This window comes from Desmodus rotundus, chromosome 10 (assembly GCF_022682495.2).
Source record: "Desmodus rotundus isolate HL8 chromosome 10, HLdesRot8A.1, whole genome shotgun sequence".
NCBI lineage: Eukaryota > Metazoa > Chordata > Mammalia > Chiroptera > Phyllostomidae > Desmodus > Desmodus rotundus.
The window spans coordinates 85,749,174-86,037,531 of NC_071396.1; the positions used below are offsets into that span (position 1 = coordinate 85,749,174).

At 42.2% G+C, this 288,358-nt stretch overlaps 2 protein-coding genes, 1 non-coding gene and 3 pseudogenes across 6 annotated transcripts; 4 read left to right on the plus strand and 2 right to left on the minus strand.

Moving 5' to 3' along the window:
• Positions 1-9,157: 9,157 nt before the first annotated feature.
• INO80C (INO80 complex subunit C) lies at positions 9,158-26,693 on the minus strand. Its single transcript, XM_053913279.2, has 5 exons — positions 26,384-26,693; positions 16,783-16,893; positions 15,797-15,908; positions 14,549-14,616; positions 9,158-9,609 (listed from the first exon to the last, which is right to left on the minus strand). The coding sequence occupies exons 1-5, from the start codon at positions 26,537-26,539 to the stop codon at positions 9,478-9,480; spliced, it is 579 nt and encodes a 192-aa protein (XP_053769254.1). The 5' UTR covers positions 26,540-26,693; the 3' UTR covers positions 9,158-9,477.
• Positions 26,694-60,986: 34,293 nt separating this feature from the next.
• On the minus strand, positions 60,987-61,300 carry LOC128779451 (large ribosomal subunit protein eL42-like; annotated as a pseudogene).
• Positions 61,301-85,869: 24,569 nt separating this feature from the next.
• Positions 85,870-208,707, plus strand: GALNT1 (polypeptide N-acetylgalactosaminyltransferase 1). Of its 4 annotated transcripts, XM_071219541.1 has the most exons (13): positions 86,486-86,595; positions 129,293-129,347; positions 142,609-142,852; positions 151,899-152,073; positions 175,937-176,103; positions 181,712-181,919; positions 185,791-185,961; positions 187,338-187,455; positions 188,702-188,882; positions 189,770-189,909; positions 200,632-200,730; positions 201,189-201,323; positions 207,336-208,707. In XM_071219541.1, the coding sequence occupies exons 3-13, from the start codon at positions 142,714-142,716 to the stop codon at positions 207,480-207,482; spliced, it is 1,680 nt and encodes a 559-aa protein (XP_071075642.1). In that variant the 5' UTR covers positions 86,486-86,595; positions 129,293-129,347; positions 142,609-142,713; the 3' UTR covers positions 207,483-208,707. The 4 variants fall into 4 exon arrangements, with proteins under 4 accessions (XP_053769430.1, XP_053769428.1, XP_071075642.1 ...); XM_053913455.2 differs by lacking the exons at positions 86,486-86,595; positions 129,293-129,347 and adding an exon at positions 85,870-85,888; XM_053913453.1 differs by lacking the exon at positions 129,293-129,347 and having other exon boundaries at positions 86,462-86,595.
• Positions 158,521-158,627, plus strand: LOC112323072 (U6 spliceosomal RNA). The gene has a single exon (XR_002976700.2). It is a non-coding gene; the product is annotated as a U6 spliceosomal RNA (small nuclear RNA).
• Positions 208,708-242,466: 33,759 nt separating the features above from the next.
• LOC112322936 (large ribosomal subunit protein eL42-like) lies at positions 242,467-242,786 on the plus strand (annotated as a pseudogene).
• Positions 242,787-257,961: 15,175 nt separating this feature from the next.
• Positions 257,962-259,289, plus strand: LOC112322566 (nucleosome assembly protein 1-like 4; annotated as a pseudogene).
• The last annotated feature ends 29,069 nt before the right edge of the window (positions 259,290-288,358 follow it).

Here is a 288,358-nt window from a genome sequence, read left to right on the forward strand (position 1 = left end):
GCTATTGATTTTCACTCAAATATTTATGAAGCGTGTAAGCTGTGCAAGCCTCACTGCTAGGCGTAGAAATGTCAGGAAAGGTAGTTCAAAGTAACTGTGTTCACCCAACCTTCTCCTTTAGAGAAAGTGTATTCATCAGGGTTCTCCAGAGACATAGAGCCAATCAAATGCATTGATAGGTGGGTAGGTGTGTAGGTGGGTAGATAGATAGGTAGACAGATAGATTTATCATAAGGGATTGGCTCACATGATTGTGGGGCTGGCAAGTCTGAAAGCTGAAAGGCCAGCCAACAGGCTGGAAATTCAGGGAAGAGATAATGTTGCAACTTGAGTCCAACAGCAAACTAGAAGCAGAGTTCCCTCCTCTTTGCACACCTCAGTCATTTTCTCTAAGGCCTTCAACTGATTAGGTGAGGCCCACCCGTGCCGTGCTAATCTGCTTTATCCAAAGTTTACTGGTGTTGGGATTTCTGGTCAAGATGGCAGTGTAGGCGGACATGGCTTGCCTCCTTACACAACCACATCAAAATTACAACTAAAATATAGAACAACCATCGCTCAGAACCGTCAGAAATCAAGCTGAAGGGAAGTCTGACAACTATGGAATTAAAGAAACCACATCCATCCAGACTGGCAGGAGGGGCACAGACACAGAATGGGCTGGTCCCACATCCATGTGAATAAAAATTTGGGAGGGATATCTCAGGAGCGAGGAGTCCCTGAGACCCATGCCAGGCCCTCCCCCAGCGCAGGATTCCAGGAGGATAAGTCCCCACAACTTCTGGCTGCAAAAACCAGCAGGTATTGAGTTGGTGGAAGAAACTTCTGGAGCCCCAAGCAGTTTCTCTTAAAGAACTCACACACAGACTCACCTACTTAGACTCGTTCCCTCCAGCACCTGGGTAGCAGCTTAGAGGGCACCAGAGGTATACAGGGAGAAACTGATGTGTGTGGAATGTGTGTGGCCAGCAGAGGCCATTACTCCTTTGCCAAACCCTCCCCCGCACAGAGCTGATAAGCTGGTGCCATATCTGAGACTTCATCCACCTGACTAACACTGTTTAACCTGCCTTGGAGATTCGCAGAGGCTCTGCCCCACCCAATTTATAGGCCCACTCAAGCTGCTTTTCCATAGGAATGGCTGGTCTTGGCTCCTAAATCCTATGGAATAAGCAATAGCTGGCTTCAGTGAGCCCTAGTGGCAGGCAGATTAGATTCACAGCTTGGCTTCACCTGGGAATCTCCAAGCCCAGCATGAGTAGTAGCCATCTCAGACTGCTTTAGGGCTAAGGCAGGGTGGCCCTGGGCAAAACACAGGTCAGGGCTGACCTTGGCCTGCACCATCTGGAAAACCCCAGGACCAGTTCACCCAGTGGACAGCTACAGACATTCAGAGCACCACCACCCTGCCCCTGCACAGCTGGTCCTCCACAGAGGGTGGATGTTGGTGGTCAGTGGTCACAGCCAGTCCTTGCAGCTGGCTGGCCTGGGTAAGTCACTCCCACTGATCTGCCAAGAGCAACCAAGGCTCAACTACAAAAGGAGGGTGTACTCAGCCCACACGAAATACCCAGCTTGGGTGGTAGGGGAGACTGTGCCCCTGGACTCTACAGGACACCTACTACATTAGGGCACATTACCAAACATGGAGTCAAAGCAGCTCTACCTAATACATAGAAACCAAGAGGGAGGCTGCCAAGTTGCAGAGACAAAGAAACATGGCCCAAATGAAAGAACAGATCAAAACTCCACAAAAAGAGCTCAACGGAAAGGAGATAAGCAATGTATCAGATGCAGAGTTCAAAGTTTACTGGTATAAATATTAATCTCATCTCAGCAACATCCAGACTGGTATTTGACCAAAAATCTGGGTACTGTGACCTAGCCAGCTGCACATAGAGTTAACTACTGCAGATGGCTCCTTGGGACTATACAATTGCAGGGTAATTTCGGTGTTCTCACATTACCTCCAGGCAGGGTCCCTGTGCTCCTTCTCACCCTCCTCAGGTAGCTCCAAGCCAACCTTCTCCTGCCAAAGGAAGCAAGGGCTGAAAGGAACCCTGTGTGTGGATGCAGGGGGCCTGGCTCATTGCCCTTCCTGTCTCCTAGAAGCCATGCAGTTTCAATCCCTGAGCTTCAGGTCCCCCAGGTGTGAAGTGGACAGGCTGCTCTACCTACCTCACAGGGCTGTAGTGAGCATTCAATGGAAAGAATGTGGGGGGTGGGGCGCAGTGCTTTACACGCCATGGGGTGCAGGCACTGCACTGTCAGGGGGCACTAGCAGACCTGACACCTAGTGGGGCAAAGGGGCCCCACATCCTGAGGGATGGGGCAGGGCAGTGGGGCTTTCCTTATGGACTGGGTAGGAATGAGGCTCGAGCCTCAAGAACAAGCCTGAGTTCTAGAGGAGAGTAAAGACTCCCAAGCCAGAGCTCCTAAATTGAGATTTTTGCTCTTTTAAAATTTCATGTGTTCTTTCCAAAAATCCCAGATTTCAGAATAAATAGTGTAAGTTCTCTTCTTCATCATTCCTACCCCAAATCTACTACCTTCTCCAAAGGAGACAACTATTAACTCCTTGGCATGAACCATTCACGTCTTTCTTACTGATTCTTTGTCGTTGCTGTTAATATAAAAAAAGTGGTGTTCACCTATGGCTTTGTGGGAGTTTTTCAGTTGGCAATATACCATCCATATTTTTTCATGTGTAAATCTGACTTTTTCTCTAGTGTTTTTTTTCTTACTTAAATTAGAGAAAGAAGAGAAACAAGGAAAACAAATGAAAGGCTTCTTACAAATGAAAGATGAACCTCATGGTTAGGCCTAGGAAATCAGCTTTCTGAGACAGCCTTCACAGGGGTCAGCCCCCTTTCCCCTGGGAGGTGCCCAGACCCATTCAGTGCTTCCACGGGGCGCGTGCCTTTGCTCTCCCTGACCCAGCGTGCACCTAGAAGTCCCCACCGACACATTCCATTCCTAGAATGTTCGGCCTGGCCTTTCTCCTTCGCTCCTGTAGCCATGTTTGCCTCTGAAGCTGAGACAAAAGCGACTGGCCCTCTGCCACTTCATAAGCAAAGAAAGAGCAGCTTCGAATTTCAGAGAAAATGGTAATGAGTGGGTACAAATACTTAGGATATTGTTTCTTTACAAAACCTTCCAGATAGGCAAGCAAGAAGTTTGGGGGAATTGCACTAATGTGTACTTTTGAAACACCTCATTTTCAAGGTCTGATATTGTCTCTGAAGGGACTTTTTCTTTGAAAAGACCAGAAACTCTCATCTTTATCTCTGGGTAGCAGTTTCCTCTCCAGTTGCTATGAGGGGAGAGATCAGTCACCAAGGCCTCAGATCCCTGAAAAAAGCCCTGCGTTATTCCACATTGCACAACCCCAGGCCATGCCCTTTTGCATTCCCGCTGGAAAGATTCAAGGAGGATCCGAGTCACCCGGCCTGGTGGAGGTGACTCATCTTCCTGACCCTGAGTAGAGGAGAGTGGCGTGGTAGGTGCGTACCGCACACTTGTGAGCAGTCAGCATCCTGTTGGCCAGGAACACAGGGCCTCTTCCCAGGGAAGGCTTTGTCTGCAGCTGGGGCAGAAGCACCGTGCACAGAGGCCACTGAGCCATGGAAGAAAACCAGGGCGAACCCAGCGGTTCCGTGTTTGCAGAGGGAAGAAAGTGCCCCATTTCCACACCCAACCCTGTCACCAAAACAAATAGATGACTTGCCCCCTTTCTGTTTTTAATGGTTTTGTGGCCCATTTTTACAGGAAAACAACAGCAGCAGACATGATGAATACTAAGGAAGGCATAAAGCAATAATGATTTTGAAGAGGACCCATGGGTGGTTTCTATCAGCCCCTTCTCTCCCTCTTATTCTGAACTTTATTCATTCATCAGAGTCCTCTGTTCTCCGCCCCCTGACTCCTTTCTTCCCTTGGCCTTAGTCACAGATCACTTATTTATTTAGCTGGTTATTTACTCCTCCCCTTGCTCCATTAAAAACACTGAGCCAGCTTATAAAAATACACAGAATAATAGATGGAGCAAATGACCAAGAAAGGCAACGGAGATGACACAGCCAGCCATGAGAGGCACACACAGAAATGTCGATTACATGTTGTTCAGTTTCTACAAGTGGGCTGCACATTTGGGTCCAAGAGCCCTAGGAGCCATAAGAGAAAAACTAATCAGGCAGAAGGTGCACATCTACTGGTGAGTCAGGAGAAGAGATCAGAGGAAGGTGAGTGATCACAGTTCTCACTTGCTGGGCACGTGGGCCAGGGACTGAGTTAAATTAAGGAATCTGAGAATTTTAGAGCAAGTTAGTAATTTTCCCAAAACCAAACAGGTGTAGAAAGGAGATTCAAACCCAGGCTATCAGGCTCCATGTCTTGGTGCCAAACCAGGAAATTCATCCTGGTGGGCGGTGGGGAGACCCTATGGGGGAATCTCTGCCACAGATGCAATCGGAATTGTGGTAGGGCTGTGCCGCCTCCCCTCTTTCAATGCAATCCCTTAACATAGGCACAAAAGCATAAACACGGTTGAAATCCAATGAAAGCAATTGCTTGAACTTGAAGTTTGTCCATGTGCTAAGTTCTCTGATGATCTAAGTTCTTTCTCTGTGTAGATGTATAAATAGTGCAAATTCTACCAGGAAGTAGATCAACAGGTATTTTCTCAAACCATAGTGAGTCATTCTAATGGATCCCAAGCTCTCTGTAATACGATTTATTTATGCCCCGGGAGAAATGCAAAGCTGATGTCTTTCTTCTCTCCACTCCCATGCCAAGGTCTACACGGGAAATACAGCCAACAGAAGGTGCAATGAAAACCTCTGCGAAAAACATCTAGAGGACAGTTTCACCTGCTTTGCGGTTCTTTTCCTCCAACCTAGTGTTCGTGAAATGCTCTAGGAACTAGGCATCCCCTCTATTTAAGGCCTCATTCCACTCAGGCAACATTTCTCAAACCTTCAGCATCCACAAGCCACTGCAAGCTAATGCAGGCCACCAATTTTAGGTAAAAATTCCCCATAATTTTTAGTAACAAAAACATCATATGCTTTTAAAAACTTTTTGTTATGGAGAAATTCAAACATATGAAAGAAAGTATAATGAACCTCTATGTACCCATCACTCCGTTTCAGTAATTATTGACTCACAGCCAATGTGTTTCAACACTACGCCCATCCACTTCCACTCTCTCACATTATCCTGAAGCAAATCCCAGATAGCATATCATTCCATCCATAAATATTTCAGCATGTGCCTCTAAAAGATAGGGATCTCTTTTCTCTTAACAGTATAAGACCATTATCACAACTAAAAGTATTCATAGAAGTTCCTAGGTATCATCCAATATCAAATTTCCAATTGTTTCAAAAATGTTTTTTAAGGTTTTTTTAAAAATCAGAATCGAAAAGATTTATCACATTCCTATCAGAGAGAACATTATTTTAAATAACAATAATCACTTCATGCATTTGTAAGAGGACATCATTTTCAGTCTCGTCCCAAGGTATCGGTCCTATTTGTTCTGTCCTGTCTGGCCAGGTTTCTCTACTTCATGCCCCATTAGTTTCTTTCCTTACCCTTTATTTCTACTAAGTTAGGCATTCCGGACTCACTGTTCTAGGTCACTGGAAACAGCATCAAGTGTCTGATGTCTCCTTCCAGTGGCTGGGGATTCGGAACTGAGAGATTTCTCACTGAAAACGCTTTTGGCCCAGTTACAAAATATATTTAAAATCCAGGTGGAAACAAGCTTTAACTTGGGAGATGGGGGCCAAATGGGTCCCCCTCACCCACACAGCCTGCTCCCAGCTCGGGAAAGCACTTGGCCAGGCTTACGGGTGTTTCTAAACTATGCCCAATAATACACTGCTCTCCTCCTCTTGAAGCGAGGACAAGTATCAGATATTGGGAAAGAATCCAGCTCCATTCCGAGGAGATAGGACCTCAGTTTGGTGTTAACAAAGAAACAATTTGATTTCTTAGCTAATTGTTTTCTCTTTTAAGAGGCTGAGTTTGTCCTTTGTATCCTATAGGCCAATGCTAGAATTAACAAGGTCTCTGAGACAAATCACTAGTGGACATGCCATGATGGCAAAGTCAAGTTCTCATCCAAAACTGGGGAAAGGCCCCCTGATGGCAGAGGGGAGTGTGGGGGGTGGGGCTCAGAATGTCAGAGAGCACAGTTAGGACACTGAAATGCCCAGGCAGGAAGTGATGTGCTGCTGACATGGAATAGGAAGAGGGCAGACAGAAGAGGGACATGAGAAAAGCGGAAACCGGGAGACTGATTGAGTGTGTGCATGCCGGGGGTGGTGAGGATGGAAGGGGGAGGAGTCTTCAGAGACATTCATGTTTCCAACTCCAGGTCTGGGAGGCTGTGTGAAAAGGGGTCCTAAATACACACACACGCACGTGGGCAGACACAGAGCCGTTTTCCAAATTGCCCACGGCCCTGGGATGGCAACAGCCAGCTGATCTGTGGAGAAAACACGCCCCGTGTGCAATACGGTCTTTGTAGTTACAGCAAGGGTTCTCCACACTGGCTGCACGTGAGAATCACCTGGGGAGTTCAAAAAACACTATGCCCAGGCCCCAGCTCAGGCGAGCTGAATCAGAATCCCTGGGTATTTTTGTATCTCCTCTGCCTGCCCCCCAACACAGGTGACACTAATGTGCAGCCAGGGCTGAGAGCCACTTGCATGGACAGCAAGGCCTATTGGCACAAAACTACCCGCCCATTCCAAAACCCGTAGGAGGGTGCGTTGTTGGAACTGTTCACAGCCTGAAGCTTAGTTTGGCTCCGCTTGGCCCCCTGTTGCTTGGGGTGAGAGAAATGAACTGACCTTTGGAACTCAGCTCTCTGGCAAAAAGAGGCTGGCAAGGACACCCTGGCAGGGGAACAGGAAAGGAGGGAGCCAGGTGTCCGGCACACGTGTTTCCCCTCTGCCTGCGGAAGACAGCAGTTCTCACACTTCTGTGCGTCACATTCAAGCTGGAATATTTGTTAAATGCAGAGGCCTGGGCCTCCCTGCTCAGGCCTCTGCATTTGGGGCAGGTCCAGAGAATGTGGCCTAGGAATCTGCATTTCCATGGGTCTCAGGTGACTCTGTCAGAGGGTTCGTGGCACAACCCCCCCCCGGAAGCCCTGCGAGGCCTGCAGGGGCAACCATCTGTGGGCCCTCACGGTGGACACCTGCAGGGCAGGTTCTCTCCTTCATCCTGGACCCTGACCCAGCAGACTCTGAATAGGCAGGTCTGAGGTAGCAGCCAGTGGTCAGTGTTAGAATAGTGTTAGTGGGGTGCTATCTGATCGTGGGGGGGCTTTGTGGGAAAAAAAGTGCACCTGCCCAAGTTTTCATTGTATAATAGAAGGTGGAAGTGAAGCAGGAAGAGCCCTTGGCTCCCTTACTCCCGGTTTCACCATAAGGGAAATGGGGGCTGGGGTGGGGGGATTCCCAGCCTGATTGGGGGCTAGAAATGCAGAAGCCAGAGGAACCCAAGAAGCAGCCTCTGGCCTTTCAGAGATCTTCAGTTTCTGCAGTGGGTTTCAATGTGAGGAGGTCCCTGGACCAGCAACATCAGCATCAGTTGTTAGAAATGCAAATTCCTGGCCCCATGCCATACCTGCTGGATCAGGTTCTCTGTAGGGGTTGGGGGAGCTCAATCTGTGTTAAGACAAGGCCTCGGGTGATTCTGCTGTTCAGGTTTGAGAACCCTGCACCAGAGGCTCAGATGCTTCAGTGCTCATGGACTTAGGGAAGGTTCCCCATCTCTCATTTCCTTTTCATAGGGGAAGGGAGTAGTCACCCTGCACCCCTCCCACTCTCAAAGTGCTGAATGACAGGCTGCTTGTGCCGAAGGAAAAAGGAAGCCAGGTTTCGGCAGCTGCCACCTGTCCGGCTGGCTGCTCTCCCAGCTGACTATCAGCTTTGTTTTTCTTTTCTCTAAGCCTGAGAGGGGTGCGGGTGGAGGGGGGGGCTCTTCCTCAGAAATAAACGGCACTGGGTGCCTAAGCCCGCCAAAATTGAGGCAACTCTGACCCAGAAGCCCCGAGGTCTGGTTCCACGTCCTCCCTAGAGGCTCAGGGCACACCTCACTCCCCTTCTGGCCCAGGAGTGCTTCCTTTTCTCTCAGGACCTGGAAGCAAACAATGCTGCTCTGAGCAGGCTTCAGCCGAAGGGGCTGCACCCCGGGCCAGGACAAAAAAGCCCTTTCTTAGAAGGGGAGTTAGTGTTCGGAACCACACTTCCAGAAATGGGTTTCAGTCAGCTTTGGGCTGCCACAACGAAATGCCACAAACTAGTGGCCTGAACAAAGATACAAGGGGGGCGGGGGCAAAACCCCCAGATTTATAAAAAATTATGTATTAATTCTTATGTGTTGACACTTCAGTCACCTTCAAAGTACTCTCCATTTGATGCAATACACCTAATGAGACTTTTCCCCACTGCTCAAAACTGTTTTTGAACTCATTGATTTTGATGCCTTTTAGTGCCTCTGCCGTTTTGTTTCACCTTTTCCACATGGACAAAATGTTTCCCTTTGAGGACTTTCTTCATGGGAAAATGAAGTCGTTTGGGGTGAGATCAGGTAAACAGGGAGGGTGGGGCATGGGGGGCTTGTTTCTGGTCAAAAACTGCTGAACCCTCAGTGCAGTGTGGGCAGGTGTGCTTGTAAATCACCCATCACAAAATGAGCAAACGTGCTGACAGTCTTCAAAAAAAAAGCCACTGAAGCCAAACGCAGCCTCTCACAACAATACCAGCTGGTACACTGGTACAGATGGGTTCCTAGAACACTCACCTAGCAAAGGAAGCCTGTACTTACTACGAGGGGCCCTCCCTCCAGAAGATAACTCTGGTTTGGTTTTTTTGTTTGGGTTTTTTTTGAGTACCCCCTTGTATGTCTCTCTCGGTTGTGTTGGCTGGAAAAGAGGCTGATTCAGAGGCTGAGGCACAGGGCGAGGACTGGCCCAGTGTGACAGGGAGAGCTACTCAGCCCCTTCTTCTCCAGTTCCAATTCTGGACCTCCTCCAAATATCCCGATCAAAGAGAAAGACTAATGTACTCTAAAGAGGGAGTCACTGGGATCAGGAATAATCCAGTTCTGTAGTCAAGATTTATTATAGAGTCTTTAAATGTGTTATAAGAGAATTTAGAACTTTGAAGCAAAAATTTGGGGATGCACTTGGATTAAATTAAAAGCACAATTTCATATTTTCTTGTAAAATGACTTTACTTGAAGCAACAAATGAAATATAATTTAACTCAACAGGAAATATCACACTTGGAGGAAAAACATAGAAGAAAAACCCTTAAATGAAAGCCAAACATTCTTTCCAAAGCGCAGCACTGACATTTCCAGATTGACAGCAGAATGAGTATGTTTCCATGAAACAAAATTAGGAGTCCAAAGTCTGCCTCTGAAATCGTTTTCTACTTCATCTTCACTTCTCAAGCCTCAGGGAACGATGCTTGTGGCCTTTCTCAGGGCCAGGTAGCCAGTGACAACATCGGATGGCAGCCTCCGAATGTAGGCGAACTCTTCAATGCTGCTGAACCGTAACTTGCTTTGTGGATCGGTATAGTTGGCCTGGGTGGGAAACAGGCACAGAGGGCAGAGTTGGTGGTGGTGGTAGTGAGTATTTTAAGTTCAAGTTTAATTTTTTTTCTATTTTACTGAAAGTGAAATGTATCTTCATCACGTCTTACTCTGTCACCAAGAGCACTAAATTGCTCACTTGGGTGAAGAGGCGTTAATCCCCCCAGACTTGAGCAATACTTCAGGGGGAGGAAAAGGAATAACCACATCAGACACTAGGACTCTGCTGGTTCGTGCCTTAAGGGCTACAAGCAACAGGTCCAACACTGCATTCATGATTATCATCCCTGCCTCCAAACTCCCACCCACTTCAGACGAATGTTCCAGATCTGTCCCCAAAACAGGGCACACCACCTCCATGCGTGCTGGCACACCCACCCTTCCCTGCTACCCTCCACCTACTCCCAGTGCACTCCTCTCCCAATCTGCCACCCCCTCCCTGCGCTACTTCCACAGCCCCCTGGGCTCCACTGCAATGCTGGATGGGCCACCCACACCCACTCTTCTGCTGGAAGGGACAGCATCCTACTGCTGCAGCCGGATTCGTCTTTGCAACTTGCAATTCTGCTCATGTCCTTCTTCATGCAACCTCTCAATGGCTCTTTTCTGTTCTCAGGACAAAGTCCCAAGTCCTCAGCGTGGCTCCTCAGTCCCTGCCAGCTCTTCCTCAGCCACATGTCCTCATTCGCTCATTCCAACTTCCAAGGTTCTAAGTCCCTCCCTCCTGTCATGCCCCACTTGCCCTTTCCTTGGAAGGGGCCCCCACCCTGGCCCACTATGCTCAGTAATTACCTGTTCATCCTACAGCACTCTGCCCCAAAGGCTGGTCATCAAGGAAGCCTTATCTGCCCCCCTGACAGGACCAGGACGTCAGGGCCCCACTTTCACCTCACCACATATGTCTCGGGTGGCATGCTTATCTCTGTTGCTTTTAAGTTTATTATCTCCATGACTCTTTGACTAGATCTAGGCTCGGAGGCTCCCTGAGGTAGGAACCCTGGGGTGTGCTTATTACTGAATTCCGGCTCCTAGTGCAACGCAGAGCACACAGTAGGCCTTTAGCCGGTGTTTGTACAGCAAATGATACATGAATGAACCAACAAATGGATGACTAGACCATCCGAGAAGAGAGAACTTGTCTCTCACTGACACACCAAAGCTCTCTTTTGGTCTGTTTCCCCCACGTGTAGAGTGGAGGGTCCGTCTGCGGAGGATCCAACTCCACCAGAGCGGAGTCACTCACCGTACATCTCAAAGCATGCGCGTGGCTTCTACAGATTTTGAAACAGAGACATGTGGGTGAGTCATTTGGAGCTTCTTTAAAAAAGTTATAAGAGATGCCATTAAAGTCTAGACAGATAACATCCAATTACTCAAGTGGGGCTTGTTTGCTCCAGCGGTGCTCCTCTCTGTGGACCTAGCCACTGCAACGCGGTGATTTAACCAGGGAGGGGCTGAAGGAGCTGCAGGCTGAAGGGAACTGAGTCATAGGTTTCTCATAAGCTACAACGGTCTTCAGTTCTGCCACTGGGGATCTCCTTAGGTATTTAATGGCTTCCTGTCAGGAAAATGAGACTATTTCTAAAAAATTAAGATTAATTAAAGCTCTATAAGAAATAAAACTTTGATCCTTTGGCTTGATTTAGATAGATATTGCCTTTCTGTAACCTGTGACAGTAATATGAGGCAGGCGTAAGTAGAAAAACAGGAGAAGTGCCTCCTGAGGCTCCTGGCCATGAGGCAGTCAGATGAACGGACTGGCAGGGGAGGCTGCCCTGCAGTTCCGAGCAGGGGCGCAGGCATGCGCATCTGGCTTTGATCATCCGGCCTCCCTCTATGAACCAGCCGGGCCTGGCTCCATTCCCGTGGCTGCCTCACTCCTACCGCCAAACTGAGCTGAGCCAGCCAGCCCGCCCAAGTTCAGACCTCACTGCCGAGAAGGCTGCTGAATAAATAATGTGGAATACACAGATACTGTGGCACTAACAAAGAGGTCACCAAGAAGAACTTGCACAGGCCAGACCTGACCCAGTATTCTGAAGACAGGGGAGGATGCCAAGTGACACCGCAGGGCTGAACCAGTGAAGAACTGCACTCCTACAGTCCGACCCTCCTCCGGATTCCATCCCCGGAGCCCGAAGGAAACAAAGGCCACCTCCCCAGAGGGCAGGCAGCAAACCGCTCTCAGGCCCTCCTCGCTGGCAGGTGAGAGGCACTGTTCCCTGCTCCGCGTCTCTCCCACAGCCACAGTACCTTCCCTAGCTTTGACACAGGGCTAACCACAGATGTGACCCTCATGCCTCCCCGCCGTACCCCTGCACAGGACATACAATCCGTCACTTGGCTGGCGGGGGAAAGGTGGGTCAGTGTAAACATGAGCTGGGCTTTACTTTTTAATTATGTGACTTTAATTTATACAAGTAACAGATGAACATATTTTCCTCTAAAAAAGAAAAGAAAAGGAAAACATTACGAATGTGGCTAAAGTTCCTTTCTATCGCCACCTACCATCCAACATCCTTTGCCTTCCCCCGAGGAAACCACCGCTAGGTGGGCACCCTCCCAGGCCTTGTATGTGTGTGTGTCCTTACACACACATATAAACACACCAGAGAAATTAACCTATATTTTTTCGTAAGTACGTGCTGATTTTTACTTAGGTGGTACCATGCTACCTGCACTCCTTTGTACCTTTCAGTAAACAACATACCTTGGAGGTTAATCCAGGTTGTTACGTAAACATCGAGCTCACAGACTAGTATGAAAACACCTGCTGCCCCAGGGACTGACCTTTACGTTGTCCCCAGTATTTTGCTAATACATTTTCCCATAAGCATTTCTGCACGAAGCTCCTTGGGTACACTGTTCCCCAGGGAGCTGTCTGGAAGACAAATGCTGGCTCAAAACAGCAACGTACAGGGATATCCAATTCTCTGTGTTGGCGACAATGTATATAATCAAACGTCTTCATTTCTTCCCCACCTGCTGAGTCTTTTTCCTAATTATCAGTGACCTTGAACATCTACTTATTGATCATGTGTACCTCCTCCTTGTAATTGTCTATTTACATCCTTTCAGCCAATTCTTCTATGGGTTTGTCTTTAAATGATTTGGAGTTCTTTGTATATTCAGAATTTTTAAAATCTTGCATGCAGTGGGGCAAGAGTTTTAGGTTTTATACAACATGACAAGTCCCTTGCCAATGGCATAAAGGGGCCTGGAATAGTGCTTCTCACAATGCTTCTCATGCCTCCTAATGTGCGGAAACCACTGCACTAGCAGATGAGCTGCCTGACAACGGGGAGGATAAAGCCACATCCTAAGCGACCACCCTCTAAGTCTGGCCATAAACCATGGCTTCTGCAAGCTTGGCAGAAAATGGTACAGGGAGAAATTTCCACTTGGGGCCAAAAAAGAATAGCTGGTGCCAAGCCAGCTCTTCTGCCACAAACAACTATTAAAAAGGGTCAAATGTATGAGGCAACTATTTTCAGGCAGTAGACATGAGACAGCAGGAGGCTACAATGTTTCTCTCAAGGTGAAGTCCCATCAGGGGATCCTTAGGAGGGGATACGTGCTGTGAACGGATGCATAAAGGACCCACCACACGCACACACTTACACATGTGCCATTTTATAGTGCTTCTACTCTATCATTTTTTAGGGTCATTGTACTTAAGGATCTATGTTTAAAAGTTTGTAGCACACTAAGGAGTGTGTGGTTCTCTGGAAGAAAAGCTAAAACATGTGACTAATTCAGAGTATAACTAAGGTTATTTTCAAAATTATAATAAAAACTCAAATCCTTCCCAAAGTAAAATGTGTGTCCTTTACTCAGTTTGTTACAAAAGTTCCAGTCATACATTTTCATAAAAATGTAAAGCATTTAAATGAGGTGGATGAATTTTTAAAAGTGAAGTGACTCATTTCTACAGTTATGAAAAAAAGCGCGCCTCTTCCAAATTGAATAGTGATGAAAAGGATGAAGAGGTGAGCCGAAAGTTCCACCTTTCATCTACATTCTGAAAAGAAGGAAATGAGGCTCCCTGAGGTTCCTGAGGTTCAGCGACTTGCCTGAGTCCCACTCATCCAACTACGCTGCTGGTTTTCAACCTGGGTTCCCCAGAAGCACTTTAGAGGTCACTGCGGTAGGGACCGCAGTGGGGAGAAGGGCAGAGGACCAGATCCACACAGGACCACAGTGAGGGGTGGGCTCCAGGGGATTCTGTAAAAGACTTCATTTGGAAAAGGGGTTCTGGTGTTTAAAAACATGTTTGAAAATCACTATGTTGACTATAGTGCCTCTTTAGAGAAGTGTAAGGGCTTTTTAAAAATTTTTTAACGATTTTATTTATTTTATTTTTAGACAGAGGGGAGGGGAGGGAGAAAGAGGGAGAGAAACATCAATGCGCGGTTGCCTCTCGCACACCCCCTACTGGAGACCTGGCCTGCAACCCAGGCATGTGCCCTGACTGGGAATCAAACAGGTGACCCTTCGGTTCCCAGATTGGCACTCAATCTACTGAGCCACATCAGCCAGGGCAAGTTTAATTGTTTTTTAAAGAGTACAATCATCTCTAAAATGCAGAAGTTTGTTAAAACTTGAGCAGTAAAAAAATAATACTTTTTTTTCATGTAGTTAACATGATATATATGAAACATCTTTCATATAAGCACAGGAAGGGGAAGTGAAACTTGGGTCTCCTCCTTTCTGCTACAATGTTCTCTCCAGGCTGCCCACACCATGCCCCAGGGCACAGCCACTCTAAAATAAATATGGGACACTTAAGCACAAACCCATGACCTCTGCAAAGTATACCGGCTCCAGGCAGGGCAGGTGGCAGTCAATACTCAACACTGTCTAGGTAGACAGTATTGTGAAATCTTCCTTCCAATTCCGTGTGAAAAGACAGAGATATAATTATACTCACAAGAAGACCTGAAACATCAGAATACTTCTTAGCTGGTTTGAAGGATGGAGGAGCATCAATACTGAAGTCTGAAAAAAAAAAAGAAGATAACTAAACTGGCTTTAAAACATTAAGATCCCTTCCCTTCCCTTTTTTAAAAAAAGATTTTATTTATTTATTTATTTTTAGAGAGGGGAAGGGAGGGAGAAAGAGAAGGAGAGAAACATCAATGTGTGTGTTGGCTCTTGCACGCCCCACCTGGGGTCCTTGACAGCAACACAGATAGTGCCCTGATTGGGAATCAAACTGGTGACCCTTTGGTTTGGAGGCTGGTGCTCAATCTACTGAGCCACACCAGCCAGGCCCTTCCCTTTTTATCTAAAATACTGTTTGAACAATAAAAATATATTAAAAATATGAAAAAACACTGTTTGATAACATTTCTGAAATTTTTACTCTGTGATGAAGTACTCACAGAACTCTCCGGGGGGAATAATGCAGTGTGCCACAGGCCAAGGGCAGGCTCTGACTATCTCTGCCCTGTCCCCAGGGACCCTCTACTCCGGCAGAACCCCGGAAAGCTCCTCTGCCCACAGGCCGTTTTCACCGTCTCGGGCGACGTGGGCTGATGTGATGAGATGCCAGACAACCCACCGCTTGGATCTCAGCATCCGGACACTGGAATGTCCACACCCGGACAACTGACTAGCTCACTTGTCATCCATCTGAGTCACTGCCATCAAAGATGTGCAGAGGGACATGCGCTGAAGGAAACTTACCTGTACTTTCCAATGAGGCTCAACAGAACACATAACAGAGCTTTACAGAGATTTGGAAACACTGCAGCATAAAGCATTTATTCTGAAAAACACCGGCTCAGAGAGTAAAACAGAGCTGGCCTTTAAGCTGGTTGTCAGAAAACCTCCTAAATCTGGGGCAACCTCGTTCTTGCAAACAAGGTTTAAGAGTAGACTTCTGAATAAGAAGTATGTCAAACAGAAACACCAGTATTACTATATCAGGACTTATTTCTCCTGATTGACATTAACAGTGACACTAAAAAACACACATCCATGAGAACACAAACAGATTCAATACCGATACAGTTAAGAGGAAATATACACTTAATCTCCCTGTATTGATGCCACTGTAAAATTCCTAAGCTAAAAATTCTTTCCTACTTTAATGCAGACGTAATAATCTAGGTTTGTTGTAAGAAACTTCCCAGTCTAAACATTATAAACCCATAGAAGACACTAAGCAGCTCACAGTTAGGATCGTTCAGTTGCCACGGCAATGCCCTTTCGGAAGCGAGAATTTGTTTCAGGTTCTTCCAGGTTCTATTCTTCTTGCCAGCTACTGCACCACCATGGCCAGAGTGCTTGAATTAGAAGCGTGGATAGGAAGAAACAAAAATCAATGGAAAGTACCATTTCAGAATCTGACATTTATGCTTGTTAATAACTGTAACATATCCTCCATTCTGTCAGCAATCATTTGTACCCCTAAGCCTTTAAAAAAAAAGTGTTATACTGTACACTTTCATTTTACTTATAAAAAAACCAATGCTTTTGAGTTGTCAAAATCCATGAGTTGGTTGGTGATGGAGTAGAAATAAAAGGTCATTTTTTTTTTTACATGTACACAGAAAATCACATCCTTTATTGGGACTAACTTTATGGAATTCACTCATGAATTTCCCATTACTTTAAAATAAACTTACTACAAAGTGAGATTTAAACTCATTTAGACCACATCTCAGCTCTCTTCTGAGGGCAAGTCTCTGCCTTGTAAATTACTGGTGACCCTGGAAAACCCAAGTATGCTTCCACCATGGCATGGCGAGCCTTCTGGAATTTTTTTTTTCTTTTTGTCCTATGAGGATGACAAAGTAAAATGGAAAAGAATAGCAAAATCTGTTGCAGGCACAGGCAATACTGTATTTTCAAGACTAATTAATTAAAAAGTAAACTTTTAATGGTGTAATCTGAATCACTGTAATTTATCATGTCCCTCGAGAACGAAAGGACAAGTCGCCTGTTTCTACTCTACAGTGCAAGAGCCTACATTTACTTAAAGGAAGGGCTCTTCGCCGGCCCCCACTCCTCCCACAAAGCCCATGACAGAGAACATGGCAACCTGGATTGATGGATGGAGAAGCGGCACCAGTGCCACCTGGGCTGCAGGCCCAGCATGATCAGAAGCCAAGGTTTGGTTATTTGTCTTTCAATTAATCAAATACCTTAGATGCTTACCACAAAGTTGGGATCCTTGAATGGCAATGGTTTGGAAGTTTTTTCCATAGGTCCTGTGCTAAAATCAGAGGGTACCATTTTATTCTCACTCATGGCTTCCACGTTGATACCCTGAAAACACAGTAATAATGATAGGAGGTCAGTACCTTTTAGCTGAGTTCCCTAACTCAGCTCTCAACAAGACATAAGACGGTACCACAGGACATGCAAGGGAAGAGTGTGCCAGAGCCTGGCAGGTGGCCCTCACCAGAGGAAGGCATGTTAGACTGGCCTCGGCCCTGGCTGTGCAGAAGCCATGGGAGAGACAACCAGGACCCCAGCTGCCGTGCTTTCCGGCCCCCGTATGTGCCGAGCACAGAGATGGGTGTCCTACCCAAGCTGGCTCATTTACCTCTGATGACCACTACAAAGTTATCCCCCCTACACACAAGAAACTGAGGCTCTCAATGCACCACACGGTGCCTACTGCTGCTGCTGCTGATCTTGTCAAACTATGTCTTGAAACATTAAGACAAAAAAGGTGCAGCCCCTTTAAGGGTCTCGTCAGCCAGAGCCCAGGCTAGAGCTGGTATGCTTAGGGGCCAACAGGATGTGGGCATTCTAAGGGAGGAGGATAGAGGGAGAGGAGGCTAGACAGTCAGCTGGCTGTGCCAGAGTGCCCTGACACCCAAGCTAATGTGCTTTAAAACAACAACAAAAAAAACATTTAAGCTAAGATTCATAAAGAAAAAGCAAGACAAAGCAAGAAATCACTTCTGATTTGTAATGTAATTTCCAATCTTCCCAGATTGAAGTAAACTGTTTTTTGGTACATAACTTACATACAGCGAGGTGCATAGATCTTAAGCATAGGTGGCGTGAGTTTTGCCAACGGTTCACACTGCTGTAACCTATGCCCTCATGGACATATCGAACATTTCATCACCCCAGAAAGTTCCCGCATGTCCCTTCCTAGTCAATACCTTCCACCCTCAGGAGCAACCACTGATCTGATTCCTACCACAGGACTTTTGCCCGTTCTAGAGCTTCATGGGAGGAGTCTGACGGCACGTACTGTGGCTGTGCCTGGCTTCTTCAGCTCAGCATGATGTTTCTGAGACCTATCCGTGCTCCTGTATGGGTCAGCAGCTTGTTCCACCGAGTCTGTACGCCACTCAGCAGAGCAGTATTCTACCATGTGGAAGTACCACAATTAGTTTCCTGCTGATAAAACTAGGTCACTCTCTGCCTTCAGCTACTATAAATAAAGCTGCTGTGAAATATCTGCATAAGCCTTTGTGTGGACACGTGTTTTCACTTCCCCTGGTTAAATAACTAGGAGTGGAGTGGTTGGGCTATAGGGTAAGTACATGTGTTGAGCTTTGTAAGACACTGCCAAATCATTTTCCTGAATGGCTGCACGCTTACATCCCCAGCAGCAATGTAAAAGAGTTCTAATTGTATAAATACATACTTCCCCTCACCGCCCCCTCCTCCCCCACCTCCCTGCAGTGGCATCCACGCGGGAGGAAGGGGAGTCGGGGAGACTAGGACCACTCACTCTGCTGCCATGGTTCTCTAACAGTGTCTTCTCAAACACCTGCCCACGCTCCTCTCCAGCGTCTCCTCATGGGGCTGAGCTCCAGCCCAGCAGTTTGGGCCTGTGCTCCTTCTCTGTTCACACCGCCCCTTCTGTCTGGACCGCCCCTCACTCATCCTACCCCCATTCATGGTCCTTCTTAACTTTTCTCCCCTCTAGGGCCCAGCTCAAATGTCACCTCACTAAGAACTAAGAGGCCTCCAATTTCTTATCCTTTTCCTACCACCTGTAGCCACAATGATGTCTCACTCCCATTCCTACCCTCCACCCCGCCTCTCTCCCCATCCCTTCCTTCCACAGTTCTTTGACCTCATCGGACCCTTCCTCAGCTGTATGCTTCAGAGGAGTGACTGTGTAGTGCACCTCTTGCCCACTCTATTCTCTAGGGCACAGTCAGTGACACACCTCAAATGCAAGCTTGGCGTCACTCCCCTACTGACAAGTGCTCAGGGGTTCCCACTGCGCTAGGGACTGGGAACAAATTCTGGCCTCCTCTCCGGCCTTGCTTCTTGCTCTCCCTCCTTCCTGTATTTTGTGTTTTCTGGTACAAAATCCATTGTCATTTTCTATACAGCACAGTTTCCAACTTTTCTATGTTTATCTATGCTTCACCAAAATTATTTTCTTAAGGATTAGTCAGATTTCATTTTATACAAAGATTAGATTTAGCATTTTGTACATAAGTTACTTTTATGGCACTTAGGCTTTCGCCTCACACGCAGAGCATTTCTGCTGGGAGCATGTGTCCTGGGAAACACAACTTAATGAGGAAGGTTTAATTTTCTCATTACATTTAATCATTAACCGACGTTACCTGTGTAGCCAGTTGGCAATGTTATTAAGCTAGATATATGATTGATAGTCTGTATGTATGTCTTAGTCAGCGAAAACACAGCAGCTTTTGAAACAGGTGGGGAACAACAGAGCAGAAGCAGGGGCGAAGGAGAGAGAGGAGCAGACGAGGGAAGGGGTGGAGTCAGAGGAGTCAAAGCACTGTGCTTCCTCTGTGGCTCGCTCTTCTGTCCCCTGCGCCTCACCCGGCGCCATACCAAACCATCGCTGCCTGGATGACTGACCGGAGCTCTGGACAGCATCTGTATTTAAGATGTATATGCTCGGGAGTTTATTGTAAGGAATCGTCTCTGGGCGGGATGCAGTGGCCAAGCACAAAGAAACATGGAAGGGTACTTCAGAAACGAGTGGACTGGGTCACCTACAGGGCTCAGGGAACAGCATGGAAAGGACAGGAAGATGGGAAGGGAAGAGAGAGGAGTAACATCTCTGAGTATAGCTTTTTGTAGAGTTTTGGCCTTTTGAGTCATATTAAAGTTTCATATACTAAAAAATAATAATAATAAAATGAACAAGGATGGGGCAGCAGATAGAGAAAATAGAATACAAACAAAACCAAATTAACCTAATTATATTTGGAATGAACAACCACCACACTGAAAGGAAGGGAGAAATAGCTTTAGTGACTTTGAACACAGTATTCTGACAATATAACCTCAGGTGCAGGCAAAAAGAACCATAAATGATCGCTAGGTTTGTTTCTCACAGGAGTATACTACTTTATATGCATTCTCAGATGATGCAGTAAGGAATGAGGGAAGGCTAGCGGATCGCACTAGTGGATTAAAATCAGAGGTTATCAATATGCACTCACAGTTTTTGACTTAGATCTGAGAGAGCTGGAAACAATGAACAATAGGCACACCATTGTTCATATCCTGGGTTCTCCATATTATTTTTCAAGAACTAATGACCCTTGAAGAAATGGCTGATTCCGGGGACAGCTCAGGAAAGGACAAGATGAGCCTGGAGGTGCCAGAATGTTTAAGAAAGCTATTACACCAGTTTGCCAGGGCCACCGTAACAAAACATCGCAGAATAGGTGGTTTGAACAACAGAAATGTATCTTCTCTCCATTCCGGAGACTAGAAGTCCAAGATCAAGGTGCCAGCAGGGTTGATTTCTCCTCAGGCCTCTCTCCTTAACTTGTGGATGGCCATCCTCGCACTGTCCTGCATGACTCTTCCTCTGCACACGTGCCTCCCCGGTGTCTCTCCCTGTTCTTCTAAGGATATTGGTCATATTGGATTTGGGACCCACCCTTATAACTTCATTGAGCCTTAATTACTCTTCAATGGTCCCATCTTTAACACAGTAACGTTCTGAGGTATACTGAGCGTCAGGACTACCACATATGAATCTTGGGGGACAAAATTCAGTGCATGACAGCACTCAAAACATGATGGAAGTATTTTAAAGGATACAGGAGCCAGTTTGAAGAGTGGCTACTAGCCAAATCTAGACATTTGAGCAACAAATTAAATAATGATAATCCAGAATTTATAAAGACCTCTTATGACTCAATGAAAAAAGACAAATAATTCCATTTTAGAAAGGGCAAAGATTTCAATAAACCCTTCCTCAAAGAAGATATACAAATGACCAGTAACCGCATAAACAGATGCTCAACATCCTCTGAGCAAAATGTAACCAGGGAAATGTAAATCAAAACAGTAAGAGAGTCCTGGCCAGTGGGGCTCAGTTGGTTGGAGTGTTGTCCCATAAACTGAAAGATTGCGGGTTCAATCCCCAGTCAGGACACATGCCTAGGCTGCAGGTTCGATCCCTGGTCAGGGTACACACGGGAGGCAACCAGTCAATGTTTCTATCTCACATCAATGTCTCTCTTTCTGTCTATCTCTCTCTCTTCCCCATCTTCCCTTCCCTCCCCCAGTCTTCTCTTTCTCTAAAAGCAATGAAAAAGGGTCCTTGGGTGAGGATAAAAAAAAATTAAAACCATGAGAGATATTATTTCACACCCACTATGTTGGTTATAATAAAAAACAATGACATGTTAGAGAGGATGTGGAGAAACTAGAACCTTCATACATTACTTGTGAAAATGTAAAAGGGCACAGTCACTTCGAAAAACAATTTGATTACCTGTTTTCAAAGGCTAACCTAACAGTGAATGAGCCAGGGAGTCCACAGAACCTGAGGAGGAAGCCATAACTGGCATGCAGGTCCAAAAGAGTGACAGTCAAGTCACCTGCTCTTTCCAGAGGTGGCAGTCCAGGGGAGAAGGAGGAAGCTTGGCCCGCTGGCTGAAAGGTGCATGAGGTGAGCAGGTCACTGCTGGCGTTATAGGAAGGCAAAGGGCCAGTCCCCTGAGGAATCTCACAATGTATTAATGGTGCACCACGAGATTATCATCGAGGAAGGGCTGATGGACATGGGCTGCCAGCAGACTGTGCCTATAGGGCAGCCTCGATTAAGCAAGAGAGAGAAAAACAACTCTAAGAACTATGCAGTGAGCATCCCATCAGGGCAGAAAAACCATGACAACTAGGGACAACTCAGGAAAACAGGCAGAATGTAAAAGAGGCTTCCTGGGGCCAGATACACTTTAAGTTTCAACTTAATATATTGAGTTTTTCATAACTTATATAATGTTGTTTCTTTCTGGGAGAAAATAAGGAAATGGAACCACTACAAAAGCAAAAAGGAGATACCAAAGGGAATTGAAGAACCAGCCCCAAGGCCTCCCGTAGTGATTACAGAACCATCCATAGAACACGCCCCGCTCACAGCGCGGCCATCTTCAAGCAGTGGTGTTAGCTCTCTCTCTCCTTCCCCAGAATTGCTGAAAGGTGACATTACCCCCTGTCTGTTCAGGCCTCTTCCCTGAATCCTACTGGGTAAGATCAAAGCCAACGCAAAATCCTGGGAAGGAATACAGGGCATTTTTTTTTTGACATAGGCTGTTCCCAGGCCTGGGGAGACCTAGGAGAACACCAACAGGCAAAAATGTCTCATGGAGACCCAGGCAGGTAGTGCTGCCCCAGAGGCCACTAAGAAAATTAGGGACCGCAGCAAGTCCACATGGGTTAGAAGGTCTGGGAGCTCTGCCAGGAGAGAAATGCATCTGCTGAGAGGAAGGGGAAGGTGGTGGGAAAAGAGGGCTAGAAGTTAGCATCACCATTCCGAGTAGCACGCCTGAGAAGAGTCAGAAAGGGAATGAAGGGGATGCGCTCATGCACTGATTTTCAAAACCAACCACACCACGCACTCCACACCCCCCACCCCCGGCCCCGCCCTGCCTCATTTGACCACTCCATCCTCTTCTTGTCCCTTGTCAGCTGAGAAGGGGAAGAGAAAGGAAACCATCCTGAGGCGAACTAGCTGCATTATTCCAGGGCTGCATCCTGCCTCTGAAACAGTGAGGGCCTCTCTGAACAGGTTCCAAAAGAAGACCCCATGCGGGCCCAGAACTGGGCTTCCCTCTTTTCTTTCCTCTTTGACTCCGCCCTCATGCTGCTGCGCCCTGATTCTTCCCTCCCCCTGGGCTTTCCTCCAGCGCGCTGAGACTCCTGTGTCTATTAGAGATGGGAGGAGAGGGACAGACCTGCAGTCAGAGGGAGGATCAAGTCTGTGAGGCGAGGATGCAATAAAATAAAATTTAATATGATGTACAGTTTCCCACTACTAAACCACTATAACGCTGAGAGACTTTATGAGATGAGCTGTCCTGCCCCGAGACATGAACACCCCACAAAGAGGAAAGAGGGAACACCTAGCACCAAAGGAGCTGATGTAAGTCCTCGGGAAGAGAAGCCTGGCCTGCTGTCAAAGAAGGAGGTGCAGGTCTGCCCTGAACTGAGACAAGCCAGTGAGACCTCAGCTGCACCCAACTGTGGGGCCCAAACAAATGGCGTCATCTCTCCAGGCCGCATGACTACATGACTGACTCGGACTTAAGGATAACTTGGGCATTCTGTCTGTGGTTGTCAAGAAAAGAAACAAATGTCATTTCTCTCATCACTGAAAAAAATAAATGTCCACTTATATCTATCTAATAGCATGCTAGATTCAAATAGTTGACCCTAGTCTAAAACTACAAGGTTAGTGTAGGGTCACTTAAAACAGCAAAACTGTGAGATGCAACCTAAATATTTAATAACATCAATTAAATAAGTGCAGTCCATCAGCAGAGACAGGTTCACGAAATAATGCTAAGTGAAAAGCAGGATACACGCCAAATACAGTGATGAAAGACTACATTTATACATAGAAAACACAAATTATTATAGTTGCTGGGGAAGAAAATTGGGTGACTTTTTATGACCATTTTAAAAATAGAAAAAAAGCCCCAGCCGGTGTGGCTCACTTGGTTGGGCATCATCCCAAGAACTGAAAGGTTGCCAGCCAGATTCCTGGTCAGGGCACATGCCTGGGTTGCAGGGTCAGTCCCCTGGGGCGCTTATGGAAGGCGACCAATCAGATGTTTCTCTCTCACATTGGCGTTTCTTGCCCTCCTCCCACCCTTCCCCTCTCTCTAAAATCAAAAATAAAAATTTTTTTAAATAAAAGTAGAAAAAAAGGAACTTCTAAAATTTGACATTATCATGATTTTTCTTAAAAGTTGGGATAGAATGATTTTTTTTATGAATAAATCAAAACAGTCCAGCATTCTCTCGCTGCCTCCAATTACAGAGGAGTCCGCCATCATCGGCACTCTACGTTAACGTTCTAAAGCACGGCCGCCTCTCATCTCATTTAGATGCTTTGTTAGCTGCTTAACCACCACAAACCAGTCTATTACGTGACATTCAGTATGTAGGTCAATTAGATGTCTCTGTAGATTTTATCAACTTGAATAGGCATTTGGAAAGTCTAGAATGCCCTGTGCTGATCTCACAAAATTCCCCCCAAAAGGATTTCCCTGCACACAGACTTGGTTATACCAGAGCTCTAATTATATCTTCTAAGGTAGAGAGTGATGAATGATATCAAGAGAGGCGGCAAGAAAAAAGTATGTGGACTCTGGACAGTCTGCCTGGGTTCCAATTCTGACTCTACCACTTGGTAGCTGTGTGAGCTTTGGAAAGTTACTTAACCTATCTATGCTCTAGTTTTTTACCTGTAGAGTAACAATCCACAGAGGGTTGTGCTGAGGATTAAATGAGGTGGTAGTTACAAAGAGCTTGGAACAGTGCCTGGCATGTAGTAAATGCCCAATAAGTATTAATTTTTATTATTTATCATGACTTCTTTCACCTTAGTGCATCATGTACATACTGGGAGAAAATACTTGCAATGCATGTATACGGCAAAGGACTCCAATCAAGAGTATATAAAGAACTGAATACTTTTTAAAGATTTTATTTAGAGGGGAAGAGAGGGTGAGAATGGGGGAGAGAAACATCGATGTGAGAGAGAAACATCAATAGGTTGCCCCCCCGCCCCATATGCGCCCTGACTGGGGACTGAACCCACAACCCAGGTGTGTGGCCCGACTGGGAACTGAACCAGTGACCTTTTGCTTTGCAGGCTGATGCCCAACCAACTGAGCCACACTGGTCAGGATGAACAGTTGAATCAAGTTTGTATCAATAATTTTTTTAAAAACAACCCAATTAGAAAAAATCAGGCACTTCATAAAAGATATTGGAATGGTCAATAAGCATATGAAAAGGCGACTGATATCATTTAGTAATCAGTAATCAGAGAAACAAAAAATAAAACCAAAATGAGATAGCAATCAAAATGGCTAAAATGAGAGGGGGACTATGCCAAGTGTTGTGGAGGATGTAGAGCAACTGGAACTCTCAAACTTTGCTGGAGGGAATGCACAATAGCCCAACTACTTTGGGAAATAATGTTTAAAAATGTCTAACTGTGTTAAGGACAGGTCTACTGTATGATCTGGCGATTCCACTTCTACCCATCTACCCAAGAGAAGTGAAAGCCTGTACCTACACAGACTTGTAAAGGAATGTTCCGAGGAGGTTACAAACGGTCAGCAACTCAAATGTCCATAGTCGTGGTATATTTACACCATGTACCAGATATACTGACACAGGTGGTAACATGAATGAATGAATGAATCTCAAAAACATTGTTTCACAGAGAAACCCAAACACACACGAATGAATATGTTCTGTATGATTCCATTTACATTCTGTTCAAAAACGCTGTCTCTGGTGAGAAATGTTAGAATAGGGAGACAGTAATGCCTGGAAAGAGTCACCAGATTATTTTCTGAGGCTCTTTATAATGCCATCTTGACCTGGGTGGTGGCCAAATGTAAAAAGTCATTGCTCTGTAGTCGTTGGTGAACTTCACTGTATGAAAAATCATACCTTAATAAAGTGTTTTTAAAAAGGGGGAGCACTGATAATTACCAATGGAAGAAACAGGCAGTGAACATCGCTAGAACATCATTCTGGGTGAACGATGCCACACCACGTGCTGCAATGGACAAAGTAACACGCTCCATCTCTGCCCTCTTATTGCTTTAAATAAAATGAAGAAGTCAAGACAGACAGCTAACCAAGTCGCTCCTCTGCTGAAAGCCCTTTGCGGGAATTTTGTCCAGAGGCGCTGTGCTTGGCGCTTTGTGATCGTGAGCTCATTGAATCCTTGAAACAGCCCCGCAGGTAACTCCAAACACCTTTGGGATGGGAAAACTGAGGATGAAAAAGGCACTTTTCTGAGGATGAGGGAAACCACCCGTATCAATACATCTTAGTATTCCTCCTTGTAGGACTTCGGGGCGCTCCGCACCTCACAGACACTCGGTAAATGTCGAATGGACGAAGGTGAGCCTTCATAACGTCTACTTGACTGAAGCTCACAGAAAGGAAAGTCCTGATAAACGCCACCTTGAAGGAGAGTCGGGCCTCACACTAACATAGCAACAACCTCCCCCGTCTCCGGCTCTTCTCAAGGGCAGTGCAAGGCGACAGGTTCTTTACGGAACTCCCACGTGTCCAAACTAATGGAAATAATGTTTCATTTGCACCAGGGACTAAACTACGAAAAAGGTAAGCCACAAAGACCGGCGCATGCGCCCTGACTCGCTCTGCCCAGCTAACGCACCCACACTCCGCTCCGCACGGACGACGCTGCGCTCACGTCCCGCCCCGCCCCGCCCCTCCCCGGCACGCCCCGCCCACCCCTCCCCAAGCGGCCTACGGGCGCGCGCGGGCTAGCCAAACTACAGCGTACCTGTGCGAAGCTAGAGGCGGAGGCTTTTTTCTTCTTGCCAGCGCCGTATCCCCCAGTGCTGCTGCCGTTGTGGGAAGGACTGGCTGGCCTCTTCTTGCTGTTCCGGGCTACCCCCGGACTGGCAGTGGTGGCCACAATTGGAATTTGAGCCGCCATTCCTACCCTGAGCCTTCCTCCTCCCCCTCACCCCCCGCTGCTTTCCCAGTGAAGGCCCTGGGACTTCCGGCTCGCGGTTACTTCCGTCTTAATGCCTGAAAACCCGGCCAGGACTCGCAAAGCATTTGCTGCCTGCTCTAGGCTGAATCTAAAAGTCGGAACTCGCTTCAGCCAATTCCCTCCGGGCAGGAAGGTGCCCGCGGGGCTGCGTGCGTCCTCTCGCACGCCCAACCTGGGCACGTGCTTGGCAGTCCCTAGCGATCGAGGAATAAAACCTCCACCTTTTTTTTTTTTTTAAATACCTTTCCGGGTTTTAGAAAATAACCATGTTATCTTTTCTCACATTAAGTCAGAAGATGAATCACTTTTGATCCGTAAGCATAAAGGTGGGGTCTTTCTCAGTGGATTAGACCACTGATAGCTTTACCCATGGTTGCTGCCTTCTCACAGGGAAGTTTGTATGTCAGTAGAACCCAAATGGACTTGAAGGTTGGGGTGGTTCTTGAACTTTTAGGTCACAGACCTGTTTGAGCCTGTAAGCTTCCTTTCCCACCCCCACCAAATGTATGCAAGTATAGACAAAATATTACAAATATCTTCGGGGAATTTAGGAACTACGGTGGAAGACAGCAGCCTCCTCCTTGTTATTTACCACGTACTACTCTATATTCCTTAAGAACCTTTATGACAGACTGTGTGGTTTATAATTGGTTGGTTAATACCTTTGGCTTCCTCTAGAATATGAGGTCTATAAGGGAGCGACATGATTAAGCTCCAAGTCAGTTATGTGTTATTTATCTTTCCCAGGTCACAGTACCTTGCAAATCATTGGTACATCATAAACGTTTCTACTGAAATAATAAACAAATGAACCCCATGCAGTAATTAGTTGAAGCTACTGTGTTCTATCTAATACAGGAAAGTGGCATTATATGAATCTGGATATTTGAAAGAAGTAGGCTACAGAATAACTTAGAGGTGAGAGCGAGAGATTAGTGAGGGAAACTAGCAATAATGTTACTGACATCTTTCTCCTTTGTAGAAAAGAATAACCTGTCAATGTTAAAATGGTCTCTACCATGCCCAGTCTCCACCCCCATCCACCTAAATCTTGGCTTTCTTATTCCTTGTCCCAGTGGGTGCACCGACCAGCCAGTCAGTCACTTCAGCCAGAATCTAGGTGTTGACGCTGGCTTCCTGGGCCCACCCTTTCTAGTAACCTACGATTCCCCCACTCCGGTCAGCCACCTTCTCAGCTCACTCCTCTCCTTCACCACTCCTCCCCTGGGAAATCCATCTCCTCTCTGGATCCTTGCAGGAGCCTTCCGATGGAAGTCTGGACCCCCATCTTTTCCTAATCCTCCTGGATCCTGGGCCATTCACGCTGTCTGCCAAAATGGGCTATCTAAATCACAAGCCTAATCACGCCACTTACATCCTTCAGGGCTTTTTACCTTGGCACATAAGGTCCTTAATTACTGGACTCTGCCCCCTTCTCTTGCTTCATTCTCAAAACTTAACATCCTCTGCTCCAGCCAGGGACTATTTCTGAGAGTATGCATTACTCTCTCAGCTCAACATATTTCTGTTTCTATTATTTCCTCTCCTAGGATTGCTTATCTCTTTTGCCTCAGTTTAGATGTTGCTTCTGCCATCTGATGTACCCTCCTTCCCCTCCTTCTTCCTTATTCCCACCATGTGTGTGCCTGGGAGGGCATTGAGTAACACAGGGTGCTCTGCTGGGCACCTTCCTGTAATCCCCTAGTAAATGTTTATTGAGTTCAAACACCAGTTCCCTACTTTTAAGGAATAAAACATCATCCGGCTTCCTGTTGCTAAATTCAATCCTGATCCTGTCTGATCCCTTTCTTCCTGAAATCCTTCTGTTAGGATCTGGAACACCACTCTCCTTTTATTTTTATTTTTCCTCACCATTCATCCCCTCTGTGACAGTCTTTTTCTACCAAATGGCTTCTAATCCTACTACAGGTTTTTAAAAATATAGATTATGTAGTCACATTCCCCAGCAGATAACACAGTCTTAAAGTTTCCCGGGGATTCTAATGATCAGCCCGATTTGGAACGAGGCTCTTTCTGCTCAGTCCTTATACACTGAGAGTTCTTCGGTGCTTGGTAAAAGACCTCTGCCCTTTCCAGTCCATACTCTTTCAATCATTTCACCAGTTCTGGGCCTTGAAGACCATTTAAATGCAGACCACCTTCAGATTGCTTCTCTTCACTGGGTCTTTCTCAAAAGATGTAAAAGTTCCCCACCCAGATACAAGCTCAGATGTTTACAGGCATTTCACACAGCATGGCAAAAACAGAATTCTCCATCTTCCCTGCTCTTCTAAAACACGGTTCCTCCTCCAGTGTTTCCTGTCTGAGTAGATGCCACTATCAGTTTATTACCAGTATATTACCAGTTTATTACCAGTACCAAATTATCTACCAGTTTATTCAAACTAAAAACCAGGGAGTCATCCTTGACTCCTCCCCTTCATTCACCTCCATGCTGTAACCCTATTGCAGCCACTACCATCTCTCTCTCTTGGACTCTCACATCACCTATTTGTCTCCATGTTGCTCCCTTTGGTCCCTCCAAACCAGTCACCATGTGCAATCTCAGATGAACTCTTTAACGACACAAATATGCAGATGCAGATTATGCCTTCCTCCTGAAACCCTTCAGTGGCTTCCCGTGGCCCCTAGAATGAAGGCCAATGTCCATAACATGCTTTCAAAGGCTTTCGGGGCCTGTCTCTCTGAACTGGCCTCGCGTCCAGCTCTCGGCACTCCAGTTGAGTTTTCACTTTCGTCAGCCAGCTGTGATCCCTCTCTCCTCAGGGCCTTGATACATACTGCTTCTCCTGAAAGGTGCTTTTCTCCCAACACCGCCCACGTCTGGTCTCATTTACTTCCATTCAGCCTTCCCCTCTTGGCTGACATGCTATGTTTTTAGCCTTCTTATCCCTCTGGTTTTGTTAAAGCCCTTGTTCCCAGTTCCCCTCAGTCTCAGTCATCCAGTACCTACTGATGGCCTGTTACATGGCAAGCCCTGAGGATGGGGACGAGGACAAACAAAACAGATTAGTTCCTGCTCTCAGGGAGCCCCCAGTGTAGCAGCAGGGGAAGAAAGACATTAGATTTGTCTTCTCAGCTGAACACGAACTCTTTGTGGGCAGTTGCCAAAGTCATCGAGGACTGGGTGGCAGAGCACCAACAGGTGACAGTAACAGGAGAGTGGAAGAAATGCAGGACATCGACTCCAGGGAGCAGAAGCTTTGGGCTTGGACGAAACCCGTTCCACGTCCACCTTGGCAGCACCAGTCACTGCACAGTGTGGGCACATGTGGGGCTGCATGTGTAACTCACATGTTTCCATATCTCTTGGTGACGGTAAATTAGCACCGATGACCCATACTGTGCTAGCTCATGTGTTGAGGCGGGGCCTGGGCCTTCTCTAAGTCCCCTCCCAGTTATTCTCGAGAACTTAGACATGTCTCTGCAGTAGTGCGTTACTTCTTCTCTGGCCTCCTTGCTGGTACCTCCTGCTCTTGTGTCCCTCACCAGGGCCACGCTTCCTTTGGCAAAAGCTGCTGATGCCCTCACTGGGGTCTGCCAATTAAGCAGCCTCAGCCAGTCTTGACCCCAGTTTAGATTTAATGATTAAGAATGAGTAATATGGTCGGTAAGCTACCCCATATCATTTGAGAGGTAAAGTACCTGTTTTATTGTCTCTCAGAAATCTCAGGAAACAGTGCATAACTGGGATTGTGCCACTACTGGATGGAAGACACGCTGCCCATCTTCTCTTGATAACTCCTCTAACGTATGATAGTAATTGCTCCTGTGTAAACAGTGGCTGCTCCAGTTGGTATAGGACTTGTAAATGATAGGAAAAACCTGGAAGCTACGGTCAAGACCCTCAAAATCGTCCAATCACAGCCACTGCAAGAGGCAGCGGGGGGTGCACATTTTGAACTATGGAGATGTGCGGCCTAAAACAAACACACCGCAATGACAAACCCACTGTTTCTTCCCCCACAGACCCTCCTATATCACGTGGTAAGTACCTGTGGGTAGTAGGCTCATTTGGATAGAGACAGGCTCTGTGTCACTGTTTTGGGGGCATTTCAGGCACTCATTGATGATGGCTGAGTGCCTCATTATTTAAACGATCCTTGTCTGGAAGGAGAGAGCTTAGGCCAGTGGGGTCTGGACAGGCCTTTGTTCACATAGTTGTTTGCATGTTTTTGACCTGACAGATGCGTGCAAATAGTCAGGAAAGAGTGAGTGATTAAAATAGGCCTGACCCTAACATTTGCAGGGGCCAGGCCAAGAATGCTAACGGAGCCCTATGTACCCTATGGCTTCATATTTAAATGTACAAATCAAGCTAATAAACTGTAAAATAAAATACCTCCTGCCTTTCTATCTTGGCAAACATACCTTTATCATGCAGAACTCCGGAGCTGGATTAAGAATTCTCCGAATCCCTGGAGTTCTGCAGCAGTTGCGGCAGCAGGGGAGAGTCGCTCCTGTGCCTGGCCCCTTCCCTTTCACCGCTTGTTCCACTAGACATTATAAAGTGATGTGTTTGTGCCTGTGTGGAAACCCCAACTCAAACATCCAACCATCCATCTTCTCCCCAGCCTGCTTTAGCACGCATTGGGCCTTGGAGCATACACAGCACGCCCGGAGACAGGGCCCAGGGGAGCTTTGGAGGCAGGCCCAGAGCCTTTTGTGCAGGGGATTCTGAAGTCCCTGGAACCCAGAGCACGTTCTAGAAGGAGGAAGTTGGGACCCAGGTGGGCGTGTGTCCTGGTATCCACAGACCCCTTGCTTGGAGCAGAAAGGCATGACCAGAAGAGGGCCCTTTTGTGCAGGCTGGGGACCTACTTGTCACTGGGGTCGAGTCCTGAGAAGGCATCGGAGGAAGAGTGTGAGTGATTCTTTATGCTCCTCATGAAGGTGGGGACAGGGAGGTTCTGCTTCCCATGAAGCTGGGGAGGGGCAAGGAAAGGTGGATCCACATGGAGACCCATTTTTGGATGAGGTGGCAGGAAGTTTATGTGAGCCCAGGTTTTCTCAGTAAAGGTAGGTGGAGAAAGTGGGGCACTGGCTTGGGAATGGCCATAGGTAAGTTTGGAAAAGCCAATGTTTAATGGCTTAAATGTTTACTGGCCATAATGGCCAGTATTATGACAGAGGCCGAGAAGGAACTTAGGGAAAACTTACTGGCAGTGCTGAGGGTCTGCCATGGCTGCCCATGCACACTTGGGTGGGTTGGGCCCAGCTCAATCCCAGAAGCAGTGTTTACATCAACCACGGTGTGACAGCAGCCCCTTGTTGAGTTGGGCAGTGAGCCTCTTGCGCAGCCACACCTGGTGGCCCCAGGTTCGTGCAATCTACTCTCTGAATTTTGACCTCCACAGTTAATATTGCTTTGCAAAGTGTGAACACGAGAAACTAGTTTTAAGGACCCTCTCACTCACCAGAATTCCTTCTTAAACCCATGCCTGTTATGTAAACACCAAGTTAACATTACAAATATGGCCCCAAAATGCTGACAAAGGTCTTCCCAAATAATGGGGTACTTACCTTTCATTCTGAGAGCCAGTATCTTGCTTCCAGGATGGTATTTTCCTCGTCCTTGTAACCCCCTTGGTGAGTCCCCTCCTAGCACAGTCCTTCCCTCCTCCCTCACCAGAGGCCTCACCCATTACTTAAAATGAATTATTATTTTACCACTTACTCATTGTGCATACCATAGAGAAAAGAAAATGATTGTAATTACTATAATTCTCCCTTCTCTGAGATTCCCTCCCTATTTTGCTCTTCCCAAACCTCAAATTTGCTAATCCCCAGACTGTGAAAACATTTGCCTTCTTAAAGTATCAGCCTGCTTCAGTTTTTCCTCCCCAGTGTCGTGGTTCCTAACTTGGCTGCCATGTGGTCGATTAGTGTTTGTTTCTTTTCAGTTGTGACATTTGGTTGCCATCAGCTCTACTTGTCCTTTGAGATAGTACTGGAGAAAGTCAGTCTAAAAGCCTTGGGGTCAGTTGGTTGTGGCATAAAACAGTGGTGACATGGAGGCTTCATTTTGTAAGCTCACAGAGAAATCCTTAAGAGTCTCTGAGAAGCTGAGGCCTTTTCCAGGGTGCCCTTCACTCCAGGTCCTCACAAGACATTGCAGCTACTGACCAGAGACAGGTGAACCAGCCAGTCCAGTTCCCAGAGTGTGTCCCAGCCCTGGGGACAGGAGCAGGGCCAGAAGAAGGCATGGTGGACAGAGGGAGAGTGACCCATTTTGAGCCTGGGATAGTGTCAGCTGTGGGGGGGGGGGGCTCCACTCACAGAACACCCCCCCCCCACCTCCACCATCCACCATGGGTGAGAATAAGTCTACCAAGACATGATCTACTTGGAGAGGAAAGGTGGCTGACCTCTCAAAGGAAAAGGGCCAGGAGCCTGTTCCTCCATGGGCTTTTACTGGGTTCAATTTGCACAGGAATATAGGTAAAGCTCATCAGTCATTGTCAGGCAGTAAGGATCAAACAATAGATAACAAACAAAAAACTATGAGGGTGTATTCTGAGTCAGGGTCAGTTAGCTAAAGGGCCATAAAACTTTGGGAGACAAACTCATTTCATGCTTGGATCCTTATCAGAAAATTGACGGTATTAGCAAAGCAGGTTTCACAGGATTTTATTCATTCTTTCTTGCCTGATTGCCCCCGGGAACCGCCCACTCCTGTTCTGGGCTGTACGACCTCCGGCATTGTTTCAGGCTTAAGTCAGGCAGGGGAATTAAGGCAGCCAAGAGATTAGGAGACTTCACGCAGACAGAATGAGGACTCAGGCTATGGGCGAGGGCCCATCACCCCCTTTTTCTATAGCCCCCCAGGTCCTTCCCTGAAGGCCCCTTCATGACCATGCCTGTCTTAGGTCGTCCTTCCCTTGAGGAATCTTACCCATCATTGGCTAACCAGTCATACACCCGGGGCCAAGCAGGATAAAGTAAAGGGGGCAGAGGTGGTGCCCCTGCCAGGAAGATAAGCTTTGTCTCCTTAGCAGCTTATGGTCCCAAGGTCTCTTTACTCAGCCTTAGCCAGGGGGAGTTACAGCTTCTGAAACAAGGCAGGGCGGTTCCCAATAGTCAGCCACCTTCTTTCCACCGTAGGACATGGGAGAGGCCCCCAAACACTGCTCTAAGGAAGCTCAGCTTAGTGATGAGGCTTCTGCCTTCCATTATTTGAAAAGGCAAAAAACGGAATGTGTGATTGTGCTCATGAAATTTTTAGAAAGTTATTTATTACATAAAGTCTTAAACTACTTATGATGCCCTATGACTGATCTCTTTCTCTTTCCTGTTTAACTCTCACTGAGGCACGGGAATGTTGAATGGGTGCTGGCCAAGGCTTCCATCCCACTTCTCTTAGGGCTCCTGGAGGGCTGGGCCTCACCCCAACCTGGCTTAGCTCCTGCTGGAGGTCCTTTGAGCCCAGTCCTCGGGTCTGTGTGCAGTGTGGCTGCTGGCCTCTTGCCTTAGCTTGTGTTTACTTTTGCCACTCGGACCCTGTTGTGGAACTCTCTCTGAAATGACCTATTTGGTACTCCGCCTACCTACAGCACAGAGCTGAACTTTCTGTAAGCGCTGGGAATCGTCAGTGTGAATTGAACATCTGAACGTTTGTACTCTGCTCTAATACAGGGAGTTTCTCATGAGTGACAGCTGCTGTCCAAGGCATTTTTCCTATACTAAATGAGTTCTTGCCTTCTGATTTTTATTTTTGTCATTAAAGAGTTAGCTTTAGATATCCCAGCATATCCACATATGTGCTTAGCAGATTTTCTGTTTTTCATATGTTGTAGACAAAGGTGACAGATCCCCAAAGGTATGAGAACTATGTCTAAAATCATCACAGATGCCTGTGAGTGAGGCCCTGGTGGGGACAGGGTGGGCATCGAGGGACCAAGGCATGTGTTTGGACTTTGGGAGATTTAGTTGGATGATTAAGGACTTTTTTTTGTCTTGTAATTTTTTGGCTTTTGTTTGTTTTCTTTTTTTAAAAAAGGTTTTAGTTATTTATTTTTAGAGAGAGGGGAAGGAGAGAGGGACAGAAACATCATTGTGTGGTTGCCTCTCATGTGCCCCTTACTGGAGACCAGCAACCCAGGCATGGGAATTGAACCAGGGACCCCTTGGTCCGCAGGCCTGTGCTCAATCCACTGAGCTATACCAGCCAGGGTGGCTTTTGTTTCTTTACCTTTAAAATGAGTTAACCAAACAGACTGACAGCTGTTAGAGAGAAGGGGGTTGGAGGGACTGGGTGAAAAAGGTGAAGGGACTGAGCAGAAAAAAAGAAAACCAACTTCATAGGTACAGACAGCAGCATGGTGATTACTAGAGGGAAAGGGGTTTGGGGAGGTAAGAGGGTAACGTGGGCATAAATGGTGATGGGAGACTTGCCTTTGAGTGGTGAACACACAATACAACATGCAGATGGTATATTATATAGAATTGTACACCTGAAACCTATATAAATTTATTACCAATGTCACCTCAATAAATTCATAAAAAAAAATTTTTAAACCTTCTGTGGCTTCCCATCTGACTCAGAGTGGAAATAAAAGCCCTTACAAAGCCTCATCAGGGGCAAGTTTCTTTTCTGATCTTTACCTTCAGTTCACAGACCTTGGACTGTATGCAGTCTTCCGTGCATGTGTGAGTCCGCGCACTCTTCCGGGAGAGTCCGTGCGGCGCTCACCAGGTTCTGGAAGGACTCACAATCTCCCAAAAGCTTCAGAATCACTGCTTGGAGGAAGCTTCAAACTTGAAAAGCAATTTTAAGAAGGGACTTTTTCAAATTATAAAATGATATGGAAAGGATTCTGATCAATATTTATCGCATCAGTGTCTCCTTCCCTTTCTCCCTCCCTTCCCCTCTCTCTAAAAATAAACAAAATCCTTTTTTAAAAAAAGAAACAGAACATTATCTGTACCTTAAAAGCCCATTTTAAACCCATTGCCAAACCCTTCTACTCGCCAAAGTTTACCACACTCTTGGCTTCTAACACTAGAGATTCATCCCGAGGTTTTTAAAATGCAATCACACACACTGTTTTTTTGTGTGTTTCTCTTCTCCGGTGAGATTCGGCTTTGTGTCATGTACTATTGCTTCCTTCTTACTGCTGCGTAGTTTTTCATTGTGACAGTGTGCCATAGGGTATCCATGCTTTTGCTGGATGTCTAGGTTGTTTCCATGGTTTTTTTGGCTCTGTTGAATTAAGCTTCATTGAAAGTTTGACATATCTTTTGGTGCAGATAGGCACACATTTGTTGGGTAATACCAAAAATGGATTTGCTGGATCATATGGCTTACTTGATATTGCCAAAGTTTTTTGTAAGTGATTGTGTCAATTTATCTTCCCACCAGCTGCAAATGAAACTTCCAGATATTCTAAAAGATCAAGGAAATTTTTATTGAACTCCATAATGAATAACTGTGTGTGCCAAATAAATGCCCCTAGAAGTGGAGAGGCAGTGGAATATGGAAGAAATTACCCCCAAGCGAAACCATTAGTGAAGCATGCAGAATTATCCTGGACCATGAAGTCCTCGCTACAGAAGCAGTGCTCACCTCTTAGACCACTTTCATCTATAAAAGTCTTGGCTCATTTTGTGATTTTCGTGAGAAGTGCTCCATTCGTCACATGCTTTCTGGCATCTCCCTGTGCCAGGCAGAGCTGTGGGTGGACGCTCAACACCAGATGTGTGCATGTGTGCGGTAGACACACTGCTTCAAGTGCAGAGCTTGACTGGAGCAAGGACTCTGACCAGCGAAAGACTTAGGACGAGGGCGTGGGAAATGAGTGAGAGAAATTTGCGAGAAGTGTTCTTGGCCCCAGAGTGGTGTTATTTTGTTCCAGGCAACAAGGCTGAGCTGGCGGAACAGTCCTGATCCAAAAGGACCCAAGGGCAAGGGCAAGCCATCTCGCTGCTTGGCAACACACACCTACCTCCTCTGCCAGCCTCCTGCCTGCAGCACTCCACTGCATCAAAGCCTGGGCTGGGCCTTGGGTGGATGGAGCCTGTGGCCTATGCTCAGGCCGAGGCTGCAAAAGAGTCACGGAGGGTGCAGATCTGGCATTTTCAGCTTCTGTAGAGGGAAGGGGACCCAAAACCCAGGAAGGAGTTTACATATTAGACCACTAGGGCTGTGGTTACTGATAACAACAAGAGCTATGGCAATTAACACTTGTTTATCTGTCTTGGACTTTCTTTTATAAAGCACAACTAAAAAGCATCAAAAAACTGTTTTATTCCTCATTGCTTTCTATAGTTAACGCTTCCAGGATTCACACCTTAGATCCACCCCATCCCCCAAGGGCACAACAGTCACAAGTTCAGAAGAGACTCGCCCTCTCAAAACCATGCAAGGTATGCAGGACAACTGGCCGGAGTGGCGAAACCAGCCACTGCAGGTCTCCATTATCTGAAGCAGCTAACAGGGCAAGAGTTTGTCTCAGACCTGGAATATAATGGCTCGTGATTTCTCAACTAAAGATTTGTCTCTTTCAAACAAAAACCTGATTAGGTACTCATTCTGAGAACAATGGAAATCTCTTACTCCCACCTGCCAGGTGCACAGCTGCACACTAGCAAATGAATGCATGCCAAAAACAAACCCAGTGCCGTCATCCTTAGCCCTCAGCCCTCCTGACCACTCCCCTGTGGCTGGCCAGACCAGCTGGCTTTTTCATTGCTGAGTCCTCCTCACCAGCCAGTTCTGGGCAGACTGTGAAACAGCTGTATCTGCCTTTCCTCTCCCCCTCCTCACCTTTCCTCCTTGTCGTGCTTCCTCTGGCAAAGTTGCTTCATTTTTCATGAGGTTTCTTTCCCCACCCCCACTAGAGGACACACAATCAATCAGTCCAGCCTGAGAGGAGGGGACGTGGTGCAGAAGAATATGACCTAAGATAGGCAGGAGCCCCAGTGCCCCCCTAAACTCCTAGAGAGCCACTGTAGGCACTGCATTCTTCCGGAGCCTCTATTTGTTTTCATGCTCATCTGAGGGTATGCTTTTAGAGAGAGGGGAAGGGAGAGGGAGGCAGAGAAAGGAGGAAGAGAGAGAGAAACACCGATTGGTCACTTCCTGTACACACCCCAAGCAGGGATCAAACTCACAGCCTAGTATGTGCCCTGACAGAGAATCGAACCTGCAACCTGTTGGTGTATGGGGGTGATGCTCTGGCCAACTGAGCCACCCAGCTAGGGCATCCCTGAGCCTCTTTTAAAAGGCAGATATTTCCAGAAGAGGTCAAGTGTTGAGTCACCCACCCATGTGTTTCAGTGTGGGTTATTTCTGTCAGAACATTTTCCTCCAAATAAGGAGGAATCTTTAGAGATGAGGAGAATTTCTAAAGGTCAAAGGAAGCAGAAAGGAGGAGGCATAATAACAGATCTGATCCAAGGCTCTTGGGACCTTTGTCTAGCCACCATGCCCCTCCCTTGTCCACCACCACCCCCCACCCCCAGGAGAAGAAGAGACACAGCCCAAGCTGGCTGCCCACAAAGCATGCCCCAGCCTGGGCTCTGTCCCATTACACCGTAGCAGGTGCTAGTGCACATGCCTAGTCTGTCCGTAGCTTCCCCCACTCTGCACCTTGCTCCTCAAATCCCAAACCCTTATGCCTTCTGGCTGCCTCTGAGCAGATCATACTGCAAAACCAGATGCTGGAATGACCCTTGACAGTTTACACATATACTTATTCCATTTAGTCTTCACCATAAACCCGCGGTCAGCCGCCTTGAGTAAGCTATGTCTTTCAACTGAAGGATCCGGTTCCTCACAAGGGAGCCTTCTCTATCAGGCTTTCTCCTTCCAGTTCCCACAACAGCTCCAGGAAGCTGCCCTCTCCCTGTGGTTTCCTGTCACCCAGCCACACCTCTCTAAACTGTTTCTTCATTAAGCCCTCCGTGAATTTTCTTAACTCACGTGTGCCATTGATTTCCTGGTAGACTGAAAAATGTTTGAAGTCCTCATTCAGAAGTAATGGCAGGTGGACAGTGTCACACTACGTTTAAGTATAGACACCTTGTCGTAATCTCGTAAAAAAGGAGAGCAACCAACTGGAATGGAGGCGCAGGTGAGAAACCTTTTGATTTCACTTAAGGCAGTTGCATCTCAAAGATGTTGCTCCTCTAAGGCGACGGTCTCATAATGATCTTAACTCAATGTCTCATATCTGCAAATCTCATGTCAGTCTTAGGGTTGTTAAATTACTAGGAAAGGAGTCAATACCGTCAAAGTTGTTTTAAAACATGTTTTAAATCACACCTGAAATTTAGAATTGAAGAATTTAAACTTTTTCCCTCCTCCATGGAGGATAGGGGGAAGTCATGTTGTGTGATTTCATGCCATCAATATAAACAACATCTTTCCACTCTGCTCAGCCAGTTGGTAAATTTGATGAGGCCAAGGTTCAGCCTGAGGATCGAGCCTGCAAAAGTCCCCAGACATTCTGTGTCCTGAGTACATCCTGCATGCTGGGCCCAGTGCACAACATATGTGCCTGGTCCCATCTATCCTCAGCTCAGTCCCGTGGTGGGGCCTCACAGTCCCATGGAACCACAGGGTCGCTCCCCTCTCCTGCCCCAGCCCTGCTATGCTTCGGCTCCCCAGTTCCATGCTGTCCCTGCAGGCTGTGAAGTTAAGCAGACAGCGCTCATGTTGAAGGAGACCTGGAGGACTTACATGGCCGTCCCACAAGTCACCTCATCTGACCAAAGTCACCAGGTTAGGACCAGGACTGCCCCATGATACTGGGATGACACACTTTCTGCCTGTATTGTAATCCACCTTTCAGAGAACAGAATGTGCCATCTGTTGAATCACATGGAGGGTAAATGGTCTCTGTAAAGATATGCGTTCCTTTTTCTCACTTCTCACAGGATGTTTTGATAGCTCAGGGAGCAAACAGGAAGTAGCATCTTATTGTCTCTCACACACAGAGGCTTTGGGGTGGCCCTGGGGCTCCCACTGTCATAGGTGATCCCACAGAAACTCCCATGAGGAGCTGGACTCTCTGTCGCTCCTGGGCCACCCGCCCACCCTGCCCACCCAAGGCCCGGGCCGCCCAGAGTGTTGGAAACGTTAATCCCCCTCCCAACCCAGGAACATGCCCTGAGTGAATCTGAGCCAGCTTCAACATGGCTATCTGTTTGATAGGGGACTTAAGAGTTGGAAAATTTTAGTTTAAGGTAAATAGTTAAAAGCCTAGCAAGTAAAGTATATGTTAAAGCTTTTGTTTCAGAAACTACAGATAAGGCCCATCCTGGGAAAATAGCCGACCTCCTGGGGCACTGCTAAAGATTACCCCCTGGGGACTAGTGGAGGCATCCAGGCCATTGTGTTTCAGGGAGGGGCAATTGACCACCTGCCCCTGGAAACAGCTAACTGCCCAGGACAGGAACGTTGCAGTTTCTTCTACCTGACCCTCCCTGAATTTCAAAACCCCTCACCACACCTTGTTTATTCCCTGCTGTAAAAACTGTGGCCTGGAAAGAACAAGGAAGATGGTCTGTTAGGGCATAAACCCTCCATCTTCTCAGATGGCCGGCCATCTGAATAAAACGCTCATAAAGATAAACAACCAGTGTCATTGCTTATTGGGTTTGGTAGTGACAGGCAGCCCGAACTCTGGTGTCTTTTCCGGTTTCATGTTGGCTGCATGGTCCACCCTGACTACTCAGTTTCTTCCTCATAACTTGACCTTGTATTTACACTGCTGAATTCTGGAGAATGCCTCCTCCCACCCAGCATTACGACAGGTGTTATCACGTGAGCGTTATTTACTCTGATTCGGGTAGTTACAGACTGTCTCAATGTAGGAGGAGCAAAGCTGGAGGGTCCAGCAGCCTCAACTTTCCTTTGCCAGTTGGGTGGCAGCCTTTCAAGGCCTGCAATGCTTTCTGACCCCTCTCTTCCTGCCCTTGGTTCACAGCTCCACACAGGAGTTCCTCTGCCAATGTTCTTGAACAGGCAACCTCCTTAGCCAGGACTTCCTACCCACGTTCCCCGCTGTGCTATGCAGAATGGAGAGCCCTCTGGCTTAGCAAGGCCCAGATCCCCGGGGGAGCTCTGAGCTGGAGTTTGGCCCATCAGGGACACTCACTGCGGAGAGAAGGAATCATATTCTCAGAGGCCATTGGGTCTAATTGAGGCAGGAGACAGCATAGGAAGAACTCTGAGACTACAATACTGTTGCTGGTCAGTGTCTAGCATCCTGATTGCCAGGAAGCACCTTTTACCAATTAGGTAGAATAAATAGTAAACCGAGGCAGGGAGGAGGAAGGAGACAGGTCTCACATGCTAACACAGCAGTCCTGAGCCTGGTCTGTTAATATTGCCCAGTGTTCCAACATCACAAGAAACACTAAGTTAGCAAGAAAGAAGGGAAGGCCTTGAAATTCTATGTAGCATCCCCACTGTTTGAGAAAGAAAGCCTTGAAACTGTGCTTTCACCCCAAGGCCTGAATATGGGAGGGGATCCACGGTGCCCGAAGAAGAAGCCCATAAAATTGCTTTGGCTAATTGTCTACCTCTGGTCACTACCTGTTTTACGAGGGAGTCCCTGATGCTTACAGAAAGAGCCCATAAATAACTTTGGAAAGTGCCCCGATTTTATGTGCCTCCTGTCACATATTTGTTTTACAGCAAGATGAACAAATGGAGTCTGGAGCAAGATAAGGATTTGGGCTAACAGACTCCCACACATACCTGAGTTTGGGTAGTCACATTCCCCCAGGAGAGCTGGCACCACATTTACTTGTTAATCAATATGTAACTTTTTTTTCTCCTATCCTGCCAACTATGTAAGTCCTCAGAACAAAGGACTTGCTCTCTTTCCTGGCTCCCGGGCTACTGGGCCTCTGGCCACCTGTCCTCAGGCTGCCCAGGGGCTCTCCACCCTGGTCTTCAGCCACTCTTACTTTTGTCGCCCTGCTTTGCCCTGAAACTTTGCCTTTCACCCCCACTCTACCCAGTCCTGTTCTCTTCCATGGGAACAGGCCAATAATAAACTGGTTACATGCTACTAGATTTGCTGATCTATAATTCTCTACATGCGTCAGCAAGAAGAACCAGGTCTCACAGAAAAAGAGAAAACGTTGCTTCTATTGGCATGGCTGCAGTGCTCACTACCGACTATAATGTAACCCCCACCCTGCGCCACTTCGGGCTGTATTTTTTGCTGTGGGACTGAGAAGTATTTAGTTCTCCACAACCCACCTTGTCTTAAGGCTTCGTGTCATATCTTACACATGCATATGCACACATATACATGCATGTGCACAGTAACACAAAAACAGACTATCACACCTGCATGCACAACACACATGCATACACACACTCACACATGCATGCACACATACACACAATCAACCATTAGCAGTGGTGCTTTTTTTTTTTTTAAGAGAGAGGAGCAAAGGGAGGGAAAAAGAGAGGAAGAAAAACATCGACGCAAGAGAAAGCTGGTTGTCTCTTGTACATGCCCTGCCCTGGGACCAAACCTGCCACCCAGGCATGTGCCCTGACTGGGGGTTGATCCAACGACCTTTCGCTTTGCGACCAAGTAGGGTTGCAGGCTCCAGACTTCCAGGATCCAGAGCCCTTTGGGCCAGGTCTTAAGGAGCACTGGATCTTGATGACAAATGGGAATGACATTCAAACTATAGCACCATGCTGAACGAAACATCTGTCTTTGTTAGCAAGTCTGGCTTGTGTCCTCTGGGTGCCAGCCTTTCCTCTGAGGGACAGGTTCAAGCCCTATGGACATTGGTTACCTCTGTAATTCTCCTAAGGATGTAGTAGAGGCATAGCCTCATCTCCAGAGGATGCTAAGCAGCTTGGCACAGGACTCTCTGCTTTCAGGACCCCACAGAGTTCTCTCCCCCTCAATGTGTGCATGTGCATGTGTGTATCTCCATCTCTCCTGCCTTCCCTTCCACACACACTCATCCTCAAGGGCATCCTCACCGAACTGACTGAGAGAAGGCTAAACCGACCCTACGCCTTCATGCCCAGATGAAAGAGGAGGACAGACATTTAAATGGGAGGGTTCATTGGAAGAGAAGAATAGTCAGTAACCAGAGAAGGGGGTAGCCTGGAGCAGACTGATAGAGGGAAGAGGAGGGAGAGCGAGGGAACTGCCTCACCCCCTTCTCCCAGGGATGCTGAGATGCTGCCCAGAGCACAGAGAAGGGGAGAGATTTAGAATTAGATTGGGAGGAGGGTGATAGTTTACATTAAATGGTACTGGATGTTTACAACAAAAAGTAAGGCTGAGATATCAAAGAATCAGGAATGGACAATTCAACTACAGTAAAATAAAGCCATTTCCTGTTTGCACCCCAGCAGGCCAGTCTACTCAGTTGACCTACTCAAATTTCTTCAACCCCAGGAGACTCTGTCTACCCCGGGGAAAATTCCTCCTGCTTCGTGTTTACTCCAGACTATTTGTATCTGACCTACAAGCATGGACTTTTGGGAGATAGAGTAGTTACTCCACTCAACTGCTTGCTACACCATCCTCCAGGAAAATGAAGACAGGACCAACCCAAGCTCAGACAAGAAGCCGAAAAAAGGGAAAATACAGGAAGGAAAAAATGTGTAGAGATTATTCTTGCAAAACCTTAGCCCAGATACATAAGTCAAAAGCAAAAAAGTCAGAGATCAGAATGGTAAAGAGAAGGGCTGATTGCGCAAAGAAGCATCCTTAGCTCCCTCAAATCCGCAGATGAACAGGGGTCAGACAACACCTTCTGCTCACAAATGCTCTCAGCCTGTAGCCCAGTCAGGAAATCTCTTTCCGAGGCTTCAGTTTTCCTGACTGTCAAAATAGACACTACTGATAGCTGGTTCCAGCAACCTCACGCAAGTGGCAAGGAGTGAAATATGATTGCATGGCCTGAAATGAAGTGGAAACTCTGAAAACTCTGCATAAAGCCACTCTACCCAAATTTCCCCAGTCATCATCATTGCTAATTACTGAGGCCCTTTTGGAGACCGGTTACCTCTGTAATTCTCCTAAGGATATATTTAGGCCATTCTTGTTTTGTAACTCTCTTTGGGACTTTGCAAAAAACAGTATTCTGCTAATTTTAAACATGCAGACTTTACCAACAAGTTGTGTTCCAAAAGTAGATTTGCATGTTGGTCAGTTGGCTCTTAGAATTCAGTTTCACATAAAAACCATGCTAAAATGAATCCGTTATGCATGTGCAAACCAGTAGAAAACAATACTGTTACAAAGTATGAGGCCAAAGCAAGCGGGGGGAATGTACATTAAGAGTGACCAAGTAATAGTGCATTCACTATCTTTAATCCAGGTACTTTTAAATTCTCTATTAATGCTGGAATGCTGTTATTTCCTGTGTATTGAAGATTGATGCTGGACATAAAGCAAGTATAACAAGGGGAGATGTGGAAAATTGTGATGGAATTCCTGGCAAGTAAGAGCAACCCACACGTTTCTCCTCTAGGACTTCCCGGAGCCAGATTCCTGCACCGCCTCTGTCCAATGACCACTTTCAGGCTCCACACCACCCTTTCTTCACACATACCCCTAATTTTCTCCCCCAACACTAGCATGGATGAGAACCACACACAAGGTACTAACATTTAGGGGAAGGAGGGGCTGGCATTTCTATTGGGTTGGTCAAAAAGTACATTTAGTTTTTTTCCATACGATGGTTCTAGCGGTGCTTAGTTGTCTTTAACTTCATTTGAAACAATTGTGTTAGATTGCATGGTGACAGCTGTCATATCGGCACTCATTTAAAAAAAGCTTATCAAAGTTGGTGAATTTTTGTCAGCCATTTTTATATTGAAGATGGAAGAAAATACACATTTTCAGCATATTCTGCTTTTTTATTTTAAGAAAAGTAAAAATGCAACTAAAATGCAAGAAAAGATGTGTGCACTGTGAGGAGAAGGTGCTATGACTGATTGAATGTGTCAGAAGTGGTTTGTGAAGTTTCTTGGTACTATAGACATTTTGGCCAAATAATTCTTTGCTGTGGGGCTGTCTTACGCATTGGAAGACGTTTAGCAGCAGCCCTGGCCTCTGCCCACTAGAAGCCAATAGTGGGAGATAGCCAACATACTCAAAATATCCAAATCAATAAAGTTATTGGTGAAAATGAAAAATGTGTCTTATTTTATGGAAAAAACTAAATGGACTTTGTGGCCAATCCAATATTTTTAAATTTACTAGTATAATTTAAGTGTAAAAAAGAAAATTGCAGGTCTTCAATTATCAGGTTCTAAGCCAGCCTGATAAAGTGGCCAGGTGTGCTGTGCTGGCACCACGTCTGGACCGAGGGGACTCAGGGGTCCATTCTAAATCAGTCTGCTTCTCTAAGTCTAGCATGAGTTTCCCCATCTAGGCTGCAGATCACACAGCCAAGACAGGCAACACAATTTGTGGGGCCCAGTACAAAATAAAAATGCAAAACCCCTTCTTCAAAACTACTAAGAATTTCAAGACAGTGACAGCAGAGTATTAAATCCAGTATGGGGAGCTTATACATGGACCCTGTGTTACTACACAGGTCACAGACCACGGAAGCCAGCCTGAATATTGACACCAACCTGCTTGGACGACCTTGAGCCTCCTGGGTCACATTCCAATTCCTGTGCAGATTTCCCAAGTGACTTCCTTTAAAGCCTCCTTCCATTGTGTGGACTGGGCCAAGGGCCCTTAAGAAAAGTGCCTCTGGTTCTTGGCCTCAAAGACTCCGTTTTCTTCCAAGGCTCCACATCTATCTGGCCAAATGGAGAGTGCTTTAAACTAGCTCTGACATTCCACCTCTCACTGTGGTCCTGTATAAAACTTCCCCTATTAAGAACTTTCAAAAATAGGAACACAGTGCTCCAGGGCAAAGGCAATAGTCATGGGGGAGGGGGGGTGGTCAGTGATCATGCTGGGTCCTTCCTACTTCCACTACTGCTTTTTCCCTGGTCCATACCTGCAGCATGCTGGCTGCGTCAGGGCCTTTCTTTAGGTCTTTAGCCAACATTCAGCCCCAGTGTGATGATTAATTTTTTGTGTCAGTTTGACTGGGCCAGCCATGTGATGCCCAGATATGTGATCAAACATTATTCTGGGTGTGTCTGTGAGGTATTTCTGAATGAGAGTAATGTTTAAGTCAGCAGACTGAGTAAAGCAGATTGCTCCTCTTCTCCCCACTTCCTGGTCCTCTGCAATGGGGTAGGCATCAGCCAACCAGTTGAGGGCCTGAATAGAACAAAAAGTGTGATCCTCAATGACGAAGGGGAAAAAAGACACCTGGGACATTGGTCTTCCCCTGCCTGTGGACTCCAGCAGAAACACTGGCTCTTCTTGGGCCTCAGCCTGTTTAGCTTTCAGACCGGAGCTTGCACCATCAGCTCTTCTGAGTCTCCAGCTTGCTGACTGTAGCCCTTGAGACTTAGCTCTGTCATCGCAGGAGCCAGTTCCTTATAATAATCTCTATCTATATAAAATAAATGTTTGCTTCTACATGTCAATAATGTCACCTGGTGGTTGTTGGCACCAATTCAATGCCAACAGTAATCTCCAATTTGGGGTGCAGTGAAGAAAGATTTTTATTTAGCACCAACAGCTCAACGATCACACAGCATAGCTGCAAAAACAACGCTGCTGCTGTGGAAGTGCTACAGCACGGCTGTGAAACCACACGGCTGCGAGGCTGCCACGGGGCCAGGCGGCCCTGGGGCCAGGCCCCTCTTCAGCTAGGCAGCTCAGCTCCACCATGATCTGTTCCTGCTCAGCACCCATCTGCACTGCTCTGCTCCCAGGAGACATCTTTGGTCTTCCAGCTCCAGCCAGGGGCCATACAGTCTTCTGTCTTCCTTGGAAAGCGCACTCCACAAGCCAGAGGGAAGCTTGTTTATACAGAGAGAAGTTCCCACCTCTGGTCTCTGAGTGGTCTGAATAGAGCTGCTCTGAACGCTGCAGTCCTATTGGTTGAAATAGGACTCCAGGCAGTCCTTCAGAAGGCCTGGCCCAGGTGGCAGAAACACTGTGCAGGAAGGCCATTTAGCAGCACAGAGGCTTCACCCCAAAGTGTAGTTTGTGTGAGAGATCCCTGTGCAGAAATGGCTGCTAAGTTTTGTTTGTTTGTTTGTTTGTTTAATTTGAGCCCAGTTAGCCACCAGGAGCCATTCTTAGTAGGTACCCCCTGCCAGGTTCACAATAGGATATATGTATGTATCTTGTTCTGTTTCTCTGGACTTTCTACCATGAAATTCCCTTCTGCTAAGAACAACTTAGCTCTGCACCAACTTAACTAACATATGCTAGATTCAGCTGAAGGAGTGGCAGAAAAGGGTTACCCTTGGGAAGAAATGAGACAGTATAGGGACTTGGCCCAGGAATAGAAAATATTAGGTGGCCAGGAAGCCAAGCTAAGACCAGGTGTCCAGAAGATGTCGAAACCACTGTTCTGTATGTGCAGTCGATCAAGGTTTGGCTGCTCTAAGACCTTCCTGGGGTGGCAGTACTGAACTACACCACCGTCCTGTCTGCAGGTGTGCAGATAGTTGCTAAGCAACCTGACAGGAGGAAGTAACCCCACCCTGACCGTGGGAAATTCCACTCCAGGAACCCTTCACTAGTCCATCTTTTCAAAAAGCCAACCTTTTCTCACAAGCCTGCTTTGTTCCCACCTTATAAAAGAAGCTGCGGAGAGCCAGTGCCACAGCCAGTTCAGAGGACCTTCCTTTCCGCTGTGCTGCCTCCCTTGTGCTTGAGCACAAGCTTAATATAATCGGAGTGGAAATTTCTCTGAAGTTGCCTCTTGTTTATCGAACACCTACCGCATGCATGGTGGTGGTGTACTGAGAGCTAGGAGAAAGGGGATGTGCAAGCCCTGATCCTGGCCCTCAAAGGGCTCTCTCTAGATCTGGGGTGGCGACAAGCATCGGAACACGTCTGACTATCTCCTGGCTTAAGTTCAAACAGAAGAGAGGTTAGTTAGAGGGCTTCTTGTGCTGAGACACATGTCCTAGGGCTCATTTTCCTCAACGAATTTACTGAGTTGCTCTTTGATCTCTTTCACTTGCAGGAATTTATAGATAATGTTCCAGGGCTATACATCCATATGTTCTTAACCAGATTGAACTTTTGTTAAGAAAACAAGTAAAGCCCTGGCTGGTGTAGCTCAGTGGATTGAGTGTAGTCTGTGAATCAAAGGGTCACCGGTTCAATTCCCAGTCAAGGCACATGCCTGGGTTGAAGGTCAGGTCCCCAGTGGGGGCCACGTGAGAGACAACCACACACTGATGTTTCTCTCCCTCTCTTTCTCCCTCCCTTCCCCTCTCTCTAAAAATAAGTAAATAATATTAAAAAGGAAAAGAAAACAAGTAAAAACAAATAGTCCTTGCCCTGACTGGTATGGCTCAGTATATTGGGTGTCGCCCCGCAAACTCACCAGTTCGATTCCTGGTCAGGGCACATGCCTGTGTTGCAGGCCAGATCCCCTGCTAGGGGTGAGTGAGAGGCAAATGATCAATGTTTCTCTTGCTCATGGATGTTTCTCTCCCTCTCTTCCTCATTCCCTCCCCCTCTAAATACATACATACATGCATACATACATACATACATACATACAATCTTGTGTGGTTGAAGAGCGAAAGGCAGTGATGCCTGGCGTCCTCTATAGGCCCAGGGACATCCTGTCTGACAGCCAAGGGCCTATTTGTGACTCCCAAGATGGGTTATGGCATTAACATGCCTAATTATGGATCTTTGGGTATTGAGTGCATATGTGCTAATATGTTCTAAACACTTCGTACTTTTGAATCCTCTCAACAACTCTGTAAGATAGGAACAACTACTATTTCTTTTTTACAGATGAGAAAACTGAAGCACTAAGCAGTTAAGTAACTTGCCCAAGGTCCCACACTGCTAGGAAGTAGCACATCTGGGGCTTGAACTCCAGTAATTTGGTTCTTGTCTTTCACTTTAGACCTGGCCTGTCAATAGCATTCTCAAGAGACTGTTTCATTGCCTTTCCTTTTCTCCTACTCCAGAACTTCAGTGTCCCCACAGCACAGCAGTTATTTGGATGGTATCTGGCCCAATGCTAGTTTTGCTCTTAGAAGATTGGAAATAGTTTTTATACATCTCTTTACTTTCTCTTTGGTTTATCTTTTCTAAAGCTCAAACCAAAAACAGAGAGCCTGACCCGCTCCCTCAGGGCAGCTTATGAGTGAGAGTCTTCCAGAACTGCGGGCCAACACTTAGCTGACACCAGCCCAGCTCCCAGCTCAAGTGCCTTGGGGGAGAATCTGAGAGGCTGACTGGCACTCAAGGCAGCAGCCCCCGACATGCCGCAGCAGTCACTGCTGGCTGCGTGAGTGACTGAATCCAAGACACAGGGAACAACCTCACCGCCAGTTCAGTACCAGTCTCTTCTACTTTTACTTATGGAATTAAAAAAGAAGAAGAGAAAAACCTGGAAAGAGCTCTCCCTGCCTAGATATGATCCTGAACCCCTCCTCCCCCTTCCTTCCCTCCTCCATTTCAAAAGGAACCCCTTCCCTCCTCCTCCCAACTCTACACTTCCCTCCCTCCTCCTCTCCCCCTTTCCCTTCACATACACATCTCCGTTCCCTCTGGTAAGTTCCAACCTATATGACTTCCTCCTAATTCAGATCAGTGTTCCTGTGTTACCATGGCAACCCACTGCTACTAAGGCTTTTCAGCAAAGTCACTTCTCCCCTGAATGTTTAATAGGAAAGCTGCATTCTACATCTTGTCCTTCCCAATTGTCATTGCCAGTTTGAGCCAAACTCCAGCTCCAGATTCTCTAACATCCTTAAGTGTTTTTAAAAAGCCATATGTCTTTGAAACTGTTTTGCTATATTTTGAATAATTTTAGATATAATGTCATTAATTTACTTAATTCCGAATAATCAGTAGTACAGTTGCCTCCATGGAGTGCACTGGCCTACTTAGTGATGGGTGGGCAAGCTGAATTTATACTTATGCAGCGATGCACTGACAGCTGCTGAACTGTGAATACTGAGCAGGAAGATGGTTCGGGTGGGACCATTAGTGCCTCAGAGGGAAGGCAGCAGCAAAACAGAAAGCTGCCCCAAGGAAACTGTCCAGCCCACATGGGGCAAGCATGAGCTTGCGAAAACTCCAGCCATTACGACCCCCAGAACTCAGTGTCCCTTCCAGGCCCTGAGCAGAAAGTCACAAATCATATGCGTCCTCTTGGGGTTGGTATCTGTTGATACTTGTGCGTTGTCGAGATTTTTCTCATTCTTCATTTGGGACATTTAAAATATTGTTTGGGGACTCTGGGTCTTATTTGATTGCTAGGGAGAGGATTGATTTTTTTTTTTTTTCAGCAGGCAATGGACTTGGTTAGGCCACAAGTACTGACCTTCCTTCAGTGAGTTGTGCTTTTAATGTCAGGTTTTCAAGTGTTTGCAGTGCTATTCAGATATATATTATTTATCTGCCTTCCAGGGGCCAGCCTGGAATTTGGGATATAGTTTGGTTGTCAAAGCTTTTGCTATGCTGTCTGGGGTCAGGTCTATGAATTTGTAGCTCAGGAACGAACCAAAGTGTTCATAGACAACTCTGTTGTATTGCTCTCTGGGTTTCCTTTTCACCGTGATCACTGTGACATTTTCTGGGCCCTAGGAACCTCTTCTGGTCTTCTGGCCAGAAAGCCAAAGTTGCAGTTTCCCTACTCTGTGGCATATTGCTATGTCTGTCTCCAAAGCCAAGCAGTGAGAGGGTAGACAGAGATATCCTACTTAGTGAGGGGTGATATCCTACCTAGTGAGGGATGGCAAAGCAAATTCTCCCTAGGCTCTAGGGACCACAGTCCTCCAGGTTGGAGAGAAGGGTTCCCTTCCGTTAGAGTGTTAGGTGCCTGCTCAGCTTCTGCTGACATTGCTGTCACTATCACCACCATAGGGTTGCCTGGAAGGTTAGGTAGAGCTAATGGAAATAACTAAAAATAGTGGGACTTCCCACATTCTCTCTGATGCTTATGGTTCCCCTTTCCAATCTCAGGACAGAAAGAGAGAGCTTCTCTTGGAATTCCTTCTCTCCACCCCTGGTGCACAATTCTGGGTTTCAGTCTGCTTTTAATTATAGACCAGGGGACATTGGAGGAGGGAAAAAAATACAGGTAACTTGCCCATGAATAGATTTTATTTGGACTTTTGCTTTTCCTCTCCAATCTTCGTGCTACATTTTTTCCCCTCCAAAGTCCTCTATGGTGCCTTCATATATTTTGGCTGTCATTTCTAGTTGCAATCAATGGGAGTAACAGGGTAGAGGGTACTTACTCCATTTAAACTGAAACTAGAATGGATATTGGCTTCTGATATATAGTAATTTACTTGCAAAGGTATTATACTAACTGAAAAAACCAATCTCAAAAGTTTATACACTGCCCTGACTGGTGTGGCTCAGAGGGTTGGGCATCGTGCTGCAAACTCACCGGTCTGATTCCCGGTCAGGGCACATCCCTGGGTTGTGGGCCAGGTCCTGGATTGGGAGAGTGTGAGAGGAACTGATCGATGTTTCTCTCGTGTATCAATGCTTCTCTCCCACTCTTTCTCGTTCAGGTTGTTGGCAGAAATCATTTGTAGCTCTCACTGAGTGCCCTGGCTTCTTGCTGGCTTTTGGCTGGAGGCCAGCCTCAGGCTCTAGGGACAGCCCACAGTTTCCCACCACATGGCCTTTTCTTAGGCAGTTACACACAATTGTTTGCTTCTTCAGGGCCAGTAGAGTATCTCTTGCTCCAGTCGGCTAGGACAGTCTTATATAATATAGTGTAATCAGGGGAGTGACCTTTGCCATGTAACACAATCTAACCAAGAAAGTGACACCTTATAACCTTGGCCATATTCTATTGGCTAGAAGTAATGCTCACACCCAAGACAGGGCACATTATGTAGTGTGTAACACTAGGGGATGAGGGTCATGGGGACCGTGTTAAAATTATACCTATCAGGAAAAGAGAGAAATGGTTGCAAAAAGGTAGGAGTAAGGAAAGATTGACAACGAAGGAGTAGCAGAGCAAGTCTTCAGGGTTGATGGAATTGTTGGTATTGTGATCGTTTCGGTGGTTACATGAATCTGTACATGCATTAAAACTCATAGAACTGTTCACACGTGCACATAACAATGTTACTGGATACAAATTTAGGAAATAAAGAAGAATGAGCGTTTATTTTCTCACAGTTCTGGAGTCTGAAAATCCAAGGTCAAGGTGTCAGCGGGATTGGTTCCTTCTAAGGACCATTAAGAAGGATCTGTTCCAGGCTGCTCCCTGGCTGGTGCACATGGTTGTTTTCTTCCGGTGTTTTCACATCACTTTCCCTCTGTTGGTGTTTCTATCCACATCTGCCTGTTCTTGTAAGGACGCCAGTTATATGGGATTAGGGCTCATCCTAAGACCTCTTTTAACTTAGTGCCTCCATAAAGCAATTTTTACCCTAAACACAGTCCCATTCTGAGGTCCTGGGAGTTAGGACTTCAGTACATGAATTTTGGGAGGATGTGATTCAGTCCATGACACTGATATGATCCAGTACAGCACCTGGATACAGGGGCTCAATAACTGTTTGTTGAATGTATCAGAGACTATTAGAAGACAGCAGCTAGACAGCAAGACTGCTGTCTGAACCATCCACTCTCCTTAATAGCTTCTTCCTGTAGTTTTAATGATGGGGTTCCTTTTTTTCTAGCCTGTGAGGCCTGAGTTTGTGGCTGTGGGGAGATAGCAGGAACACAATGCAAGGCAGACCAGCATAAGGTCAGGTTTTATGGCCACCACCGATCTGGCAGTCCCCATCATATAAAACATGATTTTAATAGGAAGAAAGACAATCCATTAAGATTGAGGCTATCGCCCCAGGAAGGGTCCCCTGGGACCTGACAGGCTCCTTCATTCCCCAGACAGGGTGCTTTTTCCAACCACCACCTCCCACTTAGCCTCAACTTAATGAGCGATCCGAACTGGCCCCTCAAAAGTGAGGGGGAGACAGAAGTGTTCATTAACAAATGGAGTTCCATTGGAATGTTTAAAAGCCAAGAAGGCCTCTTTAATTCAGCTTTACACATTAATAACCAAAATGAAACAAGAGCATATCTATAATTTAAAAAATGCAAAATAAAATCCTTTCAGTCTTAAATACATTTAACTACTTAACTATAGGTCCATTTATTCCTATGATTTTTCCCTATGATGTAAAAGAATAAGAGAAAATTAACCAATTCAAAGCTACTGAATTTATGACCTATTTTAAAATTGCATTTAGAACCTCAAAATGAGGCAATTAACAGAAAAAGTAAACATTTAGGATAAATGCTGTTTTGCCAGGCTGTTTCTTTTCTTTCCTTTTAATTTCTGGCTTGCAAATTTTAAAAAGGCATTTTGATATGTTGAGGTAATTTTTCCTAATTATAAAGGTAATAGATGTTCATTGAAGAAAGTTTTGAAGACACAGAAAAGCATAAAGAAAACATATAATCCCACCCTCAGGGAGACCCACTGTTAACCTTTCAGCGTGTTTTCTTCCGGTCTTCCATTTACATGTTTAAGGTAATGTTGTGATTATTTATTCTCTACATAGTATTTTGATTCTGACTTGGCATCATACCAATCTTTTCCTAGTGGCATTAGAATTCCTTGTAAACATCATTTTTTCCCTTTCTATTTACTTCTCTTTTAAAAATTTACTTCTTTATTGGGGTATTTCTTATATTCAGTGAGTACACAAATTTTAAGTGTACAGATTGATGAACTTGGTATATGTATACACCCATGTAACCACCATCCAGATGCATATATAAAATAGTTCCAGAACTTCAGAAGGTTTCCTTTTGCCCCCTCCAATTTTACCTTTTCTTGAGCTTGATTTAAGTGGGTCCATATCTCAAGTGCTTTTTTAAAAAATTATTTTATTTTTTTTATTTTTTAGAGAGAGGGGAAGGAAGAGAGAAAGAGAAGGAGAGAAACATCATTGTATAGTTGCCTCTCACATGCCCTGTACTGGAGATGTAGCCTGCAACCCAGGCACGTGCCCTGACTGGGAATCGAACCTGTGACCGTTTGGTTGGGAGGCCAGCACTCAACCCACTGAGCCACACCAGCCAGGGCTCAAGTGCTTCTTAATAGCTGACTACTTTCACTAAATATTGGCTCTCTGCAATTTACCCACATTTTTTAGTGGTCCACTATCTCATTGTATCAACATTTATTTTTATATTTTATTATGTGTAGACATACGTGTTTTTTTTTTAATTTGAGGCTATTATGAGTAAAGCTACTATGAACTTTTTCGTACCTGTCTCTTTTCTGACATAAACATGCATATCTCTTGGGTATGTGTCCAGGAGAATTCCTATATTATATGATAAATGTATGCTTATCTTTGGTAAGTATTGCTGAGTCATTACGCAAGGTGGTACACCAATTCACCCTCTCACCAGCATCATAGGAGAGTTCCGATTATTCCCTTTCTCACCTGTATTTGGCATCTCGGTCATTCTCATTTGAATCATTCTCCAGACAATGTAGTGGTTTCTCATTGTAGTTTTAATTTACATTTTCCTGGTGACCAAAGATGCTGAGCACCTTTTCAACTTGGATATCCTTTTTGTGAAGTACCTGTATGAATCTTTTGACTATTTTTCTATGGGTTGTCTGCCTTCTTATTTATTGTAGTTCTTGGTGTTATGTCCTGGACACAAGTCTCCCACTCTGTAGTTCCCTTTTAACTCTCTTAAAGGTGTCTTCTTCACGACGAATGAATTCTTCATTTTAATGAAATTCAGTATGCTCATCTTTCCTTTTCTGGTTTGAGCTTTTTGTGTCCATTTTAAAAAAATCTTTGTCTAAAACAGGTCATGAAGATAGTCTCCTAAACATTCATTTTTAATGACTGCACACTATTTCATTTAATAAATTTCCCATTTTTCTAGTTTTAGATAGTTAGGTTGTACCCTGTTTTCCACTACTGCACATAAAAGTACTAATCTTATTGCTATGTACTCATGTGGGTCAGTGTTAAGTTTTTACATATGTTTTAATAAGAACTATCCAGCAGGTGCTATTTTCATGCCTGTTTCATAGAAGGATAAAGGGAGGCTGAGAGAGATTGGGTTACTTTCCAAAGTCATATGGATATTTTGTGACAGAGCTGGAATTTCAGTCTAGATCTCACTGCCTGCAGAACCAAGGTTAGAAACCACCTCATTATCTACTTTTCAAATGATTATTTCCTTAAGACAAATTCGTAGAAGTGAAACCCACTGGGTTGAAAGGTAAGACCAAGTAAATACTCCTAATAAACGCTCCAAGTACCTCTCTCATTTTAACCTCACCATTCATTCCCACTATAGAGCACTCATTTCTCTGTTGTCTCCGCAGGGAGAGATTGATATTTTCATGCACTAACAGCTATCCTTAGAGTCATGATCACTGCAATTTGTTTTAAAGTTATTGGAGGCTAAGTGTGGGGCAGCACTTTACACACATATTTCATCTCATTGAAAACCCGCAACCACCCTACGAGAAGGGCAATGCTCTTAGCATGTATACAGGTTCAAATAGGATCGGAAAGAAGAAGGAGTCTGCCCAAAGGCACATGGTTAATAAGAAGCAGACTCGAGCCCTGGCCAGGTGGCTCCATTGGTTGGAGCGTTGTCCTCAACAAGCCAAGGTTGCCAATTCCATCCCCAGCAAGGGCTCATGCAAGAATCAACCGGTCAATGCATAAATAAGTGCAACAAATCGATGTTTCTCTTCCTCTCTCCCTTTCTCTCCTTCTCTCTCTCTCTCTCACTGTCTCTCAAAAAATCAATTTAAAAAAAATTTTAAAGAAAGAAACAGACTCAAAACATCACCTAATTCCAGTGCTTTTCAGCTGTTCCCCACCTGCCAGCGAGGTAGGTGCCACAAGTAGCTTCCCCAGCCTACCCCACCCCACCCCCATGCTGTGTTCCCTAGGAGACACCCTAAGTCCACTGGCTTTCTGGCTGAGTTCAGCCAATGCGGAGGGACCAGCAGGAGATTAGAGGGGGGAAGGAAGAGAGTGAACTCCAGGTATTTTTCCCGTCCCTGTGGGGTCATCTCAGCTGGCTGTATCTCCAGAAAGTCTCGATTCCTGTCAGGAGCTCTCCCCTCACAGCCAGGTTCTGATGACAGAGCCCTCCTATTGTCCCTTCAGCAGAGTTGTAACCAAATGCAGGCCCAGCTGCCTGCTGCTTCAAAAGCCAATACTTGAGAGGCAGATGCTGATGTGAAGGAAAGTGGTTTCTTTTCAGGTGCCCGCCACCTGGAAGATGGGGAGTCGTGTCTAAAAGTCCATTTCCTCATCTCAGTGGAAGCAGAGGTTTTTATAAGGAGGGAGAAGAGAACAGGACAAAGAGATCAAGGAAGGAGGTTGAAAGTTCTCTCCGTGCAGAGGAGCACAGTCCATTCTGATAACACAAGTGATGGTCCTGTGTGCAACATCCTGGTTTAGTCATCCCAGCTTCCCGTCATCCTTGTGTCATGGTTGAGGGTCAGCAAGCCTCCCAGAGCTGGGATGCCTGAAGGTCAGTCTCTATTTTTGAAGTTAGTTCCTAGGATTCTTATGCAAACATGCTGTTTACTTGATGTAGCTACAAGCTACATATTAGTCAGAGTCAGCACTGTAGTGTCAAAAGAATCATGGAATGGGTTACAATATCCCACCTCTACAATTTTCCGCTGTGAGAGAGTGTCTGTACCTGCTATTGCTAGCCTGAGTTCTAGACCATTCGTTGCAGTTTCATGGGACCTTGACTGAAAGAACCACCTGAATGACAGAAAGTTTCAACACTGTCTCATCAACTCACACTTGGTCCTTCGCCAATACATCAACTACTCCAGCTGAACTCTTCTTACAGGTGTCTAGTAGTTACAACCGCCCCAGGTAGGGGAGTGGCCGGGTCTCCCCTCTCCCTGCAGGTGTTTGTCTCTCTCATTTGGTTATTGTGCAATTTAGGCTCTCCAACTGGCTTCCAAAAAGCTTTGAATTTGAAGTTAGTCTGCCTCTTCTGTTTTTAATTCTCATGGTACATTGAAGGTAACTACAGCCACAGTTCATCTCAAACCCAGGCCAACGCCTTTGTATATTATTACTTCAACCCCCACACTAAAGACATAGAAAAAGGAAAGACATGCCAATTGGCAGGCATAAAGTGATGACCTCAGTCTTTTTGTCCTACACAAGATGTCCAGCTTCCAAGAAAAATTTTAAGGCATACAAAAAGGTATGAAAAACACACTCCTAAGAGAGCAATGAACAGAACCAGACTCAGATAGGACACAGAGGTTGGAACTGACGGAACGTTTAGAATAACTCAGATTAATATATGATTAATGGAAAAGATTTACAGTCTACAAGGTTAGATAAGTAATAATTTCAGCAGAGATATAAACTATAGGAGTCAGATGGAAGTGCTAGAAAGGAAAAGCACAGTGCCAACTGGCTCGTCAGGAGACTCCACACCACTGAGAGCACACTTGAAGATATAGGTTAATAGAAATTCCCCAAATTGCAATACGATGAGCAAAAAAGAGTGTGTGCACCTGTGAGGAGGACCAGAACATTCCAGGAGCTGCGAGACAATATCAAACACTCCACCACGTGCATAAACGGATTCCTGAATGAAAAGAGAGAAAGAGTGGGGCAGAAGAAATATATGAAGAACTATTAGCTGAGAATTTTCCAAAATTAATGACTAACTCTAGATCACAGATCTGAAGACCTCAGAGAACACCAGACTAGAGAAATACCAAAACAAGCAAACAACACACACACACACACACACACGCACACAGCCATATCATATTCAAATTATTTTTTTCTAAAGAAAAAAGATCTTAAAGTCAGCCAGCGAGAAAAGCAACATTACATACAGAGGAACAACAAGAAAATTTAAAGCAGATTTCTCACAAGAAAAGAAAATAATGTGGTGATATCTTTAAAGTGCAGAAAGAAAAAGCTTTCAACCCAGAATCCTGTACTCGGCAAGAATATCTTTTTTAGAAGAAAAGAAAAAAAAGAAGAAGAAATAAATACTTTCTCAGACGACACACATTGCAAAAACTCTTTGCCAGCAGGTCCGCTTTACAAGAAACATTAAAGAAAATTCTTCAAGTCAGAAAAATACCTCTGACTGAAACCTGGATCTGCACAAATAAGAACTAGAAATGGAATCAGTTAAAGTAAAATAAAAATATTTTTCCCTTGTTTTTAATCACTCTAAGACAAAACTTACTGCTAAAGCAACATTGTAGTAATGTATTACATGTGTAAAGTGTATGTAAAACGGAAAGCTGTGACAACTGTAACAAAGGATGGGAGGAAAAGCTGAGAATATATGGTTGTAAAATCATCACACTAAACGTGAGCGCTAGATTATTATTTCAAGATAGGTTGTGATTTATATTATGTATTATATATAACATATTCTTAGGGCAATCACTAAAACTTTTAAAGGAGATGTACATAATAATTCTATAGAGGAGATAAAACGACATCACAAAAAATGTTCAAATTACCCAAGAGATGGAAGGGGGGAAAAAAGGAAACAAAGAACAAGTATAAAAGTACAATTTAACCTAATCATAGTGTATCAATAATCACATTACATGTGCTTGAATGAAGAAAGATATAACATGTAAACACTAACCAAAAGGAAATTGGAGTGGCTGTATTAGTATTTGTTAAACTACACTTTAGAACAGGTAATATTATTAAGAATAAAGAGAGGTGTTACAGAATGATAAGGTAAATTCTCTGAGAATATGTAACATCCTAATTTTTTTCTTTTTAACTTACCTTCTTGGAGATTCTTAAAATTTCATCTTCTATGTACTCTATTAAATTTTTACACTTGTACCATACTTTAAATTTCCAAATGTTCTTTTTTGTTCCCTGATTATTTCTTTTTTATATACTCTTGTTTTTATTTCAGAGTAAAACGTCTTCTTCTAAGGTTTTGAGGATGTCATTTTCGTGGAAGCTTTCTACTGCTCTCTTTATCGGCCCTGTTTTCTCCAGATTCTCTCCCTCCTGCCCCACCCATTGTTTTGCAGCCTGACTTCCCTGTTGAGCCTTCCTTAAATGTGTGATGATCTTGACTGGAAAAGACTGCATTTAGGAGCCAACTAAAACTCCAGAGTGCATGAAAAGATAGGCTTTATTGTAGAGTGATGGGGGCCTGTCTACAGGCTACTTTCAAAGGTTTCTAGAAATTTCAAGAAGCTTGTTCTTTGAACCATTCAGTCTGTCCAAAAGTGACTCCATCAAAAGCATGAAGGAGGAGCTGTGACAAACCCAGCCAAAAATATATGAAAATAATGGGGTCGGGGGGGGGGACAAGCAATACTGGGATTATTAGAATCAAAGAACATGGTGGAGTAAATGGTAGAGGGTTGTCAATTCCTTCAACCTGATTAAAGTAATAAAGGTTGGAAAAAGTTAGTATAAAAACTGGGCTGTGGAGAGGTATTAAATGCATGGTTACCTGTGGAGACAGGGCAGGGGAGCAGGGAACGGGTCTATCGTTCAGCCTTTGACATTCACTTAACTTTCCCTGCTTCCAGGTCTGCACTTCACCTCCAGCCACCACTGCACCCCAAATTGCTTCATCTGAGCCTTCACAAGACCAATTATGTCATTTGTGCGGCCCCATATAAAATGAATATGCTGAGCCCCTTGTTCAAGAATTTCTGAGAATTTCACGGAGCAAATGGAAAGATGTTGGTCAAAGGCGCAAACTTTCAGTTACAAGATGAACACATATTTTTATTGTGTCTGGCACCACAGCTCCTCCTTCATGTAGGGATCTGCTTAAAGCTTGTGCACTGTTCTCATTTTGCCTTTTGCAGCTGCTGACTGCTTCGTTTACCAGGTTGACCTTGACCAGAGGCTGGAGAAACAAGCCACTACTTATATGTTTGAACTGTTCAGTGAGCTGCCTCCTTTTCTCTCCTCCCTTCTGTTTGGGCTCCCAAGTTCAGGCCTGCATGTTTGGAGTACCCAGATCTGACCCCACCTTCCCAGAAGTCCAGCTACTAACAACGGCTGCTGGTTGGTGACTGGGATCCTACTGGTAGGAGGGGCACACATGCCACCCAGGGCTTTTTTGGATACTCGTGACTGAAACTCAGATAACGTAAGGTTAAGCAAGAAAGTTTTGGCTGAAGTAAATAATCCATGACAAGGCCAGGAGAGCAGGTCTCAGAGACAATAACAGCGCATTCTGTTCATTCATACCTGGATTTCTGCCTGCACGCAGCTCTCATTCTCTCACACTACTGCATACGCCAGAGGTCATGGCCACCAGAGCCTCAGGATTCAAGCAGGGCATACATTCCACTGTCTTCCGCACTAGCATGCTCATGGCTTTGTGAGGGTATCTAAGATATTGTTCACAGACCTAGAGGTATGTACCTGTGTGAGGGTTGGTGTTTCACTTTAAAAGGTGAAGGCCAGCTTGGGAACATTTCCGAGAGGGTTCTTATCTACTTGAACCTTGAGTAACAATAAGCAAAAAGTGAATGACATCAGGAAGGAAACCCAAAGTACAGCAGAACTCTGTCAGCACGGACCTTCGATCTTAGTCCACTTGGACTAGCTTTGAAATGAGCCATGTAACTCACAAGCGCTGGAAATATTCTGGAGCAGAGGCAGTGTACTCTACTGCACCTGAATAAACACAGACTCGAGATTGCTTCGTCATTTCCCCTTCATCAGAAGCCGATCGCCTTCTCAATAGGGATACTCATGTTTCTGAATTCATATTTCCTTGCCCAAAGAATGATTTAATATTATTCTGATGCCACTTGACAGAAAAGGTAAAATTCCTAGATCCAGTGGAAGAAATAATAGACACTTCAGAAAGAAAAGAAACTAGGAAATGAAAGATTCTGAGGAGGTGAGTAGAAAAACTTGAATCAAAATATGGTTGACTACAACAAAAAAGGAGCAGAGAAGAAAAACTGAAGAACCAGTGTATTACTGGAAAAACACAACTTAATGAGTCTATAAAAAACCTTCTAGAAAAGAAACGGATGGATGGATGGATGGATGGATGGATGGATAGATGGTAGAGAGAGAGAGACAGACTGACAGACAGACAGATAAATATTAGATAGAATGGATTAGTGGATCTAGGCATGGCCAAAGGACTGCGCTGCCTCAGATGGCATAGACTTGAGCGAACATTATCTCAAACCCACTCACAGATGTCCACAGGTTGCGACTTACAGGAAGAGGAGGCATTGCTTAAAAGAGACCAAAAAGAATATTTTTTTTCCTCAAGATTTCATTGTCACATAATAAAACAAAATATGAAGCTTAGAACTGGATCACTTGGCCCTTTCTCATCTCCACCCAGTTCAAAATGGTTCCATTTCTTAATAGCCAGCATTCTCTTAGAACTGCAGTTAGGCTCAACCTCATTCCAGCCTCAGCACAATCTTCTCTGTAGCTTTAGCCTTTTTGTGGAAAATTGGCTCAGTCTGATCACCATAGCCACTCTGCTTCCCGTCATAAAGCCACTTACCCCTTACATACAGAGAGTCCTTACCCTCCTCGTACCATGTGACTATCTGGGGCTGATGTTTGCCACACTTACAGGAAGTCCAGTGGGTTTTGGGAACCTTCCCCATGTTTGCAAGAGTGCTACTGGGACGGAAAAGCAAACGAATTTTTAATCTTTGTAAATTATCAGGTAGGTGATGGAAGGCCTAAGGAATATACATGGCATTGTAGCTGCTTCTTGCAAGTTGTCTATGGGACTTTGGGAGAGAAATAAAGAAGGGGAATAGTTTTGTAGCAGACGGCATGGGGGCATTGTTCATTCTGGACATTCACATAAAGGGCTGGAATGAGAAGTTCCTGACTAGAAAGGAAGTGGATCCCACAAAAACAGGGAAGAACAGGCTTGCTCAGAGATTAGTTGAGCTGCTCAGGAGAACTTTTAAAATAAAATGTATTTGTTTTTAGATAAAGAGATGTACTAAGATGAAATAAAAAAGTGATTTAAAAATCTTCCATGTAGAATAAATCTTAATGTTAAACAAGAAATAGGTAAAGTAACCTAGACATTTGCTTAAACAGTAATTTAAAGATTTTTATACAAAATATGGATGAGGATGGAGGGGAACAAAACCAAATATGGCATAGAAAAAAGAGGGCATGAGGTTCCCAATGATTCTTACAAGGAAAGTAGTTGAGAAATAAAATACTTACAACCTCAGTTTCCCCAATTGCAGGGAAAAGCCAATAAGGTAAAATTACAGTTTTAATTAACTAAGACTGATATGATAAAATTTAAAAGTAGGATATGATGGAAGAGCTTACTTTATTCAAAAGAAACATCTATTAGGCAGCATATCAAAAAAGTTTGCAGTGACCTTCAAGAAGTAAACACATTTAGCAAGCACATACAATGAGCCAGGAACAGGTCTAGAGGTTGGCATCCAACCATGCTCTCTAGGAGCTTGCAGTCTACAATCTCAAATTGCTTTTCAGATTCAACCATGTATAAATAACCTCAAACTGTTCTAGTGAATGAACAAGGACATACCTGACAGAAAGTTATTAGTCTCTGAAAGCTCCCTGTTTTTGAGAACACACAGAAGATGGAAAGAAGGGAGCAGAACCAAGGATGACTTTGCACAGTTAGACAGGTGTGTGAAAACAGTATCAGTAAAGAAACAAGCGCAAAAGGAGATGGGGCTTGATTTTTTCCCCTTGATAAACATTATTCAACTACAGCACACATACCCCAAAGCACAGCAATCACAATTGTATTGCTCAATTCATTTTCACAAACTGAACACACCCATATACTAAGCACCCACTTCAAATAACAGAGCACAGCCCGCAACTCCAGAAACACACTCATGACGCCTTCTAATCATTGCATACCTCAAACCCCAACCCTGGCCAAAGCTAACCACCCTCTTGATTTCTAACACTATATTTTAGTCTTGCCAAAAAAGCAGTTCACTGTCTTAAGACTACTTTGCTTAGGTGTAACCTGGACATATTTAAAGCATAAAATTAAGCACCTCCAAGTCAAGGTACTGAACATTTATTTCCAACACCCTTAAAAATTTCCTGTGTCCTTTTGTAATTCAGCTTTCCTTCTATCCCGGTCCCTGGGTGATCTCTGATCTGTTTCTGTCAGTATATGTTAGTTTGCATTTTCCAGAATATATGCATCATACACGAAATAGGATCATATATCCTTTTGTTGAGGGGGGGGTCTGGCTTTTTTCCTCAAAGTAATGATTTTGAGATTCATCTAAGCTGTTTTGTAAATCAATGGTTTGTTCATTTGTATTGATGAGGAGCGTCCTATTGCATGGACATACCACAATTTGTTTATCCATTCACATGTTGATGAATATTTGGGTTATTTATAGGCTTATGCATATTACAAATAAAGTTGCTGTGAATTTTCATGTTCAAGTCTTTTTAGAAATATAAGCTTTCACTTTTCTTAGGCAAATACCTAAGAGTGGAATGGCTGGGTCATATTGTAGGTGTGTGTGTAACATTTTATGATACTGCCCAACTGTCTTCCAAAGTGGCGTGCCACTTTATATTCTCAACAGCAGCGTGTGCGAGGGGCAACAGAGCCATGTTCTCACACGCACTTGCCAGTATCAGTCTTTTACTAGTTCAGTTATCCTAATGGATGTATAGGAACCTTGTCGTGGGTTTCATTTGCATTTTTCTGATTACTAGTGATGTTAAGCACTTATTCATGTGCTTCATGGCCATTTTCATATATTTGTTTGTAAACTGTCTGACTTTTTCTTTAAAATGCCAAGATCAGCAAAAGGGACTTAAATGAATGTTCAGAGGCAAGAGAAGGGAGAGTGGATAATAGATGCAGTGTTGACTGATAATAAGGACAATGAAGACTTATTAAATCTACTTTGCTTTAGTCCTCTATTTCTTTCTCCTTTTTTTTTTTTTTAGTCCTGTATTTCAAGGGGACAAATCTTCAAGCTAAAAGGAAGAAAGGCATCCTCACATACAGGAAGAATTAGTAGATCCATTAGACAGATTGGAGAGTGAGGAAGAGACCTAGTGGTCCACCATCTCCCTCTTCTTTCTTTAGAACCTCCACGTTTTAGTGAGACACAGGGTGACCAACTCCCTGTTTGCCCTTGACTGAGGCGGTCTGCAGGACACAGGACTTTCAGTGCTAGTACTAGAAAAGATGTGGGTAAACCGGAAGGAGTTGGTCACCCTGGGCAGGTCCTTGGTTATCCAAAATGAAGATGATTATTTCCCAGCCTCCCTTTCAGCTAGATGTGGCAATGTGATTAAGTTATGACCAATGAAATAAGAGCAAAAGTGATGTCTGAACTTTCTGGGTTGTTCACATTAAAAGAAAGAACATGCTCTCCCCTTTCTTCCTTTCTGTCTCCTCACTGGCTTAAATGACGAAGTGAGAGAGGAACAGGCATAGCCATCTTAAACTGTAAGATAGAAGCGGCTTGTTAAGAGTAACAGGAGGGAAGGACACTGAGTCCCTGATTATTATAAAGCTGCCATAACTACCAGAGGTGCTCACCCAGCTTTTATTTGAGAGAGAAGTAGATTTTTATTTCACTTAAGCCCCTATATTTTAGGCCTCCTTTTACAGCTGCCTACCTCATATATTATTTAAAAGCTCAACCAGGTAGACTACATGATTTCAATAGATTCCACTCTGTTTGATCTTCAAAAGAAGAAAAGAATGCCCTTTTATAAATGCATGGTCCATAAATCCCAAACTGGTAATTTTCATGACACACTTGGGTCATTTTCTGGAGTTGTTTAATAAATAGTAGCTGGTGAGTCACTTTAAAAAGGCAACAGAACCCTGGCCAGTGAGGCTCAGCTGGTCGGAGCATCATCCTATAGCTGAAGGGTCAAGGGTCGTGGGTTCCCTTCCTCGTCAGGGCAAAGGTTGCAGCTTTGGTCCCTGGTCTGGGCACATATGATATCCTGTCCAGGTGCATACAGCAACCAATCAATGGTTCTCTCTTCTGCATCAATGTTTGTCTCTCCCTTCCTCTCTCTCTCTCTTAAAAAAAGCAATGAAAAAATGTCCTCAGGTGAGAATAAAAACATAGGCAGCAGAGATTGCTAGGCTCTCACATAGTTGTACCAGGAACAAGTCTTGTTGAACTGGTCCTGGATTCACTCTTTTGAGACGGCTGCTGTAAAGGTGGGTCGACAAAACAGGCACTGGTAACAACGCTGCTGACAAGAACATACATGATATCCAGGCAGACTCATCCTTGGTACAAGTACAACGAGGCCGATCAATAACTGGTTGAACAATCATACCCAAAGCGTATCGGGTAAGGCATCAACATCAATGTGGAAGGAAATTTCAAGAGATAAGTCCAATCTAGCTACATAGTTTATCAGTGATTCGGACGAATAGATAGTGGAGTACTCATCAGGTTGGCAGATGACAAGAAAAAACAGTTATCAGCAGGCAGAATCAGGACTAAAAAGTTATTGCAGGCTGGAAGGACAGGAGGAAACTAACAAAGTAAAGTGATAAATGTGTGTTCATGCACTCAGACTTTTTTAAAACCCACTCAGTTGGATAAGGAATAAGGGAGATACGAATTAGTATTAGGTATAGAAAAGACTTGGGGTGTTTTATAGGATGGCTAAAATGAAGCAGTAAGGCAAAGCTGAAGCAGTGCTGACTGACTGCATTAATGGAGTGACAGTGTCTGCCTTGGGAGGTACAGCTCTGCCAGCAACATTCAAAGTGACAGCTCTCAGGCTGCAATACAAAAAGACATAGAGGCGCAGCTTGAAGAAGGGGAGGAGAAAGGAAACCGACCTCAAATGCTCTGGTATTCACATTTCATTCCTCCGTCCTATCTGATGACCTTCCTGCTCCTGACTTTCAGCATGGCACTGTTTCTGTCACTTATGCTCATGTACTGGTTCCTCCTGCTGTTTTCTGCTGTGGGCACTCTGCCTTTCTGACCTGAGACCTTGATGTCAGGGAGATTGGGTGGACAAAAGAGTGGAGGAGCTAAGGGTGAGCAGTGGGAATCATCATTCCACAAGCACTTTCTCCTAAAGAGATGCTTGTTCCAATTGTGAGATGCATCAAGAAAGTAGTCAAAAGGAATGGCTTTTTAATATGTTCTTTTCTCTGAATTATAGAACTTGCTGTGCTTCTGAGGACAAATGGGTGACATGGGCAGTATGACTTACTACATATCTTAAAAATCCCTCCTTTAAAAAACAGTTAAAACTTCTGAATAAAAATTTAAAATACAGCCTGGGCTGGTGTGGCTCAGTGGATTGAGTGCCAGACTGCAAAGCAAAGGGTCACCAGTTCAATTCTCAGTCAGGGCGCATGCCTGGGTAGGGGGCCAGGTCCCAAGTAGGGGGTGTGTGAGAGGCAACCACACGTCGATACATCTCTCCATCTCCTTCTCCCTCCCTTCCTCTCTCTCTAAAAATAAATCAATAAAATCTTTTTTAAAATATTTAAAATACAGCCCTGACCAGTGTGGCTCAGTTAGTTGGAAGTTGTCCCACAAAGCAAAAGATCATCTGTTCGATTCCTGGTCCGGGTACATGCATGAGGTGCCAGTTTAGTCCCTGGTAGGGATACATACAAGAGGCAACCAATTGATGTTTCTCTCTCACATCAATGTTTCTCTCCCTCTCTTTCTCCCTCTCTCTAAAAATAAATAAATAAAATCTTTAAAAAATGTCTTTAAACACATGTATTTTTATACATCACTTGCAGTAAAAACTCTCACACGCCAAAAATAAAATGAAAGTTGAAGTCCAAATAGGAAAAATAGCCCTGAGGTTGGTTTTCACCTTGAGGGCATCTGCTTAATCTTGGTAACCTTGAGCATTCATTGGGTAGCACTTCAGGACACAATGAATAGAAGTTAAAATTCTATACTTTGGCCCAAAGTATAGAATCTGAAAGAATATCCTGCATAAAGCTGGGAACCCCAAGGGGTATAGCATCACTATAATGATAAATAACAAACAAATTTACCCTGATGAAAAAGACAACAAGGAAACTTGCTATCTTGACTTTGCTATTAGGTGAAGGGAGAAAAAATCTCCCCTGGTAATGTGTTAATCTCATCAGGTCTCATATGAGTCTTATCCTGAATTCAAACTACCTACCAGGTTTAAAACCTCAGTCTAAAAAGTTAAAGTAACCTCAGGTACCCAGAGAAGCAAGCCAAATATTTTATGAAAGAATATACCTTAAAGTCAGGTCTCAGACAATTTCCATAGGTAATGGTCCAAAGAACAGGAGCACGCTGTCAAGTATTACAGAATATACAAAAAACAAGGCTCCATAAGTGAGAAGAAGCAGACAGCAGACTCAATCTATAAACACATGCATTAATTGGAATTATCACATACTGAATATAAAATAGGTTTGCCTAATTGGCATATAATAATTTAAAAGGGAGGTAAAATATGATTAAAAAGAAAGAGCTGGTTAAAAATAACCAAGAATAATTTTAAGGACCAAAAAGTAGTTCTGGAAATGAAAAATATAATATTACAAGAACTAGGCAAAAGGTCAATAAAAAAATAGATGATTTAAACACTTAATCAACTAGACCTGATAGACATATGTAAAACATTCTCTCCAATAACAGCAGGATATACATTCTTCTCATGTGCACATGGGACATTCTAGGCCACAAAACAGTTCTCAGTAAATTTAGAAATCAATATTGAAATCACACAAAATATATTCTCTGATCATAAAGAAATGAAATTAGAAATCAATAAGAAGAAATTTAGGATATTCCCAAATATATGGAAGTTAAGCATAGTACTCCTAAATAACCAGAGTCAAAGAAGAAATCACAAAGGAAATTAGAAAATACTTTGGGATGAATCAAAGTGAAACACAGCATCCCAAAACTTATGGGATGAAGCAAAAGCAGGGTTTAGAAAGAAATTCATTGTGTCCTGAAGTGCTACCCAATGCTAGCTCACGGTTACCTTTAGATGCCTACATTTAAAAAAGAAGAAGAATCCCAAATCAAAAAACCTAATCTTCTGCTTAAGAAACCAGAAAAAAAAAAAAAAGAACAAACTAAACCAAAAACAAGCAGAAGGGACAAAATTATAAAAACTAGATAGAGAATAAATAAGATGGAGAATAGAAAAACAATGGAGAAAAATCAACAAAACCAAAAGTTTTATTGATTTTAAAAGATCAACAAATGTGACAAGGGGAGGGAGGTGGGTTTGGCTGGGGTGGGGTGGAGCGATGGGGCGAAAATGCAGACAACTGTAATTGAATAACAATAAAAATTTAAAAAAAATAAATGTGACAAAACTTTAGCCTTGTCACATTTTCTTTTTAACAAAGAGAAAAAAGGAGAAGATTCAAATTGCTAAAACCAAGAATGAAAGAAGGGCTATTACTTCCGACCTTTCAGAATAAAAAGAATTACAAGGGAATACTATGAACAATTGTATGCCAACAAATTAGATAAACTAATAAGTAAACAAATTACAAGAAAGACGCGACTACCAGAACTGACTCAAAAAAAGAGAGAAAATCTGAATGGAGCTATAAGAAGTAAAGAGATTAAATTAGCGATTGAAAAAAATAAAACACCCAGGCCCACATGGCTTCACTAGTGACTTCCACCAAACTTTTAAAGAAGAATTACTACCAATCCTTCACAAACTCTTGCAGAAATTGGAACAGATGGTACACATTCCAACCCATTCTATGAGGCCAGTATTACCCTGATACCAAAACTATACAAAGATGTTACAAGAAAACTAGACTAATATCCCTTGTGAATAAAGACTTAAATATCCTCATGAAAACACTAGCAAACTGAATTCAGTAGCATATAAAAAGAATTACATAGCATGACCAAGAGGGATTTATCACAGGAATGCAAGGTTGGTTTAAAATATGAAAGTCAATCAGTGTAATATGCTATATTAATAGAATAAGGGACAAGAATCATCTCAATAGATGTAGAAAAACATTTGACAAAATCTGACACCATTTCATGAAGAAACACTCAGCAAATTAGAAATAGAAGAGAAATTCTGAATCTGATAAAGGCCATTAATGAAAAACACATAGCTCACAACACACAATGGTGAAAAACTGGATGTTTTCCCTCTAAGATCAGGAACGAGACAAAGATATCTGCTCTTGCCACTTTTATCCAACATTGTACTGAAGGTTTTAACCAGGGCAATTAAGCAAGACAAAGAAATAAAAGGCATCCAGATTGGAAAGGAAGAAGTAAAACTATCTCCATTCACAAATACCATAATCTTATATACAGAAAATGCTAAAACAGTCACATACACACCCACACCCCCACACACAAATGTTAAAACTAATAAACGTGTTCATCAAAGTTATAGGATAAATTAAAAATCAATTAAAAATCAATTATATTTCTATACATAAATTAATAACAAAATAAAATTAAGAAAAAAATAATATATTTAAAATAGCACCAAACACTAAAATCCTTAAAAAAAAATTTAACAAAAGAAGTTCAGGATTTGTACACTGCAAACTACAAAACATTACTGAAAGAAATTAGAGAAGAACTAGCTAAATGGAAAGATATTCCTTGTTCATGGAACACTTAATATTGTTAAAGTAGTGATAATTTCCAAGTTGGTATACAGATTCCACACAATTCCTATCGAAATATTAGCTATTTCCCTGGGAGGAATTAACACACTAATCCAAAATTCATATAGAAATGCAAGGGATCCAGAATAGGAAAAACTATCTTGAAAAGAAGGACAAAGGTGGGCATACTTCCCAATGTTTAATTTTACTACAAAGCTACAGTTATCAAGATGGTGTGGTATAAGTATAGACATACAGATCAATGGAATAAAATTGAGAGTCCAGAAATTATTCCTTATATGTATTGATTTTTGACAAAGGTCCTTTTTTTATCAGTCTGGGCTTTTATAACGAAAATATCATAGACTGGGTGGCTCAAACAACATTTATTTCTCACAGTTCTGGAGGTTGGAAGTCCAAGATCAAGGCACGGTAGATGCAGCATCTGCCGAAGTCTCACTTTCTGGTTCCCAGACAGCTGTCCTCTGGGTGTATCCTCGAGTGGCGCAAGGGGTGACAGAGTTCTCTGGAGTCTTTTTTTGTTTGTTTGTTTTGTTTTATTTGGGGGGGGGTCTCTTTTATAAGTGCTTCCTGATCTAATCACTTTCCAAAGGCCCAACCTCCAACACATTGGAGGTTAGAATTCCAGCATATGAATTTTTGTGTGGGGGGCGGGGAGGACACAAGCATTCAGTTTATAAGACGCACCAAGACAGTTCAATGGAAGAAAGAATAATCTTTTCAGAAAAACAGTTCTGGGCCAGCTGGATATTCATTGAAGCTGGACTCCTATTTTAAACCATATACATGAATTAACTCAGAATGGATCTAAGACCTAAATGTAAGAGGTAAAAGTATAAAACTCTTAGAGTAAAACACAGGAGCAAGTCTTTGTGACCTTGGGTTAGGCAATAGTTTCTTAGATATGACATGAAAAGCATAAGCAACAATTGAAAAGTAGGTAAATGGACTTCATCAAAACTAAAAAATTTGTTCTTTGATGGACACCATCAAGAAAGTGAGAAGAGAACCTACAGAATGGGAAAAATATTTGTTATAAGGGACTTGTATTCAGAAAATATAAAAACCTCTTACGAAGCAACAATAAAAAAGATAAATAAGCCATTTTTTAAATGGGCAAAGCATTTGACTAGAGATTTGTCCAAAGAAGATATGTGCCAATTAGCACATGTACAGATGTTCAACATCATTAGTCACTAGGAATTGTTCATTAAAACCACAATGAAATACCACACTGTGTACCCACTAAGATGGCCATAATGAAAAAGATGGAAATAAAAGGTGTTGGCAAGGATGTAGGAAAGTTGGAACTCTCATACATTGCTGGTGGGAATGTAAAACTATGTAGCCACTTTGGAGAATAGTCTAGTAGTTCCTTAGATTATTAAATAAGAGTTACCACATAACCCAATAATTCTGTTCCTAGGTGTATAACCAAGAGAATTGAAAACATATGTCCACACAAGAACTTATACATGAATTTTCATAGCAGCATTATTCATAACAGCCAAAAAGTGGAAACAGCTCCTAAGTCTGTCAACTGATGAATGGTTAACGGAAGGTGGTGCAGAATACGGTACATACAAGGGAATATGATTTTGCAATAAAATGGAATGAAGTACCATTAGACAACATGAATGAACCTTGAAAAAATTATGCTATGTGGAAAAAAGTCAGACACAAAAGGCCACATATTGAAGGATTCCATTCATATGAAATATCCATACCAGGAAAACCCATAGAGACACAGCGTAGATTAGTAGTTTCCAGGGAATGGGAGGAGACGGGAAATGGAGTGACTGCTGATGGGTATGGGGTTTCTTTCTAGGGCGATGACAACGTTCTGGACATTGGTAACGCAGGTATATGTGCAACTCTGTAACTGTACTAAAAATCACTAAATTCGTGCACTTTATAAATCCTGCAAGTTTTCATCACAGGGAGAAAATAGTTTTCCTTTTTTCTTTTCTTCCTATTGTAGCTATATGAAGATGGATGTTAGTTGAATCTGTTGTGGTAATCATTTTACAATATATGTAAATCAAACCATTATGCCATATGCCTTAAACTTATTCTATATATCAATTATTTGTATAAAGTAAATTATTTGACATACAGTATTGTATGTCAATTATTTTTTAAAAAACAAAAACAAGAAAAAGCCCTGGCTGGTGTGGCTCAGTGGATTGAGAGCCGGACTGTGAAGCAAAGGGTTGCTGGTTCGATTCCCAGTCAGGGCACATGCCTGGGTTGTGGGCCAGGTCCCCAGTATGGAGAGAGTGAGAGGCAACCACACATTGCTGTTTCTCTCCCACTCTTTCTCCCTCCCTTCCTCTCTTTCTAAAAATAAGTAAATACTTTCTTTAAATAACAAGAAAAAACAAAAAAATGAATTTGTGCACTTTAAAAGGGTGAACTTTTTGGTTTGTGAATTTATGTCATAATAAAGTTGCTGTAAGAGAAATAATTGGTATTAAAACTCAATAGTTGGATTAAACTACTGAAGAGAATAACTGATCTGTAATATAAATCTGAAGATATGACCCAGAATAAAACAAAAAGATACAGAGAGGTGGAAAATGTACAAGAAAAGTTGAGTCATGGAGGATAGAATGAGAACATGAAATATGCCCAATTAGAGTTCTAGAAGGAAAGAAAAGAGAGAATGTGGAGAGGCCATATTAAAAGAGATAATGTCTAAGTATTTCCCAGAATTGATTAATGACATCAATTCTCAGATTCAGGAAGCAGAACAAATTCCAAGATAATTAGGGAAAAAAAGAAATTAACACCTAGACATACCATAATCTGCAGGACACCGAAGACAAATCAAAGCTCTTAAAAGCAGCCAGGTAGAAGCCTTCTCGGAATATAATGGAACAAACTATTCTATACCCAACAACTTGGTCGAATTTCAAGAGTGTTATGCCGTGTGGAAAAAATAAAAATATCCAAAGGTCACGTATAGTACACTAGACCTTTAGAGCTGCCATAAGACAACGTCATAGACTGGGTGGCTTAAACAACAGAAATGTATTTCCCCACAGTTTTGGAGGCCAGGAGTCTTAGATTAAAGTCCAGCAGGGTTAGTTGCTGATGAGGCCTCTTGACTTGCTGCTGGCTGACTTCTCACCGAGTTCTCACATAGGGGTGGCGGGCAGAGCAGATGAGCAAGAGACAGATCCCTAGTGTCTCCTTTTGTGAGCACATTAATTCCATTAGATTCGGGCCCCATCCTCATGACCTCGTTTAACCTTCATTACCTCTTAAGAACCCTATCTCCAAATACAGTCCTATTGATGGTTAGGGCTTCAGCACACAAGGAGTGTGTTGAAGCAATTTAGTTCATAGCATACAATGTGATTCCATTTACATAACACTTTCAAAAATTAAAAAAAAAATTATAGCCCTGGCCAGGTAGATCAGTTGGTTAGAGCATTATCCTGATATGCCAAGGTTGTGGGTTTGATCCCAGGTCAGGGCACATACCAGAATCAACCAATGAAAACATAAACAAGTGGAACAACAAATCAATGTTTCTCTCTGTCTAAAAAAATTTTTATAGAGATGGAGAGCAAATTATTGGTTGCCAGAGGCTAAGGGTACAGGGGGTTTGGGTGTGACTATAAAGGGAAGCATGAGGAAGACCTGTCTCATGATGGAATAACTCCGTATCTTGAAACATGGGGTGCTTACAAGAATCTACACATATGATAAAATGGCATAGAACCACGCATACACATTGGGCCAATATCAGTTTCCTCATTTTGATATTTTACTGTGTTACGTGAGCTGTAACTGTTGGGGAAAATTGGAGGAAGGTACAAAAGGCCTCTCTGTACTATTTTTGCATCTTCCTGTGAATCTGTAATTCTTTCAGAACCAAAAGTGTTTTAAACAGCAGCTAGGAACAAAAGACAGACTACTTATTAATAAATAGAAATTTGGCCTAAAGCTAATTTCTCAACAGTGGCAATAGAAGCCAGGAACAGTGATATGTTTAATGTGGTAAAACAACTATTAATCTAGGACTGTATTCCCACTGAAACTCTGTCAAGAGTCAAGATGAAATAAAGATGTGATCTGACAAACAGGAACAGTTTCTTATCAGCCAATCCTCTTCAATGCTAATAGTGAAAGTTGCATTTCAGGCATTAGTCCAAGATCTCAGAGAGAAGGGCTCATATATAAGAAGAAAGGGTTAGAAAAGAAATCAATAAAACTGTCAGTAAATCTAAATGCTCTTAAATTTTCTAGAATTAATAGAAATAGTGACTATAATCTACAAACTCCTAGAGAGTAAAAATAAAATGAAGAAGCAGAATAAATTTTTAAAAGACAAGAAAGGATAAAAGAACCAAAAACAGAAAGATAGGACAAATAGAAAGCATTAAGTAAGTAGTAGAAATAAATTAAAATATAATGCTAAGTAGAATAAACTCGATTTCAAAGATAAACTTTGTGGCACAGATTTTTAAAAATCTAGTTATATGCCATTTTCAAGAGACCAACATAAGGCACAGAGAGTTGAAAACAAAAGGACAGGGGAAAAAAAACCCAACAGACAAATTGGTGGTGTAGCTCTATTAATATCACATAAACAGATGTTAAGGTTAAACTAAAGGATACAGATTTCCTGTCAATGTAAGGAAGAAATTTCTCAGGAAACGATAGCCAAAGTGCAATGAGTGACCTTTGGAGTCACTGAATTTCCCATCCCTTGAGAAACTCAAATCTGAGGTCATGACCAAATGGGCCTTTATGTCAGGGAGGACATTAAAACACCACAAAAAGGACAGGACTTAATGAACATACAGTGTCTCCCTATCCTCAAATCCTAATATTTTGTATTATTTTCATTCAAATTATTCATTCTCTATGGCTAGATTTCCTGATTCGGCCTGTACCAGAAGGAAAGCTCTGACATTCCCACCTCATTAAGACTTTTCATCTCTAAAGTAAAAAGTCTGGTACACATGTGTATATATATAAAGGAATCCATGCACGGCTTAGCGTGCATATGTACAAAATCGCAACCATTGTTAGGACTTTAATTTCCTCTCTTGTAAGATTTGTCTTTAACCCCTTTCTGGAGAAGGTATGTTGAGAAACTCCCAAAGGGAAATTGTCATGTCTTATCTCATCCAACTCAGTCCATAACAGTTAGTCCTCTGAGTTACTAGCAAATATGCAAAGGAAAATAAACATTGCAAGGCCTTGAGAGTAGAACAACAGCTTTTGAGGGTGGGGTGGGTGGCAACTGTTTGGCAATAGCATTCAGCTGTTCTTCTGCCATTCAGACACTCAGGTTTTTAACTGATAGATCAAGATGTATCAAAAAAAAAATCTCAAAAAATTGCCTGGAATATCGCTGGCACTTGAAGTTGATATAGCCAGTTCTACCTGCTCCAAGATACTTCAAGGGTGGAGCCCAAAGAGTCATATTTTTAACAAGCATCTCCAGAGAATTCTGAATCATACTAAGGACTGAGAAACATGAATTTAAGGTATCTCAAGGCTTTAGTATAAAAGAAGCAGCCTGTTTTTCTATGCTTTAAAATATTAATTTATCTAGAATATTCCTTGTTTTATTTTTTTGAAGCCATAGAGATTATAAAGACATTTGGAGATGGTATTCTCACTTTATTATTTTTTAAACCATTTTGAGTCTTTATTTCCAATCATGTCTCATTTATTCTCATCTACTTTGAAAGGAGATTATGTCATTACTCGCTGTGATAGCAGGAATCTGGCCGTAGTGGGGATCTAGGAGTGTGCATACAAGAAAAACACAAAAGCAATCATGGTTTTATTTTCTTTGCTGGTGTAGATAACTGGGGTAGGGGGTACGAGCTCTATGGTCCTAAAGGAAAGTATAGGAATGGTCTCAAGAGGACAAACCAAGCCAGCAGGGAGCTCACTGTACATGTGATCAAGTTACAGGACAGGCCAAAAGGAGGAAATGAAAATAATTAATTTCAACTTCTATAGTCATGTGCTAAACAAAGGCCTCTTATAATATAATTTGAAATATTTATTTTAAAATTGTTTTTAAATGATAGGAGAAGGGTTAGTAGAAAAGTTAACTTTAAAGAAGCAACAGAGCAAATAAATGGCTGATTTTGTTCCCTCCTCACAGTCATAGAACTTAATCTTTTACCAGCAGGTGCAAAAATAAATAGCTTCTATGATACATAGTCCCATCAGACATGAAACAAGTGACAGAATTCAATCTGGTTTATTAAGAATCACTATGTAGCCCTGACTGGTGTAGCCCTGACTAGTTGGTTGTGTATTGTCCCACTAAGTGAAAGGTCATTGGTTCAGTTCCTGGTCAGGGCACATGCCTGGGTGTGGGTTCAGTCACAAAATGGGGTGCATACAAAAGGAAACTGATGATTATTCCTATCTCACAATGATGTTTCTTTCTCTCTCTTTCTCTCTCCCTTCCCCCTTCTCTAAAATTAAATAAATAAAATCTTAAAAAGAATTATGTCAAAGTCATTTACGAATTCATCCTTTAAGCTAGACTGCAAATGTCCTATAGATTGAAGTTCTCTGAGAAATAATTGTGTTTCTTTTGTATGCACCCCATATGCCTTCAACACTACTGACCATGATACAGGATATCAAAATGCATATTTGGTTAAGTAATGACTGCATTTTCAAAAGCACTCATTGTGAACTCATGCATCCTTATGAAATTTCAGTATACTAAGTTAAAAATAGAATTCTTAAAATCTTCCCAAGAGCAAAGACAACTCATTTGCAAAGAGATGAGAATTATACTGGCTTTCAGATTTTCCATCTTTAGGCTAGAACACAATGGCTTCAAAATGCTAACAGAAAGTGGCTTGGAAAATAGAATTCTATACCTAGCCAATTTATCAATCTGGAAATCACTCAATATTTGCCTTCCTTTCTGGAAAAAAAAAAAAAAGATCACTTGAGCATATGCTTTAAGAAAATGAAAATGGGAATTCTGGCCAAGATGGAGGCATAGGTAGATACACTTTGCCTCTTCACACAACCAAAAGAAGGACAACAACAAATTTAAAAACAAAAATAACCAGAACTGTCAGAAAATCAAACTGTATGGAAGTCTGACAACCAAGGAGTTAAAGAAGAAACATTCATTCAGCCAAGGGCAGCCAAGGTGGAGAGGAAGCATGGCAAGGCAGCGGCAGAAGGACCAGACAGGTGAAGCTGCAGCTGGCAAACCAGGCAGTCCCACATTTGCATGCAGATAAACTGGGAGGAACAACTGGGGAGTGAGACTGACCGTGCAACCCAGAGTTTCAGCGTGAGAAAAGAAAGCCTCAAAACCTCTGGCTGTAAAAATCTGTGGGAGTTGAAGCAGGAGGAGAAACTCCCAATCTCACAGGAGACTTTGTTGGAGAGATCCACAGGGTCCTAGAACATATGCCACCCACCTGAGAATCAGCACTACAAGGGCCCGATTTGCTTCTGGGTAGTGGGGGAAGTGACTGAAACCCAGTTGAGAGCTGAGCAAGTGACATTGTTCTCTTTCAGATCCCTCCCTGACATAGAGTGCCACAATGCAACATGGGTTTCCCCGCCCTTGCAAATACCTAAGGCTCTGCCCTTTACAATGTAACAAGCATGCCGAGACAAAGAAACATGGCCCCAATGAAAGAACAGATCAAAGCTCCAAGAATAGAACTAAGCGATTAAGAGACAGCCAACCTATCAGATGCAGAGTTCAAAACACTGGTAATCAGGATGCTCAGATAAATGGTTGACAAGGGTTGAAAAATAGAAGAAGAAGTGAAGGCTATTCAAAATGAAATAAAGAAAAGTATACAGGGAGCCAACAGTGAAGGGAAGGAAACCAGGACTCCAATCAACAATTTGAAGCAGAAGGAAGAAATAAACATTCAACTGGAACAGAATGAAGAAACAAGAATTCAGAAAAATGAGGAGAGGCTTAGGAACCTCTGGGACAATTTTAAACGTTCCAATGTCTGAATCATAGGGGTGCTGGAAGGAGAAGAGGAAGAGCCAGAAATTGAAAACATATTTGAAAAAATAATGGAGAACTTCCCCAACCTGGCAAAGGAAATAGACTTGTAGGAAGTCCAGGAATCCCAGAGAGTCCCAAAGAAGTTGGAGCCAAAGAAGCACACACCAAGACACATCATAATTACATTAGCCAAGGTTAAAGATAAGGAGAGAATCTTAAAAGCAGCAAGAGAAAAGGAGACAGTTACCTACAAAGGAGTTCCCATAAGACTAACAGCTGATTTCTCAAAAGAAACCTTGTGGGCAATAAGGGGCTGGAAAGAAGTATTCGAAGGCATGAAAGTTGAGGACCTACATCCAAGATTACTCTATCCAGCAAAGCTGTCATTTAGAACAGAAGGGTAGATGAAATGCTTCCCAGATAAGGTCAAGTTAAAGGAGTTCATCATCACCAAACCCTTATTATATGAAATGTTAAAGGGACTTATCTAAAAAAAGATGATCAAAACTATGAACAGTAAAATGACAACAAACTTTCAACTATCAACAACTGAACATAAAACAAAAACAAATTAAGCAACTAGAACAGGAACAGATTCACAGAAATGGAGACCATATGGAGGGTTATCAGTGGGGTGGGGGGAGTGGGGAAAAAGGTACAGGGAATAAGAAGCATAAATGGTAGGTACAAAACAGACAGGGGAGGTTAAGAATAGTGTAGGAAGTGGAGAAGCCAAAGAATTTATATGTACAACCCATGGACATGAACTAAGGTGGGGGAATGCTGGTGGGAGGGTTGGGTGCAGGGTGGAGGGGAATAAAGGGGAGAAAAAAATGGGACAACTATAATAGCATAATCAATAAAATATATTTTAAAAATGAAAAAAGAAATAAAAATAGATAAAGATATAGAATCCAAGAGATAATGTTCACAACTCAGAATAGCAATAAACTACGTTCCTAGGATGTTGGCTGGGCAGCAGGAAAAAGGCAATTGGTTCAAAGTAAAACACACAGTCAGGAGACTTGCAGACAAATGTATTTGACACGAAAATGGATTCACTTCAAATAAGTATGATAAAGTGAAGGTAATTATTTATTCTGTCAACAAAAAAAAGGTAAGGCAAACAGAAAGTCCATGAGAACTAAAAAGCTGAACAGCACAATCATGGCCTATATTAAAAAAAAAAAAGTACATGTAGCCTGATTCAGAATAGCGTACGGAGTGTAATGAATGATATAAAATTTAAACTTGGTTTTTGAAATATTTGTTTTGGAGCTACAAAACAAATTTTTAGGAAATATTTAGAAAAAGGGTTTCATTTCCTTCTCTACAAGTCCAACTACATTTCTTGATTCTGTAGAAAATAATATGTACATAATTGTAGTATTTTAAGTGTCCTTTATTGGATTTAGTGTTTTGAATCAACTTATATATAATACATAAAAGTCTTAATTATAGTTCCAAAACAGAAGGGAAGTGTTACAAGCCTTCATAAAGTCTGAGTTGTGAGACAGAAAGGGGAGAGAGGGAATGAAAGTATAAGGGTGTACATATCTTCGTTTTTTTATTGTAAAGTTTTGAGGGATACTATTTGAAGTGGCGGGATCAAGAAAGTACTTTCTCTGTATAATTTGAAGTTACAAAGTCAGCAGTAGAAGAACTGCTTATGAGACAACTAACAAAACTTTGAGAAGAAGAGGGAGATAGAGGTAGAGTTAGTAGGCTCAATTTCTTACCTTTGATAAGCGAGAATCAATAGAAACTTACGTGAGACAGATTGGATCATTGTTCCCAACTCTTTGCTCCGTCTCTGTAATAGTCTATACACGCATACTCTTTGTCAGTGCTCTCTGCTGTGCCTCCTGGTGGGACATACATGCATAGTGTCATCCCTACCCCCATTGATTCTGGGCTTGGCCATATGAGTTATTTTGCACAACGGAATGTGGGTGGAAGCGACAGAGGCTAGTTCTGAACAGAGGCTTTCAGAAGTATCATGTGTTTCAGTTGCTTCTCTTCAGCCATGGCCTTTTGCCATGGGAAGAGCACGCCCCAAATAATGGATGCTTCTTTAGCCAAAGTCCAAAATGAGAAGACACACGGAGCCACACCTAGCCAAATCCAGCACAGTGGCAGCCAGTGACGTGTGAGCTTTGAACAATAAACACATATTGGGGATTGTTTTATGGCAGCAAAAATTGACAAACACACTGTCTAAAGTTGATAAATCAAGAATTGGAACTATAAGTGTATTATTTAGAGTTAGGGGAGATATCCATCAATAGAGGTAGGGATGGCAACCACAAAACAGGATTAGTTAAAGGTAGTTTTTGGTAATATATTTGGGCAGAGAACTAAAGTTTTTGTAAATGGGACATTTTCCTGTCCCATTTGCAATTTTTTTGCCATATGTATGTGTTACGTTTACATTTATAATGTACAAGTACAGTGCATACCATCCAGGAGGTAATATATGCCTTAAACACATGAAACATTATAGCGACGATATGATGGGACAGCTGGTTTGTGTTGGAAAATAAAATGCTACAGATAATTCAATTACAGGAATTTAGAAAAAAGAAAAGATGAACCTTACTGAAGAGGTTGTAGAAGGTAGAGAAAATTACAATGGAACAAAACCCTTCGGGATTAAGATAGGGGGTGAGAAGCAGACAAAGAAGAAACAAACAGCGTAGCGAATATGGAGAGTGCAGAGCAGTGCAGTGGTGGTGCAGCTGGAGCAGAGAATGCTTATGGGTGAGCTGTAGGCAAGAGGTCTGGGATTGGTGGGAATGAGACCAGATTGTGATGGGCCTGGAATGCTTGACTAATGTGTGTAGACAGAGAGTGGCTTCATCAGCTGGGTGTTTTAGGAAGACCAATATAACAGGGCTGGCACTAAACAAATGGATTGCACTAGATAAAAACAGAGTCCTCAGAGCTAAATAGAAACTCTCAAGGGTCATGTAGGCTCGGTGTGGCCTATGTGAAGGTTCTGCTGTTAGTCAGGTAGCTTACCACATCCCTTGGGCCTCCATTTATTTTAAAAGTTTTATTAAAAAGCTTCACTCCCTTACGAGAAATATGTAGATCATTGTTCAGATAGACTGGTGCCCTGTAGGACTGGAAAGATATGACTTGGGGAAAGAAGAGGCCAAGAAAACACATTTTATAAATCTCTAAAAGCCACTCTTAGCTAGAAAAGACCTGCACTCTTCTCCCCAGCCCTGCGATACTCAGAATTTTTTTTTTTAAATTGAGTCTTCCTAAGTGCCATCTAACTAGCATAAATTCATGGGCACTCACAGTTAAAATTTTGGTCATCTTACTTCACAGCATCTCTTTCAAAGCAAGAATCCACCATCTCTCCAGTTCTCTTTACTTCGGATTCACGCCATTTGATTCCTTTTAAGTAATGACTGCCCAAATCTAATGCCCACCAATACTTGCTTCCACTGTGCTCAATGATTTTTTAAAAAATTCTCACCCAAGGGCATTTTTTCACTGCTACTAGAGAGAGAAGGAGAGAGAAACATCAATGTGAGAAAGAAGCATCACGCAAGAGAGAAGCATCGATTGGTTGCCTCCCACATGACCTCTGACTGGGGATCATAGGTGCTCTGACCATACCCAACCTGCAACCTAGGTGTGTGGTCTGACCTGCAACCACATGGAATCCAACCTGCAACCTTCTGGTTACCACACTACGCAGAAAAAGGGGGGGAAAATGTAACGTCAGCCCTGTCCAAGCCAGAAAGGTTGCAGAGACAGCCTAGATTTCTACCTTCACCCAGTTGTTACAAGGCATCCCTTGTAACTGTTCTAACCTCTGCTAGGGTGGTATCGGAGAAGACCTAATTGGGACAGAGTGATTAGCGCAATCAAAACAAAACAAAATGACCCAAGTGTCGGGCTGGCCAAAAAGCCCATTTAGTTTTTTTCTATAAAAGAAAAGACACATTTTTAATTTTCACCAATAACTTTATTGACCTGGATATTCTAAGTATGTCGCTGTCTCCTGCATGGTGCAATGTTGATTGTTCTCAGTTAATGTCTCAATTTGATCACTATCAACTTCAGCTGGTCTACCTGACCGTGGAGCTTCGTCCAGTGAGAAATCTCTAGCACGAAACTTCTCAAACCACTTTGACACGTTCGCTCAGTCACAGCCTCTTCTCCATACACCGCATAAATCTTTTTTGCATTTCAGTTGCATTTTCACCTTTCTTGAAATAATAAAGCATACGATGCTGAAAAGGTTGTGTATTTTTTTCCATCTTTAAAATTAAAATGGCTACACAAAAATTCACCAATTTTGATGTGCTTTTTACAAAATGTACGCTGATATGACAGCTGTCACAATGCAATCTAACAAAATTGAAGTTAAAGACAACTAAGTGCTACTAGAGCCATCATTCGGAGAAAAACAAGTGAACTTTTTGGCCAATCCAATAGACGCAAGGGTATTGTATTGAATTTCAAAAGCCAGTCTCAAAAGGTCACATACTGTATGATTCCACTAAATAGCCTTCTTGGAATGACACAACTACAAAGATGGAGAACAGATAGTGGTTTTTAGGGGCGAGAGATAGTTGGGAGTGGGGCTAGTGTGGGAGTGGTTGTGACGGGGTATCTGAGGGGGATCTTTGTGATGACGGAACAGTTCTGTGCCTTGATTCTGGTGGTTGTAGGAAACTGCACATGTGATAAAATGTTCATATATTAATTCATATATTCCAATATGAATAGCTAAACTGAAGAGCTCCCTTTCTTTAGGCAGGTTTTTCTATCTTAATTCCATCAGGCAGGCAAGGGAAGGTCAAAGGTTCTTTGTGAGTCTGTTGTTTCTTAACAACTAGCTTAAAATCAATATCCCAAAAGGCAAAATTGGGAGTGGCAAAATCTGAGTTCCCCTCATAACCATTGGGAGGAAATGAGTAAAGGGTCCAAAGGACCTCTGTACAATTTTTTAAAACTTCCAATGAGTATAATAATTATTTCAAAATAAAGAGTGATTGTCTAATTTTGATACTTCTGATAGTCATTAATATTATAATCCAAATTTTGAAGCCCTCAGCTTTCTGGGGACAATGCTGGGATTGATTGCATTTCCCTGCTTGTTTGGAAGGTAGATGTGACATATGGTTTGATTTGGCCATTGCAACGCATATGCAAAAGGGACAGGTGGGGAGGAAGTGTCATGAGACCGTGTGCAACCTGCCATGTGCCTTCCTACTGTCCCTGCTGAGGGGAAACAATGTGCTGTCCTGGATCCTTCTTCAGCCTGGGCTGGGCCCCCACTCACCTTCCAAGGACATGGAGTGCGAGCCAGAAAGGAACTTGTGTAGGTTTAAGCCCCCAGAGTTTGGGGCTTTTAGGTAACAGCTACCCAATGTAGTACTACCACATTAGTCACCACTACCTGCCCACCTCTCTCAGAAATGCCTACAATGAACTGCTCTTATCACTAGATCCAGGGCAAGGTGAATCACTTTGATTCACCTTCATTCCCCACCCCCAGGACTGCCCTGGCCACACCATATGCCCTCACTGCCTGACCTCACCTATGGTGTCCACCCAAGGCCTCCATCTGATGTGCCCCTCGCGTTCCTGGGCGTTAGAGCGGTGCTGACAATGACGCTGTGCTACAGTGGGCGAGCTGGGAGAAGGGGAAGGGCACCTATGTTCCTGAGGCTTCAGAACAAGGCAGGGCTGTCAGGGTTTTGGTTGGCAAAAGCAGAAACAAGGAGTAAAAAGAAAAATCATAGAATAATAGCGTTTATGTGTTCTGCATGGTTACCACCTGCTTTGTGTCATTTGACTCCGTGTGGGCGTTTGTTTGCCTGTCCCTCCTTTGTCGTCAGCCTCTTCTGTTCTCCCTCATCCGGTCGCATTTGCCACTCAATTCTGTGTCACAGATCCCTTCTTTCTTCCTCCCGCCTACCACACGGGTCAATAATTCTCGGGCAGTTTTACCCCGTGTTAGGCAATCTCCTGCATCCTCCCATTACAATGAACCCATCCATCCCAGGTGCCGTGCTCTTGCTTTCTAGCTAATTGAGGACAAACAATCAGTTCTTATTCACAAGTAAAAACAATATTGGTACTACTCAGACAACAATGATTTTTAGAGAGGGCCTGATAAAAACAGTGAAGAGGTGAATTATTCACTCAAAAGAGCAGGTCTACTTGTGCTTGTGTGCTTCTCAGGGGCTGTGGTGAGAACATGCCGGGGCAGGCAGACCACTTCCTGGGGCACAGTCCACGTTCCATGTGTCTCCACCAATGGATCTTCCAGGGACTTAATCCTTCTATGGTAAAATCATAGAAATCACAAAAAATCCTAAAGCCACAAAAACAAATTTTAAATCACACCATTGCCCAGCCCAAGGTAGTGCTCCTGCTGAAGCACACATCTGCTGGACTAGAGGAAGCCAGCAAGTCCAGGGCGCAGGGCCAACGGGAAACAAGAATACCGTTGGGGAAGATTATGTCATTGTCCTTAATTTGGATTCCCAATCTGAGCCCTTGCACCCCTCTTTGCTGTAAGGCATCCAGTTCTTTTCCTGTTCTCAAACATGTTTACCATGTCTACCCCATTTCCAAGTATTTTAGCAAAGTGAAGATACGTTTTGAATAAATAGGAGTAGATTGAGATGCAGAAGAGTAAATGTGCTTGGTTATACAACCAGTTGCAAAAAGTACATTTTTTTTTACCTTGTACGACGCAACCAGCACACAAATTTCCATTTGTTTTAAAAGGTTTTATTTTTATTTTTTTCATTGCAAAGAACTTGTTGCAACTAGATAAGGTACTATTACCCTGGGCTGCTTAAGGGTACACAGATTTTTTTTCAAAACTTTTATTGAGGTAAAACTTGCATGCCATAAAATTCACTAGTTCCAAGCACACACTTCAGTGATTTTTAGTAAATCTATAGTTGTATAGCCATTGCCACCATCTAACTGTAAACATTCCCATCACTCCAAAAACATCTCTTGCACCCCTCCACAGTCACGCCCCATTCCCACTGTCAGCCCTAGGCAACCACTATTCAACTCTCTCTATAGATTTGCTTTTTCTAGACATTTTATGTGAATAGAAACATACAATATGTACTCTTTGTCTTCTTTCAGTTAGCTTCATGGTTTTGAGGTTCCTCTATATTTTTTATGAACATTTCATTCCATTTTATTGCTGAATAGCATCCCATCATATGGACATACCCCATTTTATCTATCCGCTCACCAGGGGCTGGACATTCGGATTGTTTCCACTTTAGGGGTATTGTGAATAATGCTGCTTTGAATATATATGTACAGCGTGTTATACGGATGTTTTCCATTTTCTTGGGCATATACTTGGGAATGGAATTGTTCAATCACATGGCACTTCTACGTATAGCTTTTTAAGAACCTAACAACATTTTCCAAAATGGCTGTACCAGTTCATCTTTCCATCAACAGTGTATGAGGGTTCTAATGTCTCTATTTCCCCACCAATACTTTTTATCGTCAGTCTTGTTTTCCCCAGCTATTGTAGTGGGTGTGAAGAGCTTTCTCATTGTGGTTCTGATTTGTATTTTCCTAGTGACTAATACCCTGAGCATCTTTTCATGCTTTTGTCAACCCTTTAAATATTTGCTTTGGTAAAATAGTCCAATCTTTTGCCCTTTAAAATTAATTAGTCTCATTCTGGAGTTGTTGAGTTCTCAACCTATCCTGAATGCAAGTCCTTCATCAGATATGTAATTTGTAAACTTCTTTCCCCACGATACAGCACTCCTTTTCTTGATAGGCACTTTTAAGAGATACAAAATTTCAAAGTGGAGTTTTCTTGTGGTATATTAACAGGTCAATGATTCACTTTGTTTCAAAATATTATATAAGTACTTTTAAAAAGCAACGTTTAACCTTTACTTTAGAAAACTTGAAAAAGATATTAAGCACAAAAGAGGATAGTAAAACTCCAGATAGTAAGATAATCTTTGATAACATGTTTTGCTTACAGCCAGGCTTTTGGTTCTTTGGGGGAACATACTATTCATTTAAAAATAAAAACGAGGTAATTTAAGTAACATTATAAACACTAGTCTCTTTATTATTCCAACTCTTGGCTGGCAAGCAAGACGCATAAACTTCTGAATGTTTTAAGTAGACAATTTACTAGAAGAATAGTTGGTTATGCCTAGTGTGAGTGATGGAGGAGCAGGGTCAGGTCTTCTCATCAGGAAAGACACAGCTAGGTGCTGGAATCAGTGCCAAGTAGGAGAGTTTCCCAAGCGGGCAAAGTGCCACTCTCAGAGCAAGAGACACTTCCCCAAACTGTCCCCACTCAGCAGGGGACCAGGCGTTCCAGTCCCCCGACAGCTGGCTGCGTCTTCCGGCGTGGCCTGCCCTCTCGCCGCCCACCCCGGGTCCTGGTGCTCCCGCGCCCCCCTCGCTCGGCGCCGGGCGCTGCAGGGCCGGACCACGGGGCCGCCGACAGTGGCCCCGCTCCGAATCCGCCTCTGCCGCTGCGGGCGGCCCCACTCGGGTCGGGGGCAGCCTCGTTCTCGGGCCCGGGGTCGACCGGAGGACGTGCTCGGCACGGTGAGGGCACATCCACTTCCACCCAACCCACGATCTGCTCGACGTGAGCCGGCCCGAGTTCGATTCCTGCGGCTGCGGCGGCCTCTTTGTCCTCACAGGGGTTCAGGTGGAGCCCACCCGCCCCGGACTGCACGGCCGAGCGGGTCGCACGAGGAGCCTCCCGCCCGGAGGCCCTCGCCCGGCGCCCCGTCCGCGCCCCCCGGCGGGTCCAGGAGGCTGGGGGAGCGACGCGGAGACGCCGGAACCGCCGCGGCCCCGCGGTGGGCTCGCTGCGGGGGCGGGGGCCGCGCATCCGGGTGAGCGCGCGGCGCCCCCGCCTCCCCCGCGCAGCCGCACGGGCCGCCGCCTCCGCCGCCGAGCGCGCCGCGCGCCGCGGGGACCACGCCCGAGAGCCTGCGCGGGCCGCCCCGCGCCCCGGTCGGCCACTGCGCGGCGGCCCCGAGCGAGCGGCGGCGGCGGCATGCGGGGCGGCCCGGAGTAGCGCGCCCAGCCCGCGAGGCCCGGCGCGGAGGCGGGGGCGGGAGCGGCGGAGGCGGGGCCCGCTGCGGGCCCGCCTGCCCGCCGGGGGAGCCGCCGGCAGTGGCCGAGGAGGCGGCGCGGCGGACGGCGGCCCGAGAAGAGTGCCCGCGCTGCGGCCCGCGGGACCGCGCTGCGACCGCCCGGGCCGGCCCCCGGGAGCTCCCGCCGCCGCCGCCGCGCGGACCGAGGTGAGTGCGCCCCCGCGCCCGGGCGGGCGGAGAGCCGCGGCCGCCGGCGCTCGGCGGAGGGGGACGGGGAGGAGGCCCGTGCGCGCCCGCTTCCCCCGGCCCTTTGTGGCCGGTGCTGCCGTGACCGGGGCGCGAGCGCTGTCGGCACCGGGTCGCGGGCGGGGAGTCCGAGGCTGCCGGACGCGCCGCGTCTCTGGTTGGGAACTGCGGCGAGCGGCGAGTTTCCGTCCTAGTTTGACATTGAGTTAGAACCGTTTTTTCTTTAGAAGACGGAAGTTTGTTTTATTGACCAAAAATACAGCTAAATATGGCTCCTGGGCTCGGCCCGGCCATGCGGTACTCGCAGCCCCGATGTCAGGCTGACCCTGGCCGGGTCGGCGCGCCGGGGGAGGGGAAGCACGCGGGCGGCGCGGTCGGGGTCTTCCCAGCCCCCTGCGCGCGAGGAGGACCCGGCTCTGAACTCGCTGATGTGTGTGGATGGGAAGTCGTGGGCATTGGGTAATGTGGCAGTCCGTCCTGGAAGAGTGAATGAATGAATGAATGAAAGAAAGAAAGAAATGTCATTTGCCCATTCATAGTCAATATAATGCCTTTTTAAAGATTTGCCAGGAATGCTGACGATTTGCACTGCATCTCTTACCTGGGCAGCCTTGCTAAGTGCAGGTTCCCCGTCCTCCAAACTTATGACCTTGGCCTGATGCTCAAAGCCATGGAGCTAACCAAACCTTCAGTCCAACGCGCCTCGCACTTTCTGGCGAGTGTGGGCAATAGGCAGAGTAGTCTTTGTGATTGCGGATTGTTTCTGGGGGGCAGAGAGTGTTACCCTAATCATACCTTCTGCTGAATGCATACATTTATAAAACGTCCTGTCAAGAACCCTGAGAGGTGTGGGGAGGCGGCAGGGAGGTAGGTGTCTTCTCCTCGTTTCGCAGAGGAAGAGGTTGGGGTCCTAAAAAGTTTAACTTTACAGGTCCCAAGCTAAACAACAGAGTTGGGACTCAAACCTAGGCTTTGTTAACTCAGCACTCCTTACATCCCATCTGCGTCTAGCCCTGGATCGTCTGTTGTAGGCACTAACCATATACGGCTATTTAAATTAATTAAAATTAAATGTAAAAAAAGTTCAGTTCCTTACTTTAAGTAACCACATTTCAATTGTCCAGTAGCCAGATGTGGTCAGTGCCTACTGTTGAGCAGTGCTTGTCTAGACCACACATCCAATTATTTATTCCGTGAGTGAACATTTATTGAGTGCCTTATGTCTGTGAGGCACAGTTTTAAGGCCCAGGTGTACTATGGTGAAAAAGAGACAAAATGCCCGTATATTTATGGAGCCTGCATTTTGCATGATAGTTTGAGTGATGTTTCCATGGCACTTCAGAGCCTCACTGATTCGAAGTGTGGTTTGTGAACGAGCAGCAGCAGTCCTTGTCATCTGGGAGTTTGGAAGAAATGGAGAGTCTCAGGTTCCAGGCCACATCGACTGAATTAGTATCTGTTAAAGTGACTTAACAGACCACAGGTGATGGGTCGTAGATTCAACTCAGCTGATTTGTGTTCACATTGAAAACCTTATTCAGAACACCAGTGATAACTGGGTTTAATGAGTGTTCCGATGGATTGTTTGGTAGGGCTTTTACGAAGCAGGCAGTAAAACTTTTGGGGGCATTCACCGTTCGTGCAAATGCGTGTTAAATGCCTGGCTTCTCCAACAGTGTATAAGCTTTATGAGAGCAGAGATTGTGCCTTCCTTTTCTAGCCATGTATCCCAGAAACTTCAAAGTACCTGTTAAGCAGTAGGCATTCAATAAATGCTTGTTGAGTACAGTCAACAAGCCATATAGTGAAGTTTTAGTCGACAATGGACCGCATATACGATGGTGATCCCGTAATATTATAATGGAGCAGAAAAATTCCTACTGCCTAGTGCAGTCATAACCCTCGTAAGTAGTGGCCCTCGGAAATCACAGCACAACGCGTTATGCACATGTTGGTGGTGCTGCTGGTGTGAGGAAACCGCTGTCGGTCGTGCAAATGTACAGCACGTACAGTTATGTACAGTACATAACACTTAACAGTAAACAACTGTGTTACTGGTTTGTGTCGTTACTGCACTAAACTTTTTAATTGTTACTTTAGAGTCCACTCTTTCCACGTACAAAAAGTTTGCTGTAAGATAGTGTGCCACATCAAGCCAGCAGCAGTCTCATACATCTCTTTGTTCATGGAGTCTCTTGATTGCGTCATTTTCTCTTGTGCTTGATTTAATCTCACGTTTTGTGCAGTAAGATGCTGTAGAGGCTTTGCAGCCTAGGAGAACAGGCTTTACCATATAGCCTAGGTGTGCTCTACCATCCCTATAATGTTCACACATGACAAAATCACCTAGGGACACATTTCTCAGAACATGACCCCATCCTTAATCAGCGCACAATTGTGTGTGAATGAGTGTGCTAGGAAGTCAAAGCTGTTTATTCTCAAGCAGTTGCAGGCAAGGTACTAATTCTCATGGCATTAGGTAAGAACATGGAACTGCTAAAAGGAAGTTACGTCTATATGTGGCTTTTCATCTTCCCACCCAGCTACCCTGGCCTGAGTTGCACTCCTGGCTCACTTGCATGTCCTGCCTCTTTCTCTTCTTAATAATAAAATAATAAATTTGAATCCTAATCATTTTAGTGCCATATATATTTTTAACTAAATTCCAGACTTTATTTAGATTTCACCAGTTTTGCCATTAGTATGTTCTTGCTGTTCCAGGATCCAGTCCAAGGTATTATATTGCATTTAGTCATGGTGTCTTCCCAGTCTTTATTTTGTGACAGTTTCTCAGTCTTCCCTTGTTTTTTATGACTTTGGTAGCCTGAGTACTTTCCTGGCTCTCTTTGATAGACAGCCACATAAGATCATTCAGTTATGGGAAAAGGTTCTCATTCATATTTAGGAAAGTAAGGCAACAGGAATAACTTTCTGTTTTTGTTTGTTCATGTAATGTATACATCTATTATGCTTATGTAACAAAATGCAACTTTAGTACTTTGTAGTAACTGATTTCCTGGGATACAGTTGCTAATTGGTTGTGATTCAGAAAAGTGTTAAAACATTGCAACTGTGAACCACTGTTTTAAAATATAGTTTTTATTTTCATGATGGGTTAAGAGCTGGGCTGAGGTAGAGGAGCAAGGGAAAAGGAGAGATTAGCTAAAACAGGTTTTAGATCAGAGAGGGACCAACATGAATGGAGTGACAGATAATGGAGGAAGAGGAGTGGATAGAAGAGAAGTAGGAGTGGATACTTACCACTTGTTCATTTATTCAGTTAATACTTTATTGAGTGCTTATGGTGGGCCAGACCCAGTGCTAAATACTCAAGATAACTGGAGGTGGGATAGCACTAAACAAATGAACATGCAGATAAGTACATAATAGCTATAACTTGTGATGAGTTCTATAAAGAAAAAATAAAGAGTGCTGGAGAGATTGTGAGTGGGAGGAGCTGCTGCTTTTGGTTGGCTGGATCGTTGAGGAAGGCTTCTGTGAGTGACGTTTGAACTCTTCCTTTGGTTTTGGGCATCCTGCACACTTGTTTCACAGCACACAGGTGCCTCTTCCTCCACAGGCTCTGCTTATTTCTAGCTCTGTCTTTATATGTAATTTCTTCCCAAGATGTCCATGTATTCACCTCCCCTTGGGGAAGTGCTACCTCTTGTTCAAGGATTTACTCAAATCCTATCTTCTTTATGAAGGCCTTCACTGTTGATTTGTGCCTGTGTTTGGCAGTCCACTTGAGCATACCGTGTTTGGGGGTAGGGATAACTTCTGTTTGTCCGAGTGTGCTCAGTCCAGCACAAAGCCAGGATTAACAAAGGGCTGTGAAGAGGGCCAGTCCCTTCTGAAGCGTTAACGTTTGGGTGATGAACCTTAGAGCAGCAGTCAGTGAGAGTCCAGTCTTTTAAAAAGCTTTTTTTGTGAAATAATTGTAGATTCACATGGAGTTACAAGAAACAATTCAGAAAGATCCATGTACCCTTTACCTAGTTGCTCTCGACATATGGAAATGGCGTGATTTTTCTTCTTTAGCCTACTGAATACGGTGGATTGTATTGATTGATTTTGAATTGAGCCAGTCTTGCATCTGTGGAGTAAACCTCACTTGGTCATGGTATATAATTCTTTTTATATATTGCTGAATTCTACTTATTAATGTTTGGTTAAGGAGTTTTTGCATTTATATTTAGGGGAGCATTTAGCACTATAAATTTCCCTCTCAGCATTGTTTCAGCTGTGTTCCACAAATTTTGATATATTTTTTATTTTCATTCAGTTCAATGTATATTTTCATTTCCCTTGAGACTGGGACCCATAGAATATTTAGAATTGTGTTTGGTTTCCAAATGTTTGAAGATATTCCTGTTATCTTTCTGTTTTTGGTTTCTAGTCTGGTTCCATTCTGATTGAAGGACACACTGTATGACTTTAGTTCCTTCAAATGTGTTGATGAGCCTGTTTTATGGTTCAGTATATGGTCTGTCTTGGTGTATGTTCTGTGGACACTTGAATAGAATGGGTTTTCTGCTGTTGTCGAGTGGAGTATTCTGTAAATATCAATTAGATCCTTGATGGTGCTGAGTTCTGCTATACCCTTGCTTGTTTTCTGCCTGGATATTCTATCAGCTGTTGAGGAAGGATTTTGAAGTTTCCAACTACATTTGTGCATTTGTCTGTTTCTCCTTTTGTTGTATCTGTTTTTTGGTTTACATATTTCGCAGCTCTCTGTTTGGTGCATACACGGTTAAGGGTTGTGTTTTGGTGGATTGATCCTTTCTATCATATATAATGTCCTCTGTCTCTCGTAATTTATTTTGCTCTGAATTCTACGTTATCTGATACTAACATAGCTACTTCTCCTCTTTTCCCTTTGATTGCCTTTATAATTGCTTGTATAATACATTCTTTTTTTATCCTTTTAGTTTCAACCTGCCTATATTGCTGTATTTAAAATAAGTTTCTTGTAGACAGCGTATAGTTGGGTCATGTTTTTTAATCCATTCTGCCAATCTGTGTCTTTTCATGGATGCATTTAGAGCTTTTACATTTAATGTCATTGTTGATCTATTAGGGCTGCAGCAACAGTGATGAGAGTGGAGAGTGCATCTCTGATTTTGTGATTCATTTCTCCTTTAACTGTTAGGATTTCTGTATGTTGTTAAAAATTATAAAATAAATTCTTACAGGTTTTTATAAGAGTCCTTTACAGTCTTTGTGTTTTAATGACTTCAGATGTTACACGGAGAACATACAGTTGCTTTTGGTTCTGTAAAGACGTGTAGGTGTAGGCTTCTGGTATGTTATTCTTTGGTTGACAACCTCAGTTATGGGACAAACGCTAAGGGACACTGGGTAAAGCCTCTGGGGAGCCATGAGGTGATTTGAAGACAGTTCCTTAGATTTAGGTGTCATGGTTTTTGCTAGAATTCTATGTATTTGGCAGTTATGACTTGCTTCCTGTTAAAAATTTTTTTTAAAGTATCAGTTCAGTTATAAAAAAAGGAATAGAATTTGTATTGGTTTGGTAAAGCCACGTGCTAAATTATTAGATTGTTCTTTGAAAATTACACATTACATTTTATAATTTATTTTCCTTAAGGTTAAACAGTGAGTGAAAATTTCTGGGAATGTTGTAACATATTTCTCCATCCTTAGGAATTAGCATGTTTCTCAATAAACAAACACTTTAATAGCAATTTTTACAAGTCCCTATGCATAGCAGGGATTTTTAAAAGGTAAAAAGGTAGCATTTTCTTAATGTGAGGCCTGACCACTTGACAGATTGAATTCCACATTCTGTTTATAATAAGACTGCACAGGTAATTTTCATTCTTCTAAGTGTTTCCATGTGAAGGGAACACTATCTGAAATAACAGGGCTGTTGTAGGGAGAGTTCCCATGAGAGTTTCATCATTTACCCAGTTTAGAGGAATAGGAGAACTCAGCGCAGAAAATGGCATGATGGTCTCTGATCTGAAACTTGCGAGGGAATGAGAAAGTACAGGGCAGAGGAGGGTAGTAAACTGTAGACTAAGAGTCTTTGAATAGGGCTGGATATCCTTTGCCGACAACCTTTGGGTCATTTCAGTGCGTAAGATATAAAAACACTCCTGGAGACGAAGGAGCTTTATAGCAGAGCTTTTGACTGGAAATACCCTCGAGTTGGTGGAGGGAGTGCAATATTGACAGCTTATCAGCTGGTGCTTCCCCTGTTGTGGGCTCTTGCATCAGAAGGGGAAGTCTGAGGAGTTTTAGCAGAACAGTGAGGGGTTCCGACAGACTGGGATATAGGCCATTGATAATGGAGATGGAGCTACAGAACACAATGTGTATAGCAATGACCAGTGTACTATTCTAAGTGTTCTACATATGTTAGTTAACTTAATCTTTAAAACAATATTCTCTTTTCATTATCCTCATTGTGCACATGAGGGAACGGGAGCACAGAGAGGTTAGGTCGTGAAGCTTGGATCTCCACCTGTCCCTGTGTAAGCAATATGCCAGTCTGGTTTCCAGAGCTTATGTTCTTAACCACCAAGCTAGATGGGCTTGCTAGGATAGTTTTGGCAAGATTGCTAGGACTTTGAATAGCAAACAGAAGATTGTGGATGTTATTTGGAAGGTGGTAGGGAGCTTTCGAAGGATCCTTCTTCCCTCCCTCTCTCCTTCCCTCTCCTCAACCCAGGACATGCTTATTGATATTAGAGAGAGAGGGACAGAAACATTGATTGGTTGCCTCTGGAATGTGCCCCGACCAGGGACCTAACCTGCAACCTAAGCATGTGCCCTGACCAGGAATCAAACCCACAACCTTCCAATTTATAGGACAACACTCCAGTCAACTGAGCCACACTGGCAAGGGCCCAGTGAAGGATTTTGGTAAAAGTATTGATTGTCATGATCAGAATTAAGCTTTAATGTACATCTAGGTGGATGATTGTTGTTTTAAAAGACTGGAAATGTGGGGAATGAGGCTAATGTACTATTTCAGTTGACTGTGTACTGAAAAACATGCAGATGCGTTTTTAGAGATGGAATCAGATATTTCTTTCAGTGGGTAAAGGAAAGAAGGAAATCAGTTACTGAGCCTCCAAGAAGATGCATCATTAACAGCAATGGAAAAAAACAGGAGAATTTGTTTAAGGATAGTTAATGAGTATGTCCTGGACCTGTCCCACTGCAGGTGCCTGAGAGAGACTGCAGGTGGAACTAACTTGCAGGCGGAACTAACCTGCAGGCTTCATAGTTGTGGAACTCAATCGTGGGAGTCAGCAGTGAGATGATGAAATTGGGAGTGGTAAAGAGGATTGAGAAATAAACCTGAAGTGATGTTTACAGTTAGGACCCTGGAGGAGGAAGTAATTTTTTACATCCTCATTGAGCAAATGTATTTGGGTGTCTGCTGTGTGCCAGGCACTGTGTATACAAAGTGAACAAAAGAGACATAGTACCTGTTGTGTTAACGGTAGAACCAATGGGGCAGACAAAAATAGAGACAAGTAAGTGGGGGAAATGACATTTCAGCTCAGACCCAGAGAGGTCAAAACCATTTTAATAAAAAGAGTAGGGGCAAGAGGATTCCAGGTAAAAAGAATAGTATGTGCAGAGGCCATGTAGCAGAAGAGAACTCATTCTGTTGAAAGAACTGAGAGATCAGTGTGGCTGAAAGGCCAGTGGTGCGAGGGAAAGTGGAGTGAGATGGTGGGACAAAAGGCATTATGGCACAAATGATGCAGGACCTTATTCTCCGGGCTGTTGAAAGGTTTCGAGCAAGAGAGAGCTCTGTTTCAGATTTTGGTGAGATCACTCCTGCTGCAGTGTGGAGAACAGATCTTGGTGAGAGAGGAGGGTAGGTAAAAGGGAGACGTGGAGACCAGTCAGGAGACTCTTTCAGGAGGTCTGGACTAGCGTGGTGGCAGTGCACCCGTGTGAGGCTGAGGACAGCTCTCCACTCCACTCCACTCCACGTGCTGTTGTACAGCACGCTGCTCTGTCGTCCCTGGCCTTCCCCTTAGGCTGCTTTTTTTCTCTGTCAGGTCATGGTACCATGTTGACACTGTCAGTTCATATACCTGTGTCCCTTCTAGACTGTGAATGCCTTTGGCAGGGTAGGGACCTTCGCTTACTGGCCTCTTAAGCTCCAGTGCCCACCACCTGAGAAGTGATCAGTAAATGTTGAATAAACAGTGTACTTACCTTCAGAGGTGCAAGACTCTGGTCACATTTTAGACTGAGTCTTTTTCTTGTTGTTTCTCCCCCGCTGCCCCCTCCCCCCCAGGAGAATCTCCAAGACCTGAGTTGGCTGGTAGCAGTGTTACAAGAGAGGATATGCTGACTGTTTGGGACCTGTATGGTATTCAGAGGTGTTTTTAGGTGTCCAACCTTTGGAGAGAGTTTATGTGATTTTCTCAGCAGGAGAATTAGAAGAGGGTAAAGTCAGGAAACCCAAGGGAGGAAACCTTATGAAGAGTGACGGGCTTTGATGTCCAACGCTGCTGAGCAGGCAAGAATGTGAGGAGATTTCTTCCTTTTTTTTTTTTGCTTTCTCTGTTCTCTGTACTTTCAACAGGGAGGTAACAGCAGAAATCCTATTACGGGGGGGTAAGAGTGAATGCACGGTGGTAAGTGCTGACAGTGAATGCAGACTGTTCCTTGAAGTATTGTGGAGAGGAGGAAGGAGGAGGGTGGAGCTTGCACTGGGGGTAGTTGAGGGAAGTGTGTCTTAGAGTAGGAAGGAGCAGACCGTCTTATCTTTAAGCAGTAGAATGTGGCCAGTGAGGGCCAGGGCTGCAGGATGGATGAGAGTCAGTGTGGGTCTGGCAGGGGACAAGGAGAGGGTATTGTGGTAACCTGGTGACGGCAAATGCCCCCCTGAAAGGTGGTGATCATAGTCAGCTCCTAGGATTTTGCTGTTCGGGTATGCTCACTTGCGATGGCAGAGGATTCTGTTTCACTAGAGTAATCAGAAATCCTGATTATTTAAGTGAAATGTCCTAATTTTTAAATGTTGGCAGTTCAAATTCTATGAATTTTTTTGTGTGTAGAGAGGAGGGACAAAACCCTCATCTCTGGGCATCGTTTGACTTGAAGGTTACTTTGGGAGAAAGGACTGGTGGAGTTGGGTGGTGAGGGAGGGGGAAGAGAGGAGTGTTTGTGGAACAAGGCTTCCAAAGCTGTAGAAAGGGATGCAATTAAATGTACAAGTGGAGAGTGTGTTCCTTGAAAAGGAGGAAGGACTCTGAGAGCGGAGCAAAGGGAATGTGAGGTAGAGGGAGCTTGAGTGTGAGGAGGTGAGACCTTGTGAGTCCAGGGGCAGGATTATGTCGGGTGGGCAGTGAGAGTGCACATGTGTGAAGTGAGGGGAATCGGGGGAGTACCCAAGAAGAATTGTAAAGAGTAGTAAGGGCTCCATCAGGCTAGTTAGCATAGGTTTATAGTGGACTCTGGCCAGCCTTGTTTCAGAATTTTCTCTGTAATGTTAATGTCCTGGAAGTTGAAGCAGAAAAAGTGAATAATGGGACTCATCTAGGGTTAAGAGATTGAAAAGCTGAAAGGTCCAATAGGTGAGGGATTTTTCTGTGTGTGATTTCTAGGTTGGTAGCTAAGCATATGAAAGCAGAAATGTGCTTAGGTGGGAGAACAGAAGGTGACGTGGAGACAGGTGGAAAAGAGCAGGTTTGTCAGAGTGAGAGAATCAAGTAGCATATGGTCAGGGCCCATGGCTGGGTTTGCGTCTGGCTTTGATTTGGACTCAAGTGTCAGTTTAAGGTATCCACAGGCGAGTTGGTTTTGGGCCCTGAGACAGAAGACAGGTCACCAGGTTCTGGGATGCTAAAGACAAAACAGTGTTAGAAGGCAGCTTAAGAGTTGCAGCCAACAGTGGAGTGGGGCGGGGTTGGAAGTGGGGAGGGAGATGGTGAATCTAATGCTGGAGAAGGTTGGAAAGTGCCTAAACGTCAGTCTCAGAATATAAGGATAAATCTTTTGGGTGTGGGATCTAAATGAAGTAGATTTTGACCAATCCATAATTGAAATTTAACTATTACAGTATATAGTACTATGGAAAGTATCCTATGTAAAACACGCTCATATTTAACAACAAATAATAAAATAATATGTAAAAAGATTTGGACTGATCTGTTTTCCTTAGGGCAGACAGGGTGGAACCTCCCTGGAATTCACTTCACCCACACCCGCTGAGATGCTCAGTTGCAGCCTTGACCGTTTCTGCTCTGATTTACCAGCAACTCCCGGACTTGGAAGAAGTGGCAGTGACTAACCTAGTCATGCTGTACCTGGGAATGTAGAAGTATGTGGAGTACCACTTTTTGAGGGGTCGGTAGCTTGAAAAAGGTCCTTAGATTTCCCTTACACTTTCAGCAGTGGAAGAGATCATTGTGTGTAGTAACCAGACCATAAACCTACAGCAACAAGCTGCTGCCTTCCATTCACCATCCTCCGAAAAACTAAACAAAAACAATTAGGAATTTAGGGATGCTGTCTTCTTATCTGATGTTCACATGCATAAAAATACTATCCAGTCCTGGCTGGTGTGGCTCAGTGGACTGAGTGCCAGCCTGTGAAGCAAAAGGTCACTGGTTCGATTCCCAGTCAGGGCACATGCCTGGGCCAGGTCCCCAGTAGAGGGAGTGTGAGAGTCGATTGCACCTTCATGTTTCTTTCCCTCTCTCTCTTCCCCTCTCTAAAAATAAACAAAATCTTTTAAAAATATTTTTTTAAAATACTACCTAGAGAGTAAATAGAGTAAGATAACTTTTTTTTTTGCATTTTTAAATAGTGGGTTTTTTTAATAGAAAAAGAAATGTGTGTGTGGTAACATTCTGACAGTACCAAAAGGCATACAGTGAAAAGTAATTCTTCCATCCCAGTATTTTTTTTTAATGTAAATGAAAGTCATAGATATTTCTGGACCAGAAGAAAGTAGCTTCAGGGGTGTGTATGGGTGTATGAGAGAGAGAGAGAGAGGGAGGGAGGGAGGGAGGATGAAAATGAATTAGGATATTATGAAGGGAGCCCTGACCAGTGTGGCTCAGTTGGTTGGGTGTTGTCCCACAAAGTGAAAGGTCACCAGTTCGATTCCCATTCAGGGTGCACACAAGAGGCAACCAATCGATGTTTCTCTCTCACATCAATGTTTCCCTCCCTCTCTTTCTCCCTCCTTTCCCCTCTCTCTAAAAATCTTGAAAAAATATTATGAAGGGTTACAATTACTAAGCTAGAAGGGAAAGAAACCATCAGTTGGATGTGATTTGTTGGTAGGTATTTTTAAAAAACTAATTTTCTGGCACATTTTGAGAAATAGAAGAAGCTAGGGAATGTGTATTTGTAGAGAGAGAATACTGTGACGACCAGGGAAAACAGGAGAGAGTTTGGGAAGAACTTAGGAAAGTGGGTGTTAGAGAAAGAGGTTAGGGTAGGTTATGTCAGAGCAGAGCAAAGCATGAAGTCAGGTAATGTGTTTATGTGAGCCCTGAACTGGAAAAACTTCTTTTCTGCAGACTCAAAATGAGAGACAAAAACAGTAGCTTGATCCAGATGGGGTGGGAAGGTGCAAATAGGTAGACAAGTCAATGTAGATTGGGATCTAGTGGTATAGACTGGGGCAATAAAAATACAATTCCTGGAAAAAGTTGTTGAAGACCTTAAACCTGAACCAAGCCATCTAATAACTTTTATACTGTTTTCTCATCTCTGGTTAATCTCTACCCTTTCGTACTGTCAAGCTACAATAGAGTTTCGTTATGAACTTATACCTTCTATCTGCTAAAGTGTACTGAAGTAGGGAAAAGGATTTCTACCAGTGACTGAGAGTAAGATGGGGAAGGTCTCCCCATTTTGTATCCTTGTATAGATAGCAGCAGTGAACTTCAGGTTGAACTCTTTATATCACAGAATTCTTTGAAAGAGGTCTCATAAAAACATTTGCCCTAGAATTTCACCAGGCAGAGTTTCAGTGAGAAGTAGGTGGGCTCTCTTCTTCCCACATAACTTGCTCCTCACATCACAGTTCCCCAGATCTTTGAGGGGCAGTCCTTTAAGTCCAAACACTGGAATAAACCTTACCCCATTTCTTATCACATCTTAGCCTTCTGGCTACTCCCTAAAACTTCTTTCTAAGACTTACTTTTCTTATCTTCCAAAAGCCCCTGTTTTATTCTTGAGTCCCAGAACAGTACCTTCAGTGACTGATCTTAGTTTACTTCTTATTTGGTTCTTTGGTTATAGGCAGTAGAATTCAGCTCTTCTTAGTTTAAGGAGGAGGTAATTTATTGGAGAGAAATTAGAAGCTTACAGAACTATCCCAACTGCTAGGGAGCCAAGCTTAGAAGCAGGTAGAAACTTAAGGTAGCTTTGGGGAGCTGGAAAGCAGAATTACAAGAATGATCTGATCAGGATGTCACCACTGGGATGAATGGACCTCCCATTAATTTCATCTTTGCAAATTACTTGCTCATGAGACTCCTGGAGAGCACATCTGATTGGCTGAGCATGAGTCATGGTATATATACCAGGGATTTAGTTTCAGGAACCTCCAGGAATCCTTTTGGCTACCACAGTGGGAAGGTAGATACATCGATTTACAGTTGCAGCAAGATTGTACGAGGCAAGGGACCGGTAATTCTCCAAAAAGAAATTAGGAAGGAGGAAAAGATAGTTGCTGGGTAACTAAAAGGAAAGGTCTTTTCTTTCTTCAACATCAAAAATTTCTCCACATCATAATAATTTAGTTGTGTGAGACAAATAATAGCTAGAATTTATTTAGTGCCCCACTCAATACAATTTATACTATCTCATCTCATCCCTTTACACGCTGCCTATTTGTCACAATTATCTCATGATGTAGGTGACCACTTGGATGAACCTCTACCTGATAGTAAGTATCAAAGCCAGGCACAAACCCAGGTAGTGTGGTACTGCATTGCCCTATGCTATGTAAAAAAATTATTATGAATTAGCCCTGACTAATGTAGCTCAGTGGGTTGGGCATCATGCTCCAACCCAAAAGGTCACTGGTTCAATTCCCAGACAGGGCACATGCCTGCGTTGGAGACATGCAAGAGGCATCAGATCGATGGTCAGTGTTTCTCTCACACATTGATGGTTCTTTCCCTCTCTTGCTCCCTCCCTTCCCCTCTTTAAAACTAAATAAAATCTTTTTTAAAATTACTGAGAATTAGCGTTACGGCTAAGATGGAGGCATAGGTAGAAACCCTTCACTTCTTTGCACAACGAAAAGGAAGATAACAACCAATCTGAAATCAGTAAACAGCCAGAAGCACCAAAAAATCAAACTGCATAGAACTCCGACAACCAAGGAATTAAAGAAAAATTCAATCAGAACAACCAGACCAGTAATGCCGCAGACCCACTGGCGGGTGGCAGAGAAAAACCGTGGCAAGGTGGGCGGGGCTGGCTGCAGCGAGGCGGTGGGCTGCCTGGTTGGGGCTGACTTAAGGGGAAAGTGGACTGTGGCGGCTGTCATGGTGGGAGAAACTTCCAGTCTCATAGGAGAATCTGTTGGAAAGTGTGCTAGGAATGAGCAGGCAAGCTGCATTGTTCCCTCTCCGGCCCTTCCCCCACAGGCAGCCTCGTATCGCAGCCAAGAGGGTTGCCCTGCTCCCTTACAACTTATCAGCTGTGCCAAGACAAAGAAATATGGCCCAAATGAAAGAACAGAGCAAAACCTCAGAAAGAGAGCTAAGCGATGAGGATATAGCCAACCTATCTGATGGAGAATTTAAAGCCCTGGTAATCAAAATGCTCACAGATCTGATAGCTTGGTCAAAAAATGAAAAAAACAAATGAAAGATACCCAAAATGAAATAAAGCAAAATATCCAGGGAACCAACAGTGACAAGAAGGAAACCAGGATTCAAAAAGCAACGATTTGGAACAAAAGAAAGAAATAAACATCCAGCCGGAACAGAATGAAGAAACAAGAATTCAAAAAAGTGAAGAGAGTCTTATAAACTTCTGGGACAACCTGAAACATTCCAATATCCGAATTATAGGGGTGCCAGAAGGAGAACAACAATAGCAAGAAACTGAAAATGTATTTGAACAAATAATGAAAGAAAACTTCCCCAATCTGGTGAAGGAAATAGACTTCCAGGAAGTCCAGGAAGCCCAGAGAATCCCAAAGAAGTTAGACACAAAGAGGACTACACCAAGGCACATTATCTTTAAGTTACCCAAGATTAAAGATAAAGAGAGAATCTTAAAAGAAGCAAGGGGAAAGGAGACAGTTACCTACATAGGAGTTCCCATAAGGCTATCAGCTGATTTCTCCGAAGAAACCTTGCAGGCAAGAAGGGGCTGGAAAGAAGTATTTGAAGGCATGAAAGGCAAGGACCTACAACTAGTATTACTCTATTCCAGCAAAGCCTTCATTTAGAATGGAAGGGCAGATAAAAGTGCTTCCCAGATAAGGTCAAGTTGAAGGAGTTCATCATCACCAAGCCATTATTATATGAAATGTTAAAGTGACTTATCTAAGGAAAAGAAGATCAAAAATATGAACAGTAAAATGACAACAAACTTACAACTATCAACAAATGAACCTGAAAGAAAAGAAAAACAATGAAAACAAAAACTAAGCAAACAACTAGAACAGGAACAGAATGAGAGAAATGGACACCACATAGAGGGATTTCAGTGGGGAGTGGGAAGGGAGGAATGGGGGGGAGGTACAGGGAAGAAGAAGCATAATTAGTGGGCATAAAATAGGGAGAGAGAAAAAATGGTATAGGAAACAGAAGACTCAAAGAATTTATATGTACAACCCATGGACATGAACTCTTAAGGTTATGGGGAATGCTGGAGGGTTGGGGCAGGGTGGAGGGGGGTAAAGGGGGGAAAATTGAGAAAACTGTAATAGCATAATCAATAAAAAATACTTCAAAATTAAAAATAAATTATTAGCAATGAATACTCAACAAAATTTGGCCTTTTATTAATTTTAGAATATGCATATTTTAAAATGGTAGTACCATGTCTTTCTCTGTCTCTCTCTCTCTCATACACACACCAATTCTATAATTTATTCAGAAAGAGTGAGTGAGGTAACTTCTCAACTTCCCAAGGCTCTTTAGGCTATTGCTTAGGGATGCTGCCTGTCCTTGCAGTGACATGTGGCTCTCTCCCAGTCATGGCCTTCTGTGCGACAGTCAGCGGTGGACTGTCTAAGGTAGTCTTCGTAATTTCATCCCCCTTGCCTTGGATTGATTTAGAAATAGACATGTTACCATTTTAGGCCGAGGAAGGTTTGTAGAAGTTTCAGGGAAAAACTATTTTCCTCGTCGGAGGCCACCTCTCTTTGTGTAGACATTGTTGTATGTGAATGTGAGGCTTCGAGCTGCTGCAGTAATCTCGTTATCAGATCCAAGGGCGCAGGCAGCTCAAGAAGGTGGCAGAGCTGAGAAAATTACAAACGGGTGGAGTTGGAGCTGCTGGGTTAGGCCAACCAGGAATTCTACTGTACTCCTCGACTAACAGGTATATGAGTCAGAAAATTTCCACATGTTTAAGGAGTTTGATGTGTGATTTCTGTTCACTTACAGCTAACAGTATCCCAACTGATATCGTAAAGCAGAATTGCAGTGGGAAGCGAGAGCTTCCTTCTGCTGGATGTTCAAAGTAAAATCATCAAAATAATGTTAAATAGGCTACTAGCCTAACCTGGCAGGGTAAAAGCCGCATGAATTAAGAGTCAAAGGGCTTGGAGTTTAGTTTCTACTTTGCCTGTGTCACCAGACCTAAATGTCCCTATCAGTAATAATAACAAGGTTGCCCCGAATGAGCTCTAATGTACCTTTTCTCTAAAATACCCTTTAATTTTAGGACCCATGAAAAATATCTGGTTAAACCTAATTAGAAATTAAGGAGATGGTTTTTGAAAAACAGTGAGCCATCTCAGATTTTTACTATATTCTAACAGCCCCCAAACACTTCATTTCTACAACTTGTCTGTAAGTAGTCTGGTAAAATGTTTCTTTCTGGAAGATACAGACTTTTTCATTTCTCTCAGGCGATGCAGTATACCAGGGGAGGGCAGAATAATTTTAGCTTTTTTACTTTCCATTAGAGGATGACCTTCCTCATTTCGGCTCCTCATCCTTTTTAAAGTAGTACTTTGGATTTGAATTCTGACATGGGTAAAGTCCCAGGTCAGACCCTTGGAATGTATCAAGTGGGGTTCAGAATTTTGGATCACATTTATTTGTGTCCTTGGCATTTGGAGGTTGCAGTTCGAACAGATTCTGACCACCCTGTATGAGATATATCAGTCACAGCGCTGACCATATATTTCTATCATCTTCCAGAGGAAACTGCTTGACCCCTGCGGTTTCTGTACTCTTCGTTGGTCAGATTTTGTACCCCTTAGAAGTGTGTGCAGGACCTAAGGTAGCCAGGCAGGCCTGTAGCAGCTACTGGGATATGACTTGGCTTGAAAAGATAAGTAAGGCTGACTAGCTCTTCTCTCTTCCCAAGAATTTAACTTCCAAGACTGAGACAGAGGCATGGAGCCTAATACAGTGCCATGAAAGAGTAAAACGGTTGTGACCTGCTGTAGGCATTATGAGGAGCCCTGAGGAAGTGGAAGGCACAGGGCAGAGTGGGTTGGTTGGGGATTGGGAGGGAAGAAGCAGGCTTCTGGAGGGCTGTGTCATCACGGAGTCCTTGAAGTGCGCCATGCCAGTCCCTGATGCTAGGCTCCCTTTTTTTTCAGAGCTTTTGCATTTCTGCTTTCCTCTGTGAGGCCTGGCTCTGTGGTGATTTCTGCTCCTTGCCTTGGGATTCCTGGGTTCCTTGTTTGTGTTGCATAGGATAGGATTACAAGACCCAGAGTAAGTGGAACTGAAGCAGGGAGGAGTACTTCTCTCGTGTCCAAGTTTGGATACAGCTCATGGCTGGTGTGGTGGCTCCATGATTTTCTAGGATCTTGGTGGTTCTAGCTCTCTCATCTGCCATCTAGTCTTCAGGTTCTAGTCTTCATCATTGTGGCCTAAAAGGGAGCTTGAACCCTTAGATTCATGTGCTGTGCAGCAGCATGGGGAAGAGGGGACATGCTCTGGTCCTTTTTTAGACAATTCTAGAAGTTGCACACAAGTCTTCTCTCATATCAACTAGAACTGCACTGCAAGGGATGACAGAGGAGAATGCTGGCTGCATCCTCAGGACACGGGAAATGAAGGCCCCTGCCCCTGCCCAAAGGAAGCACTGGGCATGGTCGGAGCATGGCCACTCCAGATTCGGGTGGTCTTTCTTACACGAACTTCCCAGTTCTTCCCCGACAGTAAACAGAATAAAAACTTTCTAGAAGCAAATCCCTGAATCTACCACATTAAAGAGCAATATACTGGGTTGGTTAAAAAAAGTTTTGTTTTGTTTTTTCCATAATATGGCTGTAGTAGTGCTTAGTTGTCTTTAACTTCAATCAAAACAATTTTGTTATATTGTATTGTGACAGCTGTCATACCAGCATGCATTAAAAAAAAAAGTTGGTGAATTTTTGGGTAGCCATTTTAATATTGAAGATGGAAGGAAATACGTAACATATTCAGCATGTTATGCCTTATTATTTCAAGAAAGCTAAAAATGCAGCTGAAATGCAAAAAAAAAAAAAAAAAAGATTTGTGCAGAGTATGGAGAAGGGGCTGTGGCTGACCGAATGTGTCAAAAGTGGTTTGAGAAGTTTTGTGCTGGAGATTTCTCTCTGGATTTGCTCCACAGTCGGGTAGACCAGTTGAAGTTGATAGTGATCAAATTGAGACATTAATTGAGAAAAGTAAGCATTGCACCATGCAGAAGATAGCGACATACTCAAAATATCCAAGTCAATAAAGTTATTGGTGAAAATGAAAAATGTGTCCTTTATTTTACGGAAAAAACAATAATGGAGTTTTTGACCAACCCAATGTATGTACAACATAGAACATACAACATATAACTATATGTATAATGCTCTGTCATATAACAGTCTACTCATTACAAATCCCAGTTTCTCAAAAATTCAATTACCTATTTTTATCAGAAGTAAGATTTTCATTTGTACATTTTTAAAAAGATTTTATTTATTTTTAGAGAGCGGAGAAGGGAGGGAGAAAGAGAGGGAGAGAAACATCAGTGTGTGGTTGTCTCTCTTGGCCCCCCCAACTGGGGACCCAGTCTGCAACCCAGGCATGTGCCCTGACTGGGAATTGAACCAGTGACCCTCTGGTTCTCAGGCTAGTGCTCATTCCACTGAGCCACACCAGCCAGGGCTGTATATTTTTTATGTGGTAGCCTGTGTGCATTGACTGACTTATCAGTGCTGTTTTGTTTTACTTTTAAATTTTATCTTAATGTATTTTTTCCTGCATCTTTCTTTAGAAAGTTGATCTTTGGTACTGTAGGGGATATCTATACAATAAGCTTAGGTTGAAAAGGAATTTTTATACAAAATTCAGGTCAGTTAAGGTGGTATCAGTTTATGCAGAATATATGTGGGATAACATGAGATTCATAAGGCACTGTTCCTGTGGCCCATATCCTGGGATGTGGAAATGGCTGTTTTTCACAACTTTTCTCTGAAATGGTGGTTTCTCTTTGGTTATTTTTACCTGGAGCCTGTTGCTACTATCGAGCCTCTTCTCTGTTTGCCCTGTCAGAGTATCTGTTAAATCAGCGGTCCCCAACCTTTTTGGCACCAGGGACTGGTTTTGTGGAAGACAGTTTTTCCATGGACCCAGTGAGGGCCGGATGATTCAATCACATATTTAAGGTGTACTTTATTTCTATTATTATTACATTGTAATATATAATGAAGTAATTGTACAACTCACCATAACACAGAATCGGTGGGAGTCCTGAGCTTGTTTTCCTGCAACTAGACGGTCCCACCTGTGGGTGATGGGAGGCACTGATACCTGAAGTGTGTTGTTTATGTCCAGGCTGCTCTGTAATCTTGTTTGGGTTGCTGTCACCGCAGAACACTCTGCTTCACAAAGAGAGGGTGTTGGAAATGGAAGCAGGCTTTTCAGTGCTTTTGTGGCAGTCTCAGGCTATTCTGCCTTGACTTTAATCCAGAACGTAGGGAGATTTGAAATTGCCTCAAATGTACTTTCAAGGCCACTGTCATTTGTGATACTAAGCAGTTGATCCTCTTCTAGCGCAAAGTCAGTTCACCTGGCTTATTCACAAATGGGCCTCTTATTTAAAAACGATTAAGAATTTCAAGATGCTGACTGCAGAGCATTTAAGCAAATGTGGGGGGGCCCTTCTACGTGTGGAGTCTCCTTATGACTGCACAGGTCACAGTTCCATGAAACCTGCCCTTCAGGAAAAATCTTGGGGTTGGTTCATTTAATACAGGACCTTCCATTTACAGATGAGGATATGTAACATTTACATGCAACTAGATGTTGATAAGTTATTACTGTAAAGCAGGACCAAACCCTCAATATTAAAAAGTGGGTATTCTGCCCTAGCTGCTGTGGCTCAGTGAGCACTGGCCTACAAACCAAAGGATGACCAACTCAGTTCCTGGGTGGAGTGCATGCCTGGGTTGCCGGCCAGGTCCCCAGTTGGGGTGTGTGAGAGGCAACTGGTCCCTGTTTCTCTCCCTCTATTTCTCCCTCCCTTCCCCTCTCTCTAAAAAATAAAATCTTTTTAAAAAGGGGCATTCTGAAGGTTTTAATTTTTTACTACCTTCAAATCCGTAGGCATATTTAGTCTTTGTAATTTAAAATTACTGTTAGTTATTCCTAGTGGTCATAAAAATAATGGCATGGGTAGTTGAAATAATCTCGAAGAATTATTTCCCAATTTTCTGTCTAACAATGGTTTTTAAAAAAAACTTTGTTACAGTTTCTGTCCTGCTACAAAGTTTATTGGCTTTAGTTTAAATTTCTTTATTTTCCTTAAGTTCTCTGAGAGCTCTAATGAGCCTGGAAAGGACCAACAGGAAGGGGAAGGAGGAGAGCCAAAGGGCCCTTACAATCCACAGTGTAGATAATAAGCCCTTTACAAACTGAGAATGGAGCCTGTGTACGTGTGGCAGGTACCCCGTTGCTCATAGGCACATGGAAGATAGCAGGCAGCATGTATTTATTATTGAAAACCTGCTGTATATATAGACCCCTGCCACTATAGTTTTTTAAATTAATGTAATTACTTTTATTATCTAGTAATTTTGGCTTTTGATTTTTTTCAAAATTAATTATGACTGCTGATAGAAATCAACAGAAGCAGCTAGTTACCCACACATGATTCATGGTTAAATCACTTTAAAACATGAATGTTGGCTTTCTGATAGCTGCTTACGGGGGGGGGGGGGCATTCTGTATCTTGTTTTGTTAGCTTACCCAATTTTGTATGATAGTGTAACTCAGACAGCGCAGTGCAGACCAGGCCTGCTCTTTCAGCATTGTGGAATGCACTGGGTGACCCACTGAAGAGAACTTCTAAAGAGTTTGAGTGAACAGACTATGCAAAGCATGTGAAAATTACGATGGGGTTAAAAGAGTCTATAATGTGAAGAGCTACTATATAGTAGAGCTGCCTCCCAGGTAACAGAAATCAGCTCAGGTGATGAGAAACAAGAGCTAACACTCTTCTAAATTAAATAATTTGGGGGGGCCCATCTTTTACTATTTTGCTTGTATGTGGAATTGCCAGCTAAATGCTGAATCCACTTTACTTAACTTTCAGGTTTTGGCTGACTTTTACTACACTCCAGCGTCTCACAAGGAGTCTTTGCTTCCCTTAAATACTGACCTGGGAGCTGAGAACCGTGATGTGAATACTAGCCCCCTCTTGTACGTTAGCGTAGAAGCAGACGGGATATTCATGTGTGAGACTGTTGCCCTTTACAAAATGGCTCTGATGTTTACAAATTGCTTTACAGATGAAATTTAGCTCAGTAATCGGATGAACATGTATGGAGCATGTGTAATGGATAAGGCTCAGTGTTAGACTCGGGGTGATAGAAAAATAGTACATAGTTTCTGTGTTAAAGAGAGTAAATTAAAAATAATTATGGTTAGAATAAAATGTGGTTCAAGGATTTGATAGTTTTTGAGCACCTACTGCTATGAACCATGCACTGTGCTTGGCAGTGTGAATTCAAAAATGCCTTCTGGCCCTCACAGTCAAGTGGGTAAACTTGGCCTACAAAAATACAACTGCAAGATGCCATCAGAGGTGGGTGGTGTAGAGGGAGACGTCTGAGGAGGTAAGGAGAGGTAATGTTCCCTGAGCCCCAGCAGTGTGCCCACAGGCACAGCCCTGGGTTCTGGGAGTGCAAAACCTCTGCCTTCACAGAGCTTTGGCCTGAGTCTTGTATGAGTCTGGCAGATGGACAAGCAGAGGCCATTCCAGACAGAGGGAGCAGCACATGGAGACATGGAAGCAAGAGACAGCATGCCATGTTGGAAACTAGGGGTGGTAGGATGCGACTAAGAGCAGGGCACCTGCAGGAGGTGCCGAGCGGAAGCCGAAGTGTGGTTGGGGTTGTGTTTGCATCTTTCTGAGGCTGGCTCCTGGCCTCAGAGCAGCCCTTCCTGATCACGCAGTGTGAAGGAGCTGCCCAGACCCTTGCTGACATACCGCCTCTCCTTTTCCTTTATTTATGCAGTGCTCCTCCCTAGCTGACACGTTATTTTTGTTTATTGTCTAGATCCCAACACTTGACTACAGTTCCGCCAGAGCAGGAACCTGGTCTGTCATGTTTGTTGCTGTATCCCCAGTAACTAGAATCTAGCATAAAGCTGACATTTAATACATGTTTGTGGAGTGAATGTAAGTATGGATTTTTTCACTATGAATTTTGGATTTTATCTTAGACACCAGTTGTTCTCAATATTATTATTCTGTAGGCCCCTTTATACTTAAAAATTATTGAACCTCAAAGAGTTTTTGTTTTGTGGCTTATGTCCATTGATATTTGTCATATTAAAGATAAAGAGATTTTTAAAATCATTAATTTACTTATATACTTATTTATTACTATTACTTTAATAGTAATAAATCCATAATATGTTAATCTAAATATATTTTATGAACAATAACTGCTTTCCAAAACAACAAAAAAGTAATGTGGCATTGTTTTTTACATTTATGCAGTTTTTATTAATGTCTGGCTTTTTATAGCTAGATTCTCAAATCTTTTGTATTCAGTCTTATATCACTTGTAGCCTCTGGAACTCAGCTATATACTCACAATGGAATGAAAGTGAAAAGGCATATAATGACTTGGTATTAGTACAAAACAGTTTTGACCTTGCAGACTCCTTAAAAGAACCCTTTGGGGTCCTCGTGATCCTTTTAAGGGGGTCCCTGGGCTACCATTCTAAGATCTGCTATAGGGGCGTGGCTTTCAAACTCTTTAGTACCAGGAGTAATGTTTCAAATAATACTTTCTACAAAGCTCCAGTCTATAAAACAGGTAAAGGTGGAGCTGTTTGCATAAAGTGTTTATGTGTTGGGGGTTAGGGAGAAAGGGATAGGGAGGCCCCCGGGGCCTTTTTACCCTTTCTTTCTCAGGCCTTGATTAAGCTGCGAAACTGGCCAGGGGATTAATACTTCCACAGTTGGGAATACTGTGTGTATGAGAGAGTGAGCATACTGTGGGGATTCTCCAGTCTGTACCGTAGTTTTAACTTGCAGTATTTTACTTAATGGCTTTTCAGTGTGTCAGAGGTTACTATGTTTTAAGCATCGAAGTACTAATGTTAGTATTTTATAAAGGCTATTTTCCCTTAAGTACGTGATCACTGGTTTGCTTTTATTTATTTATTTATTTATTTATTTTAAAAAGGAAAGATTTAATTGCAACCAGAGACCTAATTTTGTTCCTGAGGTATACTTTTCCAATTTTGGCTAAGTAAGAACATTTACTGAAATTTGAGGCAACCTTATAGAAATATTTTTGTCATTGAACATTACCTAACTTGAGTTTTTAAAAGGCAGCTCGTTCTGTTTGCACATCTGAGATATGTAGAATAAAGTTCAATCAAGGCTCAATATATAATCAGGCAAAAGTAAGGAGGGGGACGCAGTCTAATTCTACTTGTCAGATACAGGAGGAGCTCTCAGGGTCTGTAGAGTGGAGGAGGACGGTCTCTGGCAGGAGTAGGGCCAGAGCTTGGACAGTGCTCCCAAGCATCATCACACTGGCTGATTTCAGTTACGCTGCTGTGTTAAAATACAGTCCATCGTCTGCTTAAGCAAACATTTTCTAGTTGGTTTGTTTTGTTACTACATGTTTCTAATTGTTTTTTATTTGTCTTGAAAAAAGGATCACAAGAAGTTTTCTATAAAGCTTTTGTTTTTTTACAAGTAAATCCTGTCTCCAGGTTTTGGAGGCCCTTTCCTTTGGGACTTGTATCTGACAGACATCATAAAGTAGCTATGCTAGAACTTTAGTTAATTATCATCATTATATTACCTCTATCATTAAAAAAGATAATCTATTTATGTAATTAGAACAGGGTTTATATAGACTATAAACTCACTTTATTGTCTACCTTTTAAGAGATGGAAGGAAAAATTGAGGGATACAGAGAAAAGCAATGAAAATAATTACAGGACTGAAAAGTATTGTCTTGGATTTGGAGTTACATATTTTAAGGTGTGATTTAATAACCCAACTTCATAAAAGATTCCTCTTATGAAAACAGAACAACCTATTTTAAAGAATTATAAATAGGGCATATCTTCATAAAAGATAGAATGAGATATAATTGGACAAAATTGCCTTCTTGGTTAAGTTTAACATTCAAAAGATCTGCCTAATAGTGATACCAATTAACTTCTAATTATTTTTAGAAATAGGATAGATAATTCTTATTTAACCGTCTTTCAGTAAATATTGAAATGCCTACTTTGTTCTCACCGTAACTTTATTTTTCATTTATTTTCATTCATTTATTATTACATTTCACTTATTTTACTTTTTTGAATAGGTAGCACCACAACTCCTTGAGCAACGTCTTCAGTTATTAAAGTGTGCCCCTATTCTTTAAAGTGAATGGAGTCATGTAGTGTTAATATGTCTGTAGACTGCTAGTCATCCTACTTCACATCAAAAAAGGAAGACATAGATTTTCTAATAATTTTATGTTTAATAAAAATTAATTTGTATTATGTTGTGGGGAAATACTTAATGTTTTAGTAATAGCTACCTTAAGATCGCAGCTCCCCTGCCCCGAGTCTTGATCTTTCTACCTATTTCTTCTTTCTTCCCATTGCTCTTACTATCTTCTGTGATACAGTTCAACTTACTTACATTCATTGTTTGCTGTCTGCACCTCTCCTCCCACGTAAGGTCTTTGAGTGCATTCACCCTTGTTTAGTTAGTGATCTATACCAAGTGCCTAGAACGTGTTTGGCACGTATTTGTTAACCAAATGAACCATTTTTCTTTGGGCTTTTAGAAGTAGAGGTACATTTCTTCTGTGGAAAAGATACTTAGCTAGCAGATTATTCAAAATGTTTAGAGGCTTCAGTTTCTGGCAGTGTGGCAGATCAGAAATTTTTTAAAAATCCTCTCTTATGAACCTTAAAAATACTGGATCAAATAGTCAAAATATCTTTTAAGTGCCTATCTTTTAAGTTGAGCTGACAAGCAAGTAAGGAAACTTACCAGAGGTGAAAAACAAGATATATTGAATCCAGGGAGGTAAGCTAATGGTGCAGCTGATTGCTGTGCTGGGGGTGCTGGTATCTAGGGCTTGGGATTTTGTAGGCTGACTGTGGGGTACTAGACTGAGCCTAGGAATCAAGCAACATGAGAAGATTGAGAGACCCTTTATAAAGCGGAAACTGCTTCAAAGAGGTCAGTAGGCAAACTAGGAAAAAAGTTGTAAACCTGCTACACAGTGCAGGGGGCGGCGGGCTGAGTAGGAGTGAGGTAAGGAGCGTTGCCTGCCTCAGCTTGTCTTTCACTGGAAAGGTAAAGTGATCTTCCCCGAGAAATCAGAACTAGAAGTCCACTCTCACTGGGTCGTACTACCTGAATGATGTGCACATACACACACAAAAAAGCCAAGACAGAACTTGAGTGAAAAGTGGCCCGAGGCTGTTAGGACTGAGAAACCAAATCGTCCTGGGGAAATACAGGAGCACAGACCTTAGAGAACAGACACCGGTAACGTTTCTAGGAACATGAACTCATGCTTGAAAAAAAAAAATCACACACTTCAAATAAATCACAGATAATCAAAATTAGGAAACCATTAGGTCAGACATTCAGAAGCTACAGATACTCTAGTTGTCAGATACGGAATATAAAATAAGTGTTTAATATGTTCAGAGAGTATAAAAGATGTCAATAGAGAAAGAGGCCATCACAAATAATTAGGTAAGCTGATAATGAATGCCAGTTATAATAAGGGGTGGAGGAGAAGAACCAAAAAAAAAAAAAGTAGGCAAGCTGAATTCAACAATGTATAAAGGAAATACTACATATTGAGCAAAGGGTTTATTCTAGGTAGACAAGCTTTGTTTGCTTTAGAAAATCTATTAATGTAATTATCCACATGAATAGTTTAAAACCACAAAACAGAATAAAACAAAAAAAAAACCCCGTATCACCTAAAAGACACAGAAAAAGCATTTATTTAAATTCAACACTCTTTTAGGATACAGACTCATACCAAACTAAGGATAGGAGAGAAATTCTATAACCTGACAAAGGACATCTACAAAAAACTTACAGCAAACATTGTATTTGATAGTTTCACATCAAAAATATTCCTTTAAAAATCAGCAACAAGCCCTGTCCAGATGGCTCAGCTGGTTGGAGCATCGTCCTGTACACCACAAGGTCTCGGGTTCAATTCCCAGTCAGAGCACAGCCTAGGTTTCGGGTTCCATCCCCAGTCGGGTTGGGAATGTGTACTGGAGGCAACCTATTGATGTTTTTCTCTCCCTCTCTCTCTCCCCACCTTCCTTCCTCTCTCTCTTTTCCTCTCTCCCTAAAATCAGTGAACATAACCTCAAGTGAGGATAAAAAAAATTTAGCAATGATATCGGCATTTTCCTTGTTAACCCATCTTTCCAGCATTGCACTGGAGCTACTAGTTAGTCAATAGGGGAAGAAAAGTTACGAGGCTGTAAGGCATGACCAAAATGGTTATCTTTAGAGTCAGCATTAACATTTTCATAGAAAATTCAAGTCTGTAGATACATTTTTAGGATTTATAATAGTTAGCAAGTTGCCAAATATAAGATCAACATAGTAAAATCAGTTCTATTACTCAAACCTAGAAGCTCACAATAAAAAATGTAATAAAAATATTTCACAACAGTAAAAAAAAATGCTGCCTATGAATAAATATAAAAAGAGGTGCCTGGTGGGGGGTTGAGCGTGGAGGGATTGAGCAAAAATAAAAGAACTCATGGACACAGCAGTGATAGGGAGGGATTGGGTGGAGGTCAAAGAGCATGTAAAGGGGATATAATTGGTTATGAAAAAATACAATTAAATGCAAAAAAAAAAAAGTCAAGATCTTTATACATAAAGTTAAAAACTGTGTTGAAAACCTTGAAGACCTAAATAAATGTGGGGGCATACCATGTTTATAGGGAGAAAGACTATTTCTTGTAATTATGCCAATTAACCTGTCAAATTAATTGCTCTTTCAGTAAAAACCCTTCAAGGTATCATTTTATTTGTTTTTGTGGAACTTGACAACTTACTTCTCAAATTTATTTGGAAAAGATAAGGGCCAAGAATAGCCAGAATATTTCTGAAGACTGTCCTACCAGATTTTAAGTTAATATAAAATTTTAATAGACACATAAATGATGGGAGAAAATTGAGGTGAAAAACAACTGTATATACATGAAAATCTGATAATATGACAGAGCTGGTGTTATAAATTAAATAAGGGAATGGAATACTCTGTAAGGTGTTAAGATGATTATTTAGCCAAATTGAAAGAAAAATAGTTTCTTACCTCACTTTATAATTCCAGAGGGATTAATAACTTAATTGTAAAAGGCATATGCCTTTGGAATAAAATTTTAGAGTATTTTATTGATCTTATGTTTTTTTAACTAGATGCCAAAAGCAGTTGTTGATGGAAAGGTTAATAAATTTGGCTATATTAAAATTAAGATATTTTGTATGTTGTTTGTAACAAAAAAAAAAAAAGTATACAGCCCAGGCCAGTTATCTCAGTTGGTTAGAGCATCGTCCCTGTATGTTTAGGTTGTGGGTTCCAGCCCCACTCAGGACACAAACCACTGAGTTGATGGGTGGAACAATAAGTCAGTCTCTCTCCCCCCGCCCTTCCTCTGTCTCGCTAAAAATCAATAAGTAAACATTTTTTAAAACTTACTGTTCACACATTTTTTAAAAAGTGTAGAGACGAGTCACACATAGAAGATTTTTTTAGATATATTTTATTGATTATGCTTTTACAGTTATCCAATCTTTTTCCCCTTTGCCTCCCTCCACCTGGGGCCCCCCTTCTCTCCAGCAATCCCCCCACTTAGTTCGTATCTGTGGGTTGTGCATATAAGTTATTTGACTTCTACATTTCCTATACTATTCTTAACATCCCCCTGTCTATTTTGTACCTACCATTTATGTTTCTTATTCCCTGTACCTTTTCCCCCATTCTCCTCCTCCTCCCTCCCTCCTGATAACCTTACATGTGATCTCCATTTCTATGATTCTAGTCCTCTTCTAGTTGTTTGCTTAGTTTGTTTTTGTTCTTTTAGATTCAATTGTTGATAGCTGTGAGTTTGTCATTTTACTGTTCATAGTTTTGATCATCTTTTTCTTAAGTAAGTCCCTTTAACATTTCATATATTAAGGGCTTGGTGGTGATGAACTCCTTTAGTTTCACCTTGTCTGGGAAGCGCTTTTATCTGCCCTTCCATTCTAAATGATAGCTTTGCCGGATAGAGTAATCTTGGTTGTACGTTCTTGCTTTTCATCACTTTGAAACATATTGCCAGTCCCTTTTAGCCTGCAAAGTTTCTTTTGAAAAATCAGCTGACAGTCTTATGGGAATTCCTTTGTAGGTAACTCTCTGCTTTTCTCTCACTGCTTGTAACATGCTCTTTATCTTTAACCCTTGGCATTTTAATTATGATGTGTCTTGGTGTGGTTCTCTTTGGGTCCACCTGGATTGGGACTCTCTGTGCTTCCTGGACTTGCATGTCTATTTCCTTCACCAAATTAGAGAAGTTTTCTTTCATTATTTTTTCAAAAGGATTTCCAATTTCTTGCTCCCTTCTCCTTCTGGCATCCCTTTGCTGTGAATATCGGTATACTTGAAGTTGTCTCAGAGGCTGCTTCTACTCCCCTCATTTGTTGGGGTTCTTTTTTTGTTCTTGTTCTGTTTTTTTTTTTGGTATGTTGGCATGTTTGTAGATGTCCCAGAGTCTTCTTATTCTCTCCCTGTTTTTTTGAATTCTTGTTTCTTCATTCTGTACTGGTTGACTATTTATTTCTTCCTTATGTTCCAAATCATTGATCTGAACGCCAGCTTCCATCCCTTCACTGGTGGTTCCCTGTAAATTTTTCTTTATTTCACTTAGTGTAGCCTTCATTTCTTCCCTTATGCATTTGTCATACTTAATGAGTTCTCTGAGCATCCTTATTACCAGTGTTTTGAACTCTGCATCTTATAGGTTGGCTATCTTCATTTTGCTTAGTTCTTTTTCTGGAGTTTTGATCTGTTCTTTCATTTGGGCCATATTTCTATGTCTCCTCAGTTTGGCATCCTCCCTGTGTGTGTTTCTGTGTTATTAGGTAGAGCTCCTTTGATGTCCTGTCATGGGACACCTGTTATGTTGTAAGGGGCGGAGCTTTAGTATTCACCAGGGTGTGGCAACCCACTTCACCACTTTGTGGCTCTGTATGTGGGGGAGGGGTCGGAGAGGGAACAATTCCACTTGCTTGGCTCTTGCCCCATTTCCAGTCATTTCCCCCACTTCCTGTATGTGACCGGTACCCTTCTTGTTGCTACCCTGGTGTGGAATCCCAGAGTGGGTGGGTTCACGTACGTTCTTGGGCCGTGCAGTTCCTTTAAACAGACTCTCCTAAGAGACTGGCAGTTTCTTCCACCACCCCAACCCCTGCTGGTTTTTGCAGCCAGAAGTTAAGGAGGCTTTATTTCCCGGTGCTGGAACCCTGGGCTGCGTGGTCTGGCCTGGGGCTGGGATTGCTTGCTCCCCAGGTGTCCCTCTTAGTTTTATCTACCACACTTGAATATGGGGCTGCCCTTTCTGCTGGCCACCACTGCTGCCTTGCCGCTGCCCCATCTCTGCCCCTCTTACCAGTGTGGATAAATATTTCTTCTTTAAATCCTTGGTTGTCAGACTTCCATGCAGTTCGATTTTCTGGCAGTCCTGATCTCTTTTTGTTTTGATGTTAGTTGTGATCCTTCTTATTTATGGTTGTGTGAGGAAGTGAAGCGTGTCTACCTACGCCTCCATCTTGGCTGGAAGTCTGAAACTGAGATTGCTTTTTAACACGTACAATTGGCAAAGGATTTTAAATCACAGTAGTATATATACATATGTATATATGTCAGTAATACACATGCATCAATGTGGAAAAGATAAATGGGCAATAGAAAGGAAAAGCCATTTCACAGAAGAAAAATGAATAGCCAGTAAATAATAGTCAGCAGGGAAATGCAAATTAAAACTACTTTGACAAACATATCCTAATATACCACTGCAATACTCTGGGGCAGCAGTCAGCAAACTTTCTGAGAAAGACCAGATAGTAAATTTTTTAGGCTTTGCAGGCCATACAGTCCCTGTGGCAATTACTCAACTTTGCTTTTGTAGCCCAAGAGTAGTCTTAAACCATATGTTAATACATCAACATGGACGAGTCTCAAAAACATAATGTTGGATTAAAAATGTAGCAGGAGAATACATTGTAACTCCATTTATGTAAGTTCCAGAGGTGTACCATAATACATATTTATGGGTGTTTACCAAGGTTACTAGAATTTGACTGATTTTGAATTCTGACCTTGACAAAGTCTCTGTGAGTTTGGCCAATCAACCAAAGTGTCAGTTTTCTTATCTGTAAGATGATGAACATTACATTACCCAGCTCATTGGTTTGTTGGAAGGATTATGTTGTATAGTGTCCCTAAAAGTGCTTAGCACATAGTAAGGGCTCAGTAATTGTTGCTGCACTTTCATTCTCCTCCTTTAACTTACAGCCCTACTAAAAGAAAGGATAGCCTTTCCTGCTTTGAGAACTCTGGGTTTTTAAAACCCAGCCTCGCACTGCAGATGGCTAATGTGGCTAGTAGTAAGGCTAGAAATGTCCTCACCTTGAAGTCTGGAGTAATGTTTAATTTCTTCTACTTAGCACAGTTTTGTGAGCCCTGCTGTTTGTGCCCTGTTTAAATCATCAGACCCACTGTAGCTTACAAAATGCTTGACAAAGATAGGTTTGAGGGTCACTTGATCCTTTCTTTGCAGCCGGTAGCATTGTGGGGAAGCTCTTTCTCAGCACTTTGTCCTCTTTTGGGCTTATGTGCCACTCTCCAGATTCTTCTCTGACTTCTAAGACTTTATGGTTCTCTAAATGTTGATGTTCAGCCCACCTCTAAAACTTAGCACTCTTTAGTTTCTTCAGCTGAGAAAGGAAGATAAGAAAAAACTTGAAACGGACTGTTAGGATGAAATTTTCTAATGCATATTCATCCATGGAAGAACCCCATATCCATAGATTCCGATTCATTTGTGCTGGAGTGGGGTCTGGATGAAAACCCCACACACAACTTGATGAGTTTTGAAAGTTCCTCATTCACTGGGCAACAGCGCTATATGAACGTAATGTTTGTGCAGGTTGCGGACATTGGTGCAGTTGCCCCCTGCATCTGCTGCCTGTGTGTGCTGTTCTCTGCACCCTTCTGTCTGACCGCCTAGACTCCCTTGTCACAGGCGTTCGTATTACCTGTGTCCTCTCTAAGGACAGTGACATTGCCAGACTCATCTTCGTTCCCCCAAGGTCTGGTGAAATGCTTGCCATATAGTAAATAGGTGTACTCATAAAACGGAAATTAAGTGAATGAGTGTATGCCTTGATTTTGTTGACAAAACACCAGTGTTTGCAATATTTGGCCTGCAAAAGAAGGATGTTTAAGTCATTTGTTATTCTAATTTAGCTTTCAGCTCTCTGAAACTTAACTTTGTACTTCAAAAAATTTTAACATATATAAAAGTAGAGGAAATAGTAAAACCAACCCTCTTAATCCTATATCCATCTTCCAGATTCAACAAAGTTTAAGATTTGGCATAAATACTTCATCTCCTCCTCAACCCCCAAGCCAGAGTATTTTAAAACAACACAAGACATTATGTCATTTTACCTCTAACACTCTTCAGTATGAGTCTTTAAAATATAAGCACATAGCCATAATACTGTTATTATTCCTGATAAAACTAACAATAATTCCTTAACATCATCTAATACCCAGCCCATAGCCAGATTTCCCCGATGGTTCTAGAAGTGTCTTTTTTAATTGGTTTGTAGATTAAAAACTTAAAGCTACACAGTACATTTGGTTTCTATGAAAAATTTCTTCTTATGAAGAAATAAAACAATAACTAGATTTTATTATTTCTTTCCCTTTTCCCCCTATTTTTTAAAATTTAACTCTCCCTGAAGATGAGAGTTCTTTGTAATAAAACAATAAACTTTGCTATGTCAGAGAAAGGTTTCCTCTCCTTTAAGACCGCTTTGCTCTTCTTCTTTTGGTAATCAGCACACCCTGTGTGCCGGGCAGAGCTACAGTTAACAGCACAGCAAAGTGCAAAACTGAAAGTTACGGTTAAACTAAACTGTCCCCTCAGTTCTGTTAGGACTTTTCCTTAAAGCTGTAAAGTTAATATATTTCTTAAACAGTATATGCTCTCTGATACTGTTAAGACATAGTATCTTAAATATTTCATAAGTATTGAATTTATGGTTATAAAAAGGAAGCTACATCTAGGCTGTAACATAGTATGTATATTGGAAAATTTGCTTATGAACTTAATTTTTTAATTCTCTAAAGCTGAAGTGGAGAAGCATTTTTTGCAAGCAGTTTTTCTTTTATTTATATCTCTATTGCTAATAAATACAACTGTGCACCTGGTTATTGTAAGAAGGAAAGGAGGGATAACCCAAGTGTTAAGAGGTTTTAGCAGATTACAATTTTTGAGAATTAGGTGAATTAAAAAAAATAATGCAGAAGAAATGTTTTGCGTTAGTAATGTGAATTAAATAGCAGGATTATTTTAGGGACTTTTTAAACAATTTACTTGCTAATTTTCCATTACATTGTTAACATCCTAATTGCAGTGGTGTTTTTGATTCTGAGCACTGGAAACAAATCCCGTAATCTGCTCCTAAAGAGCAGAAAAAATTCCCAGAAAAGGCACTCAGGATGTTATAATTTCATATGGATTTTACCTCGTATTAATGCAGAAGCAATCTGAGACCGGGGGAAAACTGAATTGAGGGAATGAAGCTTAAGCCATTCGCAGAAATAAAAGGCAACGAGCCAGAAGGCTGAATAAGATCAGCAGGAGAGAATGCAGAACAACTTCTAAAATTATAATCTAAGAAAAGAAGTAAGAAGTTCAGTGGCATTAAGGTGAAACTAAAAAGAGAGAAACCGAATCGGAGGCCTGGGGGAGGGAGAAAGGGTGACCACAGAACAAAAACGGATACACCAAATTGCTGACTAGTTAAGGAAAGAAAATGAAGAGTGCTTTGCAGTGTGTGGTACCTGTGATAAATCTATGCAGTGGAATTCATGATTAACTACAGCACTGTCTTCCCGAAATATACTAATAAGTGAACAGTGGTTTGTTTCGTTTTGTTTTTTCACGTGGTAATTACATATTCCAGGTTATTATCTAGGGCCAAAAATATACCCTCATCCCAACTCTCTGCTTTTATTTGTTCTGTTGAGCAAAAATTAAAACTTTTAGATTTCAAAATGTCGCTTCAGTTAATATCCAAGTAACATCACACAGTGTTTTAAGTAGTTCTCAAAAGAACCTTCCAGTTTGCAATTGTAAAAGACAACTAAACTTCCTCTTAGGATACTATGGTCCTTCGATATTTTTTCTTCTCCTAAGATGATTCAGTTGTGGCGGAGGAAAAGTATGGCATTGCACTCTGGGGAATGCAAGGAGAAAGAGAAATAAGGAAAAGGGAATGACAACAGAGTTTCCATTTAGTCTGCAGATTGGTTTCGGTCTTATCCCTACCCCAGAGCCAAGAGACTGTGGTATCTTACATTCTTGTCTGTTATCCACACTGGCACTGGCGGTGCTGGTAGCTGTAGTATAGTGACTGTCTGTTCTCTCTGAGTGTGGTTGGCAGTTTCTAGGGTGGAAGTGAAAAATAAATCTTCCCATCTTTCCAAGTTCTTCTAGGTAGACTAGTAGTCAAATTAACATGAGACAGGTTAACAAAAGACAATGTCCAAATTTATTACGTGTATGCATGTGGAGGTTCCATAAAAACATGAGACTGGAAGACAGATTGGGCAATTGAGGTTTATATGCCATTCTAGACAGGAAGGGGAAGTGGGGGTCTGGGACTTCAAAGGTGTAAAGTAGGAAGTTCACAGGTAATGAGAAAGCACAAACAGGTGGTACACAAATTCTTGTTGGGCCACCTGATATAATAGGACACAGCCTGGAATCCAACAAACAGGCTTTGCTAGATTTCTCCATCTGCTGCATTTAGATGATGCTCCCTGCTTTTTCTGAATTCCTTTAGGCAGGTAGAAGGGTAGAAGATCAAAGGTTCTTTCTGAGTCTTTGGTTTTTTAATAACCAGCTTAAAACCAGTATTCCAAAAGTCATATTTTGGGGTGGCAAACTTCGGTTCCTCTCTGTAGTGAATGTCTACTCTGGTTAGCCACCTTGTAAAGGATATATGTTGCCTTTGTATTTTGGCTTTATCTGTTGGTTAACAGTTACCTATTGGTAACATTTGAGAATGTTTGAAATCAGAGACATATTTTTTAATGAAGAAATTTAAATGTATATCAATGTATAGTAGCATAAGATAAGGAACAGTCATGAACCTCTCTCCCCATGTCTTTTTTTAAAGATTTTATTTTTAGGGCGTGGGTAGAAAGAGAGGAAGAGAAACATCAGTCTGATGTGTTGCCTCTCGTACGCCCCCTACTGGGGACCATGTACCATGTGCCCTGACCAGGAATCGAACCGGTGACCTTTCAGTTTGCAAGCCAGCTTTCCCCCATGTCTTATCTTAACATTTTCTCTATTTGCTTCTGTGTCAGTTATCAAATAAAAGATCCCTGAACCCCAGCTTCCCCTAAAAAAGGGCTTTAAAGAGAACTTTTTCCTCTAAGGATGTGGCCGCTATGTGGTCATCAACGACCTTGTCTTTTTATGTTTCTGCTTTGTAGACCTTAGCTTGTACCTTTCTTTCTCAGGGTCATCTCATGGTTGCAAAGAAGGTCCTCCTCACAGCTCCATCCTTTGTGTTCACATTCCAGGCAGGAGGGTAAAGGAAGGAGTAAGGCAAAGGGCCCCAGGTTCCAGTAAAGCCAGTTCCTTTCAGTACTTTCCCCATAGCTCCACCCAGTGATTTTTTTTTAAAGATTTATTTATTTATTTTTAGAGGGGAAGGGAGGGAGCAAGAGAGGGAGAGAAACATCAATGTGTGGTTGCCTCTCAGGCATGTGCCCTGACTGGGAATTGAATTGGCGACTCTTCGGTTCGCAGCCTGCACTCAATCCACTGAGCTACACTAGCCAGGGCCACCCAATAATTTTTTTTTTTTCCCTTACTGGCCACCTTAATCTGCAAGGCAGGTCAGGATATGGAAATTGCCAGTTTTAGTAGTACAGCAGTTTGATTCATAAGAAAAGGAAAGTAGATACTAGGTGAGCAACTAGCAGGCTGCCACAATTTAGATACCTTACACATTTAAATTTCCAATATAGTTGAAGCCCTCTCCTCCCTCCTTAGAAATAACAACCATGATATGAATTTGGTATATTATTCTCATGCATGTTTTCTATCTCTATGTTTGTGTCCATGAATAATATGTCTGATTTTAATATGCTTTAAAACTATAATGGAACATACTTCATGTATCCTACATATTTTTTATTCAACATTGTTTAACCATATTGATGCACATAGTTCTAGTTAAATTTTAACTGCTAAATAGTATTTTGTTACATATCCGTTTTCCTCTTGAGGTACCTTTAAGTTGTCGCTCTCTTTTTGCCATTATAAACAGTGTCTCTGTATACATATGTGCAAGGGGGTTTCTCCAGGGTATGTGCCTAGAAATAGAATCACTGAGTGGTAGGGTAGTGCTTTCTTCCCCTTTACTATTGGATATTGCCAGGTTGCTCTCCAAAGTGGCGGTCCCAAATTATATTTGGAACATTATATATGTCTTATTTGTTTATTTCTTACTAACACTTGTGTTTCTTGCCAATCTGATGAGGTCAGCTTCATTTCCCTGAATCCTGCTGCAGTTGAGCCTATTTTTATATGTTCATTGGCTATTTTTATTTGTCCATTCACTCCTTTCAGTCATTTTTTGTGTATGTTCTTGTTTGTTTTAATTTGGAGACGTTTTTACACATTCCGATACTAATTTTTGGTGACTGTTTCTGTTGTGGATAGTGTCCTCGAGTCTTTGACTTATCGTTTAACTCTGTGATGTCTTTGCTTGTATTAAAATTTTAATTTTCAATTAAGCTGGAAATTACTCATTTTTTCCTTTATGGTTTGTGCATTTTGATTATTGTTTACGAAATTCTTCCTTACTCAAAGATATTTGCCTATCTTGTATTTAAAAATTTGAGAGATTTATATCCATGAATCTTTAATCCACCTGGAATTGGTGTTTTGTATGGTGTGAAGTAGGAATTTTATTTTATTCTTCCATATGGATAAACATTTTTTAAATAGCCCATCCTTTTCACACTGATTTGTAGTACCATGTCTGTCATATATTCATCCGGGTCTGACTCTGGATTCTCAGTTTCGTCGGTCTTTTAATCTGTCTTTGCCCATTTATCACACTGACTTAATGACCAAGCTCGATATATGGTAGACACAGTTCTTTCACCTTATTGTTCAAAATTATATTCGGTTTCCTGGCTTTGCTCTTCCATGTGATTTTTAGGATCTGTTTTAAGTTCTATAAAACTTTATGTTCAATAAAAATTTACATTGAGATTTTGATCGGAACTGTGTTAGAGTAGATCAATACTAAGAGAATTTGCTTCTTTACTGTAGGAAAAGAATTCTGTTGAATTTTGCATGTTGATCTTGTATCCAGCAACCTTGCTAAAATTTCTCATTAGTTCTGATTGTTTTTATTGGATTTTCTATTACTTCTTTTTTTTTTTCTTTCTGGTTCTTAAATTTGTTTCTTTTTCTTGTTTTACTGTTCAGCATAGGACTTCTAGTACATTCTTGACAGGAAGGCCTTTTTTCCTTTTTTTTTTTTGACTTTAAAGGGAATACTTCTGTTACCAAACTGAGCCAGGAACCACCTGCCTTATGCACTGAGCTCTGAGGTTTGCAGTGAAGAAATTAAAGCTACCCGGTATTTTTTTTGCAGAGCACCAAGGAAGCTATTGCTTAAAACCCAAACTTCCTGATGGCTTTTAATCAAGGTTTTTAAAGGCAAAGATTGAGGGTTAGGGGGAACAGGTTGGCATGTGGAAGCACTGGCCGTCCAGTTTTTGATTGGAGAGCTTTGGAACGTGGCCATTTATGGTAAGACGTGATAAGGGGTTTTAGGACCCTATCTTCCTGCATGAGGGACCCTTCACTCCTGAAAGGGTTCTGGTGTTCAAGTTTCACTCATGTCCTGGTTATTTGGTTCCATGACCGGGAGGGGTGGAGTGGGAGCAGGAGGAGGGTAGTGGCTAAACTTTGGTTCCTCAGGCAATTGGAGGCCAGCATTCCCTCCTCCGCCCATGCTTTGTTCACTTGAGGTTTTAGTCTGTTGCCTCTGAAAGGCAACTCAGTGTCTTCTTAGAAACAGGATAGGACTTTTGAACTGGTCTTGCAGTTACACTTCCGACATGTCACTAGTGTGTATAATGTTTTGTTTACTGTAGATTTAAGGCATATAGCCTTTATCAGGTTAACAAAGTTCATTCCTGTTTCTAGTTTACCAGGAATTCTTTTGTTTTTGTTTTAATTATCATTAATGAGCCCTGAGTTGTACTATTTCACATAAAATTTAAGTTCCTTGCAACTATGTATCACATCTTTATATTAATAAACTTTACCTTACAAAGTTATAAGTTTTGTTTTAATTAGTTCTTTTAAGAAATTAAAAGACTACCCTTTATACTTATTGAAATCTTCATTTCTTTTCACAGATTTGAATTTTCATCTGGTGTCATTTCCCTTCTGTCTAAATAACTTCCTTTAGCCTTTCTTCTAGCCCAGGTCTGAGAGATGGGCTGTTTTGGCTTGCTTTACCTGAACATGTCTTTGTTTTAGGTAATGAGAAGTCAGCCGTTTTTCTCTCTATATTATATGTTGTTTTCATGATTTTCTCCGTATCTTTAGCATTCAGCAATTTGAATAATTATGTGCCCTAGGTGTGATTTTCTTTGTATTTATCTTGCTTAGGATTCAGTGGACTTTTAGATTTGCAGTTTTATTTTTTCTTCAAGTAATGGACATTTTCAGCTGTTATTTTTACATATACTTTTCTGCATAAGTTTCTTTGCTCTCCTTTTGGGACTCCAGTTTCCCACGTGTTAAACTTAATGGTATTGTATCATTGCTCATTGAGGCTCTCTGTTCGTTAAAGATTTTTTCTTTTCCATCAAATCTGTAGATTGGATCATATGTTTTTGATCAGTTTTTTAAGTGGTCTGTAATCTGCTGTTAAACTTGCCAGGTGAATTTTCCACTTCAGACTGTGTATTTTTGTGGTGTTCCTGGTCCTATATGGTTCCTTTTTATAGTATTTATTTGGCTGGCGAGAGCCCCCTCTCTTACTTAGTCAAGTTCTCGAACGCATTTACAGTAGCTGCTTTGTTGCCCTCACCTAATTCCAGCGCCAGGATCACCTTGTGTTCTGGAGGTGTTGAGTGCTTTCTTCCTTGACTGTGGATCTCATTTTCCTGTTTATTTTCCTGTCTAGTAATTTTTTATGGTAAACTGGAAACTGTGGTAGATGTGTGTTGATTCTTTGTTGTTCTAGCAGGCAGTTACCTCACTAGACTTAAACTCCAAACTCTGTTTTCCCTGCATTTGGGCAACAGCTGATATCTTTGTTCAGTTCTTTCAAGCATCTAGCTATTGCCTTTGGGGCCCTGGACTCTCTCCTTTGTTGTATGCTTCAAAGCTCAGCTAAGGACTGTAGAAGAGTTTATAAACATGTATTTTGCAGTTTCCTATTTTCTAGGATTTCCCTCCCCATTTTTTGTTTGCTAACTCCAAACTTCATCCTTTGGTGTCTCAACCCAATAAGATTGTGACTTCCTTCTTGAGTTTCAGCTACTCTGAACAATTCAGGCTGGTACCCACCCTCAGCAAGCATATGCAGGGAAATCTCCCCTAGTACAGTTCCACTCTTTCAAAAGGTGGCTTCTCTCTAGTTTCTGCCTTTTGGTTGCTTTTCAGTGCGTTCAAATAGCTGTGTTTATATTTTGACCAGAGTTTACAATCATTGTTCGTAGGTGGGTTAGTCTAGTATATGCTATTCCACCTATGTGTAAGTCTCCCATACTTTCACTTTTTAAAAAGACTGTTCTTTAGAATAAAATTGTGAGTAAGGTACAGAGATTTCCCATATACTTTTTGACCCCATACATGCATAGCCACTGCCATTATAAGTATTACTCACCAGAGTGGCACGTCTTTTTCTTTTAATCAAGGATAATCCTACAATGACATATCATAATCACTCAGTCCATAGTTTTCCCAAGGGTCACTCTTGGTGTTGCACATTCATGGGGTTTAGACCAATGTATAACGACATATAGCCATCATTATAATACCATACAGTGTATTTTCACTAAAAATCCTCTTTGCTCTGCTTACTTATTCTGACCACTACCCCGACTACCACTGATCTTTTCATTGTCACCATAGTCGTGCCTGTTCTGGAGCGTCATATAGTTGGGATCATACAGTATGTAGCCTTTCCAGATTGGCTTCTTTCCACCTACGCATTTACAGTTCCTATCAATTGGTTGCGTCCTGCATGTGCCCCATCTGGGGACTGAACCTGCAACCCAGACTTGTGTCCTCACCGGGAATTGAACTGGCAGCCCTTTGTGGGATAACGCCCAACCAGCTGAGCCACACCGATTAGGGCATAGCTCATTTCCTTTTAATGCTGAATAATATTTCATTGCCTGGATGTACCACAGTCTGTCCATTCACCTACTGAAGGACTCCTTGGTTGCTTCCAAGTTTTGGCCATAAGAATAAAGTTACTGTAAACATCCATGTGCAGGTTTTTATGTGGACATAAGTTTTCAGCTCCCTTGGGTAGATATCAAGGAACATGGTTGCAGGATGGGATGGTAAGCGTTTGTATACATTTGTGAGAAACTGCCAAGCTGTCTTCCAAAGTGCCTGTACCGTTGTGATTCTCGCCAGCAGTGGATGAGAGTTCTTGTCGGAGAAGAAATAGCTCCGCACAAGCTTTTGGTGCTGTCAGTGTTCCGGGTTTGGCTCTTCTAATAGGTGTGTAATGGTATTTTATTGTTTTAATCTGCATTTTCCTGATGACATATGCCATGGAGTATCTTCTCATATGCTTATTTGCCATCTGTGTTTTCCTTGGTGAGGTTGATTTCACTTTTAACTTTTCTGAATCCTTATGTGTTTCGTGTTTGTCTCATAAATAGCATATAGCTTTTATTTTAAAAGATCCAGTCTGAGATTTTATCTTTTAATGGATACTTATGTTTTGAAATTTAGTCCCGTTCTTTGTGTGCTTTCTATATATGTGGTTTTTCTGAGTTTCAATTTCCTTCTCATTTTCTTGTGAATTGATTTTCTTATTCCTCCTTTTTTCAACTCCTTTTTTCCTTTTTCAAAGGAAATTGTCTTTACTTAATTGGTTGTTACCTTTAAGTTTTTAATAATATTTAATCTTAAAAGGTCTAAGTAAGTATTTCTACCCTATACCTAAACTCAGCAACTTTAAAATGCTTTAATTTCAGTTACCTTTATTCCTTCTTACATGGTATTGTTTTCTGGTACTTTGTATTCATTTAACAAATAATTGTTAAACTCTTCTGCCATATGTCAGGTACTGTTCCAGGTGTTGTAGTAATAGAATTAAACAAAATGAAGTCTCTGGACTCATGAAGCTTACAAGATAATAAACGGATTAACATACATTATGGTGTAAATTAGTGTTTGGTACTAGAATAGAAAGTAAACATTAGGAAACTATAAAGAATGATGTTGGGGTGGAGATCCTGTTTTGTTTATGTTTCTGCTGTCTTCAGATAATTCATAGGTTTTTAGGGCTCAAGTATGAAAAATATAATTCCCATGCTGGAGGGGCTCGTGGTGGGTGAAGCTTTACAACTGGCAAATTTCTAAGGAGGGTGTGTAGAGTGTCAGGCACCTGAAGCAGATCCAAGGCAGAGTGGGATGAGCTGGAAAAGAAGACTGACGCCTGATCAGAGTAGTCGAAGAACAGGAAATGACCCTGGGAGCCAAGACAAGAAGAGGTTATATTTTATTTATAGCATGCATATTTCAAAAATAATTTAGTAGGCTGAGATATCAAGTGGAAAGAGCCAGAGAAAGTGATTGGTGTTGGTAGGTAGGACATCACAATGACTTCATCAACAGACAGTTTCCATGAGGTGAAAGTAGACTACACCGAGTAGAGGAGTTAAGAAATTACGGACAGAATAAGACTATTTGTTCAGAAGGTGGTAAAAAGGAGAGTGATAATTTGAGGGGAAGAGGGCAGCGTTAGAATTCAGGGCTAAAGTAGGTGTTTTGGGCAAAAATACAGAACAAAACCTTGGAGACTTGGGGGTTCCATGGCCAGAAAATAGCATAGGTCCCTGGCCTTGAGGAGGTTCCTGCCTGATGCTTTTCTTGCCAGAAACTGCTCCCCAAGACCCCTGGGTTTTCCATTGTGGCTGGTGGCAATATATTTCCTAGTGTCTGAATACTGAAACCACAGTGCTCTGTTGTGATATTTGGCATTTATATTGAAGTGATAAAAGTAAAAACATGGGTGAACTTCCCATGACCATTGCTCTTCAAACTCCTTAGAGCCGGAGTTGAGATTCGCCCTGTTCTGAACTCACCCCTCAGCAGTCTCTCTCAGGCTTTCTGTTTGCTGTCCCTAGACAGGCCCTGCATTTTCCTGCCTCCTTATTTTAGCTCACAGTTTGGTCTACTTTAAATATCCTCTTGCCTTTTTATAACTCAAATCAGTTCCCCAGTCGCTCTGCCTACCACCTCCTCTCCTTTGTGCACATAGCTTCTTACAACTTGGCACCTGGTGCAAAGACACAAAAGCATTTTTTAAACTGTAAAGTGCCACACAAACTTGCCTTGTTTTCTCTCCCCTAAACTGCAAGCTTGTTGAGGACAGGGACCTAGGTCTTCTTCATAGTTATGTACATCAGATTACTTGGCATAGTGTCTTGCACATGTTTGATACTTAAAGTTTGAATGAAGTAGGGATATGTGATTGTGATAGATTAATGCTGTGTCTAAGATGGGCATGTTATGTACCAAGTTCTAGTTCGTAGCTATTAAATTTTCACCAAAATTCTGCTGCTTTGCATATCTCTTCTAAAAGTAGACTCCTTAATTTGGATTCTCCACTGATTCACAAATCATTTTTTTTTCTTCAGAGTACATGCCTATCTAAATCAGTAATGGTAGGTTGCAGAGTGGTATATTGGGATGTTTTTGACTATAGTAGCAGAATTAACGAAACAATGCAGGCTGTATCAACTCACCTAACAAGAAGTACAGACAATAGGAGATTTCAGGGTTTGTCTGCTCGGTGACTCCATGATACCATCAAGGCCCCATGCGCTTTCCATGTTTTCAGTTGGCCATCCTCAGCATGTTAGTTTCTCCCATGACCTCAGGATGGCTGCAGCACTTCTATGTATCCTGCACAAACAATATCCAGAGGTGGAAAAGTCTAGTTTCTCCTTCAGCATCTCTATGAGGGAGCATAACGTTTCCTGAATGCTTCCCAACAGATACCCCCTTAGGTCCATTGGTTGAAATTTGGTCATGTGCACTGGCTAGAAGAATGATCATTTGAGTTCATTTGGAGGTCCAGTGCCTTGAAAAACGTAGTGTCTGAGGGTGGGATAAGGAGCAAACAATACCTGCCACACCTGCTGTTTATGTGTCTGGCTTGCTAATCTGGCAAGTTGATATCCTCATAGATTTATAAGAGGAGGCTCAATTCCCATTGAGCTTGGTGTTGGTTCTGGTAGTACTTTATTCGTTGACTCACTCATTCATAAGTAAACATTAACTGAACACGTTGTGTGCCAGGTACTGTGCTCAGCACTGGGCAGTGGCAGTTGGCCTATTGTCCAATGGAGTAGGGGACTGGGCTAAGGGGGGAGGACAGAGTTATTCCGTAAAATCTGATTATAGGAAATTTATTTTTTAACAGGAGATGTGGGACATATGGATTTGGGATATGAATTCATTTGAAAAACCACTTTGGGGTAAGTTGGTAGCCAGGAATGAATGACTTCAGGGTTCCACTTTTTTTACATTGGGGTTGGTTCTTACAGCTCCAGAGGTTTCAAACTTTTGTTGATTGGACTTTATATCTCATGTACACACAAGAAAATGGTTTGTCCTAAAATTCCATTTTAGTAATTTGAGAAATGTAACTACCAAGGATAGGCCAGTACTAATTAAATAGTGCATTTACTTCTCATTAGAGAGGTTAATTTGAAGGTTAAATGAAGAACAGGTTCAGAAATAAAAAGACACTGATTATATAAGGTTTAACCTGCTTGACTTCACCCAATAATCCTGTCAGGTGGACTAGTGATCACTATAGAGCCAGTGTTGAAGATACTGGTTGAAGTTCATCTCTTTTCAGTACTCCCAACGGTTGAGTTCTCATTGCATCAGTACAAATATAAGAGGTTCCCAGATTTTCACTCCATCTAAGAAAGCGCCTCTAGAAATACTATTCAATATTACTGTGTACTGTGGCATCTGAGTGTGTTGTGTATTACCCATTTAATTTTGTATCATGGGACTATAAGGTGGGTATGTTTTTGTATTTAGAGGAATGAAGAGGCCCATGTTTATAGGATCATGTAACTAATATGTGTTAGAATTGAAATTTGAACCCAAATTTTAATTTCAGCATTTGATCTACCGTATTTTTCGGACTATAAGACTCACCGGACCATAAGACGTGCCTAGGTTTTAGAGGAAAATAGGAAAAAAAAAAAAAAAAACCCGTTCCACTGCCCCTCCCCTGCCCCCCTTCCAGTGGGCCAGGTAAGCTACATTCGGACTATAGGACACACCCCCATTTTCCTCCCAAATTTGGGGAGGGGAGTGCATCTTATAGTCTGAAAAATACAGTAATAAACACTCACTCCTGTTTCAATATGCTGATTGTGTAGGGACTTCCCAAGGTTGAGCCCTCAGGTTCAGTGATTGGCTCAAGTCATAATAATGGCTAAGATTTATTACATCAAAAGGATGCAAAGCAGTATTAACAAAGGAAAAAGTGCTGGGGGTGATGACTGGAGGAAACCAGGCACAAGCTTCCAAAGAGTCCTCTCCCAGTGGAGTCCCTCAGGATGTGCCTTAGTCCTCCAGCAGTGAATTGTGACAGCGCATGTGAAGCGGCATCAACTAGGGAAAGTCATTAGACTCATTGCCAGCGTTTTTATTAGGGTGTGTGATGGAGGCATCCTCTGCCCAACATGTATAAAAACTTCAGGCTCCAAGAAGGAAAGCTGGTGTTTTGCATAAATCATACTGTTTGTACAGACAATTTAGGCACAGTGAGGCACACTTATCATTTAGGGTAAGTTTTATATCCGAATTGGGAACTGTTTATTATTCAAGTTCCCAGATGCCAGTCAAGGGCCAGCCTTGCAACCAGGTCTTTCTAAGGATAGCAGTCTCAGGTCTACTGTGTTAACTTTTATTTTAAGAGAGAGATCAGTTTTGTTGTTCCACTTATTTCTGCCTTCATTGGTTGATTCTTGTATGTGCCCTGACTGGGGATCGAGCCTGCAACCTTGGCAAATCGGGACAATGCTCTAACCAACTGAGATACCCAGCCAGGGCCTGTGTTAACTTTTATCCTACACACTGATTTATTCATTTAAGGAGATTGTGATTATGATCATTTAGCTTCTGGAAAATGAGAGAAGTAGGTAATGGCCAACAAAATTCTTTAGTGGTGTTTGTTTTGCGGATCTCGTGATTGCCCACTAGTTTGATTTGCTGGAAGGACTCATACACCTCAGCGTAATGTTGTACTCAAGGTTAAGGTTTATTACAGCAAAGGTTACAATGCAGGAACAGAAGGAAAAAGATATGTATAGGTGCTAGAGAAATGCTAGAGAAATCTAGCATAGACTTATAAGTCTTTCCACTACGAGAATTACATGGACCTAATTTCCTCTCTAGCTGTGAATGATAGATACACGTACATGTCTCTCCTTGTAGAAGCACATGAGTGTTCAGTCCCGAGTTCTTATAGGAAGCTTATTACACAGGCGCATTTCTGCCATATGGCCAGCCCTGGTAACTGAAACTTAGAACCCAGAAAAGATGACAGGTACACATCATAAATCTTGATGATTCCTTTAAGCAATGCTAACATCCTGGTCCATCCTGACCCACTGCCTCTGATATCCTTAACCAGTGACTGTGAACGTTTCAGGAGTTTAGTTCTCAGAGTTTGGCCAGCTTTCGTTGCTATGGCTCCAGGCATTCCCCCCAGAGATTAGCAAGGACTGAGTAAAAGAGACCTGCTGTGTTAACTCCTTCCTCACAGTATCCTACCTGAAATGATGTTGCACTCACTGAGTGTAGTGTTTAGTGCCGATATATTCTTTAGAATATGATATTCTAAACTTAGCAAAATAATTGATAGAAGAAATAGTTGACAAATTTCACTTCTCTGAAGGGGGAGTTTGTAGATTATTTTCTTTTATGGGTTTATATAATGGTGACTTTGGGATTTCCCATTTTTGTCCAAAACCATTTGTGTTCTATCCAGGTGTATGTTATGTCAAGGAACAAAACAGAAATATGAACTTAAAACAGATCAAGATATTAGACAAAATTAACCTTCACTTCATGAAGGCCTTCCTCGTGAGGAACTTTTAAACAGAATGGATCTCTTTTTTACAGAATTTGCAGACTTACAGATATGCCAGTTTTGCAAAAATAAAATAACCCATAGTTTAAAAATTGCCTGATTTCAGAATTTGAAGCCAATTTCTACCACTTTATTTTTTGCCATTTGAAACCTGCTTTATATTAGACCAAAAAGAAAGACGAAGTATATGGGAAAAGTTCCATGCTTGGAAATGAGAAGCTTGGTGTTAATAAAGTTAAGTAGGTTTCCTTATTGCAGAACTTCATAGAAACTTCACTGCGATAATATACAGTATGAATCTTCCAGGGCAAAGAGAGCATATGACATTCCCCCAACTTATTTCAGCGCAGACTTTCTGCAGTGAGGACGCCCAGGTTTGGGTCCTGCAGGAAACGGTAAGAAAACAGAGGTACAAGGGGAAGCCCTAAGGGGTTTTAGGTAGAGGAGAGACAGAAAACAACTATAGAAAAATTTTACTTTACAGAAAACCTTGCACTAAAAAGTTTAGTATCTTCTACTGCCTTCTGATAAAACCTGTTTAGAAACTTCCCTATCCGGATGTCTTCTTCCTGCCAAGTTTCCTGTACTGATGTCTCTCTTATAATATGAATGGCGTGTCTCAGACTGGTGATTAACGGTGAGATAAGAGCTCCTGCGGTGCGGATCACTGGCTTTCTGCTTGTGCCATGCACAGCGTCTGACACGGCATCAAGCACACAGTTGGCCAGGACTCAGCTAGTAATCCAGAGAGACAGTAGTTAGTTGTGACTCTAAAGTCCTGAAACTTTTTTAAGGAACACAGTATAGTAGACATAGAAGTTATTTTGTAAATGATGTTTTGAAAAACATTTTTTGAACTTAACTATTAAGATTGAGTTTAATTCTTTCCTTAGCACCAGCTCTTTAAAACTGATCCTTCTGATTTTTTAAATTTATTTTCTCAGAATAGTAGAATTGTCCACCATCATCATAGTAGACAGTTTTAACTACTAATTTCTTTTGTAGTGGTCATTTTTAAATGGTCATTATTGCTAAGGAAGGCAAGTAGGTCAAGATTAGCCAAGGCGTTCCTCAAGAAGTAGAGAAAGGTGAAAAGGCTTGCTTTACCATATATCAGGAATTGTTGTAAAGCGATAATAATTGACCTCCATGTGGTGTGGAGATAGCTGGACCCATGGAACTGAGTGGAGAACCCTGGACACGCCGTCGGTGACAAAGCTGGCATCGCACACCATTAGGGAAAGGGTGACCTTTCCGTAAATAGTCCTGCAGCAGTTGGTTAGCCACATGGAAGAAAATGACACTGAATCTCTACTTAAAGCTGAAGTGTGAAACTTTAAAATAGTTTCTAGATAGAGAATTTAAGACTTAGAAAATGTGAACCATAAAGGACAGCTCTTATTAGGAAGAGAAGCTTTAAACTGGGGAAAGATACTTGTACTAACACAAGATTATAATCCAGATTGTAGAGAAAGCTTTACAAACCAATAGGAAAAAGACAAAACAACCCACTTAGTAGAAAAGTGAACTAGACTTAAATAGGCAGAATAAATAGAATGCCCAGTAAAGTCAGAGATGGTGGGGAAATGCAAATTAAAGTGCATAACTGGGGGCTGGGGTGTAGAGGGATAGGGCAAAAAATATATAAAAGAAAAACCTCATGGACACAGACAAGAGTGTCATTGCTGTGGGGAGGAGGGTTTGGGGGATAAAAGGTGATGGACGGAGACTTGGGGTGGTGAACACACAACACAGTGTACACATGAGGTGTTGTAGAATTGTGCACTGAGACCTACATAATTTTGTAACCAGTGCCACCCCAATAAATCAATCAAAAGGAAAAAAAAATACATGAAGATACCAATTACACTCCCACCGGATTGTCAAAGAAAAAAAAGTTTGACATCACTAAGTGTTGCCACAGATATAACACATCCAGAGCTCTCATTTTGTTTTACTTCAACCACCTGGGAAAACAAATCAGTCATAGTTGGTCATGTTTAAAATATGCATACCCTATGACCTAATACCCCTAAGGATATACTCTAAATCAGGGCTCACAGTTAAGGTTTTTCAACATTTTTAAGTGGTTAAAAATTTTAAGTAATATTTTATAATTTGTGATGTAAAAATTACATGACAATCAAATTCCAGTGCCTGTAAATAAAGTTCTGTTGAAATATTGTTACATTAACTTGTTTACACATCATTTACGCTGCTTATGTGGTACCAGAGTTCAGTGGTTGCAACAGAGATGTCTCTCAGAGCCTGAAATATTTACCATCTGACCTTTCGCAGAAGACATTTACTGACCCCTGACGTAAATAAATACACAGTCATACCTCAGTACTAATCAGCTTCAGAACTCACCAACCCCTGTACTCATTGCATTTTGACGAGAAAAAATGTTTCAGCGCTCCGTGCTTGCTCGGGACTCATGGCACTTGCTAGAACTTGTTTGAGTTGGTTTTGGTATTCATCAGTTTTGGCACTCATCTCAAGTTCCGGAATGAATTAACAACGAGTACCAAGATACTACTGGATTTCCACGTGTACCAGGAAGTATGTTCAGGAATATTCACAGCAGTACTGCTTGTAATAACAGAAGCCTATAAAGAACCAAATATCCATTAAGAGTAGAATAGATAAACTGTGGTATGCTTAGCCGATGGAATACTATTCAGTAGTGAAAATGAATTAACTACAACCATATGCAACATATGGGTGGATCTCAGGAACACAGTGTTGGGGGAAAAGCAAGTCTCGGATTTTTATATTTATAAGCAGTTCAGAAACAAATGTAAACAAGGCATTGTTAAGGATACCAGTGAGGTAAAACTATCAGAAAAAGATAGAATAAGTTTAGAATAGAGGTTGCCATTGGAGAGCTAGGGAAGAAGTGGATTGGAGAGGGAACATGCAAGGTGATGTTCTTTATTTTTCAGTGGCTGGTGGATAGGTGTTGTGTTGCGATCCTTTCTTTCTTTTCCTTTTTTAAAAAGGATTTTATTTATTTTTAGAGAGAGGGGAAGGGAGGAGAGAAGGAGGGAGAGAAACATCAGTGTGTGGTTGCCTCTCACGTGCCCCCTACTGAGTACCTGGCCCACAACCAGGCATGTGCCCTGACTGGGAATTGAACCAGTGACCCTTTGTTTCACAGGCCAGCACTCAGTCTGCTGAGCCACACCAGTCAGGGCTGAACTTTATTTCTATGGTGAGTTTTATACATAAGATATTTCATATGTTTTGTAATTTAGGGAATTTTGTAATTCAAGTAATGTAGTCTGTCTTATTACGTATAATTGTTTATGACTGGTAGAGGGGAGTCTCATCAGTGGACCAGAACCTGCCTAATTTCACCAACAACACAGGTGGCCAACACAAGGCCCACAAGCAGAATCCGGCCCTCCACCTTGTTTTATCCAGCTGGCACCTTGTCTCTACCCGGCGTCAGCACCGAGCTCCTTGCCCCTCGTTAAGGAGTAGTTACAGCTATACAGTCCTAAAATTACCTTCAGCCCTTCGAAGGCAACCGCGAGGCTGATGTGGCCCCCAGTGAAAATGAGTTTGACACCCTTGCCCTTCAAGTTCCACTTCCTACCCCTCTTGTCCCAGGCATTCTGGTTGTCTCAGGAACCCAATAAAAACTCTCTTATGCAGAAAAGGGGATTAATAGGAGGATTCCTGGGTGCTCACAAAAGCCAAGAAAGAGCCGGGGATTTGGTCACCATGAGGACGCTCTGCTGCTTGTTCTCTGTGTCTCGGCTTGTCCTCATTCTCTTGGACTTCCGGTGGGCTCTGTGTGTCAGGCAGGGTCACAGATTGCTGTCCTACATGCACAGGCTTCCAGCTCTGCGACTCGAGAAACCACGGGATGAGGTCCTGTGGTTGGCCTGGCCGGGTCATCTGACTGTCATGTGGCCAGGGGGCTGAGTCTGTTACCAGAAAAGCCCTTTGGGGAGGGCAGGGAGAGCAAAAGTCAGCATGATGAGGCAGGGAGCCACCTTAGTTTATACCCACTTTATGTCTATTCTTTAAATGTAAGACTATGTGGCATTTTCACATAGCTTTATGAATATCAGGGCTGTTTTGAAGTGACCATTAAGACATTTGGTACTACCTAAGACATGATGTTCGGTGCTTGGGGTAGCAGGAGGGTTAGAAAGGACTGTTGAACATATATTTTTAAAAAAAATTGAAATGCAGCATCACCATGAAGATCTCCTCCACTAATCCTTTATAGTCACACCCATCCCTTTCTTCTCTTCCTGATAAGTGCTTTTAAGATAAAAAATAAGGCAAAATAGATATGACAGATTTGCATTAAAACATAACATTTCTATCCTGAATGAAAGAACACTTAACCCATTGGTAGTAGTAGTTTTAACTATTAGGATTTATAGATGGTTTTGTGTCTGTACTTCTGTGCTTGCCAAGTTCTTTGCACTGAGCATATATAATTGTACTTTATAACTAGAAAAAAATATACAAACCTTTTAAAGGTATTGCTAGAAATTAAGTCAGCTTATTACTTTAGAAAGTGACATTCCACTTAGGATACCAAACATTGAATGCTCTATATTGAAATATGAGCCAATAAATGTTGTAGGAGTCAATACTATTAGTATCCCAAATGATAAGTCTATTCCCCTAAGCTCTGAACTGGGGGTAACACTTGAGAAGTGGAGTTAGGAAAGATCTACATTTGTATGGAATGGGAACATCATTTTGTACAGGGGTTTTGCATTTGGTTTTTGCTAAATTTTTGTCATTAACTCGGGTAGAATAAGAATATACTAATACCTGAAAATTGGGTTTTGCTAGTGAATGAGTCTTCTCAGTGCTAAATTTTAATAATCGACCCAAAGGCAGTGGCAGAAATGTTGGCCTACATACTTTATAGGAAGTGGAGACTATAATATTGAAATTTAAGGTACAGTAGCCATTCTTACCATAGCCACTAGGTAATAGGCCAAAAATAGTTGCTACTTTGTTTTAACAACTGTGGCTGCAGTTATTTTGTGTTCACAGATTTACTTTTGTTGCTGGTATAAGGTGAGACCTAAACCATGTTTCACCATGTGGAAAGGCGTTTGTCCCTGCACCGGTTTTCAACTCTGACTTGGTATAGTGCCTTTCCAGTGTTCCGCATAAGTGCGGGTTTGCCTCTGAGTCCCACGTGGCTATAGGTTCTTCTGCTTTAAAATAAACCCATTTCCCAAAGCTTCATTTGTGTGTTGGTTAGAATTATATTAATTTATAGTTTTGCCTCAATAAAAAAAGTTGTATTAAATTTATAGATTAATTTTGGGAAGAAGCTGGTTTATTTCCTAAAACATGGTGTATCTATCCATGTTGTATTGGATAGAAATTGGGTAAAACAAGATCCTGCTTGTTTGGAGCTCGTGAACCTTTGAGAGATTTTAGCAAAGTTTGAGGTATGAGCCAAGACAGGCCGTTTGTTTGGGTATTCCACTGGAAATGGCTTGGGTGGGCCTGGGAGTTGGGTGGGGTGGGGTCTCAGGGAATCACAGGGCAGGGTGGACAGTGTTAACCAGGTTGATGGAGACTCAGATGTGGCACCTGTCTGCCTGTCTGTGAGGGGAGGGCTGGTAAAGGATCAAAGGCTTCTGTCTGGGAGAAAGCTGCCCCTCTAGCCCTTACTCAGAGCCAGCCAGTTCAGTTCCTCCTCATATGTTCCTGGCATCTTTCAAGCTGCTGCCCCAGCACTGGGGCTCAGAGTAAGTGCATCCAAGTCCATGCATGGGCCCTTTAAGAGGAATACCTGGGACTCCAGAAGTCGTCCTCCTCCCTCAGCTGTAACCCCACTGGTTTTCACAGCCAGAAGTCATGGGGACTTCTCTTTCTGACACTGGAACCCTGGGCCTGGAGGGCCTGATGTTAGAGTAGGACCCCTTGCTCCTCAGGGTAGGGCCTCGCAGCCAAGATACACCTTCTGATTTTTATCATCCACACATGGGCATAGGACCAGTTCATTTCATGTCGCCACCCCTCTCCTTCCAGTAATGTATAATTGATCACTGTGTGTGGCTGCTGCTTCTTTGTATCCTTAGTTATAGGACTTCTGTTCACCAAGATTTCAGGTGTTCCTGAATGATGGTTTTGTATTTTAGTTGTAATTTTGAGGTGCTTGTGGGTGACAGTACCATATGTAACTATCCACTCTCGTGACTGGAAGCCTCCAGAATATGGTGGTGTTAGGAGAGGGGAGATGAGCTCCTCAATGTACCCTAAAGTCTAAAATAAAGCTTTAGGTCCAGGAGAATGGAGCTTTCATTTTCTCCTAAAGGTTCTATTGAGCTGAGACTCTTCTTAGGGCTTGAAATTTATGGAGAGCCTTGGCTAGAAATGTGATGGATAGGGGAAAATAATTATTTAGCCCTAGAAATTGCTGATCAATCTTTGGGAAAACTTGGCATATCACAGGTAAGTAGGATCAGAAGTTTATTGATTTAATTGATCATTGCATTTTGACATTAATTCTGACTTTTATAACTTAAAATAAACAGTTAAATGCATTTCAAATGGAAGCTTTTAATCTATTGTGGTTGAACAAAACTTTTAGTGACTTCCAAGATAAATTATAGAATGTGTCATTTGAGAAAATATACAATTTTACCCACCCCCATATTTATCTGTTTTTTAGTATATTGAGGTTGAATTTATTATACACTGTAATATTCAGCTTTTTAGGTATAGTTTTCTATGTTTAGACAAATGGACATAGTCTTACCATCACAAACAAGATACGGAATGTTTTCATTATCACAAATTCCTTCATACCTCTTTGAGTACAGTCCCCCTACTTTCTCCCCAGCCCCGGGTAACTACTGATCTAATGTGTGTCTGCATAGCTTTGCCTTTGCCAGGATGCCATACAAATGGAATCATATAATATGGTATGCAGCCCTTTGCGACTGAGTACTTTCACTTTTGAGATAATGCTTTTGAGATTCATTCGTATTATTGCGTGCCGATCAAGAGTTTGTTCTTTTTTATTGCTGGTGTGCTGGGTAGTAGTTCACTATATAGATGCACCACAATTTGTTTATCCTTTCAAGTGATGGGCATTTGGAATATTTCCACATATTAAAGATTATGATCAAGCTGCTATAAAGATTTGTGTAGGTCTTTGTATAGACACATGTTTTTCTTTCCTTTCAGTAAAAGCTAGGAATGGGATTGCTGATTTCTCAGGGAAGATACTGCCAAACTGTTTCCCAGGTTGGCTGTATCATTTTGCATTCCCACTGCAATGTATTAGAGTTCCAGTTGCACCAGTTCCTTGCCAGCACTTGCTATTTTCCTTTTTTCTTTTAGATAATTTGTATCAGTGCATAGTGGTGTTTCATTGTGGCTTTAATTTGCAGTTTTGAATAGTTAATGATTTTGAACATTTTGTTGGCTCATTTGCCATCTGCATTGCTCTTTTGGTTCAAACTTTTTTCCCATTTTATTAGAATTTTTTTTATTTTGAAAGTTCGTTATATACTTTATATATGTCATTTATTAGATATGTACTTTGTAAATATTTTCTTTAAAACTGTGATTTTTTATATTCATAACAGTGTGTTTTGAAGAACAGAAGCTTTTAATTATAAAGGCTGTTTTATCGATCTTTTTACAATTTGTTGGGGTTTTTTCCTAAGGAATCTTTGCCTAATCCAGGGTCTCTAAAATTTTTGCTATTTCCTTTACTTTTTCCCGTGTACCTCCTGCATTCTCCATATCCCTCTTCTCTCAAACACCCATACCCCCACTGCATTTCACCTTCAACTTTGGAATCTTAGAAAAATTAAATAGGAGTGAGTGCAGAATCTAAAGATTTACATTTAAGTATTCTGGCCTATAAGCCTTTAAAAAAACACACACACATAGCAGATTTTAGAGAAGATAAAGAAAGCCACATTTGAATCCCAGATATCGCACTGGCAATCAGTCTGTTTGCTTTGCCAATGATCATGAGGAAGCTTTCATATGAGGTAGCTCAGAATATAAATTTATGCATATCTAGCTTCTCTGGAGAGAACTGTTGTTCCATGACACTGTGCATTCTAATGATTTTGAGCCTCCCTTTACCCTAGTTACCATAGTTATCAGTAGTTGCTTATCGTGTGTGACACAATATCAGATGTTGAGTAAGTCTGATTTTGAAGCAAAAATATGATAGTAGCATCGCTGTTCTCACTGCAGTCAGGGAGTATAGGTTTGATGAAGAGGAATATAGGCAAGAGATCAAAGTCCCCAGGGAGATTAGCATAAATAATACTTTAGATTTGAAGTATCCCTTAGTATTTCTTTTTGAACCCTCACCGGAGGACATACTCATTGATTTCAGAGAGGTAGAGAAAGAGAGAAACATTGATGTGAGAGAGAAACATTGGTCGATTGCCTCTGACACTTGCTCTGACCTGGGATCAGGAATCGAACCCGCAACCTTTTTCGCGCACGAAGACACTCTAACCAACTGAGCAGCCTGGCCAGGGCTCCCTTAGTACTTTTGGGGGTGTTTTTTACATCGCTATGCACCTACCTTGGGATGTTGGCAATAACTATTGTATCTTTTTCTTTGAGTGGTTAGATAATCATAATTTACCAAGTGATCCCACTGATCCTTCAAGTACCCACCTGGCGCCACATTTAGTTATTACAGTATTATTGACTATAGGGGCTATGCCATACTTTACATCCCGTGACTGTTTTGTAACCACTAGTTTGTGTTTAATCCCTTCACCCTTATCACCCAACCTCCGAAAGCCCCTCCCCTCCGGCAACTACCAGTTTGGTTTCTGTACCTGAGTCTGTTCTTGTTTTGTTTGTTCTTTTGTTCTTTAGATTCTGCGTTTAAGTGAAATCACATTATTTGTCTTTATCTGACTTATTTCACTTAGCATAATACCCTCTGGGTCCATTCACGCTGTGGCAAATGGTAACATTTCATTATTTTTATGGCCGAGTACTATTCCATTGTATATATGTACCACAACTTTTTTATCCACTTGTCTGCTGAGGAGTACTTGGGTTGCTCTCATCTTGGCTCTTCAAAATAACGCTGCAGTGAACACAGGGATGCTTACCTCATTTCGATTTAGTGGTCTGGGTTTCTCCGAATATGTACCCAGAAGTGGAATTGCTGGGTCATAAAGCAGTTCCACTTTTAATTTTTTGACGAACCTCCATACTGCTTTCCATAGTGGTTGTGCCAATTTGCAGTCCCACCAACAGTGCATGAGGGTTCCCATTTCTCCACTTTGTCTTTTTTGTAGATAAATTCTCTGGCCTGTCCTGAATTTTTCAGGGAAACACATCTGTGCTGCCTGCCTTGGAACTTGCTACATAAAGTTGCCCTTGTAAGGGGCTGCATCATTGAACATCGGCAAGGTCCTTCTGAGCGAAGTGTGTGTTTCCTCCGTCCACCTCCTCTGAATGCACACCTATTCTGAAGGCGCTTGGCCAGTCTTGGCCAGTCACTCCCAATCAGCAGTGACACAGGCCTTTGAGCCTTGCAGTCAGCTGCTCAGTGGATGAGTCGGTGAGGACTCCCGGACTGCCCCAGAGTTTCCCAAGATAAACTCATGTGCCAGAGATGTTTCTAGTCAAACTACCCCAAATGACTTTCCAAATTTGGTGATAGTTCCTCAAGTCATTTTTTCATTATTTTAACAGATAGGGGTGTGGGATGTGGGTGGGAAATAGAAACTAAAGATCGGGGAAGTCTATAAAATTACTGCCAGAGCCAACACTAGGTCTCAGATCTTATGATACCCTTTTTATTTCCAATATAATTTCCATGAGTCTGTTTCTGAATGGCTGGTGACTGTGGCATTTTTGGAATGGGATTCAGTGAGACAGAGGGACAAGAATTAGCCCAGTAAACTGCTATCATACACATGCCTAGGAGAACTGATACTAATCTTTGGGCCTTGGGCCCTGGCTGGTGTGGCTCAGTGGATTGAGTGCCGGCCTGTGAACCAAAGGGTCGCCAGTTTGATTCCCAGTTCAGGGCACATGCCTGGTTGTGGGCCCAGGTCCATGGTAGGAGACAACCACACATTGATGTTTCTCTCCCTCTTTTTCTCCCTTTGCCTCTCTAAAAATAAGTCTTTTTAAAAAATCTCTGGGCCTTGGGAACTGGATGTGAGTGGTTGGAAGGGACTGGGAATCACTGGTTTCTTAAACTCCTGTGGCAGTCAATGGCTTAGCTCTGTCTTAGCATTTAATATAGTAATTGAACAGAAGGCAGTTAAGTCTCATGTGTGTGATGGATAGGAGGTAGTAGCTCGCTGCTGTTTTAATTTGCATTTTCCTAATTACAGTGAGTTGAGCACGTTTGTACATGTTTACTGGCTAGTGAGGTTTATTTTCTGCCAAGTGCCTATTACATCCTTTACTTATTTTCCTGTTGGGTTGTTGTATATTGATTTGTAGGAGTTATTTGTATATTCTTTAATATTGTTAATTTTTATGTATTTTACAAATATTTTTCTAAGTCTGATTTATAAATATATTCTTGATAGTAAAATTTGATAGGCATATTGCTCTTACGATTTTATACATTCTGAATTTTTAAATCTATTTTTTTCTTTTTCTCTCTCTAGGTTATGAATGTGATTTCTGATGAAACTGGATTGGAAATGTTTTCATGATCTTTGTATATTTATATATATATATATTTTAAAATTTTGCATTTGACTTAAAGTGCCATGAGAAAATTTGCATATTGCAAGGTGGTCCTAGCCACCTCCTTGATTTGGGTACTCTTGGATATGTTCCTGCTGCTTTACTTCAGTGAATGCAACAAATGTGATGAAAAAAAGGAGAGAGGACTTCCTGCTGGGGATGGTGAGTGACACTTTATAATAAAACGATCATTTTGATAAGTATTTCACTGGGTTTTTTGTTGTTGTTAACTAATTTGGATACTATAAAATTTTAACATTTTTAGAATAATAGTAATCCCTGCTTTCCTATATATGATGATCACATTTCCAACAATTCTCTAGTGGGTTCTTCCACACAGTTAAAATTATTAAAGTATCATGTATAGAACTGCTAAATTCAATTTTTGTGTTCAGTGTTAAATGGAGTTAATTTTCTGGAATTTATATTACATTACCAAATAATATAAGATATCTCATAGTTGGAACTCTCAAAATTGTACAGATTGGTCCAATGCCATAATGCTGAGTGGAGCATTAAAATAGTGTTTTGGGTATCAAAAGATACTTCTCCTAGCTTCCCATCTAGGCCCTAAGGGGAGGAGTCATGGATAGATGTGCCCTGGAGAATTCTCTTGATGAAAGGAGGAATAATAATGCTGTACCTAGCTCCAGGTAACACTGTTAGGGCGGCTTTTAAGAAAATAAGGCTACAGAATAAGGGCTGCAGTGAGAGCACTAACTACAGTATCTGGTGTAGAAGAGGTAGGAAGCACAAATACGAAGGAGCTAGGCAAGATACACTGACATTTTTGGCAAAGGACGCTAGAAAAACTTAGTTTAAACTCCTTATGTTTTGCAAACAAATGCTGCCTTAGTTATTTTTTAAACATAATGAAAATGACTATGCGTTGTGAGTCAGTAATTCAGCTATTCTTGGCTCTGAACTCTGATTAGTTATAGAATATCTGGCTCTATAGTAATTCTACTTTTAGGAATTATGTATAAATGATCCCCATTTTAACATAAGTTTTATTTGAATAGCCACATTTAAATACCCCTAAAATTTATAATCTAAAATTATTTATTTGTATTGGTAAGTGTTCTTGCTGACTGTAATATTTATAGATGAAATTGTGTAACCAGTTCTCTTTATTTCATTTTGGGACATTTGCCTAACAGTAGGATCAGTCACCAGCACTGGACTCTAGTAATACCTAGGCTAACCCCTAACTTTTAAATTTCACTTTCCCCATAAGTTTTAATAAAATACATTTTTATTCAAAGTCATCCTATTTGCTGACTTTCCTGGCTTACTTTGTGGTCCTCCTGTTTAGTAACTCTGTTTGTTGAATGACAAAGTGCTGCAGCTTGAACTGTAACTCCCTGTCTACATTTAAATCAAAGGGCAGGTTCCACCATTCACCAGTAAGAAACTAGGATATTTTTTCCCTAAGAGAGTAGATTAACTCTCCCCTCACCCCACCTTAATTCACTGCAATTTATAGTGGGAGTTCATGGTATTCTATTCTATCTTACATTAGAAGGCACGGGAGTAAGAAAGAATGGGACCTGCAGTGCATGAAAATCCACTTGGTAAATGTTTTAAAACTGATTTGTGCCGGGCATTGTAATAGGTGCTAATAATAGACACCTATTCAACAGTAACAACACAAAGACAAAATTTCTCCCTTTGGGGAACGTCCAGTCCAATAGGAGAGAAAGAATAATAGTGAAATACTGACATAAATAGCATAGTAGAGATGTGCATAAGAGCAGAAAGGAAGGAATGCCTTGCGGCATCTGGGAGGGTGCAGAACGGAAATATGTTGAAGCTGAGTAATATCAGGGTGAACAGATGTTATTAAGTTTGATGGGCAAGCGGAACACCTTCCAAGCAAAGGAAAGAAGCATGTGCAAGATATCAGCAAGTGTGAGAATAGTGTTGATGGATAGGAGAATGTGAGGAAAGTGCAGATGAGCTTGGAAGGTTAGCAGAGGCCACATCACAAAAGGTCTTTAGGGCATGCAAGGGTTTTAGATTTTGTCCTGTAGGCTGTGGAATGCCATTGAAGGATCTTACACAAGGGAGTAAGTAACCTGCTGGGATCTGGACTTTCAGAAGTTTGGGGGTCACGCGGCCGATGTACTAGAAGAGAATGAGACGGCAGAGATCGGCTGTGAGGTAGTTGTGAAAATTTGGAGAAGTTCTTGGCACCTACACTAAAATGACCCCAGAGGTAGAAAGGAAATAAAATATATGAAAAGTGTGTAAACAGTGGCGTTTACAAAATGTAGTGAGCCATTGAACATAGGTCCAAGATGATTCTTAAGTCTCCCTGTTTGGATGGCTTCATATGAGGTGGGGACCCCCAGAGGCACAGCAGCTTTGGTGACAAGGTGGCTGGATGTGTTGGGTTTGGAATATTTCACTCTGAGGTGCTGGTAGAGATGTTCTGTGGTAGGGAGTGGTTGAGGGTGGGCACATAGGTAGTAGTGGGTTAAGTCTTGTCTGTTCATGCGACCGCACTGGGAGCACATGTAGAGTTAGAAGAGACTGACCCAGTTTTGGAGAGCCCCATGGAGGCTGAGGGAAGGAAGAGAGGCCTCTTAGGAGCTCATAGGTAGAAGGAGAAGCCAGAGTGAGTATGGTCATGGAAACCCTGGAGTGATGTTTGTTCAGAGATTTTACCTGAGAAAAAGACCAGGTGTTCCTGATATGTTTGGAACAGGGTAGCTTCTGACCCTGGGAAGTGCCAATTCAGTACCAGCAGGTTGGAGGTGCCAATGAGTAGTGGAGATGTGTAGCTTATTCTTTCAGGAAGCTTTGATGGGAAGAGAAAAGGGTAGTAAAATAGTTAAAGAAATAGAGCCAGGGTTGGTTTTCTGTGTATTTTTCTTTTATGTAAGTTTAAGGAGAGATTTAAAATATAAGGAAAAGAAGCAATACTTGAAAGAGCAGATATTCAGCAGATGAGACTGTGGTGTCAAAACCGTAAAAAGAGAATTATCCTTGAAGAGGTTTCTAAGGTTAGTACAGATCGAAAACCACTAGTGGGATGAGGATCAAAGAGAAGGGGTAGTTTTTATACGAAGTGCAAAGTAAAGGAGAGATGGGCTGGAAGTCACAACATGGGGCTGTAAGATAGGAAGCATCATTATCTCTGAGGAAAGAAGAATGAACAGTTTTCACAGAAAAGGTGATTAGAGTTAAGTCTGGAGTGTGGAGGAGGAGATAGGACATAAAGAAGCTTTTTAATAGCCTGGGGGTATCAGGATGCTTATAGAACAAACTGAGAGGGATGTCTGTAGTGAGAGAAGGGCTGAGCAGTAAGCCAGAAGAAACAGCTTAACAGAAAGGGTTTGAGAGGCTAACAGTTCCAGATGGGGCCTCAGAGCATGCAGCCTTAAGGGATTTACAGGAAAGAGGGGGGAAATGATTTGGGAAAAGGGGACAGTTGGTGCTAAGGAAGAACAGGCTGAGAATCCGCTCTTATGTGAAGTTTCAGTGCAGTGGAAGCTGAGAGGTCCCAAGTAACTTCAGAGCACTGAAATTATTAAGGATCTCAACAGGTGGGGTTGAGGTGGTACCTCTGAAGGGATCTTTCGCCGAAGGTGTTGGGAGAGTGGCTAGGTAATGGCAATACGGATTTGGACCTTAATTCCACTAAGGAATTAACAAGCACACTGAGGGACCTAGAAGGAGGTAGGTCTCTTTTGATATATTACATAAGGTCTCCAGGATCTTCCTTTTCTATGGCATTTGAAAAACCAAAACAAGATCAAAAAGAAAAAAAAAACCAATGAACAGATACAACACTCCAGAGTAATTATTTCAGTGTCATAAGGATCTCACTTCTGAACATTCTCTGAACTGTTTTACAGTGCCAGTTTGGTGAAATTCACCATCGTATGTTCTGTACCTTATGAATAAAGGTGTTCTATTTCTAAGTATTGGGTTGGCCAAAAAGTCTGTATGGTTTTTTCCATAAAATAAAAGATACATTTTTCATTTCCACCAATAACTTTATTGACTTGGATATTCTGAGTATGTTGCTGTCTCCCACGTGGTGTAGCATTGTCCAGTGAGAAATCTCCAGCACGAAACCTCTCAAGCCACTTCTGACATATACAGTCACTCACAGCGCCTTCTCCATACACTGAACAGATCGTTTTTTATGTTTCACTTGCATTTTTACCTTTCTTGAAATAATAAAAGCATAATATGCCAGAAGTGTCGCGTGTTTTCTTCCATCTTCAATATTAAAATGGCTATCCAAAAATTCACCAATTTTGATAAATTTTTTTAGATGCACGCTGATATGACAGCTGTCACAATGCAGTCTAACAGAATTGTTTCAAATGAAGTAGACAACTAAGTGTTACTGGAGCCATCTTACGGGGAAAAAGGCGAACGAACTTTTTGGCCAACCCAGTAGAGTAGACTGATTATCCTTATAATAATGCTGGCTCTCTGATAAGGCCTCTTCTAAGATACTTATTAATATACTTAACAGTTTTTTAGGATTCTTACATTTACTTACTTGCCTACTTCAAGTACTACAGCAGACCTGTCTGGTAATTACAGAAGTCTTGGTTTTTGTTTTTCTGAGTAGTTTTCTCTCATTGTTTTATACTTGTATTTTATATCCTAGGGAATACTGGACTTGATTGTTAGATCATTAAAATGTTGATGAATCAGGTTTCGTGCGCATGTGCTAGACTTACTTCAACTGTCAAACATTAGAAAACCTTTGAGAACGTAGTTTACAGAAGAAGCCAAACACATTATGAATAAATTGAACACGAAATTGGAATGAGGTTTGAAACTGACAAGGATGTCAAGGTAGTAGAAAGTTGTGAGTTTGTTATATATAATATTTTGGGGGGGGGTTTTAATCAGGTAATTTGCTGTGTTATGTCAAATCTTACATACCTTTGTTTATAGATATTATTTTATATACTACTAAAAAGCAAAAACATTCTAGTTACCATTGTAAGCCACATCCCAATCAGATGTTAAAATATGTATAAAGAGCAAAAGGAAAAACATTTGGAAGAGGTGAAATATAGTGCATAACAACAGGAAAGATGATAGTTGTGTAATGACGTGAGAAAATTCTTTGGGAGAAATGATGATAGCCTTTTATTGGTATTTTTTTCTCCAAAAGACTATTGTACAACTTTATACCTCTTTATTCTACTTCTTTATTCTACTATTCTACTTTGTTCTACTTTATTCTACTATTTTTTTATAGTTAAGAAAACTATAAATTAGTAATTTGTAAGATTTATTAAAGTATTCAGAAGTATGTCATGTGATTTGTATATGTTAATTTTATTATACAGAGGGAACCTATAGTTTTCTTGGTAATTAAGTTTTCTAAAACATGAAACTTCTCCACATTGTCATGTAAATGAAGTTTAACTGGAATATAAAATATATTTGTTCTCACATAATACCTTGAAATAACACTTTAGTCACTCCCTTATCAAAACTGATTTGATTTTTAGAAATGATCTGTGTGTAAAATTTTATGCCATGGAAAAAAATCTCACCCTGGCTGGTGTGGCTCAGTGGACTGAGTGCCAGCCTGCAAACCAAAGGGTTGCCAGTTCAGTTCCCAGGCAGGGCACATGCCTGGGTTGCGGGCCAGGTCCCCAGTTGCAGGTGTGCAAGAAGCAACCACAGATTGATGTTTCTCTCCCTCCCTTCCCTTCCTCTGTCTCTAAAAATAAATAAAATATTTAAAAAACATTTTAAAGTTCAGGAAATTGATGATATCCAGACCCCATTGTAGTTACTTTCAAACAAAAATGTCACTGAACTCACTTTTAATTTACATAAAATACTGGTATGTAGAATACATGGAAAGTTAATGCTTACCATCTTTTCTGTTCATTGCTTTTTAATACTGAAAGTGCATACATAATAAAAATATTCACTAACCATACATGTTTTATCCTTGCCTCTTTGCCAAAGGAAAGTGGTTAGTCCGTTTAATTTTTCAGGATATTGTAACTTCTAAATTAGAGTATTCTGGTAGATTTTGTAAGTCATGCAGTAGTTTTGATTAGTTGTAATTTTAAATGTAACTGTGAAATCTCATGTGTACCAGTAGGTTAAAGTATATAATATGATCACTGTGTTAGATACTCAGATTCTTAGTAAGTACCAGATGGTCAAATTTGTAAAATATTGCAGCAGCAGGATTGTATATGTTGTATAGTTTTGCCTGAATTAAGATCTCAAGGCCAGAGTTTTTTATTTCACAATGATGGGGCAAGAATTTTAACTTTCTGGTCGTAGAGTCTCTTATGCAATAAGGAATAACATGTATACTCACTAAGTTATTATAGTAATAATTTCTTGAGCCCTCCTTTATGCTCCCCTAATCCCATGGGAAATTTCAAAACAAACGAAAGTAGAAAAAAATAGAAAATGTAATGCTCATATACCCACCATTTGGCTTCACAGTTGGCATCTCAGGGCTAGTCTTGTGGCGTGAACACGTGGGTACCCCTCTCTCTTTGCACTGCCCCCCACCCTGGGTTATTGTTAAGGAAGAAATTAGGTTCTCTTTTCCAGTTCTCCACAGTCAGGATTTGCATCTCTTTAATGTTTTTTATCATGTCCTTCTGTGTCCTATACGTCCTGTGTATTTGCGGGTAGGTTCAGAGGCTTGCTCAGATTCAATCTCCACCCTCCTGCCCCCAGAAAAATAGATTATAGGTGGTGTTCTATATAACTTAACCCTCCAAAACTGAGCCGCCTGGTATGAGCGCCGTCTCATACTAAAACAGGACACAGATAACTGAAGGATGTTTAGAGTCAGGGCCACTAGATGTCTCCCATCTTTGTGTCACCTGTGCCACGCCTGCAAGGTGACCGTCACTTCCAGCCAGAATCGTGCTTTCCATTGACTCATCATCCCAGTCCCCAAATCTGTTGGTTGCTCTTTATTTTCAGAGACAGATAAGTAGAATTGATTCTAAGAGTTTTATAATTTTCAAACTTTGAAAAGCTTATATGGGCAGTATACTTCTGTTACATGTCATACAGTTTTTATTGTACTTGTCATTGAGAGTTTTTAAAAAATTCTGTCAACCCTTATACTTAAAGAACTCACTTGCTGGGCAAACATAAGGCAGAATTTGTTTTTGAAAACTACATGGGTTTTCTATAATTTTTAAAGTTATTTCCTAATATTTTCACATCCCTCAGTTTATTCCAAGAATGGGGAAATTATTATGGACATGTGTTTCTTGACGGTTCTCTAAAATAGAGTTTTATGCTCTAGACAGCGCTGTCCAAGACCCAGCGATGCTGTAGCTTCCACACTGGTAGGTGGCTTTGTGCCGCCCTCTGAAACGGCCTTCCTGTAGGCGGCTTCACCAGTCAGTGCTGTTCTTGGGCAGATGCAGCCTGGAGGAAGAGAGGTGGCTTGTTTATTGCCTTGATGTCTCCATTTTTGTGCAGAAATTTGGGGGGGGGGGGGGTGCCTAAAGAAAAACTGCAGGAAAATAAAACTTTCAATTAAAAAAAAAAGTTATGTCCCTAACATGTTTTCTTCCCATTATTGTCCTCACCTCAATGTATATCCATTCTTTTTAGATGGGAAGTTTAACACACTTTTATCCCAATTTAGTACATCCTAGAACCTGTTCTTCTTGGAATGTTTTTAACATCTCAAAAGCATATAACAAAGATTTGGGAATTGCTGGTCTGTAATATTACTCTTTATGTATATGTCAAGGTATAATGTTACTTCTGATTAGAACTGTCTTTCATGATGCTCTGTCTTGCATGATGCTATTATAATGTCCACTGTTACCAATTCTAGGATTTCATTTCTACTTATTTTCTTTTAAAGATGTTTTATTTATTTCTTTTTAGAGAGAGGGGGAGGGAGGGAGGAAGAGAATGAAAGAAACATCAATGTGTGGTTGCCTCCCACATGCCCCCCCACTGTGGACCTGGCTCGAAACCCAGGCATGTGCCCTGACCAGGAATTGAACCTGTGACCCTTTGATACGCAGGCTGGTACTCAATCCAGTGAGCCACACCAGCCAGGACTTTTATTTACTTTCAATAGTACTGTTACATACTAGTTCAGCATATAGTTATAAAATTCATGTAAGACACTATGCTAAACTCCACAGAAGGTACATAAAACCCCAGCTAAAAAGAGATCATAACATAACGGAGGGTTATGGTAAGAGAGCTTTAGCAATCATTATCGAAAGAAATAGCAATTGGGTGCTCTCCCTCTCGGGAGCATGCCCATGCATTTCTTTCCTCTCAGTCATACATCTTTATTTTCTCTCCAAAACTCTAAGGGTCCACACAAAACTTGCAACCAGGAAGTCAGCAGACAGTGGCAGCCCGTCGCAGGTCAGCCCCCCTCAAATCTGTCTCCAGGGCTCCCTTTTTCTTCTCAGTGAGCTGACAGCAGCCCCTCATGGCTCACTTCTTTCCTGAGATGTTTCTAGAGAGCCAAAGTAGCCCCACCCAGGCTCTCTTCTCTTGCTGCTTCTATTCTAAGCCATTCCTCGTTTCACTGTCCCTAGTTTAATAAATGTACTCTCAAAAAGAAAATAGCAATTAATTAGAGATAGAGGAACTCTAGATGGAATGATGTGGTAGTCAAGAGTAGTAAATGGATGGATTCAGGAAAGTTATAGGCGAGAGAAACCATTTTAGCTGGGTCTTGAAAGACAAATCGGAGTTCGATACTGCAGAGCTGGGAGTGGGAAGGAGATGCCAAGGGAGGGGCCTGTGTGAGCCACGGCACCAAAGCAAGAATATGGTACACCAAATACGGGGACAGTCATGAGTTGCTATTTGAGGATGAATTATGGGGAGAGGGGTGTCAAGAGCCTAGCACAGGAGGTGGTCTGTTTGGCAAGTTAGGTTAAATTTCAAATTGAAGAGATTAGACTTGGAGACCATGAAAACAACACAAGGAAGCCTTGCTTCTAGGGAGGTTAATGCGGTAACGACATTTGAGATGGGTGTACCAAGGCAATGCAGTGATTCAGGTGAGCAGTGCCCAGTGAGAAGGTTCTAAGTCACAACACTGACGTGAAGGGTAGCATCCTCAAGGGGCGGGGAGAGGGTGGGCTCAGAAATGGCTCTCATTGTTGAGGACATGGTTTGAACTCATGTTACTAAACAGAAACACGACTCAATTGCTATAAAATTGTTAGTTAAGTTTTCTCATTTTTAGTTCTAGAGCCAGTACAGAAGCCTCATGAAGGTCCTGGAGAAATGGGGAAACCAGTTGTCATTCCTAAAGAGGATCAAGAAAAGATGAAAGAAATGTTTAAAATCAATCAGTTCAATTTAATGGCAAGTGAGATGATTGCTCTCAACAGATCTTTACCAGATGTTCGGTTAGAAGGGTAAGTACTTAGTGTGGTCCTGATAGTGTTTAATTTAAATGAAAAGTATGTTCTGAATTCCTAATAAATTGCATGTTAGTGTTAACTGTTCCTGAAGTGAATGTTACATCACTAATTTACTACTCACCCCACTTAAAAATAATTAAATGATGATAAAATAATATCTCAAGTTACTGTGGATCATTAGGACTATGTGTATCAGGCTTTGGAAAATAATTATTTATCTTAATAGATTAAGATGGTAGAAGGTTTTAAACTTTATTATTATTACCAAAACATTCATATTATCTACTTTTTAAAAAAGATTCTGTTAGGTTTTCTGTAACTTAAAACAGTGAAGTATACAGTTATAAGTACAGATTACTAAATTTCTACATATGTATATACCTATCATCCAAATCAAGATACAGAACATTTCCATCAGCCCTGAAATTTCTCTTATGTTTCTTCTCAGTCAGTACTCCCACCCCGAGAGGTAGCCTTTGTTTTGACCTTTCTAACCATAGATGAGTTATGTCCTTTTTTTGAACGTTTTATAAGTGGGTCCATACAGTATATATTCTTTTGTGTCTTTGAAACCTATGTTGTTGCATATATCAGAGGTTTATTTGAACATTGATAGATATTTGGGTTGCTCCCACTCTTTGTTACGAATTAAGCTGTTGTGACATTTTTGTGTGTCTTTTGGTATGTATTGGGGGACTTAATACATCAGGACTTAAGCTGCATTTCTATTTGGTATGTATTAGGGAAAAGAAATGGCTTATATGTTTATATAGATTAGCACATGCTGCCAAATATTTTTCCAAGATGGTTGTGCCAGTTTACACTTTCACCAGCAGTATACTGCTCCATATGAAGAAGGTACTATGAAATATCTGGACTAGAGGACAACAAGCACAGTTAAAAGCAAGGGAGCTGTAGAAGACACTGGTGGGTTAAGTGAACATATACATTCCTGAGACCCCTAAATACCGCACTGTATATGGCTCCCATCAATGCCAGATCCATGCCTTCCCATCTAGGCAAGAGATTGGAGGATCTTTCTCAACAGAATTGGACTAGCCCTCAAGAAGAAAGCATACAGACACCAACATTGGAGATTCTGCAGTTTATGGCACAGACTAATCACCCTGGTAGAAAATCATAGTCCAGTAAGCCTCACTCATACATTCAGAGTTTATATTCAACTTTTTGATCATCCATGTCCATAACAAAATGAAAAGTATAGTTTAAAGCAAAGAGAAACAACAACTTGAAGAAAACAAAGATTATTCAGGGAAAAGGATACTTATAAAGAAATAATTAATAATCCCAATGATATAAGAATACATATTACAACCATAAAACAAGAATAGGATACTATTAAAATGGATACACTGAGAAAATCAACTAGAGCTTTTGGAAATTTTTTTAAAAGAAGTAGCAAAAACTCAGTAGCAAGTTGGGAGGAAATCTTCCATGAAGATGGGGCAAAGAAACAAAGTGATGGGCAGTAGTAAAAGCAAAAGAAATTGAAGTGACAGTCAAGGAGGACTGATATTTGATTAATAGGAGTCTCAAAGAGAACAGCAACAGAATGTGAGGTGGGGGTGTTTATCCACAAAACTCTCCAGACCTGGACGACCCTGGTTTTCAGAGTGAAAGAGCCCGTCATGTTTCAGGACAGCAGATGAAAACAGACTGTGCCCAAGGCACCGTGAATTTTAGAACGCTGGGGATCCTCCTACCCAAAAGACCTATAACTTAGATTTTTAATAGAGAAACTATAGATTTCTCTAAAGAAGAAAGCAGATCACAATCAAAGGATCTTTAATCAGAGTGTCTTCTAACTTAGCCGCAGATCTGGAAGCAAAGGAGCAAAATTCTTAAGGGAAATATTTTCCAACCTAGAATTTTATATCCACTTAAACTTACAGTCAGATGCACAGGTTAAATAAGGACTTTCTTGGAAATGCAAGATCTCAAAACACTGAACTGCCACATATCTTTCCTCGGGAAGTTCCTGGAGAGTGTGCTGTACCAAATAATGATGTAAACCAAGGAAAAGGAGGACACGGGATGCGGAAGACAGGAGACCCGACGCGTGTGAGAGACACTGGGAGTTGCTGGGGGGAGTGAAGGGAGAGCCCTGGGTGAGAGTTGTGTGGGAGAGGCAACCTGCCCAGAAAGGAGCAGGTTGGAAAACATACTCCAGTAGAGCTTTGAGACGCTGCCATCGCATTTGATAGAGCTGAGTGTCTTTAGAAGAGATTTGCACAATTGGTAGAGAGTGTGGGATTGAATTACTAATAAGTACATAGGAAACCATACTATAGAAAAAAACTTAACACAATCATTAACTCCAGGGAAAGCTTTTAAAACTTGTTCAGGGAAAGCAAAAATAATCACAGCTTACTGCACAGCAGAGCTGTGAGTAAGTCATAATAAAATAACCATTGAATTTTGTGCCTGTAAAAATCAAACTGAGGGGATGGAGAATTGTCTGTTCAGCACATTGGTTAAGTGGCGATCAGTCAAGAGAAGCTTCACTGTAATCTTAGATTTCGCAAGCTATGTATACTTTCCTGAACAACTTAGGAATTATTGAAGAAAGCCGGAATCTTCAGGGAAGCCTACAGTTAATATTTTAATAACATCTATGTTAAAAAGAACCTCAGCTATTATTTTTTCTTATAGCATTATTTTTGTAATTTTAGTAGTTCCCCTGAGCACACTCTCAACATATTTTATTAAGCGTTTATGTTTTTTTAATCTTTTATGTGTCTCTTGAAGATACTGTTACTAATTAATAGCCTTTAAGTGTATTAGAAGTCACCAGCTTGTGGACCGTGAACAACTTCATGATGTAAAGAACAGTGTTTAAATGGAGTGATACATATGCTTGTGCGCTGAGTTTCGGGCTTGGTGAGGACTCCTCATCCTTGGACAAGTTGTTTCATGCGAGCTGCTGCTACACAGTCCTTCTGGCCAACCACCGGGCCTTTGTGGGACTGGGCGGCTCGTGAGAGAGAAGGGGCGTGAAGTTACTGCTACCTCTGAGTAGCCTTTTCATACCTTCTTGTTCCATCTCTGTGCTGGTATCCTTTAAAAAAAAACTACTATGGAAAATATCAAATGCATACAAAAATAGAGAAAATAGTATAATGAACCCTCGTGTGTTCATCACCTGCTTCAGCAATGCCTAACAGCTTTGTATTACACTGAGAAGTCCTACAGTCTCCATGTTCTGGTATTGATACCTCCATGTAGTCTCTTCCTGTGTTGTGTGAGGGTTGGCCGGTAGAACACAGTACAAGTGATGAGTGTCACTTTCAGGATTAGGTTATAAAATACACTGTGGTTTCCAATTTGGTCTTTTACTCTCACTTCGATCTTTGGCTCTAGGGTAAACTAGCCGAGGTGACAAGAGCATCCCTATGGTTTATTGCCTTTTGTGATCAACCAGGTGAGTGAGATTAGAAGCAGATTCCCTAGTCCTAGGCAAAGACATACCAATTGTAAATATTACAGTATATTCTGAAAGATAAGGGCTCATTAAAAAAAAAGAAAGAAAAATCATGGTACCATTTTCATACCTAAAAAATATTAACAGTGATTCCTTAATAACATGAAATTCCTGGTTAGTGTTCAGGTTTCCCTAGTCATGTCATGTATTTTTCTCTTTAAAAAATAGTGTTTGTATCAGGATCCAAATAAGGTCTACACATTGTAACCTGTAGATATGTCCCTTAAGTCTTTTTTTAGCCTGCAGGCTCCCTCTGTATCCTCCTTTTTCCCCTTACAGTTTATTATTTAAAGCCCAGGTAGAGTGTCATGTATCCTTCCTCAGCCTGCATTTTGCTAACTGCATCACTGTGATGTCATTGATTGTGTTCCTGTGCTCCCTCTCCTTCCTGTGGAGTGGTAGGGTGAAGGTGTTTTGTACTGATAACTTGGAAGCTAATAAATTGTGTGCATGTGGTAGAAAAGGTCTGGTCTGTCGTGTGTATCACCATTGGACACATCTGTTATCTGTCCCATCTGTCTGTGTTCTCTTTTGGGAACTCCTGTTATCCAGGCTTTGGACGGCTGGAATTGATTCCCTTAGTCTCGTATTTTTGTCTCCTCTCTCTCTTCCCCCCCTCCCTCTCTCTCTACTTCCAGGGAGAAATCCCAGAGTCTTTCAGCTACTTTCTTGAATTTGTTATTACTAAGTCTTTATCATTACCTGACTTTTTAAAAATATAGACAGAAAAACCTGTAGTACACCATTTTTATACATATAAATATTTGTGAGATATTTAGCATAACAGTAGTATTTAAATCATTGTAGTTTTTAGAGTAATTTTAACTTTGGTTTAAAAAATAACAGTCCCATGAGGCAGGCTGCTGCTAGCGTGCCTGAGAGAGATTTCCACAGCCGGGGTAATGAAGTGGGCTTCGAACCAGGGCCTCTGACTCCTGATTCCCTTCTTTCTCTATCTAATTGCTGAAAGTTATTTTCTCTCATTTTTAAAATTATTCCTTTTAATACTACATGAAATTCTGGAAACAGGTTAAAAATCATGCATTTGGTAGAATTTTATTTTTTATATCAGAGAAATGGCTCTAGAAGATTTTGATGAAATTATGGAAGTTGCTGTTTATAATTATTTAAGCCTTATGGTTTTATATTTTTTTCAGGTGCTTTCAGTAACTTTGATACTATTCTATAAAGACTAATTGGTAGTTCTTAAGGCTAATATGTATTTTGTTTCAGTTAAATAAAATTTTGCAAAAATATTCTAACATAAATATTACTTTTTTGTACCTGTGTTTATCATCTTGTAGTTTGTTTTCTACCTACCTTATGAAATGTAAATTTTTCTGATGCAAAAATGTAGTGACTTCCCTGACTTTCTTTGTTGTTTTATTTACTGCCTCAAAGACACATGTGATAATTTGTAGTTTAAAGGTGTGCTTTCAAATAATTTGTCTTGAAGTATTTTTTATTATGCATTTTCTTTTACTAGTGATCTATCAGAAATTTGTTTTAGAGAAAGTAGTCTTCTCTTTTCCTATTTTATCAACTGGATTTTGAATAAAAATTGTCTAAAATTCAGAAAGCTGGAAGAGATAACAAACCTTTGTACCAACCACCAGCTTTATCAAATCTTAGTAAGTTACTGTATTTTTTTTCATGTTTTATTTTTAACAGTAAATCTTTATAGGTACAATTAAAGCTTTTTGTATACCCTTCCCCAGTTCTAGTCTGCTTTGCTCTAACCATAGGTCTAGTTTTTGCATTTATCATTACTCGGCATGTTTTAAAAGTAATAAATGAAAAATCAGGCCTAGGTTTCTTTTTTAACTTGACAAATACTAGTATAGCATATGTACATATCCTTCTGCAACTTTTAAAAACTGTTTTTGTTCAGGCATTGATTTTGAGATCTATCCGTGTCAATACAAGAGTTCTAGGTCATTCATTTTAACTGCTTTGCAAACATCTATTTTATGAACATAGCATAATTTATATACTGTTGTTTGATTTTATGTGTATGTATCTGTCTTTTAGTCACCAATGGACCATGAAACCAATTTAGTGAGTATTTTAGTTAGTGAAATAGACTAGGAGATATCAGAGTATGTCTCATGTAGTAAAGGTATTTTTTCATTAATCATTGTTTCGGTATGTACTAGTATGTGCTGCGTTAACATAAAATGTATTTGTTACTGTGGGTTATAGTCAGAAAGACCTTAGGTGTGAAATTACTATGCTAAGAGGTATGTGTGTTTTTTGTTCATTTGATTTTTTTTAAGTGCTCCCATAGTGGTTTTACCAATTTACACTTTCCAGCTGCAGTGAGTGAGAGACGTTTCTCGATACTCGTGCAGAGTGTAATAGGGGCATAACATAACAGTGGGCTGGACGAGGCTGGCACATGAGAAGTAGTTTTCAATTCTGATTGCATTTTTAAGAGGGAACCAACAGAATGCTGATGGGTTGGATGTGGAATAAAAGAGACAAGGAGGAGTTAAGAATTCAGGCTATCTGAATTATAGTAATACTTGCCAAGATGGAGAGAGGAGGAAAAATACAGATACACATATTTATAAAATCCTATAGTGCTGGGGGAAGGTGGAAATCATAGTCATTGGGGACAAGAGAATTTAAAGACATGGGACTGTTTGAGATGGCTTTGGGGGTAGGTGCAATGAAAGGAGGTGACTGAGAAGAGGAGGAACTTCTATCAAGAGTCTGAGAAAAATAAGATGTGATGAGGGAAAAAGTATACAATGCCAAAGAAGCCAAGCAAATACTTCAAGCAGGAAGTGGTCACCCATGTTAACTGCTGCTCTCAGATGAAGTAAATTGATGTCTCCAAAATAACCAATAGATTTCAGTGTGTAGAGATTGTTGGAATTTGGACAAAATTGTTTCTGGAGTGAGGGGAATGAAGCCTTGATGAAAAAAATAGGGAAGTGCTCACTTCAGCAGCACATGTACTAAAATTGGAACAATACAGAGACAATTAGCATGGCCCCTGCGTAAGGATGACACGCAAATTTGTGACGCGTTCCATATTTTTAGACGTATGAAAAGATGTTCAGCATCACTAGCCATCAGAGAGATACAAATTAAAACCACAATGAGATATCACCTCACACTAGTCAGAGTGGCCACCATAAACAAATCAACAAACAAGTGTTTGAAGAGGATGCGGAGAAAAGGGAACCCCAGTGCACTGTTGATGGGAATGCAGACTGGTGCAGCCACTGTAGAAAACAGTATGGAATTTCCTCAGAAAACTAAAAATGGAACTGCCTTTTAACCCAGCAATTCCACTGCTGGGATTATACCTTAAGAGCCCTGAAACACCAATCCAGAAGAACCTATGCACCCCAATGTTCATAGCAGCACAATTTACAATAGCCAAGTGCTGGAAGCAACCTAAGTGCCCATCAGGAAATGACTGGATCAAAAAACTATGGTACATTTACACAATGGAATTCTATGCAGCAGAGAGAAAGGAGGAGCTCCTACCGTTTTCGACAGCATGGATGGAACTGGAGAGCATTATGCTAAGTGAAATAAGCCAGGCAGCGAGGGACAAATACCATATGATCTCACCTTTAACTGGAACATAATCAACAAAAGAAAAAAGCAAACAAAATAAAACCAGAGAAATTGAAATTAAGAACAATTTAACAATAGCCAGAGGAGAGGGGGGAAGGGAAAGTGGGGAGAAGGGTTTTCAGGAACTACTATAAAGGACACATGGACAAAACCAAGGGGGAGAGTGGAAGCAAGGAAGGGAGGTGGGTTTGTTTGGCTGGGGTCGGCGGGGGAGTGGGGGGGAATGCAGACAAATGCAGACAACTGTAATTGAATAACAATAAAGTAATTAAAAAATAAATATATATATACATATATATAAAAAGAAAAAAATAGGGAAGACTTCCACTTTTTATAATTGTGGCCTTAGTGATCTGTACCAGCTCCCCAGTTGAGTTCACCTAGAAAGTTAGAAAAAAAAATTTTTTAATCTGCTTGAAAACATCCAGAGATTAGAAGGCAGTGAACAATTCTGAGCCAAAATATGGGAGAAGATAGAAACCCAGAGAACTGAGCCTAGAATTTGGAAGCCACTTATTGTCTCAAAGGTTCTACTGAATCCAGATATATATTTAAAAACTTAACAGTGCTTTTAACAGTCTTTTGATGATAGGCAATAAAAACTGGAGTCTAGAACCTACCAAGTGCCTGTGGAGGGAGGGTGTGATAGCCCCTCTTCCTTCCCTAATGCTTTAGTTTTAGGCTCCCATAGTAATGATAGAATTGAAGGAGGTAAGCTCTTGAAGCTCAACTTCAGACTATCTCAATGCATGAAACTGAATTAAGGGGATTAGGGCTTACTAGTCATCTAGCTCCCTTAGGAGTAACTGCCTGGCTTGCATTCAAAAAAGAGCAGACATGTGAGGAACCAAGACAACATGAAAGGAAACAAACAATAGGCAATGGAAATAAACCAAAATGTATTCCAGATAATAAAGTTACCAGGTATAGGCTTTTGAGTGATTGTACATAATATTGATGTGTTCAGGGAGGTTAAAAACAAGATTAATAATTTCAGCAGAAAACTGGAATCTATTAGAAAATAACCAAATGGAAATTTTAGAACTGAGAAAGTTCAATAAAAAAAATTAAACACACGGTGGATGGGTTTAGCAGCAGAATATTCATGGCTGAAGAGAGAATTAGTGAACTAAATTATAGATCAGAAGTAAATATCCAGAACGAAGCATGGAGAGTTGGAAGTATGAAAAGTAAAGGCAAGATAGTAAGAGCTATGGGAGGAACAATGAGAGGCCTAAAATTAACAACATCTTGTAATCACAGAGCAAGAAAGAGAATAGAGCAGTAGCAATATTTGAAAGTATAAAGGCCAAGAATTTTCCAAAATGGATGAAAGACATTAAGGCACAGAATCAGTAAGTCCAGTGAACACTGAGCAAGACACCTGTCACATCATACCTAGGCACATCTTAACAACCATTACAAACCAGAACCAGAGAAAAGAATTGTTTTAAAAAGGAAGTGGGTGGGGCAGGGAAGATAAAGTTTACTTTCAGAGATCCAATAGTAAGTTTGACAGCTGATTTCTTTAGAGAAAGAAAGGGGTGAGGGAGCCAAAAAATTATGGCATGATATCTTTTAAAGGCTAAGAGATAACCACGAGCCTAAAATTTATTTCCAACAAAAATGTCCTTCAAAAAAAACATTAAGATAAACAAGTGAGTTAATTTATTATCTGCACTAAAAAATACTAATGGACATTTTCTAGGCAGTAAAAAAAAAAAACCATTAGAATACTCAGAATAGAAATGAAGGAAGAGCAATAAAAAATGGTAAATATGGTAAATGGTAAATTAATGTCAACTTTAAAATAATATTTCATGGGTTACAGAATATCTGTAAAATTAAAATCTAGAACAAAGCATTTCTTTGGGTAGGGAGATGCAGTTAAACATTAGTAAGATCTTTTTGTGTTGTCAAGAAGTGAGTGAAAATAACAGTTAGTATTAGACTTTAATAAATAAAGGCTAGATGTTGTAATCTTTAAGGTAACCACTAGAAGAAAGTGAATATTAATAGAGTGGGGAAAACAAATTAGAAAATAATAAATATAAAATAAGGGAAGAAAGGAGAGATTTAAACTACAATATACCAATAGTTACATTAAATGGATTAAAGGTATTGCTGAAAAGACAAAGACTGCTTGATTGCATTTTAAAATGAGAATTATATATTGTTATAAGAGTCAGACATAAAAAAATATGGATACATGAACATTCAGGATAAAAGAAGTGAATAGAAATACACCTGACCTATGTTACTATCAGCTAAAGTAGAATTCAAGGCAAAAAGCATATTTGAAAATCATCATTTAAATTCACCACATTAACAGGAAAAAAGGAGATGTTATGTGGTCATTTTAGTAGATAAAAAGGATTTGATTAAAAAATTCTCACCAGTCATCATAAAAATCGTAGAACTCCCTGATAAAAGAATAAAAGGTATCTAGAAAACAAAAGAAAGCCTTACAACAAATATTCACATTTAATAATAATTTTGAAAGCTTTTCCTTTGAGATCTGGAATGTGACCCAGATGCCCATTAGCACTGCTTCTATTCAGGCAAGAAAATACTGCCATATGGATTGGAAAGGAAGAATTAAAACTTATTACATATACTTGCAGTTGACATAATCATGTATAATGATAGTCCAGAAGAATTACAGGTAAAAGATTAGAATCAATAAGTTGTTTAGCAAGATTGATGACTTTAAGGCAAATATTTACAAGAAAAATCTATTGTATTTCTGTGTCAGTTTTCCAACAGAAAATTTTTTAAAAATTTAAATACTTCTTTAAAACTCAACCAGAAAATATCAAATATAGGAAGCTCTTTATAGAAAATTCTAAAACATTGAGAGAAATTAAAGACCTAAATAAATGGAGAAATTCCCTGTGTTCATGGGTAGATGACTCAGTATTATAAAAATGTTGGTTCTCTTCAAGTTAATTTATAGATTGAGTACATTCCCAGTGGAACACATTTGTGTGTGTGTGTACAAATACATGTACATGTAACGTAACAGATGGGTTCACAAAGGTAACTGGAAATGCAAAGACCCAGAAGAACCAGACATACATTCTTATAGAAGAATAAGATTAAGGATTTTTAATTAAAGTTACCAAGATTTCTTAGAAAACTATAATTAAGATAGCATAGTATTGTCGTGATAAGCAGATCAGTGAAACAGCAGGGAGTTCGTAACCAGCCCCACACTCCTAGAACACTTGGTTTAGGACAAAGGCAGCGCTCCACAGCAGTAGGAAAAGGATGATCTTCTTAAGAGAAAAGTAAACTGCTGGGTCAGCCTGATACATTTAACGTCAAAACTGAAACTGTACCTTTGTCTCATACCATACAGAAAAACCAGCTTCCTGTATTGCAGATGTAAATATGAATGCAAAGCAATAAAGCTCTGAGAAGATCACATAAAGAATTTTTTATGATTTTGGAGTAGGGAAAAATTTCTTCAACAGAACATAAAAATCATCCAAAAATGAAGGAAAACTTTGGTATAAATAGGACTACATTAAAGACTCTGTTCACTTAAAAAAAGTGGAAAGAAAAATACATTGAGAAGGCAAGTCGCAGAAGATATTTATGATACTCATAACCAGCAAAGTGCTCAGATCAGAATACACAAACTCCAAATATCAATAAGACAAGACTGACAATCCAACAGAAAAATGAGTGAGAGACTTGAACTTCAGAGAAGAGATTATCTAAGTGACCAATAAACATTGACAAGATGCTCAACCTCATTTGTAATCAAGAGAACACAAAACCGTAATGAAATAACCACGTGAAACATTGGGAGTTGAATTGGTACATTGACAAACGTGTCAGTGTTTACTAAAATGATATTAACATCATTCATGACCCAGCAGATCCAGTCTCTTAACAGAAACGCATGCACATGTGCGTCAGGAGACAAAAACCAAAAAGTCTGTAGCAGTACTATTTGTACTGGCTCCAACTGAAAGTAACCTGCGTGTCTGTCAACAGTAGAGCACCGCATAGTCATACAGGGGACTGCTTTACGGCAATGAAAATGAACAAAAGCTGCACGCTACAACATGGATGACTCTCACTGTTCCACTGAGCAGAGTCCCACAAGAATGTATGTGTAGAATAATGGCTGCTCTGCGAAGGTCAACACAGGCAAAACAGCCTGTAATGGAAAGTGCTAGGAGAGTGATTGGGCACCTTTGTAGAGGAAAGAAAAGGTAACGGGAACAAGGGGACCTGGAAATGCTGACACTTCATTCTTTCTTCACCTGAGTGGTGGTTACATGGGCGTGTACTGCGTGATGACTTGTTGAGCACTCAGTTTGTGTTTTCGGAATCTGTTAGACTTCAAATAAAATCAAATTGAGGGAAAAGTGGGAGGGGAAGCAGTGGAGACAGCAAGTGGAGCATTGTTCTGAGGGACAGTTGGAAAAGGGAGAGAGAGGGTGTTAGCTGGGGAGATCATGCAATCAAGGGAGACGTTTTGTTGTTGTTTTAGATGGTATATGGTATAGGGTGCTTGTGTGTTGGTGGGAATGATCCCCTTGAGGGAAAATTTGAGGGGAGTGTTACAGCCAGAGTATTGACCTTGAGTAAGTAAGGAGTGTAGTTGGCTTCAGACAGCAGCAGGGATAACTCGCATTGTGCCGTCTGTCACTTCTGGTTTTAGTGTGTGTGTTCTATTACGTTGTGATGAAGTTGCATTAAAAGAAAAATATGTTAGGACAGATTCTCTCCTAACTCATTGTTTATTTTTCAAGGCTGCATCATTTGATGCATTTAGGACAATTCGTGGTGGTGATTTTCTTTTTTTAACCCAGCGTTTGCTATATCTTTATTAACCTCTCCCTCTTGGTTTTTATAATACTGTACCACTTTTAGTCTGTTTAACATTTTTCTGGCATGTCTTTTTTTTTTCTATTTCTTTACTTTCACCCATTTGTATGATTTTGTTTTAGGTGTATCTCTACTAAATGGCTGGCTTTTATACTTTTAATTCACTCTAATAATCTTTGTTTTTAATGGGCTGAGTTTGATACATAACTATAATTATTGTGACGATATATTTTTACTTTTAGGTTGAACCATATGAAATTGATATTTCCCATTTTTGACCTATGAAATGACAGTTTCATAAAGTTCAACCTCATAAATCTTGTTTTGTTTACCACCTTTTTAATTTCTCATTTTGCTAATTGGTTCAGTTCCAGCTGGTAAAATTTTTAGTATTCATGTTTTTCTGTCTTGGTTTGGAACCTGTACATCTTATTTCTGTGCCTTTAGTAGTACCTGTAATTGTCAAGGTGTGGATTTACCTTCACGTGCGTGCTCAGTGCACATATTGTACTTTTGATCTGAGTGTGCCTATTATTTAATTCTAGGACATTTCTAGCAATAATTTCAGATATTGCTGAGTCACTCTTTCTTCCATTCTGTTTATCTGGAACTACTCATATGTCGATGCGAGAGCTTCTCAATCCATACTGTTGTTTTTTCCTCCCTTTATGAATTGTGTCTAGATGGATTTCTCATTAATATCTTGATACTGGCAATGTCCAGGGCTGACTCTGCCATTTACTGGCTGTGTGGCTTTGAACGAGTTGCTTGACTTTTCTGTACCATGTGATCCTTGCCTGTAAAATGAGGAAAATAACGAGGGTTGCTCTGAGTATTTGTAGTGCTTTGAATCCTTCCCGGCACCTAGGATAGAGGCCTCCCTTCAGGGAGTGAACTGTAGGTCCCAGGCAGTCCTCAGGAAAAGCCAACTCCAAGCATGCTTTTCCATCTCCACCCTCTTTTACTAATCACCATCTGGCTTCTGAAGTGTATTCACAATGAAATGTTAAATTAGAAACATATGATTAATATTTAACTATCCCCATACTAAAGCTGGAGAGAGTGGGCCAGGAGGTCCTTTTCAGACCAGTTCCCAGAGGTGGAAGGATAAGTAGTGCGGACAGCCTCTGAAGTACAGCTTTTTCACCCCCTTTTCTGAACCAGAACAGCCTTGCTTATTCTAGGGCAGGGGCTGGACTGGCAGCATAGCTGGCAGTGTCCAGACCACCTTGTGCCTGCCAAGAACCCTTACTGCCTTGTAGGGTCTCCAGGGGCACATTTCCTGGAGGAGCCTGGAGGAAAGAGTAACATTGTTCCAGTGTCAAGAAGCATTAAATACAAGTAAACAATCAAAGAATGAGTTTTGTAATGTGTGATCTTAGAGAAGCAGGTTTAAGACAAATTCCAAGTCACCTAATATGGCAGTTTTATTCTGTATAATAAGTCTTAGATGCCTAAAAAGTGATAGTACCATTTATTGAGTTTATTATGTTCTGGGCACTTAATATACATGATCATATTTAAGCAGTTCAGCAAAACAGCATTGGTATGCCCAGTTTATCAGTGGGGAAACTTAGACTTTGGGAGATTAAATGATTTGTGCGAAGGACGGTTAATAAGTGACCCAAGTGAAATTTGTCAATGACAAAACATGTAATCTTAATCAGTGTACTTCGCCATCTCTTTTTTGGTTAGATCTTCATTGACCTTGCCTGACTGATACACACAGAGGAGAAATTATGTAACTTTACCAAAAATACAGACTTGTCCTTGGTAAATGGTAGTGACAAGCTAAATTTAGTGGGTGACAAGGAACACCTTGAAAAGCACAGCTCGAAGGGAAATGGAGAAGAGGATTAGGTTGTACATGCATATTCACTTCGCTGAACCGGTTTCCTCATCTGTAACACAGGGATAATAATACCTGTGTTGGTGGTGTTGTAAGGATACAGTGGGATAATTCATATAAAACTCTTAATGCCGTTTCAGGCTGTAAGAAGGTTAGGGTAAGTAGAGTGGGACTTTAACAGTTGAAAATAATAGAAAAAATAATTACCTAGGGACTAATGTTCTACATTCCTAAGTCGTTAGGCATTTGCGTGGATTGATTCTCTTCAGCCCAGTCTTGCCGAAGTGAACACCACCTTAAGCAAATTTACTAATCTCTATTTCCTGAAACATCTATGACTCACTAAAGCAGTTGCTCAACCCAACTCTCAGACCATTTAATGAATTTCATGCATTAGAATTTATTCAGTAATCCTTTCATTCACACATAACAAGAGTGCTTATTATATAGGCCATCTTTTAATTAATGTTGTACTTAGGGGACACAAATGAAACCACTTGTGTTTTGACTCACTGTTTAAAAACCAGGGATTTTCCATCAACTCCCAACTCTACTCCATTATATAACTCACTCCCATTAATACCGTCAGCCCACTATGGTAGTGATGGTATAGTTTGAAAAATGTACCTATCTCCTTTTATTCTTCCTTAGCCTGTGCCCTCAACCAAAACAAAGAAGTGAAGTAAAAAGAGGAAAACAGGAGACCCACTGTTTTTGTAAAAGGGATAATTAGAACCCCCTAGGGATGGGGTAGGGCAAACCCCGGAGGACACTGGTACAGGCATAGAGGCAACCAGCCCAGAATTTTCAGGAGAGATTTCTCTAAGAAGATTTCGTCGATATCATAGCGGTGCTTCTGAACATCGTAAGGGTCCATTTAGACAATTTGTGGAGTCTGAGTTTGAGCTAGTGACAAATTTGAGAGTTTGGGTTTGAATTAGTGACAAAAAATTTTTAAAAAAGGAAAAGAAAAAGAAGTGGAGGGGAATGCTGTGCAGTAAAGTCAAAGTATTTATAATATGCAAATCAGGTATGAATAACATTTTACATAGTCCTAATATAAACATTAAGTAACGATGTAATCAAACATATACTTTGGGAGACCTAGGGACCACAAGTATATATGTTGGGATGGGGATAGAAGTGAAATAAACCCTCCTATTCTGTAGTAAAGAGTCAATATGTAATATCTAGAACTAGAAAAAAATCAAGTGAAAATACAGATACAGTACTTAGAATTATGGAAGTAAATACCAAGAGAAATAGGTAAAAGAATTGAAGGTGGTTTGTATATTGATGGGAAAGGAAAAATGGCAGAAGTGAGGCAATATTTTTTTTTAACATGCTTTGGACAGTTGTTTATTTTTTAAATTATGTCCATGTCCTCTGATCAACTAAAAATGAAAAAAAGTTGCTCAGATAACTTTCATTTCTACAGACATCCTACGTACCAGGAGACTGACTACCCTCATCTAGTGCTTCTCCAACTTGGGAGGGTGGTGGGTATCTCTACTCTCTCTTAGGAGACTCTTTTCTAGTTCGTCAGACCAGAAAGAGAGCTGCTCTTGGGGCTCTTTGAGAGAGCCCCATGCACACTTTTACTTTTGGGGGACTGCCTTGGATTGCAGGCTGGCTAATGCCAGAGGGAGAAAAATGGAAAATTCACCACTGGTTTGATGGAACTTCAAATTCTGCTACCATTTACATTGCAGAGTCCCTTCAGATGCTCCATCCTGTCCAGGATTTATAGTTCCATTCACTGGGAGAGACAAGAGTGGAGTGCGCTTACTCCATCTTTCCTGGAAGCAGAAAGTACTCATTTAAAGTGTACGGTTCAATGATTTGCAATAAATTTGCAGCGTTATGCCAGCATTACCACTTTTAGAAAATTTCCATCACCCCAAAGATCTCTGGTGTTAATTTGTAGTCACCCTTCTTCTCAATGTTAGCCCCAGGGATAAGTTATCACTACTGAACTCTTACCTGGATGGATTTGCCTTTTCTGGACATTTCATTTAAATGGAATCATAAATACAGGGTCCGGCAGAAGTAACACCTGCTTGAGTGTGGCTGGTAGGGTAATAATATGAGTGTAATAATTTCCAGTTTTAATTTGAACGTTTCACCTAATATGTCACATGGTATACTTGAGTGTGATACTAAGTTACAGAATTACATGCTTATGATTTTGTAAAAAAAAAAAAAAGGCATTATTTGTGCTAGACCCTGTGTATAGCCTTTTATGTTTGGATTCTTTCATTGAGGATAATTTTTCTGGGATTTATCCATGTTATAGCGTGTGTGTCCCTCCTGGTTCCTTTCTATTGCCCAATCTTAATTCAATTGTATGGATAAACCACGCTTACTTCTCCTGTTACCAGTTGATGAATATTTGGGTTGTTTCCTTTTTTTGGCTTTTATGAATGTGTTGCTAAGAACATTTGTGTACAAGTGTTTGTGTGAATATATGTTTGTGTGAATGTTTTCATTTTTCTTGGGTAGATTCCTAATTGCTGGGTCATGTGGTAATTATGCTTAACTGTATAAGAAATTGTCGAACTTTTTTTTCCCAAAGTGGCTACACCATTTACATTCCCACTAGCAATGTATAAGGGTTCTAATCTCTACACATCTTCATCAGTACTTCTCCTTTTGACTTTTTTTTATTATAGCCATTTTTCTGATTGTGAAGTGGTCTCTCATTGTGGTTTTAATTTGCTTTCCCCTAAGGACTAAATGATCTTGGGGATCTTTCCATGTACTCACATTCTTATATCTTTGAAATGCCTCTTTAAATCTTTTGTTCATTTTAATTGGATTATTTGTCTTCCTTTTATTGACTTGTAACAGTTCTTTATATATTCTAAATATAAATCTTTTATCAGATATATAATATCCAAATATTTTTTCCTAGTTTGTGGCTTGTCTTTTTACTTCCTTAATGGTACCTTTTGAAGCACAAAATTTTTACATTTTGATGAAGTCAAATTCCTCTTGTTTCTTTATGAACTGTGCTTTTAGTGGCATACCAAATTTAATAGTGCAAGGCTGAAAGCTTTCCCCTGAGATAAGAAACAAGGAAAGGGTATCTGCTCTGCATTGCTGTGCAGCATTGTAGCTGAAAGCTCTCCAAAACCCGAAGTGCACACTGAGTGCAGAAAGGGAACCCCAGGAGACACCCTCTCTTCCTGGTCTGGGGAACAAGAAAAGGAAGAGATGGCACTATTTTTTCTTTCCCCCGCCCCTTGCTTTTTTTCCAGTCTCTGTTATTCCAGCCTCTAGGCAATATTGCCAGCACAGCACATCCACGGGAGCAGTAGCCAGGCAAGCAACTAAAACTCTGAGGGAGGGGCATCTACGGTCGGACCAGAGGACCTCTGGTCTCCAACACCTGGGTAGAATCCATTGCTTTTCCTTTTCTGTCTCTTCCACGAGACCAAGAACACAGACACAGTCATAGGAAATTTGCTGCAGAGTAAGGAAACTAAAGCCTCAGGTTTTAGCTACACTAGGACACTTAACATAAAAGATGTCAGTTCTCCCCAATAGATGTACAGATTTAATGCAGTTCCATTCACAAGCCCACCAAGGGGATTAAAATTATGTATGGAAAGGCAAAGTAGCCAAAATAACTTTGAAAAAGAATAAAGTTGGAAGATACACAGTAACCAATTTAAAGACTTACTATAAGGCTACAGTAATCAAGACAGTGCAGTATTGTCAAAGAGACAGATGTGTAGATTAGTGGACAGAACAGAATGTTCAGCAGTAGACCCACACAAATATGGCTGCTTGATTTTTGACAAAGGTGCTACAGCTATTCAGTAAAGATTAACTTTTCAACAAATGGTTCTTGAACAATTATTCATATGCAAAAACATTAACTTAGACCTAAATCTCATGTTATATAAAAATTATCTCAAAACTGGATCATAGATCTAAATCTAAAACCTCAGAGTTTGTAACTTTTAGGGAAAATATTCAGACCTGACATTAGAGAGCGTTTAGACTTGACACCAAAAGCATGATTTCATAAAAGAAAAAGAGTAATTTGAGCTTCATCAAATTTTAAAACTTTATTCTGCTAAAAACACTGTTAAGAGGAAGAAATGACAAGCTACAGACTTGGGGGAAATTATTTGCAAACCATACTTTGAATAAAGGATTTTTATCTAGAATATCTAGAATATATTAAGAACTCTCAAAATATACCACCCACTTTTTTAAAAAAATGAATGCAGTAAAATTACCAAAAAAAACTTGACACTTCACTGAAGATGCTACATGGATGGCAAATGAGTACATAAAAAGACATTAGCCATTGGGGAAACGCCAATTAAAACTATAATGAGATAGCACTTTATGCCCATATAAACAGTTAAAATAAAAGTTACGGACAGTACCAGGTGCTGACAAAGAGGCGGGACAGTGGGAACTCTCATTCATTCCTGGCGGACCCAGAGGAAGCCTCTGGGGTGTGGCTGACAGCCTGTTTCTTCACCTGAGTGCTGGCTACTTGACACATGCACTTTGTGGAAATTTATTCAGCTACATACTTACAGTTTGTCAGCTTTCTTATATGTATCAATATATTTGAATAAAAAGTTAAGACACTTCATTTCCCTCTCTTTCTAACCCACAAAGTTTTACATAACTTAAAAAAAAAAAAAAAAGTAGCTCCAGCCTTGCCCACTGTCTACAGGCTCGGTCTTCCATCCCAGGCTGTGCCCATGGCTACGCGGGGTACCTTCTCTTTCAGTTATTCAACAAGTATTTCTTCATTGCCAGCTGTGTGCCAAGCACTCTCTCTGACACTAGAGACTGAATAGTGAGCAAAAATGTCATGGTCTGTGCTATCATAGAGTGAGGATTCCAAGATGAAGACCATCATTAATTTTTTTTTTAAATCACACAAATTAGGACTTCCAGTCAAGATGGAGGCATGGGTAAACACACTTTGCTCCCTCACACAACTGCAGAAAAAAACTACAACCAGACTTCAAAACAAATAATACCCAGAACCGTCAGAAACTTGAGCTAAATGCACGTCTGACAACCAAGAATTTAAAGAAGCCACATTCATCCAGAGAAATAAGAGGGATGGGGACAGGGAGAGACCAGAGATGTGGTGTCCCATGGAGAGGTGGCAGAATGAGCTGTCCCACACTCACATGTGCTGGATTAAAATAGGGAGGGATACCTCGGGAGTGAGCAAGCAAGGGATCCCAGCCTCAGGCCAGACCACACAGCCCAGGGTTCCAGCACCAGGAAGATAAATACCCATGTCTTCTAGTTGTAAAAACCAGTGAGGGTTAGGGTGGCAGAAGAAACTGTCAGATTTTCAGGAGACTCCACTTAGAGGGTCTGCACAGACTTAGAACTTACACAGACCCACCCACTCTGTGATTCAGCACCAGGGCAACAGCTGGAAGGGCACTAGTCACAGATGGGGGGTAAGTGAAGTGACTAGAAACAGGAAAAGTACTGGGCACCTTCCAGGAGCCAGGCAGTGGCACTGTCCCTGGTATTGTCCCTTCTCTGAGCCTTCCCCATCACACAGAACCACAAAGTGGTAAATGGGTTGCGCCAGCCTGGCAATTACCTAAGGCTCCACACCACAATTTACAGGTGTTTTTTCTACAATAGGCCATGCCACTAAGACAGAGAATCAAAGCAGTTCTACCTAATACACAGAAACAAACACATAGATGCTGCCAAATTGAGGAGACAAAGAAATATGGTCCAAATGGAAGAACAGAACAAAACCCCAGAAAAAGAACTAAAAACAGAGATATCCAACTTATCAGATGCAGAGTTCAGAACACTGCTTATCACGATGCTCAAAGAACTCATTGAGTACGGCAACAGCATAAAAAAGACACAGGAAGAAATGAAGGTTATCAAGTGAAATTAAAAAAAAAATCTACAGGGAACCAACAGTGGACAGGATGATGCCAAGATTCAAATCAACAATTTGGAACATAAGGAAGAAATAAGTATTCAACCAGAACAGCAAGAAGAGAAAAGAATTTTAAAAATTTAAACAACAACAAAAAAACGAGGATAGTATAAGGAGCCTCTGGGACATCTCCAAATGTACTAACATCTGAATCATAGGGATGCCAGAAGGAGAAGAGGAAGAACAAGAAATTGAAAACTTATTTGAAAAAATAATGAAAGAAAACTTCTCTAATTTGGTGAAGGAAATAGACATGCAAGTCCAGGAAGCACAGAGAGTCCCCAAAAAGTTGGGCCCAAAAAGGACCACACCAAGACACATACTTAAAATGCCAAAGGTTAAAGATAAAGAGAGAATCTTAAAAGCACATAGTTACCTACAAAGGGGTTCCCATAAGACCGTCAGCTGATTCCTCAAAAGAAACCTTGCAGGCTAGAAGGGACTGGCCAGAAGTATTCAATGTGATGAAAAGCAAGGACCTACAACCTAGATTACTCTATCCAGAAAAACTATCATTTCGAATGGAAGGGCAGATAAAGTGCTTCCCAGGCAAGGTAAAGCTAAAGGAGTTCATCACCACCAAGTCATTATTATGTGAAATGTTAAAGGGACTTATTTAAGAAAAAGATCAAAACTATGAACATTAAAATGGCAACAAATTCACAGGTATCAACAACTGAATCTAAAAAACAAAGTAAACAACCAGAACGAGACCAGAATCATAGATACGGAGAGTTACCATCTGAGAGTGGAAGGGGAGAGAACGGGGAAAAAGATACAGGGATTAAGGAGCATAATTGGTAGGTACAAAACAGACAGGGGCCTATTAAGAACAGTATAGGAAGTGGAGAGGCCAAAGAACTTATATGCACGACTCACAGACATGATCTAAGGCAGGGCATTTCTGGAGGGAATGGGGGTACCAGGTGGAGGGGGCAAAGGGGAAAAAATTGGGACCACTGTAATAGCATAATCAATTTTAAAAAGTAGTACAACCTTACCCTGGCTGATTGTCATTCCTGAGGATGTTTCACTTGGACTGGGTGGGTGAAAGCTGCTTCATAACACTGCCTGTGGCCTTCCTGCTCATCCTCAGCTTTGTGACCCCCACTCCACAAGGACAGGTGGTCCCTCCATGGGAAAAGCTTAGCTAGAATGCTGAAAAGGTCTTTGGTTCTTCTCAAGCGCTTTGTGGCTTTCCTGGTAGAGGTCAGGGTATGTGTGTTTATCTGTTTTGAGATCTGTTATACTTTTCCCCATGTTTTATCTATGTATTTTCTGTTTTACCTTCAGAGAATATTTGTGAATTTGTTGTATTCTCCAAATGATGACTTTAACTGTTTGATTTAGGCAATTTTTTTTTCTTAGAATCCTAATATTTGCTTTACCTCTTTGGTTCTTCCATCCTATTATCAATGATTTACATTTTAGTCTTCTTTATTTCTAGTGTTCTTGCTTTCCATACAAGTCCAGAATTTAACTATTTAATATATTATCCAAGAAATAAATCTGGCTTACCGTTTCTCTTCTGCAGAACCTGCCATCTCAGATGTTTGGGTTTTTTTTCTTTTTTTTTTTTTATTTTTATTCAGTTACAATTGTCTGCATTTTCTCCCCATCCCTCCACCCCACCCCAGCTAATCCCACCTCCCTTCCCCACCTCTACCCTCCCCCTTGATTTTGTCCTTGTGTCCTTTATAGTAGCTCCTGTAGACCCCTCTCCCCACTATCCCCTCCCCACCCTTCTCTGGCTATTGTTACATTGTTCTTAATTTCAATGTCTCTGGTTATATTTTGTTTGCTTTTTTCTTTTGTTGATTATGTTCCAGTTAAAGGTGAGATCATATGGTATTTGTCCCTCACCGCCTGGCTTATTTCACTTAGCATAATGCTATCCAGTTCCATCCATGCTGTTGGCAAAGGGTATAAGCTCCTTCTTTCTCTCTGCTGTAGAATTCCACTGTGTAAATGTACCATAGTTTTTAGATCCACTCATTTGCTGACAGGCACTTAGGTTGTTTCCAGTACTTGGCTATTGTACAGATGTTTGTTTTCTTCCTGTTGCTTTTTAGCCATGCAGGTGACTAACGACAGTGCTTGTGTACTATGCGTTTCCTAATCACCTTCCTTCAAGGTCTCACTCAGTTTTGTTCTTCTTGTTTTGGTAAGCTCGCAGCTTGGTAGTCACCTTGGCTCTTTTCTGCTTCCCAATTCTCCTATAATAGTAAATAGGATTCATTTGGGAAAAGAGATCGTATATGACTTAATATGAATCAGTTAAGTAACACCAGAAACTTTTTCTGAGTCATATCCAGGCCATTCCTGACTTCACTGTCCCGTTCACATAGGCCGTGAGTGGGGCTATCACGATGCATCTTACCGTAAAAACATGAGTATCTTAGCTTGCAGGCCTATGATGTGCCTGCAGCAAAGTACTAATACACATACACACGTGTGTGTATATATATGTACATATCTCCACCGTTTATGACAGAACAGTTTTAGTGGAAACCTATTTTCAGAAGTATTATTTGGAATGCTAGGGCCACATTATTCCATAGCCTACATAACTAATCTTGTGGTCTGAGCTCTGTAGGCCAGACTTGTGGGCAGGGAGGTGTAGACAGGGTGGCAGACTATGTGGAGGCCTTGTAGTGGATCTTGGAGTGAACACAGGGGGGGAGAGGAGTGGACTGTGACGTGCCAGCGAGTCTATGGGTCTTTCAGGGCAGTAAGTAGACAGCGAGGTTACTAACAGCAGGAGATGGAGGCCGTACTGTGACAGAGTTTGGGAATGGTAGAGCGGTTGGGAGGGGCTGACACTGGATTTAGTGAAGGAGGAGAGTGGAAGCTCTTTGTTTCTCCTTTTCTCCTTGGATAGAGGGGGGACCAGTGCTGATGGAGCCCCTTTTAGTGAACTCTCCTTCCCATTTCTCCTTTATTCAACCCCTTGACCTTGTCAGCTTTTTTCCTTTCCATTTTCTTTTTCTTCCCACTGCCAACTAGCAGCCTTAGAGTGGTACTTTCAGTAAATGTGGTTGTTATGGCAGCTTCTGGAGAGGGGGTTGGTTGGTGTTTTTCTCATTTCTTCCCTCCTCTTCCCTTCCACTGCCTTTCCTATTCAGTGCCACTGACAGGTAATAACAAACGAGATTGGAGGTTGCTAGAAAGCAGGGAAAAAATGGAAAGAAAAGGCTGGAGCAGCAGTTAGAATTTGGGGATACCCAGAAGAGTTATATGTGTGCTTTAGGAGGGTTTATGTTCTAAAGCACATCCCTTGATCTGCTTACTGACTACTGTTACTGTTCTCTGCTAGCCTTTTATGTAGTAGTTTCATCTAGCCAACCAGATTGAGAGAGGAGACCGTGTAGCCTAAAACAAAGCGCTAGAAACACAGTTCATACATTGTTTCTGTGTGCGTGTATTTTTTCGTGTGTTTGGTCTTTCTGACGATTGCATTTCTAGACACTGCTTTCCTAAACAAGATGCGTGTCGATATTTCAGTACAGAGGAGCAGCGTTAGGAGCTGGGTCAGCAGGGCATGGACCGTGGAGTCCTCAGTCAGGCCTTGCCACCCCCTTGCTCCTTCTGTCCTCAGCTTCCATATATGACATGTGGCTCCAAGTACCTCAGAGAATTATTAGAAAGCCTGAGTGCCTAGTACACCATAGACACTCAGCGAATATCAGTTCTCTTCCTTTGTGGGAGGTATGTTTTTGTTTAGATTATTAAATTATGTAGATTCTAGTGGTTCTGAACTTTTTTGTCCAGCTGGATTCTTGAGATAAATTCAGTTTGGGGTTAATGATACAGCCTTAGTACATTCTCCGTTAAATTGAGTCAACAGAAAAACATTCATCGGGACTAAGTGCCTAATTTTAAAGAATTGACCTCTTTAAAATAATTCTAATTTAAATACATAACTTTAAACAGATAGTAATTTATTAAACATGCAACATTAACCAAAACTTAAATAAATGAGAAGTTACCAAGAGTCCCACCACGAGAGCAAAGTGTTTTTATTGTTTTATTACCCTTTCTAGTCTGGGTTCATTCATCGTGCTGTGCTAACAGTCCCTTTTTATAAAGGCATTTGCTTTGTCTCTAGGTGTAAAACAAAGGTGTATCCAGATAACCTTCCTACAACAAGTGTGGTGATTGTTTTCCACAATGAGGCTTGGAGCACACTTCTGCGAACTGTCCATAGTGTCACTGACCGCTCCCCAAGACACATGCTAGAAGAAATCGTTCTAGTGGATGATGCCAGTGAAAGAGGTAAACTGTAAACTGTAACGCCGATAGTATGCTACGCCTTTTGTCATTAATGATTTTTTAAAAATAGTTGCTATCATTTTTAACCCGTAACTTCATACAAACTTCTAATTTGTCCTAAAAATATGTGTGGCATTTGGACTCATTCACATATGCAAAACAATTAGACACTGTGAAACTGAAAATATTACTTTAATTAGCTTTTAATTTGTGTCTCTTCTTAATCTTGTTTTTAAAAAGAAGTAATACTATATAAAATGAACATTTATGCAGAATAGTGAATAAATCCACACAATTTTATTAGGACTTTCCCTGTGGGAAGCTGCAGCTCTGAATTATTGGAGAGAGACTGGATCTTGTTTAGAGCCATAAATGGAGAAATTTAGTTGCATATACAGTGGGAAGTATCTCTGACAGCAGAATGAGGCCTAAGCAGGTGAGCCCTAGTTCTCAAGGTTCTTATGTTTTCCCATTTTATTCCACTTCTAAATTCAGGAATGCTCTATAGCTAGGGGCATAATAGGATGAGGAAGGAAGTTAAGAAAAAATGGTATATAATGAGACTCTAATCTCATAATAAATCTTTCCAGTGACTCTTGTCCAAATAAATATTCATCCAAGAGTCTCAAAATTTTTCATGAGCTTAAAACCTCTCAAACTGTTTTATGAAGTACTCTTTTTGGAAAAATATATTAATTAAAAGTACCTCGGCCCAACTTTATATAGTCTGAATGCTTCTTGGAGATTTCACACTATAGGGTAATGTAGAAAAGGCTCTGGTTAGTCTGTCAATAAAGAAACCTGTTAAATTCAGAGTTAACGCAGCATTTCCCTGGCTTCCCCCCAACCTCCACCCCCAAGGCGAATATAATTAGGACCATTGGTGCCAAGTATTTCCCCAACATTCCTGAGCTCACATGACAAAAATTTGGAGGGAACTACAGAAAATGGCTCTCCCTTCCTTCCTTGATCAACCTTAACTTCTTGACCCATCATGTCAACCTCTTTTGCTGGTGTCTTCAAGTCCCTTACCTAATCTCTTATTGCATCTGCTGAGATAGTTTGGTCAACTATTATACCTTCTCCTTCCTGTGCCTACACTAAATATGTACATTTAACCATAATTAAATTTAATCAGTTCATATCATAATTATTGGGAACAGTTTGCATATTAATAACAATTCAAGTCATATTTGTAAGATTACAGAGTTATAAATGAAGAATAAGTTATAGTCCTACTTTCTCATATACCTTATAGTTTATCTCCCTGATTTAATTAATAAAACAGTTGATAATCATGTAAAAAATTTAAATAATTGTATAATATATAATGTGATTAATGTCAAAATTAGAGAGCCATTATAAATTAAGAATATACTTAAATAATTATTGTTGACAATAGGAGTATAAACCTCATGTGGATAATTTTTCGCTAGGAGTTAATCCTTTAAGAAAATTAACTCAAGTTCTTTTTAAGCAGCGATCTGTACAAACATCTATACTGCAAGTGACTTGTGTTTGGTTTACTCATATGCTGATGTTTGCCATATTAAATATTCCTCAAGGAGAGAGATTTTTCTTCAGATGAAATGAATTACTTCTCCATTTGCTCCTTTGGTTTCACTATTACTCTGTCGGGTGCCGGAGAAGGCTGTGTGGAATACTTTTTTGTAGGATGTGGCCTCATTAGAAAGACACACGTGCCCACAGCTCTACAGTGACAGTCACATTTACTAGTTATGTTTTCCCTTCCTCGTCTGTAAGACAGCACATGCAGGCAGGCGTCTGCTTCACTGCTCCCCTTGGGGCTCGTAGTCACTAAGCGAGGTCCCTGAGTGTTACCGCAGAACCCCCAGTCTGGGGTCTGCTGCTCCACTATCTTCTGCCTGGAAAGCCTCAGGAGCTTAGGTCACCATTTCTGCCATTTGGAAACCTGTAGACATTGTGTTTTTGTGTTTGTAATTGTCGTCTTGCTCTCCAGACTGAGAATTATCTAATGTAATTTTCTTTGGCTCTCTTGTTTGGGCCTAGGAATAGGAACCAGAGCAAGCTCGCTATTTTTAAGTAACTCTAAGTCTGCTTTTCCCTCTTCATGAGACACATCCAGTGCACCATCACTTCTCACCTCAAATGGTGAGGTAGACTAGCCAGTCTTCTCACATACAGTCTTACCCCACCTCAAGAGCCTTTCAGCATGCAAATCTGATCGCGTCACCTCTCTGATTAAAGTCTTTCCTCTAAGCCTTAGAGCACAGGGGGTAAACACAAGGCCCACAGGCAGAATCCGGCCCTCCACCTTGTTTTATCCTGCCAGGCACCTTGTTTCTACCCGGCAGCAGCGCTGAGCTCCTCACCCCTAGTTAAGGTAGTAGTTACCTTTATGCAGTCCTAAAATTACATTCGGCCCTTTGAAGGAAACCAAGAGGCTGATGTGGCCCCCGGTGAAAATGAGTCCGACACCCCTCCGTGCCTTGGAGGAAAGGCCTACGTAACCTGGCTTCTTCAGTCACATCTTGAACCACTCCCTTGTCCCCACAGCTCATCTCAGCTCAGATGTTTACTCAGAATCAAGTTATATTTAGAGAGGCCTTCCTTGACCTCCCAAGGTCAGGTTATATCCCTCTGAACACATCTCAGAACACTCTATCCTCCTGAACAGCTCTTAACAGAGATTTAATTGTTTACTTGTCTGTTTATGACTGTCTCCTGCCTGCCTTCCCCCATCCCCCCTCCTGACCCCCAGATAGACTCTACACTCCAGCAGGTCTCCTGTGCAACATTATCTCCTTGGTGCCCACAGCGCCTGCTACTTAGTAAATAGAACTGTTTAACGAATGAATGACTGATGACCAGTCAGTTAACCCTTGCTTTCACTTCTTTGTCTACTACACAAGCTTCCTAATTAGGTTGTGTAGCATGCTCAGTCTGCTCATGGCCTCAGGATACTTGATCTCACAGTTAACCTGCTGGGTCATCAGCAGCTCCATTTACTAAAGAAGTGTGAAGTAGGTGCTGTAATTATTCCTATTTTATTGATGAGGAAAACGAGGCTTAGCATAAACCAAGGGCTTGACCTCCTAACCGCTCTGCACACGTCATTACAGGGTCTCTGGTGGAACGGTTTGCGAGTCCCTAGTTCATGTCCGACGTTATGTGATTGTCAGCCAGGTTATCTTCAAACTTAGAACTGACAGAATGTTCCTAGTTCTGGGACGACTGTTGTTCTTCTCATTCTATACAAAAGGAAACAGGGGTTCTTAGTAAGGATTAGGAGTCAGATTTCTTAAATACTAAATTCCTTGTTCTTTCTACAGTTTTTTAGAGTTCTGGCTAAGATTTCTCAGATGTTGCTATGAGCAGTGAAGTTTTTTCTGACACTCACATTCTCTGACAACTTCACACACTCTGACGGAGAGATGCTTAGGTATCCATTTATAGGCTAAGAGATGTAGATATATTCTAATAAACAAGATTCTCTTACTTTGAAATGACAGTCACTTCTAATCATAATCACTTAACTCCTCCCTTCACCTTTCCCCACGCTCATTTTTCGTAAAATGAGGCTTGAATAGTTACTAATCTCTCACCCAGCCCTGAGTCCATAATTCTCTATCAACTGTCAGGAAGACACCTATTTCTTAGCTTTATTGCATGGAAGCCACAAACATATCAAACTAAGATGCTAAGAAAATTTGTGGAATAGTAACTTTTTTGAACTACTAGACCAAAGAATCACGCATTTTTTTCATTTTATTTATAGACAGGACAGAGTATTAGAGCTTTCAAAGATGTGAGATTCAGGCATTAGATTGATTTGATTCTTAACAAGCACTCTAAACGGTCTAATATTCATTTTGGAGAAAACTTACTGGAAGACATCGCTGATGGCACACCCAGCCCTGACCGGTCTGCAGGGCCAGAGTACTCCTCCCACCCTGCCACGGGAGGTTCTGTCAAACTCTGGACTTCCCGTCATTTTGTGTGTGTCGGCCCAGGTGATTCCGCAGTTCTGAATGGTGCTCTGTAGTTTCCTGCTAGGATTTCTTGCTATGGATGAAAAGTCAGGCTTCGAAATCCGGCAGACATGGCTTTGAACTTTGGATTAACCCCTTAACAAGCTGGGCCGCCCCGATCAGTTCATTGAATATTATGAGCCTTAGATTTTTGTCTCTAAAATATGTGACAGTCTCATAGCATTGTTGTATTAAATGAATTTAAATATGCAAAGAGCCTACCATTGTACTAAACAGACAAAATGATAGCTAGTCTTGCAAAATGTTTGCTTTTCTCTGGGATTGGCACTACCCTTATCTTTTTAGACTCAAATTATATCTTTCTGACCCTAAGACTTGGTTCATAAAATCACAGTGGTGATCCAGATAGGAGTTCTATTCCAGGTGTTCTTCAAATACTTTTTTAAGCCCCAGCATATTAGGAAATGTATTGGCAGCAATGGAAAGATGGATATTTTGGTGTGCGGGGACCCACAGGCCCTTTCTCTTTCACAGTCTGCATATTATTCTGGTCTTACCAGACAAGCACACGAGAACCATGTCGCTCCTGTCTGTCTTTCCCTCTCCACTATATAGGAAGTTTTTTGGTTCCCCCCTTTTAGTAATTAAAGAGCCCCTTAATACATATACCTTGATTTACAGATGACCTTCCCATTATTAGGGTCCTGTAGGACAAAGCTGGTCATCGGAGTCCCACTAGTACCATCCCAAGTTCTTCCTTCCCTGGAGAAATTATCCTCTCACCTGTTGTAGGGGGACTAGTTGGAAAGACCTTTGGCCCTACACCGCCTTCAGTAGTTTCTCTGGCATAAATGCCATGAAATAACATGATCTGAAAAATTCTTTCTCTCTGCTTTGACTAAGCTGAGCCTTTTTTGCTTTTTAAAGTCAATTATGTACTTTGGCAGCAGGGCATCCTTAGCTTAGGGTCATAACCTCTATCAGCACAGCTCCAGGGTAGCTATTAATTTCACATGCCCACTTCCTCTTCCTTTCCCTTTTCCTCTACAATTGTCCTTTCCTCTAAAACTGTTTTTACTTAGATCTGTTTGTCTGTTAAGGATCTCTCTTTGGTCTTGCAATTAAAATCCAATATTTCTCTTCTGAGCTTGACCTCACTTCTACCTCCTGATAAAAGAACTGCGTAGTCAAAGACTGTGTAATCAGTAAGACAATTAGTTTCTACCTTTGAAGAACTACCGCAATTTTCTGAACTCAAACAGCTACCGCATACTCCATTCCTTTTCTCTATTGTGGTTTGGATTTAATGCTCTTGAACTACATTCTTTCTGTTCCTGATCCTAAAGCATGATTAGAAAAAGCAAAATTGAGCCTGACAAAGAATTGCTTAGAGACGTGTGGTAACGTGCCTACCTCTAATTGAGCCTGAACCCAAAGGCTCTCCTAATTCCTGGTATAATGAGGTAGGGGCAGCCCTAGTGCTTTCTCTCAGGAAATACAAAGGCTCCCTATGGCAAAATGGGTTTGTGCGTCAGTAAATATGTGTTGGATGAATATTGCAGATCAAAATTGCTTTGCATCTGGATAATGCCAGGTCACAGTTTTTTAATGTTATTTTTGTTTTGTTAATTTTTCAGACTTTTTGAAAAGACCTCTAGAGAGTTATGTGAAAAAATTAAAAGTACCAGTTCATGTAATTCGGATGGAACAACGTTCTGGATTGATCAGAGCTAGATTAAAAGGAGCTTCTGTGTCTAAAGGCCAAGTGATCACTTTCTTAGACGCCCACTGCGAATGCACAGTGGGATGGCTAGAGCCTCTCTTAGCCAGGATCAAACAAGACAGGTAATTTTCTGGAATCTATAAATTTTCTGGAATCTATAAATTTGTTTCCTGAACTGTATGGTAAGTTGCAAAATTCTATATTTGTGAATAAGTACAAAAATAATTTCCTCTGAAGTTTCCCTTAAAATACCCATGAAGAGCACTTTAAACTAATTATGAAGGAGACCATATTCTCAAGTCTGGAAGGAATGTTTGCAAACTGTCTTGTTAATGAGAGTGGATTAGGAGGAATGTTGTTAAGATGTACACTCTGTATAAACTCTGTTCACCGAACGGGAACAGAACAGAGGAACAGTGAACTCAGGGAAGGTAGAATAAAGCTCTTTACTTGTCCCTACTCTGTAACGCGAACACTAGAGCTGGCAGGTCATCCCATCTCTGTGTACATCCTTGCTGGAACCATAGTACAGCAAGAAGTATAAGGGGATGGGAGATACATACTACAGCCTGAAATGCTTAATTGCATATTGAAAAGCACTATAATCTTAGACAATGCAGGAAGGACATCAGGAGCTGTGGATGCCCATGGCTGCGGTCTTCCATAATGCACACTTTGAAAAGAACAGTCTACTGCTAGGCTCTGGCTCAGTTCCTGTGTATCAGGAGAGCCCCTAACTTCAGTCTGCTAGACAGACCTCAACTAGTTGAATTTCTGCTTGTAATCACAGTTTGAGCTCGAGGCTGTCTGTGTCAACTTAACATTGAGCTTAGGTTTTAGCAGGCTGAACTTTTACTAGTCAAGTGGAGCATATTGCAGATCAAAGCCCCTACATCTTTCCTGTTTGTTAGCAATTCCTGGACTTAAATCTCTCCCCATTCAAAGATGAATAATAGGAAAAACCAGTATTGGGGAAATGAGAAGATACAGCAGCTTTAAGAAGAGTGTTGCCTGAAGAAGGGACAGAATATCTCTGTGAATTGTTTTCTATAAAGTAATTGATGACTGATGTAGGAAATAAATATTTACTTGTGTGAAGACAACATATAACCCTTATGGAGCAGAAGCCTGAACCTGTGAAGAGAAGCAGTGTAAGGTGACAACAGAAATATGAAAGGGGAATTGGCTGAAATAACAATCACAGCAAATTCCAGTTTGGGCTGTAGGGTAGATTAGGGATCCTGAATAACTTTTCCAGCTGGAAGGCTTGCTGGCTAAAATACAAAAAACAGCTTTAAATGCACCACTGACCTGGCGCCAAAGAAAGAAATTTGGCAGATCTCAAAATGAACTGAGAACAAGTGACCAGTTCAAACACTAAAGCCAGCTTTCGGTTTTTGCTGAACTTGGGGGACACTGAGCTTTTGCCTTGAAAGACAAATAGATGAGAGGATAGGACACAAGGCCAAGGCCCTGCCTAAGGTGGGAAGACGACGAGAAGACCGCTGTATAAACCTAGGACCCTGACATCTGGATCGCAGTGTGAGTGAGAAGAACAAATAAATCTCACCACACCAAAGAAAACTTGCCTGTTCCAACCTTGGTATGAGGTGGCGGGAGCAAAACAAATCTCTCCTAGGAATTTATAAACAGAATATAGAAAAATATTGAACCAACTCACCTTTTTTTTAATGAGACTAGTCTAACCTTGATAGGAAAACTAGGAAAGACATACATAGAAAATTACTTGAACCCACTCATGAATGCTAATACAAAAATATCACAATACTACCAAACTGAATACAATGGAAGGGGGTAATTATTTATAATATATAACACATACATATGTATATATAATATTATACATATATATATATATATATATATATATATCATGACCAATTGGTCTAGTTTAATATAAAACTAATTCACATAATACACTTCATTAACATATTTCTGAACCTGTGATTATCATTAAAACTCTGTGATCACTTCAGTAGATACAGAAAAAGGATCCATTTATAATTAAAAATACTTAGCAAACTGTTATGGAATGGAGATTTACTGATCTGAGAAAAGACAGCTTTTAAAAAAAAGCCAAAACAAAACCTTAGCAAGCAAACATCATATTAAAGGAGAAATGTTGAAAGTATTTTTTTAAAGATTTTATTTATTTTTAGAAAGGGAGAGAAACATCTATCTCGTACACACCCTGACCCCCCAACCAGGGTAAGCTCTGACTGGGAATTGAACCGGCAACCTTTCGCTTTGCAGGACGACACCCAGCCAACTGAGCCACACTGTTCAGGGCAAAAGTATTTTTTAAAAGATGTGGAGCAAGATAAGGATACCTTGAATCACTGCTGTTACTCAGGATTATTAGAAGTCTTAGGTTTTACAGTCATACAAGAAATAAATAAAAGGGTATAAAGATCAGAAGGGAAAAAAGAACAGGCGCTGTCAATTATAAATGATGTGGTTTTTTCTATAAAGAACATATATACGAAATAATAGAAATAATCTAGCAATGTTGCCAAACATAAGATCGTAATAGACAAGGCAGTTGCCTTCACTACACCAGCAAGAAATGTTAAACAAAGAAACAGCTTTCAGCAGTGTGGCTCAGTTGAGCGTCATCCCACAAAGTCAAAGGTTGCCAGTTCGATTTCCGCTGAGGGCACATGCCTGGGTTACAGGCTCAGTTACTGGCCAGGGAGCATATGAAAGGCCACCAGTCAGTGTTTCTCCATCATATCAATGTTCTCTCCCTCTCTTTCTCCCTCCCTTCCCCCTCTCTAAAAATAAATAAATTTTTTTAAGAAAAAGTTCCTTCTTTTAATTCAGTAATCTCCCACACTTAAAGCAGAAGTGAAAAATGTATATAAACAAGTTCATGTGGTACCTTAATAGGAAAAAACCATAAGGAACACAGATGTTTAAGAATTATTAAGAAAATTATTAGCTGAAAATGATTTAATGTGCAGTCAGTAAAAGTGTTATTTTTTTTTTAAACTGTAGAAATATTTGAAGTATTTTACATGTGCCAAATGGCTCTAGGTACTTTGGCTGTAGCATCTTTGCCACAAGCATTTTGTTGAGTAACTAACTGGTTTGTAAGGCAGTTTGCCATAAAAATGGTTAAGTAACTAGTTGATAGTTTGGGGGGTTTTTTGGTTTGATTTTATTTCTCCATTGATGAATAATTCAACTGTAGTAAAAAAGATAAAATGGTTAACGGTTTTGGTTTGTCTGTCTGGTTGATTGTCAGTTTGGTTTCATTTTTCCATTGACAAACTTCTTGCAGTCACTCCCATTTTTATGTCACTGTAAATCTTAGCTGGCCCTCAATGGTCTGTCCAGTGACGAGACGAGTAGACACAGTGGTGGGCTGAACACAGTCAGCATTTCTTTCAGATGACAGTGACTTGCCCCAAGAGTTGGATTCTTTTTTTGAAACACACTGCATTGGGAGGAGAGGGAGGCTGAGAGCCCTCCTTTGAGGTTGCAAAATTGAACCCACATTTCCCATAGGTAAAATCCACAATATAAAATCAGTTATTTGCCATGAAGCTACACACATTTTAAATAGTTTTTAAAAATGTTTACATTTTCATGTTTCATTATGTCTTAGTTTTAATGTCATTTCTCATTATTTCCTTATTATAGCCAATTAGTTACACATCAAGAATGCCTACGGCGAAGATGTTTTTGGCAATACTTACAGCAGAAAATACCCAGATATGGTGGTGGTTTTGTGGCAGATATGTAAAAGTATAAATGAAAAAGGGATGGAAGATTATCAGAAAGTTATAAATATGATAAATAATTATGATGTTAGCTTTGTAGGCTATCTCAGAAAACTTTTTCACCATTGGCTTTAACTGTCATTATAGAATGTATTTTTATTTTTAAAACACTTAGTATATAGTTGTTATAGTAGGCCTCAGAAAGAAAAGTTTTAAAAGATTTTTAAATTTGCTTTTATGATTTTAGGAAAACGGTGGTATGTCCTATCATTGATGTGATCAGTGATGATACTTTTGAGTACATGGCAGGTTCTGATATGACCTATGGTGGATTCAACTGGAAGCTCAATTTTCGCTGGTACCCTGTTCCCCAAAGAGAAATGGACAGAAGGAAAGGTGATCGGACTCTTCCTGTCAGGTAATTTGTCAAACATTTTCTCTAAAGTGTTATTGGCAGATGATCGTGAAACTTTGGGAATCATAAGGATTATAAGTATATTTTGAGAAGCATGTGGATAGCATATATGTAGTTAAGAGCCATCTTTCACATATATCATTACTCGAAAGACAGATTTTTCCCCCTGATCAATTAATAAAATTAGAACTTTTTGTTTATATAAATCTAGTGCACGTGAGAAATGGTGACATACGTATGTTCTTTAATTCCTATATGAATAACATTGTGCAAATCTCTTAAGTCAGATTTGTGCTTTAATTCAGTTGTTAAGAATAGTATTGAACTTGAATCCAACTACCCCTTAGTTAATTATAAGTGTTAATATGTTAAAATATTACTTAAAATTGAGTCCTTGAATCAAAATATAAGATTGTATATCCAGACTTGTACCATCTGGATGATAGTTACTGGCTGGTAAGGTTAAGAGAGCTTGTTTGAAATATAAAAATAACTAGAATCAACAAATGTGTAGAAAAGATTTTCCAATAATGCACTTCTGAATTTTCTTCTACATTTGATCATACAGAGATTTGTTTCAGAAAGGGATAAAAATCTTCCTGCTATTCAGAATCTTTAAATTGAGACCGTGAGCTCTCTGAGCCATCCTAGGATTTACTCCGGTTGCATTAGCCTGTTATTTCTGTAGTCGTTAAGAGCTCCTTCAGAACCAGGCTTGTAGCTTTCTCCTATCCTGGGCTTCTCAGGTCTGCCTCCCTGTGAATATTCAAGTCCTGTTCTGGCAAAGTGCAAGAGAGGTTTCAATAATTATAATCTTTTCCCCCTTAGCCAGCTTGAGTTCTTACTCAGTAAAGGGATTTTTCCACTCTTTTGATGACAGGTCAAGTCACCAACAAAGCCAAGCTTTCCTAAACATTTCATAAATGATGGACTTATTTGAAAAATCTGATAAAAGCTGTGTTTCCTCTAAGGAGCGGGGTGCATATGTGCAAACAGCAGATATAGCACACATGGCCTGCGTTGTTAGGAACTGTGGAGTAGGTACATTCAGGCGGAGAGGAGTTTCAGGGTGGATGCTCAGTCGGGGCCTGAGGACTAAGAAAGCTACTAAAGACAGGAAGAGCTCTTGGGACTGGAGAGGATGTCCAGGCAGAAGCTGTGACAGCACAGCCAGGGCACAGGTCATGTCTGAAACCTACTGATACAACTAACGTAGTAACAGAGGAAGCCCCTAAGGGCTGCAACAGTTTCTGAAGAGTGTTAGAATAAGCATTTATTCTGTAGTTGTTAACAATTACAAAATGACTTTTGAAAACAAAAACTGATTGTAAATTTTAAATTGTTACAATTAACAGTAGAGTATTATGATTGAATTTCAGAACACCTACAATGGCAGGAGGCCTTTTTTCAATAGACAGAGATTACTTTCAGGAAATTGGAACATATGATGCTGGAATGGATATTTGGGGAGGAGAAAACCTAGAAATTTCCTTTAGGGTAAGTTCCCTTTGAAAAAGCAATCTTCTGTTCTCAAGTATGGATGTGCTTTAATTATTCATGTTATTTTCTAAATTTAAAAAAATGCATTTAGTATGAGTTTAACCAGAATTCAGAACCTCCAGTCCATAAAATTTGGTGATACTATTAAGGGTTCATTATAAACTGTTTTAAGCAAATAAATTTAGTTGTCTTAATAATCTACCTATAGAACTTACACAAGATTCCCTATTTGTTTTTGATTTCTGTTATTTTCAAGGAAGTAATTCAAGCTCTGAAAACAATCCACATGTTATTTAAACGACACTGTGTATTCCTGAAACTGATTTTAGACACACATCTTCTAGCGGAGACCACAGGGACCTGCACTGTAATGAAACCAGCCAGCTCACTGCGCTCCTAGTGGACGCCCTCGCCCTCCTACGAAAGGAGAGCTTTGGGCTCTAGGTCACCTTGGAAATCCTATCCAGCTTTATCATTTTATGATCCTGGGAAAATACTGAGTATTTAATGAAATCAAAACTTTTCAAAATGTTTTAATTCTAAGCAGTCGGTAGATTTTTAACTTACGGAAAAATGCATTTTGAAAGGAACGTAAGGATAATTTCATTAAATACAGATGTGAAACCATACTTGCTCTGTCTTATCCCCATTTTATTTTTATGCTTACGAAAACAGCAAAGTGTGCTGTCGCTGTCTCACCGAAGAACTCGTGAGAGATCCAGTTTAGAGGCCTAGCGTCTATTCAATGTACAGGTTATGGCACAGGTTTGGAGGAGGAGGAACAGATAGGACTCCAGCTGAATACTCCATGGTCAAAGTTTTTTGACCATGAACCATATTAGTAAACACATTATTCATTATATATACAAAACACACCAAACATAAACATTTCATGAAACAGTGTATCTCTGTTAGCAAGTACTGGTTGCAATTCATCAAACTTGAACCTATGGTCCTTTTATGAGTCACGGTCTGCAGCTAGGAAAATACTGCTTCTAGACCTTGTGTCTTTTCTGCACTTAGCCCTCAACCTATGGTTTTGTAATTTACCCTTCAACCTCTGGTTCAATCAGAACCAAAAGTAGAGGTGTGCTCCTGAAGCAGCACTGGTTTCATAACCATATAACAGGAGCTCTGCTCTATGCCCTTGCTTCTTTGAAACGCCAGCCGTGAACTCAGTAAATGTGAGCACATTTCTTTTTGGCCAGTGTTTAAAACTAGTCTTTTGTGTTGTTGCTCTCAGATTTGGCAGTGTGGAGGAACTTTGGAGATTGTCACTTGCTCACATGTTGGACATGTGTTTCGGAAAGCTACACCTTACACATTCCCAGGAGGCACAGGACAGATTATTAACAAAAACAACAGACGACTTGCAGAAGTGTGGATGGATGAATTCAAGAATTTCTTCTATATAATTTCTCCAGGTTAGCATTATTTTGCGGTAGAAATACAAGACTAATTTTCTTGTTCCTGATCCTAATGCCTTCTGAGGAGATGTAAGAAGGGGAAGAAAGAAGCTTTGAGCAAAGGTGAAACACTTACCTGCATCATAAGTCATTGTAAGAAATAAATGAACTGACACACAGTATAAAAAGCACTTAGCAGAATGCCTGGTGTAATGCACTATTAACAGTAATAATAAATTATCCAGACTGGTGTTATAGAAATTACTGTTAGTCCAGGTTGGGGGTGGGTGGGTGTGTGTGTGTTAACCTAACTGAAACACTTACCACTGATGTGAGATGGCTGAGTATCTCAAGGCCAGTTCAGACCCCTGTAGTATGCTTCAAGGGACTGCTCTCTGGGAACTTTGCTCTGCTCTTCTGGGTTTTGTGGGAATAGGTCTCATCGGCTGTAAATCTGCCTTACAGTGTTTATCATTCCATCCTGTGTTTAATTACCACAAGACTGTCAGGTGGCAGGGTGTACAGTTCCGTGAGTTGTGTGAGAGAGACACCTGACTAGAAACAATTGTTCTGGTTAACTTCTGTTTAATAATTGGGCAAAATAAATCTTCATTTTTGTTGTTGCCTTAACATGTTAAAGTTCTCCGGTCCCTTCTGATTTATATTTGTATTATTAGTGTGTATATCATTCTCACATAAATTTAATTTTTCTTTGAAAAACATATACTACTGTATTTTCTTGTTTTATGCTCTGGGAAGTAGATTTGTGGTATATCACTTACATAGCCACACATCACCAAAATGGTACCACTTTTCCCATTCCTCTTGCTTAGATGTAATACATAGATAGAAATGTGTTGCCCAGTAGAACATTAATAATGCCACCCACTCGTTTCTTTCGACAGGTGTTACGAAGGTAGATTATGGAGACGTAGCATCAAGAATTGGTCTAAGACACAAACTCCAGTGCAAACCTTTCTCTTGGTACCTAGAGAATATTTATCCTGACTCTCAGATTCCACGTCACTATTTCTCTTTGGGAGAGGTAAATGAAAATGTTTTCTGTGTGATTACTACATTCTCATTTGTATATCAAAATCAGTAGAGGTTAAACTTCCAACACGGGAAGCTCTTCATATTAAAATTACATAACCACAAGTGTGGGAAAATTCTTGTTAGTTGACACAGTCTACCTCATAACTTAAAACTTTGTTAATTTTTTTGTTATATTTTGTTTAAATAAGAGTGCTCTACCTCTAGTCTTTCATAGTTGGACTCTTGTTACACTATATTAATGTCTTCCACAGACTTATTTTCACAAACAGGCCCATTTGGTTGAAACCATACACTCCTAAAGCTAATGTCCTAGTGCTAATGAGCCCGGATCAAGGCTTGAAGAACTTCAAAGTAAAGATAAATTGTGAAAACCTGACAAGGAAACTTGCAAGACCATTTATAATTAGTTGTACTTTTAGCACTCATTTTTTCCCCTTAGTGAGTTCTAAATCTGTTTGGGTGAGGAGGTTGGAAAACGTTGGTAAGCAGGTTTGTTTCTGATGATGCCTTTACTAGTAGCTCTGAGAATTCAGCAGCCAGTTTTCCTGAAACCTGAAATAATGTGAGTATTAATGTTTATAATTAGTTAACACAGTTAGTTGTGCTTTGGAGTTTGGCCTTTGCATCTCTGTGGGTGCCCATGGCTTAGGGCTTGGTGTGAGAGGTGCTTGTCTCCTCACCTTCTGGTTTAATTACCGGGATGGTCACGAGAAACCATTTCTTGTGCTCTGTTCCCCAGTGTTCCTGGACTGTCAGTAGCCACCCATTCTGCCTCCCAGCCAAGACTCTGCTCTGTCTACAGGGAATCCAAATGGGTCCTCTTTAGCCCAGGGGTCTGATCAAGTCAAGGATTATGTTAGTTTCCTAGGGCTGCCATAGTAAAGTACCACGAACTGAGTGGCTTCCACAACAGAAACTTATTGTCTAACAGCTCTGAAGACTGGAAATCTGAGATCAAGGTATGGGCAGGTTTGGTTCCGTCTGAGAGCTACAGGAAGAACTCTTCTCTGCCTCTGCCTAGCTTCTGGTGGCTTGCTGACCGTCCCGAGTCTCTGCCTCCATCTTCACGTGGCATTCTCCTGTGTGCACGAGTCTCCAAATAATACGTCTGTCTCCAAATTTTCCCTTTTTATAAGGACATATGGATTAGGGCCTGTCCTAATGACCGCATTTTAACTTGATTACCTCTGTAAAGACGCTGTCTCCAAATAGCATCACATTCTAAAGTACCAGGCGTTCAGATGTCAACGTATGAATTTTAGGGGCCACAGTTCAACCTATAACAAGGATTTAACGATGTGGGCCTGGGTTACAATTTTAGAAAACCTCGGTTCACTTCCAGCTCATGTATGTTTCTTGGGTCTGGTCCTCCAGGGCTTTTGAGTACGGAAGGATCTCTGCTCCTCAACCCTGAAAGTTTTGCTTTCCGCAGAAGGTCAAAACTGTGTTTGAGGGCAGTACATTACCCTCCCACCGTATCGAGCAGGGAGACCAGTTATTGTTTTGCAGGTCCTCTGTCTGCAGGAATTTGTCTCCTAAGCACGAGGAGATTGTGGAAAATTTTGTTCTGCTTTTCCAGTCCCAGCTTCCCGCCCATCTAGGACTCAGCAGATGTCCCATCAGGCAAATGACCTCGCATTTGCGGCTCTAGTGTTAATCCTGCCAGCCTCACACAACCAAAACACTGCTGTGCTCTCTCCCCGGGAAAAGGCACTTTTCGGGCCATGCCCAGTCCTCAGGCCAAACCATTAGCAAATGCCCTCGCACAGGAAGACCGCTGGTGGTTCTCAGCACTCCTCCAGCACAGGCCCTTCCCTTTCCACAAGTATAGTTCATCTTGTTCTGTTTCCATAGCCTCAAAATAAGGCTTTTGTAATCGCACTGTTTCCCCCCTAGATACTGGAGCAGAAGCTTTGTGCTGCTGTGTCCCACTGAGCAGCAGTGTTTCTCCTCCTCCCCCTTACTACAGTAGGGTACCCCGAATCAGTGGGCCGTGAAGATTCTAGGTCTTCTTTCTTCATAATCTTCTAATTCCCCACGGTCCCTCTTTTTATTAGGTCAAGGCAGTAATTTTCACAACCCAGTAGTGGCTTATAAATCACTTTAGCTGCTTATGACCACCATTTTTTTTAATAGTCCAGAGAATATATGAAAGTACGTTGCTTATAGAAAGGAATTTTGTTTTACTGGGTCAATCTGCAATTCATTGCAAGTCTTTATAAACTTTTAATTATGAAATTAACTTTTAAAAAGCACATGAAGCTAAATAGGAAAAATAATCCAACCTTTCTGTGACAGAAATTGACAAATTTCCTTTTGTAAGTCACAGCAGCAACTAATGACCTGTGTGGACAGAGCCACAACCAGGCCCCATCCCAGGGCTGAATCTTACTGACATTCAGAAAAACTACTGTGACCACGCCCTCAATTTGTAGGAGGTTGTCACCTCTCCATTCCTTTCATTCGGCCAGCAAATATTTGAGTACCTGCTGTGCGACAGGTACTGTCATGAGTACTGTGAACACAGCAGTGCTTCTGTGGGTCTTACAGTCTCTGGAGGAAGACAGTTGTTTTTAATATACAGTGTGTCAGGTGCTCTAAGGGCAAAGGGGATACAGAATGACTAGTAGGCGTGAGTACTAGTGCTGCTTTATGTAGGGTAATTGAAAAGGACCTCTCAGATCTCTTTGAGCAAAGATCTGAAGGAAGTGAGTGAGCACATGTAAATTTGGGGGGAAAGAGTATTCTGGGCACAGGGAAACACAAATACAAAGGCCCTAAGACAAGAGTGTACTTCGGCACATTCCACAAACAGCAGAGAAACCAGTTGTCTAGGATGGAGTGAACAAGGGGAGGGTAGTAGACAATAAGGTCAAGACCTTAAGCAGTACGGGTCAAATCACATGGAGCTTGTGGGCCGTGGTAAAGAAGTTGGGTTGTATTCTGAATAGATGAGAAGCCATAGAGAGACTGGAGCATACTTTCATTGGAAAACGATCACATTCTCTGCTATGTCAAGCAAAACTATATGAGAACAAGAGTAGAGCTGGTATATAGGTGACAGGAAAAGAATAGTCAAGGATTATATTAAGAGTTAGCCTGAGAACCTGGCAGTGAAGTTGGCATGACTGAAATGGGAAAGCCTGTAGAGCAGGTGCGGGGAGGCATTCAACAGTGTGGTCTGGGACATGTTAAGTTTGATCCAGATAAAGGTAATGGGTGGGCACTGAGTTGCATTTAAAAATCTGCAGCTTGAACGAGACGTTGGGGATGGAAGTCTAACGTTAGAGGTTGTCGCCATGCAAGTGATTTTTTAACCCACAAAACTTCATGGGATCACCTTAGTAGGAATGAATGCAGATGGAAAAGAGGAGAGGGCTAAGGACCAAGCCACAGTAGACTCCACAATTTAGAAAGTAGGGAGAAGAAATCTGCCAGAAAGGTTGAGAAAGAGTGATCACTGAAATAGGAGCAACCAAGAGAGTGATGTCCCAGAGACTAAGTGAAAGACTTGTTTCAAGAAAGAGAAAGTGACTGACCATTAAACACTTCAGAGAAGTCAAGTTAAGACGATACTGAGAATTGGCCATTGGACTGGCAAGGGAGAAGTTGCAGGTGTGCTCCCTCTTCCTGTGCAGATTGGTAGGGACACAATCCCTGATGGCTTTAAGGGACCTAGGGAGAAAAGGCAGTGGAGATTAAGAGTGGACGTGTCTTGGAAGAAATTTTGTTACATAAAGACCAGAGAAATGGGAGCTAGCTGGAGGAGAAAATGGGGTTAAAGAAGGATTTTTTGTTAATTTTTGCTGTGATGAAACTGTGTGCTAATGCAAGTTACCCAAAAAAAGAAAATGCGAATATGCTAAAATCAAGCTACTGATTGCTGGAGTCATGTGGGAGGCAGAGGGGAGGCAACGGTGCGGGTGCGGCAGGGGGAGAAGGTGAGAGAATGGGACTAGTGCAGGTCAATGGTAGATTTGGGGGGAGAAGCTGGTAGTTTGTGGTGGAAGAGTGAGGAAGTTCTCTAATGACTTCTGTTTCCTGAGATAAGAGTGAAGAGGTGGTTTGGGGTAGGGGGCGGGGATGGGGTTGGAGAAAGAGGAAACTGGGAAATGGGGGAGCAAATGGATCACAGGGAGCCAGATGGTGGTGTGTCAGAGGGAAAGCATTCTACCTGGGCCTGTTTCTCTGGCACCAGGGCAGGCAGCCTCCCGTGTTCATCCTCACTAGTTACTGAGGCTGCTTCAGGGCTGCAAGTTCCCTGCCTCTGACCTTTGTTGTGATTTAAGCAATTTACCCTCAAACAAGTGAGGGGTACACAGAGTTTCTTGCCTCGTTAATGAGCATCTGTTCCCTTTGCCGTAGCATCATTCCATTTGAGAAAAACCCGGGGAAGGCACTGTGCCATGGGAAGATTTATAGCAGTTGCTCCTATAACTTGCCTTTAGAATACAGAATGAAAAGGTGTGTTTTTCCTTTAAACTGACCCAATTTCGGACAACACCTAGTCATTGTTAGCTGGGCCAGAATATAGGCATGTTACAAAGAGTCGCTTGTCTAACCCATAGCAGACGATTGCCAAGGCAAACTGCTTTTTACCTGCTTCTTGCCAGCTGGCTTTCTGTATAAAGAACAGCCTTAACCCTCTGTGGCCTGCTTGTTCTTAAGTGAGCAGCTGGTCTTGAGCTTGTCTGCCCGTGTAGCAGGCCACTCTCTCCAGATGGAGGCTCTGATTTCTGGGGCCGTGTGGTTCTCAAGATTGAGATCATAGCTCCACCTCTGTGGGCCCTCCTTCATTACAGACTGGAATTTAGACTTTCAAGGATCTTTTGTCATACTTCAAGGGCCTAGGGAAGCCTGAAATCATACGATTTTAGAGTGCAAAAGATAGAGACTTAGTCTCTGGTTTCACTGAGCCCAACTCTCATGAGTTTCTGTAGGACCTGGAACTGCGTAAATGTGTTTCATTGTGCTATCTAATAGTTGTTAATCCAGGAGATGAATATTCTAAAAAATACCACCACAGAAAGCAAGTAATACAGGCCTTTAATGTTTAGCCAGACTTATGGACTGACCAGTTGCTTCTCCAGGCAGATCTGATAATCCTAAGATTTGATGAGCTCCATGTCAAGCACCAATCTGAATACTTTACAGACACGCACTCCACATACCCTCACACAACACTGTGAGATACAGGTGCTATTATCCCCACTTCCTGGTGAGTACAGTGAGGTATAAGTAAATGGTTTCAACGGCATGGCTCAGGTAACAGCCACAAATGGAAGACAGAGGATTTGAACTCAGACAGTCTGGCTCAGGAGTTTGTGCTCTTAACCACTAAAACCATACTCCTTCTCATATCTAAACATTTACCTTATGACAAGGAGTAAAACAGTGAGTGCAGATTCCATTTTACTCGATTCCAGAAATCCTTTAACAGCTTACACTGTCCACCCTAACAGAGATAGCAAGATTCTGGAGGAGGCTATAGCAGAAATTAACAAACTTACTTGCTAATTTCTTGCCTGTTGCCCAAGAATGAGTGCATTCACAATTATTTTCAGCTCCCAAGGTCAAAAAAATAATAGCTTAGTGATAGTTGTGTACATGTGAGTTGCTGGATCTGTGGATAAGAAAGGGAAACTGACAGTTATTGTGGGCCTACTATGTGTCAGTTTCTGCTATTGAGAGATCTCAGCAAACCTGAGATAGTCCCCCTGTTTTAGAGATGAGAAAAGGTGGTTCTTACAGCAACATTTGCGATTCATTGTGTAAAGAATGCTAATGTCTGATGCCCCTCAAGGTGCTCACTCGGTTAGAAAGACAAGGAGTGAGGGAGAAGGGAGTGGATTTTGTGGCCAAAAATGTTTGGGAAATGATGCTTTTTATGTCTTTCTATACTGCCAGCCCCCATACATACCAAGAGTCACAGCATGTGAAAGGCTTCGAGAAGTCCTTCAGTAAAGAAACCTATTTGAATTTGTTTAACCTGGTATTTCCCAAACATATTTGATCACAAAACCCTGTTTTAATGGCACATGTAACCACACCTGGCCAGATACCATTGTTCAGAGGGTGGTTTGGGGAATCACTCTCTCAGAATACTGGCCCACCACGGTCTCATGGCTACTAACTGTAGAATCGGGAGTGAGGCCCAGGCCTGCCTGTCCTCAGACCCACTCTCTCTCCTGCCCGTCTGCCTCCAGACACTTGGGAGGGGTGGCTGGTTCCCCACACACCATGGTTGAGCTACTGCTCTGATTCAAGTAGAAAACTTCCTGCTTCTGACAACCCCTCACCCTCTGGCAGTCTCACAGTTAGTGGTACATGGTGCTTATGATTGTTTTGGTTTGGCTCATTGGCAATTCTAGTTCTGTAAGGAGAAATGTGTTAGTCATAAAGAAATCCTATCAAAAGGACCATTAGTGTACAAAGCTTCCCCTTTGACATCATGTAGGTTCCCTAGGACATCTGCCAGTTCCAGAAAGTGCTGAGCAAACTTGGGCACTTGCGCGTGCCCCTTGCGCGTGCCCCTCACAGCGCCGGGCACGTGGTCACGGCTACACCAGCGGTCTGTGCGCTGTTGCTCGTCATCAGCAAGCGGCCCTCGCAGACGGTGGAAGACTGACGTCCGTGTGTCCGCCCCCAGTCCTGCACGCCCGGTGTGGCAGCCACAGCCACATGTGGTTATCCAAGTTAATTAAAGTTAAATAAAATTCACATCAGTTCCTCAGCCACACTGGCCACATGTGGCTAGGGGCTACGGTATTGGGTGGCACAGATATAAAACATTTCCATCGCCTTAGAAAATTCTATTGAACAATTCTGGAGACATCAACACAAGAGCCGGTACAGGAGGGTGTCCATCTGTCTTGCCATCAGTCCGCAAATTTCTCCGTGCCCAGGCCCTGAAGTTGAGGTGTTCATACTCACTTGTCAAACCCAGTGTTTCTAAAACTCGTAACTACTGTATATCCCCCATTATCATCTTCCCTCTCAAATAATTTAGAATACGCACACCCTAAAACAGCTTTCACAGGGATGGGTTGTATCAGATTCCCAGACCATCCTGTCAGCAGTTATTTCCCGCTCCATCAAGGAGACGTATTCGCATCAGGATCGCATTCATATTCACAAGTATCTACTCCAATGAGGGAAAGAAGCTCCCTTCTTTTCCCATGTCTAATCCGTCTTTTAGCTTAAGAATCTCAACTTTGAGAATCACCAAGTACTATGTTACCAACCAAGGGGACGTCTCTCGTTTCTCTCTCCAAGATAGTCATCCAGACGTAGCTTGGAATGCAAATAAACCAGGAGGGATTCACAGTGTACTAAACGACTGAGCACTCTCTGCCGGTCTACACTGTGTATACACCAGAAGGTGGGGCAGAGACCTCCAGAGAGGGGAGAGCCCAGACGTTAGCCCAGCGTTCCTTACACTGTGCTTCGGAATACTCCCTAACCTGTCAGGAGGGTCTCATTTTTTTCTTGTTTTTTTTTTTGTTTTTGTCCTCCTCTTTTTTTTTAAAGAAATCCAACAGAGGAGACATTTGACTAGAACATCCGTATATTAGCCAGTCTTAAACTCTTTCCTGTAATTTCTCTTCCCCCTAATAACATGCCTATATATTTTATGCCATTCTGTATTTTCCAAGTGCTGTTATTTTTCAATGACCTAAGTGCCTGATGGTGTTGGATAACCAGCTCTAGTACCTGTTTGCATCCCAATGAAAACACTGGAGCAAGTGGCTGTCACCACCTCTTCTACCTACCATGCCTCACTAGAAAGCTGGTAACTGGTTGCATAGCCTTAAAGCTATATGAAGTTACAATTTTAAACATCTGATTCAACATCCCCACTGTTGGTTCCTAATGCTTTCCTTCTCCAAAGACTTTTCAAAGTTAAGTCCTACCAGACCTATTAACCGGAATTCTAAAGGACAGAATGTTCCCGCAACTCATCCTCTAGTCATTCTAGTTTTTCGCATCCTCCAGAAATCATTTTACACAGCCCATAGGTGAAGTGCTCCACATGCATTCCTACTAGGAAAAGGATACTCTCTGAAAACTCTTCTCTAGCTACCTACTGTGTAGTAGAGCCAGCCTGGAGAAATGTCCCCTTCAGCTACTAAGACATGGCCTCATTGTGGGGTCAAACAGAACCCTCTCTGCCTTCTCTACTGGTAAAGCCACCCAGGGACCCAAACTTGAATGGCTGCCCTCTGACAGAAATTCCTACCTCATCTCAAATGTGGGGGTGCATCACTCCAATACTCCCCTGCACTGCAGAGAAGTGCTGTCAGGTCCCATGAGAGGCCCACAAACGAGCCCCTGATCACCCATGTACACTTGGCCTCCCTGACCACATCTTGCTGATCAAGATTTATGTCACTCTAACAATTGGCAGAAAGCAATGGTTTCTAATCCTTGAAGAAACTATACTTTTAATATTTTATAATCAGCAGTAACCCCAGGAATAGAGACTTAGATCTCTCATGTCAGAAAACAACCCTGAATTATTCATAGGAAAGTTGTAAGGATGGTATGTATACAAAACTCACAGAACAATACTTAGCACAGAGTAAGGGTAATGTACTTGCTATAGTTAGCAACATCAATTGTGGAAACAAAATAACCAACATTGACTTATTATAAGATAGTTACAGAGTAATGGAACACCTTATTACATTTGGAGTTTGGAGAATTGTATTAATTTTGAGTTTGGTAAAAAGAGAATCAACTATTTAACCAAAAGGCCATTCCATCTGAAACAGAGAAGCCAAGGATAACATCGGGTCCTCTCTAACGTTTCCCGTGCATTTACTACCTTTCTTCAGCAACCTTTCCATCTGTACTTGAAAGGAAAAAATTGAGAAAGAGGATGGAGAGTTTATCATTTTCTTCAAAAGTTCAAGGAAATAATCTGAGTTCTTTTTCAAGCAAGGTAGCCGTGATCATCAAGTACTGATTGGCTACTCACTGGAGAGCAGAAAGATGTGTTGTATGCAGATTTGTGTCCAATTATAATAACAGTCTGCTTATGAGGTAATAGGTTTCTGAATGAAGATAATAGGCAGAAAAAGATAACGTGAATTACATTCCTGGATATGATATGATGTGTTGGACCCAGAGAAGAAAGGACCCTGAGATTTCCACCTTAAATAAGACAAATGATGGGGTTATTAACAAACATAGGCTATCAGGAGAAGAGCGAATATTTTGGGAGAACTGATAATGAGGTTTGTTTTAGATAGCAATTCTCAAGGTCAGGGTGGAATGGCAGGGACATTTTAAAATACTGAGATGAGAAAGTATTAGCATTATACAGTTGAAAAATCCTGTATTGCAAGAACTGAGTTTGAGGTTGATGGAATAGCAAGATGGAGGTGACTAGCAATAAGGGGGCAATTCAGATTGTTAGTATTTCTGTGCGTGCTACTAAGTGCTAGACTCTGAATTAGGTAAGCGGAAACCTTACCTAACCTCCGCATAGAGCCAACATTATCTCCCAGTTACTATTAGGAAATTGATCTCATAAAGTTCGGGTCTCACTTCAGCAAAAAACCCCATTCCTATTCCTGACAGCCTGTTAATAGTACACAGTCTTTCACACCTATATCTTTGTGTCTTCATAAGAAAAATATGCATATGGGCTTGTTAGTACATTATAAGATATATAATACACAGACTGTGCATTTGTATATAAAAAAAATGGCTTACTTGTGGTTTCAACTTTCCTTCCATTTTATCTACCACACAGAATTCGTTACATTTTCTTTTCTGTCTTCATGACATGACAGGTGTGGTTTGTCACGCATCCCCTTGGGCTTAGCTACTAACGGTACCATCCAGGGGAACAGACTTGGAACTTTTGGCTGTCTAGTCTATTAGTTTACAATACGCTTTTAAACTGCAATAATTCAGAGGAAACAAAATATCAAGGTGCATTGCTTAAAATATTCTTAATTTTGATGACTGATTTAAATTCCTTTTATGTAATTGGCAATTGTCTAACAAAAGAGTAGTGTTTGCACCACACCATGCTTAGGCTCCCGGTTAAGCCAAGCTCCAAACTCTGATTAGAAAGTATCTACCTTGTGTTACCTAAGAAGTCATCAGAGTAGTAAAAGTACCCCCCCTTAATTTGGTGGTTAACGTTATCCACACGAAGTTTTTAAATTATTATGTAAAAGAGTTTACTGACCCAAATACAAAACCTAGAAGAACACATTGGAAAAAATGAAATAATTAAGAATTTCAGCCCTGGCTGGTGGCTCAGTGGATTGAGTGCTGGCCTGCGAACCAAAGTGTCACTGGTTCGATTCCCAGTCAGGGCACATGCGTGGGTTGCGGGCAAGGTGCCCAGCAGGGGGCACACAAGAGGCAACCACACACTGATGTTTCTCTCCCTTTCTCCTACCCTTCCCCTCTGTCTAAAAATAAATAAAATCTTTAAAATAAAGAATTTCAAGGATTTTTTTCACTGAAACACAAAAATTATATAATATAAAGACTAAGACCTTTCTAAACCACAGAATTTGTGACAGCCAGACAGTGAACTTCCCCCCCCAACTCATAGACCTTACCTTGTCAAGCACGTGAAGTTCTTTTATAGTAGTGGGAAGTTTAGATTGATCTAATGTGTGTATATCTGTATGTGTCTGGTTAACCTCCTTAACTCCTGATGTCCCCATTGTTCGTTGTCCCTTAGATACGAAATGTGGAAACAAATCAGTGTCTGGATAACATGGCTAGAAAAGAAAATGAAAAAGTTGGAATTTTTAACTGTCACGGTATGGGAGGTAATCAGGTGAGTATTTTAGTAAAGCTTTAAAAGGGATAATTTTTGGATTTTCTGTCCTTTTTATCTTGTGATGTCACTCGGGAATATTTTCCTACCTTTAAAGAAAAAACAATAAAGACCTTTATGAGAAGGGAGCCTTCAATCTAATGATTATTTTTAAATGAGATGTTTGTAAAAGGCTCCTTGTGAGAACTGTATTTATATTGCTGTGCAGGAGACTGACTTTGCCTCTTTGAGTCTAACAGATGACAGCCCTTGACAGCACACTCAGTGTGTGGAGGACACCTTTTTCTTTCCTTTGTTTGAAATTAGTGGTAACTTTTCTGAGTCAGTTATTCGCAATTATTACAGTAATAAAGTTCAAAATTGTGTATCTTGAGTTATTTGTTTTCCCTCCCAGTTTATTGGGCACATAAAATGTGACCGATTTACCGCCAACGCTTGTGTGCACTTGTGTCTTTCAGGTTTTCTCTTACACTGCCAACAAGGAAATTCGAACAGACGACCTTTGTCTGGATGTCTCCAAACTTAATGGCCCGGTCACAATGCTCAAATGCCACCACCTGAAAGGCAACCAGCTTTGGGAGTATGATCCCGTGGTAAGATAATCATTTACATACAGGATAAAATACATAATATTGTGTTGTTGGGTATATTTATAGACTTTAGCGCTAAAAAAAAAGAATTCCTGGGGAGTTTGTACATTCGAAAAGTCGACAGATGGGAAAAACAGTTATGTTTTTAATCTGTTGGATTTGTTTTAATCTCCCCAATATTAAATTAGTTTTGCCTCTAGTCTCTGGGTCCTTGTTGTCACTAATAGCCACTGTTCCCTCTGTGTGTCCTCAACCTCTGCAGTTGCACAGAAGAAATGGAGCAAAAAGTAGGATTTTTCATTACTGAATTAAACGTGAGCTTCAATTAATGAAATTCTCTTGCTCATAATGATATTTCAGTGACATATAATAAAACTTTTTCTATTTATTTACTTTTAGAGATAGGGGAAGGGAGGGAGAAAGTGGTAGAGAGAAACTACAATGTGCAAGGGTTACATGGATCGGTTGCCTTTCGCTCACACCCACCTGGGGACCTGGCCTGCAACCCAGGCATGGGCCCTGACTGGGAATCAAACTGGTGACCTCTCAGTTCGCAGGCCGGTGCTCAGTCCACTGAGCCACAGCTAAAACTCTTTCTATTTATTTTTGCTTTCCTGCAGAGCTTCTCCCTCTTCCCCCAAGTGTATGTTCTACTCGCTCACGTAGAGGTATTTCAAAGGTGGTAGTTAAAAGCATCTTCAGCAAGCCTCTTTCTCTTGCCTCGTATCCCAACTTGTATTTTTGCCCTATGGTTCTGGAACCAGCACGAACATCTTCAAGATGTCTTTCTCTGGTTCTTCTTTCTCTCCTTAGAAACACAAGTGTTCTTCATGTAAGGAAAGACTTTCATTCCTACTTTACTCTCTATGTGCCATCCTGCTTTTCTCCTGCGTCATTGGATGGCGAGTGAGTGGCCAGCACTCGAGCTTCTGATTCTCCAGTCCTGGCTCCTGTATCTGCCTGATCCTATAGAAACAGCTCCTGGATACAAAGCCAGGAGCATCCCTGCCTCTTTTTCCTTAACTTCTCATAGCATTTACTGTTGCTGAGCTGATGATATTTTAACTCCTCTTATCCATCTGCTTTAGATGCACTACTGCTTAGTTTCTTCCCTTAGCTTTCTCTCTGTTCCTCTTGTCTGCTTTGTCTCCCTCTGCTTTTTCATTTTACCCCTTAAATGGAGATGTCCGAAGTTATGACTTTGGCCATCTTTTCTACCTATATATTTTGTCATATACAAGCCCTAAATCATCAACCTGTTGTTTCCGGATTTACCCTGTACTTTCTCACTTTACATTTAAGATCATTCCGTTCCTGCCCCAGCCATTGCGTCTCGGTTGGTTGGGCAATGTCCTACAAACTGAAAGGTTGCTGATTCGATTTCAGGTCAGGGCACATGCCTGGGTTGCAGGTTTGGTCCTCAGTTGGGGAGTGTACGGAAGGTAACCACACTATATTTCTCTCCTCCTTTTTCTCCCTCCCTCTCCGTTCCCCTCTCACTAAAATAAATTAAAAATTAAATTAAAAATTAAAAAAAAATTAAGATCACACAGTTCCCTCTGCCTAACAAATCCTACCCCGTTCTTCAGGGCCCACCTTTGACATCATTCCCTGAACCCCAGCCAGAAGTTATCTCTCAGTGCTACTTTAATTATAGTTGTCTCTGGCCCCTCCAATGCTGTGCTGCTTTGTAGTTTTTGTGTTGTGTTTTTTTTTAATATACTAGTCTTTTCTCCACTATAGATTGTTAGATCCTAGAGGCCAAACACCAGGTTTCATCATTCCTGGGTTTCCCTTCACCATGTCAATCTATAGTAAAAATAATGTTAAATATAGCAATAGCTCAGTTACAATAACCATGGGAAATGGCCTGATTATTCTGTCCCTGCGTTTTCCATGGCACGTGCTACTGCCATTTCAGGTATAGCGACCCCACATACTGCAGGATGGATATATAGTCCCTGACTCCAGAGAGTAAACGCGGGTGGCATACCACTGTCATTGTGACAGCCAAACCATGTTCTTTAAAATTTGCCCTGGCTGGTGTGGCTCAGTACATTGAGTGCTGGCCTGTGAACCAAAAGGTCGCAGGTTCAATTCCCAGTCAGGGCACATGCCTACATTGCAGACCAGGTCCCCAGTAGGGGGCGCATGAAAGGCAACTACACTGTTGTTTCTCTCCCTGTCTTTCTCCCTCCCTTCTCCTCTCTCCAAAAATAAATAAAATCTTTTTTAAAAAATTAAAAAGCCAGAAGACAGAGACCTACAAAGTCTATCATAGCTGTTATTTCAAAAGTAAATGATTAGCCCTGGTGGGTGTGGCTCAGTGGATTGAGCTCCGACCTGTGAACTGAAAGGTCGCTGGTTTGATTCCCGGTCAGGACACATGCCTTGGTTGCAGGCCAGGTCCCCAGATGCGGGGAGGGGGCGGGGGGGGGGTAGGCAACCAATCCACGTTTCTCACCCTTTCTTTCTCCCTCCCTTCCCCTCTCTCTAAAAATTATATACACACACCCACACTTTTTAAAAAGTAAATGATAGCACATTTAGGGAGGTGGGGTGGTTTAGGGTATTTAGAAAGAACCAGTTATGAGTATGAAGTTTGAAAACTTCTGGAGCACTTTGCTAAGTGTTTTCCCTAAGATAAAACGTCAGTGTTGCAGGCTGGGTTCTCCCAGAAGCAAACTTCGGTCTAAGATTGGTGTTCGGGGCGTCTGTTAGAAGCTCTCTCTGCATTGACACTGAAAAGGAAGGGAGAAGGCAGAGCCGGGCAGAGGGAGAAGTCAAGCTGCAGGGCAGCCCCACAGCCCGAGCTGTCTGCTCAGAGAGCTTTGTGAGGACTGTCAGCGTTGTCCTGCCTCCATCAGGCAAGACACAGCAATCTGGAAAAATAAAATAGTTATGCCACTACTCTGTCGTCTAAACTTGAAATCATGAAGTCTCAGATTTCAGAGGAACCCTAGAAATGAATCCAGGACTTTGTTTCGTGCCTGTGGGTATTGAAGCCCAGAATGGAGATTAATTACGCAAGGCCACAGAGCATGTACATGGTGTCAGCAGCTCTCAGGCAGACGTGGGATCCTTGACTCAAGATTGTTTGCACAGTCCAGTACTATGTGTGGTTAAATTTGTGCGTGCTTATATCTCTGTCTTATTTGTATTACATTTTGCATGGAGTTTATGATGCCAGGCTCTTTTGTTTTGACTAATTGTAGCTGGTCATTCTTTGATAAAAATGTAGATTTTGATCCAGTTAAATCTAGAGATTTGGGGCAGGAGGTGGCAAATTAATTTTCTAGGTTGCAGGTGAACTTTTATGCAACGATAATAGCTTTTTTCCTGCCCTTCAAAGGTGACAGTCAGCTACGTCACGTATTTGTCCAGTTGCCTTGAGTAAGCCTGCTCTGTGTGGAAACGAGTCAGCACTGGCCAGCGGTGCTGCTGAGCACGGTGATGGCTGTCCCTAGCGTCGAGCGCCGCAGAGCCCTGCACCTGCCGTCCGCAGCCTGAGCAGGGTCCCTCACCAGAGGCCAGGGCTCCACAATGGAGTTTAGCCTCCTAAAATCGTGGGGATTCTCTTTAATTTTGAGCAAATAACAAGCGTGGAGCACTACCTACATCTTTGTTGGTTTATTTTAATGAATCTAAATAAGTGAAATATTACTGGAAATTAGAATGAGAAAGGACCAACTCCCCAACTAAACTTTTTGTTGTATGTAGTTTTTAATACTGACTGTGGGCCTGATAAAGGTTGAGGCTCAGAGAAGCTTTTCAGGGCCTTCTGGAATGTCTGAGGGTTTGGGTGTGACACAGCACTAAAGCCCTTGGCAGCAGGCAGTGTGCATGGGGACCTTTGGCTCTCCGTCCAGCCAGACTGTGTTTGTGGCTGCTTGGGGTATTGCTAGGGTAGAGTTTTCCAATAGTGAGTGCCACTTACCAAGAACAGGCTCTGAGCTAGGCACCACTTTCTGTACATTGTCTTCAATCTTTCCTCATAACTCTTTCTTTCTTTCTTTTAGAGAGAGGGTAAGGGGGAGATACATCAGTGTTCGAGAGAAACATGGATTGGTTTCCTCTCACATTCCCCAACCAGGGACCTGGCCTGAAACCCAGGCATGTGCTCTGACCGGGAATTGAGCCAGCGACCTTTCGGTTTGCAGGACGCCACCCAACCCACTGAGCCTCACCAGTCAGGGTTCCTCATAACAATTTTACTTATTTTTGTTGATTTTATAGATGAGGAACTCAGGGCTCAGAGTGGTTTTTGCTCAGGGCATGTACAGTCATGTGCCACATAATGTTTCCATCAACAGCAGACCACAAAAATGGTGGTCCCATCAGATTATAATGGAGCCGGAAAATTCCTGCTGCTAGTGATGTAGCCGTCGTAGCACAAGCTCAGTGTTTGTGGTGATGCTGGTGTGAACACACCTACTGCCTTGCCAAGTGATGCAGGAGTACAGCGCATATAATGATGTACAGTATATAGTACTTGATAATAAATGACTATTACTGGTTTATGTATTTAAAAATAATGAAGTATAGTAGAGTCTGCTCTTTCTACTTAAAAACAAAAAAAGTACGCTGTAAAACAGTATGCTGCGTTAAGCGGGCAGCGGCCTCATACGTGCCATGCTCACCGCATCATTTTCTCTTGTGCTTGAGTTAACCTCGGGTGGTTCTGTGCAGTAACAGGCTGTGCGGGCCTGAAGCCTAGGAGCCATGGGCTGCACCATGCCGCCTAGGTGTGCAGTGGGCTGTGCCGTCCAGCTCCGTGTGAGTGAGTGCGGCCTGTGACCTTCGCACAGTGACGCGGTGCCTAATGAGACGTTCCTCAGGTCGCATTTCCGTCATTAAGCAGTGTGTGACTGCAGTTGGTATGTGGCAGATCTGGGATTTATTCTACAAATGTCTGACTGCAAAGCCTTTCTCTCAGCAAGTCAACTACAAAGCACCTGAGTAAAAAACAACCACAACCATGCTGACTCTCATCCGGATTCTCTTATGTGAGTTAACATACATAATACTGAACCTAAAGTCAGCTGTCGGTAGCAAATGTGCACTGCCTTTTCCCAGTTTCCTCTTTGACCACGATATAGGATGGGTGACTGAAAGCTGAAACGTTACATTGTGCACAGTCATTGGGTTTTGTTTTTAAGTCAGATGGGTACCAAACAAGGCCTTATGAAAACGAAATGTTCCACATAACGGAATTACGTTAAAATAGAGCCACAATCAAAAAGCGCGATAAATGTGTATTATTAATAACCCTATTTCCCATTTCCTTAGAGACACGTACACTTACAGGATAATGCTCAATGACGGTCCCTACACAGCGGCTTTGGCGTGCTGAGCCTGACCCGGGCGGGGTGTCAGACTCATCACTGTGGGCCATTGTGCGCCTGTTCCTTGTCATCTGTCCTGTCCCTCACAATTATCCTGAAGATCAGCATGACCATTTAGAATATAGACAGGTAGACAGGAAGATGCGCAGTTACGTGTATTAATCGTTGATTAAGGACAGCCTGCTAATCTTGTGCTTTTGAGTCTTCAGAAGGACCCGAGTTTCTAAGGACTTGAGGTACGGAGTCACAGAGTTCATTTGCACAGCTTTCTCATAGGGAAATGAAGCCATTTTGAAACACTCGTTGAAAATAGGTTGAGGATCCTAAATAAGGAGCCACTAATCCAATCGTATTTTTAGGAAACTGAAGCACAGAAAAGTAAAATTTCTCAGAGCTTATGGCAGAAACGGGTTAGAGTTTAGGCCGCCGTGCTGCAAGTCCGGTGGGACCCCCTGTCCCCAGCGCCTTTCTCCTTCCCACGCACCTCTTCCTGCTGTCTTCACACAAGCACCTCGTCTCCCTCGTGATTTAAGTAATTCGTATCACAAAAACAGACCAAAAATCCCCTTCTACTGAGGAATGTAACAGTAAACCAAAAATGACGGTTGAGATGTTTTTGTTTTGTTTTGTTTTCCACATTCATGCTAAAAGTCCTCTTCTGTCGCTTCAGAAACTAACCCTGCAGCATGTGAACAGTAATCAGTGCCTGGATAAAGCTACAGAAGACGACAGCCAGGTGCCCAGCATTAGAGACTGCACCGGAAGCCGGTCACAGCAGTGGCTTCTTCGGAACGTCACCCTTCCAGAAATATTCTGAGACCAAATTTACACGAATAAAGAAAAAAATAAGGATTGACTGGGCTACCTCAGCATACATTTCTGCCACATTCTTAAGCAGCAAAAATGGACAAGTGCTTCCTCCTGCAGGATGAAAGGTGTAGCAGCCATTAAACTGAAGACTCTCGCTTCTCACTAGCTGTGAACCAGCCTTCCTTTCCAAGGACGTGGGACTACGGTGTAGCGAGGCTGTGCACACTGATGTTTACAAGATTGAAAGAGTCTTTCATCAAGAATCATTGTAAAGAATATTCAGACAGTGAAACAATCAGCAAAATGTGCGTTCCAGAAAGCCGGGCCTTTTAGGGTTTGCTTGCACATCAGGAATTTCGGCTGGACATGCTGTCATAGTGAAGAGATTTCTAAGATTTTTTCTGGTTAGAACTTGTAGCCAGTATATTAAATATTGATACAAAGGTATATGAAAAGAACTGGAACCAGATTCAGAATCATGAAAGCAACATTTTTACAATTAAAAACTATATAAAACAGGGTTTAAAGGAAATTAAAACAGAACTATGAGAAGTACAATTTGTTATAGTATAGTATCAAATTTCTATATAGATTTTATACCTCAGTGGGGAAAAATAACTGACTCCAACCACACGCATTTTGTTTTCATCTGTGATAGTCATGGATGCTTTTTTATTTCTCCTTGGGGTGCTGAAATTGAGTTGGGAAAAAACGCTCTTTGAACGTAGTTTTAATTGCTTTCTACAATTTTTAAAATTTGGTTTGTGGGCTGTTGGAATTGTAATTTTTAATTGCCTTCCAAAAGTGGGGGTTTAAAATAATGTCTGGGCTCACTGCACAGTTAGAGATCTCAGTTGCTCTTGGGTCAACTGGCTTATAGACTTTCACACACACACGAATTTCTTACTAGATTTTCAACTTCTTAACTTGAGTCAACTGATTATGCTTAATACCCAAGATTCATACTACTGTACTACAGGTATGTTTTTACAGCAATAAATCTTCAGTTTTTTGTTTCTGATTCCACTCAACAAAAGGCCTGCAGAAGTGATTTATTATTTGGGTATTTTGAGATGATACATTTGATGATTTTTTTTTTTTTTTGAAAACTGTTTCCACTCCGTACTCAAGATGTGCTTCACTGTCAAGTGCGTTATTTAGTTTAGGTTCTTGAATTGTAATGTTGATCTGCTGCTTTTTTAAGAAAATAAAATTTAACTGAAAATGTTTAATTGGCATTTTTTAATGAGTTAGTCGAAGAAGTGCAACTGTTACTCCATATTATTAATCCTGCACTTCTCTAAATTTAAGTTAAATCAGCTTTTTTGCTTGATTTCCAGTACTGCAAAATAACCTGAGTGTTAATTACAAGTTGAACATCAATTGTTTTATTCTCATAGAAACATTTTTCCTGATGTGTAAAGCAGTCCATTAGCAAAAGTGCGTCTATTTTTCCTTCTATTTGTAATTTTATATTTAAGTGATATTCTTTTCTTTGATTATCAAAGACTTTTACTGCAGGCAGCGCTGTTTGTCGTGTGTGCCTACAAATGTCTCTGACAGTTGCGTCAGCACTTGCCAAGGGGACTGTACAGAAAGTTCTCACATCCCAGTCACGTTAATACCAGCACATGTGGATGCCCGAAGGTAAGTCTGTGGTACAGAAGGCAGAGATCTCATCCCCGGGAAACTTGAAATTAAGCAGTGCTGGGTGGATTGTTTTCCTGCTCCATGAGCTGTGTCAATTCTGTCTTCAGTAGGCCTAATGCTTGAATAAACCAGATGTCTAGTCAATAAATTATTTTCATGCTCAGAATTTCAGGTTTTGTACTCTAGCATAGCTTGGTCTTACTCCTTACTGTAAGAAAGCTCAATAGCAATGTGATTGAAGGTTTTGTTTTGTTTTTTGTTTTTTAAGAGGGGGATGTGAGTGATTTAATTCATGGGCACTTTTAGAACCTGATAGACAATCCCATTGCCTTTATTTTTCTAATTAAAGAATTCCTAAATACTTTGGAAATATAAAATATTCCTCAATAGTTGTGCCTTACATTGGTGTTATTTGAAGTTAAAATGGGTCCCTGTTCATTATATCCATTTGTAGATTAGACAGTATGCTAATCATTCTGTTGTAAAACAAACTGGGGGAAAAAAGAATGAATGAAAAAGAAGGAAAGGATGAAAAGATGGGACTATTATTTGACTGGTGAAGAATTCATAAATGTAACAAGAATAATTGAAAAATTGCAAATCTATCCACTCTGCTTTAATCCCAATCCATTTTAATATGTCTTCCTGTTCTTGTTGGCATTCTTAAAAAACCTTACTTTGTTCACCATTCCGCAAAAAAGGGCAGCATGTAGGCCATGTCCCCGTGTCCTTACTCTGCATTGAACTGAAAATCAGAGGTTCCTCTGTAAAGACTTGGTGCTCTCCCTTTCTCCCAATACGTATAGCAAGAGTAGCTTTAACTCGAAAATTACATGTTCTTCAAAGGAAAAAGAAAATCGGAAGATGTTTCTGAGGTGAAAACTGTAAAAGGAGGAATACAGACTGGATCCCTTTTTACCCTGTTTGGAAAATTAGATGCATCCCCCTTACATGACACTGCTCCCATTCCCTGACTTCTGGAAGGGTTACCAAGTGTTTGCTTTATAAATCTACTAGAACTAAAAATTTCACAGGATATGAGACAAAACTCTAGTTGTACTGTCTATACACTAGCAAAAGATTAAAAATTTAATTTTTAAATATTATTTATAATAGCACCATATAAGTTAAATACCTCAAAGGAGAGTTAATAAGATGTGCAAGACTTCTACCATGAAAACTACGAAATGCTGCTGAGCGAGGTCATGGGACACTGCAATAAACATGCTATGCTCACGGGCTGAAAGGCTGAATAATGTGAAGATCTCAGTTTTGTACAAATCTATAGTTTCAGTGAAATCAAAATCTTATGAGGCGCTCTTAAATAAATTGGCAAGTATATGTGGAAAAGCTGTAGGTCCAGAAGAGTCAAGATAATGTTGAAAAGGGGGGGAAAATGGATGACTTAACACTACTCAATTTCATGACTGGCTTTAAAGCTGTAGTAGTTACGAGAGTGTGGTACTAGAACTAGGACAGACAGATCAGTGGGTAGAAAAGAGTCCAGCAACAGACCCACTCACACACACACACACACACACACACACACTCACACACACGTATATATGGTCATTGGCTTTTCAACCAAAACACCGAGCAATTCAATAGGGAAAGGAAAGGGTTTTTGTTTGTTTTTAAGTGGAGCTGGATTAACTGGATATCTATTTTTTTTTTAAGTTGGTGCTTTCACACAATATACAATTTATTCAAAACTGACCACAGACCTAAACGTGAAGGGCAAAACAATAAATCTAGAGGGACACAATGTCTTCACGACTCTTGGGGCAGGCAAAGATAGCTTTAAGACACAAAAGACATTAACCATAAAAGAAGAAAAATAATAAATCTCACCAACATTAAACCCTTTTCCTAAAAATGCTGTTAAAAGTGAAATGGCAAGCCACAGCCAGGAAGAAAACACAGGGTCCGGCAGAAGTAACGCCTACTTAAGTGTGGTTGGTAGGGTAATAACGTGGGTGTGATAATTTATAGTTTTAATTTGAACATTTCACCTGAAATGTCATAGGGTGTGCTTGAGTGTGATAGTGCTGTGTTACAGAATTACAAGTTTGGGATTTTATAATAAAAGATTTTGTAATAAAAAAGGGTCATTATTTCTGCCGGACCCTGTATTTGCTGAACATGTAACTGACAAAGGACTCCTATTGGGAAAAACAACTAAAAAGCCATTGCAAAAGCAACACTGTCTAAAAATAAATTACTGAATACACAGTTCACAGAAGCTGTCCGGATGTACAGCTGGCACAGGAAAAGGTGCTGAAAAGGTGCTCAACATCAGCCATCAAGGAATGCAAAATAAAACCACAAGGAAATACCACTGAGAACATGAGCAACTATTAGAAGTGTACATTGGTATAGCTGCCTTGGGAAACAGCCTGCCAGTCTCTTACAGAGGTAAATATATGCCTACCCTGTGGCTCATTGGTTCCACTTCTGGAGATAAAAGCAAGAGAAATGAGTATGTTTGCCCACAATTTTGTACAAGAATATTCATAGCTTTATTTACAATACCCCCAAAATGGAAAGTACTCATAGCTACCACCAAGTTAATGGATAATCAAATAAAGTATATTGGAATACTACTCTGCAATTTTAAAAAAATGAATTGCTCATAGAGAGATAAATGTGAAAAATGCTGAACAAGAACTAGACATCACATTTATATCAATCTCAAAATCAGGCAAAACAAATTTAGGGTGATAACCTCTGGGTGAGTATAGACTGGAAAGGACATTCTGGAATAGTGTAAGTATCCTATAAATTGATTTAGATAATGGCCCTGCCTGGTGTGGCTCAGTGGATTGAGCGCCAGCCTGCAAACCAAAGGGTCGCCAGTTCGATTCCCAGTCAGGGCACATGCCTGGGTTGCAGGCCAGGTCCACAGTAGGGTACACATGGGAGGTGACCATGCATTGCTGTTTCTTTCCCTCCCTTTCTCTCTCTCTTCCCCACTGTCTAAAAATAAATAACCTTAAAAAACTTCATTTAAATAATGTAACATGCATACACAAGGTCTGTCCAGAAGGTATCTAGCCATGTAATAGGAAAAAGACATACATAGAAGATGATACAAGAATCATTGTACATAGGACAATGACACCTCAATCCCCTTCAAAGTCAACACCTTGAGACTTCACACAGTTCTCCCAATAGCCATCAGCTGCCCTGTTGTATTTTCCCAAATCTTACTGATGGTCTGAAATCTCTTCCCTTTCAAAGGTGATTTTAGTTTGGGGAAAAGCCAGAAGTCACAGGGTGCCAAATATGGGCTGTAGGGGGGCTGAGTCACCTGAGTGATTTGGTGTTTTGCCAAAAACCTCTGCATGAGACGTGATGCATGAGCAGGTGTGTTGTGATGAAGCTGTCCATCACCAGTTGCCCATAGCTGCGGCCTTCTAAATCATTCGAATAGTGTCCATGGAGGAATATTCAAGCTTACTGCAAAATCTGACACAGATTCATTGCTGTACTCGCTCAGTCATTTTGAATGTGATGGCCACACAGTACACATGCTCACTCAATAGCATCTACTGCTCCACTGACTAGTACAGTGAAGTTGTCATTGTTTACGCATGCGCGTTTCAGCCCACTCTCCTTGGCTGCCAGGTTACATCATGTCACACAAACTGTTATTAACAATGGCTGGACTTTTTCTGGATAGACCTTGTATATTATTTAAAATGTATTGATTTGTATACTCAGAATATAGGCTTTTTATTGTGTGTAAATTATACCCTCATAAAATGCTGGGGGGAAATAAGGCAGATAGTTACCTTTTTGGCATCAAGGCTTTCAAAACAGTTTTCCACTGCTACAAAACATCCAAAGGCTGAATAAATTGCAACAAACCTACTTCTAAGTGGGATGCTGATCTCACAAGAAAATATGGAAAATCCCTAAAAGTCCAAGGGAAAGAAAGGATACATAAACTTAAGCCACAGAAGTTAACTATTAAATATGAACACCCTTCCTCTCCTGTGAATAAAAATAACCAGACTTTGGGGAATGGAAGCGTAGGCTTTGATCTGAACAAAGCCGGAGACTTGAAGATCCCTGCATAAAGCTGGGATGGTCAGAGGAGTTATGCTTACAAGGAAAAGGGTGGGTAGGAGAGTCCGCCACCTTGTAAAGGAAACCAAAGGGCAATCCGACTTTGCCCCTTTCCCAGGTAGTAAATGGTGATAACAATACTACCCTGTAATCATAAAGTCTGATTTCACCATACATCAAGGATTTAAAACACAGTCATGAAGTCTGCAAGTGCAGAAAAATTGAGTCAAATTTACGGCACTTGCTGGAAATCATTAGAATACATGTCTTTTTGAGGGAAAATAAGCCCCTATACACCCATAAGATAAATGACAAAATCACTATCAAAGAGAGGAAATAAGCCCCTAATGTGAATGTTTTTAAAAGCTCTGACAAAGTGAGATTAAACCTTCTGCCACTAAGTTAATAACCCCGAAAAACAATTTTTTTTAAAGAATATTTCAAGGCCAGCCCTGGCTGATGTGGCTCAGTGGATTGAGCACCAGCCTGAGAACAAAAGGGTCTCCAGTTCAATTCCCAGTCAGGGCACATGCCTGGGTTGTGGGCCAGGTCCCCAATAGGGGGCGCTTGAGAGGCAACCACACATTGATGTTTCTCTCCCAGTGACTTGGCTGAGGAGTCTGAAATGTTATTAAGGAGCAAACAGTGACTAGAAATTGACAGAGGAAGTCCCAAACAGGAGGGAGTCATAAAGGAGCCCCCAAATCTGCATGTGAAACTTTCCTCAAATCTTTGGCTGATTGGACTACGTGTGCACAGGATGAGACTCCAAGAAGCCCAGGGGAAAACAACTGGAAGGCAGGAAGATCTCGGCAGAGATCTTAGCAGTTGCCTAGTACCAAAATACAGTTTTGTGTTTACATTCTTCCAATTTGGAGAGGCTTGCTACACACTTCAGACTTTATGTACATAGGAATATAGACCATGTAACAATTTAGAGCTATTCCTAGAGACAAGGAAAAAACAAGAAAAGACCTGACTTAACAAAGAGTAAAACCGAGCTTCTGTAACATCAGGGTGATCTGCCAATACTTTAACCGCCATCTTGGTTAAAACTCAACAGGCTTCTGAGGAAGATAACAGAATACAGAATCTTTTCAGTGTATCAATCACAATGTCTAGTACATAATGAAAAATAAAAAAGTGACTTTAAAAAAAAAATAGTCCATAAAAACACACACTGGTAACCCAGATAATGGAATTAGCAAATTCATCAATACTAAAAAATTGGGAGCTATCAGAAGAGATTTAGAAACTAGAAAAAAGAAGAGTAAGAATCCTAAAATTGAAAAAGATCAAAAATTTTATTGAATGTGATTAACAGTAAATTGGACAAAAATAGATCATTGAACTTATGCGTCAGTCAAAAAATTCCCAGACTGAACCACAGAGAAAAGGATTAAGGAAAAAACAGTCTTGGTGATCAAATACATGCATTTGAGACCCAGAAAGAAGTAAGATGCAGAACGGAGGCTCCGAGGAAAAATTTACTTCATGCCTCTCACCTCACTTGCATGGTTGCTAACTAACCATCCTTAACTCATGGATATGTCACTCCAATTTCTGCCTTTGTGTACACACGGCATTATGTTCTCTGTATGTCTGTGTCTTCTGATAAGGCCACTATTTATATTGGATTTAGGCCCACCCTAATCTAGTATGACTTCCTCTTAACTAACTACATCTGCAAAGAAACTGTTATGGGTTGAATTGTGTCCACCCAACAATGATACACTAAAGTCCTAATCTTCAGTGCCTCAGAAGGTGATCTTATTTGGAAATAGGGTCTTCACAAAGGTAATCAAGTTACAGTGAGGTCAGTAGGGCGGCCCCTATTGCAATGACTGATGTCCTTATAAAAAGGGGAATTTTGGACACAGAGACAGATACATGAAGAGGAAAGATGGTAAGAGAGAGAATATCATCTATAAGCCAAGAAACACCTGAGGCTACCAGAACCTACGAGAGAAAAAAAAAAGGGAAAAAAAAATGGAACAGGTTATCTCTCAGAGCCCTCAAAAGGAACCAACTCTGCCAACTAGAAGTCAAAAAAAACTTCTAATGTCCAAAACAATGAATTTCTGTCATTTAAGCTACTTAGTGTGTGGTCCTTTGTTAAGGCAGCTCCAGAAACAATGCAGATCTTATTTCAAAATGAAGTCCCATTCTGAGGTTCTAAGTAGACATAAATTGGAGGGAAATACTATTTAAACCAGTAGGTCTATTAAACATTTAAAGAAAAATGAATACCAATCCTTCTCAAACTCTTCCATAACAGAAAAGGAAAGAAAATCCCAATTCATTTTATGGGGCTGACGTTACCCTATACCAAAGCCAGACAAAGATATCGTAAGAAAAGGAAAAAAGTAAACTAAATACAAATATCCTTAATGATTACAGATGCAAATATCTTTAACAAAATACAAGTAAACCAAGTTCAGTATATTTAAAAATTACATAGCATCATGAGGTGAAATTTATCCTAAGAATGCAAGGGTGGTACTACCTATGAAATTCATGTAATACACATAGACTAAAGGACAAAAATCACATAATCATTTAAATAGATGCAGTAAAAGTATTTGACAAAATCCAGCACCCTTTTCATGATAACACTCAAAGTAGAAGGGAACTTCCTCAATCTAATGAAGGGCCTCTGAAAAATTCACAGCCCCCTCATATTTAATGGTGAAAGACTGGATGCTTTCCCTAAGATTAGGAACACACAAGGATGCCCGTGCTTGCCATGTCTATTCACCACTTCTCTAGAGGTTCTAGCCAAGGCAATTAGGTAAGAAAAAATAACCAGATTGAAAAGGAGGAAATAAAACCATGTCTATTTGCAGATGACATCATCTTATACATAGCAAGTCCTAAGGAGTTCACTGAAAAACTACAGGAACTGCTAAATGGGTTCAGCAAGTTGTCAGGATACAAATCAATACACAAAACTTGGATGTATTTCTATACCCTAAAATGAATAATTCAAAAATATTTTTTAAAAATTCATTTAAAATAGTATCAAAAATAAAATACTTAGGAATAAATTTAACAAAAAAATATGTAAGACTTAAACATTGAAAAGTAAACAAAAAATTACTGAAAGAAAATTTAAAAGACATAAACAAGTATCGCATGTTCATGAATCAAAAGACAATATTGTCAAGATAACATTTCCCAAACTGAGTCCGATGCCTTTTTCCCCCCCTCAGAAATTGAAAAGCTGATCTAAAGTTCATATAGAAATTCAGGAGGCCCAGAACATCCAAATAATCTTGGGGAAAAAATGGAGTAACTAAACTTCCTGACTTCCAGTCTTACTACAAAGCTACAGTAATCAAGTGTTGTGATGGCATATGGATAGATGTATGGATCAGTGAAATAGAATTATGAGTCCATAAATAACTTCTTACATTTATGTCCAATTGATTTTCAACAAGTGTGCCAAGAAATTTTAATGGAAAGAATAGTCTTTTTGACAAATGGCAGTGGGTCAACCGGGTATCTACATGCAAAAAAAGCAAGTTGGACCTCTGTATCATACCACATACAAAAATCATCTCAAAATGGATCAAAGACATGAGAGCTAAAAACTATAAAACCTTTTGAAAAAAACATAGGCATAATCTTCTGAACCTTGAATTAGGCAATGATCTCTTAGACATGAAACCAAAAGCATCAGAAAAAAATTTAAAAAATAAATTGGAACTTATCAAAACTAAACATTTATGCTTCAAAGGCAACCATCGAGGAAGTGAAAAGGCAACCCACAGAATGGGACAAAAATAGTGGTTAATTATATATCCAATAAGGGACTTGTATCCAGAACATATGAAAAGCTCTTAAACTCAACAATAAAAAGACGACCCAGTTAAATAATGGGCAAAGGATTTGAATAAACATCTCTCCAAAGAAGACATACAGATATCCAATAAGAATAGGAAAAAATGCTCAACATCATTAGCCAACAGGGAAATGCACATCAAAACCACAATGAGAGACCATTCACACCCACTAGGATGGCTATAATGAAAAAGAAAGGCAATAAATTAAGCTTTGATGAGGATATAGATAAGTCAAAACCTTCATATATTGCAGGTTTTGAAATGTAAAATGGTGTGGCTACTTTGGGAAGTAGGCTGACAGTTGCCATAAAAAGTTAAACATACAATGACTAAATAAGACAGTAATTTCACCCCCGGGTTTATATCCAAAAGAACTGAAAACATGTCTGCATAAAAATTTTGTTCACAAGCAGGTATAGCAGCATTACTCATAATAGTCAAAGAGTAGAAACAACCCAATGTCAGTCAACTGATGAATGAATGAGTAAAATCTGATACCTCCGTACAATGGAATATTATTTGGCCACAAAGAAGAAAGAACTACTGGGGAGTACATCAGCAAGATGGTAGCGTAGGAAGCTACCTCCTTCCCCCACAAAGACACTGAGTTAACAACAATATACAAACCAGGAAACCTTTGTAAGAACACTAGAGACTGTAAGAACTGAGAAGCTACAGCACCCAGGCCATTGTAAAAACAAGAAGGAATTCCAGCAAAGGGGTAAGAAAATTCACATTCAGTGCACCTGTTCATGCCCTCCTTCTATGTGGCATAGTACAGAGCAACTGGGAGAAGTCCCTCCTCCTCCCTAAGGATAGAAACAAAAGAGAAGACTCTGCATCCAACATTCTGGCTTATCTGGAGGGAATTTGAGGGACTGGTTTCTGCTTTGCCTGACTCTGAGCACTGATGTGATCAGGACCAGAATTTGTAAGGTGCTGCAAACAGGCAAGCAGCACATCAGAGCAGCATGTCTGCAGGCAGGCACCAAAGGGAGCAACAGGTTTAAAAGAAATTGAGAGGTCCTAGAACCTACAGCTAAGCTGATTGGTGAAGGTCTTCCCCACACAAAGCCAGTGTGCAAAAAGTGGGAGAGGTGGCTTTTTCCCCCCCTCAAATGCCCAAATTCAAGGGGAAAAAATCCCAAGCCATACAAAGAAATGAAAATATGGCCCAAAGGAACAAAATAAAACTCTACAAATCAACCCTAAAAATGCAGATTTATGAGCTTCCTGGCAAAGAATTTAAAATAACTGTTATAAATAAAAGTGCTCAGAGAGCTAAAAGAGAAATGACTAAATTAATTAGGAAAGTGAAGCATGAACAAAATCATATCAACAAAGAGAGAAACTATTAAAAAGAAGCAAATTCTGGAGCTGAAAAATACAATAACTGAAATTCAACAGGGGTCCAACAACAGATGATCAGGCAAGCAAACATAATAACAGGTCATTTGGAATTACTGAGTCAGAGAAGCAAAAAGAAAAAAAATGAGAAAAAAAAAACCAAACAAGGAGAGCCTATGGGACTTATTGGACACTAACAGGGGCACCAATATAAACATTAAGGGATCTCAAGGGGAGAGACAGAATGGGTCAGAGAGGTTATTTGAAGAAAGAACAGCTAAAAACTTCTCAAATCTGAAGAAAGAAATAGACATACAGATTTAAGAACTTAAACTCCAACTAGGATAAATCCAAAGCAAACCACACCAAGACACATTATTATTAAATTGTCTAAAGTCAAAGACAGAGAATCTTGCAAGCAGCAAGAGAAAAGCAACTCATCATATACAAAGGCGTTTCCATAAAATAATCAGCATATTTCTCAGCAGAAACTTTGAAGGCCAGGAAGGAGTGACATAATGTATTTAAAAAGCTGAATACACACACATAAAAAACTCAACCAAGAATATTTTATCTGGCAAAACTTCCTTCAAAAGTGAAAGAGAAATTAAGACTTTCCCAGATAAACAAAAGCTGAGGGAGTTTTTACAGACCTGCTAAAGGGATTCCTTCAAGTTGAAAGGAAAAAATGTTAGACAGCAACATGAAGCTATATGAAAATATAAGGCCCTTCAATAAAGGTAAATACGTGAACAAATATAGTAACCTCTACTATTGTAATTATGATGCATGGAATTTAAATGACAAAAATTTTGAATAATCATAAATTCATATTAATAGGTACTCAATATTTAAAGATATAACTGGTGACATTGATATCAAAGTGTATGGATTGGAGCTATAAAGGAGAGTTCTTGTATACACCTGAAGTTGTCAGTTTAAAACACAATGCTATGCCTTTAAGATATTTAATTGCAGTGGTAACTATAAATCAATATCTATAAAATACACAAAATGAAATGAGAAGGGAATCAAATCAATAAAAACAAAAAGGAGGACGGTAAGAGAGGAAAGGAACTATAAAGCAATAAGACATACAGAAAACAATGAAAAATGACAATTGTAAGTTCTTCCCTGTCAGTAATTACTTTGACTGTAAATGTATGGAACTCCCCAATCAGCCCTGGCCAGTGTGGCTCACTTGGTTGTAGCATTCTCCTGTATATCAAAAGGTCATGGGTTCAATTCCCAGCCTAGGCACATGCCTGGGTTGCAGGTTCGGTCCCCAGTTGAAGCATGTAGGGGAAGTCCCCAGTCAGGGCATGTACAAGAGGTACCATTGATGTTTCTCTCTCACATCGGTATGTTCCTCCTTTTCTCTCTCCCCTGCTTCCCCTCACCCTAAAATCAATAAGCATGTCTTCAAGTGATAAAAAAAAAAATTCCCCAAACACACAAATTGGCTTAATGGATGAAAAAAAATATGATCCAACAATATGTTATTTACAAGGGACCCTAGATCTAGAGACAAACATAGGCTTAAAGTGAAAGGATAGAAAAAAGATATCCATACAAATGGCAACCAAAAAAGAGTAGGAGTGACTGTACTAAAATGAGACAGACTTTAAATTAAAAACTGTTATAGAAGACAAAGAAAGACTTTAAATAATGAGAAAAAGGTCAATTCACCAAGAAGCTATATTGGGTATAAATAATTAGGCACCAAACCTCGGAGCTCCTAAATATATGAAGAAAACTTTGATAAAATTTAAGGGAGAAATAGATTCAACACAATACTAGTAAGATACTTCAATTCCCCACCTTTAATAATGCATAGAACAACCAGACAGATCAATAAGCAAACAGAGGAATTAAACCACACTATAGCGCAACTTAACGTAACAGATATATAGAGAGCGTTCCACCCTATTATAGAAGAATGCACATTCTTCTCAACTGCACATAGTACACTCTCTAGAATATACCATGTTTGGCCACAAAACAAATCTTAACAAATTCAAGAAGACTGAAATCAAACAAGGGATGCTTTCCTGTCAAAATGGAAGGAAACTAGAAATCGACAGCTCAAGGAAAACTGAAAAATCCACAAACATGGAAATTAACAATACATTCTTAAACAACCAACAGGTCAAAGAATTCACAAGGGAAATTAGAAAATACCTTCAGACAAATGGAAATGAAAACACAACACACCAAAACTTACAGGAGGCACTGAAAGCAGTGTAAAGAGGGAAGTTTTCAGATGTAAATGAGTACTATAAAGATTTCAAATTAACAACCTGAATTTACACCTCAAGAAACCAGAAACATAAAAAAAAATTAAAACCAATGATAGTAGGAGTAAACAAATAATAAATATTAGAGAAGAGATAAAGTAAATAGAAAACAGAAAAATGGGGGGAAAACAACAGAACTAAGAGATTTTAAAAAGAAAAACAAAATGATGAATCCTTCTAGATTAAGAAAAAAAGAGAGAAGATTCAAATAACTAAAACCAGAAATGAAAGAGGGGGGCATTACAACAAATAGTACAGAAATGAAAAGATTATAAGGAAACACTATGAATAATTGTACACCAAACTGGAAAACGTAGAAATAAATAGATAAATCCTATTAACATTTAACATGCCAAGACTGAATCATGAAGAAATAGAAGATCTGAACAGACCAATAATGAGTAAGAAGATTGAGTCAGATATAGCAGTAATTTTTTTAAAAAGCCTCCCAACATAGAAAAGCAGGACCAGATGACTTCCCTAGTGAATTCAAGCAAATATTTGAAGTAACATCAACCCTCCTGAAACTCCTGCAAAAATTTAAGAGGAGAGTACACCTCAAAGCTCTTTCTTTGAGGCTAGCATTACCTTAATACCAAAGCCAGAGAAAGACAATACAAGAAAATAAAACTATAGACCAATATGTCTGATGAACACTGATACCAACATCCTTAACAAAATACTACCAAATACAATTCAAAAAAACATTAAAAAGATTATATTGAGCTACACCATAACCAAGGGGGATTTATCCCTGGAATGCTAGGATGGCTCAACCTACAAAAATCAATATCTGTAAAGGGGTGAAAATGGTGATTAAAAAAATAAAATAATAAAGTTTCCTGTCAAAAAGTGAAATCAGTTGCTGTCATACACCGCATTAACAGAATGAAGGACAAAAACCACATGATTGTCTCAACTGATGCAAAAAAGCACATGAGAAGATTCAATACCTTTTAATTATTTTTTTAAAAAAGTCAATCAACAAACTGAAAATAGAAAGAAACTACCACAACATAATAAAGGTCACATATGAAAGGCCCACTGGTCTCTCGTGCTCAGTGGTGAAAAACAAATTTTTCCTCTAAGATCAGGAACAAGACTAGAATGTCTTCTCTTGCCACTTCTGTTCAACAAAGTACTGGAAGTCTTAGAGCACTCAGGCAAAAAAAAAGTCCAAATAAGAATGGAAGAAGTAAAATTATCCCTGTGTGCAGATGACATGATATTGTGAGTAGAAATGCCTAAAGATTACACACACACCCCCACACACACCTGCTACAAGTAATTTAAAAATCCAGCAAACTGCTGGATACAAAACACACAAAATGGCAGCATTTCTACACACTGAAAATGGACAATCTGAAAAGGAAATTAAGAAAGCAATTCTGTTTATAACATCAGAAAGAACAAAGCCTTAGGAATAAACCTAACCAAGGAGATAAAAGACATATTACACTGAAAACTATAAAACATAGTGGAAAGAAATTAAGGAAACACAATTAAGTGGAAAGATATCCTATGTTTATGAATTTGGCAATGTAATATTGTTAAGATGTTTATACTCCTCAAAACAATCTATAAATTCAACACAATACTTATCAAAATTCCAACAGCCTTTTTTTGGCAGAAATAGAAAAATTCATTCTCAAATTCATATGGAATCTTAAGGGACCCTGAATAAGCAAGACAATTTTGAAAAAGAAAAAAAAAAAAAGAACCAGGTTGGAGGACTCACACTTCCTAGTTTCAAAACACATTACGAACTACAATAATCAAGACAGTACGGTACCGGCATAAAGCAAATAGACCAATGGAATAGAATGGAGAGCACAGAAATGAGCGCTCACATGGGTGTTCAAATCATCTTCAACAAGGGTGCTAAGATCACTCAATAGAGAAAGAACAGTCTTTTCCAAAAATCGTTGGAAAAAACTGCATATCCACATGCAAAAGAATAAAGTTTGACTCTTATCTTACATCATATACAAAGATTAGCTAAAAATGGTTTAAAGTTCCAAACACACTACCTAAAACTATAAAACTCTTAGAAGAAAACATAGGTGAAAAATCTTCATGATATTGGACTTAGCAGTGATTTCTTAGCTATGACATCAAAAGCACCAGCAACAGAAGAAAACATACACAAATGGAACTACATCCAGCTGTAAAACCTGTGTGTGTCCAAGGACACAGGAGAGTGCACTGGCAGCCCACAGAGTGGGAGAAAATGTTTGCAAATTACATCTGACAATAGCGGCTAATATCCAGGGTATGAAAAATCCTACAAATCAACAAAAAAATCAAATAACTTGATTTAAAAACGGGCACAAGACTTATGTAGACATTTCTCCACAGATGGCATACAAATGGCCAACAACCATATAAAAAAGACGCTCGACATCACTAATCATCAAGAAAAGGCAAAATAAAATCACAATTACATATCACCTTTCATCCATTAGTATGGATATTTTGAAAAACAGAAAACAAGTGTTGATAGGGATGTAGAGAAGTTGGAACTTGTGCACTGTTGACGGGATTATAAAATTATTGCAACCATTATGAAAAACGGTATGGAGTTTCATCAAAAAATTAAAAATAGAACTACCATGTGATTCAGCAATTACACCCACTTCTGGGTATATATTCCAAAGAACTGAAAGCAGGGTCCCAAAGAGATATTTGCGCACCCATGCTCACAGCAGCACTATACACAACAGCAAGAGGCGTGGAAGATTATTGGGCCTTAAAAGGAAATCCTGTCACATGCTACAACAGAGATGAACCTTGAGGACGTTGTGCTAAGTGAAATACACAGCCACACAGCGACATGTTTCCACTTAGATTAGGAATCTATAGTCAAATTCATTGAGGTAGAAATGCAATTGTAGTTTACCAGAGCAGGGGGAAGGGAGAAAACAGTTGCTGTTTGGTGGGTATTTTTACAACAGTGTGAATATACTTAACACCACTGTATTGTACAGATAAAATGGTAAATATTACGGGGTTTTTGCCACAATTAAAAAAGGGGTGCACCAAATGCTGGAGAGAACGTGGAGAAACGGGAACTCTCGTACATCGCTGATAAGAATGCACAAGAGCACAGCCACTTTGGAAGACATTTGGCAGTTTCTTGCAAAACTAAACATACTCTGACCATATGTTCCAGCAATTACACTCCTTGGTCTTCACCCAAAGGAGCTGAAAACATATGTCCACACAAAAACCTGCACAAAGAGCTTTGTAGCATCTTCAACCATAATTGCCCAAACCTAGAAGCAACCAAGATGTTCTTCAGTAAGTGAATGGATCCATAAACGTAGTACATCCAGACAATGGACTAAAGTGCCAAAGAGAAATGAGCTATCAAGCCATGAAAGCACATGGAAGAACCTTAAATGCATGATACTAAATGGAGGAAGCCAATCTGAAAAGGCTAGATACTGTAGGATTTCAACTATTTGGCATTCCGGAAAAGGCAAAATGATGGAGACAGTAAAATGATCAGTGGTCGCCATGAGGTGAGGGGTAAACAAGCAGAGCACAGAGAATTTTTAGGGCAGTGAAAATACTCTGAATGATAATGTAATGACGGGGATGTATCAGTCCTAACCCACAGGATACACCGCACCAAGGACGAACATAAGGTAAACCATGGACTTTGGGTGGTAATGGTGTGTCGATCAATGTGGGTTCACCCTTGGTAACAAATACACCACTCTGGTGAGTGATGCTCGTAATGGGAGAGCCTTTTTCCCAATTTTGTTGTGAACCTAAAAACTGCTCTAAAAAAATTGGCTTAACAAATACCATAAGATCGCACCTATAAGTGGAACCTAATCAACAAAACAAGCAAGCAAGCAAAATAGAACCGGAGACATTGAAATAAAGACCAAACTGACAGTGACCAGACGGGAGGGAGGAGGAGGATAACAGGGGAAAGAAGGGGAAGGGTCATCAAGGAACATGTATAAAGGACCCATGGTCAAAGGCAAAGGGGGTTAGGATTGAAGGTGGGAGGTGGTGATGGGTGGGGTGAGGGGGAAAGTGGAGCCAACTGCACTTGAACAAAAATAAAATTTTTTTTAATTGTCTTAAAAAAAGGAATGAAATACTAATAAAGCTGCAACATGGATGCACCATGGAAATATACTGTATGAAAGAAGCCAGACACAAAAGAACACATTTTATGACTCATTTACATTAGAAATGTTCATATATGTCATCGCTAGAGATGGAAAATGGACGAGTGGTTGGCGGGGCCTTGAGGAACCCGGAGCGGGGAGTGACTGGCATGGATGGGTACAGAGATGACAGAAATGTTCTGGATTAGATGGTGGTGCAAACTCTGTGAATATACCACTGAATTGTAACAGCCACTGAACTGTAATACTTTAGAAAGTAAATAAGCCAGTTAACAAAAATTGAAGGTGAAATAAAGATATTTTCATGGCAATGATACCTGAGAGCCTCTTTTGCCAACAGTCCTGAACTCTGAGAAATGCTAGAAGTTCTTCATACTGAAAGGAAATGTCGCAGATAAACACGCATATCGACAAAAAGGAACAAAGAGCCCTAGAAATGAGAAATATGTCCAACAGCAACAAAATCACAAAAGAGAAGTAAGTTTAATAAAATATATTCAAGACATTTATGCTAACAATTACAAAGCACAACAAAGAGAAATTAAGATCTAAAAAGTGGAGCGATAAACCATGCTTATTAATGGGAAGACTCCATGCTTCTAGCGCCCAGTAACGTAAACCCCACTTTGAAGGGCCTTAAAAGCAAAGGCTTTATCATCTCACATAAGAGTCTAGCTCTGCTTCACTGGTTCCACCCTCTACCTCTCCTTGGAAGCTCATTCCCCTGCCCCCCCAACACACTGCAGACCACATCCAGGGAGACAAAGTCCATCTCTTAGGGGCAAGAAAGCCTTTTCTAGAACTTCCCTCCTAGCATCACCTGGCTTGGGACACTTGCGCATCCCCCAGCCACCACCAACGCAGGGGTTGAAAATGCACTGAGAGATTCAGAGTAACCCTTCAGGGTGAAATGGGTGCTAAGAAGGCCACCCCAACCACGACCCCCAGGACACTGTTCACCATGCCACCCAACGCCCTCTTTATCCGGATCTGCACTAACACCTCCCTCCAGTGTCCCCTCCTGGTGAGTGCTGGCTCCGGTGCCACGCTGCACAAACACCAATGGAGCCCCCTCCCTCCCAGCTGCTAGGACACCCACGCTCCATCTGCAGTCCTCCTCCAGCCACAGCACGGGAAGGATGCTTGGTAGGAATCACATGTGTGGGCATTATTTCTTTGCCTTCATCTCATTTTCTGCCTTTACTTCCTCCTTTTCCGTATTTTGTCATTTCTGCTCAGCAGACACTTTAAACGCTCATCCATTATAAAAGAAGAGTCAAGTGCGCAGCAAGGTTTGCCATGAAGGAGAAGATCCCCAGGCCACTAGGAGGTACTGGCCCAGCGGCAAAGGCCAGGGGCTGCAGGAGAGGCTGTTGGGAAGGCTGTTTGAGCTAAGGGATCACAGCAAAAGAATCAAACTAAGCAGTGTTTCAAGTAAGTGGGGGTGCATCTCTTTCCCCAAATGCCTGTTGAGTCTAGGATTCCCCTTGGTGGTGGTGGTGGTGGGCAGCGGGGGTCAGGAATTCACTGATACAAAAGTGTGGAACCCATTTTCCTGAGGAGCCTTCGCCTGAAATGGCTTTGCTTGTTCCCATGCCTGACCACCAGCCATGTTTCGGGGGTCTCCTGCATTTGGAAAAGGGGCTCCCTTAAGAACACTTTGGCCCAATTGCACAACTTTTTAGCCACCTGCTCTGTTTCATTCTGATATTCAATCTCGACCTTCAGTTACAACTCACTCCTTGTGTTCTCCTCCTTCTACAGTGTTTCTGGTGGAGGTGGGGGGGGTTGGAGAGTCTTCCAGTCAACTACACCCCGCCCTTCCCTGCACCTCCCCCCCTTTGAGGCCAACTCCCAGGCTGTGGGTTCCTTTGCCATCTTGCTCCTGACTCTTAGGAACTAGGGATCCCTCCTCAGGAAGCTCTCACAGTGCACTCTCTCTCGCTGCTTCTCAGGTGGTAAAGGGCACCCCAGCAAGCACCACCTCCAGGCAGATAAGCAGGGTGTATGGTGCCAGACTCCGCCCCCTCCAGGCAGGCACCCCTTTCCACTGAGTGGGGACACACCCTGGACAAGGGGAGAGGCTGCGGCTCCTCAGAAGGGCTGGTCTGTCCACGCTCCCCCACCCCCACCGGTCCTGCACCCCTCCATGTTCAAACGCTGGAGCCTAAGGCAGCAGGTGAGGCCAGAAAGAACCTTCACTTTCTGTTCCCATCTTTGGGTCTTTGCCAGATTTCAGGACAGCCAGCAGCGCTGCACTGCACATTCTGTGGGGGAGGCCGGGGCGGGGGGGGGGGGGGGGGGGCGGGGGTAGGTAGGGAGAGACAGCCTTTGTTCCTAACTGTGCCATTTGAACAGCCAGAGTAAGGGAGGAGCCCGCTCTGTGAGGAGACAGCCTGGCACTGCGGAGCCAGCTCAGGCTTTAAGGTCACACAGGCACCAGTGCAGACACACGTGCCAGCTGGGGCATCTATAGCAAGCCCGCAACCTCTCTGGGCCCTGACTGGTCATCTCTAACACACACGCCTGTCTCTCTGGGGAGCTGTAACACCTGGACAGATGGCGTTAACAAACGATTTCCCCTCCTGCTGTTTTCATCACTCACCTAGGCTGGGTGGTGGGGGGTGCCTGGGGCGGGGGCTGCTGGGCCCCAGGCCAGACCAAGGATCCTCTGCGGCTGGGCGGCTAGAAGAGGATTCTGACCAGAAGAATGTAAATCTGGTGCTTTCCTACGTATGACTTGGTCTTACTCTTCGACACTTCCACTGTCACTCAGCCCAGCCCACCCACACCCTGAGCGTAGGGCCCTCTAAGGAAGGCTGGTCAGCAGGCCACAGGCATCTGAGGGGACACGGAGCTGGCTGGAGACAGAGGAACAAAGGAGGGAAAAGAAAAGTCCCAATCTCCCTCATGATTGTAGACTCAAGACCCCTAGATACCATATTAATAGAGAGAATTCAACTTCATATTAAAGTATAATTCACTGGCCCTGGACGGTGTGGTTCAGTGGATTGAGCACTGGCCTGCAGACCAAAAGGTTGCCAGTTCAATTCCCACTCAGGGCACATGCCTGGGTTGTGGGCCAGGTCCCCAGGTGGGGGCATTCAGGACGCAACTGGTCGATGTTTCTCTCACACATCAGTGTTTTTCTCTTCCTCTTTCTCCCTCCCACCTCTCTAAAAATAAAATTTTAAAAATATTTTAAAAATAAAATAAAATTCACTGCAACCAAGTTGGGATTGTCTCAAAATGTAACTAAGGTTCAATAGAAAAATCTATGAATGTACTGGACCAGTAGATGTGTGGTAAAACATTACTAGTAAAAACTTGTTGCAAAAGTGTGTGCTTAATATATATCTTTTAAAAGTACTCTTGTACTTTAATATTTCAAACCAAAAGCGAGAGCTTTATTTAAAGGTAAAACCCTAGAGACTATGCTATTTAAATCAAACAAAACAAGGGCACCTGCAGGCACCCCTTAGCCGCGCTCAGGAAGTTCCGGGCCACGCATCAGGACACAAAACAGAAAGGAGAGGCAGGAGAACATCAAGAACAACAATCTGCCGTCATTATTTGTAGATGATTGTCCTGTATGTGTTCATTAATCCACCAACTATACACGGAGAGCCTCCTCTACATCCCACACCATTCAAGGACTCAGAAGGAGGGGGGCAGGGGCAAAGAGACAGATTTAAAAAACAAACAAGTAAACAATAAAGAATGCACCTTGGAGAAAACTAATGGGGCTCACAAAATGACAAAGAGGGGAGGAAGCCATTGGGCAGCAGGGGGACAGCCTGCCTGAGGAAGGGGCATTTGACCAGAGCCTGAAAGGTACAAAAGAGCAGGCCAGGGGCCAACTGGGCAGTGTTCCAGGTGGGGGCACAGCACGGGGGCATAGACACAAGGTCAGCAAGCTGACACTCCAGCAGGCAGTGTGGCCAGGGAATAGCTGGGGGAAGGGAAAGGGCCCAAGACAGGGCCAGGAGGCAGGCCGGGGTCAGATGTTACAGGCAGAGTGACTGCTCTAGAAGGTGGCCGCGTCCTAATCCCTGGAACCTGTGAATATATTAGGTACTTGGCAAAGGAGAATTAAGGTTGTGGATGGCAACAAGGTTGTTAATCAGCTGACCTTGAGAGGGGGAAATTATCCTGGATTATTTGGGGGGTTGCAACACAATCACAAGTGTCCTTAAATGTAAAAGAAAAAGGCAGGAGAGTCGTGTTAGAATGATGTGACTTAAGAAAGACTCAAGTGGCCGCAGCCGGCTCTGGAGAGGACAGGTGGCCACAAGCCCTGGAAAGCCAATTACCCTCTAAAATCTCCCAAAGGGTCACAGCCCTATTGACGCTCTGCTTTTAGGCCAGTGAACCCCAATGTAGACTTCAGGCCTCCAGAATGTTTTGTGTTTTGTTTTGCTTTAAGAGAGGGGAAGAGAAGGAGAAAGGGAGCAAAATATCAATATGTGGTTGCCTTTTGCACATCCCCCATTGGGGACCTGGCCCACAACCCAGGCATGTGCCCTGACTGGAAACCGAACCAGTGACCCCCTGCTTCGCAGCCCATGCTCAATCCACTGAGTTACACCAGCGAGGGCTAAATCTGTGTTTTTAAGTTGCTAGTTTGTGTTAACTTGTTACAGCAGCCACTTACAGTCGGGAATTACATTGATTTATTTTCGAGTAATGAATGAGCATTGCATCCAAGGAAAGAACCCCAATTAGTCATGGTGTATAATTACTTTAGAGACTGATAAATGCCGTTTGCTAACGTATGGTTAAGAGTTTCTGCATCTGTATTCATGAGGGATACTGCTCTGTAGATGTCTTTTTTGTATTATCATCGTGTAGTTCGGTGGCGGGATAATGCTGACTTCATAAGAAGGGCTGAGATGTTCCTGGAAGAGACTGCACAGCATTAGAACAGAATTCTTCAGATGTTTGGTAGAATGATCCAGTTAAGCCATTTTGACCTGGACATTTCTTTTATAGGATTTTAAACTACAGACTCAATATCTCTAACAGTTGTACGGCTAATTATCTATCTCACACTGTAGTCAGTACTTTCCGAGGACTTGGTTCATGCTTCATCTAAGGCATCAAACTTTTGTGTACAGACTGGTGGGCAGCACTTCCTTGCCATCCTTTTGCTGTATATAGGGTCTGTAGTGGTATTTTCTGTTTTATTCCTGATATTGGTTAATTTTCCTTCTCTCTCTCTTTTTAAAAATTTGTCTTATTAGAGGTTTGTCAATAGCATCGATCTTTTGGGGAGTTTACATTGATTTAAACATTCTTTCTTTCTTATATACCTGTCTAGTCTACAAATTTCCCTGTCAGCACTGCCTTGGCTGTGTTTGACATGTGTTCACATGTGTGTGACATGTGTCTCACATTTTGATATGTTTGTATTTTCACTGTCATTTAGTTCAGTATTTTTAATTACAGTTGAGTAAGTAAACAGTGACTTACGGACTGTTCAGAAGTGTGTTGTTTAGCTTCCAAGTGTTCGCAGACTTTTTTTTTTTGTTATTGATTTCTAGTTTGAATCCATTGTGGTTAAAAAAAAAACACAAAAAGCCCTCTATCACCACGAGTTCCATTCTTTGAAACTTGCTGAGGTTTACTTTGTGACCCAGGGTATGCTCTACCTGGGTGAAGGTCCATGGGCACTTGACAAGAAAGCACATGTGCTGTCATCGGGTAGACCATTCTAAAAACGTTAGTGAGATTCCACTGGTTGCTGATGATGTGGAATTCTATATCCTTGCCAATTTTCTAACTGTTCTATCAATTGCTCTTATTTTTTTTTAACCTGTTTTTAGTCTTTTGTTTTCGTTGGGTAATTTTTTTTCCTTTTTTTTTAATTGCTTACATGTTTCTATTTTTTTACATAGATGTACAATTTGTGATTGTCTATGTTTTACATTTAAGGTTCTAGTTTATATGTGTAAATAAATACTTATAATAATCATAATTATATTAATCCATATTTGCCTATAAACCTAAGGACCACACCCCCCATCCCACTCAAATAATGAATCTCAATGTTTGATGCCCGCGTGCCCATTTGGGCTGCTTCCGTCACCTTCCAACAGGTCCCACCACCCTCCCATCTTTGCCTTCCCACCTTCACGCACACCTGTGAATCTCAAGAGACCATATCCGAGCAATTTCACCACAGCCACGTCAACAAGACGACCTCTCAACCTGGCATCTCAAAGCAAGAAGCTAAGCACAAGGCAGTACCAATGGACAACTAGTCAACCAGGCGTTCTGTAGCCTTTACCCAGGCTCCTCAGTATGGAGCCTGGCTCTTGCCACCTGTGGAACAAACCTAAATCCTCTTTGAAACTTCCCCCAACCCGTCGGTTAGAGTCACATTGAGACGGTGGCTCCTCCGAGGAACCTGCAAGGCTTGAGGCTCATCCCAAGGACCCAGCAAGCAGTGAAGGACCAGGTTCTGTCCCAAAGGAGGTGCAAGGATGGGGCCATCTGAGGCTCCCTCAAGGGGGAGAACCTTGCCTGTGAGCGCCAAGAGTCTATCCCGTTCCTGGATGCCCATGGCCCTGGGGACCAAAGCCCCAAGACACCCACACAGGCTCCAGGGGCACCAAGCCTACGTCTGGCAGGGTCAAAGGCCACAGCAAGGTTACATTCTCAAATGAGAAATTGAGTCAGGCCAGCGGAGGAACTGAATGGGATCCTACTGGATAATACCCAGTGCTGTCAGCCTTGGACACCTTCCACCACAACCAGTGTCCTCTTGATCAAGGCACAACCTAGGGTAAAGACAAGGAAAAACAACAAACCCAGAACCCAAAGCGTCTAGCTAGTAAACAGGCTACAGCTGGTGCAAATGCGCCTTGGACCTTACACGTCCACAGCGAGCGAGGGCTTGCTCAATTTACTGCACTGTGTGCAGTTGGTTTTACAGGGAAAAAAGAAACAAACGTGGAAGTGCAAATACACACACATTCCCTCAGTCACAAACACATACATAAAACCCCATGTACTCACACATCCCTGGGCCAGCTGTTTCTCCGGGCAGCTGTGAGGTGTCTCCAACTCGTCCTAGGAGACCACTGCCGCCAGCTCCTTGCGCCTTTCCCCCCAAGACATCTGGGGGCACCGCTCGCTCTCCCCACCCAGCACAGAGTGTTGGGGAGGCTCAGAGAAGGGCAGACTCAGGCTGCAGGAGCTGCTACCTCGCCCTTCTTCCCTGAGAAAGCCAAATCTCGTGGGATCTCGAGGGATCTCCAGAGATCTATGGGAGCTGGGAAGGGAGTCCCGGGATGAGAAACACCTGGGTTCCCCAGGTGCAGAGGCCCCTCCTTTCCAACTAGCCTTAAAGAGTCCGGCTCACACCACCTCTCAACCAAACCCAATGAGTCAGGAGATAGTCAGGAAGAAGGAAACTCCAGAGGTGCCCCCAGGCTAAGATAAAGGACATCGATACAGGACAGAGACCCTGTTCTAAGACTGGTTGTTCCGCTTTCTGGAAAAGTGCTGAATCACGGTGAATCATGAATGCACCTGCGCAGAAGATGCTACATGACCCCTGCTTCATTATAGTAGCATTATAATAAATTAACATTGTGCGACCCTCTTCCCCTGTGGCCAATGGAAGAAAATCATAGGAGACCACATGTGCAGTAGCTTTAAAGTAATATAACTACTTGCACATGTGCAATAAAAGCCCGCCAAAACTAGCCAGGAAATATCCACCCTATAAGAACAGAATCCCTCCAGCCCCTGAGGTCAATCTCTGCTCGAAGTTGGCCCACTCCCATGTTCTGTGGAGTGTACTATCGCTTAATAAACTGCTCTCTCTCTCTTTCTGCTATAAACTCTCTGTCTTTGGTTCAATTCTTTGTCCGCGGTCACCAAGAACCTGGTTACCCGTGCCCGCCTGCAACACTAATTCTCATTAGCGCCTCCTCCACTGACAGGGTGCCACCACCATACCTCCCTGCCCCTCCTAGGGTCCCAGGTCCCAGAGACCAGCCCAAGAGACGGTGTGCCCCCTGTCTCGAGGGAGGGCCACACAGCAGCTGGCACCGCCCTGAGGAAGAGCAAGGACATCCCGGGGAGATAGCCAGGGGCGTCCCGATTCACCTACCCTTCCTGGGCCACATGTCCACCTCGGAACATCCCTGCTCTAAGGGCACGGTGGTGGTTGCACACGGATGAAAGCACGCAGCTGGGCCACCTCATGTGGCCAGCACTGGGGACACAGCGATGGCCCCGTGACCCCTCTGCCTCCAACCTGGGCTCCCCTTCCTGGGTCTCTGAAGTGGAGTCTCCACAGGGTCCTGGAAGGCACCTGGTCTTTGCACTCAAGGATATATACCCCCCCTCCCGCCCCCCCACCTCGAGCCTCGTCACCCTCCAGGGATGCCCCTAGAGGAAGCCTAAAGCAGAGTTCTCAAAGTGTGACCCATGTACTTGTTAGAAATCAAATTCTCGGGCCCCAGCCCAGACCTCAGCTGTGACAAGTTCTGGGGTCGGGTCTGATGCATTAAAGTTTGTGTTAAAGGATAACTTTCAACAAAAAGTAAAACTCTGACTCTAACAGATTTAAAATGAACACGTGTAAACAATTTTATTTAACTCATTATTAATGAGGAAACCTATATGACATTACAATCAGTGTAATGGAGAATCCAAAGAATAGATACATGTATACATCAGGAATATTGAAAAGAACTTAGAAATGAATCCCAAGTTGTCTTTTCCACATGTGGGGGAGGGTTGTCCCTCCAGCAGAATCCATTTATGCCTATAGATGAGAATAAATTTGCACTGCTATCAGTCATTTACAACTTATAGTTATAGCACATTGCAATAAAAGCCCAGATAACACCAAAGGGTGCAATCTACACAATTCATAGTTGTCATTAAAGCACAGCTTTCCCCCTCGACATTTGAGAACCCTCGGCTGAAAGTACCCAACAGAATTTGGCCAGCTGCGGACCACACCCTGAGCAAGGCCCAAGGCTCTTAGTTAACTCCGGAAACCCTGCCTATCACCTTCCAGGTGAATGCGAGAGGCTCAGGCAGCCTCTCAAGTTGCACGATGCTCGCCACCTTGACGGGGACCTTGGATTCCCACAGTACTGATCATCACGGCTTTGGAGTAACATACCTCCAAACACGCTGGGAATAAGCAACATACTTTATTGGAGTCTGAGATAATTTGCTTCTAAATGAATTGCCAGACGTTGCAGATCTCTAGAGCAAATACCCACCAAAATGACTAGAATTGCCTCTAAAACCTCAAGGCACGAGGTTTTTAAGGCTCTCCACCTATTTTTCATGGTAGGATGTGAGGAGTCAGAGCTGCTGGCGGAATCCAGCTTTTGTGAAATGTGCTGTCAGCGGAGAAGGACCAGAGTGAGACTTAGGCTTGGGCATGCAGGGCTGGGGGCAGTTCACAGGAGCTGCTGCACTTACCCAGCCCCTCTGCCCCCAAGCTCACGGTGCACTGACTGGGGTGGGAGGGAGCCGGGAGGTGAGGCCTGGGTGCGATTTATTTACAGAAATGGCAAGCAGATGGGGGCCAGTGCCATTCCTGGATCAAATAATGTACTCCCACCCACCCAAAGCACTGAGAACTTCTTTAAAAAATAGTTTTATCTTATTTTAGAGAGAGGGGACGGGAGGGAGAAAGAGAAAGAGAGAAATGTCGATGTGAGAGAGAAACATTGACTGGTGGTTCTCCGGAAGTGCACAGAGCTGCAACCCAGGCATGTGCCCTGACTGGGAATGGAACCAGCCCCCTCTCGGTTGGTGGGACGATGCCCATCCCACTGAGCCACGCTGGCCAGGGCAGCACTGAGAACTTCTTAGAGCAGAAAATGTGCCCGAAACTGACCACACAGTGCCTGGCACACAGTAGTTCCCCAAGAAATGTGTTTAACCAGTCCTGATGGCGTTTACTATGGCCCACTCATGAAATTGGACTTCCCACCTCCCTTTTAAACCTTAGCTTAAGGACGGGCAGACGATCTGGGCTCCCGGGAAGGGCACTACGGGTGGGCCCAGGGCAGCCTGTAGGCAGGCCCCACAGGAGCAGGCAAAGGGGACTGGGTAAGGGGGGGTGGGAAGGAAGGACAGTGGGCCTGGAGAGGCCAAGATGGTGAGTGGAGGGAGGGCACAAGCCCATTCAAACCTCCATTTGTTTAGTAAACATAAATATCAAGCACCAACTACACACAAGGCCAAAGGGGAAATAGGTCATCTAGGAGTTTCTCAGTGTGGGTTCCATGGAATCTTAAACGGTCTCTGTGGAGAATAGATACCCCAGTTACAGAGGTCTAGGGAACTGGAGGGGAGACAAATGCCGGCGTTTGGCTGAGTCTCCCCGGACTCCAGCAATCAGGAAGGTAGCAGATCCTGTGAGCAGAGCGCCCTCTGGGGGGAAATACCTATGAATGCAACAGGGCTGGCTCCTCTGGGCCAACCCCTCCTTTCAAGATTAGGACCCTGATTCAGGAGTCACAAATTTATTCGGGGTCTTTAAAATCGCTAAGATAAAAACAGATCTTCCTTGCCTTTTTTAAATGATTAATATGTAGCTGCTGTGTGCCCAGACCTAATCGACTTCTCAGCAAACCCAACACAGGACCTTCCCTTCTAGGATATAAATAAAGAGGCAAATAAATGAAGAGGGGTTAAATATATGACAAAATAGCAAAGGTTGTGGAATGAAGATAATTTTTATTTTCTTCCTTCTGTTTCACATATTTTCTAAATTCTCTAAAGTGATTTTGTCTTATTTTTGTTAAAAGAGGAAAAAAGAATCAATACAAAAAAGTTTTTAAATTCAGTTAGCGCAGGAGCTCTTGGGGTCACGGAAATGTTCCCAAACCAGATTGCAGTGACGGCTGCACAGCTCTAAATTTACTCAAAACCATTGACCTGTGTACTTAAAATGGATTAATTTTATGGCATGTAGATCATACCTCAATAACACTGTTAACAAAGGGAATTTTTATAAAAAATGATTAGGCCCCTGAGACTCCAGGGAGGTTGAGAGGCTCACTGGGACCCCGCTGACCTTGAACAAGACCCTGACCCTGGGAGAGGGAGGGAGGGGCCTGACCCCCTGCCCACTGTGTCTCTGGAGGTCCAGGACCATGCCCAGCGCCCTCGGAGTTGGAGTGGCTATTGGTACAGATCCCCAGCAGGGGTCCGCCCCCAGGGAGCCCCAGGCAACTCCCGTGCAGGGGAGTGCTGTGCAGGGAGGTGGCAGGAGCAGGCCACCTGGGACACAGCCAAGTGGTTGCCAGCCCCCATTTTCACTGTGGATTCCATTGTTCCAAGGCCACAGCCTGAGGAAGTTTGAGTGTGGAAGACAGAGGATGATGGAGCTCCCTGAGACTGAGGGGTCTTCCCCTCCAGGAGCCCCTTTTCCCACGGTGGTCCCTGAGGAGCACAGAGGTTAGGGGACCTCGAAGCCAACCAGCCCGGGTTCCCTGTCCTGGCCCTGTCGGTTCCTCCAATCAGGGGCCTCCGAGGAAGTCTTGGGGCTCTCTGGGCTCGAGCCTCAACTGCCACAGTCCTGGAAATAATGATGTGGAGCCTTGGCTGTGGGCCTGGCACAGGAGCCGCTCAGCACCCTTCCTCCCACCCACCCTGACAGCGTGGGAGTTGCCAGAGAGCACCCGCAGGCAGCCTGGCTCCCTGCAGCCTGCAGGTGGTGGGCCACCATCAGAAGGTCCCATGTTAACACTCCCTGGTCCCCAGGGTCTCAAAATGGGCTGGGAAGTGTCTTTCACTCTTGAATCCAAGCTTGCCCATGACAGCCTGACTAGAGACAGGTTGGGGTTCCTTTGGGCCATTATAGCTGATCCTGGCCTGGCCTCTCTGTCACTTGCCTCCTCTCCCTCCCTGCCACACACACCCCTGGCAGCCAGAGCCACCCTTGTGCAGGCAGGCAGTTAACACTGGGCTCCAGCATTTGTGTAGGCAACAAGCAGGTAACAGTGGGTAAGGTCTACACCTCGGCCTTAAGCTGTTGGAGCCCAGTCAATCGTGGGCACAGAGCAGGCTCTCCCTCCAAGTTTGCTGACTGACTGACTAACCATAGCAATGAATAAGCTGTAAGTGGATACTGCCCTAATATTCTCACAGTCTAGCAGGGGAAACTGGCGTGCATTATACCACTGCCAATGACGAAGTTAACAATTAAGGAGGGAAAAGTACAGAATTCTGTGGGAGCCACGGTCTGAGCTGCGTGGGTGGGAGTGGTCCGGTAGGTTTCCCCGAGGAGGTGAGATTTAAGCTGAGACCTGAAGAATGACAAACAGATGGCTGGATAGTGAGCAGAATAAGAAACGTTCCAGACAGAGAGAATAGCATGTACAGGGCCCAAAGCACAGCTCTCATCGCAGTACTCCTGCTCTCTCCCCCTGCCCCCACATCCTCTCAGTGATGCCCCATGGCCACGGCCCAGCAAAGCCCACTCCTCCCCCGGGTCCCCTCTCAAGCCAAGCCCTTCTGCCAGACTTCTCTCCCGCTGCTCACCTTTAGAGCTCAGGACCCAGCTGGCTGGGCTGCTCTTGTCCCCAGAGCCAGCGCTGTGCCCCAGCTCTGTGCCTTTGCCCTGGTGCTGGGGCTCCCCAGGACTGCCCTTTGCTCCCATCGCCACCTGTTCAAATCCTTCCCCCAGCCCTGGCGCTGGGTGAGATGGAGGCGGTGCACTGTGGGTCTCTGCACCCCGGCCAGCGTGCATGGAGCAGCTCTCTGAGGACTCAGAAGTAGGTAGTAGCAGGTGGACAGGGAGGAAGAGCGGATCTGGAATTGCGCCAGCACAAGCAGAGAGTTCCCCATGTTTGTTCTCCCACAGTCCCCTGCCTGGATGTCCGCCAGCCTGGGATCTGCAAGGGGATCTGGGGTGGCTGTGGCTGTGATCTGGGCAGTGACAGTTTGATTAGCAGTTTGATTCCAGTCGGTCTTATCAAGAGAATTCGTACCGTGCACATCTGCATCGGTGACACAACTGTCCCATCAGCAGTGGCCATCTGTCCCCATGGTTTGCTGCCTCACAGGGTAGAGCCTATAATCTGCCAGTCCAGGGTCTTCCCCACAGCAGGCCAGATGTAGCCAGGTTCATCAAAGGGAGCATTGCCATGGTGATGAGGACCGCGGTGAGCTCTGTCCCCTGAGAGGATAATCATGGTCACTTTCTGCAACTGTGTCATCAGTGTCATCAAACTTGCTAAACCACTAGTGCACCAGGTCCAGGAGTTTAGGGGAGTCTTTGTGAATGGAGGACCCTGCTGCATCAGTGGCTTTGCTCTAGGTGGCGTGGTGAGGGTGCTGTCTCCCCTAAAGGGGTTGCTGTCCCTTTTTCACGTTAAGCTGAGATGCTGGTAGGGCCAGGTCAACTGGCTCTTGAATGTGCCACTTCCTTTTGAGCAGAGGGCTGTTGGGCTCTTCCCACCTTGTTAGTCATTGAGTCTGAGTTGATCCACCCTGACACGGAGATGTCTGGCCAAAGAGTCACAAGGTATCCCTGGTCAGGCACCCACATTCAGCAAGTGCTTGGTAATTAACTTCCTCAGAACAAACAAAAAAGTGCGCTTGGTGGCTTGTCCAGCAGGTGACGCTATGACACTAGGAAATGCCTCTGTATAGCCAGGCAGCCCTTAAATTTTTACCTAACTGGGATTTCTCTTTCTCTTGCTAGCATTCTGTGTTTCTGCTGGACCACCAGAGATGGTTTAGAAAGGAAAGGATGAAGGGGAGGTTGCAGCCTACATGCACCTCAGAACTTCTGTATATGCAGCGATCCCAGATGGGAGAATCCCCTCTGACACTTACGGGACAGGAAGTGCTGACCACGGTGAGCACATTAGTTCTTACTACCTGGTCAGCAGTGGAAGCCACAACTGAAAGACAGTGAATCAGCCCATTGGGCCCTGCCCACAAGGCCACTTTGGATTCCCTTCCCTCTGCAAACTTCACCAAAACCCCGTCAATTGAATTGAGGAGCCCTTTTTCTCCATGAGCACAGGAACCAAGGATGCTAACATGCATGCAGGTCGGGGACTACAGGGGTGTTAGTCCCTGACACTAGGAGACCACATAAGCCACCTGCTGGGAGCTCCGGGAGCACAAGCGGTAGTACAGACGAACTCTGGGGACAGTGGCAGCAGTAGCAGCAGTGGGAAGGAAACTTAATGTCAGCTGGTTCTCTCCCTTCCTCCAGGGTCTATACCTGAGTGTGGGCATTTCTTCCTCCCAGTGTGTGGTGTATGAGCCCAGGGGCATCTGCATTCCTCTATACAGGCCACCACCTTTCAACCCGCATCCCCGGTGCTCTGGGGCCCTCCCAACTCATGCCCAGTGCTGAGAAACAGCCCAGACCCAGTGCGCCAGTCTTGGCGGCCTTGGCACAACAGCAGGAGAGAGGAAAGCAAGAGTCTCAGTAACTGTCTCCACCAACACCAAAAAAACTACACAAAGAGAAAATATCAAAAATATATTAGATAACTTAAAATGGAATACTTTTTAAAAGTTTAATGCAAAAGTAGGAAAGGGGAAACAGGAATGGAAAACAGAAAGAACAACTAGAAAACAAATAATAAAATGGGAGGCCTGTATCCAAACATACCATCAATTACATTAAATGTGAATGAAGTAAACACATCAGTTAAAAGATAAAGATTGGCAGAAGGCTTTTAAAAATGACCGAAGTACATACTGTCTATAAGAAACTCTCTTCAAATATTATGATATAGGTAGGATTTATATATATATTAAACCCTATATCATGGAAGCCCAGACAAAACAAAGCAAGAGCGACAGTAACATCAAAGTAAACTCCAGAGCACAGAACATCACCGCAGTTAAAGAGAGGCACAGCAATCCTGAATATATATGCACCTGTGTAGAGGTTCGACATATAAGAAGCAAAACATTGTCAGAGCGGGAGAGGAAGAGATATATCCACCATTACATTTGGAAACTGAAACCTTCTCTGTGTAATATACAGAAACAGTTGACAGGAAATAAGCAAGGACGGAACAGAACAACACCATCAACTAACGAATTAATTTATAGTCATAGAACTTTCCACACAACAGCAGACTACACATTCTTCTCAAGCGTACATGGAACATTTACCAAGATAGACCATATCGTGAGTCAAAATTAAATCTTAACAAATTTAAAAGGATTGAAATCATATAAAATATGTTTTCTGACTATAATGGAATTAAACTAAAAATCAGTAACAGAAGGATAACTGAAGAATCTCCAAACACTAGGAAAAAACACACTTTTAGAAAGGAAACCTCAAAGGAAGTTTTTAAATGAAAGAAAATATGTAACATATCTAAATTTGTGGGATGTAGCTAAGGTGGGAGGGAAATTGAGTGCGTGAAATGAGAAATGTCTCAAAGCCACAATCTAAGCTTCCCCGCTAAGAAACTGAGGGTGTTGGGCTGGGGAAGGGACACAAAATACACCTGGACAATTAAGAGGAAGAAAATAATAAAGAACGGTTATTAATGACATTGAAAATAGAAAAATAGAAAATTAATGAACCCAAAAGGTGGTTTTTTGAAAGACCAATACACCCGATGCACCTCTAGCCAGACTGACAAACAGAAAGAGAAGACAAATGACCAAATCAGGACTGCAAAGGGGGTAAAACTACAGACCTCACAGGCATTAAAGCAATTATAACATCCACTTGCAAATAAAATGAACTGAAGTTTCAAAATCCACAAAATATCAAAATTCACTCAGTATGAAATAAATAACTCAGATAGTCCTATAACAATTGAAAAAGTTGAATTTGTAGTTTAAAACTGTACTTTAAAAAGCTCCAAGCCTTAATGCTTTTGTTGACAAATGCTTTTCTTTTAGTGTAACAGCCTTATTGGGATGTAATTCACATACCGCACAATTCTATAATTTTTTTATATTTAGAGTTGGGCAAACATCACCATAATCCCTTTTAGAACATTTTTTCACCCCGGAAAGAAATGCTATGTCCATTAGCAGCCACTCCTGGTTTTCCCCCAACTGTTCAGCTCTAGGCTACTCATCTCCCATCTCCAAGGATTTGCCTGTTCTGGACATTTTACATGAGTGGGATAATATAACATGTGATCTTTGTGATTGATTTCTTTCTCTTACCGTAATATTTTCGAGGTTCATCCGTGTTGTTGCATGCATCAGTTACTTCATTTCTTTTTGTGGTCAAATAATATTACATTCTCGGGGTATACCACCTCTAACTGACCCATTTATCAGTTGATAGATATTTGAGCTGTCTCCACTTTTTGTGGCATAATATAGCCACACAAACATTTGTGTACCAATTTTCACGTGGACTTACCATTTTCATTTCTCTTGGGCATACCCTTAGGAGTGGAATTGCTGGGTGGAATAGGAGTGGATCTCCTCACTTTTTTGTTGTTGTTGTCATTTTGTTTTGTTTTAATAAGAGAGGGGAAGGAAGAAAGAAAGAGAGGGAGAGAAACATCAATGTGAGAGAGAAACATTGATCGGTTGCCTTCCGTATGTGCCCAACCTGGGACCAAGCCCACAACTCAGGCATGTGCCCAACCAGGAATCAAACTGGTGACCTTTTGGTTTTTGGGACGACGCCCAACCAACTGAGCCACGCCAGCTGGCTGGGGCTCATCATGGCTTTCATTTCCATTTCTCTAATTACTAATGATGTTGAGGCCTCTTTTCATCTGTTTATTAGCCATTTGTATATCCTCTTTGGGGAGAATCTATTCAGATCCTTTGCTTATTTTCAAATCATGATTGTCTTTTTTATTACTGTTTTTTATTATTGATTTATATTATTGATATAAAGTGTTCTTTATATATTCTAGATACAAGTCCCTTATCAGATATATGATTTGGAAATATTTTCTCCTATTCTGTAACTGTCTTTTCAGTTCCTTGGTGGAATCCTTTAAAGCACAAAAGTGTTTGATTTCAATGACATCCATTTTATTGTTCTTTTTTTGTTCTTGTTGCTTATGTTTTTGGTGTTGTATCTAAGAATGCTTGTTCTAACCCAAGGTTATAAATGTTTATGTCTATATTTTTTAATATGAGTTTTATAGTTTTGGCTCTAACATTTAGGCTTAGGATCCATTAGAGTTAATTTTTACGAATGTTTTGAAGAAAGGATGTTTTGTATGTGACTATCCATTGGTCCCAGCATCTTTTGTTGAAAAGGTTATTCTTTCCCTACTGAATTGTCTTGACATCCTTGTTGAAAGTCAGTTCACTGAAAATGCAATAGTTTATTTCCGGGATCCAATTCCATTTTAGGGATCTATTTGTCTATCCTTATGCCAGTACCACTGTAGCTTTGTCATTAATGTGGAAAGTGTGGTGTGAGTCTTCCAACTTTGTTCTTTTTCAAGATTGTTTTGGCTATTCTGAGTTCCTTGCATTTCCATATGAAATTAAGAATATAAATACTGTCTAGAATTGTACCCCTGAAATCTATATAATTTTATTAACCAATGTCACCCCAATAAATTCAATTTAAAAGGAATATAAATATTGTCAATTTCAATCCTGTTAGGCACGAGCAGAGAGAGACAAAGAGTGTGGATGCTGAGTTTCCTGACAGCTTTACTGCAAAGATGGTCAATGTGCTTAAAACCCAAAGGGGTTTCTGTAAGACGCGTGGAAAGCACCACCCTCACGAAGTGACCCAGTATAAGAAGGGCAAGGATCCCTGTACGCCCAGGGGACAAGGTGCTATGATCGGAAGCAGAGTGGCTACAGTGGGCAGACAAAGCCGATTTTCTGGAAGAAGGTTAAAACCACAAAGAAGATTGTGTGGAGGCTTGAATGTATTGAGCCCAATTACCGATCCAAGAGGGTGCTGGCCATTAAGAGGTGCAGGCATTCTGAACTGGGAGGAGATGAGAAGAGAAAGGGCCAAGTGATCCAGTTCTAAGCTTTGGGATTCTTTTGTTCTTTTATTCTCAAAAGGAAAATGCTGAAGCAGTAGAAAAATTAGCTGCATGACAATAAATGCACAGATATTCTTACTCATAAAAAATATTGTCAATTTCAGCCCAAAGGCACTTGGGATTTTATAGAGAGTTTGCCGAATCTATCTATTAACTAGGGAGTGTTGCCATCGTAAAAGACTGTCTTCCAATCTATGAACATAGATTGCCTTTGTTTATTTAGGTCTTCTTTCATTTCTTTCAACAATGTTTTATGGATTTCAGTATTTAAGACTGTATTTTTTTAGGTAAATTTATTCCTGTTTTATCTTTCTGATGCTATTATAAGCAGAATTATTTTCTTAACTTCACTTTTAAATTATTTACTGCAAGTGTATAAAACTACTTTTTTGCTATACTGTATGTATAATTTATATAGTTTTGTGTATTAACCTGGTATTCTGTAACTTTGCTGACTACATGTATTAGTTTAATATTTTTAGTGCATCCTGAGGCTCTTTTCTGTTCAAGATCATATTATTTGCATGGGTCTCAGTGGTTTTTTGTGCATTTGACTCCAAGGCAAGGGAAGCAAAGCCAAAAATTAACAAATGGGACTATACCGAACTAGGAAGCTTCTGTGCAGCAAAGGAAACCATCAACGAAACAAAAAGGCAACCAACCAAATAAGAGAAGATATTTGGAAATGATACAACTGGTAAGGGGTTAATACCCAAGATATGAAAGAACTTAACTTAAAAACAATAACAAAACAAGGTAATGGGATGGAAAAGTAGGCTGAGGATCTGGAATAAACATGTTTTGAAGGGAGACACACAGACGGCCAACCAGCACATGAAAAAATGTTCAGCATCACTGATTATTGGGAAAATGCAAGTCAAAACCACAGTGGGCTGCCCCCTCACACCTGTTAGAATGGCTGCCATAAAAAAGACAAAAAATAAGTGTTGAAGCAAATGTGGAGAAAAAGGAACCATCTGGCACTGCTGGTAGGAATGTAAACTAGTACGGTCACTATGGAAAACAGTATGAAGCTTCCTCATAAAATTAAGCATAGACCTATCACGTGATCCAGGAATCCCACTTCTGGATATTTACCCAAAGACTATGAAAACACTAATTCAAAAAGATGACTGTACCCCGATGTCCATTGCAACATTACTTACCATAGCCAAGATAGGGAGACAACCCAAGTGTCCATCATTGGATGATTGGATGTACACGTCACATCTTTAGCCAATCATCCGTTAATGCACACACACACACAATACTACTCTGCCATAAAAAAGATGAAATATTGCTATTTGATACAACATGGATGGATCTTGAGAGTATTATGCTAAGTGAATAAATCAGAGCAAAAGGACAAAATGCATGTAATTACTTTCACATATGGAATATAAAAAAAGGAACAAATGAACAAAACAAAATAAAAACAAACTCATAGATACAGACAACAGAACAGTGGTTACCAAAAGGGAAGAGGGCTGGGAGACGGCAAAACGGGGTAAAGACGGTCAAATATATGGTATCAAATGGAAAGTAGACTTTTGGTGGTGAGCCTGCAATAGAGTATACAGATATCAAATTATAATGTTGTGCGCCTGAAACTTATATAATGTTATTAACCAATGTTATCCCAATAAAAAGTAACTGGTTTTTAAAAAGCTTGTGTCACCTATAAACAGATAGTTTGAGGGGCGATCACATACCACGGTACACATGTCTGGCACTTGGTGAGCTCCCCTTGCGTGATAGCTTATCTCACTCCCCCTACTCTCTCCGGCTCCCAGAAGCGGCCCCTGTCCCCTGCACAGCCCTCCCAGGAGAGGAGCTGCATGGGGGCTGCCCTGCCTGAACCAGCTGACGGAAGCCCCGAGAGCCTCTTTCAGCCCCATCCCTGGCCCTGGCTCCAGCCCCTTCTCCCAGGCAGAAAGTGACCTCAGACCCAACATGTGCCCACACCCATGGGGACCCCAAAATAAAGAAAGAAGAAAGGAAGTGGAGGTTTTCACAACCCGGGATTTCTTCTTCTGAAGGTGAGGCCTCCACTTGTGAGTCCTGAAGGGAGGGGGCTCTGTGAGGAGGTGCTGGGTGTAGGTAGGGGAGAGAAACCCACCTTAGGGGACTCCTTCAAACCAAATTCTGAATGGCTCCAAATAAACAGAAGTAAAAAGACCTACATAAATATTAACTTTATATTTAAACTTTTTGTATATAAAATTTCAAACAGAAATTCTGCTCTGGTACAGATTACGTACCTACACAGCAGTTTCCCCAAACCCAGCATACTTACTGCTTGCTCACACGCGCTGGGCCCTGCTCCTGCTGCTGGGACCACGGCCTGACCCTCAGGGGCCCCCATTCCAGGACAGAGACAGGTGAGCTGTGCAGGGTGGGCGTGCCAGCTCCCTGACTGAGTGCACCTGGAGCCAGTTGGTTCTTAGATCGTTTTGTGGGTTTGGGGGCTTCCAAGCACACAGTCACCCCTTAGTCAAGGGCATAGGCCCAAGGGTGCCCATGGGCCTTTGGACAAACCGAGTCCCCTGACTGCTCCCAGAGCGGGCCCAGGCCTTCGTGGGGATGGAGACCTGAGGCCTCTGAGAAGTGGCTGCTTTTCCCAGCACCAGGCCAGGCTCGCTGCCCCATGCTGCCCCGGCTGCCCGCTGCCTGGTTCTCCCCACCCACTGACTTGCGGCTGGGGTCATTCTGCCTCTGACAGAGCCCTAAGGGTGAGAGCCACCACTGCTCCACGTCCCCTTTCCCAGCCTCTCCGTCAAGTCAGGGCAATAACAGGGTCTGGCACAAATAACGTCCCTTTTTATTACAAAATCTTTTATTACAAAATCATAAGCACATAATCCTGTAACATAACAACAGCACACTCAAGCACACCATATGACATTTTAGGTGAAACTTTCTAATTAAAACTATAAATCATCACACCCATATTATTACCCTACCAACCACACTCAAGCAGGCCTTACATCTGCCGGGCCCTATACTCCCTCCTCAGGGCCATTGTTAAGTGACACTGGCACCTGGCACATCAGAGGGGCTCAGTAAGGGTTGGTGACCTTCCCACCTCTTCCTGAACAAAGCAGGAGGTTTCAGTGGCGAGCGCTGGCAGGTGCTGTCCTCTGAGTCAGGCACCGTGTTTCCTCCGTTTGAGGAGTGCCTCATTTGGTCCTTGGGTCAGGAAACCACACTGGGCCCTGGTCTGTGAGCAAGGTGCATTTGGCTCCTCGGGGGCACTGTCACCAGATGGACTAGGGAAGGACAACTCTAGGGAGAGGACAACTGCCCCTCAGCCCAAAGCCCTGCCCAGGAGATGCCCGGGCTTCTGCTCAGCCAGCCCCAGAGGGACAGGGGCACATGTACCAGTCCCACTCCAGAAGAAGCCCCGCATATGCCCCCATGTACAGTACCTCCCCACCCTAGGGAATCACACCAGCCACACTCCAATGACATCGGGTTTCTCAGACATATTCTCTAAGCTGAAAAAATAGCAACGTTATTATGAGCATAGCCTGCTTGAAAGGAGGGCTGAGCGCATTCTGAAGACGCATTGCTCTTAGTCAGTTTTATGGCACATTTGCATTTAAATAGATTCTTTAACTCTCTTTCTGAACTTCACAATAATAAAGCCTTAAAAATGCTGACTAATAGAGTGGCAGGTGCTTAATTTTCACTTTAATTTAACACTGATACATTGTCTTATTATAGCCACTCCAGCTCAGATAATATTCATCAATGCAAGTTTTAAATGTTTTTTGTTCTTTTTGGGTAAAAAATCAGACCATCCCTGGACCTATTTAACAGGAAAGGTGCTCGTCGCACAGGCGGACTCAGCTGTCCCAGCTTGGAGCTCCTTCCTGGTAGCGCACCACACAGGCCATACAGTCGGTGACATCCTAAACTCCGCACGGTGAGAGACAGCCACTAGCCTTATTGTGCTGACCGCACCGTACGGTGTATAAATGTTGGACCACTACATGGTACACCTGACACTAATACAACAGTGTTGCCAGCTATACTGTAATATGTTTTTAAAAAAGAGAATACATAATCATACCCTGGGAAAAAAAGTCAGCCAGCCCTGTGTCCCACCCTCCATGGTTTCCTTGGCTGGGAACAAGGTCTCCCAGCAACTGCTGGAGAGGCCCCCGGTCCCAGAGCCTGAACCTGTCCTTGGCACCAGCCAGTGGCCTGCTGGGACGAGCTTTGCCACCTCTCAAGAGCTGATTATTAAATTTGCAGGAATTTTCCAAGCCAGTTCTTCAACAGTCATTATTAAAAATTAAATTATGTAGACTTACAAGGAAACAAATCATATTAAAAATGAAGGTAAAAAATACTCAAAACTCACTCTTCATCACTGTTTTATTACTATCTATGCCCCTGAGTCATTCACATCTGAGGGAGAAGGGTTATGTAATGATGTTCTGTGAGGTTAAGCTGGTGGCTTGATATGGGCCTCACTAGGAACATTTACAAACCAGCCCCCCAACTTTATTCAAAGAGGCACTTTGCTAGCTGTATGTCAGCCCACCACTGCTAACAGCGGGTACAAGCCAGAGCCACCGTGGGGCCTGGTTTCCATGTCGTACATCGGTCCTGGTAGGATGGCAGGTGCAGGCCCCTCCTAGTCGGGCAGCCCTCAGAGCTCCAGAGGTGGTTCGGCCAGTGCAAAAGGCCTGTGTGATATTTCTCTTGATGAGGCCCCTATTGCCTGTGCACTCTCTCCCCTCTGGGAAAACTCAAAGGGACCTTCACCCCAGTGTCTCATCAGCCCTGTACCACCTCTGCGGGCAGACATCGGCCCTCAAACCCAGCAGGTCCTCCCCTGAGGGTATCCCAGAGTTCCTGCCTCCCACCTGGATGGCAGCAGCAGTATCTCACATATTTCTCAGCCTCCGGCCCCTCACCAACCTGCCGGATTGTCACCTCATGGGGCTCTCATGATGTCCCCCCTCTCCTCTAGAACCTACACTGGCTCCCTACTCCCTGCACAGCCGTTATCAGCTCCCCTCTCTGGCTCTCAGGGCCCACCTACCCTGAATGAGGTTCCAAAAGGGGGAGTGAAAACCACCTTTGCTCATGTTAGTTGGTTAAAAAAAAAAAAAAGGAACATTTTCCCATCTGACATGACCAAGGCAAAGCATTGTTTTTGTCAAAAGGGGGTCATTGAAATGGTCTAGATGCCAATTCCCAGAGCTTTGTGCCCATGGGCGCCTGTCCTTCACTGCTGCTCTGGGCACCTTCTTCTCACTCTCTTTCTAAATCCTGTCCCTTCTTCCGGCCACCACCCCTGGCCCCATATCCCTTTACAAACAAAGGGTCATACATACACAAACAATGGGGTATTTAAATGGCAGCTAGGATACCAATTGTAAGCCACTGTGTTCCAAGGTGGGATGCAAGCACATAATATAGGAGCTGTCCAAAAGCCCTGTGATTGCCCCACCCACAGCCCCCTCCAGGGCACAAAAGGCCTAGAGTTGGCATTGGGAGGGGTGTTCACCTTCACCTCATATGCAGAGAGGGGCTTCAGCAGGACACTTGAAAGCATGATTCGTGTTCTCTGGGGCTTGGGGGGCATCATAGTTGCAATGCCTGCTGGTGGGCCCTCAGCATTTGGTGCAGAGCAGAAAAGATGTGGGGGTAGGACACTTGCCCCCACAGTGACTCCAAGGGAAAGTCAGCTGAGTTTTAAAGAGTGGGTGGAATTAAGAAAAGTCTAGAAGATATGGGAGGGCATTCTAGGCACGAGGAGCAGAGAACAAGTGTCAAGGCTCTAGGAGAAAGAGTGCATTCCAGCCTCAGGGGCCCCAGCAGCCTGGCTGAAACACTGAGGGGCCAGTTTGAGAAGGCCCCTCTTAGGACCAGTCAGAGCCCTGCCTCCCCCCTGCTCTCCCCCCACCTGTGCTCCTGTCTCAGCCTCCCCAGGGCAACTGAATCCCTCTGCAACCCTACCTCTCTAGGAATTGATGACCCCTATGCTGTGCCCACACCCAGTTCATGCTCCATCCCAATCAACTTCTTAACTCGGCACATCCAACTCTGAACTCAGGGTTTCTCCCCCGATTCCTGTTCTTTCATTTTCCTCATCTCTGTCTAACCTCTCATCCTCCCAACCAGAGGTCAGGGAGCTCCAATTTATTGCTGCACCTGGTTGGCTTTCCTCCCAGGGGTCACTCATACCCAGCCATTTCTCAACATCCCTAACTCACCCCACCACCACCACCCCCTGCCCCTGCAAGCGGTCACCATTATCTCTTGTCCAGATGACTAGCCTTTGGTGGTCCTCTTTGTCCTCCATTCCCAGTAGTTTATTCTTCACACAGCAGCCAGAGCAATTTTTCTGAAAACATAGATCAAATTATCTCACTCCATCGCTTAAACCTTCCAAGTGCTTTGCATAGTATCCAGAATTAAAGAAGCAGTTCTTCCCCCTGGCCTGGAAGACCCTGTGCTGGTTCCTCCCACGCTCCAGACTCCTCCCTTGTCCTCACTACTGCACGGGCTCTCTGGACCCAGGAGTTTTGCACGCACTGGTCTTCCTTCTAAAATGCTTTTTTCTCAGGTCTCATCCCTCAGGGTACAGCTTAAATCTCCCCTCCCTGGGGACATCTTCCCTGACTCCCCCAACCCCTTCCATGGAGATTTTCCCCTTCATCCCATGCATTTGCAGCACTCTCTTTTCCTAACAGCGCGTAGTATTCAGCTTTTCAGTCCTTCCTACGCTGATCCAATCGTTATGATGGGAGCTGTCCTAGGTGCTGGAGACACAGCCTGAAACAACCTGACCCGCTCTCCTGTTCAGCCAACCGTCCACTCCACGAACAGAAACTGCATCTGCTCTGCTGCCCCCCGGGGTCTAGCCAGCACAGAGATGAGGTACAATAAGCATTTGTAGTTTCATTAATGGATTTGTGTAGGGACTAGCCTTGAACTGATTAAACTCGGTCTTAGCTGTGAAGTCCTATAGAAATAGAATATTTGCAAATCAAATAAACCAACTGGAATTTACAGGAAGGCATTTTGGAGCTTTAGTAAATCCTCTTTTTTTAGAGTGAAGAATCCTTTTGTAATGTAAATGGTCATCGCTTCCTTCCAGCTCTTTGTTGTTCTTGCTCAAGAGGGTTCGGTGAACCCTCTGAAATCATATGCAGCATGTGTGTGCACAAGCATTCCGAGGCGTTCACATCTTCCATTGGGTTCTTGAAGGGCTGCAGTACTCCAAGAGGTCAGGGCACATGGCTTTGGCCCTGCCCATTTCCCAGGACTGTTCTGATGGGCCCTTTCCTGGTGAATCAGTTGCACTGATAACTGTCTCTTTTTAGAAAACAGCTCTGTGTTAGCCACAAACTTCCATCTAGCCATCATTAAATGAATCCCCAGTTCCCTGTAGGTAGAGAAAACCCTTATGTGTAAAGCATAAATGTATTTTCTGTTACAGAGATGGAAAAATATGTTTTCTTTGTATTTCGATAAGGTCGAAAACAAGTCTCAAAACATATGAAAAGCTAGATAAGTTGCTCAAAAGCAGGAGAGCCCTTGGAAGTTTCTCGGTAAAGGAAAAAGAACATGCTCCATTTGAAGCTGCTGCTGGGTCTCCGACTGCACTTCACTGAGTCTAAGATGCAGGGTTTCTCCTCCCGGATTAACACTGCAGAGGGAATGTTTAGAAGTCACAGCCTCTTAAGCAGCATCCCTTACAAACCCCCTCAGAGCTCCAGCTCCTGGACTCCAGGAGTCAAATCCCACCCCCACCTCCATTCTGTCAACAACTCAGGTGCCACAAGGTCATCCTCCAGTTCTGACACTCACCTCCCAGTGTCACCCAGGTCAGTGGAGGGCATTTGCCTCCCCTCCCTCTCATCAAAGGCAAGCCACCTCTCTTCCTTCACCCAGGGCCAAATCTGACCCCATAGCTAACCACCTGCATTTTGTCCTCCAGACAGCCCCCACCACCGGCCAAGCTGCCCAGCGAGGTGATTCCTGAGGTGTGGCAGGAGCCTTGTGGGCAGAATCCATGGGCAGGGGCGGAGAAAAAGTTAGGGAGAGGAAAGACAGCACTGAACAACTGTGCCTGCGGCTGTCCCTTACCTCCCTGCTTTATGATCCTTGATAAGGTTAACGCCATTTTCAAATTGCTTTCTAAAGCTCTCTCTCTGTGTCTGTAGTCTCTGAGGACAGACTGCCCTAATACCTTCCTGGCTTGGGGTCTAGGGCAGGTCTGAGTAAGCTGAGGTTATTTGGGGGAGGTCAAAGAAAGTTATACCATAGAAGTGACAAGAGAAAAAAATGCTGAAATGTTCTAAATTAAATTACAGCAGGCTGGAGGTGAGAGGAAGAGACAAGGAGAGTTAATCAGTAAACAGACTGATCACATTCCTGAATGTATGTTGAAACTTTGAATCAATTTCCAGGCAACTATTTGAGCAATTATCCAGAAAGAATAGCCTACTACCAGATGCCACCACACACCCCGCTTACATGTGAAGCTTCTGGACTGCTGCCCACAACCAGTCCAGAAGCAAATCCCAGAACTTCCCCTGCTTCACCTTTTTCCCACCTACCACCCACACCCCATCCACAGGGAATGTTAATTGCAAACAACTTACATCTTTCTTCCCCAAACTCATTGCATACAGGAGCCCCATCAGCCCCAGGGTGGAGGGCGTATTTGTCTTCTCTGCCCGGCAGGGCTGCTGGTAGTTCAGACTGACCACCTAGGACCCGGTCCTTTCTCTGGCTAGCATGTGGCTCAATAAACCCATTCTTTCAGGACAGTTTTCAGTTCCAAAGGTTTTTGTTTGACAGGAGGTTTTTGTTTTGTTTTTGGTTTTTCTTGTTTTTGTTCACTTTCTATTGTGAAAATTTTCAAACATGGGCAACAAGGAGCTAATAGAATGATAAACCTCTAGATACCCCCTACGCATCTTTGACAATTCCACTTCTGCCAGTCTTGGTTCCCCTTTACCCCTACCCCCCAGAGGATTCTTTTGAAGCAAATTCCAGAATTCAAAGCATTTCGCTTATAAATATTCCCCCACATATCTCTGAAAGATGAGAAATCTTTTATGTAAATGTAAGCACAATACAGTGATTAGACTGAAACCAGAAAAGCCAGTGTTTGTGCCGCCTGTCACCTACCAGACCCAAAAAGCAGAGACAGGGATTGAATCTTTATGGGCACTTTATTCAGATGGCCGGAGATCTGAGATGACAGCAGGTTTGTATCCTAACAGGCCCTCTTCCATTTCCTTTAAAGTCAGCGTTTTTTTATAAGGCGGCAAAGTGTAGGCAAGGGATTTGGAATTCAGGAAAGAGGTTAATCAGATAAAACCTGCAGTCTGGCAATTTCCTTATAATTCTTTCATTCTCTAACCAGTAATTTTCTTTATCTGTGTCCTGGGCAGCAGACTGTCCCTCCATGGAACACAGTGGCTTGGATACCACCTTGATTGCTTATGGTCTCTTCCGGAGCACAAAGGCCAATCACCTGTGGTCTCCTGGAGTCAGAGTGGGCTGTACCTGCAGTTCCTGAAACAATAGCTTTTTACATGCATTACCTACGAGGCTTATTATCTATTACCTTAAACTAAAAATTTCCGACTCTTGAGTTCCCCCATCAACATCTAAAAAATTTTGATGATAATTCCCTCATATCATCAAATATGTAGGCAATATTCATCTTTCTCTGATGGTTTCATAAATGGTTTTATTTTTACAGTGTGTATAAATCCAAATCCAGTAAGGTCTACACTTCGCTATTACTTAATAAAGCTCTAAGTCTCTTTTAACGTATAATTTTCCTTCCAACTCTTTTTTCTTGTTAGTTATTTGTTGAAGAATATGCTTCAGCTTTAGACATTCTCTTCATTTCTAGCCATTGTCTTTGCTTCCTATATGATTCTTGTTTATTCCTTGTCTTTTCCGAGAGCCAGCTGGGGAGTGGGGAGGGAGTCTCCCTGTGATGCTGTCATTCATTTATCGCCCTCTCCTGAAGAATACACCCTTTCCTCCAGCAGGGCCTCGTGCCCCTGCCTCAGTCCCCAAGGACCATTCTCTCCAGGGTACCCTGCCACCCTGGCTGTCTAAATGGGGGTGGAGTGGCGGATGGTCTGGGACTGTTCATCAGTCACAGCTCACCAGGAAGGAGCACACCCATAGTCAAACAAAGTTGGGTTTTTCGTCCTGTTGCAAAGGGAGAGGCCGACGTTGCAGAAAATTGTGGGTGCCCAAGAAGAGTATTGGGAAGGACTGAGAATATGATTTGGACATGAATTAGGTGATTTGGAGGGGGTTCAGGGAAGTGGTGTTTTGCCCTGGATTGGGTGCTGTCTGGAAATGAGGGCTGATCCTGTGATGACTTAATCTCATGCAGGATTTAAGAAAAATGAAGTAGATTAACACTGCAATCAGTAAAGGAGTCTCGTTCCAAAAAAGGGGGTCTCTGGGCCATTCTTCAGGTCTGGGCAACATTCTTCTTTCTTTTAAATTTTCATTTATTTTAGAGATTGGAAGGGAGAGAGAAGGGAGGGAATAGATACATTGATTTGTTCCATTTATTTATACATTCATTGGTTGCTTCTTGTATGTCCTCTGACTGGGGATCAAACCTGCAACCTTGGTGTATCGGGTAAATGCTCTAACCAACTGAACTACACAGTCAGGGTTCTGGAAGCATTCTGGTACTTGTCAGTGCTCAGACACGCTCATGGAATGGTCTTGTTTTTCCTTGTCCCTCACATCACCGAGGGGCCTTGTCTCACACAGGTGTTCTATGCAACTGCCTCTGTTCAGTGGGGAACACCGTGGCCTAGCTGTCATTGTCAGGCCAGCTCCGAGCCACCAGGGCCTGTTCTTTGCTTTCTCAGGTCCTGACTGCACCTGTGTCAGCCTCGTGATGTGACTGGTGCCTCTGGTGTCTCCAGGCTCTGGGCTCACGTGCCAGCTTCTCAGCTTTCTCCGGATTGCTAGGTCAGTGGCTCAGAGATCTGATTTCCGAATTCTTGTGTGTCTTCTCTCTGTGCTGTGTTCTTTTGCCTGGTTAGTCTCTTTAGCACTGGGGACTTATGTCTTTTGGTTTTGGTTTTGTCCCTCTACTGTCATTTAGAGGACTGTGGGGAGAGAGCCAAGGCTGCTAACTGTATCCCCACAGCATGTGTCACTGGCTTTCACCTGGGCCACTTTGTCCGAGAGCTGCTCCTCAGTAAGGTGCCCTGGCCTTAGTGCGGGGACACCTGGCACTTATGCCCAACGAACCCCTCATGAATAAACGGGGGGAGATGTGTGGGCCACAGGCTGGTACAGGATCCAGAAGGTTCCCCTTCCCTGACTAATGAGAGCTGCGTTTTTCCTGCAGGCACTTCGCCTAACCCTCCGATTCTGTGCCAAGGGCTGTGTCATCCTGGATTCATTTGCTCTCCAGAGTGGGTTTCCCATAGCCGAGTCACTTTATTTCTTTATATCTGGAGCAGTAGACATATTTGCTCCTTAGGAGCCATCAAGTGTCCTTAGCAAACGGACACTTTAATAAGAACCGTACCTCTCACCTGTGCAATCCGGTACTTTTAATTAGCTGGCTGGACAGCTACTTGTCTTCTTTAAAGTAGAAATTGTTAAAGGCCACGGGGGAAAATGTCCAGTTAATGCAATGTCACACTTATGTCATTTGTCTCAGCAACTTGGCTTCGCTCAGTTGTACTCTGTGGAGAAATAATGGTGATATTACAAAGGAATCATTGCTCAGATGTGATCCCAGGGAGCCGAGAGTGTTCCACCACAGTCATAATTACACATCCCTGGTCCTGTGTTAAATGTGAAGGAAACATCTTTGCTGCTATCGCTCAAGAGAGAACACAGCATTGGGGGCGGAAAATCTGATTCCAGCTCTGCAAACCACCGAACGTTTCATGGGGCTTGTGGCGGAGGAGTCATGAGGAACGAGGAAGGTGCTGACACAGGAGCCGTCTGCCATGAAATCCACTCCTAACACATTTTAGGAAATCTTGTTTTTCTACATGTCACTGTATTTTTATTTTTTAAACAGTATTTTATTAAAGTATAGTTGGCATACAATATTATATTAGTTCCAGGTGTACAACCTAGTGATTCGACATTGATATACCCACACTAAGTCAAGTAACCATCTGTATCTAATTGTATTTGTAAAGAGCTGCATTTGCATGTAGGCCGGGATTTGTTCCTGGAAGTGAATATAACAACATGAAGAGGGCATGTTATTCAGGAGCAACCCTTGCTATTAGCAGTGTGTATAATGTTAACAATAGCACTTCCTCCTATGATTCACAGGGGACTCTTGTGTGCTGCGTATGGTGCACGTTCCGTTTTCACAGCAGCCCCATTTACCAGTGAGGAAAAAGGCCAGAGAGGCTGACAATGCAATACAGCTGGGGAGAGACGCAGCTTGGACCCACACCCCTTGGTCTGACTCAGCTCAGGGTCTCTTCCTCCAGGAAACCTTTGACCCCCACACCCCATGCTCCACTGCGGCACTTGTGTTGTATCCTGGGACCTGCTCTGCATCTGCCCCTGTTGTTAGACCACAAAAGCAGGCTGGGAACTTCCTCATGTACTCCCAGTCCCAGCCCAAAGCAGTGTCTGGATAAATCCTTCCACAATGAACCCAACGCCAAGCCACACCCCTTCCTTTGTGGCCAAGCATTGCCATCCCTCTGTCGCTGTGTGGTCCTCTGACTCATTCGCATAGGTACCTGGGCTCAGGACTCTGTGAAAGGGGCCATTCACTTATACATACAAATAAAGTATGAAGGAACTAGCACTGGGGCTGAGTGTTTTTCAAACACTCAGGAATGAAACACAGGAGAAGGAGCAAATATCTAGAGGTGGCAAGTGGACTGTGAGGACAGCCCTCTGCACAGGGACACATTTGGTAACTGAATTCTTCCTGGCAGCTCCCAGCAAGCAAGCAAAGGCAGGAAAGGTCCAGTTCATCATGAAGGCCAAAGTTCTGTGCAGCTGAAGAAGATGGCATACGACAAGGGGCCAAGCCCCAGAGGACTGAGGGAGCACAGAAAGCCTCACTTAAAACTTAGAACCATAACCATGTTCATACTTGAGTCAAAGATATGAGGAAGAAGAAGCATGTAAAAGAAACAGTTTCCTTGGGTCTGGAGGAGAAGCTCAGCTGGATTAAGCAGTGGATGGTGACATCAGACATCACAGTGAGGAGCAGGCTCCAAGCTGGGGCCACCCGGGCTTGGGTGCCAGCTGTGCCTGTTTCCAGTGTGTGGCCTTGGGCTAGTTATCAGTCAGTCTGAGCCTCAGTTAAACCCTCTGGAAAATGGAAGTGACAGCAGTACACATTGGACTGGGTTGTCTTGTAGATGAAGAAGATTAGCCCTGGCTGGTGTGGCTTAGTGGAGTGAGCGCCAGCCTGCGAATCAAAAGATCAGGGGTTCAATTCCCAGTCAAGGCACATGCCTGGGTTGCAGGCCAGGTCCCCAGTTGGGGGTGCATGAGAGGCAACTGATCAATTGTCTCTTGCACATCGATGTTTCTCTCCCTTGTCCTTTCCTTCCCCTCTCTAAAAAGTAAATAAATAAAATCTCTTTTAAAAAAAAGGTTAATACCTGTGAAAAGCTCAGATCAATAAACACAGCTACTGTGCAGTGAGCGCCTGCTACGGGCCAGCACTGTGCCAAGCGCTGGACACACACCAACTCACAGGATCCTCTTGTAACCACAGAAAGGCCAGTACTTTTTAAAATTATATATTTTTGTACATTTTGTAAGATTATACCAACATTCATTTAATTTTGTAAAATCTTTTTAAAAATCTTTTATTTATTTATTTATTTTTAGGGAGAGAGAAAAAGAGGTAGAGAAACCTCAATGTGCAAGAGAAACATCGATTGGCTGCCTCTCACACGCCCCCAATTGGGGACCTGGCCCCCAACCCAGGCATGCGCCCTGACCAGGAATCAACCAGTGACCCTGCCATTCACAGGCTGGCGCTCAACACGTTGAACCACACCAGCCAGGGTGAAAGGCCAGTACTCTCATTAGCATCATCCCCATTTTACAGATGCAGAAACTAAGGTACAGACTGCCTATTATCTTTCCCAAGATCACACAGCTAAGAAGTGGCAAAACCAGGGGTTGAATCTGGACACTGATATCAGAATCGCTCTCCTAACCACCATCTTATGCTGCCTCTCAAAAACACTAAGATATTTTTGTTAGTATCAAGGTACCTGTTGTGTGTTGAATTGTTTCCCCAAGAAAGAGCTGTTGAAATCCTAACACCTGATACCTGTTTGTTCTCATTTGGGTCTTTTTTCCCCACGTGCCTCAGTTTGTTAAGAGTATTTGCAGGAGTGTTCAGGTTAACTGGTGGTGAGGCTGACCAAATGACCGGGTCCTCTGTAACAATGCAGCACACAGCCTCAGGTGACAGACGCCAACGCAGTCAGTGAAAACTCCACTTTACACTAAAAGAAATCCTTTCTTTAAGAAGGACTGATTAAATTCCAGCTCCATGTTTGCCTTTGAAACCTTGCTTGCCTCCTCTCCCCTGCCCCCAGTCCCCTCACTCTCAGCACAAGGAAGAAATGGTGACAGTGGGGCTACTCCTTGTCACTTCTGTCTGATCAAGAAGCAAGAACTAATTGGTGATGTGAAAATGCAAATGGCAGGACCCAGCGGCATGTCCCCTGGAGACGAAGATGGGGTTACAGGGCACTCTGGGCACAACCCCTAAATCTAAAGAAACACTTAAAGTCAGCAGGTGTAAGCTGTAGCTCAGCAAAAAAGTCCTGCTCTCACAAAAGAACATGGAGCAGATGAAAGCTAGATCTCTCTGCAGCCACCGAAGACCATGTCTGGAAGTGGGAAAGCAAGGTCCAGAACTCACAGCTGGACGGCATTTTTGAAAAAGAATGCAAAGATACCAACTGCTGTATTACAGAGGTTAATTCTGAGTGGCCTGACAGCAGATTGCTTCTGTTTTGTTTTAACTTTATTTTGTTTTGTGTTTTGTGTTTTTTTTCCTCTGTGTGCTTTGCATGTGTTCTGCAATAAAGACCTATGACTTCCGGAATTAGAAAAGTTATTTTTGGCTGCCACTGTCACAGAAGGCATGAGGAGATAAAAAACAGGCAGATGGCAGACACTAACAGCTTTTCAGAGGGGGTTCCTTCAGATTCCTTGGAAGCTGCTGAAGAAACTACAAGTACTATGAAGAAGGTCACAGGTCAGGTGATGCAGAGCCCTCGAGCTCTGGTAGCCTAGCAGGGACCGCTTGGCAGTGGCTCCCACACTACTCCCAGCTACATCAGGACTTTGTCCAAAGCAGTAAAAAAAAAAAAAAAAAACAAAAAAAAGAATCAACACATTGGAACGACTTCAGGTGAAGTGTGCTCGCGGAGAAGCCAAGTTCTACAAAGAGGAGAAGAAGTACAAGGCACTGTACCAGCCTCTCACTGACAAGGGAAGGGTTGGTTAGGTGACATTCAGCCAACAGACAAAGAATCAGAAGTGCACAGTGAGAATGAAGAGTAAGACAAATTGGCTGGAGACATGCAAGATAAACTAGTTACAGCATCAGCAGAAGCACCAAACCCCAAAGGAGTTTTGGAGTCTGGTTCACCATCTTCTTTTTCTTTCCCCCCCAAATTTTGTATTGATTTTTTTTGAGAGAGAGACATTGATTTGTTGTTCCACTTATTTGTGCATTCATTGGTTGATTCTTGTCTGTGCCCTGCCTGGGGATGGAATCCGAAAACTTGGTGTATGGGATGATGCCCTAACCAACTGAACTACCCGGCCAGGACCATGGTTCACCATCTTCCAAAACACGGCTATGCTCAGTCAGCCCAGGAAGATGATGCGGCCATCCTGAAATACCTACGAGATGTTAGGGGAAGTTTTCAGACCCTGGACAGCCTGTTAGAGTTCCGCTTGGAACGCAATGACTACTTTCCCAATTCAGTCCTGAGAAAAACATACGAGATGAAGTCAGAGCCAGATAAGGCCTACTACCCCTTTTCCTTTGAAGGTCCTGAAATAGTTGACCTGACTGGTGCACTATTGACTAGAAAAAAGGAAAATGCGTTAAAACGATCCAGAAAAAGCAGGAACACAAGGGTTGAGGCACTGTCAGAAAAATTACCAAGCAAGTCCCCAGCGATTTGTTTTTCAGCGTCTTCAGTCTGTTCCAGAAAGCATCTGGCAATGAAGACTCACTGGGTGAAGATTCCCGAGACCTGAGCCTCCGGCTTGAGCTCGGACAATTCTTCCACAAGCAGATCGTCCAGCGAGCAGTGCAGGACTTCACGGGTGAGGCCACAGAGAATGATGACAATGTTGAGGAAGTTGAGGAGGGAGAGGGGGAGGAATTAGAAGTAGATGAGGAGGGAGACGATGAGGATGATGCCACAGTGAACCCCAAGAAGGAGCCCAGCCAGCCCTTCGAATGCAAGCATCAGTGAGCAGCGAGGACCTGACACTGTGTGGCGTTCACACCTGACCTGTTTTCAAGTGCACGGTTTTCACTTTCACTTTTCCTTTTCTCTTATTATTTTGCTTAACCTGTACAGTGGCAAATGCATTCCAGAAACAGGAGGTTTAATTCCAGCACCCTCTAAGGCCTCTGGTGCAGTTCAGTAGACTTTCCCAGGCCCTCCTTGGGGTGAGGGGGCAGGGTGTAGAACACGTGGAGCCCAAAGCAGATGCCCGGGGAGCTTCTGCTTTCATCTCTCACTTAAAGTCAACACAGGTTAACAGTTTGTTCTAGGTAGCAGTGAATCAAATTCCAAAATGTGGAAAATTCCACAGGACAAATGACACAGTTTCAACAAACAATGCTTTAAAAAAAGAGAGAAAGGCAACTGTCAGATGAAAGTAGAGGTGAGAATCGCAACCAAATGCCCTGGGTGGTGTTCATTTGCATCCTGATTTGAACAAACCAACTATAAAAATATGTTTTTGAGATAATTAGAGAAAAATAAATATAAACCAGGCATTGAATATTACAAGGAATTACTTATGTTGTTGAATGTGATGATCCTGTGGTTAGTGTTTTTAAGTCATTACTTTAGAGATAATTACTGAGGTATTTGCATGTAAAATTATATGATATCCGAGATTCACTCCAGCAAAAACATAAGTGGGAAAACAGTAGAGACAAGAATGCTGAATGGTAGGTCTTTGTGGAAGAGAACTTGGCCCCTGAAGTTTTATACCCAGGTAGCTGCTCCTCTATCTGGGAGAGAGGACTGATTTGATTTTTTTTTTAATCTCCAATTTATTGTACACCAGTATTTTAGTAAAATACAATAAAAGTGAATTGCCAAAAATTAAATGATAAAAAGCCAGACATACAACATACAATCCAATTTTTAATGGATTCAGCACATAAAATTATATTTCAATAAATATAATCAGAACAAACATATCCTGTGGGAAGAGAAAATAATTTTTAAGCCATATGTGGTTTTGAATGTGTGTCTATAACCAATGAATATGGATAATTGCTGTTACATTTGTAACTTTTTGTCATTCCACAATCATAACTCATCCGGGAGATGTGGTAAGAGCGATCTCCCATATTAAATGCCTCTGTGCACAGTTTGAACAAAAAGCTGTGTACATCAATATTTACAGCTTTTAATGTGACAAATGAACTTGCTTCTTGCTTGTTAATTGATCTAACCTAGTGAGGATTGTGACAACACTGGGCACAGCAGATAAACTCTTCTTTGTCTCCTTGTCACGACACCGGTGGTGGAGCAGTCAGCCCACCAGTGGTGTGTCGACGGGAATAGCAGAAGAGACTTTAAAGTAATTTCTGCAGGCTTAGAATATTCATTTTTAACTTCTATCCAAAGTGAAGCAAATACTGCTATATTTTCAAAATTCATCTTCAGTCCTTGATCAGTAGTCAGTGCCATCGATTTATTTTGTAAAGTTGTAGTTCTCCTTGAATTATTTGTATCTTTTGATCAAATAATAGATCCCACAGCCATAGATTTCTTACAGGTGCATTACCTTTTGATGGAAATCAAATCCGAAGTCATAGATGTAAGTGTACGGTAGCAGGCTACCACCCACATTCCTGACTGTTGTTGAGGCATGTCATAAAAATCATCTGTAGAAATGTCAGCCTTTTTGTTTTTGCCTTTTTTGATCGTTTGTTGCATTGCTTCCTTATGTGCAAGTTTTAACATCATTAAAGATATTTTGATATTAGACAAAGCAGCAAGTATGGATGTCCAATTCACACCTTTAAATATGGGATCAGATTGATTTCTTATCTTGCTTAGAAACATGATGAGTTTGTTCTGCATTTTATACCAACAGAACTCTCCCCCAAAAAGCACTGTGCCTCACCATGCAGCAAGAGGTCATCGCACTCCATTTCCATGTTACATAAAAGCAGAATGGTCCTTACTCTAATGCATGTGCCTTTATGTAATTCACAGATTTTTACTTAATCACTAAGTTCACTATTTGTCCACCTGATTTTTTGGGGGGTAGCAAGATTTTGTCAATGAGGGAAGCAGCGCGCTAATTCCCAAGCCCCTTGGTCCAGGTGACTGCTCCAGAATTTCCCCCCGTCGTTGCCGCTGCGCTCTGAGAACACACTCTCCTACGCAAACCCTAGGCTCCAAACCACGGTTCTTGATGATGTATTCCTTCATGATTTTATATTAAAAAGAATTCTTCATATCACCATCATGTTCAAACTGCACACACACTAGAATTGCCACATTAACAAATCTGCGCACTTTGTAAGCTACAAAGAAAAACTCTTTACAGGCTTTACTTGTTCTTTGGGTTGGTTTTCTCTATCACCAGGCAGTTCCTCACTACATCAAGCTACGGTTGTTGAAACATGCAGTTAAAATAAAATAGGGTTAAAATTAAATCATTGGATTATTTTCCTAATTTAGCTAATAATTTGCTAAATTAAAAACAAGCATGCTTTATTAAAAATAACAAGTTATAAAAACAAGTAAATGCTTACATTTCTTATATTTTTATACTTTTGGATTTCCGTTGCCAAACTAAACTTAAAATTGTACATGTTGTAATTTGTATCCAGTTCACAAGTCATACCATACACAACCGATCATGTGAATTTAACAAATCCAAGATGGTCTACATGCTGCTGCTTGAGATGAGTCCAGTGCTGTGCGTGCAGAGGTCATGGCAATGTCTAAATGCTATGAAAGTTTCTCAGTGTTTACTCTGAATTTCTGTACTTACTCTTCATGGACCAGAATGAAACACATATTGGGGGCACCACGGGTCCAGGGACTATCGCTTGAGCAGCTTTGTGCTATTTACTGTATCTGTTTTCTATTACTGCATGATGAATTTCTACCAATTCAGTGGCTTAAAACAACCTCTATTTATGATCTCACAGTTTCCACAGGTTAGGAGTCCAGAAATACTTAGCTGGGTTCTCTGCTCAGGGCCTCACAAAATGGTAGTAAAGCATTTCCACCTGGAGGCTCAATTAGGGAAGAATGAACTCCCAAGTTCCCTGAGGTTGCTGGCAAAACCAGTTCCTTGCTGTTGCAGGGCTGAGCTCCCTATTCCTATTGGCTGTCACTCTCCTTGGGCAGTTCACAGGCATGGCTGTCGGTTTCATCAAGGCCAGCAGATGAGAGTCTCCACTGCTGTGAGTTTCTTTAAAGAGCTTGTCTGATTAGATCATGCCTACTCAGGTAAATCTCTCTTTTCATTAACTTGAGGTCAATTGATTAGGGACCATAACTACATTTGCAAAATACCTTCATCTTTGCCATGTAATTAAACTGAATCATGGCACAGAATCATGGGGTGGAGAGATCATAGGACTGTCTTACAATTCTGTCTGCAGAGTATGCTTTTAAATTTCCTTAATAATAATAAAATAAATTATATATGTATATTGATAAAAGAGAAAATTTATAATTAATAAATCATATATAGAAACCCCTAAAGACTCCACCAAAAAACTAAATTCATCATGCTAAATTAATATACAAAAATTAGTTACATTTCTGTATGTTAATAAAAAAACTATCAGAAAGAGAAGTTAAGAAAACAATCCCACTTATGATTGCACCAAAATGAATAAGATACCTAGAATTAAATTTCACCAAGGAGGTGAAAGATCTGTATACTGGAAACTGTAAGATATTGATGAAAAAAATGAAGAAGACACAAATAAATGGAAAGATATTCCATGAGCATGGATTGAAAAAATGAATATTTTTAAATGTTCAAATATCCAAAGCAATCTACATATTCAATGCAATCCTTACCAACATTTCAGTGGTATTTTTCATAGGAGTAGAACAAAAAACCTCTAAAATTTATATGGAACCGCAAAAGACTTTAATAGCCAAAACAATCTTGAGATAGAAGAACAAAGTTAGAGGCATCACACTTTCTGATTTCACAGTATATTAGAAAGCAATAGTAAAGCAATATGGTATTGGTATAAAAACAGATGTACAGATCAATGGAACAGAATTGAGAGCCTCAAAATAAGCCAATAAATGTTCTGGGGAAACTGGATAGCCATATACAGAAGAATGAAACTGGAACACTCTCTTACACCACACAAAAAGTAACTCAAAATGGGTCAAAGACTTGAACATAAGATCTGAAACCTTAAAACTCCTAGAAGGTTAAGCCATTGACATTGGATTTGGCAATGATTTGTTTGGGATTTGACACCAAAAGCAAAGACAACAAAGGCAAAAGTAAATAAGTAGGGCTGCATCAAACTAAAAAGTTTCTGCACAGCAAAGGCAACCACCAACAAAATGAAAGGCAGCCTACAGGATAGAAGAAAATATTTGCAAATCATAAATCTGATAAGGGATTAATAGCCAAAATAAAGAACTCACATAACTCAATAGCAAAAACAAACAATCTGATTTAAAAGTGAACAAAGGAACTAAACAGACAGTTTTCCAAAGAAGACATATAAATGGCCAACAGGCACATGAGAACATGCTCATCATCACTAATCATCAGGGAAATGCAAATCAAAATCACAACGAGATATCATCTCACACCTGTGAGAATGGCAATTATCAAAAAGATAAGAGATAACAAGTGTTTATGAGAATTTGGAGAATTCTTGTGCACTGTTGGTGGGAATGTAAATTGATGTAGCCACTATGAAAAACTACGATATAATCCAGCAATTCCTCCTCTTGTATTTGTATAATAAAAATATCTTTAAAATAAAAGTAAGAAAGAACAGTCTATGCAAAGAGGCAGAACAATAGTGCCCCACGAATCTCCTTCCCATCTTGCTGGCTCTAGAGGGACTGAGGCCAGGGGAATGCTTAGAGTCTTTGATGTCACTGTGAGGTCTAAATGGAATAAAATGATTAATCCTGAGGGGCATGAGGAGGCTGAAGGGTGGATTTGCCTCCAGGGAAACAATATTTCTGCAGTCTGTTGATCAATGGCTTTAATGCTATTAGTGGGTCTTCCAATTAGAGCTCTAGGGGTCTGTCTTCACTCTTGTCAAAATTTTTTGCAATAACTTTGATGGTACTCCATTTATGACAAAACAGAGCTGGGAAAAAAGAGATAAAGTGATAGGCAACAAAGTGAAGATTTACAATTATCTTGGGAATCAAAAATGTCAAATTAACACTACAAAAATGATTGATTTGTACAAGGGTAAAAGTCAGGCTTTACACAGATATCCTCCAAGCACTTGTAAATTGTGAGTGTGGTGAGATCTGAAGAATTCCTGTGGTGAGGGGGTGGAAGACCTGGTAATCTCAGTCAACACCAGGTCCACTGTCAACAAAGCATTTGATGTAGCAGCTAAAAGACTAAGTCCAACTTGGGTTTGAATCAATCCTTTCCAGGGAGCAGGAAGTCGGGCTGCACAGCCCTCTCCATGGACCACTGTGTCTGGGTGTTGTGCATAAAAGTCTCCTCACAGGTCCAGCAGTGCCAGTGTGACCACTCAGAAATCTTTTTTTCTTTAATCTGGACTTTTCTTTTGATTTTTTCCCCCTTTGACTCAAACCAGCCTCAATCTAACATGCTGACTCACCCACGTCCCTCTCTCTTGCTTAATCATTCAGCCCTCAGGAGAGTGAGGCTCTGCTCAGCATCCGGTAGTCTCAGGAACAAGGTCCCCAGTCTAGTGACTAGTGAGAGTTTTCAGTCAAACTAAAGACAACGTCTAGGCCTCAGTTGTGTTTTAGCTCCAGACCCAGGAAGTAGAGCGATCCCACCAAACCTAGCTTTACAAAGTCAGAAGAACAACTCCATGGCTGACGCCAGGGCCAGAGGCAATGACCAATTTCCCCCCACCCTGGCCCCAACCAATCAGCAGAGACCACAACCCTAACTCCTTTGGTCACCATGACTAACGATTTTTTCCACTCTCTAATCCATCTCCTGGAAGCCATCGGGGAACCCGGTCTCTGAGCATTCACATACCTGTGACTCTGGGCATGGTGCCACCTCCTTAATAAGTTTTTACTCTCTTGGCTACAGACTCCTGTTCGTGTCTGATTGGGCTTTGATGCACGCAGGCAAACAGAACACTTCAGTCCAGTGACACTAGCCTTCTTTTTCCCTCCTCCATTGCCCTTATGGACAGCTCCATCATTGTAGGTGTATGGACCACTTACACACCCCTGTGCCCAACTCTTAGCGACTCCTCTTTGCCTCCCAAGTCATGTGTAAAACCTTGGCTTGGTAGTCAAGGCTCTCCATATCTTGGCCAGCTTCTCTTTCCAGCATTCTTCTCCCCACTCTCTCCTACACATTTGAACCAAATTTGAGATCTCCCCATTCCCTGAATATATCCGAGTTTCCCCTACACTCTCATGGGATGCCATCTCCCTCCATAGTCTTCCAGCTGCACCTGCTGAAAGTGTCAGTCCTTCTTGTACTTTCCTTACCATCTCCTCCTTGGCCCCCATTTCCCACCCATGAAACTCCAAGTTTTTGTTCTCCTTTTATGGATGGTTTTTAAAATCATGTCTGATTTGTGAGTGTTGGGATTTCTGGGGGGAGCTCTGGTGTTTATCTGGTTGAATTAGACACAGCATCCCAAGAATGCCTGTGTCATGCTTTTCCTCTTCCCTCCCCTTCATGGGGGCTCAGACTGAGGAATCTGTGTGTAAAGAACAATAGCAGAATGAGAAAAAAGTGCCAGGATTAAATTTGAAGTAATGCTCTTGACCCACAATCTACAGAGTAGAACCCACTAGGAAAGTTAAGCTGGAATTGGCAGCTTTGGCTTGAAGTCAAAGAGGGACTCTTACCCTCCCCACCTCCTCCTTCTCCTCCAGTGCAGAGAGACAGAGAGACAGACAGATACAGAGACAGGGAGAGGGCCCAAGTAAGCACTGAGTCCACTTGACCAGAACAAAGTAGAAACAGTGCATGGCTGACCTTGGAGCCATTGACTAGGCTCCAAGTCTGGCCTTAGTGTAAAGCAGGAAGGTGGAAAGGGCACCACAAATGGGTGGTGATCTTTTTAAGGCTCAGCCACCCAGTGCTCTAGTAAAACACAGCCCAATGACTGATGGCCCTAGATTCACCCAACCATAGGTGCAAGCTCCCCCTTAGAGGGCGACTGTGGTGGGGCAGAAAGAGAAGCATAGAAAGGTGTAAAATTGTTCCATTCCCAACTGCAAACTTCTGGAGGGCAGGGCTATTGTTTTATACATTTGTAAATTATCTATTTATATACTCATTTCCTACCATGTACCTAGCACATAGTGTTCAATAAATTTTGTTCCATAAATCACAAATTTATAATTTATATTTTAAAATTGGTATTGACATATTTGAATCAGCTATGATATAGCACCCAATGGGGAGACGTTTGAAAAATGTGTAATTGGAGCAACAGTTGCAGGGTTTGGGACGTTTTTAGGGTGAGAGAACTGATGAAGTCGGATGCTGCAGGGACATGGCTTAAGGCACTAACAGCATCAGGAAGGCGCTTCCGGCAATCAGCCTTTCAGATACAGGAAAGGGCTGCCTGCAGGGGCTGTGCAGATTGGAGCCACACAAAGGAGATGCTGGCTGGCGCTGAGTCAGGAATTAGCCTCAAGAACTTCCAAACTCCAGTCTGAGGAAAGTAATTTCTTGTGGGATTTGAGAAAGAGATAAGGGAATGATTTAACCAAACATTTCAAAACCAGATTACATTCTTAAAATCCCATCTAAAAGAAAAAAGAGAAATCTCATTTCTTTTCTCTTAATCTGCCTCGAAGATCACGTATTTCAAAGACATTCCTGCCCCACGAGTTTAATTATGTTGTATTATCCTTGTGTCTTTAGAAGTAAACGTCATCGGTCTCTGGGAGTGTTGGGCTTTTGCAACATTGTGTCCTAAAAATTATTTATATCCAAGCTTAAATGGGCTAAAATAAATATACTTTTTCTCTGAAAGTTCAAGGTTATCTCTTACTTTGAAGTTGGCAGCTGGCTTTATTTATAGGGACAGAGCTGGCCTCCGACTGAAAAAATGCTGCACCAGGTTCAATTGTGGGCTTCGGTGAACAGCCAAATTATACTTGAATTTTCATTTTTTATAACATAGGATTTGCTGCAAAATTAAGAAATCTGAACCAGTTTAGGGGAATGATAGCCTATATATGTTTAAATGTATGAACTAATAAAAGCCACTACGTGAAGCCCAAGAGATAGCCAGCTATTTGTAATTTTACAACTGGGTGAGTGCTATTTTCATTAATGTGATATACTTGTGAATTCCTTCAATTTAATTACAGAGGAAATAACTGTATTTTGTTTATTGCATATTTGGTGTAATTAAAATTTGCTGGAGAAAAGTCATCTATGAAAGGTATTTTAACATTTTCCGGAATGCCTCAAAGACATTTGGTACAGAAAAAAAAAAAAGAACTATATTCTATATCTAACGCGTTACAATTTTTTATCACAAGCTGAGCTCGATTGGTCAGAATCAACCTGTCGTAAATCAGCAATGGCTGCCACAACTCATCGGAATGAAACAAATTATAGAAAGATTGTTTATTAACTTGAGCCTCTTCGTTATTAGTCATTTGTTACAATTTTATTTTATAGTCTCATTTCATCCTAATACTTTCTCTATCATAAAATGTCAATAATTTCTCTTACTATTTCACATTAATTTGTCAAACCAAGCTCATGTAATACCATAAACCCGTTCTGCCTGAGACTTGGTGGGGAAGCCAACTCAACATACTCTAACAGGCTGTTAGGCCTGAGTGGAGCAGGAACAATGGGCCAAGGATAGAGGGTCACCGGGGTGGAGGAGCCCCAGGTGCCTAGCAAAGGGCAAAACTACAAGCCCTTAAGACCAGTGCCCTAAGCATGAACCCCTAGGGATAACATCTTGGCCTCAGCTGTGTTTCAGCTGCAGGCCCAGAGAAGCACAAAACCAGGTGGAGTGATGCCATGGCCATCAGCACCAGCTGATGACCCTCCACCCTGGCGCCCACCAATCAGTGGAAATGAGGACTCTGAGGAGACACAGCTGGAAAAGCTGATGAATAGCTATTCATCAGCTTTTGATGAGAGCCTTGTCTGAGAGCTCCAGATAAAATCTCTGAGGAAGGAGAACCCAGCCCCCTCTCTCTGCTGGGCACACCCTCACATTCTCCCACCCCATTCTTTCCCCAGGGTCTGCTGTCTTCTGAGCTCCCAGCACCTCTCCTTCCTCTTTTGTCCCTCAGGGCACATCTCTCTCTCTCCCTTCTTTCTTCTAAGCTCCAAGGCCCCTTCTACCTCTAACTTTGTACATAAACTTTCCCTTATAGTTTGAGTCCTGGATCTGAATTCTTTCCTACCCAGAATTCAAGTACACTGGTTGCTGAACCAAAGCCCAGACTAACTCAACTCCAGGCTAATGCCTGGTACTGTTCTGCCACTGCCAACAATACCAGTATCATGGACCAAGTGACAAGTCCAATTTTTTAAAGTTTATTGAGCACCTTCTACATGGCAGTCACCATCCTGGGCTGGCGGTGCTGGGGAAACAACATAGACCAGGGTCCTGGCTTTGGGACCCTGCAGTCCAGTGGTGGAGACATACATGTGAAGCCATAGTGTTACAGTGCAGGGTAGAGGAGGGGAGGGGCCCAGCCAGCCAATCTGAGAAAATCACAATATCGAGGTATCTTTTAAAAGATGTCTTGGATCCTGGCTGGTGTGGCTCAGTGGATTGAGTGCTGGCCTGTGGACTAAAGGGTCACAGGTTTAATTCCCTGTCAGGGCATATGCCTGGGTGGTGGGCCAGGTGCCTGGGTAGGGGAGTACCTGCGAGAGGCAACTGATCGGTGTTTCTCTCCCTCTGTCTCCCTCCATCTCCCTCCCTTCACCTCTCTCTAAAAATAAATAAATCAAATCTAAAATAGTAAATAAATAAATAAATGACCTCTTGGTCCTGCACCAGATTTAATTAAGAGTAATATAACACAGTTAGATCCCTTTTTATTTAAAAAGTAAAATAACAACCCTGACTTGTGTGGTTCAGTGGATTGAGTGATGGCCTGCGAACCAAAGTGTCGCCGGTTCAATTCCTGCTCAGGGCACATACCTGGGTTGCAGGCCAAGTCCCTGGTAGGGGGGTATATGAGAGGCAACCACACATTGACATTTCTCTTCCTCTCTTTCTCCCTCTCTTCCCCTCTCTCTAAAAGTAAATAAATAAATCTTTAAAAAAATAAATAAAATAATATCTGTGATAGTTAATTTTAAATGTCATCTGGGACATGGGATGCCTAGATATTGGGTTAAATATTGGGTTCGACACACATAATGCCCCTTTTTATCACTAAATCTTTTTTTACAAAATCATAAGTAAATGATTCTGTCACATAACAACATCACACTCAAGCACACCATATGACATTTTAGGTGAAATGTTCAAAATAAAACTATAAATTATTACACCCATATTATTACCCTACCAACCACACTCCAGCAGGTGTTACTTCTGCCAGACCCTGCATTATTCTAGGTGTGTCTTCGAGGATGTTTCTGAATGAGATTAACATTGAATCTGTAGACCAAGTAAACCAGATTGCCCTCCAGTGTGGGTGGGCCTCATCCAATCCGATTAAGGCCTGAACAGAACAAAAAGGCAGGCTGAGGGAGAATCCACTCCCTCTGCCAGTCTCTGAGCTGGGAGGGACCTTGGTCCTCTCCTGCTTTGCATTCAGACTTGGACTGGAAGTTACATGGCATCAGCTCTTGTGCTTCAGACTTGAACTGCATCTTCCCAGCCTCCATAATTACATGGGCCGATTCCTTATAATAAGTCTCTTTACATATGAATTCTACTGGTTCTGTTTCTCAGAAGAACTCTGACTAACACAACATGGCATAGCCAACCTGTGCCTATCTATTAGTTGTCTTTAGAAATGGCGTGGCTCTTCCTCCCCAGAGGACTTCTCCCGATATTAAAACATTGCTTTCATTGACCTAAAGCAGGCAGGGGAGTTAAGTGGAAGGTGCTGGTCAATTAAATTTCCAGTTAGCTCAGGACTAATCCATTTCATTCCCAAAGAATCGAAAGCGTTTTCCTTTCTCCTGTGGCTTCCACCTTCACAAGTGACCATTGTAACCAGGAGAAGGAAAGACTAAGGTGTCCTCTGGGACAGTGTTTCTGAAAATGGAGTGCTCAAACCACTCAAAGCCCTGTTAAGAGCGTGTATTTTGGGGGGTCCCCTCGATGCCCCTGGGGAACCTGTGGGGCAGCTCTATTCCAGGGATCCCCCTGCAGCTGGAGAACAGTCTAGCAAGGAGGTTTTGGAGCTTTTCCTGAAAGCGATTTTCATCTCTGCTTTTACAATGAATCCTAGCAACACGTTTTCTCCGTGCACCACTGTTACATTTTGTATGGTCTTTTTTAAAGAACCAACTCAAATTTCAGGCATGTCCAGGTGCTCTTAGCTTATGGAGCCCTGCCCGTTCTCATAGACACCTGACGCTTCCCTCTGTCTGTGCAGAGTAGCTTCAGGAAAGAGTTTATTTCCTCTCCTCCTTCTCACCCCCCAACCTAGGCTTTTACTGTTTACCAAAAAAATAATAAATAAATAAAAACAAAAGAAAAAGGAATCAGAAATTGGTCAAATTTATATTTTCAGGGGATCTCTTCCTAGTTGTATTAGGGCTGTATTTGGTGATCTGGTGGCAGAATAAATTTCTGATTGATAAAATGTGCCATGTCTAGCAATATAATTGGGCCCTTGAAGTGAGACACTGGTCCTGGGTGGGGTCCTGTAGGGAACCCCTCAACATGGGAGCAAGACCACTTCAGATGTCCTTGGGAGAGGCCCAGAGCAATGGGGCCCTTCATGACCCTGACCCCCCACTCACTATCCTTGCCTCCTGGGGTTCACATTCCCTCCTTGACCTGGAGGAGGGAAGGCACATTACTGATTGAGATGTTTAAGCCTCACTATCCAAATGCCCCGGTTAAATGCATAAATGGGTTGGCATGATTTTGTTACATAAAGGTCATCATTTAACTGACCGATCTTCCGCCTTCTTGGGGCTTTGACCCAAACGCCCGTCACCTGATGAATGGGTAAACAAAATATGGCATAACCACACAATGAAATATTATTTGGCCATAAAAAGGAAGGGATGACCCTAAAAACATTATGTTAAATGAAAGAAGTCAGTCTCAAAAGGTGCTCGAAGGGCCCTGTGGAACCAAAGCAACAATACCCAAACGGCAAATCTGCAGTGAGGGCCCAGGGGAGAGGAACTCTGAAGTATGACTCAGTAATCAGACCCTGGGCTTTGGTCCTGGCATTTATTAGCTGTACAACCTGAATCAAGACTCAGGTTTCTCTAAACTTGAATTTTCTCATCAGAAATATTAGGATAACAGTGTCTTCATTTGTGAGGATGGAATGACACTGTTTGTGTTCAGTGCTATGGTAGTTTGTTATGGAAATGAGCCCCCAATAACTTCTTCCTATATCTCCACCCTTGATGGTCTCCTCCCTCATTGATTCTGGGATTAACCACGTGACTCACTTTGACCAATGATGCATTAGCAAACAATTAGAGCAGAGGCTTAACATACTGTGCATTGGGGCTTGCCTCCTTATACCACACCTCCTTTTACCACGTAAAAATGCCTGAGCTAGCCCACTGGAGACATGTCACTCAGCTGTCAGCCACCCAACCACCAGCCGTGTGAGTGATGTTGCCTTAGACCATTCTATCACAGTTCAGCTGCCAGATGACTGCAGCCATATAAGAGACTCCAGGTGCAGAAGAGCCAACCAGATGAGCCCAGCCCAAATTACTGACCTACATTTCCAAAACACTAGGAACACACTCATAGTCAAGCAAAGTTAGCTTTAAAGTGGTGCAGCTAGGAAGAGTGTACACCAGAGGGACCACGAAGGGGGAGTTGGGAGGGGCTTATAGAATTGGGGTATCTCCTGGGTGATTCTGTAAAGGGTTTAAAGAAGCAGGAGCCTGTTTTGATTGGATGTTTTCAGAAAGTGGGGGCAACTTGGTGACCAGATCTCTTGGTTATTTTTATCTATGAGGCAGGAGGGTTAAAGTGGGAATAACATCAGTGATGACTCTTATTAGCTGGGAGAGGGACAGGTTTAATTATTTTTGATCTATAGAATGTCCTTGTCTCTATATAATTTCAGGCATGATCACAAAAATAGTCTTGTCTGCGTCTTATTTCATCGTGGTCAAAGAGTGGCCTTGTCTGAGCATCGTTCACATGCAGGGAAGATTGTTCATCCACACTCAGGAACACTACATCCGCCAGCTGGTGGGGCATTTTTTACTTTCTTAGACAGAATCATGAGCAAATGATGCAGTTGTCCTAAGCCTCTAAGATTTGGGATGTTTTTTTAATTCAGCAGGAGATAACTGGTATGACCTCTTTGTAATGCCTAAAGTGGTATGCAGGCTTTTTGATTCCTCCTGGGGTGCTAAGGACAAAGAACAGGTAGGGACCTTAGAGGCCCGAGGTGGTCACAGACATGCAGCAGACAGGGCTTGTTTAAAACAACCACCCCCTCCTTGAGTCTGGCTCTGCCTTTTTCAGATGCTGCTTCCAAGGACTAGACCAGGGATGTCAAACTCATTTTCACCAGGGACCCCATCAGCCTCGTGGTTGCCTTCAAAGGGCCGAATGTAATTTTAGGACTGTATACATGTAACTACTCCTTAACAGTTAAGCGAGAGTTCTGCACTGCTGCCAGATAAAACAAGGTGGAGGGCTGGATATGGCCCTTGTGTTTACCACATGTGGACTAGACCTTGGTTTTCCATCTTTCTTCCCCAGCCCGCCCCCCTTCCAGGGTCCACTCCTGCCTCGAGGCAGGAGGGCAAGGGCAGACTCCCTAGGACCTCCTCTCAGTTAACATCCCCTACGGCCATGTGAAAGCCTCGGGTCGTCTGTGCATGAACCATCCATTCTGCCCACAGAGCTTTCTGTGGGTTTAGCCATCATAAACAAGAGAGGAGCCTATTTTGGTTTTGGTGGAAGACTGTACTTGCCCTTGCTCTGAGTATAGGAGGTGCTGAGCCATTTCTAGGAGGTGAGACTACAGAGTAATAATTCTTGGTTATTGCTTTACCCCTTGAATGACCAATAACCCAAGAGTGAACTCTTTTGTTTTCCGACCAGGTGCTTTTTGTTTAAATCATTGCCGGTCAGGCCCTGGCCACAGATCTCCTGAGAATAGGTCATGCTTCTTGCAATTACTCCTTCTCTAGCCAAAACCTTCAGTGAAGTTCAGGGTAGAGGGAAGGACAGTAAATCTTATTTTCCTCTTACGAATACTCTATCAGCTGTTTCCTACTGACAGGTTAAAAATGGACTCAAACTTAATCAACTTTTGGAAGGTATTCTTTCATTCAACTCACCCTCAAAGCCAGAGGCAGTCACCTTATCTATCAGAGTCTGTCCAAGTCAGGTACAGAAAGATGGAGATGACTGAAGAGTAACCGTTCATACTGGCTTCACAAAAAAGAAGAAAGTAAGTCCTATTAGGGACACTGGGAATCTCATTGTCTTGGTTCAGTAGGTTCTTGAAAGAAAATGAGAAGCACCTGCTCCATTTCAGGGCGTCGAACTGTATTTTATATGAAAATGTACTATTCTGATCACAGGGGACGTTTGAATTTCAATGGACACTTCCTTCCTTCTTACTCTCTCAAACCAGCAGAGAGCCAAACATTGGCCGATTGCAGACTCAGGGTAGCAACTCAGCCACAGCAGACTAGACTGTTGCGGAGACCCGCTCCTCACTGGGCAGTCTGTCGGACAATGCCAATGTTAAGATTGGAATGAAATCCAAACTCCGAAGCCACAAACACTCAGCAAAATGTTTCCACCCCTATGAAAAGACCACTGGTCAGACCCCTGGCTCTGCCCCGCCTGCTGTCACGCAGGGTTTTGCATCTCGGTGACTTTGTGCAATGTGCTTCTACCCATCTCATGGGAGTGTCCTGAGGAACAAGCAGGAAAATGCAAAATTTCTTTGAGAAATGTAAAATGATAAACATTTTCTCTGTGAAATGTTGTAAATTAGTTATTCCATGACATCTTACCATAATTCTATCATAGTAGGATAAATGGCAGCAACTAAAACACATCCTTCCAACAAGAAACAAGAATAGCTTGTGAGCTCCTCAAGGGTAAGAGCCATTCCAACTAACCCACTGTGACATGCCTCCCCCAAGGACACATCCCCATTATACAAGGTCTGTCCAGAAAGTATCCAGCCATGTGATATGAAAAATTTATTGAAGAAACAAGATATTAGAAACACTGTACACAGGACAGTGATGCCTCAGTCCCCTTAAAAATAGGCACCTGGGGACCTTACACCGTTCTCCCAGTCACCATCAGCTGCCCTGTAGTATTTTCTTGAATCTTATTGACGGTCTGAAATCTTTCTACTTTCAAAGGTGATTTCAGTTTGGGGAAAAGCCAGAAGTCACAGGGCACCAAATCTGGGCTGTAGGGGGACTGAGTCACCTGGGTGATACGAAGTTTCACAAAAAAACTCTGTACAAGACATGATGCATGAGCAGGTGCATTGTTGTGATGAAGCTGCCAATCACCAGCTTCCCATAGCTGCAACCTTCTGAATCATCTGAATAGATTCCACAGAGGAATGTTCAAGCTTAATGAAAAATCTGAAGCAGATTCGTTGCTCTACTCTCTCAGTCATTTTGAATGTGACGGCCACACAGTGCACATGTTAACTCAACTGCATCTACCACCTCCACTGACTAATAGAGCAAAGTTGTCATTGTTTATGCATGTGCATTCCAGTCCACTTCTCCTTGGCTGCCAGGTTACATCAATGTCTGCAAACTGTTCTCATTACATTAACAATGGTTGGACTTTTCCAGAAAGACCTTGTATGTTTGTTGGATAGATGGAATACCAAGTGGACAAACAAATGAGTGAGTAGCTGAGTGGATGGATGGATGGATGGATGGATGGATGGATGGATAGATAGATGGAAAATTAAACAGATGAATGCAAGACCAAGATGGGATGCAACAGTATGGGCATTCAGAATGTCAAGATAAATACTTCCACTTTGGTTGATAAAGAGCCCTGTCTCTGAGCTCCTCAAGTACCCACTTTGTCCTCTGCCTTGATTCTCATCTTCCTGAAAAAACCCTCAGTCATTTCTATAACCAGAAACTGATGGGTTATCATCTGGCACAGCAATCTGTGCTGACAAGCAGCCTAAGTAGTTGATACCAGAGCTGCCACTCAACTGTGAAACATTCTGAATGTCCTTGCTTGGATGGGTGACATTTTGTTACTGGGCTAGTTTTAGGCTATGGACCATAGGACAAGATTCCTAATAAATCCCATGAATGAGATTTAAATTTGTTGTATTTCCTAACTCATAGGATGAAACTCCTTCAAAATATAACATCATAACTTGAGATTTCTTAAGGCTTTAATTTTTGTTGTTAAGTTTCTTTTCTTCACCACCCTCCAAAATTTCCAGACAATGAGTTGCCACATTTGGGGTGGGGCTTTTCCCTCAAGTAGTTACTCATTATATTAATTCATTTTCTTAATAGCCTGGGTTTGGAGATTTCTTATCGATTAACTCATTTCCTTTTTCCCCTAGCTTTGTTGAGATGATGGTGTATAACATTGTGTACGTTTCATGTATACATTGTGATGATTTCATACATGTACATGTTGTGAATTGACTACCACATAAGGTTAATTAACACCTGCATGACCTCACATTGCCTTTTATGTGTTGTGGGAACATTTAAGATCTATTCTCTCAGCAACTTTCAAGTACATAAAACAATATTGTTAACTAAAATCACCATGCTGTACATTACATCCTGAGAACTTATTCATCGTATCACTGGAAGTTTATACCCTTTGCCCAACCTCTCCCATTCCCCTAATTCCAATCTCTGGCAACCACCATTCTACTTTCTTTTTCTAAGTAACAAGTTTTCTTAATAGCATGAGTTTGGGGATTTCTGAGAGGGTCAGGCCAGTTTCCCAACCTGCTGGACAGCCCATGACTCAGTTGTCCCTACTGGCTTGGTAGCCCACGGCTTAGTCAAAACTCTCTCCCACCTGCCACAATAGACACCTGGCCCAGCCACAATGGCCAGTGGTCAGACTGACCCTCCTGTACCTGGGAACAGCCTGACCCTTTACCTAACCTTAGTCCTGGCTCACATCCTGAAACCCTGAGACCACCACCCAGAAAAACAAGAGACTAACCCCTCCCCTATTCCCCCCGTAAACCCCGCGGCTTTTCTTTTAGAAACCCCATTCCTACCTCCCTCTGGGGCTGCAGTCTGTCCAGACTCAGCTCGCCTGCAAGCACAGCATCAAATAAAGGCACTCGGTCAGATCATCTGGCTCCTCCCGCCTCTCTCTCTCTCTCTCTCGCATGTCTAACAATTTCTATTTCAAGTGCTGTAGTTACTTATATAGGCTCACTTTTTTAGTAGCATGGGTTTTGGGGGGAAAATGCCTGCTGAGTACCAGACCCAATGGGTACATCTAGAACAGCCCTACATTAAACCCTGGAAAACAGTCCTCCATTAAACCCTGCACAATTGTATACACATCAGAACTCATTTTCTGCCACGTTTTGAGAACAGAGTTGCTAGTCTCCCCTGGGCCTGCCCCAGACATGTTGCTGATGCCTCATTCTGTGGCTCTCAGCTCCCATGGCCTTCAGCACCTCTGCTGCTTACCGCCACTTAGAATTCGGGGATGGCTGCCCACCACCTATACTAGTGCTGCCCCATAGGGTCAGTAATCTTGGGCGGTGATACCTCCTGCCCAACACCCACATGTATTCCAATGATAATAATTTCCAGAAGCAAAACAGTGTGGCAATGGAAAGGGAGAGCTGTTTTCCTTGGGGCCTTTTCATTACTGTCTTGGGGGCTAGCCAAGCCCTTCGGTCCACCCTCCTCTTTCCAAGCCACACCGAGGTACAGAGGAAGGGGCTCTTTCTCCCCATTATCAGATAGCTGAGAGCCTTAGTTTATAAACTCTGGGTCATGGCCTTGAAATATAAGTTCTTCCCCGTGGGCCAGACTGCAGTTCTGGGGACGGTGGCCTGTCTCACCCCTCCACTTTTTAAAGACTCCTGAGTGGGGTTACCCTGCTCAGGTATTAGTCTGAGGGTTGGATGGCAGGAAGGGGGCTCTCCCAGCACTATCTCTTTCTGCTGCGTGTCACTTTCTTAAATGGGAGGGATGCATCGTCTACTATTCGTGTAAGTTTTATCAAAGGGAAGTTGCCCCCCCAAACGCACCAGTTTGTGTCTAGGATGTGCACCCTAAGAAAGACGGTGACACAGCCAGGGCTAGGCAGTGAAACGCCGGGGCGCTTCTGCATTTTGAGGAGAGAAAAACATAGCGGCTGTCATCCTTCAACGGAGAGTATATTGGATGATATTTTTTAATTAGCTCCCACTCCTCTGACACAAAGCATGAAAGAATTGGAATATCTCAATTCCCTCCGCCAGGCATAAGGAAAGAAGCATTGCAGTAATGTCAGGGCAGCCACCTTCAAAGCACCTGCCAAATTTTAAGTGGAGATTTTCTGCTGCCAACATCATTCTCCACTCCCCTTCCACTAGAGAACTGGCTGGGTTTTCCCCTGCAAATGTAATCGTTCTTTTTTTCTTTTTTTTTTTTTTGACAAAGCAAAATGACTAGAGTGTCACATAATAACACATTAGAAGAAGCAAATACAACACAGAGGGAAGAAGGCCTTAGTGTTCACTGAATCGTTCAAGAGGATGGGTCCCCAGGGTTACAGGGTTGATTTGCATCAGCCTCCTGCTCTTTTCCGCATCACCTCTCCCCATCCTGTGCTCCTGGGACCCTGCTAGACAAAGTTCCCATCCCAGTCAGTGGCATTTGTGTATTCCCAGGCAGGATCCCCCACCTCACACATCCTGCCACCAGGACCTTTTTTCATGTTTCCACGCTTCCAGGCTCAGGCCTGGAGAATGGGAGCTTTAGGCCATGACCTCACCAGGAAGGACTTGCAGCCTGGCTCCCAGCACGTGGCTGTGGTCATTTGGGAGCAATCCGTGCGAAGGCTGCAGATGTTCACCTGACCCCCTTGGGTAGGAGCTGACAATCTGGGGCAGAGGAGACTGGTCCCACAGTGGAGGGTCTCACTGCTGCTGCTCAGGGCTTTCCTCACAGACAGATGGAGGGAGGGTCAGAGGAGGAAGAGCCTCTTCCCCTTGTCAGGCAGTGTGGTAGCAATGCCCTTGGTGAGAGTCAGGGTCTGTCAGGAGAAAGGAAATCCCTCTAGGTCTCTGAGTAGAGGAATTTGGTACAGGGAATTGGTTGATCTAGTGACAGGAGTGCTGAGGAATTCAACAGGGAACGGTGGAAAAAGCGAGGATTCGCTACAGCAGGGAGCTGCTAAGCCACTAGGGTGCAGGAGGACTAGTGAGAACAGAGGGTGTAACAGGGGTTCAGACTGGGTGTTCCTGCAGATGCTGAAACTGTGGTGAGAAGGTCCAGGTGGGAGCTGGGACAATGAGGGCGTGGCTGTCTGTCAGAAGCTGACCGTGAAAGAAACCCAGTCACTGCTGAGATGCAAGAAGCGGAGACCGGGAGTAAATAAAGCACAGGAGAATTTCCTTCCCTTCCTCCCTCCGGTTTTCCACCAGGCCTTCCACTGGCCATGCCTAGCAGAGGCCATCGAGTCAAGGAACCTGAGAAATGTAGTTTTCTGGGGCCAAAAGGGGCACTGAGGGAGGGCTGGAGAGAATCTGAGGCACACTGGGCAGTCAGACTCCCCTTCTGCCCAAGTTTACAGATCAGGAAGACTGAAACCAAGGCCACTCGGTTTGCTGTACATCCCATAATAAACTCCAGCCCAGCTCATCTGGTACCATCGCATCCTTGAAAGCAGGAGCAAGAATTTGCTTAGACTTGGAAAAGGGGAGATCACAGAAAGACTTTGGGAAGTCCAAGTGCAAGGGCTGAGATGAGAAAAGAAATGAGTTTGCTCTGGAGGCTCCTAAAGATGGAGGTGCTCTGGGGTCTGAGGGTTGGGGTGTCTTGGCCAGCCGCAGGAGTCTAAGCCCTCGAATTCCCTTAGGGGACCTGAGCTAGAGGTGGTCCACCACACAGTAAAAAAATTAAACGAGGGCTTCAGCTGTATACAGGTGATTCTGTAACCATATCATGCGCTTGAATTGGGAAACCTAATTGTTATTTGAACCACTAATGCTTTCCACTCTAATAAAATGTCTTTGCACTTCATGAGGTCGGTGGTGGGTGTGCTTTTGCGAGCACAGGCGGGACTTGGCAGCTCACTGTCACTGCCACGGCTACTTTCCCTCACCTTTCAGTTTCCTTTTTTGGAAGATGGGGTTGCTAACACCTGCCTCACAGAGCTGTTGTGAGGATTCCATGAGCCAATGAACTTAGCAGTGCAGCACTTAGCATAGGGCCAGCTCCCAGAAAGTGCTAAAGTAATGGAGGGACTGGTGTGCAGGTGAGAAAATCCTCTCACGGCTTGGACAGGACTACCTGTCAGCCAGGACCCCGGGGTGCTCCAATGGGCAGTCTGGGCTAATGAGAATATACAGCAAAGAACAGCCTCCTTGCCACCTGCCTTTGCCTCTGGGTGATAAAGGACTGAACGTAGCAAATTGCCTCACCAGTCTGTGGCTCCTTACTCCCCCAGCAAATCACAGCCTGTCAAGAAAGCAAATAAGATCAGAAGAATGTACGTTTGTGGCAAATTTTACAGTCTTCAGATGCCCATGAAAGTCCGGTTATATTGGAAGAAAGCCAAAGACCCCCATGGAGACGAGGAAAGTGTGAGTGCCTTCCCACTGTGGAGGAGGTGGGCCGTGGTCCAGGGGCTGGCACCCTGGAGGATGGGGAACTGCTGGGTGGGGGTGGAGGTGCAGTCGATGGGCCTGTGGTAATGGGTAGACATCTCTGAATGTCCTGTGTCCCTTGTCTGTCCTCTGTAGGCAGCAAAGGAGTTGGCAGGGCCTCACTGGACTAGGGTGACCTCGGGAAGGTCAGAGGTGGCTGAGTGAATGGGTCAGCTACTGTTATTGAGGAGCATGGTGACCAGCACACAGAGACTAAGGAGGCAGGGAACAGGGTGGAGCTTGGGAGAGAGGGGAATTCTGCTGAATTCTGGTGAGCATCTTGGTCAAGGAAGGGTTTGGGTAGAGTCTTGGGGTGAGCCTGACAGGCAGAGGCGGGGGGCTAAATGAGGACATTCCAGGGAGGTGGGACCACAAAGCATGTTCTGTACACAGTGTTTCTGATGTGTCTGGAATGGTGTGCTGGGGTGTGGTGGCGCGGGTACTCCTGTCAGTGGGTATGTATTGTCCTAATGTGAACGTGTAACACAGGTAATCCATACTTTATCAATATTCACTTTATTGAATTTGGGGGGCTGAGAGAAGAATCTGAGCCTCATCTGGCTGAAAGAATAGTCAAATGGTAATCCCCAGGTGTTCTCTGCCAGGTGGGACCTTGCTGGCTCAGTAGCAGGACCCCTGGAAGATGGTCCCTGTGACAGGCTCAGAGCGGGTGACAGTGTAATGTGGTACAGAGCATCGGTCCCCTGAAAGTAGGGAAACCCACAATCCTGTAAAGGCAGGAGCGGGTCCGGGAACAGCGGAAAGCACAGAGCCTGAGGCACATTGCATAACAAAGGCAGGTTAACAGCCTGTACTTTCCTGAAGGGAAGAAGGCTGCTGCCGGGCAAAACTGTGTGAGTGTGAGGATGTGCTCACCAGAGTGACTCAGCAGAGGGACTGGTGACATAGCCAGGGGGTGCCTGTGTGAGCTGCAGGGACAGATGGCCACCCTGGATCCCCTGTGTCACTGGGAACTTGCCCTAACTAAAGATGGCATCTGAAAGAGGGTCAAAGACACTGGGGAGCTGACAAAAACGGCGGACACTAATGCACCATAGGAAGAGCCAGATGTTTGGCCCCAGAAGAAATTCTGAGCTAAGCATTTAAACTGGAGGAGCCTGAGTAACATGAGGTCAAAGAGAAGTCTGCCATGAGGTCTGGAGGCCTGGAGGTCTGGAGGTCGTGCAAAGATGGTGGCAGAGCTGGTGGAGCTGCGGGGACCTGTCTGGATGAGCACACTCACGCAGGAGATCCTTGGAGCTGAACTGTGACCTGGAACGCTGAGCTGCTGACTTCTGCTTTTCTGGAGGACGTTCGGAGAAGTTGCTCTCTTGGTATGGGGGCTCTTGGTACAGGACTGCAGAGCTTGGTGTGAGCTCTCTCTCTGGGCTTTTGGCATTTGGATGTTCTTGGCCTCTGGCCCTGCTCCCCACATGGATGGGAATGCTCAGGAGACCAGGAGATGCAAGGCCTACTAGGAGCTTAGACCCCGAAGAGGATGGGAGCCCACTCCTGGATGCAGGGTCCCACACAGAAATGTGTGCCTCCCAGGGCTCCAGCCTCTGGCACAGTGTCACACAGCACGCAGTTTCTGGACTGCCTCACGGAGACTGAGAACAGCGTACTCAGATCCTGAAGGAGAGAGCGGCTGCAAGGACATGGCGACTCTGAAACCCACAAGTGCACGTTCTAGAGAGGATGGAGATCTGTTTGCTAGACCCGCTTAAGGACAGATAAGGAAACAGGGAACTTCCGGGCATGGTTTTGGCTTGTAGACTTTTGGGGAGCAAGGGAAGCTCTGGGTTTCGTGGGAGAGGAGGGCTCAGGGCAGCAGTGCTCTCAGCCCCTCCGAGGTTGGAGACCTGTTAATAAAAACCTGTTCCTTCAACACTAATCGTTGGGCCGTGTAGATTCAAGGCACTGAGTGGCTGAGCCCCAGTTTGCACTGTTACAACAGGGCTCACGGGTCAGCCTGATTCTGTGAGGACTGACAAAGATTCTCTGATCGACCAAACATTAGCCAGGCTCCTGAACCTCCTCCCAGGCCCATCTGAGCACTTCCTTGTAAAATCCAGTTTCAGCAAGAACCGCACCACCTTCAACATCTGATCAGGTTCTGCATACCCCGCCATGCCCCAGGGAATGTCTGATCACCCTGGCTGATTTCTGCAAGAATCCTGTTGGGTCAGTTTAGCCAGAACCCCACACACCTGTTTCCTCTCTGCAATTTTCCATGCTCTCCCCCCCACCCTGCTCCTGGTCGGTAAATTCGCAGTTGCTCATGGTATACAAGGGTGGTAAAACCAGGTTTACAGTTATTCATATGGGAAAAGACAAGCAGGCTGTGATTACCACCCTAGCCTTATTAACTCAAAACAATGTCACAGTGGCAAGTGCAGTCAATTTTGTCCACCCATGTATCTAAAGTTGAGTCCCAGCTCTCTCCCCCATTGCAAGATTCTATTGCAACAGCCCCCATCCTATCGAAATGGCCCAGAATAGTCTGCCTTACCATCTCTAACAGGTGTCACAAATCATCTTTTCTTTAATAGGGCCACCAGTCCCTGCTGCTGCCCCACCTGCCACCACCCACAGACTTGTTTCCCTACCTCTCCCACCTGTGCTGCCCACAGTGGGGCCACACCATGGCTCCCATGGGAGGCACCCAGCTTGGTGCAGCCCTCGCAGATGCAGGAGCTGCTCCACCTCTGCCCCGGCACCTGAGAGCCGTCAGGGTGGTGCAGCTACAGGTGAGCCTGTCTCCACAGTGCACACTGCGACTGGGCGCTGGCCTGAAATGTGTTCTATGCCATAAGACTACTAAAACTGGTCCTCAAAAGTGCACTGAAATATAAACATATGCTGCAATAAACCACTGTTAAATAAAATAAAATTCAAGTTGCCATGAATATTTCCTTAGGCAGATTTTTTTGCCTAGACCAACCTGGCTGACACAATTTAAAAACAATTTTTTTTTCCACTGGTATATCTCTCCACATCATGCTCCTCTCCTTTTTTGGAGAGTGAATAAAAACTTTATTCTCTACACTTTCTTCTCTTCAAAAAAATTTTTTTAAAGAAAATACAGAAAACCTTTTCTCCTCTTCTTCCTCTTCCTTATTCCCTTCCTCTAAATTCAGTCTTAAGGCCCGTATGTGGGCAGAGCAAGGGGCTGGCTGGGGGCAGGGTGTCAGAGCCCAGCTGGGTGAGGAGGGCATCTGGTGAAGGGCTGCCCAGTGCAGCGTTTCGGAGCCCGGGTGAGGGGAGGAGGCAGCAGCATGGGCGAGGGGTAGGGTCTGAGGTGGGAGATTGGCTGCATACAGGGGTTAGTCACATGCATAGCTGTATGAAGGGGAGTGAACGCTGGGTTCCTCAATGACAAAAAAAAAAGAGAGAGAGAGAGCTACAATAAGGAAGGAGAAAAAATGAATCCTGTGGTGCTGGATTGGTACTGACAGTGTCAGTGTGAACTCATGTTTTCATGTGTGTGTGTATGTGTGTGTATTCCTAGCTGTGGCCACACCCAGGAGCAGTGGCACCCCAAAAGCAATGAGCACACTTAGCTACCAGATGTTGGCTTTTAAATAGCATTTCCCATGAAAAGAAACCAGAGTCCCTTAGAGAAACGGCTGGTGCTAGGGTTGGGACAGTGAACTTACAAAATGAGCCTGGGACATCTTGTTTTGCCAGAAAGTAGGAAAGTACTCAGAGAACAATGGGGATATGGCAAAAGGACTTTGGCCTATATGCCAAATCTGAGACAATTTCAGCATCAGAATATAGTAGTTGAATCAGTTGGGTTGATTACTCATTTCATGAGGGCAAACACATACCATATGGAACCGTGGACTGTGTCAGTAAGAGGGTGTCAGAAAGAAACTATTATAGGATTGGGCTTTGGTTTGGGAGGGTTTGGGGAGAGTCCAGAAACGTGGGGTTCCCTCTAGATTTCACACTGTCAGAAAGTGGAGACATTCCTATGACTGGAATAATAAACGTTATCTATAAGGAGGGCAGATTAGATCGAGGGCGGATGTTAAAGCGGCAGCAGCCACTCACATTAGCCAGGAGGGATGGGTATTTGGTATTTTGTGGGTTGCATCTTGTTCTTGTCTGGGCTAGATAAAATTACGAAGTAGCCTAACTTCGTCTCAATGCGGCGTGGTCTCAGAGTGACCGTATGGGATGTTAGTGTTCCGTGAGATGATTTGCGTCCGACAGAAGAACATACACCCAGCCTGCTTGTGAGGGCCAGGCCCACTTCCAGCGCTGATGCCTCGCTGTGTCGCACCAGCACCCGGTTCGCCTTTTTCGTTCTCAATAATAGTGGGTTATAACCCCGAAGACAAAAAAAGAATCTATTAATCCTTCCAGATATAAATCATTCATTAATCCACTAAATTGTGGTCAGGGTGAGAAATAATATTTTCTTACCTTTTGTGGCAGTATGGATGGGCCTGGAGAACATTATGCTGAGTGAAATAAGCCAGTCAGAGAAAGACAAATGCCATATGATTTCACTCATATGTGGGATCAAATGAACAAAATAAACCAACAAACAAAATAGAAACAGACTCATAGATACAGAGAACAGACTGACGGCTGTCAGAAGAGGTAGGTTGGAGGGGCTGGGTGAAAAAGGGGAAAGGATGAAGCGAAGCAAAAAATAAAAAAGAAAATTCACAGACACAGAGAACAGTATGGTGATTATCAGAGGGAAGGGGTGTGGGGGGAGGTAGAAGAGTGTGAAGGGGGGGATAAATGGTGGTGGGAGGAGGCTTGACTTGGGGTGGTAAACACACAATATAATATACAGATGACATATTACAGAATTGTACACCTGAAACCAATATAATTTTAGTAACCAATGTCACTCCAATAAATTCAATAATATTTTTAATTAATAGACTTTATGTTTTAAAGTCATTTTAAGTTTACAGAAAAATGGAACAGAAAATATAGTTCCCATCTCTCTCTCTCTCTCACACACACACACACATTTACACACACACACATTTACACATACACAGTTTCTCCTACTATTGACATCTTGAATTAGCATTTACATTTGTTTAAAATATATAAAGGAATATCAATATATTATTAACAAAAGCCCATAGTTTACTGTTAGAGTTCATTCTTTGTGTTGTACATTCTATGGGTTTTGACAAAAGCATAATAATATGTAACCCCCATCACAGTATCACACAGAATAGTTTTAGTGCCCTAAAACTCTCCTGTGTAACTCATTCATCCCTTCCTCTGTCCCTCTGAGCCCTGGCTGCCACTGGGCTTTCTACTGTCTCCCTAGTTTTGCCTTTTCCTGAATGTAATACAGCTGGAAACATACAATGTTTGGTCTCACAGACAGGTTTCTTTCACTTGGTGATACGCATTTAAAGTTCCTCCATGTATTTTTTTTTCCTAAAGATTTTCTTTACTCATAGAGAGAGGGGAAGGGCAGGAGAAAGAGAGGGAAGGAAATATAGATGTGAGAGAGAAACATCAATCAGTCGCCTCTCATACGCCCTCTGACCAGACTCTGAACCCGCAACCCATGCATGTACCCTGACCAGGAATTGAACCCGCAGCCTCCTGCTTTGTGGGACCACGCCCAACTAAGTGAGCCACACTGGCCAGGGCTTGTTCCCCCATGTCTCTTCATGACTGGATAGCTCATTTCTTTTTATTACTGAGTAATAGTCCATTGTATGGATATACCAGTTGTTTATCCATCTACTTATTAAAGGATATATTGGGCGCTTCCAATTTTTGGCACCATGAATAAACCTATTACAAACATTTATGTGCAGGTTTTGGTGTAGATATTTTCTTTGACTCATTTGGGTAAATATCAAGAAGTGCAATCACTGGATCGTGTGGTGAGCCTACGTTTAGCTTTGCAGGAAACTGCTGAACTGTCTTCCAAAGTGACTGTACCATTTTCCATGCTCACTACAGCAATAAATAACACAACGAGACAAACTGTGGTATTCTGGGTGGGTCTTGGAGCATAAAGAGAAGATGAGGCAAAAACTGAGGAAATCTGAGGAAAGTATGAACTGTAGTTAATAAGGCATCAATACTGGCTCAACAGCTGTGACAAGTGATCAGACGTTAACAACGGGAGACACAGCACGGGGAGTGCAATGAACTGTCTTTACTTCCTTTTCAAACCCTTTGTAAATCTAAAACTCTTCTCAAATAAAATGCTTATTTAAATATTTTCTAAAAGAAATGTCATGATGTCATCATTTTACAATTGCACGGAGAAGGAATATAGACATTAAGCTTCGACAACTGCCATGGTCACACAAAGGGAGACCAGCAGGCAGGAAGTACCTCCTGTACTCCTGCCAAAGGAGTTGAACTTGAGTCTGGTCCCTTTTCTGGCGCGAGCTGTCAGAAAATAGAGAAGACAGAGGAACATGCCCTACACCACAACCAACGGAAGTCAAAATCACCCATGAATGGTGAAAAACAACAACAACTCCATAATGAAACACTAGGAAGAGAATGTTAGAACACACTGAAAAAGTAATGCTCCGCTATCTATTTTTAAGGAATAGAAAGAAATAAGAGATTTAAAAATTAAAAAATGGAAGAGTCAAAACTAATTTCCTTTGGAAATGATATAGACATATACCTGAAAAAAAACCAAGATAATCAACAAAACTATTAGAAATAAGAATATTTAGCAAACTAGCTTAAAAAACTAATAAATAAGGGGACATCAGTAGCTTTCCTACAGTAGCCAGAAAACATAACAGAATAAAAGATTCTGTTTCAAAAACAAAGTCAAGTCACTAGGAATAGTATTAAAAATGTGCAGTACGAAGAAGAATTTTAAACCCTATTGCCCAAACTGGGAGGACAACTGAATAAAATGAAAGACATATCCTGTTCAAGGTAAGAAAATCTACCATATTAAAGGTGTCGATTGTCCCTAATTTTATCTATAAATTTAAGGGGATCCCAAGAAAAATAGCATCAGTTCAACTTCCAAATAATAGGCATTCCAGAAAGAAAGAACAAAGAAAATGGTAGGAAGAAATGATGATAGGAAAATGCAGTTTCTTACACAAAACATTCCAGATTGAAAGGCTCTTTGAATTTTGTGTACAATAAGTTAGGAAAAGTGAAAAGGCCCCTGCCAAAGCATTTGATTAATAAATTATAGAACAAAAGTAATTAAAAGGAAGTTCTTAAAAACATATAGGGAGGGAGAAAAACAGGCTTCATACTGAGACTAGACTTTCAATGCTATCGCTGAGTTTAGGACTGACTTGATGATAACAGTGTAGAATACTAAGAAACAAGCATAGCCCATGGCTGCTTCAGCCATGAATAATGTTTACTCAGTCCCAATAATGTAAACATTGAATGTTAATTGAATTTTAAAGGGCAATATAACTCTATGGAGAGGAGGGGAGAAGAGAACAGGCTCCAAGGTGTGTTTGAACTTACCCCTGATAGGAGGGCCCACCTAGGTCAGCCCCAACCAGCCTCCCTTCCATGCTGCTTTTAAGAAATTAGTTCATGCATTCACGTCTGGATAGTACTTATTCCTAGAATGAGAGAGAGTTCAGCAAAGATTCTATCCCTATTTTTCATTTTCACAGATGTAAGCACGGAGTACCCTTATTCATGTAAATACGAAGAACTGGGAGATTTGTTATACTTCGCCCAATTCTTTGAACTCCTTCCAATTTTATGCCAAAACTCACAAAGAAATATATCATCAAATAATTGACATTTAAAACTTTAAAGTTTCCTGTGAATGCCATACTCCAAGTATTAAAATATTTCTTAAGTAAATTACATTTTTCTGGATTGAATAAACATGATACTTTTTAGTATTATATATATTTTATGAAAATATCATTTTACAAATTATAAATTTTGGTAAATACTTATTAAATACAGAAGAGGTAAGAAATGCAATTCCAAAGTGCTACTTTTAATTATTTGCTTTCAAAAAAAAAAATCAAAGCAGGCATTGTAGTCATGGGAAAAATTTTTAAGTTTTTGGTGATGAGTGAAGCTTAAGTATCTTATAATAGGATCAAGTTATCGGGAAAATGGAATGAAATAGGAATTCTGGCTGCTGAGGACGCAAGCCTGGG

Bases quoted from the DNA above. Each gene is read 5' to 3' on its own strand.
- INO80C (XM_053913279.2), bottom strand. From the start codon at position 26,539: ATGGCGGCTCAAATTCCAATTGTGGCCACCACTGCCAGTCCGGGGGTA. The intron at 15,909-16,782 runs GTAAGCATCTAA...TTCTAATTCAAG, and splicing joins TCAAGGATCCCAACTTTGTG to CACTCTGGCCATGGTGGTGC. The intron at 9,610-14,548 runs GTGAGTATAATT...TTTCCCACCCAG, and splicing joins CTGATGTTTCAGGTCTTCTT to GCCAACTATACCGATCCACA.
- GALNT1 (XM_053913455.2), top strand. From the start codon at position 142,714: ATGAGAAAATTTGCATATTGCAAGGTGGTCCTAGCCACCTCCTTGATT. The intron at 185,962-187,337 runs GTAATTTGTCAA...ATTGAATTTCAG, and splicing joins GATCGGACTCTTCCTGTCAG to AACACCTACAATGGCAGGAG. The intron at 201,324-207,335 runs GTAAGATAATCA...CTGTCGCTTCAG, and splicing joins TTTGGGAGTATGATCCCGTG to AAACTAACCCTGCAGCATGT.